General features: G+C 39.0%; 8 protein-coding genes and 2 long non-coding RNA genes across 13 annotated transcripts in view; 4 read left to right on the forward strand and 6 right to left on the reverse strand.

The window, feature by feature from the left end:
• Window positions 1–1,059, reverse strand: part of LOC110484426 (dipeptidase 2) — a 7,025-nt gene extending 5,966 nt beyond the window's left edge. The window contains exons 1-3 of the mRNA XM_077786223.1: window positions 998–1,059; window positions 406–509; window positions 1–78 (exon numbers count right to left, since the gene is read on the reverse strand). The exon at window positions 1–78 is cut by the window's left edge and continues 64 nt beyond it. Of these exons, the coding sequence (XP_077642349.1) occupies window positions 1–78; window positions 406–509; window positions 998–1,011 (196 nt within the window). The 5' untranslated portion in view covers window positions 1,012–1,059. The remainder of the gene's footprint in view (window positions 79–405; window positions 510–997) is intronic.
• A 13,099-nt stretch (window positions 1,060–14,158) lies between these two features.
• LOC110484408 (galanin receptor type 1) lies at window positions 14,159–24,962 on the forward strand. Its single transcript, XM_021555017.3, has 3 exons — window positions 14,159–14,905; window positions 15,769–15,834; window positions 24,645–24,962. The coding sequence occupies exons 1-3, from the start codon at window positions 14,198–14,200 to the stop codon at window positions 24,960–24,962; spliced, it is 1,092 nt and encodes a 363-aa protein (XP_021410692.1). The 5' UTR covers window positions 14,159–14,197.
• A 1,772-nt stretch (window positions 24,963–26,734) lies between these two features.
• On the reverse strand, window positions 26,735–29,016 carry DDX28 (DEAD-box helicase 28). The gene has a single exon (XM_021555045.3). The coding sequence runs from the start codon at window positions 28,999–29,001 to the stop codon at window positions 27,373–27,375; it is 1,629 nt and encodes a 542-aa protein (XP_021410720.3). The 5' UTR covers window positions 29,002–29,016; the 3' UTR covers window positions 26,735–27,372.
• Window positions 29,017–29,404: 388 nt separating this feature from the next.
• On the forward strand, window positions 29,405–44,511 carry DUS2 (dihydrouridine synthase 2). The gene is made up of 15 exons (XM_021555013.2): window positions 29,405–29,544; window positions 30,431–30,476; window positions 31,150–31,241; window positions 32,088–32,131; window positions 32,791–32,851; window positions 33,944–33,991; window positions 34,595–34,660; window positions 36,207–36,277; window positions 36,674–36,760; window positions 36,866–37,034; window positions 38,005–38,126; window positions 40,741–40,884; window positions 42,022–42,109; window positions 42,719–42,792; window positions 44,007–44,511. Exons 1-15 carry the CDS (start codon window positions 29,422–29,424, stop codon window positions 44,242–44,244), a joined length of 1,473 nt encoding a protein of 490 aa, XP_021410688.1. The 5' UTR covers window positions 29,405–29,421; the 3' UTR covers window positions 44,245–44,511.
• A 27,565-nt stretch (window positions 44,512–72,076) lies between these two features.
• On the forward strand, window positions 72,077–135,378 carry NFATC3 (nuclear factor of activated T cells 3). 2 transcript variants are annotated; one of them, XM_031505817.2, is made up of 11 exons: window positions 72,077–72,304; window positions 87,215–88,334; window positions 96,089–96,251; window positions 107,744–107,943; window positions 108,596–108,768; window positions 109,537–109,677; window positions 110,972–111,027; window positions 111,662–111,788; window positions 113,586–114,632; window positions 123,163–123,264; window positions 131,915–135,378. In XM_031505817.2, the coding sequence occupies exons 1-11, from the start codon at window positions 72,205–72,207 to the stop codon at window positions 132,037–132,039; spliced, it is 3,354 nt and encodes a 1,117-aa protein (XP_031361677.2). In that variant the 5' UTR covers window positions 72,077–72,204; the 3' UTR covers window positions 132,040–135,378. The 2 variants fall into 2 exon arrangements, with proteins under 2 accessions (XP_031361677.2, XP_031361678.2); XM_031505818.2 differs by lacking the exon at window positions 123,163–123,264.
• Window positions 135,379–153,121: 17,743 nt separating this feature from the next.
• On the reverse strand, window positions 153,122–195,932 carry ESRP2 (epithelial splicing regulatory protein 2). 3 transcript variants are annotated; one of them, XM_021535251.2, is made up of 17 exons: window positions 194,819–195,932; window positions 194,391–194,543; window positions 193,397–193,525; window positions 176,056–176,169; window positions 174,912–175,026; window positions 174,078–174,170; window positions 173,896–173,950; window positions 173,001–173,111; window positions 172,064–172,196; window positions 171,827–171,869; window positions 171,044–171,345; window positions 168,847–169,068; window positions 167,372–167,570; window positions 165,964–166,159; window positions 164,855–165,032; window positions 157,383–157,494; window positions 154,376–154,489 (listed from the first exon to the last, which is right to left on the reverse strand). In XM_021535251.2, exons 2-16 carry the CDS (start codon window positions 194,523–194,525, stop codon window positions 157,405–157,407), a joined length of 2,115 nt encoding a protein of 704 aa, XP_021390926.2. In that variant the 5' UTR covers window positions 194,526–194,543; window positions 194,819–195,932; the 3' UTR covers window positions 154,376–154,489; window positions 157,383–157,404. The 3 variants fall into 3 exon arrangements, with proteins under 3 accessions (XP_031361696.2, XP_021390926.2, XP_021390925.2); XM_021535250.2 differs by having other exon boundaries at window positions 174,072–174,170; XM_031505836.2 differs by lacking the exon at window positions 157,383–157,494 and having other exon boundaries at window positions 153,122–154,489; window positions 174,072–174,170.
• A 64-nt stretch (window positions 195,933–195,996) lies between these two features.
• On the reverse strand, window positions 195,997–206,120 carry LOC110473029 (uncharacterized). The gene is made up of 3 exons (XR_013340730.1): window positions 206,018–206,120; window positions 197,705–197,786; window positions 195,997–197,107 (listed from the first exon to the last, which is right to left on the reverse strand). It is a non-coding gene; the product is annotated as an uncharacterized LOC110473029 (long non-coding RNA).
• Window positions 206,121–211,407: 5,287 nt separating this feature from the next.
• Window positions 211,408–243,513, reverse strand: LOC110473028 (uncharacterized). The gene is made up of 5 exons (XR_013340731.1): window positions 243,479–243,513; window positions 234,962–235,046; window positions 215,495–215,585; window positions 213,953–214,033; window positions 211,408–211,612 (listed from the first exon to the last, which is right to left on the reverse strand). It is a non-coding gene; the product is annotated as an uncharacterized LOC110473028 (long non-coding RNA).
• Window positions 228,156–229,676, reverse strand: LOC116184034 (leukotriene B4 receptor 1-like). Its single transcript, XM_031505816.2, has one exon. The coding sequence runs from the start codon at window positions 229,524–229,526 to the stop codon at window positions 228,516–228,518; it is 1,011 nt and encodes a 336-aa protein (XP_031361676.1). The 5' UTR covers window positions 229,527–229,676; the 3' UTR covers window positions 228,156–228,515.
• Window positions 243,514–244,087: 574 nt separating the features above from the next.
• On the forward strand, window positions 244,088–262,305 carry PLA2G15 (phospholipase A2 group XV). Its single transcript, XM_021535249.2, has 6 exons — window positions 244,088–244,347; window positions 251,681–251,837; window positions 253,215–253,333; window positions 254,723–254,821; window positions 255,169–255,393; window positions 258,130–262,305. The coding sequence occupies exons 1-6, from the start codon at window positions 244,209–244,211 to the stop codon at window positions 258,639–258,641; spliced, it is 1,251 nt and encodes a 416-aa protein (XP_021390924.2). The 5' UTR covers window positions 244,088–244,208; the 3' UTR covers window positions 258,642–262,305.
• The last annotated feature ends 26,053 nt before the right edge of the window (window positions 262,306–288,358 follow it).

Genomic DNA, 288,358 nt, shown 5'->3' on the forward strand with positions numbered 1-288,358 from the left:
GCGTTGCCAAACTGCTGTCAATGGAGTGGCCACCCTCTATTCCAATCAAACATGCAATCCTTCTGCTCTCAGAGATACCTGGAAAACACAAAGAAGGATGATTCCAAAGTAATTCCATGACAGATAAGAAGCCAGCATTACTGAGCACTGTAATTTAATTACATTGTCTGTGTAAATTGCAAGCAATAATAAAGACATTTTGATAGAATTGGAGCTTACAGGGTACATGTTCATATGACAAATTTTCTCATAACTGCAGTGGGCCAGGGCTGTGCACAGTTAATCGCTGTGGTTCAGAGGAAATGTTGAAGTTACTCTTTAAAGCAGGATAAGTTGTTTGCATCTCTCTGTACACACTTCCTGCAATCACATTTTTAAAAATTCTTTTACAAGAGGGAGCATCACCTTGGGAAGTCACCACAAGTTCCAGCTCTTCATAGCTGTTACACATCCTCTTGACAACATCGATTTGCTCTAAGGTCAGGCGCACAGCATCCTTGTTCTGAGCGCTGCAAAGAACATACACTGACCAAAACTGAAAGAGACATTGACAAGTAAACCAGATAACTTGTGTTTTGAATTGGAAACTTCCATTTGCTCATAGTTCAGGAGCACAGATCAAAATAACTTCCTGCAGTTTACAAGGGAGTGGTCACTAAAGCTGTTTCCCCAAAGAAAGAGTTGTGTTGCAAGGCAAGAGCACCCACTCCAGACATGGTCAAGGCCTCCTGATACATACACTCAGCTACTCCACAGTACATGCAGGAAAGCAAATATAAGCTTCCTTTAATTTATATATCACAAAACAAATGCTGCTGTTTTGACTAAGAGTACCTGAATTATAAAACCCAAACACTTAAACACAACTGTCATGAAAGACTGTTTGTGGGTTTTCAGTTCTATAATTTTTTTTCTTTTTCAGTATAAATAACCAACATCAGAGAGGGAAGCAAATGTAGAAATATGTTCTGAGCCCCACCACCACAGCAGTACATACCTGAGCTCCCACATAACCAGCCTGAAGTTTCACAAGGTTTGTGTGGGTCATGTTGAGTTCCCTCAAGTTGACTCTACTGAGTCTATTTTGGTAAAGTATTCTCAGCTGCAGTACAAAGTCATTGTGGCTAGAATGGCAAACAAACAGGGCTTGTGATAGAGATAAACGTTCCCTTTCTAACCCAAGTGTAATTTCTTCCACTGTTTGGAGTCCCTTACACCATTGACAATAATCCTTCCAACAATAGATGCCTGACAGTCTCTCTTCTTTTCTGCCTTTTCTGCTTCTCACCCCATCCCACCACTGAGCAGATTATGGGTGTTTAGTAAGTTGGGAGTGGACACAGATGAGACAGCTGACCCCAGCTGGCCAAAGGATCTTCCAGACCATATATGCTCAGCATATAAAGTTTGGGAGAAGGAGGAAGACTGGGGGCATTCAGAATCATGATGTTTATCTTTCCAAGAAATATTATGTGTGGTGGAGCCCTGCATCCTGGGGATGGATGAATGCCTTAGTCATGGGGAGTAGTGAATTAATTCCTTGTCTTGCTTTGTGCATAGCTTTTGCTTTCCTTAAGCTGCCCGTGTCTCAGCTCATGAGTTTTCTCACTTTTCTGATCCTCTCCCACATCCCACCAGAGGGACAAGTGAGCAAGGACTGTGTGGGGCTCAGGTGCCAGCTGGGGTTAAACCATGACACCTAGCTAGAAAATCAAAATGGTATTTAGGGTAACACAGTCCTGCATTAATCACCCTCTGAACCAAAATTCCTTCCCAAAGTATCACTGCAATGGTAGCTCAGTGCTGTGTGCTTGTAACAGCCCATGTCTCTGGCATTTCAGCATTTCCTTCTCACTTATCAGCCTCACAAAGAGGGTTTAGATGAACATATTTTATATACCCATCGATCAAACGTGCATCTTGCATCAGCTCAAGAGCTCGTTCTCTCATTGCTTTCCCACAGCTGAATGGCACAATATCAGAAAAGAACATCAGCAGCCACAACAACTTTGCCATATCTCTCTTAATTTCCATTTTCCAGTGGAAAAAGTGCTAAAGCACAGCACCACAATTGCTCACTGATGACAATGAAACAGCAAAATTTCCAGTCTGCAGAGACTGTAGGGTTAGCAGCACAGGCAATTTGAATGCTCCTCCTTCTGATAAGGCCGCTTGTGAATTCTGGGGGAGGAAAAAAAAACAAAGAAATAATAGTAAACAGAAGGGAAGGTAGCATTGGAAACTCTGAAACTGCTACATTCTCCCGAAGATTTTAGGGTCTCTGGCTATTGTGCTCTTGCACATATGACCTCTCCTTAAACTCTGCTGCTGCCACCAGCTCAGTGCTGAAGAGAACCAATTGCTCAACCAGAGCTGAGCCCACTACACCCTGGACACACAGCTCCCAAAAACAGCTTCCAAAACAGCAGAAGAAGAGTGTTTTTTCATTATTTTAACTTGCTTGTTCTCTTTCTGTGGGAAATCTCATACTGAAATGGGCACTGAAACTGTTTTCTGAGAAAGTTGAGAAGTGAACTTAAAACACAAAGAACATCAGATGAGAGGAACAGTGATTGCTAGAAACAAAACCATCCTCAAAATCCTTCCTCTGATAGTCTCAGAACTTTTTCTTTCATAAATATGCATCAGAAATATGCATGCATTGTGAGACCCAAAAACTTTAGTGGCACAGCACTTCTACACAACCATAAAGTTTAGAGAGCAATCAGAAGTTATTTCTTTTCTTCTCTGTGTCAACCATAGAGATTTTCCCTCAAATGTCAAAGCACAAATACAGACTTACCCTTTTACCACAAGTACAGACTTTGTTACCACAGGGAAAAAAAGTCCTTGTATCTCTAATCTAGAGAATGTTAAATTGGTTTGTGGCAGGTCAGCATGCAAAATGTTAAAACGACAAGGTCAAAAAACTGCCCAAGCAGAATAATTTTGACAAGTTAGTACCACAAAGGCAAATTAGTTTCTGTATGCGTCTTTTGGTTGCAAATTCCACAAGATAAAATACAGGACAGATCTGCAGCCTGAATCGCTAGAGTTCTGCCAGATCCTGACAAAAGGACTCTAAAGGATAAACTAAGATTTTATAGCTTATTATCTGCTCTTCATATACATATAGAAATTCATATAATGTGTCAGTTCAAACTGCTTAATGAGAAAGTAGCAAACCTTTTTCACATAATATCTGTTCTGAGGCTCTAAAAACTGATATACACTGTAGATTTTGATCCAAATATTTACAATTTTTTCCTGAATTCAACAGCAATTTTCAGGAAGATTTTTTCAGCAGGAATTAAGTGTTCTTCCAGTTGTATGACTGCTAAAATAAATTATTTTCATCTGTACATTACCAAATCCACTTTCTGTGTATGTCTACAAAAATACAGTTTTTTGTAGCTACAAGAATTTTCTATTTGCTGTATCAAAGTATCTTCTCAGTTTCATGCAAAATATTCTTTATACTTTGACAGTAAGACTCATTTGCCTTTGAGGCTCTTTAGGTATAAAAAAAAGATCATAATTAAATCATCATTCAGAGATCAGTACTTGAAAATTGAAGGAGTATTGCAAGCACTATACAAAATTAAGAACATGGTACATTGGCATCCCTGTTTAAACAACATTTGAAATACAAAACCCACACAGCTTTTTCCATGCTTACTGAGCAGAGCAGAGAAGTGGAAGCTGAAATAAGATTTATAGCTTTCCTTTTATTTATCTAGAGGCTCCTTGGAGCAGTTACCTTCTTCAGATAATAGAGCCGAGTCGAAATCCACATTCCGCTGTGCCGGGTACAGCAGCTAAGGCTCGGCGCTGGACCTGCCTGGCATCACAGCAGCAACCAAGAAGCTCCTGTGCTCCTTTAGCTCGTGGCACAGGCTGCACACACAGCATTTGGCATTTGGAAATTGCCACTTGCTGAGATGCAAGGTCTGTGCATGAGCTTTCAGCTCAGCTACACCCACATGGGCACCCCACAGGGTTTCTGCTGTGCCTTGTTAAAAACCCAGCGTTTCCTCCCTCTCGTGGCAGCCTGGCTGTGCAGTCCACAATGCCTCCATTCACCAGCAGATGATGTGTTAAAATCTCTGCTTGTATGGTTCAGAAATGGGTGCCTCTCACCATGGCATACATTAGGGTGGAAGGGGTTTTTGGTGGGGTATCATCTAGTCCAGCCACCTGGCCCCAGGTAAGGTAGCTCCAAAGTTAGAGCAGGTTGCTCAGGACCTCACTCAGTGGAAGGTTTGATATCTTCAATAAAAAAGATCATACAACCTTTCCAGGCCCCTCTTCCAGTGTTTGTTTATTCACATTGACTATACCTAAGCCAATAAATATCTACTTCTTGTTACTATACCGGCTGTATTTTATTCAGGACTCACAGTGCCATTGTATTTTATTTACAAAGGTCAAAATAGTCACAAGGTACGGGTGACATTTCCAAAATGAACCTACTGTGGCTTTTCATTTTCTTTTAAATATGAAAATTTGGGAACAAGGAAATACATGGAAAAACAATGATGCTAGAGTTTCACAAGAAGTGGTTTGTTTATCATAGTTTTTTAATTCACTTCATATCTTTTTACCAGAAACCAAAAGGGCATCATGTTTTTGTTTAGGATTCCATTGCAGAGAAATGACCAAGTCTTATGATGAAATCTTCCACAGACCTGTTGTGCAAGTCATGTCCTAAATGAACACACATTCATCATCAATCCTCTAGTTCCCACTAACTGCAAAACTTAAACAGAAGCCCCCACATCCCTGGGAATTCTGATGCACATTGCTAATTTGGTGAACTTCACTTATAAACATTTACTATTCACTTCTCTGGACTAGAGAGCCCTAAACCATACAAATGAAGTAACAAGAGAAAAGACAAATATTTTCTCTTTCTAATCTGAAATTTGATCCAGGTCAGAGCCATTATTATGCCAATGACAGGAAACCATCTTTCATATTGAAATTAAAGCTGCAGTTATCAGGTTCAGACTCCTTTTCCATTTGTGGTCTAGTTCTAACCCATATTTCATTTTTAATTTTAAAGTTTTCAGGTTCTCATCTCTATCTTCCAGAGTAATTAAATATCACATACCTTGCCATTTATTTTTCCCATTCTCTGAGTTTTCTCTCCTTGCAAAGTCAAGTTAAATCTCTGATCTGGTTTCTACCTAAAACTGTTTTCCCACATACTTGCAGAAAAGCTAAGCTCACCAACTCCTTGTTCAACAGAAGTTTTTGCCGAGCCACTAAGCACCTTCTTCAGCTTTTAACAGCTCACTTCTTTGCAGATTCAGAACATAACTGATTTTTAAAATTACTAAATGCCAGCTTTCTTCTATAATTTTATTCCAATAGCCCTGGATTAGTGTTAGCAGCTGTCTGTGTATTATAAATGGCAATGTGGCATTTGTGATGTACATCCTTCCTGCAGAGTTCATCTGCCAAGACTGGTCTCTTGATAAGTACCCCAGGAGCTATCTTTATTGTCCAGAATGTTGCTACACAGCTGTCTCACCCTGATAATAGCTATCCCTATGTTTATAGTATGTAAAAGAACTGCAGCACTCACACTGAAATCAGCTGCTCTCAGGAGGCACAGGGATAGCATTATGTATTGGAAGTACTTTTCCCACTAGGAAGGCTTGTTCCAGCCAGAGCATCTTCATTAATTTCAGCACTTACACATGCAAACCACTGATGGTTTTTACTGTCAGCACAGATTGAACTGTAGATGACTACAGCTGGGAAAGTAGGACTTTGTACATGCAGATGCCTATTGCAGCCATTTTTAACTGCTATTTTGTTTTCTGTAAAATTCTTCTCTTCTACCAGCTGCACTACATAACAGCACTTCAGCATTTGGGATGGATATAGTTTTGTGTGTCAATCAGCTTCAAAACCCTACTGAAATTGCTTAGGGACAGGTCACATTGACATAGTATTGTAAGTCCTGCTTATCAAGTATTCAAATTTGCTGTCCTACTTCTGTGTGAAGATTGCAATCTCCAGGGCAGTCAGTTTGACATTTCTCGAGGGCAGGTATCAGTGTTTTAATTAGAAACTGTTATAACATGTTAGGAAGAGGCACTCCTGTATATCAGGATTTAAGTTTGCATAAAAATAGCAATACAGGCAGAATTAACTATTGCAAATTGAGTTCCAACTGTTTCTTTTACTCTTCTCAGCATTAGTTTCAGGTCCTAAAATGAAGTGAGTTCACACTCAGAGGGGGTGGTGATGGGAGGTCCTTTGGTAATTTTTATCTGTTTAAATCAGTATGGTTGCAACATATTTCTTAGATGAGACCTTATGAGAAATATTCATCTTGGGAGATCAAAGAGGTTAAAAACCAAGTCAGTAAAAAACTTCTTTTTGCCATGTTGCTCTGCTTTGGGGGTTCCTGAAGCTGCCCCAGTTTCACAGCTAATTTGACCAACATCCTGAAGGCAGTTCAGAGGGTGCCATACACTCTCAGGACATGAACATACAGAACCACATCAATTGGCACAAGTTACTAAACACAAAAGAAACAGGAAGTACCAAGACAAGTTGTTCTTTTCACAGAGGAAAGATTTCATGAAGCACATGAAGATATCACCAAAGCTCCTTAGAAAGAATCTAGAGCTGAACTTTGCCTATAGCTGACAGCAAATAGTCCATAATGAATGCAGATACCTTTCAGGATGAACACAAATTAGTACTATGCTGACACCCATCAATGTGTCTCGTCAACAAGATTTTCTAAAAACACCAAAGCTGCTGTGGATTCTCCTGGTTCAATACTCTGAGAGAATCAATTTCTGTATTTTCTTGGAAAGAAAGGTGGAGAAAGCAGCAGTGGGAAAAAACAGCTGCAATAGGCTTATCTAGCAATTTATATTATATTTATTTTTTAATTGCATTAATATTTGCAATTGATAATGCCCAAATGGCAAAGCAAACCAAGCAAGGCTTCTGTTTGTTTAGCTATAGATTTGTTCTACAAAGGTATCAGCTATCCAGATTAACTCTTTTCATTCAAGCAAGGTGAAAGTTCTTGCCACGAGGTGGCAGGAGCTTCCCCATTAAAATAATATGTATTATTATATGTGTGTGATCTGTGATTTGATGACAAATTGCTAATTGGCAGGACTGGAGATGACTTCTGAGAACCAGGATGCAAACTAGCTTGTTTCAGACAGGTGGGCTCTTTTATTTGGAGGTTGTTCTCCCACCCAAGGAAATAAAAAGAAAAATTTTCTCCTTTGAAAGGCAGTTGAAGAGGTCATGAAAGCCTCAAGGACAACAGAAGTTGTTGCCTACTCAGTTTGAGAATTTTATCTGAAAAGGCTTCCAGAACACTTAAAAGCAAAAAATAAAAAAAAAATCCTGTTTAAAAGCAGAATACTCAAAGCTCTTCCAGTTCCCACTCCAATTTTCCAGGAAGAGCAAAGCCTTTCATATCTATTTAAAGCAGTTGCTGCCCTTGTGGCATTAAGCACCCACAGCCAGTCAGGGCTCCACTGAATGCCATGGTTCCTGTTTAGCACAGGTTTCTGAGAAAAGCCACTCATTTTGGTATCAATGAGAAAATCCAATTTAAAGCAAGTATTCTTAGCTTCATTTTTACCAGCTAATAATGGGTCCATTTTTTTATTTTTCTTCATGTTTCAAATACTTAGCTTTGAGTTTTGGAGGGATGTTTAAAAATTGTCATCCTTGCCTGATGTGCAGATGGCATCCAGGTAATCCTTGCGCAAGATCTGATTTCTTATTCATTCCTATGCTTATGAGTAGAAGCTCTCAAACACCTTTAACTGCAAGCTTGTCAGCACATGCTAGGATGTTAGAAGAGGATATAGCAGCTTTCTAAATAATCAGTTGTGTGCCAGTCTCTTTGTTAGCAATTCTGAAAGGCTTAAGCAATTACTTCTCTTTGCTGTGTATCTGCAAACAGCTGTGCTGTGCACACATACAGGTAGTGTTTATTTCCTACCTCAGAAGCATTATGAAGCTAAATGGAGTATGGAAATAAATTGACTGGTTGTGTCTCTTGTTCATACCACATTGAACAAACTGGAAACTAAGTAAAGTTGCCCATTCAGTCTGTCAGAGACTTTCAGAAAGATCTAGAATTTGCTGCGATTGTTTTGAGTCAGCTGCCTCAGAATCTGACAGAAAGCACAATCAGATGCTCTTAAACACTCAGAGCTGTGTGGAAATAAGCGGTCCTAAGTATAATTTTTTTTTTTTTTTTTTTTAATGTTAGTGTTAAGAAACTTCCAAGTCATTTTGTTTTGGGATTGTTTTGTTAGATCAGAAAATGTATCAGCATAGGATCCATTTTTTCTGAGGTGTTTTTCACAACATATTGTGATGCTTAAGAAGAGGTTTCTTTAATTGAGAAATTTAGCAGTAATTTCAATGAGGCAGTAGACAGAAATTTGCTGTGGTTCTATTGGAAAGAGAACTCCCTCCCAGCAATGAGAGCAAATCACCATGGAAACTTTTTGCTAAGATGGTATTAAAGAACAGCATGTACACTTAGATCTCTCCTTTTGTAATAGGTAGCATTTTGTGATACAGTCTGGAGTGACTGAGTAAAAGGGTTATTTGCACATGAGGCACCAAGACTTTCCCAGAACTATTTCAGGATTCTGTTATGCTGCAGAGCTGGCCAGTTGACAGCAAATCTTGTTACACATAGAAAAGTGTGAAGACAAGAGTGGACAAGTGATTTTACCCAAGTTTGGTAAAGTCAAGTTGATACACACACAGAAAAAACAGATTTGTGAACTGGCCTTAAATCAGTTTATCACCATGAGAAGCTAACTAAATGTTCTCATATTGTCATAGAACAATCTGTTTTTCAAACCAGGATGGACCAAGCTCACACACTCAGTTGAAGTAGTAGTATCTCCTTACCTTCCTTCTTATAAACACCAGGTCTGGTACTGAACAGGGGAGCAGCACCTCTCCAGGGTGACACTGTGCTCCTGGCTTCCACAGCACAAGTGTGTCTCAAACTCTGCACTTGAATCTGACTGTCCTTTATATAGAGGCACAGATGTATTTACAAATAAATCCCATTAGGACCCAGATAAAGACATCATGTTCTTCTGTGTTAAGGCCAAACTGTAAGAGATCACTCTCATCACTTTGTCTCCTCTGACTTCACAGAGGAGCTGTGCACAAAACCACAGGGAGAATACAGGAAGAAATACATTGTCTGGAATCTGTTGGCATAAGCCAGAATATGTTCCTTATTCCCTACAGAATACTAAACAAATATTTACAAGCATTCTGTTTTGAGGTTTATTATGGTTTTGACATATTCCTGTTGTAATTTCATATGTGTCTGCCAACACTGCATGCCAAACAGACTTCTCTTTTTATAACTTGATTCCAACATAATGTCTGTTAGAACCAAAATCAAGATTTTTTACTTAGTTGGTCATAAATTAATAACAAACTTTGCTAAACAATTTTACCTGCCTTATCAAAAATTATACTGCAGAAGAAAGTTTGGAAACAGTGTGGATATAATGCTTTTGGCTCTTTAAATGAAGCTGTTCTATTTTTTATTATAAATTCTAGATAAGGCAAAAGGAATTTGCAGGGTATTTGTAACCAGCTACATGTCCAGTAAGGATGACACAGAAAAGTCATGTGAGGACTTAATGGCCAGAGTGCGATACATAAATTCAATTTTGATCCTTCACTGAAGAGACTCAAAGGTTACAGCTCACAAAAGGTGAAAATATTTACTTTATTCTGGCCCTGGGATTTTTGTAGTTGCTGCAGCACTTCATCATAGCTCCTCCATGAGCAATGCTACCCCGCACAGCTGGGCTGGGGGCCTGGTGGACAAGTAACTCTTAGGGGGATGAAGGTTTCAGTTTCTTCAGGAGCTATCTAGATGCAACTCAGGAAAAGGATTCTGTGGAGTTGGAAAGGAATTGAATCTGGGTTCTCATTTTTGGGCACAGATATGCAGAGCAGTCAACAGGACCTCCTGCCTCTCTTGGGGTCATACTTCAAGAGGAATGGCCACTGCACCTTTTCTTTCCACTCGGATCATAACTGGAAAGGGTTGGTGTGAGGCAAGGGCAAAGATTTCTGACCTACCACTGCTTGCTTCCCAGTTGCATCTAGGTAGCTCACTAGTCAGCATAAAGGGCTTTTCAGCCTGAATCAGCCTTTCAAAAAGCTGCTGAACCTAAAGCCACAAACAGGCTTTTCATCTGGCTGTTTGTTTTTCTTTAAATGGATCTGAATCTGAGATGTAACCCACATTCTCCAGAGAGGCAGAAAAGTGTGACGGTGAGGTTCTTGCTTGCTGTTATGTTTCAGTGCCCTCCTTCCACTCTGAAGTCAAGAGGCTTAGAGAGCTGATGCACAAGTATCAAAAAGCTGAACCATGACTCACAAAACAGTAGGAGTGGTTTACAACATACCTGATATTCAGTGCAATTAGGAGCTGAAGCATCCATTAGCAATCAGAAAATGGACAAATTAGTTTGTACCTAGACAAGCTAAAAATGCTACCATTTAAATGCTACTACTTAATCTTTTGAGTTTTCTTTCCCCCACCCTTATTCTTAGGGTTGACATTCTCCCACTCTTCTCCTTACTCTGGGATTGCAAATTTGTTCATAGAGGTCCTCTCTCAACAAGACACATCTAATGCCTGTTTAGTCAGGGATGAAAATCCAGTGCTTTTAGCCCAAATCAACTCAGACAAAAGCAACAGCATCTGGCTTCCAGTTCATTCTTGATCTTGATCATTAGTGATGGCTGTCAGACTTCTATATTTTTTTCCTCTCACAGAGATTATTCCGTGTCTTTTTGCTCTGTCCTCCCGCTCATGTTTAAATATTTGTTGTCTTCCTCTAAAAAGCAGTAGAATTTCTAAAGAACAGTATAATTTTTACAGCTGAGATATTTCATGCAGCTCAATCCACAGGGCATTAAAATTGTTTCTGGTTTCCAAGTGAAGCACTGTGAATTTTAAAATACCACATATAATGTGAGTGTACCCAGCAAAGTAGACACTACAGGTTCACTTGCCATCTATGCTCTTGTAGTTATTCAAGACTTGACCTTCTGCTAGTTGGAATAATGGACAGGTCTTAAGGCAAGTACTTTGTCTTGGCATGGTCAGTTCCCTTCTGACTGTATTTGGATTGAGAATTCTCAGGGATTGCAGATTTCTCACTGTCAAAACCACATTATTTAAAGCAGTGGAGAAGTGGCACAATGAAAGAAACAGAAGAAGGAATTTTTATCTTTGTAAAACTTTTGACTGCCATGGTAAATATACATTCAGGATAAGTTTTCAGCAAAGCATGTAAATTAACACTGGAAATTACTTCCTCATGAGTAAGGCCAGCCAGGAATACTTCCACACCAGCCAAGCTCCATTTGAAATCAGAGTTGCAGCATCTCAGTTCCCTAATTAAAACTAGCTGAGTTCCTGCACATAGTTTTCAGGATGTCTAATTCAGCAGGTGACTGCCACTTTCTATCCAGAATAGTCACCTTTCTTCCCCCTGCCCCAGCTATAACACTTTCACAGAACTAGAATGTTCCTTCTGTAAGAATTTAGGTAATTGTTGAATTTTGTTTTTTTAAAAAAATCTAAACAATTCTATGATCTGTCCCTCCTCATTGCCAAAACTTTGCTATTCTCTGCCCATATTCTACTTGGCATGCCATGAGATCTTTCAGATCTGCAAAGCTGCATTTGTTCTGCAGGTGACACATACAAGCAATTCTTAAATTCCTGCATGCATTGTTTCAAATCCCCTGCAGTAGAAACCACACATGCTGCAGTTTTTATTATTTTTCCCAAACCCACTAAAAGACTAAAATGCACATTCTCATTTGCTGTGATTGTTACAGCTTCTTTTAAATTAATTCTTTCTGGTATGACTGTCCACTAAAGAAAAGAGGAAAAAATGAAACCACAAAAACCTCAAGCATAGAAAATACAAATATAGCCACTGAAATCACTTTCAATAGCCCTTTCTAAAACGCTACATGTAGCTATATGAGTAATATGACAAGAAGTAACCTTACAGTGGTCACATATTATCACAAAAGGAAACAGGAAAACATATTTTAGTTGGATGATTTAAGGCAGTGGGGCGTGGGTGTGCATAAGGAGAGAGAACCACAGCAGGCAGAGGTGAGCGCTGAGCTGACAGTGTCTGGGGGGAAGAAAGGCTGAAGGCAGAGAAGGAGAGACAGTGTCAGCAGATGGCACTCGGGCTGCAGCACAGCCCACAGCTGGCAGAGGTCCCAGCACACACACAAAACATTCGGGAGCTGGAAGACTGAAAGGTGTGTGAGATCCTGTGCCACTGAAAGGTGCCTGAGGTCCTGGGTCACTGAAAGGTGCCTGAGGTCCTGGGTCACTGAAAGGTGTGTGAGATCCTGTGCCACTGAAAGGTGCCTGAGGTCCTGGGTGACTGAAACGTGTCTGAGGCCCTGTGCCACTGAAAGGTGCCTGAGGTCCTGGGTGACTGAAAGGTGTGTGAGATCCTGTGCCACTGAAAGGTGCCTGAGGTACTGTGCCACCAAAAGGTGTCTGAGGCCCTGTGCCACTTGAGGCAGCCAGGTCATGAAGCTGCAGGTGGGGTCAGGTCCAGCCACGGTGATCTGTTCATGACAAGGGGAGATAATTTTTTCCACTGTGGCTCAGACACGTTTCCCTCCCTGGCCTCATCCCCCAAAGCTGTGAGGGAAATAAGGGATTGAGCCCCAGATCAGTTTTAAACAAGGGTATAATCAGCAGGCTACAGAAGGCAGTGCTGTCACCTCTCAGCAAGAGCTTAAGAAAAAACCACAAGGCAGAGCAGCTCTCAGTTCCTGAACTTCGTTCCTAGAATTGAGGGGCTCCCCTGAGTCGAACCCTCTCATTCACAAGAGCCAGTGGTGCCCCACTCTGACCAAGTACCTGGAGCTTTAACCACTGAAAATAGAGGTGGGTATTCTTCTTTGCAGGCAGCTGTGCTGCATCCATAAATCGCTGTGTGCAGGTACTGTTAATTTTCGCCTAAACTTTGTTCCCTTCTCACTGCCTGCAGAATCCCTCAAGAAATGGGAAGAAACAAACCTCTAGAACCTGTTTATTGCTTTCCAAAACATATGTGCTGTTTCTATAAGTAAGCATTTGAGCCACAGTAACTGAGCCATTAATCTTAAATAAAATTTCTGCTAAAAAAACCCAAACCTATCTCTGTTCCCTGGCAGGGAATATTACAGCTCCTTGCAGCTACTTAGACTGAACATTTAGGTTTCCAGTGAAGATGCTGTTGACACTACTGGGCTGAACCCAAAATGTTTTCAAAGCTGTATCAACAAGGTTCATGAATATTCAGGCACTAAGGAATTTGGGCAGATATCCCAGAAGTGGCAAGACCCGGTGCTGAATCTAAAGCTTTCCCAGCTTTTTGTGTTGGAAACACAACTATTCAGATGGCTTTATGCTCTAATGGGAGCATTGAAAACTATGAAACAAATAAACAACTAAAATCATTCTCTGTTGATTAAAATAAAGTATTTTAGCTTTTTTTCAGTCTTAAGCAGCTAGTAACAGTACTGCCCCTCACAGAGCTGCACACACTATTGTTCAGCACCTGCTGCTTATCCATCCCTTCAAATGAGAACTGTTTCTTTGCTCTTCCCCCTCATGAGCAGTAATGCATGGGGACAAAGCTGGCCAGGGCTTGTTTTCTGAAGGGCTCAGGTCACAGACAGCATTTGTTCTCTCTGCCACAGCTCAGGGTGGAGCTGGGAAAGCAGGTATAACAGCCACAGATCCAGGGAGAGTGGGAGGGAAGCAGAGGAGGAGGAGCATGTGGAAGCTGAGCTGCTGCTGCTTCAAGCTCCCAGGGCAGCTTCATCCTCTGCTCTTCTGGCACAGGCTTTTCTCTGCCACATCAGCACCAACTGCCAAACTGGATGTCTCCTCTTGGATGACACAAATTCCTCAGCTCCTTTTTTTTGCCAGCCCCTGGAATAAACTGCACCAGAGCCAGAGAGAACTTGGAAGAATAATCTGAAGACAATTACTCCTCAAAGGAAAGACAGAGCATTGGAAAAGGCAGAAGTTCACCTCTGGCCACCCCTACCAAACACAGACATACCTATCAGCAGTCAGGGCTGCAGTGACTATTCCTTGCCTGGCTCCATGGAGGAGCAGGAATACAACTTCGTGCTTTCCTTTGGAGCCAACACCAGCAAGTGCAGCCTTGAGACCAACCAAACAGAGGTCCCAACATGCTGGGCAGGAGCAACCAGGGGTGGCCCAGAGGTGGTGATTGTACCAGTGCTTTTTGGGTTGATTTTTCTCCTGGGAATGGTGGGAAACACATTAGTGTTGGTCGTTTTGGGGCGTCTCCGTCCTGGGGGACGCCCATCGCGCAGTGCCACCAACATCTTCATCCTGAACTTAAGCATTGCAGACTTCTCCTTTCTGCTCTTCTGTGTTCCCTTCCAGGCCACCATCTACTCCCTGCCAGAGTGGATCTTCGGTGCCTTCTTTTGCAAGTGGGTTCACTACTCGGCCATGGCAACGATGCTGGTCAGCATCTTCACTCTGGTGGCCATGTCTGTGGACAGATACATTGCCGTGGTCCACGCCAAACGCTCGCCCTGCATCCGCAGCAAGCGCAACGCCGTCCTCGGCGTGGCTGTCATCTGGCTGCTGTCTCTCCTCATTGCCATCCCCGTGGCCCAGCACCAGGCCCTCATGAGTGGCCATCAGCAGGCTCCCAACAGCTCTTTCTGCTGGGAGCACTGGGCAAACGGCTCCACAGCCAAGCAGATGTACAAGATTACCATCCTGCTGGTGGGATACCTCCTGCCCCTGCTGCTCATCACCTGCTGCTATGCCAAGGTGGGTGCCAGGGATGGGAATAATTTTAAATGAAGGGAAAGATCCCAGACTCTTGGTGGCTTGTGTGTGTACACAACTACACAGCCAACACATTCCAAATCCTCTCCTGGTAGAGAATACTTTTTTGAGGTGGGGGGAGGAAGGAAAACAGAGAATGAAATTACACCAGCTCACAAAAAAGGTTACAACTACCATGATGACACCCAGCCTGTTACTCAAACCCCCTAAAGACTCTTGCTGGTTTTCATATTTTTTATTTTGTTAAATAACAAATGTTTGCTACTGACAAGAAGAAAAACCTATGAAGAGATAAACATTTCCAGGTTATTGCTGTGCTGTAATCAGTTTTCAAAAGCTACATCTAGATGTTGTTAATTGAGAATTGCCTACAATGCTCCAACACTCCTTATGACCCTCCCTCTGGAGGGTGACCCACTCCTGTCACTGCATTTGTTTGTGCTGCCTGCAGGAGCAACAGGACAGTCCCACCAGGGTACAGGACTGGCAGCCTGCTCTCTGCCCATGTACCCCATCAGCCTAAGGATTAAATGAAGACAATCTGAGCCTTAATATAAAATTCAGAGTCCATCTGAAAACTCCTGTGGATTTCAGCATTGTGCCAGCTGAGCTCTTAATATATGCTTAACTACTGAAAGCCTAGCAGGTTTAATGCTCTTTCCAAACCTTGTTTCTTGAAAGAGAAATTGGAGAGCTTAGAATTAAAAGTCTGAAACATCAAATTCATCTTTGAAGTCATGTTAAAACAATTACTTCAAAATTTCAGTGCTTGTAGGATAAATTCAAGTATTAATACATAAATTTCAATTTCCCATTCAATATATTGCTCCTTTTTTCCCCCCAAGGTTTTATACCATCTCCATAAGAAAGTAAAGAACATTTCCAAGAAATCAGAGAGATCAAAGAAGAAGGTAAATATCTTTGGTTTAATGTGTATATTGACTATATACAATAGATATACCAGGTTTATAAAGTAATCAGCCTGGTCTGTGCTGATTACAGCTGATTTAGTGCCATTATAGTTTTTGCCAGTCCTTTTTGCCTGTGAATCCCAACCAGACTTAACTGCAGATTATATGTAGTTTCTGGTTCATTACATTCACTAGCACACACTCAGTTTTGTTTGCAATATACTTATGAGGACCAATTCATAATTGTTGTTCATAATTCTTGCATCTACACAGTCTGTAAGGATGGTGTTCAAAGGGTATTTGCAATATTATCTCATAACACAATAACTGTCCAAGTTATAATACACCACAAGCAATATTTATTAGACAGGTGTTACTTACCCTTTTCCCTCAGAGGAAAGGGTTAGTATGTTTTGAGCATGTTTTGTGTTCATCTAACTTCAAGTTGGTTCTGATGAACATTCTTTTCACCACCTTTTCTAAGGGAACACATTGTGCAGCAATGAGCTGCTGTGTTTTGCCTGCTGCAGGAACACCACCAGACCTAGATAGCACAGACTACCTTGAAGAGCACCATGTCTTATTTTGCCTACTGACTTTTTGATAAATGTTGATGCTGCTACAGATAGACTGTGAATTAAAATGTCAAAACCAGGAGTATAATTCCTCAATCAGTAGTGCAAACTACAAACAGAAAGCAGAGTCAGAGTTTTGTGTGTTTAGCAGCTACTATGAGAAAAGGCAAGCAAGATGTGTTGACAATTTTGATAATGTGAAATGCACCAAATGAAGTGCTAAGAAACTCTGTTATTCCACATAGAATCATTTCACAAGTTTGAAAATTTGCTTTAGGTCTCAAAATCACCAAAAATCCCTAAACTGGTTGGTTTAAATTTCCCTCCAGAGTTTCCTTACTTAGGTATGAATGGCAAACTACCTTTTTTATTGCTATTTTTTAAGAGAATTCTACCAACAGTTGAAAATAACTACTGTTACTTTCCTGTAAAGAAGTTAAGAATTTAATTTATGACATTTTTCAAATGTATCCACTTGTTTTGTTTTCAGATTTGCTCTGTAGAGTTTGATGAGAAAATAGCTCTGCAGTTCCTTCAATCTCAAGTTTAGTTATTAGATATTGCCAAGAGGATCAATTTCTAAAAAACCCTTTGATTTTAGCTGTTCAAACAAGTTAGTGGTCCAGCCCTTCTTCCTCCCTCCCCTTAACTGTTTTCCTGGCCATAATTGTGAAACACCCAACATCAATTCTTGTTCCATGTACCACAGTCAGATGTAGTTAAATAGGTGATACTTTCAGATAGAAGAAAAATTAAATACGTTCCTCTCCACACACACATCATCCTTCACAATATGTTTTCTTCCAGCCCTGTCTGTGTGGAAATTGTCCATCTAGCCTTCCTCTTTAGTATACTTGCTTAAAGGGGTTTTCTGTTGCAAACACTACTCAACATTTCTTAGGAAAACTTCCTTGGGTTGGTTGCAGACACACTCAATTCTTGTATATGCTTTTAAAGCATTCTTGAAACATGAGAGTGAGAGTCAGTTTTTTAAAGCACACCTTCTTAAGAACACTTCACATTAGAGACTAATGGGAAACTCATGGATGGCTGTCAGTTCTGTTAACATAGCTTCCTTCATATGTACTTAGATTTGTGCAAGCAGTTGTGTTTGAGTTTAATTCATAAACTTCATCAGGGATTTAGTGAACAGCTTTTGTTTATTTAACTGAAAAATGTTTGACAAATGAATCTTGATCACATTTGGAAGGTTAATTTAGTACATACAGAACATTGAGTTTGCTCTGAAATATGTGTGACTTCAGTGGCTAAACCCTGATTGCCTTGAGCTGTGAGAGAAAGTGTAGCACAACAGCCAAGTCTTCCCACCTGAGGTGATAAAATTGTCTGAGTCACATCTGTTAATTCACAGTGTGTGTCTTAACCAAACTGGTGTATGGAAAACAAGGTGTCATAATCATAATAAAGAGGATAGTCTGAAACTATGACCATGCAGTTCCTGCTTCACTCCTATAATTTCAAGAAAACAGGGCATTTGATACCTCCAAGAGAATGGAGTTTGGGTTTGCACTTTTTGGCTTTTCCAAACCTTTGGGTTTGGATTGGGTTTTTTCTGTTTGGTTTGTGGGTTTAGTGTTGCTTTGTTTTTAAACAGTTAAATAGTAAATTTTGCAAAAAGCTTTTTGTTCAAATCTCCCAATGCTCATCTGGGCTCCTTACATGAGTAAAGGTCTCAAAAGAATCAAGTTGCAGACTCAGAGTCCTTGTTGGACAAGATTTTCCAGTGAAACAGTTGCCAACATTACCACTGCAAACAGTTTGCTCTGTCACTCAGCATTTCAGAAGCTATAAGAACTATCCTCAAGATTGAACTACTTTAAGATAAAACATAGTTAAGAAAGAAAGCAAATGGCATAGAGCTCATAGAATGCTGCTAGCCATAAGCAGCATTCCACATGCTGACTGGAAACACATTGCTATTATTCTCCATTATAAGCTGCTTCTGAACAAACAGTATTACCAGGTAAGATTTTTTAAAATGTCAAGACTTATTTCAGGATCTTTAGCTTTCATTGACCTTGCTGGAGTCTTGTTGTAATACCAGTCCCACCCCAGCCCCAGATCCTATAATACTGATAAGAGGCAGAAGAGATATCATTCTTACTCACATCATTTGAGACATAAAATACAGCAAGAAACATTACTGGGACAAATCCAAGTTAAAGCCAACTGAAAGGTCATAGAGGAGATGGTATTTCATCTGCTATTAGTAAAAAGTTTGCTGCATCCTGACTTCACATTCCATTGTCAGAAGAATGTTACCCTTAATTCAGATTCCCACTTTGAAAATTTTATATAACTTTGCCATCTACATGTCAAATGTTAGACATGCTCAATTTAAAGTGCTTTTCCATCTGTATCATCAGTGCATTAGAGCAAGGAAGATGTTTAGAACATTTTGCATGCCTAGGCTGAAATTCCGCATGAAGAACTAAAACTGTGCCTACAGAACAGAGACATGACTGGCTGCTTCCCCATTTAATGCCATACTAGCTGTACAAGTTTGCCAGCCTTGAAAATCAGATGGTGTGATGCTGCAGGATTCTCCTTTAAAGTTTTGGATAATTGTTTTTTGAAGTCAGCCAGCAAGACCACGTGCTAAGATATTATTTGCAGCCCTCTATGACAATTAAGTGTATTTCAGTTCTGTCACCTCTTTTCTGAACTATGCAAAGTATAGCAAGTCTGTAATTTGGCTCCAAAGAAAGTTAACAATTCCCTGTCTGATGGTGTTGCAAAATGTTTCGTAAGAGCCCAGCCCCAGGAACTCTCATCTTACATCTGCCTTAAATAAGGTGATTTAATGATGGAAATTAATGCAAACTAAGGTCTAGCATGGTCCTGTGGTGTTTTACTGGCCTCTGGAGCACACCAGGGTTCCTCAGTGTTGACTCAGTTCTGTATTGTGCATCTTTAAAGAATAAATAACAAGTTTTGCAACTGAACAATCTGAAATTCTTTTTCAAGTTTAAGAATGTGTCTGGGGATGTGAATTTCACAGCTGTTTTGCAAGCTCCCTTGAAGGGATAGTAGTTGTGTCACCTTGAGGCCAAAATCTTCAGTTAACAGACCAAATGAGCCACTTAAAGATAAAAATTAGTACTATGCTTTTCTATTGGTTAGCTACAATAAGAAGGTGAGCCTGGTGCTTACCTGGTGGGTAAGTAAATCAGCTGCTCATTGCTTCCAGAGCTAAGTAAACACAAAGACAAATGGAGTTTATTTATCCCTGGAGTGCTGCACTTTGAAGGTCATACAAGAGCCTGAGGTAAAAGATACATAATTCCTTCAAGGTAGATGGGTAGTCCTGAACATCTTGGCCAAGAGAGACAGATAAATATTGCTCTGTGACTACTTTCCTGTAGCTAAAGGAATTATTTGGCTATTGTTCATGCAAATTGAAGGTTTTCATGTGGACAATGAACGTGATGTTCAAGGCCTTGGCATTTGAACAACAGTAAATACAGCAAAGGAACATGGAAGATCCTGGGATCCATTGAGCAGAAGAATATAATTCAGAAGTGTCATCCAGCACATTTGATTAACAGAAGCCCAGGGCAGCAGGAATTAAGAGCATCATTACCAATTAGAGAGTAATAGAAATATCACAATGCTTGTACACATTTATGAATATAAAGTTAATAAATTTCAAGGGCACCAGCAGAGGAGATTAGAAGCATAATCCCAGAATGAGAGATGTGCAGATGAGCAGCTGGAACAGTGCAAGCAAGCTGCTGGGAAATGAAGAGCCCATCTTAGCACATAAAGCAAGTAATCAAAATGAGCTGATAACATCTGAAAATATATTTACTTCAGTACCTCCTCTTCTTCATGACATCCAGCTGCCATCCCTGGCTCCAAGAAAGAAGACAGAACAATAAAAAAGAATACTTTCAGTGTGGCTTTTAGATCACTGAAGAGTAGAATTAGACTCAAGTGTAATTAAAAAAAAGACCAAAGCGCAATGAGAAGTGCTTCAGTAGTAATTAAAAGATGCATGTGCTCTGAAGTAGAGACAGCTGCTATCTAACATTTAAGTTACTTAAGAATAGGTATGCCATTTTCTAAACATTTTGCATTTATCACTAAGCTATGGGCATGTTTCTGAAGATCAGATTGTGCTTGGGACCTTTCTGCTAGAATTTTAGGTGCAAAAAGCAAAAGAATGTTTGCAAATCAATCAGGGCAAGTCAGATTTGCCAACAAAGCAAACAAGAATGTGGCACCAGGAGTGAAGGAACTGGCAGTTTTCACTTTGCACTTTGGCTCACAGATGGACTCTGAGCTCAAGGATGTTCTCCATTGGGTACCCCTGAGTGTAAAGCCACAAAAATTGTCTTCCTCAGAGGTTGGTAAGCTCCTCCAGCAGTACAATGGTATATGGCACTAAGCCACATGTCTTTCCTGGGCACTGATACTGGGTACCTGCAGTATCTAAAAGTAAAAGCTTAAGGCACCATGGGTCACTACGTATTTTCCAAGCCTTCGCTACAGTAAATTACAATATATAGTGAAGTCTGTAACTCTGTAGTTTACCATAATGAAGTCTGGGACAGTAAAAATGTGCACCAATTGTCTCTCAAACTTTAAGGAAAAGAATCTACAAGTTAGAGATGAGCATATCAGGAGAAAAGATTTATCAGTAAATCACATAATCAGATATCCTCCTACAAAGCAGTAATAAAGGAAGCATCAATTGTAATTTGCTGGTAAGACAGTTTGGAAGAACTGGCATAGACTTCTTCATGCTTCTTCATTTAGAATTATGGACGAATAAAGGATGAAAAATAATCTTACCATATTCAGGAGACAGCAGTTTTCTCACTAATGAAGCCCAGTTTGTCTGCAAGCTAGTTCTGTTTAATAAAAACCTAATTGAATGTTCTTTCCCATTTCTGTGTGGCTGAGGTACACAGTAGAAATGGATGGAATGATCAGCTCTTGAAAATGATGTGCAGCTGGGCTGTCCCCACCTGGGACTAAATTAGGAAAGTGACAAGCCCTCTACCCCTCCAGACTGTCTTGTCCACTCTATATTTTAAACTCAGGAATACATTCAGGAGGTTCTTCCTAAAATATGTAAATCCATGGAATACTTGAAGCATTTGACTCATTACAGGAAATCTCAATTTTGCCCTTGACAAGATGCCTGACAAGTTGAATCAAGAAACTTCATTAAAAGCTTATCAAGAACAACAGCTCTAAACACAATTAAATGTTAAAGACTTTATCATCCTCCTAAATGAGGTGTCTCACACAAAATGTTTTTTAAACACATTTTCCAGTGCTTTTTGAAGGATAGGGGAAGGCTAAAAGCAATAAAGAGTTTGTCCAGGGCCAGGGAGAAAAGTAATCAAAGGGCAAAACAGACAAAGAAAGGCTGGAAAGCATAAATGAGGGGCAGATGACCTACAAAGATAACAAATGAATAAGCAAGTAAATTCAACACAATCTGCACATGACAAAAATTTGGGGGGGAGGGGGGGGCAGGGGAGGAATAACAGAAGTTCATCCAATTATCTGACAAAGAAAAATATCCCCTTGTCTTTGTCACCATGCTATTGATTCACTGTACAGCTTAAAGACGCTTACTTTGCCTGTACAACAAATACACTGTAAGTTATATCCTGGAGCTGCTTGGAAGACTTCTAGGAGTACTAAGAGAGATTTAAGTGGCCAGTAGTGGCCATTGTACAGATCTGTTAGGGACTCATCAAAATTTCAGAGTCGAACCAGAAGGTTTGCATTAAGTGGGGACAGCTTGATCAACAGTAATGCAGTAACTGTGCAAACTATCACAGCTTATGGAAGAAGCTCAAACAGTACACAAATTATTTTGATCAGTCCTCCACAGCTGGTCATAGTATATAGTAACAGTAGTTTAAGTACAGCAAAGCACCATGTTAAAAGCTAAACTGTTTTGTTTCAGTTTCCTCTGTCTTAACTACATATTCCCTAACTTGAAAAAACAGACACAAGTTCCATTTCTAAATCTGTTTCTTGTGTCATGAATTATGTACATTAGTGCTCTAGTATTGTCTGTGTTTTCCATCTGCAAAATCCTAAAAAGCTGGAGCCCAGAAACAGCTCTGTGCTATTACACAGCAACTGCAAACCCATTGTTTAATACTCAGCCCTACATTAAATGCACAGTTTGTTATTTCACAATAAAAAGGGGGGGGGGGGGGGCGGAATTTAGGTATATAAGCCTTATTCAAAAGAATATTTCAGTGCTTGTAGCCCCCTAATGTAAGCAGATGGGTGCTAGGAAAGGTTGCCTGGGTAACAAGCCTAAGCTACTTAACATTGCTAGAGGGTAAAGAAGTAGCACCATTATTGCTGGTGAAAGCTATTGATGGGACCTGCTTATGAATCATTTCCTTGGTACTCATACCACAGTGGGTGAGCTAGACCCCACAAGACCACTAGGTCTGTGTCTTTCAGTCTCATCAACTCCTAATCATTCCAGTCTATTTTTATGGACATCATCTGGCTCCCAGCATGGTTGGTTTGAGGACACTTGCCAGGGTAGTTCGTTCACTCCTAGGGGAACATCTTTGTTAGATCAGCTGTCTGACAGAATTCTGGTAGGTGAAACAAGCACCTGGAGCATGCCAGGTACACAATGAACCTACAGGGGATTGCCTTTCAAAGTTAATAGAAACTTATTTGAGAGGCCTATTTGACATAAATCCTTTTTTTTAACTTGTATTGTAGTCTTGATCTAACACAATAACACCTTCCTTATGTAGCCATGATAACCACAAACTAAAGAAATTTCTATTCACTAGAAAGTTCTCCCATTTCTAAGAAAGTAACTACACTATCCACCTGAAAACATGAAAGAGAATTACTGACAGGAACATTGACCTAGACTAGTGAGGCTGTAAATCTTGATCTGAAATGAAACCTGAATTTTAATTTTTCTCTGTTGCATTTCTGCTACTTGTACAACAATTTTCCTTAGGGGAAGGATATCATCTGCATGTTTGCAAGTTGCTACATTTATTAAATGACCAAATAGAAATGAGAAACACTAAATACCAAAGTTAAAAAGCAGATATTGTGCAGAGAACCAAGTGTGGCAAGAGGAGGGAAGTCACCAGCTGTGCATCTGCTATAGAACCCCAAAACTGAGGGATTAAATACAAAACAATTGCACATCTTGCATTACCATTTGTAACTTTGCAAATTCATGAAGTCAGGTGGAATCAGCCTACAAAAATATCAGGAAAGGATCTTAGGGCCTCCAAGTCAGTAATCTCTGAGACTTGCTAGGCATTCACTGAGTGTTCTAGAAGTAGAAAGTGAGAGAAAAGCAACACTACCAGCTTTCCTAAACTTGGAAAGTGCGATCCTGCTCCCACAGGCCTCACAATCTTACAAAAAGAAAGTTTAAGTGAGTTACAGTTTAATTTTATTTACTGTCACTGTTAACCTTCATTTTGTATGGAGATTTCAAAGGAAAATTTTCAGGAAAGTTTTACCTCAGGTCAAGCTTTGGGACTTACAAATGACAGACTGTGCCAGAGGCTGGCCACCTAACTGGGGAGCAAGCACTGCAGGGGCACACCTCTAACCCAGGCAGCACAGGCTGGGATCCCACAGGCACAGGGAGCCTCCCTCAGGTCATCACCCAGCTAGGAATAAGTCTAACCAATGAGAACTGTGTATTTAAAAAAAAAAAACAAAAAAAAAACAAACAAAAATTGGTTTTCTGGGTTTCTTCTGTAATAGGGAAGATACTGGGAAAACCTTTCTCCTCAGGCCAGCCTTTGTTATTCCTCTCAGTGGTGTGCTTACTTGCAAGATGTTTTCCCCTGCAGTTCTTTTCAATAGCCTCAATGTTCCTCACCCTCCAAATGTTAGGAAATATTATTTCCACTCTTCCTTGTAACACAGCATTGTTGCAGCCTTTGAACTGTTTGAAGTTTTACAGGCACTACCTCAAATTTCCATAGTTCTTTGCTTGAGTCAAAACCAGTCAATCCAAGTTTTACCAGGGCTTTTAGCATCCTTTTTCATACTGTCGTAATTTGCCCACCTGGCAGTTGTCAGTGTTGCCTGTATTATGCTGCCTTCACTACTGACAGAGGAAAGCAAACTCACTCATTCCACACACTCCCTTGCTCTGTGACCATTATTTTATATTATCATGTATTATCTGTGACCATTATTTTATTTTATCATGTATTAACACAATCTCCTCTCCAGACAGCGCAGACAGTGCTTCTCGTGGTTGCTATGTTCCTGCTCTCCTGGCTGCCACACCACATCATCACCATGTGGGCAGAGTTTGGGCACTTTCCCCTGAACAACATCTCCTTCACCTTCCGCATCATCTCTCACTGCTTGGCCTACGGGAACTCTTGCATCAACCCCATCCTCTACGCTTTCCTGTCGGAGAATTTCCGCAAGGCCTGCCGCCAAGTCTTCACCCGCAAGCTCTTCCTGCGGCCGGTGGCTGCTGAGAAACTGGCCAGAGTGCGCATGGAGAACTTCTCTACCACACACTCCACCACAAACGTGTAAGCTGGGCTCGCAACTACGTTTCAGGAGGAAGAGGAGTCAAGAGGATTCTGCCTGGGGAGAATACACATGCAAGTGCATTCCAGGGAGTCTGCAAAAGTGTGCACTGTGCCAGGTTACTGGAGTGGTAGGAGACACATTTCCCTCTCGCTGTGATGACATGGGACAGAGCCTGTCCTAAGGTACCTTGCTAGACACTGGGCTGTGTGCAACAGAATTATCTGAATGCCCATAAGACAGAGCCCAAATGAAGTTGTAGTTATGACCACACAGAAGGTAGAATATGAACAGAGAAGACAGCAGTTAATTATGTCTGTAGACAGTCATTGAGATGTGAACAATGTGACATTCAGAGAGCAGTTTGGGAGAAGTCAAACTAAAGCCTTTGGATGTCTTTGTTTCTTCAACAAATTTGACCGTGTGTGAGCTGCATACACATTTAGTTCACTACTGGGGGTAGAGTCTCTAAATCTCCTTGAAGGCTTTAATGTAGCATTTACCTATTGGGCAAGTACACCTTTCACATGATGTGTCAGTGGTGTGGCTGTCTGTATTTGGTGGCTCTACATCAGAGAGTCTGAGTGTCTGTGTGCTCCTGTGTGTAATTACTGCTGTTAATCACCAGGACCTGTCTCTTGGTCCCAGCAATCTCACTGTCTCAGAAACAATACAGCAGATGATGTGGTATTTCTCAATGTATGCTTAAAAAAATTGTGATTTTGTTTGAAAGTACTGTCTACAAAAGGTTTTGTTGGTAAATACAGTGTTGTCTTGAGTCAACCTACCAAAGGTTTTTTATTGGCCACTTTAGTATATAAATGCCTGAAATTTGTGATGAGGGTTTTTTTGGGTTTTTTTTTTTTACAAACTCTTGTGATAACAGTGCTCTAGCAACAGGTAAGGGCATTTGTACTAAGTTCAAGGTTATTACCTGTAATTATATAACGTGCATATTACTTCAAAAGTAGGAAGCAAATGGCTAAATGTAATTATTTCACTGTGTTGTCTAATTCAGTATTTGTGTGCTGCAATCCAGACTAACCTGTTTATAGACTGTAAAAATGTGAGTTACATATGTTAAACTACATATTATTTGCTGTCCTTGCAATTAATGGGTCTCCAGTCTCTTTCAGTATATTTCTAAAACTTGGGAGCTATTGTCTTGAATAATTTTACTGCAGTTTGTAACTTCCTTTAAGAGCCTCCTACCTGTGCAATATGAACAGAGCACATGTACAATAAGATAAAGTCATTGCTGGATCCTTGGGTGACTATCTATGCAAGTTTTCTCTTTAACTTTTATTCTCAGTATACTGAGAATAGCTCCAGTGAATTAGATTTACATCAAATGCTGTGATCTTCTCATTTACCATAATGTAGAAATCAACTATTTCTACATTTCCAATGATTGCACAGCCTAAAATGGAGAGCATGGGAAAAACAGCCACTAAAAGAAAGGATTGTGGCAACAGAAGTGAAGCTAAAATGCTTATTTGTGTGATTAGTTACTGCAGATACAAACTAGCAGCGAGACATGTAATAACCTCAGCCTCACTTCAACTCTCTTGGTTTGAAGCACAACAGGACAAAGGCACACCATTCAAAAGAAATCCTACACTCAGTTTGTTACATGAGAGTCACTAGAACCTGTAAGTTAACACATTTAACAGGAGACATCTTTAAGTGTGCTGGGGGTGAGGGTTTTTTGGTTTGTTTACAGACAGTTCAGAAACTTTACAAGTCACTACAGTATGCAGAAAAAAATGTACAGGAAACACCTTAAGACTTTTTATTTAATATAACATGAAGGAGCAAGATCCCATTTCCCAGTGAAAGGTAACTATAAAATAACAAATTAAGGCTTTGAAAGAGCCTCAAGCATTATTGTGCCTTCTCATTCCCGCTGTACTTTACAGGTACTCAGTTTAGAGTTCTCTGAATTAACTGCTACACCACAAGAAAATGAAGTATCCTTTGTCCTTTAGTTCCTTGTGTCTGTAACTAGTCAGGTTTTTTCTCCTGCCACAGCAGGAATTTTTCAGTTTTAATAACTAATGTTAGCTGATGGTGGTGGGCAGTAATGAAATAGAACCGTGTATCATACAAACATACTCATTTAGATTTGAATTTAAATTATGTCTCAAAATAAGTAAACCAAATCAACTGATGAAGTAATTTCTCGATATTCTCCAAAAGCATTCTGTTACTCACTAGCTTCCTTTGGGAAACCACATCTTGTGATGGCTGTGCAGACAAATACTGCAGCTTCCAGAACAGTGCACAAAGTTAACCTGATCACCTGGTTCTGAAACTCAACTCTATTCTTTCAACCTGCCTTACACACAGCAGCTCATTCACTCTGCCTTAATGGCCTCAAGGCAAGCCCCTACCAGGGAATGCCTGGCAACCTGAATCAACCTCCTTTAGGTGAAGGTTTATTAATAGAGTCCATTCCTGGGAGACCTGTCCTTTTCCGGGCTGCAGTCTCTATTTTCCGTACCAGGTCCACGTCCCATCGACGGGTGACAAAACTAACCACAGCTCCAGGTGCCTTGCTCCCAACCCGGCCAACTCTCCCGGCTCGGTGCAGGTAGTCCTGCAGGGTGTCTGGGAAGTCATAGTTGACCACTAGCTGCACACTGCTGGTGTCCAGCCCCCGCGAGGCAAGGTCAGTGCAGACAAGGACAGACACATCACCCTTCTGGAAAGAGGCAAAGATGCCAGCTCTAGCAGCTGCCGACATCTGCCCCTGCAGCCTCAGGTGCTTGATTTTGTGGTCGTCCAGGATGTAGCCCAGCCAGTTGACGGTGCCGGCGCTGTTGCAGAAGATGAGAACGGCCCCGCCAGACGATGGGCGCTCCTTGAGCAGCTGCAGCAGTTCGGGCAGCTTGTCCCGGCCTTTGAGGCGGACAAACTTCTGCTGGACGTGAGGCGGCAGGCGGTGCAGGCTCTGGGTGCTGAGGGTGACAAACTGGCCCACGTCAGTGAACTTCGCCAGCGTTTCGCTGAGCCCCGCGGGGAAGGTGGCTCCGACCACCACCACCTGCGTCCTCTCCTCGTCGGGCCCGGCTGGCCCGGGAGCGCCGGCGGCCAGGGGCGCGTGTGCCAGGATCTCCTCCAGCAGCCCCGTGAAGGACTCGTCCATCAGCGAGTCCGCCTCGTCCAGCACCATCCAGCGCAGCCTCTCCAGGGCCAGGAAGCGCCGCCGCAGCGCCTCCCGCAGCGCGCCGGGGGTGCCCAGCAGCACGGCGGGGCCCGGCGGCGGCGCCCGCAGCTGCCTCCGCAGCCCGCCCGCGGCCCCGCCGCCCGTCAGGCCGCGCACCGCCAGCCCCGCGGGCGCGCACAGCGCCGCCGCCACCGCGCCCACCTGCGCCGCCAGCTCCCGCGACGGCAGCACCACCAGCCCGCGGGGCGCCGCCGGGCCCGCCGCCCCCGCCGGCGCTTCGGGGCGGCCGAGCAGGCGCTCCAGCAGCGGCAGCAGGTACGCCAGAGTCTTCCCGCTGCCCGTCTCGGCGGCGCACAGCGCGCTGCGGCCGCGGCGCAGGGCGGGGATGGCGAGGCGCTGCACGGCCGTGGGCCGGCCGATGGAGAGCCGCTCCAGGCCGGCCAGCAGCGCCGGCTGCAGCCCCAGCTCGGCGAAGGTCGGGCCCCGTCCCGCCTCAGCCGGCGGCGCCTGCAAGGCGGGAGCCGCCTCCTGCGAGGGCTCCAGCTGGAAGTAATCCCCGTACGCCTTCCGGTGCTTCCAGCCCGCCGACACCAGCGGCGGCTGCTCCCAGCGCCCCACCGTCTGCCAGCGGGGCTGGCTCAGCTCCGGCCGCCGGCTCCGCAGCAGCAGCTTCCCGGAGCGCGGCGCCGCCGCCTCGCCCTGCTCGCGCCGCCGGCGCTGCGCGCCCCGCTGCAGGCGCTGCCGCAGGGCCCAGGGGACGCGCACCACGGCCCCGGGGGGCTGCGGGCTCCCCGCCGCCGCCGCCGCCGCCCCGCTGCCCGCCGGCCGCCGCGGCAGCAGCAGCGGGAGCACCGGCCCGGCCCGGCCCAGCGCCATCGCGGCCCCCACGCGGGGCGGCGGCGCTGCCCGATGACGCTGAAAGCGGCGCCGGCCCCGGTTCTCCCCGCCCCGCGGAGCCGCGGCGAGCCGCGCCGGGAGGGTGAGTGCGGCGGCGGCCGCTCCCTTCGTTCGCCCTTTTCCGCTGCCGGCTGAGCGCCTTCCCCGCGCCGCCGCCGCGGGAGCAGTCGCGGCCCCGAGGGGCTGTGGCAGGGGCGGCGCGGGGCCCTCGCTCGGGAGGGAGCCGCTGCGGCGGGGAGCATCCCCGGCGCCCTCACGCTGGGCGAGCCCGCTGCCCGGCGAGCTCGTCACACCTGGCGGGCTCCGCCGCCTGTGTTTCCCAGCACAGAACTCGGGTGGGAAATGACAGTCCGTGGCAGTCCCCCTGGGCTCTCTCTTTCAGGTGATACAGCGACAGGAATGACGGTGAACACCCCGCTGTGCTTTAGAGGAAAGAAGATCCTGGCTCCAATGGTGCGGGTGGGGACACTGCCAATGCGTCTGCTTGCTCTGGACTATGGTGCCGATATCGTGTACTGTGAGGTATGGAGAAGGAGCAGATGAGGCGGTTTTATCTGATAACGTTATTATTAAGGAAAGTACAAATGGACAATTTCATTGTATGACTTGTTCTTTTTGCACATAGTTTTCCATTAAAAATGAGGAAAGAAGAATCTCTATGTCTTGAGGTGTTTCTCTGAGCCATTCTCAAGTTATGGTAAATCCGTATTTTGAGGCTGTTCAGTAACTTTAAGTAATTAAGACAAAACACCATAACAATTTCCTCAAGTTGTACTTTTGGGGGGGGTAGGTTTTGTTGTTGTTGAGGCTTTTTTGTATTTTGTTTCAGTAGAGTCAGAACTTTGAAGACTCACTTCATGTCTCATCTCGTCAGTTCTGCTGTGCCTCCATGTATTTCACTCATAGCATTGCTCTCCTTGTTACTTAAACACTTTTTTTTAAGCTGCCTGAAATTGAGGTGTGGGGTCCTTAACACAAGAACTATGTGGACCTGTTAAGAGTGCATCCATGGAGGCCACGATGTTGATCAGAGGGCTGGAGCACCTCTCGTACAAACACAGCCTGAGACAGCTGGGATTGTTCTCTCTGGAGAAGAGAAGGATCTTCTAAGGAGACTTTGCTGAGCCCTTCCTGTACTTAAAGGGGGCTTTTTAAAAAGAGGGAGAGGAACATTTTGAAAGGACAGATAGTGATAGGATGTGGGGGAACTGTTTTAAACTGAAGAGAGTCGAGCTTTAGATTAGATACTAGTAAGAAGTTCTTTAACCAAAGTGTGCTGAGGTACTGAGACAGGTTTCTCAGAGAAGTTGGTCTCTCCAAATAATTACTTAATAAAATGGGCAACTGTTTGGAGCTGATTGGTTGAAACAATTCAACTCGCTGAGATTTTTTTATTCTTTCTACTCAGGAGCTGATTGACATAAAGATGCTGCAGTGTAAAAGGGTTATAAATGGTAAGTATGGCATTTATTTTGATAATGACTGTGAGAAGTCTCTTTTCTAGTTAAGAGTAATTATTTCTCTGAAGAATTTTTCTGGTGATTATAGGGATGTATCAGTACATACAATCTCACTGAATTGTGTCTAGGGGTTTCCAGTAAGCTTCTGAAGTGCTACCTTAGACTTGTCTGCTACTCTATAGTTTCAAACTTTCAGTTTGTTTGGACTGCAGTTTCCAATCATGTGTCTTTTTAAATGTTAGCTGTTTGTGACATGATAATATAAACACCTTTTAGTCTACTGCAATAAGGAAGCAACACATACAAGACCTCACTATTTATCATTCATTTATTAACTTGAAGTCCATGGGCTGGACTTGCAATAACATGATTGTCACTGCAAGCTCTTAAAAAGGTATCTTTGAGACTTGGCCCTGCTTTAGTGGCATAGAAACAGTTGTTTGCAGTGTCCCCTCTGGGAAACAGGAATTCACTACAAATCTCCTCTCCCTTCCTACCCCTTCCCAAAAATAGTATTATTCATTCTGGCTGAGTCATCACTGGGCTTTGATACTTTTCAAAGAACATCAAATGACATTGATGGCATTTCATTTATGACATGGTCATATGACTTTTAAAAAATTTTTACATTTGTACAGAATTTCTGTCTGTTTCTCATTTCATACAGAAGTACTTGAAACAGTGGACTTTGTTGCACCTAATGACAGAGTTGTTTTCAGAACTTGTGAAAGGGAGCGAGAACGTGTTGTCTTCCAAATGGTAAGACCCCAGATACTCTTCTAACAACATAGTTAAATGAAGTGGTTTCACACCAAAGGTGCTGCAGAATTTCTGAGCTGTTGGTACAAATCAAGATTCTACATTTTAAGCTCTCCTTAGAGCTGTTTTCAGAAAAGGTGATCAAGATAATCACTGTGCTCTCCAGCAGCTTGGTTTTGTAAGAAGTATCTTACATATATTTCTGAACTTATGAGTATGGAAAATAAATTGTGCTGATGTCTGATCACACACTGAAGTTTTGCACTGTCCTGTAAACAGTCTCACTGGAAAGTCTGAAAGAAGCTTCATTGTTTAGTACAGATAATGTGTGCATTGGCATTGCACAAATGAATTAAAGATTCTCTCTGCTGAAGAGAAAAAGACAGTAATTTGCTCTTAGAGACTACTCTGTAGGACAAGAGATGTTGGGCTTGGAGGGAGGGGGAAGCATGAGTGGACTGTATTAGACACTGAAAAGACCTTTTCCGGTGGTAATGTGGCCCTGAAATAAGTTGCTTGTAGAGTCTAGAATTGTTATATGTTGAGCTTCTTAAGAACATTAAAATAGATATCTGTTGCTGAGGGGCTAAGAACATTTCATATGGCTGTAGGTGAAGAGGGCAGACCGACCTCTTTGGATCCTTTTTTGTATCACCTTTTATCATCCAGTGGCTGACTCCAATATGTGCTATAGGTAAATGTTTTAAGTATCCAGTGTGCCTCTGAGTGGGTCTCTGTGCTAAATGTTCAGAACAAATATAGTTATACACGTGTGCAAGTAAGCATCTTGGCTTTTGATAATTTGATGATATTTTGTATTTACAAACCCTCTTCTTTTACCAACAGGGTTCAGCAGATGCTGAAAGAGCCCTGGCAGTAGCTAAGCTTGTGTAAGTCATCTTTTCTCACCCCCTTCCCACCATGGGTTTGTCTGGGATTTTGTGTACAGAGTAATTATTGTAGAAGACAGTTTTTTATGCTTGAGAGCATCAAGGTAGCTCTTGATAGAACCAGGAAAAGTTCAGCTGCGTAAATTCTGTGCTGGGATGGCTTCTTGCTAGTGCAAATGTGTCCTTGATCTCTCCAGTATGAATTTTCCTGGATATTGCACAGCTGCAAGACCAATATATCTGAAAGTGTCCGTTACTGTTTGTGGTTTAAAGCCTCCAGTAATGCATTGTGCAGAAAGAAAAAGTGTCTCTTAAAAAAATGGTTTTAAGCCTCTATTTAAATAGATGGAAGTTTCAATAAGACTTACTGTAGTGATGAATTTAGTGGTGGATATACTTTATATAGGATTAAGTATATAGAAGGTATTTAAGATGAGTATTTGTAGCTTCTGCACAGCACTGGTTATTGAAACCTTTGAACAATCTGATCTTCAGACCATCATTAAAATTCGTATATTTGACTTAAATAAGGGAGAAGCTAAAAATTCAAAAGTTCAAATTAAGTTTTCATTTAAGTCTCAGTGATGATGGAACAAATTACTTGGAAAGATATTGCTTTCTTTTTCTAATATACTAAAAACAATTTCCATCTCTTTCAGAGAGAGTGATGTGGCTGGTATTGATATCAACATGGGATGCCCAAAAGAATATTCTACTAAGGCAAGTGGAATTTGATTACCCTTAAATGAGCCTTTGCTGTCTTGAAGGTATGGATTGTGGAATTCATGGTCTGGTTTTCAAATTAAAGCAGTAAAATTTTGCTGAAGAGAGAAATTAAATTTAATTGTTTGTAGTAAACAGAACACTCTAAAAGGTGTCATGGCCCTAATACAGTAAAATAACATAGGCTGTTAGAAAATTAAATTCTTAAAGGCTAGATCAAATGAAGTGTTTAGGGCTTTTTAATATTCTTCTGAAGTCATTAATTTGTTGGTTGAGTGGAATAAATTCTGTCTAGCCTTAATAAAAGTTGAAATCCCAATTTGTCATCTGAGCAAATAGATGGCAAAAAACTGTCACAACTTAGTAAAGTTGAATTCAGTTATTTGCCAGTTTTAAGTGGGAGGACAATAGATCACTTAAAACCTGTTTTGTTTGTTTGTTTTGTAATAAAGCATATGAAGTTCTATATTAGTCCTGTATATGGGATTAGAACAGAGCATTCAACAGAGCATTGTTAGGACTGTTAAGCCACTTGGTGTGGAGATAAAGGATCAATAAATTGAACCATGACACTCCATTTTGATTTCAAATGCATCACAGAACCATAATTATGAACAAAACACCAAAATATCCATCTTGTACTATGGTGAAAGATCAGGAGTACAACTGCTGGTCAATGGTTATTCTCCAACAATAGTTCTGGGTCAAAAATATTTGTACAAAAAAGTTGTTGGACTCTGCATCTGTGTATGCAGATGAAACAGTGTGTGAAGAACAGCTAAAATATTAAATTGTTCATAAATATGTTATAGATGAAAAACAGGAAAATTATGATTGTTTGCTAAAAATAGCTTTTTGAAATCCTATCTGCTCCCTAAAGTGATGAGAGCAAGTTGATGCCCTGAATTACTGCTTAATTACTATGATACAAGTCTAAGAAATGTAGCACCAAGGTGTTCAGTAATGCTCCTGTATTTTAAATTTTGCCAGTTTTTCCTGAATACAACGTTGTGGTCTGCTATTAGGCAAAACAATTGAGTTGAAAAATGTGTTTGCCATGTGGGTAACAGCTTCTGTGTGTTTTGCCAGGGAGGTATGGGAGCAGCACTGCTGTCTGATCCTGACAAAATAGAGTCTGTAAGTATCACCTGGTGGGGTTGGAGATGCCTTGGGAGGAATTGTGCTCTGTGCTCTACTGGCAGCAGGAATGAGTTGCATAGACAACAAATTCATGATCAGTTGAGTGGACTACTCAGTTTAGGGCAGTGAAGTTAAGGTTATAGAGAAATAGTCCTGATTTGGTTCTCCTTGCCATTATCTGGACTATAAAACTGTTACTTTTGGGGTTTTTTTCAATTTAAAAACTTTCAGTGTGGTGCAGTATTTGTGTGTTTTATGTGTCTATGCATGTAATTTGAAATCAGAGTTCACTGGTCACGCCATATTAAAAGCAGTGTTGAAACTCCAGCAGCAGTTAATTTCTCTCTAAAAATCCATTTCAAATCAACAAAGAAGTGGCAGTAAAAGTGTCATAGACTAGAAGTAGGCTTGTGTATGTATTGGATAAAATTGTATATTCAGTTACAGATTGTATATTTCTGTCTAAGAATCTGTAAGATTCTTTATAGAGGAATAGTAAACAGTGTTACATTATTCTAATTTATTTTCAAGAGAGAAAGAACAAAAGTTTTAGTAAAGCCACTGTTGTGATCAGATTTTGTCTTGTCTTTTTCTTTTCAGATATTGACCACCCTTGTTAAAGGAATTTGTAAACCAGTAACCTGCAAAATCCGCATTTTGCCCTCAGTAAGAGCATAAATTGTTGTGCTGAAGTGTTCAGCTGTTATTGTTCTGATTTACTATCAGAATATATGTTCTAGTGAAACAGCACTTGGAACTTACAGTTTCTTACAGTTTGGGATGCTGTCCCAGCCTAAATCTGACCTGCAGGTGCACTGAGACTGTGACTGTGGGCTTGTCAGTTTCTGATAGGAAAGGGCACAGAGGCTTTTATCCTCTCAATTTCTCAACGGAGTCAGTTTTTTATGTCATAGGGGTACAAAAGGGTGTAGGACAGTTCCCCTTGAGCAGCCAGGAGGTGCTGTTAGTTCCTGCTTTTCACATGGGGTAGCCAATAGATGATTGTTTTCTGTTCTTTCAGACTAATTTTTCTTCCATACTGTTTTCCTGTTCATGCAGTTAGAACAGCCAATGAAGTTACAGGGTCTTTTTCAGGATCTTTTTACAGACTTTTTTTACAGCTAATGTAGATTCCTTAGTGCCTTTTTTTTTCACATCTCTACATATTTTAAACCTTTAAGAGATTATGTGCCTTCTCCTTTAAAGACTGATTATTTAGCAATTGAGTATTTAATTACTTCCTAGGTACTATGATTGCATATAAACAAATATTTCAGTAGATGGATGAACTGTACCTGAAGCAGCTTTGTTCAGAAATCATTTATGTGTTGGGATAAACAAATGTAGCTTGTGTGAAAAGAATCAGTAACCCAGTCTTAAGATCATTTTGGTTCTGAAGTATTAAATTAGAGAACTTTTTGTTTCAAGCTGGTTTTGCATTAATGTCATCCATCAGAGCAGCAGGTGAGCTTCTGTCTCTGCATCCCTGCCAGCTGGGACATGTTGCAGTTTTCAGACTGAATCTGGTATGTTTGGGATGAGCCACAGATATTCCTCCAGTTTTTGAAAGCAAAATTTGCCTTTTTTTCATTCTCCCTTTCCCTAAAGATGCATAAGACAGGCTAGTGCAGCAGTGTGTCAATTTTATTTCTGCTTTTTAAGAGCATTTTACCTTTTTGAAGATATACTAGGCCTTTTGATTTACTGGGCATGTATGAATATCCTTAGAATTTTTAGATGCTGGTTAATGTCTTTAAGACACTTCTGAGGGGAATATTTACAGTTGTGTGATTGCATGTTAGGTTGATTTCAGAAGGCATCCTCTTACTGAAAAGCATTTTAATTACAATTTACAGAGTAGTCATTAGAGAGGACTTGCTAATCAAATGTTCCAGTCATTTTCAATTGACAATCTGAAAACCTTTGGAAAATATTCTCCTGCTACAGAGTATTATATTACCTGGTTTGAGAAAGTTTGTAATCTGTAAGTTCATGGAAACATTGAAAATGGATTTTTTTTTTTTGCCATAGCATGTAGTTCTTTAATTGAAGTATATATTAATTGGTTGTACATGTTATGTTATTGATGAAAGACAGGGATCACATCCCTCTTGATCAAAGAAGACTTCCAGCATTTGTTTGTACAATGGTCACATGATAGTTATTCCTTTTGCTTTGAATTAAAATCATGTCAGACTGTCTTATCCCTCAGGTGGAGGATACTGTGAATCTGGTGAAGAGAATAGAGAAAACTGGCATTGCTGCCATTGCAGTCCATGGAAGGTAAATTGATTTTAGGCAAGAAAGACTTAGATTTTTTTAGTTTGTTGATGACTGTACCACAGTATGATATGACTGATACAAGTATACTCTATACTCTAAATGTAATATGTAGTTCTGATTTCAACTGTTAACTGAATTGGTGTTCTAAGAAATCAAGTCAGTAATTAAGGAATTAAACCGCTTGCTGCTCTTTTCCTAAATATTTTTTTCTCAAGGACCAAATAAAGCTAAAATTATCTTGCATACTTTGTATTTTAAAAAAATTAATATATAAAATAAAAAAACTGAAACAAGTATATCCCAATAATCCTTATGTCATGTCTGCTGTGGTTTAGAGATCTATAAATTCCACAGGAAATCTTTGGTCTTGTCTTTTTTTTTTTGTTTGTTGGAAAGGAAGAAGGAGGAGAGGCCTCAGCACCCTGTCCACTGTGATGTTATCAAGGCCATATCTGAAGCTGTCTCCATTCCAGTAATAGCAAAGTAAGTTGGACTAATTAGCTCATTATGGTCAGATGCCTGTACTTAAGATTTCCAAGTGCAGGAAAAAGAACTGTGATTAATTATATTAGTGTTGTTAATTTTTAGTGGAGGATCTCATGACTTCATTAAGGAATATGCAGACATTGAGACCTTCCAGAAAGCAACAGCTGCCTCATCAGTCATGATTGCTCGTGCTGCCATGTGGAACCCCTCTGTCTTCAGAAAAGAGGGGTTTTGCCCCTTGAAGGATGTCATGCAAGATTACATCAAATATGTATGTTTTTATGAAGATCTTACTTGTAATTCACATTGTTTAGAATTGTCAATCCAAATCCTACTGCAGTTCTTAACTCCTCTTCATTTCAAAGACTTGGTTCTGGGGATATTTTAACATAGTGCATGTTACATGATCCTTGCGAATTAATCCCTGCTTCCTCTGTTTGATTTTGTTCAGAAACAAAAAGGTTCAGAAATCTCTATTCAGAAAACATGCTTTTTAGCCCAGTTTCTTGGGAACAGTTATGAGGTTTGCCAAGCTATCTAAAAATGTAAAGAAATATAAAAATATGTAGTCCAACTCTTTCGAAGTCACAGTTGTACAATTTGAGCAGATTATTCTATACCGTATACAATATTGAATTTACAACATTGAACAGAAAGGTGAAGGACTATTAAAAAATCAGTTGCTCCTGGAGTCCCTTTTAGAAATTAGTTACTTTTCACAAATCCTGTCAAGAAGTATTCACAGTAGAGAAGCAAAGGGAATGATATGCCAATAAAGTAATGCTGTATAATTGTAGTACTGTAGCTAAGTCATCTAATATATAAAGTTTTATCCATTATTCAAAGGACAAAATTTTAATGACGTAATAGGAAATTAGTCAGAAATCTGTAACTTTGATCATGTCATCAATTCAAATTATTTTTTCCTAATTTAAGCTTGCTATTAACGAGTTGCTTACTAAAATATCAGTGCATTTCTAGTCAATGATGTAAACAGGTCAACTCTTTCTTCAGAAGTATATGAGTCAGTTGAACTTTAGTTGGTGAAGTCATGCCAAAATAATCCAATTATAGTCACGTTCATGGGTAGTGTTGAAGATGTTACTGAGGAAACTGCACTGTGGTTTGCCTTTCAAAAATGATTGTGGAAGCCATCAAGACCATATGTCTGTACTGCAACATGTGCACTATAGAAGATAAATTCGTTTGGTGTGTTTTGTAATTCTCTCTCTTTCCATTAGGCAGTGAGGTATGACAATCACTACACCAACACTAAATACTGCTTGTGTCAGATGTTGAGAGAACAGTTGGAAACTACTCAGGGTAAGAAGCTGCACGCTGCACAGTCCACACAGGAGATCTGGTAAGCATGGACTTCAGAAAAGGAGTTGTACTCTGTCAAACTTGCACACCACTTCTCTGTCTAACACTGCCTGGCATTTCACACTGTCAGGAGAAGTTGCAAAAACCCCAAAAATAACCCCAAAAATCCAGATGGAGGTATGAAATAACAGAGTAAACTTTTCCAGGTTTCCTGCATGCTCAGATGTTAAATCTTTATTCCTAAAACTCTCTATATTCAGCACACTAATTTGAGTGGTGCTTCACTGAGTAACAAGCATTTATCAATATTTGCATGAAGTGATTAAGAAAAATTTCAACTTGTCTGAAATTTTGTGGAACTTGTCTTCTTCCAATGATGCTTATTTGACTTAGCTTTCCCCCTTGCATATGAGGTTTTTAATGTTACTGGAATATTTATAACATATTTGTTTTAAAATGAACACTTAGAAACTCGGAAACTTGTATCAGGATTATCCGGTTGTATGGTACTTAAATGTAATTTTTTGTGCTGCTTTTCATTCCTGTAATATCCTAAATGAATTATGGCAATCTTTTTGAGGAAATATAGTAAGTAGCTTTAAAGAATCTTGTCATCCTGCACATCAGAAACAGACTGGATGATATTTCTCAATTGCAGAGACAGAAATGAAAAAACAAAAATTTTGAGAGAAACCATAAAATAGGCAGATGAATAAAGAATTTACACAGGATTAGGGGAATTCAGGTTTGGATACATCTCAAACTGAACAAAATAAAGCTCTAAGCTTGCATGTGTCATATCCATATTGTGTGTTATAATTATCCTTCTGATAGAAGGGAGGGGAGGAGTCTCCTTGTTTTTTATAAAATGAACAGTCTGAAATTGTTTTATATCTGATGTGTATGAAAATGGATGGAAATGTTGAAAGCTTGAATTATTTTGAAAAAGAATGTATTGGTTTCTAGCAAACCCTAATCAGCATTCTGTTCATGTTCAAAATGAATGGAAATGCCTGCAATCCATTTGCCATTTTATTGCCTTTTACCAATTTTGGCATTCTAAAATAATTCTGTCCATGACTGTTACTTTACAGTATAATGAAGGGAATTTGTATTGCATATATAAAGGGAGCTAGAGTTCATTATTCTTAAAGGAGCAGGGGAATTCATGAACAACATTTAAACTTTGCAAGTTACTTTTCACTTTGGCAACTTAAAGACCTTAACAAGTTTAACTATGCTAACAGACTATCTATTTTGATTATAGAGTTTGAGTTTAGGAAAAAAGATAAAGTGTAGATTGGAACTCAGACCTTCTGCAGCTTCAATAAAGTATTAGCCCAGAGGGTGGTGGTGTTTTCTGCTGCATGAATAGCAATGCATAGCATGTAAAATAAATACTGTAAAGTAACAATTTTACACAGGTAATTAGAGGTGTCGCAGTTCATACACGTAAACACTGGATAGAGATCTGGTGTAAAACTGTGGGGTTTATATGCTATGCCTAACAATACCAAACTGGTTTTGTACATGTGATGCAATATCAACTTCAAAATGGGCTAAAGCAATGTGTGTGCAGGAGAGGGGACAGAGCCGTTTGAAAATGTATGAAACTGCTTTCTGCCAGCAAACCTGGTCTTTTAACCCCTGTTCTGAACAACCTGTTTCGTGTCTCCAGATAACTGAGGGACATTTAGGTTTTTTAAATGCACCAGTTTATCTTCAGACAATAATAGTGCATAATTTTGCTGTCTCCTGGTGGTGAAGATGGGTTACAGCCATTTGAGCTTTAACCTCAGTGCTTAGTGCAAGAGAGCAGCCTGCTGCTCTTCCCACAAAACGTTTGCATAGCAGTATGTAATATGCTTCCCTTAGAAGCATAAGTTAGTATTGTGCAGCTTCTATTCTTTTTTGCTTGGAGCATTGGAGATGGCTTTGTGGGAAGAATTCATTTTGTCATTGAATAGCCCCTTATCAACCAGCATCCTCATAACAGAAAGCAATATTTCTTTTATTCTGCAGGTTTTATTGTTGTTAGCGTCTGCAGAAAATTGATAGTCTCAGTTTTTCAAAGTAGATCCAGTCTGCCATGAATTTGAAATTTAAAAGGGTTTGAGGCTTTTGCCTTTGACTAAAATTCTGGTTGCTTCTTCTCTTTATTTGGGCTTGTGAATAATACTCTGAAGTCAAAATCAGAGATTTTGAGAGGTTTGGATGCTGTAGTGTTTATTGCTTATATTATTTTTAATCACTAACATTAGAAGATTCTTTTTCCTGCGTTTTGCTCATATTGCCCTTGTGGAGCTGATGCACTAGAAGTCACTCTGAGATGTTTGTTTGGCTGATTCATCCAACTGCAAGTTATTAATGAGATAATAACTTGGACATTGCAGATTCTGCCTTCACTTCCAGGCTACAAATTGTATATGTTGTGCTGGAAATTAGAACATCATTTTCCTCCTTGTAGGTCAACAATGTCTGGTAAGAATTGAAAGAGAAACAATGTGCAGAATATAGCCATGCTTCCACTTCATTCTCTGTACTCTTAACATATACTGTAAACACAATTGATTTCTACATTTTCTTTCTCTGTCATAATGTGATACAAAAATTTATAAACTGATATCTAATATAAAGGAATTCTGTTTGAATAGTGAAGCCTTTGAAATGAGTGACTTCTATGAGGAAACCACAGCTATTTTTGAAGCAAAGAAAACATCTTTAGAAACCAAGACGCAAGATGAAGATGACCAAATGGAAGATCCAGATGTAATAAAAATGGCTGTTAGATTTGACAAGTAAGCATGCAAATCAAGTTTTTCACTATCTGACATCTCTGAATAATAATTGTGAGGTTCACAGTGTCTTAACAGTTGTTTGAAAATGGTGATTTGCAATACAGCACTTACTGAATGAATTCTTATGAAGTAGTAAGTGACCATCATTGCATAATCACCACTTTTCCTGTGCCATTTGGATATTGTAGGATATTCTTTAGTTCCAAGTTTCCTGAAACTGCATAATCCTTCACTTAACTTCTTCACTGTTGCAAGTGCTGAGTGCTCTAAAAAAATTTTAAAAATAACATCTCTAGGTAGAAAAGTGTATTACAAAGATCTAGAGTTCAGTTATTTTTAGTGAAACTTGACAAAAACATAATTTTTCTATAAGAAGTCCTGAACAAATGTCTTAATACTCTTCTAAGCAAAGAACTTGCTCATCTGAAGTCTTCTAAATGTGTTCCACTCATAAGCTATTCCTTGAAAATAAATTCATGGAGTTGAATTCTATTTTATACAATTTTAATTATAATCTCTGAAGCCTATAGCCTATAGCTGTTACTTTCCATGTTACATTTGTGTTTGCTGGTTTTGCTAATAGGCCTATCAAACAGCTCAAGAAGACAGTGATATGTAAAATCCTCCACAAATGCAGTCATAATGCTTTAATATTTACGGGATATATAGGACTCCTCAAGAACTGAATACAGATTTTTTTAAATGTTCTTTTTCTGCCATATGTGAGGGTCTGCAATTCTTTGTCAATAACTGAATAAATTCCTATAATTTCTACCCTTTTTTCATTTGATTACTGCTTTGTAACAGAAGCGGCTTCTCCTTTTTTAGTGTTTAATTGGTGCAGTACCAAACTGTATCTCTCTTCTGTGTCACATATTTAATTAGAAACTCCTTTCTGGTATCTCTTCTCTAGCTGTATTACTACAGAATGTAAATGCTTGGGAAAACTTTAGATTTTATTTTAGATGTCTTTCCACACCTATTGCTTGAGTTATCTAATGAAGAAGAAGAATCTTTTTCATCATTTGAGCTGTAAAATTAACTTCAAATAACTGGTAGAAGTAACACAATAAGCAGCACTGTCTTTTTAAAGTGGAACTTTGTGCGCAGTTGTTGACCACAAATTTTTCTGTCTAGGCGAGAATATCCACCACAAATCACTCCAAAAATGTATCTTCTGGAATGGTGTAGGAAAGAAAAGCATCCTCAGCCTGTTTATGAAACTGTGAGTCAATGAAAAATCCTTTCATACCTCTTCCTCTGCCTTGTATATGAAATTAAGAATTTTAGAACTCAAGGTAGTGAGAAATTCTGCTTCCCAGTCTGGTGTAGCTCTTTCAGAAAGCAGCTGCAGAAATGGTAATGCACACAGGTATGACAACAGTAGCTTATTGTATTAGAAAATAAAAAATCCAAAATCAGACCTTCAGTCTGCTTTTGATTCATTTGTGAAAGAAGTTGCTGTAACTTCTCTATCTTTTACTCCTTCTGTGAAGTAAAGAATTAAGTGTTGGAATGTTTTCTCTGTTGTTGCACACTGTTACGGATAGGAACTGTATGGGACAGGAGCACCTGTTTGGTTACGGGAGGAGATTATTTGATTACTTTTTGTTTTTTGTAGAGCAAAAATATTTGTAGCTTGGACAATTTCTTAATTTTTTAATGTTGAATATGTGTGGTGAAATGTGTGGTGTGCATTAGAGTAATTTTAAAGTTATGTTACTCGTTATTCTTGTCTTTATACCTATGAAGGAATGTTGATGATGTTGTTTCTTCTCTGAATGACATGAGTGGTTTTTGACAGCCCCTTCCCTTTTAATTCTTTTTTCTACAGGTTCAAAGACCACTGGATAGATTATTCTGTTCAGTTGTGACAGTAGCTGAGCAAAAATATCGATCAACTCTGTGGTAAGCCATCCTTAATGGATTTTTCAGCTGGATTTTTGTTTCTGAAATGTTGCTTAAAAACTTGCATTAAGGGATATTCCAATTTATTCCAGTTGGCTTTGATAAAGGTCAACTAAAAGCTACCTCCTAAAGCTACCTCTAGGAGAGAGAAAGGATTAAAATCTTCTGAGAATTGAATGTTACAAGAGGAAGTAAGCACTGGCATAATCAAGTAAACAGTAACAGGTTTTAATTAACTTTTTGTTAGTCCACAAGTTGTATTGGAAGGGGAGCAAATAGGTGACCCAGTTCCATTCTGTATGTGATGAGTTCAGAAAGAAGCCAAGGCGAGGCAGAGGGGAATGTTGGAGGAGGTTGGAATATCTTCAGCCACTGCAGCAGATCCATCCCAACAAGAAGTCAGGACTAAGTGTCTATATTCAGTGAAACAGAGGACGGTGCACTGAGTTCTTGGGGATTACAGTTAATTAGCAGCTACATTCAGAGCTGCTCCAAAGTTTCATGATGGTATTTTATACAATCATCTATTAATACTGGAGTTGATTTGAGACATTTGCACCTCAAGTGATCTTGATTTAACTGCAAAGCTAGAGCTCAGCATTGAACATCTTAAACAGGACAAGTGCACACAACTGCTTTGCAGCCTTCCTGTTCAGAGGCTTTAGTTATGCTCAGCTGATAGGAAATTTTGACTGGAAAAGGCTTTCAAATACTGACTTCCACAAATGTGTGATGAGCAGTCTTTCTCAGAAATGACAGAATTTTTATTATTATGGAACAGTTCCTGCATTTGTCAGCATCAATGAACTTGTACGTCTGCCAGAGATGTACTTACGCCTGAGCTTCTTTCAAGAAAAGTGATCCTTCATAACTCAGTTTTGTTTAGTGATCAGATTTGTAAAAGTTACCTTCCTGAGGACTGTATGGGCCAAACACACATTGGCTGTGTACCTTTGAAATGGAGAGTGTCCAAGAGACAAGACCTGATAGAGACAGATTTTCTAGGAATATTGCATCAGGAGTGATGCATCAATGCTTGACACCTAGCAAGATTGAAATAATTTCTGGAACTGACCTGTTTTGTTCCTCTGCTGTGAGATGACTACAAGTGCTGTTTGTTTCATGATGTTGCATCAGAGACAGGAAATTGTCTCTTGGCAGTGTAGAGACCTCAGTTTCTACTTTTACATGTGCTCTGTGTGCTTGCTCTCCAGGGACAAGTCCAAGAAACTGGCAGAACAGGCTGCAGCTATTGTCTGTCTGAGAACACTGGGTGTCCCAGAGGGAAAACTCTGTGAGGGAGAAAATCACCTGATGAACAAACGCAAGAGGGGGGACCAGGAGTGCTTGATTAGCAGAGACCATGGAGAGGATCTTGCCGAGCCTTCCCATAAAAAAGCCAATTTTATTGAAGAAACTTCTGACATGAATGTGCCGAAGATGCCACGATAGCATGGAATTAATGGAAATTAGAGATTTCATGTCTATGCAGCTACAAATGAGCTCCTGTTTGTATATCTTGCTGTTCACATTTCATTTGGATTCTCTCAGAGACATAAATTTCCCAGTTGTGCAAAATGCCACTGAGATGTTTACTGTTCACCATTCACTGTCCCTATGGTGCCTTTCAGATGATAATTAGGAACTTGATTTTAAAAAACATGGAAAAGGTAATCCCAATAATAAACTTTTTTAAAATAACAGGTATTTTCAAAGCAATTTTGTCATTGGTTTCATTACTTGTTTTTTTAATTTTTAATAAGTCTACAGTGTACTGGTAAGAGATGTATTAATACATCATCCACCAAGGAATGGAGCTGTGTATTGGAACTGCGCAGTTAATCATAAAAATCAATGTAGGAAAATAATTAATAGCAAAGTAGACATGGTTGTGTCAACTGAGTTTTATGCACGTTTTGCAAGCTTAGTTTACACTGTTCATGTATCAAGAAAAGGTTTTTTTTACAGAAAGAAGGATTTAAAAATTGTAAGAAAAGCATTAAAATAACATTCTTCTATGATAACTTCTAGGTTTTTTACCTTCAGAAATATGGCAGTAGAATTAATTGTCCCTTCCTGGTCATAGGTGTTAACAATTGTGTCTTTCCAGTAAGGCAGTGGAGCCAAACCTAGTAGCACTGACTTCGTTGAATCAAGATCCTTTGAGATTTTGTCTTTTGAACTTGAAAGTCCTTGTAAATGTCTACAAGTAGATTACTTGCAGTAATGGCCATCCAGATATGGCCTTCTATGTTCCTGAAATGTGACCTTGTTTGTCTCAATAATCAGCTGTTGGTGATACAGGGGTCTTGATCAAAGGCCCATGTTCTCTTCTTTGTTTTCCATCATCACAACTTCCTATTAAAGTGAACTGTAAGTAAATGCTGTATACCAGGAGAGGATACAGACCCTGTCTAATTCATGGCAACTCAGTGAGCTTGTCTGAATAAAATGAGAGTTCTGAATCCTCAAAAGAGTGCCAAAAGAATTCAGAGGTTTCTGTTATTAATAATTGATTGAAACACTGGCTTAGTTTCCCTCAACAGTGTGAGGGATCTTATCAGCTCTGGTCTGAAAACAAAGTAATGGGGATGTATCATGCCATGATCTCTAAAGTACTTTGTATAAAGAATGTACAAGATATAATTCATGCTGTTGTAATTTATAAAGAATCTTTCTATTTAAAAATTTGATCCTTTTCCTCAAGTGATAATGCTACATTAAACCATTCTTTCAAAAAGGAAGAACAATATCTCATCAGATAATATTCAGGGTTGTGAAGTTAAAATGTCTGCTGATTAGATTTGAGTAATTTACAGTAAATCTACACGGTCTAGGAAGAAGGAAGTTTTTATTGTTCAATTTGTACATTGCAGTAAATGCACTTTAATATGTTTACATTTGATATCATTTTAGTGCTACAATTTTAATCTGAAGCACTAAAAAAAAATTGCAGTATTAATCAGAAATTTCAGAAGTAACTCTTCCTTTTATAAGTTCTGTCTTACTTTTGTCAGAACTATTTGAAGCCACAATAATAAAGAAAAAGTAATTTTTAGGTCCTGCTACCAGTGTGATTTGCAGGATCTAATGTAATAGAATCATGGAATGTTTGAATGTGGAAAGGACCCCTGGAGATTGTGTGGTCCAAACCCTGTGCTCAAAGCAGGGTGAACTAGGGCAGGTTTCCCTGGACCATGTCTAACTGGCTTTTGCATGTATTCAAAGATTGACACTCCACAACCTTTCTTTGCAACTCATTCCAGTGTCTGAGCACCCTTAAGGTAAGCAAAAGTGGTTTTTTTTTCCTTCTTCTACATGGAATATCCTGTGTTTCGATTTGTGCCCACTGCCTCTTGTCCTGCTGCACAGAAGGCTCTGGAGTAGTCTTATAATCATTGTCTGCCTAAAAGGAAAAGTGAATCTTTGGGTAATACAGGTGGTGGTGCCTAAGTTCAGGGTGGACTTATATAGCAGCAGTTACTTTGGATCAGTGGAAGTTCTGGTGGAATGGGATGAGTTTATAGATAAGTCAGTCATGAGATGCATGTTACTTCTCTTTTGACCCAGAAAAAAACCCAAAAAATTACTCAGGAGAAAGTGTGTCACTCCTGATTTGAACTTCTAACAGAAGTGAGATAGAATCATTCAATTTAGATGCCAAGGCTTCATAACACTATTTGTACCTTGAGGGTTTTATTTCTGGTCTTTTGTCATGTGATGTGAATGTGCATCCTCCTGCCTCCTTAGAGAGGTACAGTCTGTGCAGGCTTTTCATTGCTTCCTTCCAGCCACTGACTCCAGGCAATTCAGAGCACAGGTAAGTGGTGAGAGGTTGATGTTCCAGTGCTGCTTGAAAAGGTGTAAATCTTGGGTTCATTTATCAGCTGAGCAGATTTCTGCATGATTTCTGCTGTCAAATATTCACATGTCACTGTAGTTGAAGATAGATACCTTAACACAGTCTGCATGAATAGCAGCCTAGAGGGGCTTTACTACTGATAAAACAGAATATGTGCCTTGGCTTGCTTGATGGAGAGAGTTGGATAAAACTGGCTGCATAGTTTGCTATGAGTGAAAGAAATTCTATGTTAACACTAGTCTGCCAGGTGTGTTTATTAAATCAAATGGATGCTAAATGTTGTGGGGGATGTTTCTATTTTCTAATAACTGCAGGTTTTCAAATCCTTCCTGAAATTATTACATGGTTGCCAATGTTTCACTTACTCCTCTTAGCTCTCTGCAGTGGTTGTACACATTAATGTCTGTGCTGTAGCTATGGACAGGCCAAACGGAGCCTGTGAAAATGAGAGTGAGGAGTCACTCTGTTGGAATGAGGTTTTAATGCTAAATATAGAAGGGCTTTAATTCTGGCAAATGGATAGAAAGTGTAACATTTGACACCTTTGATCAGTTTCAGAAAGATCCAAAGAAATGTTACACTCATATATATATATATGCTGGCCAGAATGTTGTGATTTAATGGCTTTCTGTTACATACTTTCATTCCTTGTAACTCTGTTACAACTAATGTGTGAAGACTTTGATCATTCAATTCACCCTTAACCACTTCTACAGATAGGATAACTGTATTTATCTTGTGTATTCCTTTCTCAGCGCTGGTGAGAAGTAATTACTTCAGTGATCAGTGATTTTCTCCTAGAAATCGTTACATTCACATTGCTTTTAAGGAGCAATTGGTATTCTGTGTGTTGCTGCCGTGCTTCTCTTCCCTGCTGTACTTTCCAGAAACAGAAGGTGGCAGGTTTTTTTATTGTTGTTACAAAAATACGCTGTCTTCTGCAGGATTTACCAATCCAGCCATTGCACTTCAGCATTCTTGCATAGGGTGGCAATTGAGACCACAGCTGGGTTGGAGGATATTTAGCTTCACTTTTTGTAAATTTTTTTTTTTTAATTTTAATGTAGTGTGAATATGATACTTGGTCAATACTGATGAAAGCTGTGTTCTATTTTAAGTATTTGCTTAGTGAAAATGTTTCACTATTAATCCTATGGAACTCTGCGAAGCAACTGGAGGGGTTTTTTGTCCCAGGGGTACCATCAGCCAACAAAAGAGCATTTGTATTTTTTTTACTTGATAGTGATGCTGCAGAGAGTATTTGTGATGATACCTGCCAAAGTGTGGTCCATGGGTATGGGGAGAACTGTAACTTGTCCTCCTTGTATTTTGCTTACTAGAAATGTGAATGGGAATGCAGAGACATTTTTACCAGCCTTTAGTGTGGATGCACTCACTGAGGGTCTACCTCCAGGGCCTTGCTGGCTGGAATGCTTTTTGGAATGTCCCAGGCTCTGAGCCCAGCCCCACCCTGGAATGTGAGGTTAAATGTTGGCGGTACAAATACAGAGTTTGAATATCAAAATCCTAGAGTTGCCCAGCACTGCAGTTTCAGAAACTGGCAAGTGAGCCACGTGTCAGCTCAGCTGCTCTCCAAGTCAAAGAATAAGCATGCCTCGGGTTGCTGGGGAAGGAGGGGGAGGTGGGGTGGTTTATGTTTTGGTTTGGTTTTCACTTGCCCGTTATGACACGCAGAACGTGCTTTTCAAACACGTCAACTGGCAAGATTGTGAGAAGTCCCACACAGGTGTTAGCTGGAAAGAGTCTTCATTCACAAAAGCATTTTACTGCCACTCTTTAATCAAACCTAGGAGCTCAACATAACGAGAGCTATTGTCTTTTTAAACAGGAACCTGCTTATATTTGTACTCTGAGTCAAGGAGTGATGAGATGGCCGGTAAGGCTTAAGTTCCATCTGTGCCACCGTGCAGGATGCCGACGCTTGAGGCTTTGAGTCAGAGGTGCTGATGAAAAACATTAAAAGCTAAACATGGAAAGCAAGTCTTTGGTGAGAAAGGAGTGCATCATGTATTGTTAAAAAACAGTTGTCTAGGTCAGCTAAGGAGAAGAACTGCTGAGCTCCAGGGGGAGTCTGGTTCAGTCACCCGTATTCCAAGGAGCTCCAGCCTCAGTGGGGTTTGTGAAAGGAGGCTTAAAATATGCCTCACTTGTGGTGTTCACTTAGCTCCCAAATGAAACTGTGTTGCAGGGGCTAATGTGAATCAGCTGTTAAACATCTATCAGTTGAACAAATAAATACTTTTCCCCTGCCCTGGTGTGGTGGGAGAGTCTCTGTTTTCTGTTTTTAGAAAATTATTGTCTGCAAGAGCACTGTAGTACAAATCTGATACTTGACTCATTTTTACGTAATTTTCCTTGATAAACTTCGTACATTTGTTAATACTTCAGTATGTCATTGTATTCCTGTTCAACTGCCTTTAAAAATTATTTCTTGGTGATTGCAACCAATGGATATTTATGTACAGTTATGAACCTGCATTTTTTAATTTGTATTCTGTTGCATGGAGCTGGCAGAACTGGATTTGAATACAACTCTTCAACCTGCTTTTTAGCTAGTTCAAAACAGTATTAACACATTCCCTTTTCTAATACATTTAGTTTGCAGACTTCTCTAAGCAGTGTTAGGCTGCTGTGCATGCCTGTGCACAGGTGGATTGTCAGCAGCTGGTCATGGGCCTTCATGTTAAACTTCTTAAACAGAAACTGATAAAGTGGTTTCCCTCATTGTGGTCAAAGAAAAGTGAGCATTACAAAACTATTTAACTAAAGTTAGTACATTTTTACCTTTTCTAATCTTAAGTGCTGGTAAATATTATCTTTTTAAGTAAAAAAAAAAAAAAAATCAGGCTCTAATTGAACTTCATTGGGAAGCTTCTCAGTGACTTACCTAGTTTGGTTTAGTGTATGCTTCTTAAGAAATTGACCACTCCTATTTTTCAGGCAGTGAAAGGGGCTTTTTTGTTTTTTGGGTTTTGGGGTTTTTTTGTTATTTTTGGGTAGTTTACTGTTTCATTAGCTCTCTGAATTGCTATAAGATTGAAAGCAAAGTTTCTGACCATCTGTGCATCCATTCTAGTTACATACCCATACTAAATCCCAGGCAACAAAAAGTTTAAAAGCTGAAGCCATTGTTTTCTTTTGTGCTGAAATAGAACCAAATCCTGGACATCAGACAGAACACAAGTAAACATGTGTGAGTAGAGGCACCTACACGAGCCACAAAACCCTCTGAAGAGATCTGAAGGGTGTTAAAAACAGTATGAGGCAGCTTCACTTGAGCAGAAGTGTGTATTTATTTCCCCTGTATGGCATACAAAAGGGGTATTTGTAAGGGTTTGGTTTTTTTTTAGAAGTTAATTTAACATTGTGTATTCAGATTGGAAGTTAATTTAACATTGTGTGTTCAGATCTGTAGGTGGAAGGGAATGGAAGGTGGAGGGCATCAGAATGATGATTTCAGAGAGGTGCAATAGTGGGACCACAGGATTCAGGCAGTAAATCACTGTACAGTTAGACCATGATGCCTACCTGTCACATCAGTGGCATGGTAGTTATGTTATGCTGCCCTGTGACATTCTCTTATTACAGCTAATAGCAGCTTTCATATTTTGCAGTCCCTGAACATGGAAAACAGTTGTAGTTCTTAGAAAGTTTATAGCCTGTAGGCTATAGAAATACTGCATTATGAATGCTGAATTAATAGGGATTTAATAAATTACCTTCTCTCCCATTAACTTTTATTAGCATGCCAAGTGTTGCAATGTAGACTGTAAAATCAGTGGTAGTTTGCTCACTGGTGTGAGTAACATGCATGACTGTGCAGCATGACCTGAGAGTGCATATCCCAAAATGGCAGCGATGCTGGCTGAAGGGAGAGAGAGAGAAAAAAGAAAACATAGAAGAAAATTAGTCACTGCTGTCTTTCAGTGCAGTAGTACTGGTACAGCATCTACCCATAGATTAAACATTTACCCCTTTTTCTTGTGTTCATTTTTAGTATTTAAACTCACGGTTGTAATAAGATTCTCTGTACTTTGTTAAAGGCAAAATGTGTAATACAGTGTTTATTTGAAGTGATGCCTTATGCCGCAGAGGCAAACACAGCTCATAGTAAGATGGAGGGAAGAGTTTCTATTTAACTTCATAGAGAAAGTCACTGAAGACAAGCAGATTTGATCCACCCACACTTTATTTTCTTCATACCTCTTCATTTAAAAAAAATCAATTTAGATGAAGAGGAGGTTTTACAGAAAAAGTTTATGTATTTTCATGAAAGGAAGAGCTAACCTCATCCTGTTAGAAAACAACTTGCATCTTCACCTATCACTGCCTGATTGCTATTGTGTACTGTTTTCCTCTCAGCCTAGCCTGTGAATTCATGGGATCACCTGGTTGGAGAGAACATTTTAACCACTCAGTTCACTCCTCTCACTTGCCCTGTGCTTCAGAATCCCCATGTCACCGTATTGACAGTGCAGACTCACAGTGAGCAGCTAATTGTATTCCTTCTTGCATTAGGAATTTTTATTGGCTGTTCTAGGACTGGGACTTAAATTAATTTTCACTAAATACAACTCAGCTCTTAGAGAAGAAGCCATCTGCAACTTTTTAACAGATTTTGGGATATTGACAAGAGCTGATCTTAGCATACTGATGGTACTCTTCACTCAGGTCTGTGTGGTTGGGAAGAAGGTTTTCAAATGGTAATTCAGGATAGCTTCTGTTTAGTTGTTTTCTTAGCCTTACTAAGCTAAAGTTAGCTTTTGTAAACACCTTTCTTTTCTTCCACTTCAGTATTTAGAGTAGGCACATCAAGCTGAGCAGTCTTTTTAGCTGAACATAAATAGTCACCTGGTTTATCCTGGAATTTCCATTGCAAGCCTTTCTTGCATCTCTGGGTGAACTAAAATGAATTTGGGATGCAGCTGTTGCACCTGAACAGTATTGCACGGGTATTGACTTCCATTCAAGAAGGTTTTTAGCTGGGATGACAAAAAAGTACATCAGTTGTTTTCCAGTCTTTGGTCTGCAAAGATTGTTTCTGTAGTAGAGGTCATTACACGTCTTGGTCCTTTGGTTTGTAGGGCACAGTTGGCAGCATCCAACTGCTGCCAGCGTTGGTCTTCCTTACATTGTTACTCACACTGTAGCTGGGATCCTCAAGAACATGTGTGTACAAAACGTCCTGTTGACAACCTTGGCACAAACATCAGTGGCAGAAAAAGAAAAGGGCAATTAAAATACTTCTTAGTCTTTTCAAGTACAGTATGTCCAGATCAGAACTACAGTGAGTGATAAGGGCATCTGTGGAGTTTGTACAGTTACTGTCTGTAATATAGCTCATCTCCTAAAAGAATGTAATAATTTTCATTCTTTGGCACTTCTATGCAAATTAGCAGAGAAATTAGTGCCATCAGAAGATACAGACCAACAGATGCACGCTTCTTATGATTCCTTGTGACTGAAGAGATGGAACTGGAAAACATCTGGAGATTCTATCCACTATACTTCATATTCATTGACTGCTTAATATTGTACAGACAAGTTCGTAAGCTTTGCATAGCTATTAAACTTATTCTATTAATTTCTATGAATTAATTAATTGATGAACAATGTACAGTATTGAGCTCTGTCAACAACTTGTACCCATAACAGAAATATACCCCCAGTGCATGGTGAACTGCTGTAGTTAACACAAAACTTGAAGAGGATCTTCCTTGATAAGTGAGGAAGTGGCATGATCTGTCATTAGCTTCCTTCTAACGAGAAACAGGTATCTGCAACCACATCTTCAGACTCCCACGCCACTGTGGATATCAAGATGTTAAGCTTGGTTTACTTTAAAGGTCATCATGTGAGATCTCATGCACAATTTCTAAGCCATAAACAAAACATAGCTCCATAAAAGGAAAATGCAGATTATCAAAAGTGAGTGAAACTTAACACAGTGTCTAAAAATAGACACCAACATTACTTTTCTGACTCAAAAACATTAGCAATTTTGCACAGGGTTTGGGTTTTTTTGGTTCATATGAGACAAAGTTCAGGTGTGTGTGGAATATAGTTTTATCCTGTATATGATAGCAAAATCATAGGCTAAGTGTTAAGAGTACATGGAGTGTCTGCTGTGAAGACTTTACCATCTAAGAGAACAAATCTGAACAATAGAGCAGACAGGATATAACTGTGAAGGGTGAAAGGTAGGGAGGAGCACAAAGCTGACTGACCCATTTTTCACAAGAGTAGAGGAGAAGCTGGAGTACATATTTATGCACATTTTGAAGGATGGATGTGGTGTAGGGGAGGAAGCTGAGGGACTCAGAATGGACTCGTGGTATCATCAAGACAAAGGAGAAAGAAAGCCATTTTACAAAGCAGCTTAAAGAATGTGTTGTGGATGAGCTGGTGAGCAGAAAGTTAAAATAGTCAGGGATCTGGAACTGGGGCCACATGAAGCAATATTAATGTCAAGGGAAAATTATTTGCCAGCTCCATGAGTGCTTTTATTGGTAATTTAGGTATGACTTCAAGATCCTGGATGATGTCCTAAATTCAGATCTACCTACTATATACATGAGAAGTATAGATGTACTTTCTTATATATGATTGTTGACAGAAGATTGTTTAACATGGACATCAGCATTTTTTCAGGTTTCACTAGTTGAGTATAAAGCTTTAGACTGAATTACTTATGAAGGATGAAATGCTGGTTGAATTAGATGGATTACAGTAACATATTTTAGATCTAAGTTCTCACAAACTTAAAAGCTATTTAGCCAAGGAATTTTGCTCCAAGCTGTTTTCTGTTTGAAATTTTTTAATTGTGTGCTTAAGAAGGAACTGATATGCAGTAATTCATGGGGACTGCATGAGATTTTTCCTGAAATGTATTGTATTTAACTGAGATGGGAGGTGAACTGAAGAATGCCAGAAAGGGGTACTGAATGAGCATCAGTTAAGGAACTTGCTTACCTGTCCTTGAGTCTCATAAATGTATTGGAAGGAACACTGTGTTTGAACTAATTATTGACTAATTATTCTTGAAACAGCACATTTCTCAGAGGTACTCAAAGCTACTAATTAAATTCTTGTAGCATTGAATTGAAACCTGTTGAACTCTTTCTTTCTTGAAAGAAAAGTGGAGATATAACTAAGGCAAGGGACTATGAAAGCTGACTTGACATCTATTCTGAACTCTTTAACTGACGTTTTCACACTCAGCAGTAATTTCATGCCTTTGCAGTTCAAGATCCTCTGTTAGAATAGATACACTGTGTTATCAAGGCTCACGTAATAGGCCGTGGTTCAAATCAAGATATCATGTCCTTACCTTCTGCTTCTTACTCAGCCTCTTTTGCTTCTTACCTCCTCCCTTTTGCCAGCACAGACCCTTGTGATTGTTTTTATTTTTCAGCTGAATCAATTCCCAGATTTGATTCACTCTGGGACCAAACAAGTCTTAGTGGTGACACAACAGCAAGGATGGCACCTCAGTGAGAAATGGTACTTGGAAACGGAGGATGCCTAAAGAGGGAAAATGGTGACTGTTGGCCAGTATTAGTCACCTAGGAAAGGTCAGAACAGCCAGAGCCTCATTAGCTTCAGGCCCAGAGAAATACCTCCCAGCAGTTTATGGGCAGCATTCATGTTAGTCAAATGAGATTTGTCACTTTTTTGCATCAAATTATCCCTACAGATGATGAGGGTCATGGCAAAAGAGCCCTTCTGAACAAGGATATGACTGGGAGACAGTTTGCTTTGTAAATTCTATGATTTCTGAAAGCAGTTAAGACAAATGTTATTTCCATGTAATTGAAGTTGTATTGTTAAAATACCAGTTAAAATGACTGGCTACTGGCAGAAGAGCTAGACTGAAACAGATCTCTGAGCTGGCTAATAATACTTCTCAAGTATTTATTCAGTTTTGTAGAACATCATGCACTCCTGCAATGAAATCTCTGCTGCAGGAGTTCTGCTAACAGCTGCTCTACAGCCAGGCTGGCTGTGCTTTCATGAGCTGTAGCTCTAAAAATGCCTACAGTGTCCATACACTCTCAGGCACACTGGGGAGTTGTTGGGCCAGCATCTGCATTATTGAGAGGTTAAAGTAGTTGTAGTTCAGGTGGACTAACCATTGATTTTGATGCATATGGCATCAATGCATGCAAGTTTGTGATGGAAATCTGCATTTCTGAGCTTAGATAGTGATTTCAGGGAAGACTATCTTTTAAACCCTAATCATTTTGTTACTTCTTGCTAGCTCTCAATAAGGATCATGCCCACTGAGAAACATTTCACTCAAGTGTAGAATCTAAAATTAGATATCTTGTTTTACCTCCTTTACCCTCTCACTATTGTTTCTTGAAAAAAATTTTTTGAAATCATTCTTGAATCCAGAGCCTATTTGTAAATGTTTGCCTGAAGAATTAGTGCTATTGAAGAGGTTTGGGTTGGTGTCTATGTAGGCTGAGGTCCTCTGTCTATGATTTGAATGCACTGTGATCAAGTCAGTTTTACAAGTGACGTGTGAAATTCTAGAAGAGTAGAGTGCAAATCTCCTGCCCCTGCATCACACTCTCAGTTCTGCAAGTGCAGCTGTGTGTACAACTATCTGGCCAGCTTGACTGGGAAGCTGATGCAGGGTAAAAAACAAGCCTGCAAAAGAAAATGGGTTTGTTAGGTGGAATTTTTTGATAACAAGGGACCACTGCTGCCAGAAGAACCACTCAGGAACCTCCTTTATTCCCCTCTGGGATGCCTTTGAACCAGGTTATATAGTTCATGGGCTACCAGGGCCCCACAGTTCACATTACCAGATGCTTTGGACAATGTCTCAGTCCTAAATGAAAGATGAAAACAGATACCTTTTCAACACAGAAGTGGCAGCTGGAAGTATTTAAAGGGTAGATATTGGCAACTGCAAATGAGCTGAAATGGAAGCTAAGTGGATTCTTGTATGTCTAACAGATAAATGGCATTCTTGTACAAAGTGAGTTGTCTTTCCTGGCAGTAAGGCGCTCAGACTTGTTTCTTGACTGGGTAACAGATGCTGTGCTTCTTCTCTATGCTACATAAGGTAGCAGCATTTAATACTTGGAGGGAAGTTGGTCTGCAGCAAAAAAAAAGTTGTGCCAATTCAAAGTGTGGATAAGAGAACAAATATATTTCATCCTGCAGCAGTTTTTGGGTTAACTGGTTTTAATTGTAAGAGATTATCTTTAAAATAGAACTGCCAGAGGCTAAACTTTGCAGATCATTAAATATAAATACTTTTTTCCAAATGGCCATCAGTTCCTCTCTTTAAAGAAACTACTATACAATTGCCTACTCCTATGCTATTCCTAGTGAGATTTCACTCTTCTTCTAAATCATGGTATTCATTCACTTTCTATCAAAGTATTAATAGCCATGGTAACCAACTGTCAGTGAGAACCTTGTCCAGTCCCAGGAGTAACAGGAGCCAACAAAAAGGAACATTTTTCTTTCCTTTCTTTCCTATGGTTCTCTGATAGTTTGCCACAAAAATCAGATTATTTTGACAGAACCCGATTAGGGAGTGGCTCCATGTGTAGTCAGACTGGCAGATCTGAGAAGACTGGCAGCTATAGGTGGTGTGAAGGAGTTCATCTCTTAATACAAGCCAGCTGCACAACTCTGACCATGTCCTCAAATGCAGTAATGCTCCATCTCAGATCAAGGCAAGGGAGATGGAGACTCCATTCTCAAAGTCCCTTGTGATACAGAGGCCAAATAAATGTTCAGCTTATGGTCTGTATGGTTTCTGAATGATAAACTTGAAGTTCTGATTGCTCTAGACAGGCAGGTGAGTCTGATCTTTGCTTTGCTTGACTGTGAATGAAGCCAAGGTTTGCAGAGCAATCCTCTGTACTGAACTGGTCCCAAAGAGCTTAGGGGATGACAAAGCCAAGGGGAAGGGAAAAGTCCAGGGGAGAGAATTGAAAAAAAAGTTGTTCCAGGATCCACACTAACCTTTTTTCACTACTCTTTGATGCTGCTCCTGAGAATTTATTGTTTTCTAAATGAATGAGGTAATGACATCTTGAACAATGTCATCCTGAGGAGTCCAGGTATTTCTCACAGCTGCTAGGATAGGTGACAGACAAACTACACAGTTATCTGTGAGCTATGTAACATATATCTAGGAAAGCATATAAACTCTTGGGACATTATTCACACTTGAAGGCAGATTGGCAAAAATAATACAGTTGGCTCCAGTCTCCACATTCCTACCACATCTATATAAGCCTAGATAAGATAGATACTCTTTTAAAAGGATTTATGCATTTGAGTTTTCTTCTGGCTCCAGAAGATAGATTTTTGTCTATAGATTATAGACAACAAGCATGAAGGATTACCAAGAGTCATTTCTGAAGGAAAATATTGGGGAGGGGAGGAGCAAAACAAAAATGTGCCTCTGTTCCCTAAAACAAAAGCATATTCTTTGGAATCTCTTTATAGAGTTCTGAATAGGGAGGATATACCCTGGTCAGTATGTGAAAGGTACTCTGTCTAGTCCCACTGCCCTTCAGAAAATATACCAGGCCCTGGAAGTATCACTGGGGAGGCAGATATGACCTGTAAAAAGACTAAGTGTTAGGGATTACCTCCTACCTCATGGAAAAACAAGTACTCTATTATATAGAGTAATAACTCAGCCCTCTATTCATAAAAGTGGGGAATGAGCAGCTGCCTAACAGCTCTTTTTTGTGTGTTATAGAGCCTTTAAAATTTGGTCTATGAATTTTTACATACAAATACCTATATTGTGTATCTGGCTTGGGGACAGCAAACATACTGAATCTTGGAAGTTCGTACATTTATGTGGGATTATAAAATAGTCTGTATATTTAAATTTTTAATTTTCCAATAAACTGCAAGAATCTGTAACAACAAGCTTGTTCATACAAAAGTGGTGTGAAATTGCAACCTTATCCAGGGTGGCAAAGAGAAGGAGAGACCATGGAGAGCTGTGTGTGACCCTTTTAAAGTAGGCATCTCCTTGGTCCTAATAGTGAAATCCTGATTTATAGGTGGATCAGGGAGCTTTTGCAGGTTAAAACCTGTATTCTCCACATCACTGTCAGCCCCCTCCAAACAGTTCTTTGAGGGCAACAAGGCAGAAAGAAAAGGAAGGAACAAGGAGCCTGGAGACAAGGATGGTTTAAGACAGAACTGCTGGCAAAAGCAGGATTTATCAGACTGTGCCCTGTAGATATCAGCTACCTTTGTTGATGTGGATGTCTGTGACATTGGAAATATTAAAGAATTCCCAGCAGAGCTAGTCCAAGGAGATATGAACCAAACCCATTTGTTTCAGGACAGAAAACCCCCTGATCTATTGAAAGGGAGATTTGCCATTTTGAAAGACATGGGATTTCTTCAGCTGCCCCTGGTGAGGCAGAGCATTCAAAATTTACACCATGGCCCTTCCCTGCACGTATGTTTATTTGTCATATAAAACTGTTGGGAGAAAAATTTCAACAAGTCATAGTAATTCAAAATTTCAAATTTCATTTTCATGACTAATATTAGAGGCTACATCCAACTGACTTAAAATGAAAAAATTAAAAATATCTAAGGCATTTTGGAAATGAAATGTAGTTTTTGGAGGTAAATTATTGATGGTAGACTACTTATTCAATTCACTGCTAAGACCCAGTCCTACTGCTGTGTATGGTCAAGCTTCATCTCTAGGCACTGTCATAAGACCTTGGTGCATGTCAGGGTTACACTTCAAGTCAACTGAGAGGGATTTTTGATTTTGTGCCATGTAGCTAAAAATCAGAACAAAAGTTGTATTTCCAGTTGAATATATGGGGACTTTTTAATCTTGTAAAATGAAAACTATTCTCTCTTTTTTAACTGTATGCAACTTTTCAGTGTTAAGCAAAATTTTACATTACTATCCCATTGTCTCTCCCTCTCACAAGAGGCAAAGCGAGTTTATGTAGGATGAAAGTCTCACCATAATCTTCCATTTTTAGAACTGAACTTTTTCCCCACAACTCCTGAAGACAAAACACCATGTGTGAGGTTGACTACTCTCATCATATTCCAGCTGAGAACAGAAATAAAAGAGCCAACATCACAAATAAGCCTTTTTTCTCACAAGACTTACAGCACATTTTTTTCTGATAGAAAGCATTCAGATGGATTTCCAAACTCTTAGATGTTTATCTAAACTATACCCACATTTTTTAACCTTTTGTAGCTTTCTTTATAACTGAGACTAAAAACTACATTCATCAGGGCCATGGCTTAGAACAACAATCATCCCTAGCGGATAAACTGTTTGTTTTCAGAGTTACTGCTATGAATTGTGAGGAGGGGAAAAGTTGATGAATTTTTGACTGAGTGTTTCTCTCTTATTTGAACTTTAGCCTGTTTTTCCTGATTTACTATTTCATATACATCTTTCTGACAATGATCCTTTAAAGTGATTATCCTTTTCTTTACTGCATGCAAAACATCTTTAAAACAAAGGGTAACATGAGGAAATTCTATAGCAAACAATTCAGTAGCCCTGTATTCATCACTTCAAATAAACCTCATTATTTACTGTTCAGATTAATTTTCTCCAAGTTTCACTACTGATCAGTCTCATCACAGCTTTCCATCTAAAGCCACTGTTCAGCAATGTATTCACAGCATTTATCCTGGAGATGCCATCTGTTCATCCTTCATATGCTCGTTCAGGGGGTTTTTCCTGCTCGTGGGGCACATGGATGACTCAGTGCTGGAGCGTTTCTCTGGGGCTGCTCCTGTGGTTTTGTCTCATGACACGCAGCACTTGGCAGCAGTACTAACTTTAGACATCCTTGGTTTTTGTTCTTGCTGCAGCCACTGCCCCATCCCCGCGTGGCAGTGCTGACACAGCTCTTTGTGGGGCCACGCTGTGGATCTGATCAGGGGAACTCACCCAGCCCTAACAATCCTCCCCTCTCCCCCCAAATAAAGCCAAAGCTGGGTAGTTCCCCAGCCCTAATAATCCTCCCCTCTCCCCCCAAATAAAGCCAAAGCTGGGTCAGTTCCCTTAGTCTGGCTCAGGGGGTGGTCTCACAAATGGTTCTGCTGAGGCAGCTGAGCAGACGGGATGCTTGCAGGGCACAGAGGGAAGGAGCAAACATTACACTGGCATTGCCTAACACCATGTTCTTATAAGCCTCAGAGTACAAATAGATGCAAATATTAAATTTATTTCCTAATACTTGTAGTTATAACTGCAATCTACCTTAATGGTTATGTTGCTGATTTTAAGGGAGGAGGTTTTGAGACTTAGGTGTTATAACTTATCATGTTGCCTAAATTAATTTATTTATTCAAATAGATTAAAACATTGTTAGAGAAAAATCTGTAGTTAATACACCCCAGTTGGCATTAATGGCAGTCTAAGTAACTGGTGCAGATCAAAGCATTGCTTCTTTTGCTAATTATTCTTTAATTGCTGAGCTAATACCATCTTTGGTTTGTTATCTGGCACAGTAGAGATACATGTTTAAAACAGCAACAAAGGTCCTGCAAATGGGGTCAGGTCTGGCTCTGTTCCCTGGATTAGAGTGTGCTCTGGCATGCAGTCAAATTGAGCCAATTCCAGTGATTTCTGTACTGTACCTGACTTGGGCTGGCTTTTCCTGCAAGTCTTGTAGGTCAGAAACCTGTGATTATGCCTTTGCTGCCCTGCGTTCATTCTCCATATATTGTTCTTTGATCAAAACTTCAGATATCCCATGGTTTAAATGCTTTTTTTTTTTCTCCCACCATTCTCTGCAGTTTGGCACAAGGCAAGCAATTGACAATTTCTGTTGAAGCAATAGGTTCATCCTTATTAGTACCTTATTTTTAAAACTGGGTGTGTTCAGTTGACGCAAATAGCTCTTTTTGTTTTAATTTTATGGAGAAGGAGTGCAGACACAACAGTAGAGGAACAGGAAAAGGTTACATGCAAAGCCCTGTCTTTTGCATGTTTGTTGTGGCCTCATTGCAAAATTGGTGCATAATGAGAGAGCTCTGGTACACACCCATCAAATACCTCAGAGAATTGGCTCTGAGGCATAGGCAGGTGGGCTGCTGGTGAAGAAATCCAAGGTGATAAAGTTATGACTGAGATACAGGTTCCATCCTGATTTTCACAGGGAAAGATCTTCAGTTTAAGCTGTGTGGGTAATGTGACTTATTTAAAGTGACTGCAAGGGAGTGTCACTGAGTGGGTTGTGGGTGCCTGGCAGAGGCCACCCCTTCCCTGAGCCATCCCACCAGGACATGCATCCCCAGCGCGGCAGGGAACAGCCACTGCCTGAGCTGAGTTGAGCAGAAAAACCTGCTTCCAAAGAAAATTACTCCATTCCCAACTTGTTCTGCCCCAGGCAGAAAATTAACACAGCACAAGTGAGTGAGACATTTCCATCTGGTTTAGTGAGTTTAGGCAGTTCTCATACAAGGGGGTCATAGGGAAGAAAGTGTGTGGAAACCCCACCTTTCCACACGGGGAAATGTCCAGCAGGAGCAGCGATCCCACTGCGCCTTTACTGTGCTGCTTCCAGCAAACCACTTCTAACAAGTCATGCTGGGCCATTTGTGACTTTTCTGCTGAAAGATGTTACTGTTCCCATGCTGGAAGTATCAGGTTTGGTGAAGTTTCATCTGTTTCATTTACTACCTGTCTAAAGCTAATGATAGTTGCTGCCACTCTTCAGGCTGCGGGCTCCGGGCTCCCAGCAGCGTGGGTCCAGAGCGCTGAGGGTGCCGGCCTCCTCCAGCACGTCCCCTCACGGAACCCTGCAGCTGGGCTGGCTGAGGTCCCCCCTCACGCTGCTGGATAATGAGGCAGTTCAGGGAGCTGAGACAAAATTTGCTTTCTTTGGAGCACGAGCCTTTCCCTGGCTGAGCTCCCTGGTGCCTCAGCGCGCGGCGCTCGCATCCGCACAAAAGGCCCAGCAGCCCAGGGAGGGTGGAGAGCCAGGCTACGGCAACCATAAATTAAATTGGCTTAAGGTGTTCGAGGAAAACACCCTGAATGGAAGCAGAAAAAACAGAAAAACTTCCCCTCCAGAATACTGTTTTTCTTGAGCAATTGAGCCGCTACTGAGAAATGCAAGGATATTAAGTACAAAGGAATTTAAATCCTACATAATTCTAATTGAATTTTTAATTTTGAGCCATATTTGGGCCAGTTAAGTTATAAATATTGAAGTAGATTTCCCAAAAAAGGGATTATTTCCACCCCTTCCCTTTTGTTTAAATACCTGTCATTCTGGTGATATTATGGGTTAATTAGTTTATTTTTTGAAATGTATTTCTGGAATATTTTCCCTTTAACTACTTCAACCCATAACCTCATGTTCTGAGAGTTACTTAACCTTTGGTCTTGTACAGTTTACTGGAAACCATTCCTTTCCTTTTAGGATTTCTTATTTGTGATTCCCTTAGCAATATAAACCACATATAGCTACTATTTCCTAACATGAAGCCTCACACAGACAATTGATGTTAAAGTTAATTAACAGAAGAGTTTTAGATATTTCACAAAGTTATTGACACCAGAAATGCTGTGCATTAATGCCAAATGCTTGACATCACTTACTGTAAGAAGAGATTGTAATCTCAGATTAAAAGCATATTAAAAAGTAGATCAAATTTATTTTCCAACTAAAGGACTACTATAAGAAAGTGTTAACCTTGCTATTCTAGGTATAGTTCTATGTCTGAAAAGGTTTGGATTTCTTTCAAGTTCTGCTCTAACATTTATTGACTTGCAAATATTTATTACGCTAATTTTAAAGTTTAATTTTAAACTCTTACAATCAATTTTATTACAGCCTCAATATTATTTGTCAGGGAATCCCCAATCACAAAAAGTCCAAGAAATCCAGTAAGGCTATTTTTAATATTCTGAAGGCATATAAATACCAATGTTGAAACTATTTTTGGTTTGATCTTTTGTCTGATTCACTGGTCTGTACCATTTGTTTTGAACCAAGCACAGTTAGAGTCTGGTAGCCAGTTGGACTGGGTTTACAACTTTGGAAGCTGCTTAGGCAAGTAAGTTTCATGTACTGTCTTGACTGGAAAAGATTCATTTTCAGTTTATGGTCATACTGTAGCAGACACACCACTCCCTTTGTGATAATAAATACAAAACTGCATTCTGTGATATGGATCTTTAATACATTGACTGTTTTTGGAAGGCGCTACTGTAAAAAAATTTAAAGCATAAAATGCACTTTTTCTTAACACAGATAAAACTTGGAGCAAGCAATGTCCCATTTGGTGCCTCTGGTGCTTTAGAAGGCTTTTCCTTTTAATGTTTCTTGAACAACTGTATAAACCCAGAGGATTAGATTCTGCTGCAGGAGAGCACCAAGAAGGGCAGCTGTTGTTCTCTTCAGCATTTTTTTGCTGAGCCATCAGGACAGCTTAATGCTACTACATGCTAAAAAAGTCATGCATTATAGTGATTGTGGGTACATCCAGTCCTGCTGAGTCCCTGCCCAGCTGAAACCACTCCATGGCCGATTGATTGTTTCTTCTTTTTTAATTGTGCAAAACTGGAGAAGATGTGTATGTTTGAGTTATAATGGAAAGCTAAGCAGATTCCAGAGACCTTTTCTTATCTGAGTATATTTAGTTCAGCAAAAGTGCTTATTAAGTTAAAGCAAGAATTGCCATAAAACTACTTACTAGCACCTCCCTGTCTGTATTGTATCCCATTGTGGAGGTGACCAGTTTCCATTATCTTACATTCTTTACTTCAAATGTTACTACCTGGATGTAACTACTATTATGATATTTTAGCCTAACAATCACAGAAACCAGAAGTAAATGACAAAATTAAAGAGTAGTCTGAACACTGAGCAATTTTCTGATGATACATGTTGCAACTGTTGTCTGCTTTCTGATTAATCAACAGATTGTGAACTTCACTGTCAAAAAATGCTTTATAAAAAAAGTCAGACTGAATAAAAATAAAACTGAATAGCTAATTGTTTTCCCAGGAGCCAGTGCAGCCTTGAATACTTTAAATGTTAACTAGCCAACATTCTGAATTATAAAGGCACATGACATTTTGTACAGATAATTATATTTTCAGTCTGTCAAAGTCAAGCAATTATAATGCTCAAAAAAACATTATGCAATGAAATACATGAAAAAAAAAATTTTGAGCACTCTAAAGTATGTATCATTTTAGGATGGATTTTAGAATGTATATTAACATTACTTTTTAATGTAATGGATTAAAGAATTGTTTTAGACAAATTCCATTTTTTAATGGGAAGGTAATCTATATGTGTTTTGTACAGACCTAACAGAATTATTTATTGATCAAATAATATCATAATATTGAATTTAACAAGTTTAGCCTTTTCTCTTACTGGATTTCTTAATGGGAAAATATTTGTAGCTTATTGGTGTTATTTCTTCTTAACATATAAGAATACCAGACCCTGGTCTCTAAAGGAGTAAGCAGTAGGTCAAACATTTCATTTTGTATTTGTAGACAGATGATTTGTCCATATTGAGGCATCTATGGCCTTTTTGATAATGAAAGAAAAAAGACTGATCATATGATTTGGTTTTGCTCGATGATTAAGTGACATGAACCCTTACAATAAGATTTCTAGTTTGAATACATGTTAAAAATCCATTTTATCTGAGCATTCATTTAAACTCTGTTGTTTTGTTCAATATAAATTACCAGCCAAACCACTCTTTATATACATATCTGATTAGTACATATATAAGATCTGAAAATACAGGAAAACTAAATTAATTTTAATGGGTGAGCCTTTACCGAGTAATACTCTTCCAGAGCTGACTGGGATGACTTTATTAATTGAATAGCTTATTCTCCAGCTAGGAAAAATACTGAGATAGTATTTAATCAGTTATTCCTTTCTGTGTTTTGTCTTTTCTACTTAGCATAAATTTTTAATATACAGTACCTTTATCCCAATCCACTCTGCCAATAAGGAGCTAGAGGATGCAGCTAAGCCTATTCTTGGGAAGGGGTTAGGGTAGAAAGATAAGGATCAGGACCAGCAGCATATCAGATGACTGATTGTAATGAGGATTGATTCTGTGACCAAATCAAATAGTTAAAGCTCCCAGCCCTTGCTCTGTCAAAGAAGAACCAACCCTCTTACATGCTGCAATCTGGACATCAAGCCAGGCGGAAACTCAGTCAACTAAAAAAAGGAGAGGCAAGAGCAGCTAATGAAAACCACCCTCTACTCCAATGCAAAGGCAAAAATGAACATAAACCACCTGGCTGGCCTCTTTGACTTTAGACTGGGATGGATTACAGCAAAAAAGACACATAAGCACCTGCAACAGCTGGGATATGGCCGTCGTGTTCCACATGTTACCTCTCAGCTGAATCCTGTTGTGTCCAAATTAAGATGTTGAGTCAGAAAGCCCATTAGGTACAGACTAAGCAAGGGGTGTGAACATATGTGCTCTAAGATCTGCACAATGGATCCACAGAGGAAAGGTGGAAGTCCAAGATCCAACCTGCCAGGGAGCCTTTAAAGTTTTCCACCCCATTGGAACCTTTTGTTTCGTGTTGGCTTAGCCTGATCTGGGTCAAGGACATGAGAGTGGTTTGCACAAGGCTGACAGTCCTGCTCACTCATGAGTGAGCCCATTTGGCTTCCTGTGGAAACCTAGGAACAGGCACATCAAGTTTAGTAATACATTTATTCTAGTTGCTTATTCTGAATTATAGTGAAAAGCTGTAATGAGGGAAAATACTCTTTTTCTGGTCCTGAAGATAATTAAAATACTGATTAACAAACATTGATTTGTGGATAAGCAAAGTCTACGTACCATGTATGAAATTACAGTATATAAGGAGGGATAACTTAAGCATATAAGATTGTGGTTATACCTAAGCTTATCAAAGGATACCAAATGTATATATGAAATACAGAAAAACCATTGCACCTTCAACTGCACGTGCATTACACTTGAACAAAACAGAACCATTCCACAGAAGGCCCATAGTATTTATAGATCCTAGGACAGAATAGTTAAAGGCTCTGGGACTTGGGTTCCATTTTGCTACAACAGTTGTGTGACAATTCTCCTTGTCCAGTACAAAGAGAAATACCAGCCCAATCATCTGGCCAGGCTGCTTAGATGTTCAAATGGAGTGTATAAGAAGTAGTCCAGACTTGAGAGTCCTTACTCTTACTAAGTGAAAAGGGGAACAGAAGTTGTATTACCCTCACCTTAGAGGGAAACTAAGGAAATGTTTTATGTTTATGTAAATAGCAAGTTACTTGTGCCCCTCTGAAGTCTGAAAATTAGACTGCATGAAAGGGGAAGCCTGGAACAGAGCCTATATTTTCTATATCCCAGTACTGTACAATAGAACTGTCTGCTGGCTAGTGAACAGTCAAAAATGAAAGTTAAAATATGGAAAAGTTAGTAAATTGCCATCTTAGTCTCTTTTTTCCAAGCCTAAGAGCTTTTAAGAAACCTCGTTTGAGATTCCACAGGTATTTATCTTATGCAAACATCACTGTGCATTAAAGGAGTTTGTTCTTGTTCTGGTAGCAATCTTGGTTGTCATCTGATTTCACTCACAAACCACTTTAGGCTTTGTAATAAGACTCTAAGGTATCTGTAAAAGCAATCATTTCAGAAGCAAGTACTTGTGCCTGGAGTGTCCTTATATACTGGTATCAGTAATAATACAGCTGGTAATTTTACTTTGCTTTCACTCAATGATCTGAGAGCAAAATACTATGAATATAAAGTCTGTGAGGAGAGCCATGCAGTTCAATGCCAGATTTCTAAACCCTCCTAGTCTTTTCAATATGTGTGATGGTAACCTCCAAATGGGAGGATTGCAACCTGCTCTGTAAAACTCTGGAAATACAAAACAGCAGCAAACTTTATGAAGTAATGTCTGCTTTACATGGCATGTTAAACAAATAATAAAGTAAAGCAATGATTGTTTAATGTAAAAGTATATTGAGGAGAAATATATTAAAGTGTCTTTAATATGACTGCAGTAGGTTTCAGAGAGTGATGAAATTTCTTGGGGAAAACTGTAAACTGGTTAAATGAGACTGTGACCTCATTAAGTTTTTATGTGGGTATGTTTTTGTTAACACACACCTTGTTGGCAATCTTTTTTTTAACTTTGTAATCTTGCTATTACAAATGCCCCATTGATCAAACACCAAGCTCAAGATCTAGAGATGATTGTTGTAACTAAGTCATGACATAGGAAAACTTAAAAGGATGACTGTAGATTTTCACTGAAAATTTATCAAAGTTCAGTCAAATTACTGTCTTGTACTCTATTTTTTGCTACTGTGTATTCTAATGCCTGAATTAGCACAACTCCTAATTTTGCTAAAAAACTTTCCAATGCTATGCAATCTACTTTTGTTTTTGTTTTGCTTTTAATTCCCCAAAGGCAGAAGTTTCATATTTCACCCAGGCACTGGTAATTAGCCAAGGAAATTATTTAAAATGCCAGATGTCACATATTAAATATAAATAACCTATGACCTTGTGTGCAGAATGTAAGCCTCTTTCCTATATGACTGCTGAATTTAATCTTCAACATAGGCTCTATACTGAAATATTATTTTCTGTAGAACGCCATTCTGCTTGCTTAAACAATGGATGTGCCTTGTTAGCTGGAAGAGACATGAAGGCTATGATAATTTTGTTTGTATGCCATTTGCAAATGAATTTAAGGATACACATTGAGCAAAAAATGTCCCTTGTTGTACTCATGCTTTCTCCAATAGCAGCTGTAAAAGGCATAACCATTGCTGCAGCCAAAGAACACTATCTGCTCAATCCAGGAATCTTTCTCTGGGCTTCCTCATCTGCCCTTTCTATGCCACGCTGGTGTGTGGGGCTTTTAAACAGGTCCAGATTCAACCACAAACAGGAATGAGATCAAGCACATGAAATGCAACCTTCTGTGTTATATTCCTAATTCGAGGCTGTTTGGTTGATTGAATCATGCAGAACGAATGCCTGACCATGCATCTTGCAAAGCCTATTCTGGCTGCAATTGCACAGCTGGCTTTGATTTGCTGCCCATAGGAAGGGGGGAGGAATCCCTATTACTCCAACACAAATACAGATCTGGGATGTGGCTGCAGATCCAGAATTCCTAGCTATCCAGCATCGGATGATGTGTGGAAAATAAAACACAGCACAATGTAGCCCTCAGGTTTTTGGAGTCGAAAGTCACAACACGCCTAAAAAATAGCCACAGTTTGGAAAGGATTCAAATACCACAGGAAGCACGTTCCTTCCTTCTCGAGTCACATGCAATAACTCCAGCTCCTGACCAGATCAAGGTGTATCCCCATCTGGATGCAATAATACAGCCTAGAAGCAACAAGGACAGAAACCACCTATGCATATTAAATAAATGAATAAATAAAGGAAACTTCTCCTCACAAAACCACAAGTGAAATAAAGTTGCCCTTGTTACTGCCACCGTTTCCTTTCTCAGTAGCCAACAAAAGCCAAATCAGCCATCCATGGCCTGGACCTCAAGCCCAGAGGTTGACATAATTCCCTGGAAATTGATGTGAGCTTGCTCACGTCAGTTGTTTTACAAACTCACTCCCAGTCACACCCCAATTGCTCTTTAGAGGTTTGAAGGTGCATTTCTTTTTACAGTTTCAAATGCAGAAAGGATGTGCTTTCTGTGCAGTACAACAGAGTCAGCAAAATAAAAGCTATGGTGAAGACAAGATAAAAAGAAAGGATGATGTTGGCAATGGAAGTACTGAACTCAAAGACATACATCTGCTTTTGAAGTTAAAACCTTTATAAAGTTTACTGTAAATAACTTAACTATACCATCTTATTTTTTACATATTCTCTAAATTCTTACCTTGTCATGTCATAACCAATTACCCTGTTTATTTTAGCACATATAGTCCATTTTCTTTTTCAATTGAGAGCAGTAGGTAGGACTAAAAGCAATACCTAATGTCCTGCTTATATCATAGCTTTCTGAATTAATAGTTGAGACAAGAAAAAGGGGAGACAAGATTTATTTTACAGTTAAGGGAAATGAACAAGTCGTTAATATTAAAATATTTAATTTAGCATATTCATTAGAAATATTCAAGTCCATCCTTATGAAGAGAACAAGTTTGATTGTACTTCTCACTGGGGACATGCATAATGAATAATCTACTGATATAACAGAACAGGAAACTGCTGTGGTTGCTCCATTTGCTGTAATCTGACACAACAATTATTTAACAATAAGACAAAGTCTAATTCAGCTGGTTTGAAAAGCAAAAGATTGCTCCCAAGTTTTTAGACAAAAATTAGCTGTTAAATGTCATTTTATGTACAGTGTATTTTACTGACTCGTTCATCGTAGATCTGTTTTCATTCAAGAATGTATGAGGGTTTTTCTTAACCACAGTTAATCCAATTACACATACTTTTCCAGCTTGTCTTGCTATGTGACCTTGGATTTAGAGATAAAAAGAGGCTACAGGCCAACTGTCTGTGAGCTCCTTATAAAGGTTTGGGCTTCCTTCAGAAAAGGGAATTCTCTACTCTAAGAAGAGTATGAATCTTTGGTTTAAGTGTTGTAAGAACAGTAGCTGTAGCTACTCATGTATTTTCAGTAAAGAAATAGCTAGTGGCATGTGGGAAGTGATAATGGCAAAGACAGTGCTTTACAAGATAAGTAAAAAACATATGGCTGCTTTTGCACTAGAAGCAACTTCCCATTTTGGGCAAACTTGGGCAAACTCCTGCTGTCCTAAGTTCTGCAAAGTATTTTTTAATATTATGTGTTCTGTTTGCTTTAGAATTGCAAAGTCACAAAGTGGCTTTTCATTTTGGCTTGCTTTCATCAGCACAGATTACTGACCTTCCTCAGAAGTGCACAGAGAGACAGAATTCACAGAGAATTCACTGCAGTCTCTTAAGGGCCTCTGGACTGAGGATTATTCACTGTAGCTAATTCCTCTTCACATGAGCCTTCTTGTCTCACTTTCATTCACAGGCTCTAAAGAGAACATCCAGGTACAAATGCATGCCTGGGATTACGACATGCCTGTTGGGATCTGTCTAAACAGCAACAAATTTGGAAACATATTTGTTTCCATACAATATTAATCTGGAGATGGCCACAGAGTCACAACACACTAACTAGTTCAGATAATTTTTTAACTGAGTAATGAAACCTTAGAGGTAGCGATGGTATATTTCTGGTTAATAGGAGTTTCACATCCCATAACAAATTAAACTGTGAATATTACATAACTGGCTATAAGCAAACTTTACTAATTGTGAGTAGTAGTTTAAATCCCATCCATGCCCAAGTTTCAGCACAAACCTAAAATCTTCCTAGATCATTAAGGATTAATATTTTACTAATTCCACAGCACACAGTGACTGTTTCATTAAGTTGGAACCACAGAATGGACTCACAGAATCATTTAGGTTGGAAAAGAGCTCCAAAATGATTGAGTCCAGCCTTTGACCGATCACCACCTTGTCAACCAGCCCAGAGCACCGAGTGCCTTGTCCAGTCATTCCTTGGATGCCTCCAGGAATGGTGATTCCACCTTCTCCCTGGACAGCCCCTTCCCATTCCTGACAATCCTTTCCATGGAGAAATTCTTCCTGATGTCCAACCTGAACCTCTCCTGGCATAGCTGAAGACCACATCCTCTCATCCTGTTGCTGATTGCCAGTGAGAAGAGGCTGACTCCCACCTGGCTACACCCTCCTTCCTGGGATTTATAGAAAAAGGATAAAGTCACCCCTGCAGCTCCTCCTCTCCGGGCTAAACCCCAGCTCCCTCAGCCACTCCTCACAGGACCTGTGCTCCAGACCCTTCACCAGTTCTGTTGCTGTTCTCTGGACATGCTCCAGCACTTCAACGTCTTTCTTGAAGTGAGGGGCCCAGAATTGGACACAGGATTCAAGTATTAAGCTCCCCTCAAGCTGCTGTATGACTTCTTAGAGTGCAAATAAAAGAAACATCAGGACAGTTACAGTTTCTATACTGCCATCTCCTGCAGGAAACAGATGCCTATGCTGCAAGAAAAAATTCTACATTGTATTTTGCCCTTCTTCTAGTCTTTTCATCTTAGTGCAAGGCAAAACTATAGATTACGGTATGTTGTCAAGGAGGCAGAGCACCCTGAAGCTTCTGTGATCTTCCTGCTGACTGCTGGGCTCCCTATTGATGACATACATTGCTAAGAAATACTTTAATTAGTTTCCTTATAGTTAAAAGCTTTTATATGCAGATCTCACAAAATGCAAGAGTGAGAAGACACTATTCCATGCTTTAAAATTCTTTTTGGAATTGTTTTTGGAGGAGAATTCCCCTCAGTTCTACAGCCTTGGTGCAGCAGCTGTACTGACCAGAAAGTGAAGTGCATGAGGAAGTGCCACAGTGCAAGGCAGGGTGCTGGGCACTGGAACGGGCTCCCGAAGGAAGCGGTCGCACACCGAGCATTGCCTTGCATTCAGGGAGTGTTTGGACAAGGTTCTCAGGCACATGCTGGGGTTCGTGGGGTGTCCTGTGCAGGCCCAGGAGCCGGGGATCTGTGTGGTTCCCTTCCAGCTCAGTATTCTGTGGTTCTGCGTTTGCTTGAGTGCCAGTGTTCCCACTGAGCCGGAAGGCAAGTAGCGAACAGCTTGGAGTCCTGGAGCCAGCATTTGTTACCCAAGCGACATTCCTCAGCTTACGCCATCCTACCTAATTATTCCAGTCATTAGCTGGTGCCAAGAGCACCACCTATTTACATGGGGTGTTTTAGACAGTAACGCTCCGGGCGCCTCAAGGGGATTCTGCTCCTTTGCTCTGACGTGGGGCGGTCTGCGCGTTGCGGAGGGGTCAGAGAGCGGGAGAGGGAGCGGGAGCGGGAGCAGGACCGGGAGCGGGAGCGGGACCGGGACCAGGTGGGCGGGGCGGGGCGGGGCGGGCGGGGCGGGCGCTGCCGTGCCGGGACCGACACGTGGCACCGCGCCCCGCGCGCGGCCCCGCCCCCGCGCCGCTGGCCGCGCCCCATTGGCCGCCGAGCGCCGACTACAACTCCCGGCAGGCCCCGCGGCGCGGGGGGCGGGGCGCTCCGTCCCTGTCCCTCAGTCCCTCGGCGGCGCGGGCGGCGGTGGCGGGGCGCCGTCGGTGCCGTGACGTCACGGCGGGAGGGACGGGCGGAGGGCGCGCGGACGGGCGGGGGAGGGCCCGGCGGGGCGGGCCGGGGCGGGGGGCGCTGCCCGGGGCGCGGCGCGGCGCGGGGGCGGGTCCAGCCGCAGCCCGGAGCAGGCGCCCGCCCCCCCGCGAGTGACAGAAGCGCCCGGGCACCGGAGCTCGCGCTGGGGCCGCCGCTGCCGCTCGCGCCGCCGCCCCGCCTCCGGCCCCTCCGCCGCCCGCTCCGCCGCCCGGTGTTATGCGGCGGTCCTGAGGGGCGAGCGCAGCCCGGCAGGACCCGGCGCGGCCCTGAGGGGCGACGGGGTCTCGCTGCGCCCCGCCGGCCAAACCCATGACTACGGCAAACTGCGGCGCCACCGACGAGTTCGACTTCAGGCTGATCTTCGGCGAGGACGGGCAGCCCGGCCCCGGGCCGCCGCTGGGGCCCGCAGGTGCGCCCCGGGGCCGGGGGGGTCGGCCGGGTTCCTGTTTGGCTCCGAACGAGGCGGGGAGGGCAGCGGGGACCGCGCCGGCCCCGGCGCTGCGGGAGGCGGCGGCCCGGGGGGAGCGGCGCCTCCGTCCGTCCTCAGGCCGCGGCCGCTTCCCGGCGCCGCTCCCGCTCCTCTCGCGGGGCGCTCGGCCGGGCCTCGCCCGCCCGAACAACTTTCTTGGGGAAAAGAAACCCAAGAGCTCGCATCGTGCGGGAGGAGCCGCCCCGGGCGCGGTGGCGCCGGCGGGGAAAAGGCCCCGGGTTGGCTCCGGTGGCCCCGCGCCCCCCGAGCCCGGGCGGAGGGACGGGGCAGGGAGCAGCGCAGCGTTCACGGGGCCGGACCCGGGCCGTGTCCGGGCACTTGTGGTGAAAAGTTTCAAGCGAAGTGTTCCCCGTATATAGAACATCGCGGTGACTCCAGTGTGCTCTGCGGACTTTGTGTACGTGTGCCCGGGCGAACCCCGAGTGTCCAGATGTGATGGCTCTGGGTCCGTGTGTACAGATGCACGCATGCATCTGAGTGCTTCCATTTTACTTTGTTTTCTAGTACTGGCGCCTCAAAATCCTGTTTTAAAATGCTCGTATTTCTTGAAACTGTAGAAAACAAAGTACTCCCTGTGAATTGTGGCGTGAAGAATCAATAAGGACCAGCTGTGCCTTGTTTAGCCGTCCCAGAGTTTGATGACTGCGTGCTTTATTTTCTAACATACTTGAAATAAGTTTAATTGGTAATGGGCTGTCTTATGTCTAAGTGTTAGATGATAAGATAGCTCTGAAACACGGCTGTATCCAAGCTAAATGATATAGCCATGTTTTTGACTCGGTTGTCTGCCTAAGTTAATTAGAAAAAAATTTGTTTGATACAGTGTGTGTGAAAGCACTCAGGATTAACTTCTTAGGAAATCCCTAACTTTCTTGATTTGCAAATTCATTCAGGTCAGGGAAGGCTTCGTCTGTTTTCCATCTCAGTACAATAGCAGATGGTGTGTTTTGTGAAGGGAGCCTGAATTCTGCATTCTAGATAAGTGCATTACAGTACTGTATGAAAACAATGGAAGACATGTGAACAAATGACAACAAAAATAATTTTGACACCCTCATTTCTATTATTTTGACATAAGACTGGTTGTCTAAACCATGTTGCTTTGTCGCTGATAGATGAGAATGAGAGAACAAGTTTCTCAGAAAACTGGAAATAGTGGAGTGGTATCAACTCACTGTTATATCTGTATTTGGGTAGCAGTCCTTAACAAGCAGTTCAGATGTTACTCTGAATACAGAGAATTTTCCATGCTTGATAAGTCAAAACTATTCTTATGTCAAATTTAAAAATGTGATATTTGGACCATGAACTAGTTTGTTTGCAGTAGCTCTCAGTATAAAATTCTACCTCTGAAACTCAAGTAATTTTACTGTTTTGTAGAATTCTGGAGATGATCTTGCCTGCTGTGCACAGATGTGGCCTTCGGGGGAAAGGGTTAGAGTAGGATTCTGCCTTCATGTATTCTGTTGCAAGTATTGCCAGAGAGCTCATCTGTTTATTCTGCCCATGTATTTTACACATCAAGAACTAGAATTCATATGAGAGGTCCCATATTGGAAATCTATTTTTTTCCCTTACCCCTCTTCCAAATACATTAGATGAACAACAACAAAAAAAAAGTTCTTAGAGCTCCGTAAAGCATCTATTTCATAATCCCATATCACTTCCTCCCTTGGTAGTGTCTGTTGTGCTGCAAAGCATAAGGGTATTTTTTTTTACATGTATGCTAATAATAAAACATGTAGGTCACAGGGAAAGTTGCTTAATTCGAAATAAATAATACTAAAATTACTAAGTTTTCCATTATCATGGAGAACACCTAAAACACATTCTGATCCTTCATGCTTTGTCTCTAGAAGTTTGAGACTGGCATTCTGATGAAGGAAGTGTCTGGTACTAAGTTCTTGTGCAAATAACATGGAAATCTATGTTAATAGTGTCTTTTATACTGAGACTACTCTAGTGTTGTGAGGATTTTATTCTTTTATATATGTACACATATAAGTAATACAGTTACATATTTATATTTAATTGTATTTGTAATCAAAAGCAAGGAAAAGTGAGCTATTCTTTCATTTCCTTGAAATACTTTTGATATCTGAATTCCTAAGAAAGTGGTAGTGCCAGGCAGTAGATTACCCTTTTTATGATATTAAAAGAACAGTAAGAGAAATTAAATCAGCTGGGATCTTTAGTTATTACACAGAACAATTTCAGTGAGTTTCAGGATATCAGGACTGGCATTTGTAGTTTTGTGCTAAGTGGCAGGACATCAGAACTCTGTTCTACATTAGTGCGTATTTGCTGGATCTGAAAGTTGTAGTTCCTGCTGCAGAGGAGAATGCATGAAAAAAGATGCGTGAAGATGCTTGAAATCCCTAGTGTAATTCTGCAATCCTTGCAGCATACTTGGATTGAAATTAAAAGGGGTAGCCCATTTTGGGTAGTTTTTGAGTGGAGTAAGAATTTGCTCAGGTAATTACTAAATTAAAGATTCTCAAAAGCTCTTCAGCTGCTTTTAAGTGGATGTTAGGTACTGAGCAAGAGTTTGTGCAAACTCTTGCTTTCTGTTTCTCTGATTGTTCAGTGTCCTTATCCCAAAGAACAAAATAATTGTCACTTTGGTTTTGTTGTGTTAAGCACTAAAATTGCATTTCTAGGTACTGATGAGATTCATGTTTTTATGACCAAGAAATTCAAGCCTTCAGTGTCCAAAGGCAATGCTATAGATCACTCCGAAGTTAACCAAATCTCTTTGGTGTGCTCTTTGTTGCAAAATTTTGGGTAGCTGCAGTAGCATCCGATTGCATCGTGCCACCTTGTATCAGCTGCATTTGAAATGTCCAAGTCAGCATGTGCATTACAGTATGTCCAGGTCCTCTAAAGGCTGCTGAAAGAGGCTGGCATGCAACTGGCACTGACAGTGTTCGATGTGCCACCTGGTTTGGTCTTTTTGATGAAGAGACCTTTGGGATGTAATATGTGGCACTTGAGTAATTGAATTAGCTTGACTGCTTTTGTAATGATGCCCCGATTCCCTTCACCACCGCCAGTTTTGCAATACTATTCAGTGTCATTTTGGGAAATTTGTCTAGAATTTATTAAGCACTTAAACTGCATTGAGGTTTTCACTGAGAACACGTTATACTTTTTAAATGCCAAACTTCTCAAAATGGAAGCAAATATGAGTTGCTATGATATTTTCTGGAGTTTTACTTTAGGGGTTCATCTTCTCTTTTAAAGAATGAGTTCTTATAAGGTAAAAGCTGTACTTGAAGTACATAGTACTAAGCTGGGAATTTGGGATCTTATAGGGTTCTGTGTCATGCAAAACTATTTCTTATTGGTGTGTGAAATCAGAACTAACTTTAGAGACTGCAAGCTGTTCAGTATTCAGAAGATAAAGAATTACAGATGAGTTATTGATGCTGCTGTTCAGCATCCTGCCTAAAATGTTCCTGTTATTTCTGATTAAGTATTCTAAGAGCTAAAGAGGGGCTAATGTTTTGTTACCCAGTGAAACAGTAATACAAGTTTCACCCTAACTTCTACCTTTTGTTCTTGGTTTATGAAGTAGAGAAGGAGAAATTAATATTTTCATATAAATAACCTTCCCTGGGTGATTTTGTTTATTTGCTTTCCCACAATATGAGTGCTTTAAAAGAACTGATCAAACTACCCTCCTTGGACTTCAGGTTCATAGTATTTATTTTATTTTATTGGAAATAATGAAACAAGCTGAAGACGGGTTCTTCGTATTTCCTGTGATTTAACATTTGGTTAGGTAATACTATTTGGTAATCTTGTTACAAATAAATCTTATAAAATCTCTTACTTTTCTTCTGAAGAGTATAAAAAACATCCCAGTTCTGATGAATTTAGTGACTGTTTAAGACATCTTTGTGAGCTGCAGCCTCATTCTGCATAAGAACGCTGTATCTGGATTTCTCTTCCATTGATTTGCAAACTTCTGCTCCTGTTCTCCTCTGAGATTTTTTTCCTTTTGCTTAGAGCTGGTAGGTTACTGATTTGTTACTGGACATCACGACTGAAATACACATTTTGCTGTAGTGACTGTCAGAGTAATACCTGATCTTTTCTTTTGAAGGTCTTCATGCCAGACCTTTCTCTGTGAGCATCCATGGGCTGCTTGGGCTGCTCAGCAGTTGTCTCCTGCCCACATACTAAGTGCTCTGAAGTGATGATGGGTGCTGGATTTTCCCTCAGCTAGGCAGAGTTCTCTTGTAGTGAAAACTGGCACTATGTATGTGTTATTTTATTTATGTATGTCATAGAAGTCTTAAATCCACTGATTTGTACTGAAACACCACCACAATATTCATCTTTATAGTATTGCCTTAACATTAATATGTAAAGTATCCTTTTTCCTTTCCCAAATGACTGGTATTGCTGTCAGGGATGTTGGTAGAGAGAAGAAGACAGTCAAAGCTATTGAGAGTTTGCAGCATGGTTGAACTTTTTGTTCTTTTCCCACGAGGTCGTGATTAAGGTAAATAATCTTAAGAAAGTCAAGGTATGGTAGAAAAGAGACAGTAGTTTTATAATTAGATTGAGTGGAAAATTAAGGGCTGGATGCTGGCAGTAGCAGTGAACTTAAGGTGTGAGTTGACTGAGGATTGCTCTTGGTGAAATTTGGTTTTGTGTTCAGAAGAGCTGGTCCAGAACTGTTGCAAAGTTTGCTTTCCCTAGCTGGGCAAGAGGAGCTTGCAAGACATCTTTTAATGTCTTTTTACCAGGCTACCTTGCACACCTGTATGGTTCACTTGAAGTTTTATTATTTTTAAAATATTTTGTTTCAGTTTAGATTTGGTTGTCTACATAAATGGGTAGGAGAGAAAGTCTTTGCGCAAGATGGTAACTGTGGTTAAGATGTATAATTTGAGCCATCCATCTAAATACAGCTGTCTGTGCTGGTCTGTTAACATTTGCTATACAAAAGAGTGCTCATGTTGTTAAGAATAGGATCAGCTGGTGCAACTCTAACAAAGGAATGAATGGATAAGTTATTTGAATCTATTTTTTTCCTCTTAGATAAAAATTACACTTTCTAACAGAAATATTTATTTATTAGATAACTGAGTATTACATATAGTGATAAACCACCACTTGCAGGAAATTGAGCTACTATAATTTTATTTTACAAGCTGGTGGATGCTGGTATCTGCATCTAAAAGATTGACACACAGGGACACAATGCAAATCACTCATATAGGCTGTGGTTATATAATCTGCTGATAGGGGGGAGGAGGGAAAACCAAACAGCTGCATCTGACCAAAAACAGAGGGTCTTGTGACTTCAAGATAGCTTAGAGAAACACTGAGGGAGAACCAAAGGAGCATGTGTACTGAAGTGGTATCAGTGGAGTCAAGAATTGCCTGGCAATTAAGACTAAGAGATTAAGATGGTAATCCTGGCAAACTGACATGTTTGAGTATGTTGTGATTTTTCGCAGTATTCTTTATAAATTAAATCTTGCTTGTTTGAATGAAGCTTGACCAGGATGAGACTATTTGGGGAAAATACCAAAATCTTCTGTGTGGTGTTGCAAAGCAGTTGTAGTTGCAGATAATCTAATTTAATAACTTTTCTATTTTGGGAGTATGGTTCTTTGATCACTACATAGTGCATTGACAGTCACTAGCTAGTGAGTCACTATGTATTGCAGGGATTTGAAAAAGGTCCCCAGTTTGACACTTATTTTGTTTGTGAATTCATAGTTACCCATCAGTCTCTGTCCCCTTTCCTCCCAACTGAATTATGGGCAGAGTGTAAATGAAAACAAATCCTGAGATTTGGGATGTTGGAGATGGTCAGGGTACAAAAGCATTTGGGCTAGTGCTTTTGTCTTACATATTTCTGAAAATTGGAAATAAGCTCACTGTTTCTCAAAGTAAAAAGTAGCCCTCTGCTTAAAACATGACAGTCCCATTACTTTGGTCAGTATTGTCCAGCTGGAGGCAGTTTGTCAGATGCCACCTGAAGTGTAGCCAGCTCAGTAATGTTGCTGTGGATGAGAGAGAATAAATATGAGTAGATGGGCCTGGGTCAATAGGAAGCAGCAGTTTGGCTGTTCACAGCAATAACGTAAATACGGGAGTTGTTGCCTCAAGCTGCCCTAGTGGGCCAGGGAAGTGTGGAGCAGACTTGGCAGAGAGCCCAGCCAGTAAAACAACATCCAAGTCCTTGCATTTGTCCAGGCATGCCATGTGGGCTCGAATGACAGTGGAATTCAAGATGAGTGAAATGATCAGTAAGGCTGAGTGAAACTGCAAGGCAGGAGCAAGCCTATTAAGAAGCCAGCATTCTCTTCTACCTTTAGTACACCCATCTGTGAGTGTTCTTATGAAACACTGGCAAAAGAGAACGTTAAAAAATCATAGAACTGTTCAAAGTCATTCAGGGAAGATGAATTTGAATCTGAAGCACTGCAGGTTTGGTGGAAGGAGAGAAGAATGAACTTTCTGGGGATCTGACTGCAAACCCATGACCTTTCAGCAGTAAAGTCATGAAAATAGAGTTCTGTGTGTAGTTTGATTTGGTGTTGCGTGGTGATTTTGGTGGGTTTTTCTAAAGCAGAAACAAAACTTCATTTGAGGTTGCATGAAAGATGTTTGTAAGTAAAAACATGAGCAAGAACTTAGAGCTAATTTATTAATACCAGAAATGTAGTATCATATTAATTAATATTTAGATTAAAAGGAATTGCATGCTTAAAAATGTCTTCTCAGGCTGCACTTAGAAGATTAGTCATCACTTCTAAAAGTGAGAAGTATTTTTAATATAGAAAAAATTCTTCAATGGAGTTGAATGTTTCTGGTGTTTTCTGGGTTTTTCTAGCAGGTTGATGGAGAGGGTTAATGAGATTGTTTTAGTGGCTGCTAACATTGCTTTTTTGGGGAACAAATGCTGTGAGAAATGTCTTTTTAATCCCATATTTTAATGTTTTTAATAGTTTTGGAAAAAATGGAAGGATGACTTACACTTAGAAGCAGTATTTGCTCTGTGCTGGAGAGGGTATGAAATCGTGACTGATTGGGCCAGGGCAGAAGTTGTCATCTTTTAACTAACGTTGTTTTACAGAGTAGCCCTCTGTATCTTCATAGCCAAAATGAAAGTGTGACAGAATGACAAACTGCTAATCCAGTCATGTTGCATTTATTAACTGTTAGTGACAATGATTCATTGCTTTGATGGCTGCATAATGGCCTGTAATAATATCTGCAGTGATGTATAGCTACTCATGTGTATCTTTAGATGCTTTCTAGAAGATGTTCCCAAAGTCAAGGACAAAAAAGATGAGATTCAGTAACTGATTACAAAAGGCTTTAATAGTGCTCTTTTGGGTAACTGTGTTCAAACAACAAGGCTGTAAGGAAATACATTATTTAATCCAAAGAACTACTAATAAAATCTGTCAACATTTTGTATTTTGCATAGCTTCTTTAAGTGACGTAAATCTCTGTATTTCATCAGTGTAATTTGTCAGGTTTAGTCTTTGAGAGCAAATGCTGCTGTCCTTCAAATTGCCAAGCTTTTTGTGTTGGGGGCAGGAGTTAGGCTGATGTACAGTACGTGGTGATAACTTCACTCCTGCTGGAATAAACACAAGCCATTTAGGACTCTGGGAAGAGATGCAAAGTTACACGTGGTACAGTCATGACGCATGCCAGTATCACCATCTCTGTATTTTGGGATGTCAGTCTGAACCTTGCTGAGAAAAATGGTATTTGTGCTCAGCTTCAGCCTCTTCTTTTTCATTTGACTGATTTGTGTTTTTGCCTTTTACTGTATCAATCTAGCAAAGTGAATTCAAGGTGTTTTTGAGTCTACATTCATGTGAGCAGAGGGAAAGATTCAGATTGTCATTCTGGGTCATTGCAGTTCTTCGATGAACACAGCCTGTGAGTTTAATGTATCTGAAGTCCACATTTAAGCTGCATTATAAAGTATTGATGAAAAGCTGTAGAAATTGATGGTTTGAAATAGTGACTTAAGTATATAGTAGGAGTGCCTGCTGTGGAAGGGTTTGTCCTCTGTCATGTGGGCCAGCTCTAGAAGTACAGTGTAATTTGGCCAAGGTGTGAAGAGTTCCCAAACGAGTTTGTTCAGATATTATTGATAGGAGTCCTCAATCTCTGTGTTGTGCTCTGTTTGATAATCAGAAAGGGGGTGCCCCATTTCAGTCTCCCTTCCACTGTGTAACTCGGACATCCACTGTCACACTCAGACATCTTGCCTTGGCTTACTGCTCTCCTTTTCTACCAGTTTGCACAAAGACCCTGGTCTGTGTCACCATACTCTCCTGTAAACTAAAATACACATTTTCTTGCAAACTCCAGTCTGTTTTCTTTGATACGGCCCTACTTAAGACCTTCTCATTTTGGAATTCTAGTTTTGCTCAGTGCTTGCTTCAGGACTGGATCAGTGAACTGGCAGCGTGTCTGTAAAGAGCAGCAGGTTGTTGTGAGCAAGGTTGTGTTAGAAGTTATTTGGTGGTAAAGACATCCATGTATGAGTTGGGTGAATTAGGTGAGGATTTCAGTTCATTCTGTTTGAATAAGTGGAGAGCCTTTTCATGGAGTCTGTTGGTTTTGCCCCCACAAAGGAAGAGCTGTGCATGGTAAATTGGCCCAAAATAGCAAGAATCTAGGCAAACCTGGCCTGCTGGCAATTACAGTACATGATTAATTCCCTTCACTCAGTATTTGCCTAATCTTCTCAATTACCTTTATGCTCAGTCTACTTCCAGTGGGTCAGGCACAGCACACCAGTTTGGGAGTGATCAGGCTTCTCTCAGGTCTCATGTCTACACAGCTGAAATGCTCTGGGGTTGCAGGGCTGCAGTCCCTTTGCAGACTCTAACACCTGATAAGATAGTTCATCTGCAGAACAGCAGTGTCAGATGGCTGCTCATACCGTGTGATAGTACCTGCTGTGCCCATGTACTGTGCTGTTTCCAAAAGGCTGTACACTAATATCTCTGAACTACTGGGTTGTGCTTTTTCATCTGACAGTGAATGACAGATGAGGCTTCATCAAACTGGAGGGCAGCAGCTTCTGTTTTGTCTACAAGGTTATTATGCAGTGAAATACTGTGTCTTCTTGAATTATATAGCCGCAGATTAAAAAAAGGAACCAAAGAGGAGTCCATAGAACTTGGAGGCTTTTAAAGCAAGAAGCAGATTTTTTTTTTCTGTTATGAGTATTAATGAATAAGAATAATCCTTAAATACTGAACCAAAGGCTTTAAGGTTATCATTTAAAGACATGCTTCATATCAACCAGAAATAGCAGGAGAGCTGGAGAAGACACAGGTATAAACACTGCTTAGCACTTCCGGTTGTTATTTTCTGTTTTGTAACTGAACTTAGAATGACTAATTCTTGTTGAATCTTACAGTTACAAGTTGAATTCTTCACCTGCCTCATATATAACTTTTTAGCAATGTATCTCAAAGCTGTTCTTTCCCTGTTTGAAATTTATTTTCATTACTTCAGTGTGAAGCTGGATGTACACTAAGACAACACTTCTAGTTTAAATGCGTACCAGGCTGTGGTCTAAGGGTTTATTTCATCGCGTGTTGCGTTTTTATTTGATAGTGAACACCTGCAGCTCCTGTCCTGGTTGCTCGTTTTCTCCCATGTCCTAAAGCTTGCCATTCTGTCAGTTGTGTATATACAGGTGTCAGTGCACTGTAAATATGATTGCCAAAATCATCTGTGTTAAAAGAACGTCTGTTCTCAGTTCCCCTCCCCCTTTGTGTGTGAAGGTGTGTGGGAGGGTGGTTGTTGCTCAAAAAACCTTAGTGTAGTTACACCCCAAGAGCCAGTATGTTCTTATTTTAGTCAGTGTCAGTTGTAAACATTTGATATGCTGGATTGTTCTTTTGTTTAAACTGCTTAAACTAGTGCAGCTTCTTTATTCTTCTGTATTTCTACAAAGGATAATTAATTCTTATCCAGACTAGAATTTGGAAGAGACTCATTGATGAGCTGCCACTGTTGAGAAGATTCTTTTTCTTCTACATTTCCAGTATACTTGCTTAACAAAAGAAAATAAGTGAAACTGTGACTGGCATGACAGAACAGCTTTTGGCATACATGATTGACAAAAGCAAAATTCATTTTTATCCTTTTTTGCATAATCTGACATGACCATGAAACAGCACAAAACTATAGAAGAGAGTGAGCTGCTTCATAAAATGAGAGCTGTAAACCATCCCTTTCTGAAAACTTAAACTTGCAGTACTGCTTCATGTATTGCTAACTTTGGTCGAGAAGGATGTTTCCCCCTACTCCACCCTGCTACCTTAATTTTTTTTCACAATTTATTCTTTTTCGGTACCATATTTGGCTTACTAGTCAGTCGTACTTCTTATAAACGAATACATTGCTATGTTTCAGTTTGGGATTGTGGGATTTTTTTTAATTGGTGTTTAAGCTTGTAGGAAGTGTTTCTGGAAAACCAATAGCTTGTAATGGAAAACTGGAGTTAAATATCCAGTTATAGAACTTTAGTGGAATAGTATACCAAAAAGAACTCTCATCAATCGTGGTTTTAAGTGCGCAAAAGAAAAACTATTGATTATTGACTATTTTGTGTACCATGTGAAGATTCCATCCCAAGAAATATATAAACTTGTGCAAACCTGCAGAATAATGAAATAAAAAACAGCCACATATGCTTTTTGTACATTTTTACAAATGTTTTTGTAACCATTGTGTTCAGAAAGAGGTAGTGGTAACTGTCATGGTAGAAGTGGAAAACAGAAGAGTTGGTCATTCTTTTTAAAGCTTGTAAGTGAGACAGACTTGCCTGAGAACACACATGATGTCTGTGTCAATGTTCAGGTCTTTCCTCATGCTATTTAAAGGACTTGATTGCTGATCCTGTTTTCACAGTAGTAATTTTATAAGACCTAGGTCATGTTGCACTTTCTTTGTACCTTATAGCAACTCCTATTGTCTGAAAATGTTTGTTTATGGGCTTATAAACTTAGAATAATAAAACAGTTTGGGTAATTCTGGCACAGGGCTTGTGTTCAGACATTTGATAGTAATTGACTTTCCTTCTCTGGAGAAATCTGGCCGAGTGCACAGCTGCACATGTGCATGTGCCAGTACATCACTGGGGAGTGAACAACTGGTGGGCAAGCATTGCTAGTCCTAAATGTGCACTCTGATACAGCAAGTAGCAAGAAAAATGTACTTTAAAAGCAGTTGTTCTGGATATTATTTAATTATATTCCCCAGTCAGACAGCTTATGTTGAAGTGTAGTTAGCAGCTTAGTAAGGGATGAGCCAGCATTGTTTTAATGCTGAACAGGAGCTTCTGTACACAAGGCTGTTTCCAGACAGTAGCAAATGTACATTCAAAATGAGCAACCTTCTGGTTCTCATTGACAGTGGATGACACAGATGCCTGATGTAAGATTGCAGTGAAACTCTGCAGCTTTATTTAGCTTATACACTGTGAATATAGAGCATCTGCTCATTTTTGTGATCCCTCAGTAGTGAACCTGATCTCAGCAGGGTGGGGAAGACTCCAGTAAATTTCTAAAGACTCATGGCTTCTCTGTGCATGGCAGTGGTAAAAGTCTTAGTGAAAACAAAGTTTGAGGGTTTTTTCTATGCTATTTGTCCAGAAGATCTCCTTTGATTGTAAAAGAAAATGTGCTTGACGTGGTTTGTTCTTAGGAAACAGTGACTTGTTTTGTTTCTTTGTCTCCTTTAAAATGCTTACTGGAACAAATAAACTATTAATACTACTTCTAAAACTGAAGTTGAACTTATTGCCTCATAATCCTTCATTTTTTAACCTTTTATTTAGTCCAGTTTTCTTTACTCTGTATTGCTGTTATCTTTATTAGGAGTTTATTTTGTTGTCTTACTAAAGCAAAGGCATTTAGCACACCTGCCTTTTCAGTGGTATGAAGGATTTGATGTGAATGGCACTATTTCTCTTGGTCTGTTTTGTTGTCTGTCTTGACTAGCATCTTGCCCACATATGCTTGTGGTAGTTTTTGTGCTGTACCTTCATCGTCTGTCTTAGTTTCTGTGTCTTGAGTGCTTTCAAATATTTTATGGTCAGTGAGGGCCTCATGACTTGGCCAAGTTCTTTATTGTCTTTCCTCCCCCAATAGGATTGTTTGAATGTAATAGCTCTCCTATTAAGTAATCAGATTTCCATAACTCCATTTTTTTCCCCTCAGGCTTCTCCATAACTCTTTTTTCCTTACACTTGCCTATTGTGAGACTTTCCTTTGTTTGTTTACCCTCTGCTTGTTGAAGGCCTGTGTTGGATTTGTTTTGTGCTATTCTCACTGCTTTCTGTTTTAAGGGTTATCGACTAAATTTTTTTCATTCTTTCTTTCCCCCCCTCCCCCAGTTGTATGTTTGTTGGTATGTTTACTAGTTCCTTAAGATAGGTTAGAAGGCTCTTTCAGGTTGGATTCTCTGCAGTCTTTATTAGGACAAAAATAATTTCTGGTAAATAATCTAGTAGAATTAATGACATGATTTGTAAAGGTCGTACAAATGAGCACCTAACAGGTTATTTAAACACATGAACTGTAAGGGGGAGGATTTGTGTGCACAGACTGAAATAAATCTACATGTTTATCAATTGAGTCTGAAAATTATTTGGGTGATTTAGACTTCAAACCGGTTGTGTTCACGGTGTTAAGCATGCTTTTGGGATTGGATATTCATTAGGTTTCTAGCTTCCTGTTTGGTGTGTGCAGCTGGGGAGGGGTAACGGCCAGCACACCCAAACTCGGGAGAGGCTCTTTGTCAGGAGAGGGACCAAAGAAACCTGAGTCAGAAAAGTTCTGTCTCCTGTCTGATCCATCTCTTCCCTGGTTCTTCCCAGCTGGTGTTGGTAATTCTGTGCTAGTCTGATCTGCACCTCAGTATTGTGAGAATTAAATTCTAAATATACATCTGTTATTTGTAAATCCCTGTGACACTGAAAGTAGAGAAATTATCTTAAGTATTTTAAGATTTCTTGATTATCGGTGCAAGAGGAATAAGGCTCTTTGCAATTGTGAGAGGTTTAGTGTAAACAATGTGCTGCTACTGTTCCTGAAACCATTAATGACAGTAAATGGTTACACACAGGGCTTGAAGACTTCCAACTGCTGTTTTTCTAAAACATTCTTATTATTTAAAAGTTCTGTAGCTGTAACTGTTTTATTTCTAAGTTTTGATAAGCAAGATAATAGCCTTTATTAGGATTGTCTTTTTCTTCCTAGATCTATGCTTTTATTAATACAGAGTTAGGAAACAGGTATCTGTGATCTTGCACATTAATACACCAATAGATGTGGAAAACCTAGAATCAATTACTGTCTGCATTTCATGTTTTGTGGTGGAAAACAGCAAGAAGAAAGACCCTCAATTAATGTTTTAAAAAAATGTTTGTTACCCTAGTGAAAGAACAGGGAAATGCAGTTTTGGTAGTGCTCAACATAGTGAACTTGAGTTAATTGTGTGTGATACGTGCAGTAGTCCTTCCTGAGAACCCTGGTCCTTTCAGTGTGTGCATATTTAGAAATCAACCTATGCTAATTTTCTGTGCTCTTAACACATATAATAGTAGTTCATGATATATAATATGGATAATTGTCATACATAACCATAATATGTATAAAATCATGCAGTGTTTATAATATTACTAAGAACTCCTTAAATGCAATGTATGCCTTCTTTAATAGATTTCACATAGAGTTGATCCCTGCTCATGAACCTTCAGCCTTTTAGTTTTTGTTTTTTTTATGAAGTCTGAGAAATGTAGTCCATTCCTTGTAACAGTGTGCTTTCTCTTCATTTGAAAGTGCTTCCCTCTGAGGAGCTGATGTTTTGTTTCTGTTTTAGTTAATTTTAAGCTGATTGCTATTAGTGAAACTGGTAACAGACTGACTTGATTAACAATTTTTTTTGTCATGGAAGGGTCTAAAATACATAGCTTCCAGTCTGGATATTTTAACTGATTGTGACAGAGAATATATTTATTTTAAAACAAATATTATTAGCTGCTGATACTCAGGATAAAAATAATTTTTAAAAAAGAACTAATGCCAAGAGATGCAATTAATGTCATCTAGCCTAGATTTGTGGAAAATTAGTGAAGACCTTATTTACAAATGAAAATAAATAAGAGTGGAATCACAGTGGCTACAAAATATGAAAAAAATGTTGTGTTTTCTACTTTTGTTTCAGACAAATGTCTCATATTGGCAGTGAATTTAATATTGAGAAGTGGGACAAGAAAATGTGCTTCAGTACTGTGAGACAAAGTGGCCGATTCTGTTAATGGGACCTGTACTCCTTCTCAATTGCTTGTTTTTCTTTGGAATATTTCCTGTGTTTTGGATAAGTTAGTGAGGTCTGAGAATATTTTGTTTTGCCTTATTTTGCTGGACAACTGTGCTCAAACTTCATGCGACTCCACTGAGAAACTCTATTTAGCATAGGCACTTGAGAGTTTTCTAGCCTAAAAAAATATATCTTAGGAATAAAATTCTTCATAGTATCTCTAATAATATTCTTTGTTAGGCTTCCTTTGGTTGAATATTTTTAGTGGTTCGTAGTCTTCATTCTAGTTTGAGTCACTGTAAGATGCTTTCTATTGTTAAAGTAGATCAGTATTATGGATGTGATGTTCTGGTGCTTGTAAGTATTGACAGGGCTTGCAGAAAGTACCTTCATCCTATTTGTATCAAAAAGATGAACTCGTAATGCATTTATCCAAGTTCTGACTATTCTGACTCTTACTACTTTTTTTATCTTTTTAAATTTCATTTTCAGATCTTGAGTCAGATGACTGTGCGTCCATATACATCTTTAATGTAGACCAGCCATCCTCCTCTGTCAATCAGCCGATTTGTATTCCTCGCCATGGACTGCAGTCTCACTCCTCTCCTACAAGATTTCAGAGTCTCAAGAACTATGAAGGCACTTGCGAGGTCCCAGAATCCAAGTACAGTCCACTAGGTGGACCCAAACCCTTTGAGTGCCCCAGCATTCAAATCACATCGATTTCACCCAACTGTCACCAGGGGATTGAGGCAAATGAAGATGAATTACACACAAATGGCACAGAAAATGAGTATATGGAAAGGCCTTCCCGGGACCATCTCTATCTTCCTCTTGAGCCATCGTATAGGGAATCATCCCTTAGTCCGAGCCCTGCCAGCAGCATTTCATCCAGGAGTTGGTTTTCAGATGCTTCCTCTTGTGAATCCATTTCCCATGTTTATGATGATGTAGACTCAGAGCTAAATGAAGCAGCTGCTCGATTTACCCTCGGCTCTCCTTTGGCATCACCTGGTGGTTCTCCGAGAGGTCCCAGTGATGAATCGTGGCAGCAGCCTTATGGCTTTGGGCATGCCTTGTCACCTAGGCAGTCTCCCTGTCATTCTCCCAGAACTAGTATTACAGATGAAAATTGGCTGAGCCCTAGACCAACATCAAGGCCCTCATCAAGACCTACATCCCCCTGTGGGAAACGCCGACACTCCAGTGCTGAGATTTGCTATGCTGGCTCTCTCTCTCCTCACCATTCTCCAACTCCATCACCTGGCCATTCTCCCAGAGGAAGCATAACAGAAGACACGTGGCTAAACACTTCCATTCATAATGTACAAGGCCTTAACTCTGGGCTTTCACCATTTCAGTGTTGTACAGAGACTGATATTCCTCTAAAAACCAGAAAGACCTCAGAGGATCAGACTGCCACTTTATCTGGAAAAATAGATATCTGTCCTGAAGAGCAAGGTAACTTGTCATCATCCCTTGAAACTGCAGTGGATGATTGCTCTGGACCTCAGCACACCTTGAAAAAAGACTTGCCTGGAGACCAATTTCTTTCTGTTCCTTCGCACTTTACTTGGAACAAACCGAAGCCTGGTCACACTCCTATATTCCGGTAAGTGATTAGAAAGTAACTCCTTCCTGCTTCTCCTCTCCTGTGCATCTCAAATAGACATATAAATGTCCTTGTGTTTCAGTGATGGATTAAGACTTCTTAAGGAAAACTTGTTGAAGGCAGATAGATGCTATAATTAGGAAAAAACAAGTTGAGATATGAAATACTCTTCATCTTTAAAAATACAGTGGATGCATTGTAAATAGGATTAATTTTATTTAAGTAAAATTTGTGTATATGCACAGAGCCCAGCTGAATTAAATGCCTGTGGACTTTGTACATGCTTTGCAGTTCCATATAATCTGAGCACATGACATTTTAATATAGCTAGGGAAACCTGATTTGGATGATTTTACAAAAACGGGAGATCACAAAAGAGGTAGGGAGTTTATTTGCTTTTGTGTTTATTTACTTTTGTGGACTAATATAATTCTAAAAATGGAATAAAGGAAAAAAATTGTATGTCATGCTGAAAATCATCCAGAAGGAATGGATGTCTGGGCTGTAGTTCCAAGGTATTTCCACCATCCATGATGGAATAAAATAGGTATTTTCCTCTTGCAGTCCTGTCGTGTGCTAGCAGGACTCAGAAGAGGGAACTGGTTCAATTGAGGGGGAAAAAGTCACCTTCCTTTCCAGTCTGTTACTTTTTAGATGGATCAGTTCTGTGATCTTTCAAGTTACAGAGTTTCGATAAATTCTTGAGAAGTTATCACCTAGCTTGGCTTATTAATAGCTAAATATATTTAAGCAATATTTTTTCAGCCATTTGGTTATTTTTTGCTTAATTTTATAACCACAGGTTTTAATTTCTCTCCACAGAATTGCACTGATTTTAGTAAATAGAAGTGATGGTTTTTTTCTTCTCTTTTAATGTTTTTCCACATAACTGTTTATGGATGTAAAATTTTAACAGTAAAGATGAAAAGCTGCTGGCTGGAAAAATTTGCTCTACCAGGTCTGAAACTACTTTTAACAGATAAGTTAACTGTCCTCAAGTCTAGGTTTTTTTTAAATTCCATCGCCATCTGTTAGTAATAGGTGTTCAATCTGTTTCTAGAATCTTTTTATTTGAGCTAAAACTATGATGACTGTTTTAATGATTTGTGTATTGTATATTTGTGTAGGATACTAAGTAGTCGTAACTTGGCCTTTTTGTTAGCTTGCATGCTAACATTATTCATAAAAGGTGAGTACTACTGTAGGGTTAGAGGCCATGAACATACAGGCATGGGGTGTGGATCTATGGTTCTGTGGGATGAACAAAGTGGTTTGAAACACAGACGGCTCATACCTGTTTCCTCTTGTAGTGCAGAGAACTGAGTACAACAATAAAAAGAAATTTTAGTGTTTTCATTAAAAAGTAAAAATATTTCTTTAAATGTCAGACTTTATTTAGAAGCAGGAACTGAAGAATTTCTGTAAATATAAGATGGGCAAACAGACAGAAGACAATGAAGACTACACCTATACACAAGGAAGCTACATAAACCTATTAAACTGGGTGTGTTTGCTGCCAAAAATGTTGGCTGACTATTGAATTGGTGGAAATGGCTGCACTGGCAGCTGTATCCTTGTTGAAATGTTTAATTATTTAGCAGTTGTAGCCTATTCCACAGGGGCTATGGCAATGTGCATCTTCAGTAGGTAAAACCTTCCAATCTGTCATACATTATTTTGTAGTTCTGATTCTTATAAACCTAAGTTGACCCTTACATTTTATAAATAAAAATGAAATGCAAGAAGATCCTCTGCTTCTAAATAGTTGATGATGGTGACCAAAAGTGAGCGTATTAGTTTTCATAAAGAATTATGTAATCACTATTTATGTATTTATTCCACAATGTATGTACAATTGTATTAATTGTAGTATAAATTACAAGAGATAGTAAAAAATAGTGTACTTTTTAATGTATTGATTGTATTGTCAAGCACAAAGGAGTGTATGAAGTAAACAGGAGTATTGATTCCAAGCAGATGAAGTACACACCCAGATGCAATAACTGACCCCTGGAAGAAGGAGAGTGATTTGCCTTACGTGTTCTGTGGTGTGAAATGTGTAGGTAGCACCTTCTGCTTTGAGTGCTTTCAAAAGTTTTGTAAATCTGTTATCTACTTCCTGTCAGTCCTGACCATATTTTCCTTCATTCTTCTGTTTTCAGTAAGTGTGCAATGCTTAAGAAAATCTAAAAATGTCTAAGATGCTTTTGAACATGTTAGTCATATTTCACGTGCCATTCAGACTGGTTTGTTAGATGGCAGCTTGTTATTTGGTCACAGAAACTCATAATCTGCCAGTCAGTGGCATATGAAAAACGTCTGTGTAGTACATGCCTCAAGTCCCATTTCTGCTCCTTGTCAAAGATAAGTGTAAGCAAGGGTTTGGGCAGGACCACTGCAGCAATTCCTTCCTACAAGTGAAAGAACTGAGCAGCAGCCTCTGTCCAGGGAGTAGTGGAGGTGTCTGCTGATGATGCCACTCAGCAGGTATGATGGCAGATTCAGTTAGTCATTTTACAGAATATTCAGCTATTAACTTGGTAATTTTATTTATTACATGGTTACTCTTGTTGCTGTTTAAGATGCCTCTTTCTTTCACCCCCGGCCTCCCCACATGGTTTTATCTGTGTCTCATGTTTTCCTTCCCCTCCACTTAAAAAATCCCTTTCTTCTTGGGATCTTAATGTAGTGATAGTAGATCCAACCTTCCTACTAGCATTTTACTCCAACATTCCACAAATGTGCTGATTTTATGACTTTCTTTCATACTTTTTGTTAGAGTTTGAGTTGTAAGAGTTCCAGAAAGCGCAAAAAAAATAATCAGAAAGTATGTTTTACAGTACATTTTTTACTTGAACAAGGGGAATAAAAAGAGTCTAGAGATCACCTAGAAATTTCTACTAAGCAGGTGATACAATACCTTTGGTGAGGACTTTATAATTCATAAGAGATCAGGAGCATTGCTGGTGCTGACCTTGGTTATGGCATTGTGGAGTTAAGGACTGTCACAGACATGGCCAGCACTGGTTAAGGTAACATGGAGCTATTTCTTCAAAAAGTGCTCACTGATGATGCAATTGAAAATCATGGCAATTCTGGTATTTTTGCTTTTAGGTTTGATTGCTTTAAACTTAAAATTTTAACATGAATGACAAGTGAAACAGTTGACTTCAGGTTTGGTTGAGTGGATCTTGAGAATCTAATTTGTGTCTCAAGCAAACAGGCATTTGTAGGGTAGTAAACTTAATGAGTCATTCATTTTTTTCTTTCTTTCTTTAGCCCCACAGTATTTGATGGCAACAGATGGTGCTTTTGTTTCTGGAAGATAACCAGGCAATATTCATTAATGGTCAAAAATCTTAAAATAAAACCTAGTTTCCTTTACTTCCCTCATGAAATTCATAGAAACTTGCACATTGATTTAAAAACTACTACAGAAATTGGTGTTTGTCTCCAGACTGTTCTGTCATGAATTTAATCTATGACACTGAGAAGTGATGGGACATCAAATAGTTTCTTTGTCCCAGTGGTGATGAACAAAGTCTTTGATAGATGTATTTACAGCTCAGAAGTAATTTTCATGGTGGACATGTAATGGCAGCTTGAGAGTTTTACTGCTGAAAACTAGAATGGCTGATAATGTAACTAATTAATTTAGGAAAAAAAATTAGTTTACATAAAGTGGCAGTTAGTGGAATACTTGAAAACTGATTCTTTTGTTTGAATCCTTCTCTTGGAAGTCTAAAGACTATAGAGGAACAGAATTATGTCCTGTATTGGGCCTTCAGTCTTAATTTTAAGAAATTCACTCACATAGAAGGATTTCTATAGACAAAGTTAGTCTACCAAGTATTTATCACATTCTTCTGATAAATAGAAATAACACTAGCTATTCTACTAGCAAAACTTTAAAATGAATATGTTTGCAAATTACTGGCTTTGAAGATAAGGACCCACTTAAGTGAGACAAGCAAAGGAACTTTGAACCTCTTAGGTTTTAATGAGCGAGGCTATCACTGTAATGTTTACACACCATTAACGAATCCAAGGAAATTCAGGTAGTGTTTGGTGCAGGACCTTAGTGCTGTACCTGTTATTCATCTCTCTGCTTTGCTCTGGCATGATGGAACAGAGATTTCCACATGGCAGTTCACTGTACCAATACTCTGACAGCTTTGTGAACTGTGGCTTTGCTAGGAGCAGAATGGTGGTATTTTGAATGTAAACAGTATTTAAAGTCTAGTGATGGGTTACTGTGGTTGGAATGGCCCCAAACTTCTTGACTTCAGAATTTCTCCATCAGGGAGAATATGGCTTTGTTCTAGGCAGTGAAGAGCCGCCACAGCAGTATTTTGGCGCTGCAAGAGTTCTTGAAAAAAACAGTATTGGATCATAGTTAAGATTTGAGATTCTCAGAGGGTTGCTGTCTTGCAGCATTGACTTGTCACAGAATACACTGTGGGTTTATCTCTGCAAAAACTTGGGATGAAGAAAAAATGTGGAATAGCCATTGTGTGGTCAGTGAGCTTTTTCACTTTTGAAGTGTTGGGAGGAATTTTAAGTGGAAAATTATTTTTGCTGCAACTAAAAATTAATAAAAGCATCTCTCTAGAACATCTGGGAATCTCAACCAGTGAAGGAAATAAGAACTTTCACAACTGTCTGGAGATACTGTGAGGTGTCTTTGAAAGGTTGCTACTAGAATTAGTGGCTACGAGGAGGTAGGAATATTTTCATACAGAGTGGATAAAATGAATTTTTGTATCAGTTGCACCTGTGTTCAAAAACAGTGCTACAAGTAGAAGGTAATTGTTTTTAGCTGAATTATGTTAACAAGTCCCATAGGCTTTGTTCTCCCTTCTGTCCCACACCCGCTGCTCTGGGGCCACAGTCAAAGCAACCAAGCAGTCCTGTCTCTGCCCTACGCTGCTTCTGATGGCAGAGGGGCAGAGTCAGCCCAGGAGCTGTGCCTGCCTCTTACAGGTCTCAATGCTGAAGTCCTTATGGGCATGTGTGGCTGTTGTTACACTGAACATCAGTTGTTTTCCTCATCAGTCAGTTCTGTTTTGGAGATAATGGTTGCCGAGAAGGTATCTGTTGGATTAATATTGATAAAATCAATGGAGTGATACCTTTAAATGCTGTTGCTTCTGTTTAGAATGCTGCCAACAGGTTCTTTCTTTACCTCTGAGTTCCCTTTAATAGCTGCTGTTCTCCAAAGTCTTTAGTCTTGATGTGATATATATATATATATGAGTATGAGCTTCAGAGGCTTGCATTAATCAGATTATAGAACTCCCTTGGTATTTCCAGAAGAACATTTGTAAGCTTGCAGATTGGTGTTGTTTCAACAATGTGCAAAGATTTAATTTAATGAAAGCTTTAGAATGACTGTCACTTATCACTTCCATATCCTGATGTGATTTGGTCCTTTACTAGTAGGTTATTGCATTGCTAATAAGGTTTTTAATTTAAAAAAAAGAGAGGGAAACTTCTGTGAACGGCTGAGTCACAAGCTATTCTAATTTGGCACTGAACTGGGTAGAACTTACTAATGGAACATGTGGAAATATCTACAAGCATGTTCCTTCCCCATCAAGACTGAAAAATGAAGGGTTTTAAAACATAAGAGGTCTTATTTTTCTTAATCTTTTCTTCTAAAACAACTTGAAAAATCCCTCATGGTCAGCAGCTGATCTGGGTTCTGAATGCAAAGTGTCTTTATTAATAAACACAAAGCTGTCATGCTGCATAAGCTGGGGGGAGACAGAAAAAATACTTGTTCATTTCTGAAGCAGCTGAGCTACTTATTCTTTAACATGTTCCAGATATTTTAAGAGTAATGCACCATTAAATTCTGAATTTAAGTTCTGCACTATCAGAGGTTGTGCAGAAGTTCAATGAAGTTCAGGGCACAGTTTACAACTGATAACTGTGGTGAGTTAAATCTCAGTTTTACTGCTGACCCTCACTTATCAGTGTAGACTGAATAAGATTTTCATGAGAATAGATCCTTAAATGCAGTAAAGCTGACAGCTTCAGACCTACTTTCCCATATTTAGTATCTGGTAAAAAAAAGCATTGCTTCATATGAAAAAGTATGCAAAGCATATACAGATTTGTTACTTCTTGCACCCCAAAGGCTGATATGATTTTTCTCATTTTATATTGAATTGTACATAGAATAAAAAAAACAGAATACCAAGAGTTTGTAGACTACATTCTGTTGGTTTTTTGATTTATTTTATGTGCAGTCTTGTGGGTTTGTGTGACTTTTAAGAAGGTGACAGTGCTGGCTAGGAAGTTCCTACTCTGCTTCCCACCCCTTTGTTCTGCTTAAAGTTGTACAGGCAACTAGGACACTGTTATATTAATAGGATTAAAGAATTTACATTTCAAAATGAACCCCAAGTTAGATCACTGATTTGGTTCAATGTCTACCTCTATAGTGTTTGTCTGAAAAATATGTAAGGATGATGTGGAAGCAAAAATGTAAAACTGATAGACCTACAAGGCAGAAAGGTGCATGACAGAGTACCCTAAAACCTGTAAAGAATCCACTGCTACTGAGAAGTTCAGGGATAGAGACAGCAAGGAAAGTATTCAGAGGGAAACAACAGTTTGGGTATCCAACATCAAAAGGAAAGCAGCTGTAGCTGTCAGACCAGCTACATCTAGAAAATATCTGTTTGATGCAGTGCAGCCTCAAAAGCTGTGTCATTTACTGGGGAATCTCTGTTTTGGAAGCGTTGTAATTTTTTAATGTTTTAGGCATCTGCATGTGCACAGTCCACTTCCTTGCTCTCTCATGCTGTTATTTTCTTTTTGTTTTCAAAGAATGACAAAATTTTGAGAGTTGGTTATGTTCGCCCTAGTATGCCAAATCTTTTTTCAAGAAAATGTGAATCTGATACAACTTGTGCCACATTATTGTGAGTTAATTGCAGGAGGAGTAAATCTCTGTGAGACACTGTATGGAGAGTGGTCATGATCAACAAATACTTTTTTCTTGACTGAATTTATCATTCCACTTCCAGTAATACCTCCCAATAATTGGTGTATAGCCTATGGTGCATTAAGAGTTCTCTCAGGTACTGTATCTGTTCAGTGTATACCAACTATTTTGACAGAGAAATTTGGGTATATAAGAGAAACATATTTTCAAATGTTCATAATTTCATTTACTCTACCAGGTAATTACTGGCTTGAATCTGACTGTTTATCTTATTAGAATCTTAAGTCTATAAATCTGGGCAGGTAAGAAGTAAACATTGGTTTGGGGTTCTTCCATATTATTTCTGTTACTGTATTTTCTTCTTCTTCCCTGGAGTGACTTTGCTACTGGATGTAAGTGTCTGTGCAGAAGCTGAACACAACTTTAAGTGTCTTTGTTGCCTGCTGTAGTAAGTCTTTAAAAAGCCATTTGCTCTATCTAAGCATAAAACTTAGGGTGATCACATAGTGTTCATTGTAATGACAGTTAACAAAATGTAGTGCTTGCCAAAGGAAAACAAAAACAGCAAGCTGGAAGATAATGCAGAGTTAAAACTTAATGACTGGCAGACTGAGTTTACGCTGTTCCCTGTAAACCACATTTGGATTTGCTTGCTGATGTACTTAAGGTTAAAAAGTGAATATAAAGGCATTATAGATTAGCACTGGTAGTGTGGGTCATAGACTACCTTTCTTTTGCTCAGGTGTTGGAAAGAAGAAATTCCGTTCATGTAACCACAGTGTGCTTGTCTTTATTGCAGCACATCTTCATTGCCCCCTCTTGACTGGCCTTTACCAAGCCATTATGGGCAGTGTGAACTGAAAATAGAAGTCCAGCCTAAAACTCATCACAGAGCTCACTATGAAACAGAAGGAAGCAGAGGAGCAGTAAAAGCATCTACTGGAGGACACCCTGTAGTAAAGGTAGGAAGTTTGGCTTTCTTGAATAGAAGGTAATTTTTTAACTGCAGTTACTGGTATTTACAATACTGTGAATTGTTACCTTTTGTGAAGCTTACAGCTTTTCCTGGGCAAGATTTTCTCCCTTCAATGTAATGATAACTATTTTGAAAACACTGACCAATAAAGCCAATTATTGTTGAATTCAGAATTAGATATAAGGTCCTGGTAAATCCTGCCAAATTGGCTTTGGCATCATACTCTCTTTGAAGAGAAAGATATGTGGGTTTGGGCTTGTTGGAATAACTGTGCACAGGATGTGATGTGCTGCTGTCTGACTTGGAGGATTCAGGTGTGTACACAAATATCTTGCTTTGTGCTGGGGAGACTTCTGAATTGCTTAGGGATAAGTCACTGATGTCTCCTTTAATAGCCATGAAGGATGCAGCAGGTTTTGTCTTTTTCTCCAAATCCAGGATATTTCATGAAAAGTCAGTGTTACAGTCCTAAATCTTTTGCTGCAGTCTATATATTAAAAATGTATTTTATATATTTATCCTCTTCCAGTAGTTGAAAGTAACTCATTACAATTGGAGACAAGATGCAAAGTGCTGATAGGATTGGCATAATCAGTCCCCATTCTTTCTCCTCCTCTTACTGTGGTATAAACATGTTATCACTTTTCCTCCTTATAGTTTATTCCTCCTCTTTGGCAAGTGAATTGTGTCACACTCTGTATTTACATCGTTGGATGTCATCTATATAGATGAAGATACACTCCCAGAGTTTGTGTCTTGGATAATCTGCTGTTCTTAATTTGTCTAAGAAACCTCTGCTTCCAGGCTCTTCATCTGATTAATTGCTTCCCTCAACCTGACTCCAAATTGCATTCTTTGGGCTGTTTATCAAACTGTTTCTTCTCTGTAAGCTTACCTTGAACTTTTTCATTACACCTTTTTTCCTCTTCAAGACTTTGCAGTTCCTTTCTCTCCCTCTAAAAAGGGTGGTTATCTGCATCCCATCTTCTTTCTTGAATGTCTTTCCTTGTTTTTCCATTGCAATTCTTAAGCTGAGCTCTTCATCCAGCTTTCATGTTCCCTGCAAAGCTGCTCAGGTGTTTTCTTCTCACAATGCTGTGGCCTAACCAGCTGCAACTCTCTCCTTTTGTCAGGCCTACAGGCTTTCTTAGCACAGTAGAGGCAAAGGTCAGGTGCTTCTTAAGGAAGTTTATGCTGCAAATTGGTGAAATTTAAGGATGCCTGGACTAGGCTGGGATTGGAAAGCTGGCAAGGCACATTCCTTCATGTGGAGTATTGTGTTGCCTTAGTCAGTGGAGGACAAGTAGACACAACTTCCACATGCCAAGGTGCTTGCAGTGGAATTTTACACATCATTAATCAGGACAGAAACCTGAGAGATTTTTGCTGACAAAATAAATCTTTCCTGAAGTGCTGTGAACCGCATTCAATATTGTTTAGTTTTTTTCCTCTGGATGCTTATGTTTTGCACTAATGTTTGCATTAAGGGAATTTATGCTGATATTTGCAAGAGTTGACAAATATGTGGGCTTTCTTTTGCCTACAGAACTAGATGCTTCTATGCTGCAGTACTGAATGCTTCTAACTGCAGTAATGCAAATTAGAAGAAACATCTATAGTGGGTGACTTACACCAATGATTTTAAAAGCTATTTGCATTGACGTTGTGAAATACCTTGCTATATGAGAATGCTGTCTTAAATATGAGGATGGCATTTATGTGTCTGACAGTCTTATGCTTCATATGCCTCTCTACATGAAAATGAATGCAAATGAAAATTAATATTCAACTTTGCAATTCAGTCTCTTCCAGCTGGACTGCAAATTAATTGTGTTTGATAGGAGATAGGAAGCTTTTGGTCCTCTTAGCTTTAGAGCAGTCACTTCATGTGTGTGATCATTGCAGTAAAGTACTCCACATTTTCCTGTGCAAAATAGCTGTGTGCTTACCAGTGTCAGCGATGAGAAAGGACATGGGTAAATAGAATAGAATTCTTTAATTGGAACAGACCTACAGTGGTTGTCAAGTCCAACTGCCACATCTTTGGGTGCCTGAAGGCCTCTGTGCTTTCACTTCTTGCACAACTTCTTTTGTTTTTGAACATTATTTTCTAGAAAGCTGGAATATTTCATCTCCAAACTGTGAAGCCTCTGTAGTTCTGCATGTGCACTTGATGTATTATTTAAAATAAAGATTTTTAAGATAGTCCATGGCCTTTAATGTATTAGTGCATGTCATTAGTCTATTACTAATACTGTACCACACCTGTTGCTAGGACACTAAGCTTCTGACAAATTTGGCATCATCTGTTGTGAGTACATTTAATCAGCTTATTTCCAAATGGGAGGAAATTAAATAAGTGGAGCATCATGCTTTGCTTTGTATATCCCTTAACTTTAAGAAAGCTAATTCTATAATGATGTTCCCTTGTTTTTAGCTTTTTTTAATGCAAAATATTCTAAGTAGCAGATACCTTTCATTTTAAGCTCTGCTTTCTTGGAAGCATGTTCCAGCTAATCTTTGTCATCTGGAACACTTTCTTTTACCTTGGTAGAGAATCTGCATGATAATGCTGGTGGTTTTCACAGGGAAGGAATAAATAATATAGCAGACTAGTTTGCAAGGAGAAAGGTGGCAGGTTGAGCTTTTGTCATCCAAATGATGTGGAAATTTTGTAGTGCATTGCCAGGAGACAGCCTCTGAGCACTCCCTAATTTTACCATTCTAATTCATAGGTAAGAGTCTGCAATTCACCCATCTGCTAAGCCTTTTAAACAAGTAGCTGTCACATTTTATCCAACTCTAAATGAGCAGTCATCATTGCTTGAATTTCCACCCTTCCCGTGGGTACAATTGTACATAAAATAATGTTTGCACTTAGAATTTTCTAGAATGAGCTTTTACTTCTGTCTGAACTGGTAGGGTTCTTCATGGGACCTCACTTGGAGAATGTTTATGATCAAAAACAGAAAAGCCTTTTAGAGCAGGTGAGCACCTGATAAGAATCTCTTTGGGATAATTTGTGGTTTTTTAACTTTGTATCTTAGTTTTCTGATCTAAAATGAACTTTTCTTTTTAAAAGAAGCAAACTTGTGTTCCTGTTACTCATATAATTTCCTGCAATTTTCTGAGCTCAAGGATTTTAAATTAATGACATCTTTTGGTAGTAAATCATAAAGGCTGTGTTGTGCACAAGAAGTAGTATTTGCTTTTATCTTTTGTCCTGTTGTTAAGGAAGAAGGTGATGTCCATGCTGGTCATCTTGTAACCACACAGAGTGACATACTCGGGAACTGTGGGCTCACAGCTGCTCCTGAGCACCAATCTGTGTGCAAGGAGTGTCTGTCCTGGGGCCACCGTGGAGTGAGGGTAGGGATGGGCTGTGATGGGTGACTGGTTCTACAGCTGATGGTGTATCTGCAACAGACACTGTATGGAATCCGTTTTGGAAGATAGTTTTGGAGTGGTGGCAGCTGTTAAGAATTTGCCTGGACCAGAAGTGTCTTTTTCATGTACTGCAAAGTGCTTAAGGATAGAATCATTCTGTTCCTCTGCTATAAGCAGAATTATTCTTGTAGCAAATTCACAGTAACAGAGGAGGGGATGCACTGTGGAATCCATATGGAAAACTCAGCAGTTCTGCAGCTGACAAAAAAGATGTAAGGTCAAAAATCAAAGCAATATTAAATAAAGGCCAGTTAATTTAGATGGCCACACACTGCTACTCACTGACAAGTAGAGAGTTTTCTGTGTGAGATTTCATGGGATCTATAAAAGAGGGGCTCTGCGTCAGCTCTGTTTAAAGTGATTGCAGAGCTTGAAGTCATGATAAGTGCTGCAGTGGAAGAAAAAAGTAAACGAATTGAGTAGAAGTAAACTCAGTTTGAACTGCTGTGAAAATTCTGAGGCAGGAATGTGTTCTCAAAAAGCCTGTCAAACTCTGCCTGAGTCCTGATGGAAGAAACTGCAACCAACAAGAGAGAATCTATCCAAGCAATGTCAGATGAGCTGATAAAAATAAATTAACAAAGCAGTGTCTAAATGAGTGTATGTTTCCTGGCTTATAATTCTGTGGCTGTCACCTTTTCCCAGCTGTTTCTTGTGGCCAGTGCGTGTAACTACTTGAATATCAGGTATAATACTGGAATTCTCCCTCTATGTCCAATAAACAGCAGATTTTTTTCTGTGTTTTGCAGCCCTTCCCATTCTTCCTGCCTTCCACTCTCTAATTTTCATTTTTGTCTTGAATTTTTTCCCTGGTTTATCCCTCACCAGGAGGCAGGCTGTATCCCAGCTCTAGTTGCCTGCTGTTGATTGGTGACAGCAACCTGCCAATAAATCTAAAAGGCAGAAGGTAAATCTCAGCCTGTGTGAACTGTGTAACGGGCTGTACTGGCAAAGAACATCGACCTTTGGATGAGATTCTAAAACTATGTATCTTTCAAGAACAGTATGATGATTTGGGCACTTTCTGCTTCAGAATCCCAAAAACAGATAGCAGAAGTGATGCATCCACTATTTTCAGAGAATGCAGTTATTGGTGTGAAAACCAATAAAAACAGACATCTGTTTTTTGTATCATTGGTTTACAACATTTTTCTTTTTTCTACAGGTTATGTGGGAATAACCTCTTCCTATCCCAGCAGTGCTTGTCCAAAAACCCTCCATAGCATAATTAGCATTTGGAGTTGGTATTTCAGGAATAGCTCTTTTTTTTTTTTTTTTTTTAGAGTGTGGTAGAGCCAAGTGCAGATAAATGGTTTGATGGCTGGTTACGTGGGACCGACAATTCTGTACTGTGTGTTAGCCTAATACTATTTTAGGTATTGGATTATATTATTTTTTGCATAGTGTAAAATGGGACAGGACTAAAACACCTCAAAAAATGCCTGAAGTCAGTATTTAAAACACATTCAATCCAGTCTGGAAGCAGTGAGTGTGTAAAAGTGTGAGATCTCAGAAAAAATAGTCCAAGTTTTTGAATCTTGAAGAATGTTCTGTACATGTGTAAACACATGGTACCATGACTAATAATGAACAAACTGGTATTTGCCATTACTCTTTTGCTTTAGTCCTTTGCAGGATCTGTTTTTGTGATGTCCTTTGAAGTGTTTTTAATTGGACTTGTGCCCCTACCTAATAGTCTATTAAAGTTTGTTCCTTTTATTTGTCACTATTTTTTTCATGATTCCAAAGGACTGTACTATTTTAAAGTCTTCAAGTCAGTCTACTCAATAAGTTTATTTAACAAAACACAAAGGAAGACTTTTCTGATGTGCTTGCTTTTCCTTCTCTGTTGATGCAAAGGTACACCAAATAATCCAGTGACATAAAATAATACTGCACATCAGGAAGGGATTGAAATAGATGTTTGGTTCAACATATTGAACTTTAAAATCAGACATTTAACTTTTTGTTACATTATAACATCTGCAGAATCAGAATGAAACTATTTAAAAAATCCAGTGTGCTGTTAAGACTTTCTGAGCCAGTGGTTGGGATATTACATGATAGATCTGAATTGAGTCTCCTTCCATCAGTTTCTTCAGTCTCTTTTAAGCAGTCCATTGGAGATTATAGGTCAGCACTCACTGTACCTCTGCAAGCCTGCAAGGGATGTCTGAGGTAATTTTGACTTTCAGTAGCTTCCCTGAGCTCTTCTTTCTTCATTTCATGCCCATGGTGTGCTTCAGTTTTTTCAAAACACAGCTGTTGATAAATTCACAATAAATTGTATCACTGGCATTAGTCGTGTTGTCTTTTGTTTTAAATTATGTTCATCTTCATGCCCTTGGATTTTTGTCATCCCAAGTCATGGCTGAGAGATGTGCTGTTCAGCTTGGCAGATAGCCCTTCAGATTTAAACACAGCAGCCCTCACAGTTCTTTAGGAAAGCTGCTGCACACTACTCAAAAGGGAAACTCTTGTGGAAAAATGTCTTTAGAGAAAAAGTTCAATTGATCAAAGACATGCACTGATGCCTCTCTGATACCACTGTCCAAAAGATTCCAGGCTTGTGGGTCATGTCTTCCTTTTCTCAGAGGATAAAACATTTAGATGGTTTAGCTTCTTCTTTAAATAATTTCTTTTTAAAAGAAATTGTATTTTATTTTTGAAGTGGACTGAAATTTAAGCAGTGAAGCTTTTTTTCCTTTAGGGTTGTTTAGGTTTCATAGTGAACTGTACCATATTTTGCTCAGTCTTCCAAAGTAAAAGTACCTGATTCATAAGAACAGCTCTTCCTGTTCGCCCTCTACAATGAGGCCTGCATTCTTCTCTTTTGTCCTCCTTACCTTGTCACTCTGGGGTGTGTTCTAAGGAATACAGAAGTCAGTGAAGTGACTGTGAGTCTATCAAGGGGGAAATAATTATTTACAACCTGCTTTTTATATCAAGGTGTTGAAAAACTTTGGAAGTCTCCATCTGAAGTAAAGGCTTAGTAAGTACTTGCGGGTCTTTACACAGAGGAGTTTCCTTCCCTGTTCTTCACATTTGAGTGAGGATTTCTGTATAGATACTGGTGCATTTGGTGAGGATGGATTGTGAACTTTAGGGACTTGATTATATCAAACTTGTATTGTATTTCAAGAGTGTGCCCTATTTTTAGGGAGGCCTATTTGTATGTAAAAGCTTTTTTTCTAATCAGCCTACTTCACCAATCCAGTAATGCCATAAGCAGTGAATTAATTGCACAAAGGCAAAGGAGCAATGGAATCTTCAATAAACAAGCAAATAAAAAAGGCACATAAAACATGATTATTAAGCCCCAATGAAAGTTTGATTCAACATGGCAATTTCCTAATAAGTGCTGGAAAGCTTTGCCAGAAAAACGCTTTAAAAATACAATCAAATAGGTTTTGACACCATCGGAATGTTGTTGGTATTGTAGTGTACTTGATAGCTGAGCATAAAACCTAACTGATGAAATGATCTTTCCCCTACCACCACCACTCTACACACACTCTCCCCATTCCATGTTTTCTCTTAAATTCTAAGACTGAAAGTGTAGGTTACTGACATTATTTCTGGGTTCAGTGACACTAAAAGGTATTTGGGGGTTTGGATACTTTAGTTCAAAAACCCAGCCTGTGTCCAAGTATACTAGTGATGTCTGTTAGTACTTTGTTACTATGAAATGTGTATTTCCTGTTGGATATTTTTCCCAAGCTTTGTTTTATGTCTTAAGAAATTCCACTTTTACACTTGAATAGCGATTGGTAAGACTCGGCCTGTGACAATAAATTGAAAACATGGACAGAACCTTCTTCATTTAAAAATAAGGTGGCATGAGGAGGTAAAAATTTTAAGCATTAGAAACTAAAAGGTGTCTTCTCATAAGCTTTTTATGTTGCAAGGTTTTCTTTAGATCAGAGCAGGGAACCAATGATATGTGAGCCAGCTATGGCCCAAATATAATCTGCATGAAATCTGGAAAAATGCTAATTTATTTTTTCCAGGTTGATTCCTCTTAATTAACGTGACCTCTTTGTTTTTCTCAGCAAGGAAAGGTTCTCACCACTGCCACAAAATTCCAAGTTTAAACACTGCTATCTTCAGTGATCAAATAAATCCATATAATCTCTAGCATGACACATTTTTAAAGGATTTTCCATGTGTGCATTAAGAACATTTGTTGTTTTTATCTTTTTATTGCATACAATACAGCTTCTTGATGCTCCAAAACCCTCTCATTAAGTGCCTGCCTTTTTAGTTGCTTGGTAAAAGCTCAGAGCTCCCAGTGCTGTGCAGGGGTTTCCTGTGTGCAGTGTAGTAACATGGCTGGGACTGCTTTGGCGTGAAGCCCTTGTGGCTTATCCTGTAGTGACCTTCAGTCTTTAGCCTTCCAGCTTTAGTTTAACTTACGCAGGCACTGACCTTTGCTATGGAAACGATATAGAAACACAAAAACAACTTGGCTGAGTTTCCTCGGCAGAGCAGTGGGTGGTGTATCAGGATTCTGTTACAGGGGAGGGTTTCTAGAGGTCACTAGTGACACAGTGCAGTAACTTACTGCTTGTCTGCAGCACACTGCTTCTCCTGGGAAGGTGCTATATCTTTTTTCAAGTAAAATTAGCAATTTTTTGTTTGTAGTGAGCAGCTCTAATACTGCACATTAATGGAATAAGTGCTGGAAGGTGTACCTGAAAGCCTTCCTAGGGCTCAACCAGTAGTTCAGGTTACTGTTCCTCTGTAAGTGACCCATGACTGAATCTTGAGCACACTGATAGTTAGTGCCTTACCATAATGCTTCTTCATGGTGCTGATTCTGCAGCACTTGCCAGTAGGTTGTAAAATGCTGTTTATTTAAATACTTATGGTCTGTAAAAACACACTGTGTTCTTATTTGTATATATTCTTTACTAAGGTGAACTAAAGGTACCAATACCATGGCTTCATTATGTATTTGAACAAAATATAATATTTTTTCTCTCAAGTTAATTAAGTACTTATTTTCATGGAAAAACAATTAGCAGTTTGGGATATTTTACTGATTTAAATGTTTGAGCTGTTCTAAATACAGAAGTGTGCATGAAGCAGATGCTGTCAATGAAATTAAGAGCAGTCAATATTTTTTTGAATGAGAACAAAACTGTATTTAAGGGCATGCATTTTAAATGCCTAAATAAATAATTTTTCCTGATTTGAAGTTGATTTGGGGTAGTAAGTCTCCTTCATTATTCACAAGGTAGGTTTTGCATCAATAATGGCAAGCCAGCCTGGAGTTGCCAGCTTGCTTATTACAGAAGATTTAAGGGGGAAGTTTTCATTCTAAAGCACAGATCTGTATAATAAAAGTTGGATTTTTTCTATCCACAATCTGTCCAGCTGCCTGAGTTTCAGTAGCATGTCAGCCTGTCTCGTTAGCATGCCCAGCCTGTTGAGCTTAGTGGCTTTTGGCTGTGGCTGTTGGGAGCACAGGGACACTGCAGCCTTTCCACTGCTTGCTTAGGGCTGGGATGTTTCCTTTAATGAGGCCCCGTTGGTGCAGTCAGGCCCTGAATTACACTCTGTGCTGGAGTACGTGGTGGTCATTCTTCCTTTCCCACTCCCTGGCTTACTTTATTGCCACAGGGATTGCACACATTGGTTGTATTTATACTTTTACATTGTGGGGGAGAGGTACGAGGGGTTTCTCTTTTTACTTGACCTTGAATAAAAGCAATAAATTGTCTGCAATACCAAATATATATTTTTAAGTCTCTGCTACTTTGCCAGTGTATCTGGCCATAGATTCTCCTGGGCAATACCAGTGTGAGTGGTGGCATGGGGGATGTTTTACTTCCCTAAACTGAGCTCCTGCTCTGTGTCTTCTGTAGAAGATGATCTTCACCTACTGTAGAGAGACCAGCTTAGTTTTACAAGTATCCCCCCACCCTTCCTTATTTCTGGTATCACCAGTATCTCTAGAACTGCTGTGTACATGTCCATTGTTCAGCATGGGGAAGATTAGCCTTAATTGGAAATTAGCTTTGTCACAGTGACCGCATTTGGAAGTCAGTCAAATTTTTGAATAGGTCTGGCTTGTAATTTTTATAATTCCCAGTATTAGAGTGAACACATTTAACTAACGTCACATTTAGGCTGTATTCCATTGTGTTGAGACTTAATTTTAACTCTGAGGAAAATTGATGGTGGAGTCACAGAACTTGTACAGAACTTGTGACAAGATGGCTGCTGTAATGCTAAACTAATACGTGTCCTGATTTTCTCTAAACTCTTAAAATAATTCAGACTAGTAAAAAATGAATTACTCATTTGGTATTTAATGAAAAAGACTTTTGGAAAGACACTGGAGTCCTGCATCAAGCATAAAAAGGAATTTATGCATGTGTATGTATTTGATTGGTGTAACAGTCCCTATGCTCCACTGTGATGGCAACACTAAGAGGAAAGTTCCTTGTGGTCCTGATGTTTCTGTAGTTTATAGTTGACTCTGACAGTGGAGGGAGAGAAACCTGTCAGTACACTGACTGTCACAGGAGGTTGTTTACTGTAACCTTTCTAAATGCTTCTTGTTTACATTTACTTACATGGGAAGCAACTCTGACAATCTAGACTGTCTCCACTCAGTGGCTGAAGAGATAGTTTGGTTTGGTTTGGTGTTTTTTAGCTGGATTTAGCTCTTTTTGTACTGAGAACTCCAGGGATAACATATAACAAAGTCTTTCCAGACTTCTGTTGAAACCTAAATTTCTATTCTTGACTGAGAAAGCTCTAGTAAAAGTGACAGGCCTGGTAGGTGCTGCCACTTGAATATAGAAACCAAGGTGTACCTTGAATATAAAAACCAGGCATATTTGGTCCATAAAACTCCCTGCCACGAGTGATGCACCAGCAGTGGGGTTTCTGACTGCTGGGTGTGGGTGTGCTTTGGGCTTTTGTGCTGCTGACTACTGGCTTAAATTACTCTTCTAAGTAGGTTAAATTGACATGTTTTGTTTGGTTTTTAAGTGTTAGTTCTGTAAAGAGCTTGGATAATATTGTTGTGTGACCAAATAACTCTCCCTAGAGACAAAAATATTGACATGACAAAACCACGTTCAAAGAATGACTGTCTGTCCCTCCCTCTCGTTTGAACATAAGTTGATGTCAAAGTCAATGAAATGTAAATCTGCTCCAGTGCTGTTTAGCAATTATGTAACTTGCAGCCTGCATCAATCTGCCAATTGCGGCAAGGTGAAGGAAAATGGATTTGTAAGAAATACTCTGTAGGCTTCAATTTTATAATAACAGGGGTTAAAGGAAACTGGTGTTACTGTTGTTCACATTTGTTTCCTTAACAAATTACCCATGTTCTATCATAAAATGTTTTTTTTCTTCTAGTTTCAGTTTATAATTTTTTTCTACTGTTTCAGTGTTGTGCCAGAATTGCTGCAGTTAGCTCATGCAACAGGTGGTTTTATAACCAAGTGGTTGGATATGTATTTGAGAAACAGAAAGATGTGTAAATTAACATTTGCAGAATTTGGGGCTTTGAAATATTTTCTTTGCAAAAATAAACCACATTTTATTTTCTAGATATGAATTGAATCTTACTGTCCTAACATGATAGATTTACATTCACAAAACTTAAGTTGCTATTCCATTTCATAGAAGAAAATCTAAAAGCTTTTTGTATTTGTAGAATCTGGGTGTATCTTAGTAAAATCAGTAATTAGTAATTAAAAACAGTACCAGAAACAGACCTATAGCATAGCAAAGCTTTGATTTAGAAATTCTGTAGCTAGAAAAATTGTCTTTGAGAGATTCAGAAATTATAATGATATTATGACATTCATTCCTTCCAGTAATTGTTGCCAGTCCTTGTGCTTGGTGACAGATACCTGTACTGAGTTTTCTGCTTGCTGAAGAGTGTGAAGAAGTTTGTAATGAAGTACTAGTGCCTCTTAACTCTTTGGACTGGCTGTGTGTGGTGTGCACACAGAGATGCAGTGGCAGTCACCTAACCTGTTGCTGTTCCGTGTGCCCTTCCCTCAGCTGCTGGGCTACAGCGAGAAGCCGGTGAACCTGCAGATGTTCATCGGCACGGCCGACGATCGCTACCTGCGGCCCCACGCCTTCTACCAGGTGCACCGCATCACCGGCAAGACCGTGGCCACCGCCAGCCAGGAGATCATCATTGCCAGCACCAAAGTGTTGGAAATTCCTCTTCTTCCTGAAAATAATATGTCAGCCAGGTACACCACAGCATGAGTCAACCATTTGCTTGCTATGTGTAGTTTATATTTTCTTTGTTCGTGCAAAGGTGAAAGAAAAGTCTTGTAAAATTAGCGTATCTTCCACAAATCTGGGTCATGATGAAGAGATAAATCTCTTAAAGCAAGCCAGTGTAAGAATGGTAAAGGAGCAGAGAGGCAGGGAAGCTCTCGTGCAAATGTGGTGTATGATTGAAGTTGTGTGTCTCATATGAGTAATTGACCACTGTGTGGAATAGCAGCTGGGATTTGATGGGTACACTTTGTTGTTCTCTAGTCCTTCCTAAACTGGAACTAAATAGTGGTCTCTTACTCCTTGTAAATGACATTTACCATGGTAAATAACTCACTTTGCAATGTGCAAGAACAAATAATCTTTTGAAGGTTCAAAAAAGGAGCAGCTGGACATTTACAAGACAAAATGTTTCACCAGTACTTGCTGCTGTTTCTGCACTAAGCGTTCTTTCAATCACAGACATTTAAAATAACCCTCAAAATACCATAATGTGGGAAAAAATAGAACAGCTTCATTCTTTAACAAAAGGAAGGCTTTCAGAGTGAACTTTGGCAGTAGTTTGATTGGTTTTCTTCCATTTCTCTTGTGGTCCATCTGTCCATCCTCTCCTATCTCCAGTATCGATTGTGCTGGTATTTTGAAACTGCGCAATTCAGACATAGAGCTCCGGAAAGGAGAGACAGATATTGGAAGAAAGAACACCAGAGTGCGCCTTGTGTTCCGAGTTCACATCCCACAGCCCAGCGGAAAAGTCTTGTCTCTGCAGACTGCTTCCATACCTGTTGAATGCTGTAAGATTGCTCTAACTCTACATCTTTTATACCCATGGTTTCTGCATGTGTCGGTAGTAGTGTCATTCTGACAATATTTATTGCCAGAATTATATATAGAAATTGTGTAAAAAGCTTTGTGTGTAAAGAGCTCAGTTACCAAAAGTTAATGTGTGTTTAAGTAAAGATGGTACTTGCCAAGGGACAGCTTGGAGATTTAGAGGAAAAACCTCTAAAAAAGGAAAAAGGGTTTGGACTTTAACCCGAGTGCAGTCACACAGCAGTAGTGCCTGTGCATGAGCAGAGGCAGCTGATGCATCTCAGTGAAAATATTCATTCTAGAGCTGATACCATTTCATTGATAGGAGTCTGTACCATGATTTTCCCTATACAGTAATATCTAGTGAACAGTTGAACTTCTTGAGAGTTGATTTGTTAAATACTGGCACTAGGGAATAAAGGCATGACCTCAATCTGAATTTCCCCTAGAATTTGTTTTGTCCCAAAACTACTAAAGTAATTTTTAATCCAGTACTCCTGAACTAAAAATTGAATTTGCTGTAATAGTAGAGACTGTTGGCATTCATGTCTTCTTGATGTTTCTTTTCTGTAATTATGTAATTTCAAAATAATTTTAAAAGCAAAGATAAATCCTAGACAAATATGATTTCTGTATGTAAACAGATGGTCATTTTAGTTTCATCCCAGATTCTTCAAGTTAGAATTGTAAAATAAATGTCATTATGATTAAAATTGTGAATAGTAATTATTCCCTTAATATATCTAAAGCTCAGCGATCTGCGCAAGAACTTCCTCAGATTGAGAAGTACAGCATCAACAGCTGCTCAGTAAATGGAGGCCATGAAATGGTGGTGACAGGATCTAATTTTCTTCCAGAATCCAAAATTATATTTTTTGAAAAAGGACAAGGTAAATATTGTCTCGCTGTTTTTTTTTCAAACCAAGCTCAGTACCTGGGTTTGATTTTAAGAGATAAGGATGTTTTAAAAGGAGAAAAAAAGTCCTGAGTAGTAATTGGAAAGTTCATTTGGGACCTGCTCTGTGTGCTGGTTGGCAGTTATTAATGAAGTAGTACTTCTAGTTCAGGAAGAGACAGGGTAACTAACTTGGAATGTGTGTATTTGAAAGATGCTGTTAACAGATCATACCATGTATTTGCTCCTTCTTATTATAAGAAAATGAAAAAGTGAAAATGGGATCTAATTGAAATGTAGTATTTGGCATTGATACCATGTTACATCTGATTTAATCAATGCATAGGAACTGACTCCTTAGCTAATGAAATATATGCTAGCTAGAAAGCAATAAAACATAAAATCTGAACAGCTTAAATTATGATTTTGGTGACTTAAATGTCTTGATTTGAAGTTTCATGAAAACAGTAGCAAAAGCAATTATTAAAAATAAAAATTTGCAAATCTAGTCCAATTCTTCTACATCTTATTATCTCCATATATATGTAAATAAGAGTGGTGTTATTTTTATTAGCAAATACAAGAGTACGTAACTGTGTGTTTTGCCGCACAAGCTGAGCACCTCTGGCAGAAGCAGAGCTGCTGCTGTGGTTCCCTGGACCAGCAGGCAGTGGCGGAGGAGCAGTGCTGGCTGCAGGGCGTGGCTGGTGCCAGGTCAGAGGCAGGGAGGCTGCCCGGGCACTGCGGGCACCGCGGGCACCGCGACCCGGGCAGGGCACCGCGGGCACCGCGGGCACCGCGACCCGGGCAGGGCACCGCGGGCACCGCGACCCGGGCAGGGCACCGCGGGCACCGCGGGCACCGCGACCCGGGCAGGGCACCGCGGGCACCGCGACCCGGGCAGGGCACCGCGGGCACCGCGGTTATCGCTGCTGCTGCTGCTGCTGCTGACTCAGCCTCAGGCACAAGTGGCAGCAGCAGTTTCAGCAGCCTTCAGAAAGGTTTCAGGAACGCGAGGGGAGAACCCTTGTGTGCACCCCCCTGCAGCTCAGTCTGCACACTGGGGTGCAGTGCACAGTCCTGCACAACAGGACTGCAGTGGCTGCAGTGTTGAAACCCCTAAAGCATCTCTGTACTTAGTTTACAGCGTGTGTCTGTCAGTTTAACAGCCTCTTTATGACTCAAAATAAATCCAGTTTTATATTAAGTATTTAAATATTTTAAGATGAATTATTAAAGTGTTAAGAAATTGGTTTTTACTTGAATTATTTGTAAATTTCTCTCAACAGATGGACGACCTCAGTGGGAGGTAGAAGGGAAAATAATTAGGGAAAAGTGTCAAGGGGTGAGAAAGAATTTTTCTTATTTTAGAAAGCATTTTTTTTATGTGAAGATTTATATTTTCATTGTTGTTCTGAAATTTAGACTTCATTTATTAAAGTAAGTAGATCACTGACTAATTCAGACAGACAATTGGAGACTTCTAAATTGTCTTAACACTATAAAGTAGCCATTAAGAGGATGCTTTGAAGGAACTGGAAATAGTATGCTTGTTGTGAAAGCAATGAAAAAAGAACTTGAAAATTAAAAAGCGGAAACTTAAGATAATTTTGCTAACGTGACAAATTATTTCCAGTGCATTAAAATTTCCTTTAAAAGCTTAATGATCCAAAATGCAGTTTTTGAACTGCAAGAAGGTTTTTTGTGCTCTGGCAGATAAACAAAGCATCCTTTAGATGATATGTCTATTTAATTAAAGCATTATCTTCAGAGCATTTGTGTTTAAAAGAAAATAAAATTCTCCAAATAAAAGTTTGCCCATAGTACTGTTTTACTATGTAATGTGCATGAATTTGAAGTTTGCCAATTTCAAAATATTAGAGTGCTTTAGTTTTACCATAAGTGTTTCAGGTTTTGTGTAATTAACAATTTCATTTGCATTTAATGTGTAAAACTTCTTTATTTCAACATTCCTATAGGCAAACATCATACTTGAAGTTCCTCCATACCATAACAAAACCATCACAGCTGCAGTTCAGGTGCAGTTTTATCTCTGCAATGGCAAGAGGAAAAAAAGCCAGTCCCAGCGTTTTACTTACACACCAGGTATCAAATGAAAAATACAAAAGTGGCATTTTATTTTGTTTTTTTAAAGTGGATGTACAAAAATACTCTGGACAGTCTTGTTCCTTTGACAGGTACATAGGATTAGCTTTGAACTCTTTGTAAAACAGTTACTAAAGCATGTCTAATTAAAAAGCTGAAATACAGAGTAATAAGCTCCAGTTCTGTAACTACAGCTAGTTATTTCTTCATTACACTTTCTACACAATAATTTTTGCATTCTACTTTTCTTTGAGAATGATGATGAATCTCAGAAGCTGCTCTTTAACCCTCATGGTGACATAGTGGATAGTGAGATCATAGAAGAACAGATTTTGCATTTTTTTTCCACTCTCAAATGTCAAAAAAGAAAAACAACCCCAGGTTTTAGATACAAAGGTGGTCAAATTATTTTTTCCCCCCACTCTGGACACATTGCAGCTTACTGAGGCAAATCAGCTTGTAACTCAGCCAGAAGTACGACCAGGACATGTTAACTGCAGATGTAGTCAAACAGCCTATTCCCTCCCACTTGGTGTGAGGAAGAACTTACAGCAGATGTGCAGTGCCTGCTCCTTTCCTGCTTCTTGCTTTATTTTAGCTGTTTTATTTTGGTACCCATTTGGAGCAGTCAGAATTCCCAGGGTACCAGGGGTGGTGGGGACCCTTTGGTGCTGCTTGGAGCACTTGGAAGTCAGATATCTGAAGGAGTCTTTAAAGTTGGATACAGATCTGAATATAAACTTCTTTAAACTTCTGTATATGCTGACAAAGCCAACTGCATTAGTTAACAGAATTTTAAATAGTCTGTTCTCACTTGTTGTGCTCTAAAATTACCTGCTTTTTAAATTTAGGCAGTATTACCGAGGTGTCTGGTATGCCAAGTGCACATTAAGTGTGTTATCAGATTTCTGTGGTATTTGTCAACTGTTTTTCAAGAATATCAGCTCCTAAGATAGTTACACATCTATATTTTTGTTTGAAATATCTCTATTTAAATTATTTAAATGGTGGAAAGAAATAATGACAGTTATTACTTAAATAAGAAGCAAGCTGAATTGTAACTGTAGCTGTTATTACACAAGCACTTAAAACACTCTATATGTATTACAGTTCATTTGACTGTAGTATTTAGTCAACTGTTTTTTATAAAGTAGTAAATGACATTTAAGTGTTAACATTTTTCTACTAGTACTTAAGATCACTATCTTGTTGTGAGCCTACCAGTAGTTTAAAAAAAAATAAACCTGTAACTGAAAGTGTGTCGGTTTGTAGCTCTTTCAAGAACAGTTGCTGCCATCGCTGAAACTGGGGGATGTGCTTATGGAGCTGGTGTAACTGAACTTGGTGCACTACTCAGGCTAGGGTGTGGGTTTCCAAAGTTCAGCTGTCCTTGTGGTCAGAGGCTAAGGAAGGCCTGTAGCCTGCTAAAAATTTCCTTCACTATTTCCTAGTGTGTGATACTGAGCTCACATCTGCCTGTTTTCAGTGGAGCCCAGCAGCAGCTCCCCCCTTCTGGTGAGGAGAACGTCCTTCAGATGAGCTAGACTTTCTCTGGCTGGGTTGCAATGTCTTTAAAATCATACATTGCATAGGGAGATACTTGCCCTGAAATACCTGCTGGGAGAGTTGTTCTGGCTTTGGAGGGTTGATGTAGCAGGCACAGAAAGGTGAAGGCAGAGCAGAAGGAGGGAAGCAATGACACTGACAGTGCTAGTGTGGTTGTTAAACAGCAGTTGGTGTGTATTTGCCACAGGGTACAGATGGGCTGGAATTGTAAAACTCTTTTACTTTTTCTAGTTATAATGAAGCAAGAGCACAGAGATGAGGTGGATTTGTCTGCTGTTCCGTCCCTGGCCCTGCCGCACGCGGGCAGCGTCCAGGGCCTGCACTCAATGCGAGCCCAGCTGCCGTCGCCGGAGCAAGGGCACCCCCACGACAGTTTGCTGTCTACGTCACCCAGGAGCCTCGTGTGTCCCATTCAGCCACCCTACACGGCCATGGTGACCTCGGCAGTGCCACACCTGCCACATATGCAGGGTAGAAACCTCAGTCCAAGTGAAGAGTGTCACGTTTTGCCTCCTGCTGTGGTTCAGTCTTTTCAGGTAACATCAGCACCTCCTGTGAGGCCTTCTTACCAGCCTATGCAGCCTAGCGACGTGTACAACGGACAGCCCGGTCTTCCCATGAACTCTGCCTCCGGCCAAGGATTCGATTCGATTTCATTTCCGCAGGACACGGCTGTACCTCATTTGATAAATCTCAGCTGCCAAGCTCTACCACCGGTGCAGTTCCATTCTTCAAATCCAGGTTCTGTGCCAGCATCAAGCCCAGCAGGACACGCCCTGGCACACGCAGCTCATTCGGGACAGTCGTCCGCTCACCTGCCATCGATGGGATTCCACTGCCCGGGTGCCGGGCAGGGCTCCCTCCCCTCCGCCATGAGCCGCTCCCTCGGCCAGGCCTCTCCGCAGCTGCAGCAGGTCCCGTACCACTCTCCAAACCCAGCGGCCGCTTCCTCCCCGTCCCCGACGGCTTCCCACCCGCTGGGCCCCGCGCCGCTGTCCGGCCCCTCTTCCCCCCAGCTCCAGCCTCTGCCTTACCAATCTCCGAGCTCAGGACCCGCCGCGTCGCCGCCGCCCGCCGCCCGCTCGGGGCAGCACTCGCCGCAGGCCGCCAGCCCCGCGCTGCCCGCCCTGGGCACCGTGTCACCCCTGGGGCCCCACCCCGTGTGTGACTCCTCTCCCTTTGCACCCGAGGGGGCAGCCGTTCACATCAAACCAGAGCCTGAAGACCGGGAACTGAATTTTCAAACCATAGGACTCCAAGACATCACTCTAGATGATGGTAAGTGGATGTAATATTGCAATACTGGGGTTATAATGGGCGTTAAACTACAAAGTGGGTATGGAAGGGTAGTTTTGTTTATAACACACTGCTCATCACAGAAGGAAATTTATATCATTAGAATCAAGTCATATATTTGTGTCCAAAGCAACAACTTGTTTAATTGTATCAGCTGTTAATTTTTTAGTTATATAATTCAAGCATTTTACTCTGATTTGGCCATGGATTTTGGTTTTGTTGTAAAACAAGGCTTGAGGATCAACTCTTACACACTGACACTTTATATTCAAGAAAGTAATTTGAAGTCTTTTCTGATTGTGTCATTGATATGTTTCAGTAAAACTCATAATACGATACCTGAGTTGCATAGAGGTAGTGTGGGGTCTTGTTTCTTGGAGTTGTCCCAGTTTTGAAGGGCAGGCTGGTGTTTTGATAATATATCACATGCATTTTGGCACTGTCTTGGTCTCCACACAGACATTCTGTAGATACCTGTCATCATTCAGCACCTCTGCTCACAGTGGCTATTTGCTTTCTCCACTCTTGACTACCTTTTTAAGAAGTTCACTTGTTTAACATAAACAGAACAAGGACATGATAAGGCTAAAGGCCAGACTATAAAGGACTGTACTGTAAATATTTGGACATTTTTGAAATTTAGTTATTAATTAAATCGTTATTTGTAATATTTTCCAACCAAGTAAAAAGAGAAAAATATCAGATCCTAAACATCAGACTATTTGAGATGTAGATGCAAAGAAATTTAAAGAATATGTCATGCTAATAAAGGCTGGAAGAACAGAAGGCCTGGCCTTAAAAGTTGCGTAAAATGTGTTAGGTTTTGATTGAGGGAATCATGCCAGGGTCTCTTTTCTAAAGTAGCCATAAATTTTGTGGTTTGGGGTTTTTTTAGGCATCGATAGTAATTACTTAATTGCATCAGCAGTAGAATAAAGACTTAAGTGTAGGCCATCTGTTAAGAATCTGTGTCAGTCCCAACTCCCTGCATAAAAGGAGATTTGCTATTGTTACCTCCAGACAGTAGTAATAAAATATAGTAAGAAATGCCTTTAAAGACATGGCATAGGAGGAAGCAAACAAGAGAAACCAGTCTAGTTGAGCTTTCAGTTCAATGGCCACCTTAATTAAACAAAGCTCTCTTTTTAGAAACACTGTTTATCAATCAACTTAAGTTTATGTAGAAAGGAAGGAAGAGACTGATTCTGTCAAGGACTTGCTGAGGGGAGAAAAGCAAGGCTTTATGAAACAGCATGCTGCAAAAAAATAGCATTTTATACTTCTATATAGAGTAGTGAGAAAGAAATCTAATACTTCAAGGATTGTCAGGTTAGAATCTTCCTTTTTCTCATCCTTCTTCTCTCCACAGCCACAAAAAAAAAAAAAAAAAAAAAGTAGAAACAAATCAAATATAACTGAATACTGTAGTTCAGAGTGTTCACAAAGTAAGCAGAAGTGTTTAGCACTTACGAACATCTTGGCAGTTTGTTTATAATTGTTCAGAAATGAAAATGTATGCTCAGTAAAAAAGTTTTTTTTTCTCTATGTCACAAGTATTTGTTGTTTGATACTATTTCCTTTGCTTAGCGCTGAAAGTAGTGCCTTGTTCCTGTGCTGACAAAGCCATGCAACCACAGGAGAAGCTTTCGGAGCCCCCCTGAAAGCGTGGCCACTTGCTGATGGTTTAGAGTACAAAGAACATGGGAGTCAAATGGTCACAGCTTAATTAACTTCTTTTTTTTAGTGATTGTTGTAGACAATTAAAGAAGCTCTGATTAAACATACTTCATGTATGGAAAATTGAACATGGATTTAAATGCTAGCTTGCCCTTGGCAGCAGCACTGGGTTTGTGAGCAGATTCCTGCCTTTCCCTTCCGTGTTGCTGCTGTGCGCTGATTTCCTGGGGCTTGGGATTGGGGCTTGTTTGCATTTCCAATCTGCAAATACAAATCAGATGTCGAGCATGAAACCTGCTGTTCCAAAAGTCTGGAAGGGCACAGTGACAAGAAGCAAAGCTGCTCGGTTCTCTCGACATGAGTGAATACTTCCTCTGCTTAATCAGCTTTAAGGGAAAAAAAAAAACATGTTTAGACAAGAACTCTTTTTTCAATAATTTATCTGACATATTACTCTGGTTTAAAAAAATAATTCTAAAATTTTTTTCATATGTAATTGAATTTTAGTTTCTGTACAAATATTGCCAAGCACAAATAGTAAATAGGCTATTGTACAATGATGTTATAACAATTAAAGAAAAGAATCCAAACATAATTGCATACATAAAATGAGTGTTGATACAATATGTTCTCCAAACTAATGCATCAAACCTGAAAGCTCTACTTAGTTGGAAAATAGGTTTTTGAGGGTTACCAATTAAGGTAAATAAACCTCTCAAAATAAAACACTAAGGCAAAGCCAGTTGAAAATTCTTTAAATCATGTCTGGATTACTGGCCTTAAATATTTAAATCAGTAGTCTTAAAATAAACAAAAAACTCTGAGAGCATAAATTATTTTCTTTCTTTTAAGTAATGTATACTTTTTCAAAATTAAAATAGTATCTATTTCTTTGCCAAGAAAATAAAATATTTCAAGAAATATTTTACAAAATTTCAGTGTAGTATGGAAGTGCTACCCCATGAAAAAGTAAATCCCAGAATTACTGTGTAGTTGAGAGAATTTGCTTTAAAATTCTTAAAAACAAAATCCAATTTTAAACCCCACAAAACTGCAAAACCCCTACCCCATCTCCAGATGTGGCTGTGTGGATAATAGTTACATAAATTCATTTAAGTAAGACCCCTAGAAACTACTTATACTGCCTCTTCAGCCAACATTCAGGTGTTTTCTTAAAAACACACCAAACCCCCCTTCAAATCACTGCATAATACAGAACTACAAAGCTGCTTCATCCATCAGTGCTCAAGTCCAGAGCATCTGGATTAGTCTTGATCCAGCATCTCCTGGAAAGTGTAACACATTTGCAGCTTCCCGGCAAAGTCCAGGGTGTTTGTCAGTGACCAGATGGAGAATCTTCAGAGATGTTTTATTCCTTTGCCCTTTACCTGGGCTCTGTTCACTGTGACTGGACACAGGTTGCACAATGGAAAGGCAGATCCTGCCCATGTGTCTGACAAAGGACTTTCCTTCCTTTCCTTCCTGCTGCTTTTCTTTTCCCCCCGTACTGAACTTTGTGTGACTCTTCATTGTCTTGTTTTTCAGGAGGACCATGTTCATATACTTAGGCTTTTCTTATCTCCACCTTGAATTTGCTTTTATGCTTTGTTTCCCCTCTTCCCATTTTTGCATTGTACAGGGAACACCTTCTAATTCACTTGAAACAATTCAAATTACATTATAAAAATATTTTAATCATAACACAATTTCAAAGTAGTATTGTATGCTACTACTTCAAAACTATTCTGAAAAGGTTCTCTTTTATGCTTAGGTTTTTGCAGTACTCAGGCTGCACAAGCTCAGAAACTTTTGGGCTGGAACTAAGTAAAAGCAGCTTCTAGCACTTTTATTTGTCCCGACTTTTTCTATCCCTCGGTGTGTTGGAGCTTTTTTCCTTTAGCATCTTTCAGCAAGTCAGCCCTCTGGCCAGCACCTCAGGTAATAGCTGAAGTGGCAGAAAACAGGCAGCTGGTCATTTCTGGCCTTTCCCATATCCATCATCCATACTGGGCTTTGCTGCACACCCATCTAATAAAGTTTCTACCCCACTTGAAAGAAAAGCTACTCAAAGTTAGACTTAGTCTGATTATATGATGAGGCCTAATTAATCCATCCCCTCTGTTTTTAAAAAGTGCTCCTAATGTCGTGGTTTAAAACTGTTCCAATACTGTTGATCTCAAATTTAATCTTTTGTGATTTGCAGTTTAGGAAGGAATTGACCTTGGATTTCATGGCTTTCTACAGTGATGAGATTTCTAACACGTACACCTGTATTTAACCATTTTTAAGGTATTGTTTGGCTGTATTCAGCAATCAGAATGACCTTCTACTAATCCTATTACATTTTATTACTCATTGCATCTCCATTACATAAAGCTGGAGATTAGAAAATCCAGTATGTGCATTTACTATAAATCATAACTAGAAATCCCCTAAGCACTTTGTGTATATAAAGCAATAAGGCTGCTTTTTCAGACACATTCCATGTAGAACTCTAAGCTGTTAGCATTCATTCATTTTAATAGTTCTTGATAACTCTCTAGCTTATAAATTCTCTTGCTGAGAAGCTCAGATTATTCTGATCTTGGCTAGAAGACTTGTTTATGTTTGCAAGCAGCTTTTTAACTGTAGCTTCAGCTTAATTTCTGGAGAATCAAAGTGGTGAGTGATGAGAAAGTATTGGAGAAGGACTATACTTTGTATTTCTGTCTATATTTAAAACTTACTCATTAACAGATCAGTGTTGATTAATTAATGCAGCATCCTGACATTGGCGGTCTGCAGAAGCACAGAAAGTACTGAATGCTGGAGTCTGGAGGAGAGCAGCCCAAACTTGGGATGTACATCTCAAATCCAAGGTGTTTTTATTGTCTCCTGAGTACAGAGCACAGTGTTGCACCTTGCAGTGTGCCTAGCAAGGCCAAGTACTGCAATCTACACTGTGCCTCAACTGTCACAACAATCCTGCACTTAAAGGCATTCTGAAAACTCTACCAGTATAAACTGTTTACTAAAGTTGTGTTCAAACTCCTCCTTTCTTAGCATTCTGATTATTAAATCTGTGTTGTCAAGTAGAGTGAGACAGTAGTAAAAAGTAGTCCTGCAATGAGATGTTGAGGTGATAAGGCAGAACCTGAAATGTATTGAAAGAGAATGGAAATCTACTTTGAGAAATGTATGTTCTGAAGAAAATGAAGATCCAGACCAAGCAGTAGTCTAAAAGCTGAAGGGTGGAGCAGTGAGCAAAGGTGAAATGTTTTGCATCAGGGGTTGTCATCAGTTAAAGGGTGTTTTGACCATATCTTCTAGGGGATTCACTCACTCACTGTGTCCATAAAATCTGGGTCAGTGAGGCATCCCAAGAAGACCAGTTACAGATTTCTAATGTGTAAAAATGTCAGCTAAATCCTCAGGTGTCTGTGGCCAGCTCTCCCTGGGAGTGCCACAGAACATCTTGTAACTAATGCAAAGTAAATTCAACTGTCTCACCACTTCAAAAAGATTCCCATTCAAGAATTAGAAGAGTTTAGAGACTTCTTCCATCAGTGCAGGTGGCACTTCTGCACCAAGGTGGCTGCTGGCAATCGCAGCAGAACTGGAAGGAGCTCAGTGCACTTTGTGACCCTGGAAGAAATCCACACAGACACTTCAGCACCACTTTCTAATGCACGTGTCCTCTAGAGCCAAGGCTTTTGTGCTGAATTCTGTGTCAGACTCAGCTCTCTTCTTGTGTGAGAGAAAAGGTAAACATGACTGCAATGAGCTGGTTTCATCAGGATACAGAAATGCAGAATGTGACAGCAAAGCCAAGCCATGGGCAGGGTATTTGTAACTGTAGCAGGGAATTGCAGAGCTGGTGCTATGATTCTACAGGCACATTTAGTTTTTCTGTACATAATGTGCACAGGAAAGCTATACTCCAACATTACATACAGTTAATTGAAAAAATATAAATAGTACTGCTTAATGAAGTTGGCATTTAACCTGAAATTACTGAAAGTAAGCCTGGCCTATGGCTTGGAATGTTGACTTGCAATGCAACCTGCCTTTTCTGTGGTAGTTTGCCACAGCAGCCACGGCCTGACGTGTGACAGGTTTGGTCTCAGAGCAGCACAACCTGCTGGCTGCTCCAGCATGGACAGCTGAGGGTTAATTAGAGCCTGGCAGCTTCTTCTGTTTTGTTAGGGAAAGTTGACTTGCTGGTCGTGTGGAGTCAGACCCAGGCTATATATTGCACTAAGCAATGTGATGTAGTTACAGAGATTCTTCACATAAATTCAGCTGGTAGAGTTCTGCCTGGAGCTGACAGAAGAAGGTGTATGTCCCAGGAAACGTATGCTAAAGTCTGTCCACAGTTTTCCTTGAGGTTTGCTGATCCTTGTTACCTCTGTCAGGAGAACAATTCACTCACCTGTTCTCTAAAACACATAATTTGTATCAAATTTCTTTTTGCGAAGCATATTAAAAAAACTCCACTCTGCTACTCACTGAAGCAGCACTGCAGACAATCATGCTTTCTAGAGTATTTTAGGAGATTTACTCTTCTAAAATCAGTATATCTTCTAGGTTATGTCCCACAGCCTGCACATCCTGCTGCAGTTCAGCAGCAGTAAAGGATACACAGGCTAAACTTTTAATCACGTAGTGCTACAAAAACAGAAGTTAATTGACTCCTGTAGGAAGAGATCCTGAAAACCAAAGGGGATGACTCCAGGAGCTCTTTGGTCTGTCTCTATCCATAACAGAACTCTAATTTTAAGTTGACTTCCTGCTTTGATCCAAACTGGGTGCTCATAATTGAGGGTTTAAAGCTTTTCTTAAGCTTTCTTTCCTTAAGGACACAGTCAGAACAGTGAGGTCATTCAGAAAAGTATGAATTTTTAGTCAATTAAAGAGATCTACTGGGTGTCATTTTTCTTGATTTTTGTTTCAACTTCATATTTTTCATTTTGCCTTTATATTCTTTGGGTACAGAATGTATTTTAATAGTGCTTAAGGTAGTAAAAAGCTTTCTCAAATGTTTAGGGTATTACATAGTATAAAGGCATTTTTAATAATTTTTAATGTATATTTTTCTAGTACCTCAAGTTCTCCCTAATGTATGTGTGTGTAGAACAAAATCTTTCTGCTGTATCACACAGTTGAAAAGGCTGTTGTTTTATGTCCCAGGTTTCCCAAACAAGAAGCAGTGTGTGCCCGAGGGCAGTGCATGCTCTGTTCCAGAAGGTGCTGGCTGGAGATGCTGTGTGTGCTATGCATGGCACAATTTATTAGGGATTGATAAAAGCCAACGCTCACCACTGTCAGTAGCTTTGGTAGTGCATGCAAGAACCTCAGGATCTTGCTAAGTATGAAACTAATTAGAAAAATTGCTCAGAAACATATTTCCCTGCCAGAGTGACATATAATCCTTACTGTATAAGCTGGGCTGTCTTAATGGTGCAGAGGCTGTTGCTTCATGAGCTAATGAACTCCACTGTTTTCTCTGGAGGCTTTTTGGCAGTGTTTGTTGTCCGCTCTTTTGAAAGCTTCACCTTTCTAAAGAGGGTTGTTGGCACAGTTAATTTGTTTCCTCACCAGGCAGTTTCCTGCCCATCTCCCTGGATTCATTAGATCTTTATTTAAATATTCCTTTCTTGCTGTTTTTACCATAATTGATGGAGGGAAATGATCTCTTCTTATCTCCTATTATTTGACAAGAATTTGTCCTTAATTTACTCCTTTCCTTCACAATGGCAGCAGACATTTTCATTGAAACCCAGATAATGCTTTCCACTTCCCATTTAAACACGTGTAACTTTACACTTTGAACAATTAAGCATAAGAAGTCACCCAAAGAGGTAATTCGAGCTGCTTGAATTACAGAAGGACGTAAGAGTAGATTCCTTTGTTCTCCCAGGAGTCATCCCTAAGCAGGGCTTAGATACCATGCTGGCAAAACAAGTGTGTGCCTCTATCCAGAACGTACAAATTAGTCAGGGTCCAGAGTAATTTTCTTAATTGTGTTAAAGCCTAGTTGACTAAATTTGCAACCCTGTCTTGGGCAAGGAAAAAAACCAAATCCAACCCTGTTGTAAGTTCTGTCTAGCCACTGATCACCACTAAATAAACACAGACTTATTGGTTAAAATAATGAATAGACTATTTGACATTGATTTTTCCCCCAGAAAAAACAGTTCCCTGAAAAGCAGCTCTGCAGTACCTGCAGAGTTTCTCACGTGGCCCAAGTCTGAGGGAGCACTTGGTGTTCTGCCACTGACCTGTGGTGGCCCTGCTGCAGAGCCGTGCCTTGGGCAGGGTGTGCAGTGGGCAGCGAGGGGAGCCAGCAGCTGTGAGCAGCAGCAGCTCCCTGGGCTTGGGGGAGAGGGAAAACGGCACTAAAGGTTCTGTTCACTAGGACTCTTCTCTTTTGCCTACCCTGGAGTTGCTGTCAAGGGCCACAAGTACTTCTAATTTGACCACAGTAAGTAAAGCAAAGTGAAAAAACTGAAGGAGGAATGTTCTAAACTCAAATACTTAAATCAGATTTAAGTAATATAAATTCATAATGATACAACTATGCAGACATCCAAAAAAATAACCATTACCTTTATGGCTCTGACTGCTAAATGAAAGTAATTATACAAGTAAATATACAGGTGATACTGTTTTTAACAGGCACTCTGATAACTTATAAATAGTTACTTATGTCACATACACCATGTTTGTGAATGAAATGGGGTATTTAAATTTAGTGCTATTAAAAGAAAAATGAAAATCACTTCCTGGTTGAGTGAACTGTAACTTCTTGGTTTAGTCCAGTCAGTAGTTATGTCTGTCTTCTTCTCTGACACAGACAGTTTTATCTCTGACCTGGAATACCAGCCATCAGGTTCAACAGAGAAATGGACTCAACATTCAGCACTCATGTCCAACTCCTTTGTGGAAAATCTAGAGGGTGAGTCTGCTTACTGAAATGCTTCAATGTTTGGAATTGGAGCACAAAGGAAAGGGGAAAGTGTTGTAAGAGTTTTAAGGGCTGCAAGTGAAAAGCACTTGTAATACGGAAGTATTGCTATAACTGGACACCTGTGTATTCTGAAATAGTTGGAAAATTAGCATTTGTGAACCAGGTGTACACTCATTCAGTAATAACCTCCACTCAAGGTATACAGAGCTGCCACAGAACTTCCTGAGTGCTGTAGGATCTAGTAAAACAGCAGAAGTGGATATGAAAATCTTAAGCCAAATACAGGCAAGGTAGAAAAGTGGCCAGTTCAGTTAACTGAGAAATTTGGAATGTTTCTCTTGTTCAAAAAGATGAAGCAATGTCAATTTAAATAGATGGAATGCAGTGGCATTCACCACCAGTGAGAGTATTGGGAATACAGGTGCATAACTAGATTTAGAGTTGAATGTGCACTGTTATCGGGTAAGAATATCCGGAATTATTATTTCTGCTTCTTTATTTCACATGTAAGCATGATAATTAGGCCCTATGACTCTTCTAAATCCTAATGATATTAAAAATTGTTGCATGGTCTATTGGTCTTGTTTGTGTTTAGACTTTAGTGGTTTTCACTTTATTACAAACATGCCTAAAATGCCAAAGAACTATACTGTCCTTTTTCTTTCAATACATGTACATATACATTATAACCACTTATAACATGTTCTACTTTCTCTGTAGATTTTTAAAGGTTAATAACTGTAAATGTACAGTAGATTTGGTAATGGTGAAGTAACAAAGCTCTTCATAAAATTTTTACATAATTACTATATAGACTGATCCTAAGTTTGCTTATGAAACTAAAGTGAACCACACTGGTCTTTTGCCAGCTTTCAAGAAACTTAATTCTGCTTTCCTTACCTATCAAAATGTTATTAGTAAGGTAAGTAGCTCCTCTTTGGAATGGCAAAACCAGGGAAAGGACTGCACACCAAGCTGACATTCCTATGTATTGAAACAGCAAATCAATTACTAAGATATAAGTTGTAGTTTAGATTATTTCAGTGTTCTACACTATATCCTGTACAATTCAGAATCTGGTAGGTTCGGAATAATTGTTGAAGAGCAGGAGTTATTGAAAAATGTAAATTCAGGCTAATAATAAAATAACCCTCAAATACCAGTTTCCCAACTGAAAAATAAAACATAGACTGCCAACCCCCAAATTTAGGCCTATGAAATGTACACTGACAAGTCCCTTTTATAAAGGGCACACAAACAGAAAGCCAGACCCAGACAGAAACACATTTACACACAAGTGTTGCCATTTGGCAAATGCAATTGAGAAACATGGTATTTTAAAAAATTCAAATAATGGGTATTTTATGTATTTGGCACAATGTAGTGTGGTATAATACGAGAGATAGGATTACAGAGGAAAGTAGGATGGCTTTGTACCTTGAAGAATGCTGATCGTCAAATCAGACAATTTAACTGTATCCACTGCCAGTACAGAATTCTTACAGAGCCAATTCTCAGACTTAAATTAGGAAGAGTACAGCTTCTAAATTATACTGCTAAAGAGGAAATCAACTATGACTGTAGTGTGCTGCAGGAGATCAGAGCATTTACAGGAAATAACTAATGGAATACTTGAGTCATTCTTTATAGAAGGGGTAAATGAGATGACGGCTTCAGCGAGTACCAAACATGAGGAGAACCCACATGAGGAAATATCTCTTTATTTGGTTGAAAGGAGTGTACAAAAGCTTCTTAAATCTTGTTTTGTGGCAGTTTCAGCATCACAGGCTGTGATAAGCTTGAAAAGACAAACTGTAGAAAAAAATCAAGCTTATGAAAATATAATAGGTGGTCAAAAGGGTCACATAGTTGAAGCAGTCTGCAGATTATTTATGAAGGTTCATAAGTGTGCAAATATTCTACTGTGAGAGAGACTACAAGCTGCTTCCAAATGCAGAAATCAGAAAAGAACATAAAAGTTATGAAGTTGAAAAGGAAATGTGACCAACAGAAGACAAATCAGTTATTCAGTTAAAATTAGGTAAGTGATGTTAGAAAGTTTTGTGTATTGATGTTGACAATTGAGGAACTAGAGATTCTTGTGCCCAGAGTCCTTTGAAAAAGAGACGTGTTGCGGGACCTGTCTCAATGTAAGGTGTCAGTAAAAGGGTTTCAGAGCAGTGACAGTGACAATTGTCCTCAAGTAGATGGCATGCCAGACAGCAGCTCTGGAAGGGTAAGCAGCTGTAATGTGGAGCCTGGGTAAATGTGACACTGCTGCTGCTCAGCTCTTCCGAAGTGTGAAAACCAAAAACTGTCCAGCAACCTCTACAGCAAGATCTTGTGATTATAGACAACCAGGTAGTTAAATTGGAATTAGAGTAAGGGACAAAATAAAACCTGCACTCATCAATACAGTGTTAACTATTCTCATTTAAAGGTGTCTTGAATTCAAAATGAGAACTATGAGAACTTGCTCAGTAGTGTTAAAAGTAGTCTTGAAAGGGTGAATAAATGCTAGAAATGTCTAGGGAACAGCAGAGAAAAAGAAAATGCTACTCCTTAGACCTATTTTGTGGCCACATTTTGTCTCTGATGCCACAAAGGAATTAGATTAATGCTTGCATGTTGTTGGATCTGCTAGAACTCTGCAGCCAGAAAAAGGAATGAGGAGAAAATGCCAAATATAATAAAATTGGTGGGGGGCACGGAAAAGGTACTGGAAGATAGTTCCTGGGAAAGAAACCAGTGACCACCAAGTAATCCTGGGGCAAGTTCAGCACATCTAAAAAGCATTGCTACTGCTATAGGGAGTTAAGCTTTGCAATCTGCTGTCACAGAATGTTGCAGTTGACAGAATTTTGCACAGACCTTAGAAGATCCCAGGGCAAAAAATCCAAATAGGAACATTTGGTGCAAAAGATACTGTCTCTAGCTCAGGATTTTCCTGGGAAAAACACACTTTGGAGGCTGGTGGAACACCCTGGGGAAGCACTCTTGTATCTTGCACCAGTCTCTGCTCTTGCCCATTGCAGCCCTAGTGGTCTGTAATCTGAACTGGTTTGACTGAAGTTCTCCATGGAGGTTTTCAGGAAGTATTTTTGACTTAGAAAAACCTAAAATGCTCAGTAACTGCCAATAAAGATACTTGCTGGTCCTGGAGAAAGTAGATTAGTGGCTTCCTGCAAGGAAAAAGAGGTTACTTGCGTTATTCCCTGAAAGGCCTGTAGGTTCAGGAATTTCCTTTTCTTATATTCTTATTAAAAATGCATATACTTAGATATATTTCTGTTTTCCTTTGTGCTCCAGTACAAAATATTTGCCTTTTAGCACAATGAGAGCAATTCAGAAGCATGTTAGTTTCTGTTTGGCATTTGATTAAAAAAGATAATGCCTTTACTTTTGGTATTAGAACTTCAAACACCTTAAAAACACCTTAAGAGAGCTTGTTACTCTAAATTCATAGTTTGGGAGCTTAATTTATACAAAACATTTAGGAATTTATTATTAGAAGCACCAGCTTCTAATGATGATGTAGCTTCATAACACAAGGGCTTTGTTCTGTTCAACGTGGTCACTTTCTGTAGGTGGGAATTTGTCCAGAGGAATTCCTGCAGAGGGGTTGGTCAGTGCTGGAACAGCTGATGAGATCAGCACCCATAGCTCTGGATGTCACTCACTGCACAAATGGCTGAGCTGTTCAACCTAATATCTTAAAACTCTGGACAGCAAATTGCAAAGTTAGAAGAGCTCATCCTGAGCAGTCTGGCTGTCAGGCTGTGGCTTTGTCAGCTGTCCAGCACGAGCCTTCAGTGACCAGAGGCAAAGCCCTTGGCCTCGGGGGCAGGGGGGGCTCGGTGCTCCAGCTGCTTCCACTTGTGCAGTGATCAGGGACTGGAAACAGGCAAACAGAGCACAGTGGGAAATGAAAACCATGGGAGGAGCCCAGTCAAACAGTGAGCGGTTGCTCTTTTTTTACAGCTTATTTTACAGCAGATCCAAAAGGGCTACTTCTACTCTGTTCTACCCATATTGATGTTAGGATGCTGCTTCATATTTTGCAATTTTTAATTTTGTAGGCTGGAGCCTCTATCTAGCATTTGGTGCTTTCTCAGTGCAGTGTGTTGCTCCTTTTTTGATGCAGCACAGAGAGGGAAAAGCTTTGCAATGCAATATTGCAGTATCACCAGTATTGACAAGGCCAATCTAATCTGTCTGTAGCATATTTTCTCTTTACCAACTTAACTTCTGTTCTGCACAATCTATTTTTAACTGTTAGTATAAATTTGCCAGCCAGCTTACAGTCTAGATAAATACTAAATGAGGAAAAGGTGAAACTATTGCAAATAAAGTAACAGCTGAAATTCTGAAATCTGGGAAAACTGCCAAAGAGGTCAACTACATAGAGAAGAGTTGTTAAAATTATTTCCATTTCAGAGCCTGATATTAAAAAAAGAGAGAAAAAACATTTTAAAAACCCTGCTGTATCACATTTTGAGCTGTGCCATATCTGACAAGTTTTCAAAGTGCAGTTATCACTGTTATATGGAGGAATATGCCATGTGTGTACACAGGGTAGGGTGTGCACCCCTCTCTTTTTTCGTCTGCTCCAGCTGTCATTTCAGGATTTTTGACCTGGACTGTTAGCACAGAAAACACTTTGTAACATTTTTTATGTCATCCACTCAGCTGACAGTGATCATGCAGAATGATTTTAAGTATCAGTAGATACCAAATGATTGCTAAATACTAGCAAAGCCTCTTTAGTGATTCAGTGTGTAAGACATTTCTGGTTTCTCCTGACTTGAGGAGGGACTAGAAGTCCAGGTTATGGGATCAGCAGTCAACACCTGGAACCACAGGTACCAAACAGGCAAGGACTTAACTGGAAAAGGCAGTGGACTGAAAAGTCAAGGTCCTACTTGCACAACTGTCCACCTAAAGTCTAATGAAATTGGCTCTCTCCAAAGAGGCAGCAAAAGTATGAACTACAAAACAGACATGAACCTGGCAGACAGAGCACAGAGAACATGAAAACCATCCTGTAGATCTGTAATGCAGAATCCCAAACAAGCCCTGCAAACTTGTACTGAAGAAAGGAAATGGTATCAAGACAAGGAGGTTTAACCATGCCATGCATGCTGCTTTCCCACTGTCTAGTTGCTAATGGGATGGTTCTTAAAGTTAAGCAAAAGGGAATATGAAATCTTTCTAGATATATTTTTAGGACAGAGTATCCCCTGCAGCCCATAGTCAAAAGTAGGAGAGGTAGGATAAGGTGTTTTTTTAAAAGTAAAGAAATATTCTTTTGTTTGTAAAGCATCAGCAGTAGAGCCTGAACTTGTCCTTTCTCAAAATTGTTGAAAATTGTTCCTCTCCCAATTTGTCACCTGAAAATCTTGAGTTTTACTAGGCAGTATTGTAGAAAACTTGTATTTATGTGCATTAAGTTTTCAGTTTTAATAACAGACTGCTGCATATTGTGTGCTTGCCCCTCATTGGAAGAAGGTGACACATCATGCATTCAATACTGACCTCTGGGTTTCTCTTTTAGTCTTTAATACAAAAAGGAAAATGTTGTATGATTTCACTTTCAGCCTTGTACATTTTTATACAGGATTTTATCTCTTACTGACTACATGATTTACATTTTAAACTGCTTTAATTTATACCAATCCCCATCAGAAAGACAAGTTCTGATAATGCTGGTATTATATTAATATGTGCCATGAAAGATTAGAGACTGATCTGAGCTGCAGCCTTCTGCAGGTTCTCCTTTCTTTGAAGCCTTTATTTTTACCCTCATCTGTACCTCATCTAAACGAAAAGTCTTCTGGAGTCTGCAGTCTCCCCCTGGTCCATTTGTTGGGTACAGAGTTCCAGACAGCTGAAAAAGACATTCCTGGAAAGTACAAAATAGAAAGATGTGTTAGGTGGGAGGCCAAGGTCTGTGTAAAAACACCTTGGCCAGACACAGCAGGAAAAGCATTTTTGGCCTTTTCTTGAGGCCTGCAAGGTGCTCTGGCAGAACACTGATTTACATACTTATTTTGAAAAAAGCACACTGGTTGGTTTTATAATTAGCAATTACAAAGTCACTGTGACAAGTAAGATTCCTCCACTAGAATTCTTTGTTGGAATGAAGACATGATCCTGCATTTGCCTAAGAAATGGTAGGTGTTTCTAATGGAAATCCATGTAAGCCAGAAAAATCTGTATTCACCACATGCTAAAAGTATTGAAAAAAAAACCCCACTGAGCTACAAAACAGCTTTTTATAAATAAATCAGTGATTATTTAGAACAAAGCAACATAAACTAACCTGTAGCTTTAATGTTCTACATAATGACTTCTGCAGAAGTTTGGCAAATAAAACCCCATGTGAGGAGCTATTGTCTTCAGAGTAATGTGTTTTAAGGAGAATGCAGTGCCAATGGCTACGTGCTGCTCAGGTGAATACCTCTGCCTGTGGGAACTACAAAACATGCAGGACAGACCAGTTTGTGCTGATGGTGCTAGTACAGATACAGATCAGCCATCAAAACTTAAGGGAAGTAACTAATAATTTCAAAATACTGAACTTGAAAATGTTATTTTTAGTGTTCCTATTGTAGCACTTAAAAAGTTTTAGCAGTACTGAACAGCTGGAACACTCAATTTGCACAAAGCTACTGTTCAGTAGATAAGAGCTGTTAGAGGTCCTTAGAGCAAGCTAATGAATGCTCTGACAGAAGCTGGTGGAGTTTCTGTCTTACGAATAATCTTATGGTCTTATGATTAATCATCTATAATTTGTTTTAAAAATAAAAAGTCATGGGGTTTTTTAGTAGTTTACTTCTGTATTGTGTTGGCCTAATAAAAATACTTGGGAAAGTATTCAGTCACACAAGTTCCATTGTCATCATGTAGTTAAGTTCATCAAATTACAGGGTTTTTGAAGCCAGATGAATTGCAAATCTTGTAATGCTTGAGGGAATTGGCTTTTCCACGGTGTGTGTGATCTGTTAGAACCCTTGGGTTCAATCCCATGTGTGTAACAAGCTGTCCTTGCACTCCTGAGGAGAAAACCATTGCAGTGATGGATTGGTGGAAAACAAACACCTCCTGCATTACAAGCAGGGCTGTGCAGGGGGTGCTTATAACCCTTTCCTGAGTGACTTTAAAGAATAGAGGCACAACCTCTTTTCAGAGCTGAATTTTCTAAGTTACATGGACTTCAGCATATTCACCATATTAATACATTTTCTTTCAGAACACTATGGATCCTACTGCCATGAAGGGCAATGCTCAGGCTGTTCAGTGCTATAAACTCAAAGAGCAATTTCCACCACCTGTAGATTGGTTTTGTTGTGCTTCTACCAGACAGGAATGGTTGGTAGGAAACTAAATCCTGCTATGGAAAATTAAGGAAGCATTAAAAAAGGTAGTGAAGTGCATCAACACTGTTCTGCAAAATTGCCCAATGGAGAACAAAGTATCAGAAGCCTGGATTCCAAATCTGTTGCAGAACAAAACATTCTAAACATAGAAATGGTCCTTAGTCAACAAAAGGATCCATTAAATGCCTGTTTATAGAAGGTCCAAGCAAACTCATGCCAGTGATTAAGGAAAAACCTCTATAATTCAGCCTATTCAAAGTCTTGCTAAGAAAGAGACATTATAACCTACTGCCCATTCAATAATAGGAATCAACAGGACTCATTGCCTCTACCAATGAAATAATAATTTAGATTGTGGTTATAGTCCAATATTTTTCTAAAATTGTCATTATTGTTTAATGTGATATTTTTCATGTCCATGTAGAATGTTATTCAGTTGTCTTTGATAACATTACTAAGGTCTGTTTTTATAAAGTAGACATTTCTATCACTGCTTTTGCACTTAACCTTTAAAATGGTAATTTTTATCATCTTCTAACCTCAATTGTCCAGCATTTAATTACATAGGATTTAAAGTTATTGTAATTTCCAAGATTATAATTTCTTAATAGCCTAGGTTAACTTTATCGCATTCATGGAGGTGTCCCTCATTTTTAAATAGTGCAAATTGATTTTAAGCTTTGCTGAAGTTGACACACATGGATACACAAACTGGCCTGTATATTGGTCCATCCTTAATCTTCACTGTAGAGAAATTGACTGGTAAGATTTAGCTACTGTGGTTTCAGATATGCAAGTCTTCAGAAAACTGGCCCAATTAATAGGCATGTAGTGTTTAAAAAGAATATTCTCTTAACCTGAACCCAAGTTCTTAGGAAGTTCTGTAAGTAGCCTGAAAGAGCCAGGAGTTGCTAGAGTTATTTGTTGCACCTGTCACAGTCTTGAACAGAAGGAGTTTTGTGGGGAAATCTCAATAAACCTGAACTGTGCTGTGCCTTTCACTTACCTGTGTGTCATAAATGCTCATGTGCTTATTTTCTTCAAGGGGCTTACGGAATCTCCAGCATGGATTATGGCAGGATGTTTTTCCTCCCTTGCTTAACTGTTGCTGAAGCCAGGCTCCTCATTCATCTCCTGTTACATAACAGCATCAAGGCTTAGCTCTGAAAGTATTTATTTTTAAAAGGGTTATGCTGATGAGTTCTGCCTTTTGGAAAGCATAAAACCAAGTTTTAATATTTCTTCTTTTTTTTTTATAGTGAATGAGATCATAGGAAGAGATATGTCACAGATCTCAGTGTCCCATGGAACAACAGTGGCCAGCCAGCCTGCACCTACGTGTCCTGGATCTCTGGAGACAAGAGTATCTGATGGAATCCAGTAATGGATAAGCTAACGACTCAACATCCATGAAGACGTCACAGTTTCTCTGAATATTTCTTCATCCTCTTCCTCTTTAGACTTACTGTGCTTCCAACTCTGTGGCCTTTATGAACTGGAACAGTGGATCCTTGCAAAGCCCTTTTAGTGGGTTACATTTTTGATGTAGAGACAGAGCATTTTAATTATAGTTCCTCAGATGCTGTAAAGAGACTTCTTAAAATGGACACACAAGATATTTTAACTGTTTTAAAGTTACAAACAAGCTTTGCTTTTTCATTTAAATAGAATACTTTTATATTTTAAGTACTTCAGATGTGTGGAGATGTTAGTTTGCTCTTATAATATTCACAGTCCTGAACATGGAAGATTTAATGCACATCTTCAGTGTGCTGCTTGCCCTTAGAGGTAGTAATAGTTTGTAACTGATGATTTGTAACACCTTTTGGTCATTTTGGAAAGCCTTTAAAGCTTCTGTTGTTTAATTTTTTACTTAATAGATCTTCCAGTGGCAAATCATACCTGTCATCTGAAGCCAATGCCACGGAAGCCATTGTGTATATGAATACTGTAGTGTTTTCTTTCTTAGATTCATAGGAAGCAAAGCCAAATGTAGATCTGCACTTGTTTATAAACTGAAGATGTTACTTGATAGGCTGCAAAAAGACCATTCCATCATGAAAGTGTTGGGATAGAAATTACATTCCAAAATTTAACTTTTATAACTTTGTGGATAATCTTCCTGATCTTTATTAGCACAGGCTCCTTCTTGAAATAGCTTTTTTTCTTAGCAAGTTACATTTATAATCAAATTTGAGCAGTAGGATTTTAGATTAAAGAACAGCAACATCAAAGCCATGTTAGATACAGGAGAAAATTTAATGTTTGCTGAGGATCTGAATATTCCCATTATCCCTGTAGAATATGGTTTTGAAATCACCGATTCAGTGGCATTCAAGTTTTCAATGCAATAAATCATTTGATGACACCTGTATCTTTTATAAGTTGTATGCCCGACCATGCCACTTGGAACTCCTAAGGAGATGACACAGTTCCTTAAATTCAGGCTTTCTGTAAATGTCAGTTTGCTAAAAAGTAATTTACTGTGAATTAGTGGTTAGGCAGTATGATGTGTCCATGTTTAATTTCAAAGGTGTGAAGCAGGAGCTACCAAAGAAATACACAAGATCCATCACAGCAGCAGTAAACTCCGTGCTGTGCTCTGAGGATGCATCTCCCTTATCCCCATAATCTGATGAATTTGAAACAATTTGTTTACATCATTACTTAAAAATCTCTGGCCTTTCCAGTTAGACACTGGGGAGAGGATCCAACACTGCTGTGGAGGCCACAGCCATTTCCCCCAGCAGGAATCACTAATTTCCAGAGCTTCCCTCTGTGGAACGCACAGGGTACACCAGCCATGGCAAAGGAAGGTCAGCAGTACATGGAACCTCACAACATCCAAGGGTGTTCCTTTTGGTTGCTGATTTGGGTGAGCCATGACAAGCTAACAAAAATTAAGAGTGAATTAACACAAATAATGAGAAAATTGGAAAGTATATTTGCATTGGATCCAGTTCAGACAAGTGCAGCCATTTTAGCAGTTAACTCATGGGGAGCACATGCCCTTTGTAGACTTTAAATGGATGAAAGGGTCTGACAGTGGAGAGCAGTGCTGAGTTACAACACCTGGAAGACCAAACACAGCTTCTACTGCTGTTGTATTTTGGCAAACAGTGGGGAAAACTTTCCATTGGGCCTTTTGCAGGCAGAACTTCACACCTGGAGTGAAGTCAGTGCCCAGGCAATACCTTAACTGTAATCCCGTCTCTGTAACAGCTGAATCATAAACTTTTAGAGACCATATATTAAGTGGGTAAAATAGTAATTTTATCATGTACTTCCTTTTAAGAGTGCAGCCTGAGGCTACTAACTTGATGTTTCATAATTAATTTCAAACAACTTAATGCAAGGCCACTGTGTATCTGCTGGGAATCTTAAGCATCCATTTTGTGAATGTACTGTTCAGTGGTGCAAATCTTGACATTTGCAGGAAATAATTGGCAGGGCTGGAATCTGGAAAGTGTGATATTGTAATTGTCCCTCAGCAATGGTGCTTTACTCTGTCCTCTACTCGTGTATGTTAGAGATCCTAGAAAGAACTCACATGCTCGGAAATACATGTACTTCTGTTTTTAACACCTTCAAAACAAACCAAACCACACAATGCTGTAAACGATGTTATTGTCTCAGAGTGTGTGCTGGTGGCAAGGCACGTTCCAGTTTTCTTTCATGTATTGGGTCTTTTGCATTAACCATTGTTTGTAGGAGAATTCTGACTGAAGAGCTTTTCATACTGTATGGGATTTATGCTCCTTTATCCTGCTGGTACAGACTCTCCTTGAAAGTTCTCCAAGTAGCTGGAATTCACACTGTACCTAAAATATAGGAGCCCAAACAATCCGGAGTTGCTATGCACTAAATTTTCTGATGCCTTTAAATACCTTGATGCCTGTAGACATAGAAATGCTTTCCTATTTAAAAATGAAATTTAAAAAAATATAGCTTTGGATACTAAAGCAGTTTTGTATTTGCCTTGTAAAAGCTTCAATACAAGGTCTTAATTTTATTCTAGCTTGTGTGATAACGTAGATAAAGACTGTTAATCTTGTATAATTTTAGTGGTATAAAAAGCACATGATCTCTATTGGACTATGCAAATTTAATTAAACAACAGAATCTGGCAACTGTTAATGTTTTGTTGGCATCCACTTCCTTGTCCTTAAGTCCTGTCTTCTCCCTGAGTACTTTCCCAGAAATTTGTAATAATTTAGATTATCCTGAAGGAAAGCCTTAATGATGAGGTAGCTTTTCTATAAGGAGGGTCAAAGATCAATATTTAGGGAAAAAAAAAATTAAGGGGAAGCATATTAATCCAGGGGGACAGGGATGAGTTCTGAAATTACCATTGACTACGAATCTGAATTTCTGTTGTAAAACTTACCTGTTATCAGGGGAACTGCCACCCTTTTTAAACCAAAGAATGAGAAAATGGTTTTGTTCTGATACAAAGCTTTGAAACTCTATTTTTGATACTCATAATGGATGTCATTCCTTGAGGTTCGGAAATCGCTCAAATTGAAGTTTTATATTTAAAAATGTGGGACAATAAAGATTAAGTTCTAGATGTTTACAGAGCCTTGTATTGTAATTTCATGTACATTTTGTATTTTAAACATTTTTGTAAGTTATGATTGCAGTGCTACTTGCAGAAATAAAGGGAAAAACTTGCATTTAGGCTCTTAAATCATAGTGTTCAAATAAATAAAAATAATGCAAATACATTGTCATTTATTTGAAATGTAGACCCAGACACAGTGGGAAGAAACTCCATTTGTGACGCAGTGGCAACCAGATGTGCCAGGCTGGGAGAGGGCAAGTGAGGGACAGTGGATTTTCCCCCTGGAAGAGTGGTGATTCTGAACAATGGGATAGAGTTTGGGGCTCAGATTAGAGCCAGCAACAGTGAACCTCCACCTGTGTAAGAAATTATAACAGTACTGGCACAGTGTCAGTCTGCACAATACTGCTGCTTCCCTATTTGCAAGTGTCATTTCAATTAGACAATTACAAGATTATTTTGAAAGATTTTTTTTGAGAAACTATTATTCAAGGGAATTCATAATAAACTAATTTCCATTCCTGAAAGGATATTATCATAGCCAAGATGTAGTTAAACTGATTCTGAAATAAATGTGAAATTCCAACGAAGTTTAATTATATGCCAAATCCTGGCTGATCAAGCAGTACCGAGGGAAGTCTCTGTGGGTACAGTCAGGTCTTAAAACGTGTGTCTCATCTCAGTGATCTTGGTGCTATTAAAAATGTTTTTATCTCCCTTGCAGTTTCCTACCGGGCCCTTTCCTTACCCTTGGAATCCCAGTGAGGTGTGGGACTGTTCCAAACCGAGCAGGAAAGCAAAAGCTCCTGCCTTTGGCTGCCCTGCTCACCTGCGGGAGAGCAGGAGCGGGAGCCGGGGTCCCGGCTCGCGTTGCCGGGAGCAGCACGGCCAGGCTGGGATTAGCGTCCCTCCGAGCGCGTGTCCCGGCCCATTACCTTCAGCTGCGTTTAGCTATAAATACACCAGAAAGGGGATGCTCGAGTGCCACGAACCGAATGCACGGTAAATATAGCCGAGGTTTAGTAAAAATAGCCCCGGCAGTTTGAAAGCTGCTCACATGTTCTGCAGGGTGATTACCCAGGGTATAATTAGCACACACCGACAGCAGCAATAAGCCATTGACTGCGTCTCCTCTGCCGTCAGTTCAAGTCGCCTTTCGGATGCGAATGGGCTGGAGGCTGCTCCGCTCGGGCTGCCGGGGTGGGACCGGGGGGGTCTGCAGTCAGCCGGGGCGGGCAGAGCTCCGCGCTGACACAAGCGCGGCTCTTGTTGCTTTATTCCGGGCAGGACGAAAACGTCGCTTCTACCTTGCAAAACACTGGTTTGGTAGTTCAGGTAATCGGAGAAAAGGAGTGTCCTGTTAAAGTCAGCTCCTTTAGAAGAGTAACCAGACATTAGTTCGCTTAGGACCCAAACCCAAAGGAAATGCTGGCAGAAATCAAGGCCTTTTAATTCTCATATTGTAGCCAGTATTTCCTTACAATATTCCACAGCACAGGCTTGTGCTGTCTTCTTCCTGCTGTTTGATTCTGGACCTCTCTCTCCCCTTGCCTAACTCCAAATACCACTATGTGTTCTGAATCTACCATGTCCTCCACTGGACTGAATAAGGTGAAGATTTGCCTTTTTTCATTGCCCCTTGGATTTAATTTACAATAACAGTATTCAGAAACTAGCCACTGCTGTAGTGAGTGAAGTATTAAGATATGTAGAAGACCACAGAAAAGAAAACAGGACTTTCAATATATTTAAAAATTCATGCATAGTTTTGCATATAGACTTCTATGGTAAAGGAAGTTAACTCAGAACTTTATTCTCCCTGGGAAAAGGATGATTTTTATCAATCAGTCATTCTTAACAAACAAAAAGCATTGTCATTTACAGAGATCCTCTAAAAAATTATTTTATACTAACCGTTACTTTTGTTAACACCTGCTACGTGCAAAAGAAAACAGAAGGGGAAAAATATCACAGTCTATGATACAGAAGCAATAGAAAAGAACTATTTTCTTTGCAAAGATTGGATGTTCCATAGATCTTGTTTTTGAAGAGATTGATCCACTAGAAAACTCAGGCTATACAAGTTCTCAAGCTGCAAATGTAAAGTTTTCATTTCATTTGTGGTTTTTATTACTCGGAACTGAAAAATAAATACTTACCTCTTCCTTCCTGTCATTGGTATGACACCTGCTGGTAAGAGCTGGAAGAATGTTTGTAGTCTGCACTTGTTCTTTTCTGTAATTCTTGATCAAAGAAAAGTGATTCAGCTATAAAGGACTTGATATGAAAATATTGCTTGGGAATGTATGCTGGATAATCAGTGGCATCATATGAAGTAAGCTGGAAGAAAAATGGAGCAACTACTCTTCCAAATTCTTCTGACAGTGGAATGACTGATGACTTAGAAAGGTCCTTCTTGTAATAGAAAGCAGGAAAGACAAGGAAGCAGTGTGTTGAAAATACGGTCGGGAAGGAAAATATTTTCTAGAAAATAGGCAATTATAAAAAACAATTACCACCCTACATATTAACAACTGCAGTATCTCTCAATTAACACCTCCACACATTAACAACTCAGGTTCTGGAATCAAAGACAAGTTCCTAAATCCAGCTTCTGCACATACCCAAGGTTTTGGCTGTAACACCAACATCAAGGATCTAGGCTGGCATAGGGCATTTTTTAGGACAAGGCATGAAAGGTCAGGGTTGCCTTCCTAAATTTACTACAGCTTGGTACAAAAGATGGGATAGATTCTTCTCTGCTAAGTAGGCAACAAGCACAGAGTGCAGAATAGCTGAGTGTTGTCCTACATGCATAATTTTTTTTTTTTCTCACAGCAGTAAAAGGATCTGTTTGTAAATATCCCATGAACTCCTTCGTGTATCCACCAGCCAAGTCATTCTTGCAATGTGTTGAAAAAGGACAAGACAAACTTTGAGCAGTTAGTATGTCACTGTTTTCAACTAGGAAATTCTCTAAGTATGATGCAATAACAGATTTTTCTAGTCTTCCATCATTTGAAGAAGTGCCTCCAGAGCTGCTGCATAGCCTGTCCAAAGCACTGGTTTTAATTTTAATGAATTAAGGTTTACTGTCAAGGTTTGCCATTTTAAGATTTGCATCATAATAAAGGTGCAACAGCCATTTTACAGGTCAGAACCAGCTGCAGTTGACAGCAGATGTGCAGATTTCCAGTTTCACTGCCATGGGTTCAACTTTACCCTGTGTGTTTTCTAGGCCGGGTCTCCAGGTGGAAAGGTTGCTCATGGACATTAATCCTCACACCTGCCTGTCACAGCAGCTCCTGCCCAGCTCCGTGCTGTGTGATCATTTCCTGCTGCATTTTTTTCTGTCTCCAGCTGCACTAAGCAGCACACACAGTTTTGCCAGTACATGCATTTCTGCATTTCCATGTTCCCACCATTTCTTCCCTTACCAAGAATAAAAAATTGGCTAATAAAATCTTCAACAGAAAGCAACTAAGAGAGGTCAAGGATAACTTTATCCAAGTAACAGCAAATACCACCCTGTGACATTTGCCTGGCTGTAGTCACAGCAGCTGGAGGAGTGTAAGCCATCAAGCCAATAGGACAAATAAGGCAATACTGAAACTGAATTAAGTGCTACTATGGGATTATTTTTTCTAAGGACATGAAAAAAGAAGCTATGCCAAGAATGTCATCATTGCCATCTGACCTCACCACTGACAGAAGTTCTAATGAAAAAGCTGCACAAACAATAGAGGATAACAAGCAATCCAACACTGGTCAGATCCAGGGCTGAATGACATCGTGGCTTGGAGAGGCACAGCCATGCATTTTATGGCTGTCAGCAGAGTTTGCTGAGAGACTCAAATGCTGCTTGCCCAAGCCTAAACCCTTTGGAACTAATCCAGCTGCTAAAATGACACTGGAAACCAATTTCCGTAGCTAGAAAGAGGAAAAAAAACATACAAAAGACAGAGAAAAGGGGGAAAAGAAAAAAGAGAGAATATTTTGGTTACTGAGCAGGTCTGTCTCCAATTACAGGCTTCTACTCCTGTGAAAGGCTACTCAACTACTTCATAGCAGAAAGCAGGAAAATCTCCCACAAAGTTCTTCTTAGATATACTTTTTAGGTAGCAGTAAAGCTGCAAAAATAAATTTTTAGATAAGCAACAGTTAAACATATCACTGGCTAAGCAGGGCATGTTCTAATGTAAATTGTTCTTTTTTTCTGTGCCATTTGTGCTCTCCTGCCCGGACCACCCTCCCACAGAGACTCTGTCTCCATGACTTTGTATCATTTTCACATATATTACACTAAGCTCAATATTTTTTCCAACAGCACATGAACTCTTAGCAGGTCAAGCACCATCTGGACCAGATGAGTAAAATGGAATTCTATCACTTATGACAAAAAAAAAAAAATAATAATTTGTGTTTGGTTTGAAGGACATGACCTAAAACCAGAACAATTCTGAGTGACATTAAATATTATATTTAAACAGTGACTCAGTCTTTCATAATCAAAGTAGAAAAAATTTAGAAAGCAATTAAATACTTGGCTTGTAAGATAGCTTTCAAGCTACCTGGTGTTTCTTTCATTCAAAATACACTCGGGTGGCTTCAATGAAATCCATTCTGCAGACAGCAGAGATGTGCCCAGAGAAGGGCCCAGCAAACATAATCAGCAATGGCTCCATGCAATATAAAATATCCTCAGGAGTAGAGTTAACAAAAAAGGAATCACATTATTGAGATTCAAGGAGCTCAGTTGTTCAGCTGTTTTGAAAATGTCCCCAAGCTCTCAAATTCATTTAAACAAGTGTCAAACCTTCATTCAGTGTTACTGGCACTCTCTGAGTCACATAGATACCATCAGGATCCTGCTCTCAACAGCAAAAAGATTTTTAGAATTACAGTTTTTTTTCTTTCTTTAAGAAGGAAAATTGCAGCTTGGGCATGGGGTCAGGGATGTTATAAAATTTAATTCACGTAGAGATCCTATGCAGTTCAAATTCCCTCCAAGAAAAGTCGAGGTAAGAAAAAAGTTGACACAGGTTAGACTTTCTGAGCTCCCCAAAAGCACAGGCATTTCAGCTTAAAGCCAGAAGTTAAAGGCAAACTATTTGCAACTGAAAAGGATGTTTAAATTCACATGCAGTTTGAATTATTTCTCTCCATTTGTGTATTTTGAGTCACTTTACTCTCAGTAGGACTCCCACAAAACAAACATAAGCAAGCAGGAATAGCAGATGAAATCTCACATGCAGAAAGGTCACTGAGGGAAACAGCTTTGGTCTGGCTGCACTGAACCAACCGGGGCCCATCAGGGGGGTCACAGCAGTGTCCCCTGTGCCCAGCTCCAGAGAGGTCCCTGCTGCTCCTACCTCCCGGGACCATCTCACAGCCAGAAGAGGCGAGCGCCTGACTGCTAACCGAGATCCAATGAATCCAGCTGAAAAACAAAGCCTCAGTTCCTGGTAGGGCTGCTAATTCTTCATCCCAGGGCTGGCACAGAGTTCAGGGGAGATCTGCTTCTAGAACAAGAAAATGCTGGGTAGCCCACGAAGGCTGGAAATGTGCTCCACCCGGGTGGTGCTCGGGAGTGCCTGGTCTCTCTCAAGAGCCAGCAGTAAGGTGACAGAGCCACAGCGCCGCTTCCAGCGCACAGACTGACACAGGGCCTCGGTGCAACAGCAAGGGGCAGCATCTATAGAAGGGAGAGAATGCCACACCTCATTGAGGCAAAACACCCAAGCAATTTGGTAAAGGAACTGATGCTTAATGGCTGGAAACGTTTACATGGATATGGAAGGGAACAGCCTTTATTGTAACTAAAAGGCTGGCCCAACTCTCCTCCTCAAGGAAAGAGGATCTGGAAGAAAAAGGGGATCAGGTGAAATTAAACCTGGATAAATCTTGTAGAAAACTTGAAAGGGAATAATGGCTGCAAAAACTAAAGATGCCCCACCAAAAATGTGGAAGACACAAAGGCTAAACCCTTTAGTAAGGTTATCAGAAAGGGAAAGAACAAAGCTGATTACTGCACAAAGAGAAAGCTTTCTCACCCTGTATAAATGCAATTAGACTAAACATGGCACTAGTTGTTTATTTCTACTCCTGCATGTTTTTTTAAAAAACAAAACAACTAACCTGATTGCTCTGAGCATTATGATTAAGCACAGGTTCACAACCTAAATCACATTTAACTCATGCTAGTTAAAGTAATGTGGGTAACTGCAAGGCATTCCTTATTGTCACACGTGGTGAATGTAAAAACTGAGACCTCGGGATATTTTAGCAAGTGACCCAGCCACGCAGGACTCCTTGCACTCAGTTGAAATAGCAACAGAGCAGGTTCCCCATTCAAAAGGCTCAGCTCCAAGAAGAGTTGCAGCACATGTGCCAGACAAGCACAAATAACTCCTAGTAGCTGTTGGCCATACTGTAGGCTCCCTGCTGGGCATTCAGGTTTTGAAAATACACTAGAACTGCAAGGCTCACACAGGGCAGAACATCACAGCACTGAACAACATTTGGTAAAATAAATGGGTAACTTAGGATACTAATAATTCAGTATCACTGTATCATAGATGATTTGTGCAACAATTTTGTTTTAACCCACTTTCTGTCAGGAGGTACTTGAAATAAATGCCAAAAATAAATCGTGTTAGTCACCAAGAAGACAGCTTCCACTCAGATGGAATGCAGTAAGTGTTTAATATTTATAATAAAAGGTCAAGATTTAAGAAATATCACGGCCGGCTGAAATAGAGGTGAGTTTCAAGTAGGTATTATGTAATTACCTGAGTTTGTACGGGCTACAAAGGTAAATGTTTTCTTAAGCAATTATCATCTGAATTCCAAGTTATTTTCCACTACGTCCCACTGAGATAACATAAAATCTCTGTTAAGTACTGTGATCTCCAGTTCCCAGAACTCAATATATGTTTTGGTTGACATTTCAGGTCACATATAGAAAGCATTTTAGAGTCTTACTGGTTACAAAGTGCACCTTTTAATCCCAGTCTTTGCAAACATATTGATCACGAGCTGTTCCATCACTGATCTTTCCCGTAACTCAAATTTTCAACAATTCACAGCTTTATCAGCAATTTCCCTCCCTGAAAAATTCACCAGAAAATCTCCCAGAAAAATTCACCATGTAAAGTCAGCCTGAAACCAAAGGAACTTGAAGCTGCATTGGTTCTTTCCCCCTCCATGCTACTTAATGAGTCCATATCAGATTCCACATGGGAGGAGAAATTCCAGTTCGCAGTTAAGATCAGGTGGGTTTGGGTGATGCACCCACACCCAGCCCCCAGCCCTCCCTGTACTCCCAGAGGAAGAAAACATGGGGAGCTGTTCAGGGGCTTTTCTTATCTGCAACTCACATATGCAGTGGAAGCAATGCCTCCTGCCAGCTCTTGGTTAGAGTGTTATCTCACTCCATTCTGTTCCTATTATTTCAAATTCAAAGTCCTCCTACCCAGCTGCAAAAATCTGCTGTTTTGAAAAGATCCCTGGGTTCACCTAATGCCTTATTTATGCCCCAACATCACATTCACTTAACTAACAGATGGTGGTTGACGAACTCTAGAAATTTTTAACACAGGCTTCTAGTTTTATTAATTTAAAAGTAATGAATAATTTATATATAAACAATTAATCTGATGTCCCTCTCTTGTTCTGACAGCAGTAAAGAAGCATCTAAACCACATGAAACAATTGCTGCCAACACCAGCCATGCACAAGTGCCCAGAAAGTCTCCATCTGCCCCTGCCACTAAAGGTACTATCTGAAAGCCAGTATTGCACAATTGGTGGTTTCCACAAAAGAGATGAAAAACCAAAAGGGCGGACACGTGAAGGTGTATTTAAGAAAGGTAGCATTAATTCTTACAGGACAGATTCCTGGTATCCCACACTGGATGTCTCAAAGAAATGAAATGAGAAGAATCAAATAAAATCAACCCTCTATAGACTTATTTTCTAAAAAGTAATGCAGAGTTTTCCACAGAAAAATCTCCTTTGTAAGAAAGAAGAAATGTGGCAAAAGAGGCTGGATTCAGAGGCATGGCCAGATAGGACTGATGATTCAGTGAAGGCTTTCAGGCAGAGAAGCCATTTTGGAAATAAAAAAATGTGTCCTTCAGAGAAAAGGTGCTCCTGCTATAGTAGGGTTAAGAGGAAATCTTTGTTGTTTGCCCAGCCTTGGGAACATTTAAATTATTTTCTCTTTTTTTTGTCTGCATAATTAAGGCTGGCCTTGGTTGGCCTTCCAGCAACAACTGCAGTCGCTCCAGTGGCTTCACACAGCTGGAGCAATGTTTACAAGGGCTGCAGAGCCGAGTGTTCTCAGAACAGGCTGGGTGGGCTGGGAACAGGAGGCACAGCCTGTGCTCACCCCGCACAGCATCCACACCGAGCTCCGCTCCCAGCTCCCGTTAAAAGCCAAGCCATCCACCTCACTTCGTCAGGCAGCCCTTGGCACTTCCTATAAATACCTTCCCATCGGCCTGTCCTCCCAGAAATGTCCATTAAATTACTTTTACAGCAGTGCAGAAAGGATTATTTATAAAGCTCCACATTAGCAATCTTTTAGGGAGCGCTGCAGTAAGATAAATGTAAAGGCACTTTTGAAAGAGAGGAATGCTTTCCCATCATGAAGCATTATCAAGAGAACATTATCTTTAATACTTTAATAGACTTGAGACAAAAGACTGTGTGTGTGGTTTGATTATTGGTCTGAAGTGAACTGCATTTACTATGTTCACAAAAAAATACTTTAAAAAACTAACTTTCTTTGTGCCTCAGAGTGAAAAATTTATGTGGGGGGAAGGGGTGAGTAAAAAAAAAAATCACAAGTTGCTAATCTTATTCACTGTTGAGATACTATGTGGAAAACAAAGATAATTTTAGACTAAATATTAACATCATGCTTCAAATGTACTCAAATGTGTCCAAAACCAGATGAGCTCATCCCACAAACAAAATTTATACTTGGGGCATATCAGAGCAAACCTGGGCTGCTGCTCTGGGCAGGTTACTGCCCCAGCCTGTGTGTGCAGCCATGCAGGGAGAGGTTCAAGAGAACTCCCCAGCAGATACCCCCTGTGCAGAGCTTACACAGAGCCCACCCCACTGAACAGGGCATATTCTGGAGAGGGAATGAAAACACAAAATCCAGACCCGTGAGAGACCCTTGTTTGTGGAGCACAGCCTAGGCCATGGCGCAAAGATGTTCTGGAAGCACAACCTGAGCAGCTGCTCACAAGGCAGGACAAAAGCTTTCTTTTCACACTTATATTATGTCACCCTTACTAAAAATTGCCACTTCAATTTTCATATCTAAAAACCCCAAAGAAGCCTGTCACGCTTCACTGCTTTTGGCACTACAGAGCCCCCACAGTGACAGGTACTAGTTTGGGTTGCTTTCCATATTACTGATGGTTGTCTATTTACAAACCTCACCACTGGTGGAGAAGTGAGGCTGAGATCTTAGGTTTTGTTTTCCATTCCTGAAAAATGTTTATCAGGTTTGGAGTCATTGAAGGGCAGCAAGCATGAAATGTCTTTATGTAATTCCTAAAGCACAACAGCAGAACCCATTTAGGAAAGAGAGGGTCACTGGTATTCCCTCAATATCCCCCAGTGAGGGGGATTGTCACAGCAGCTGCCATTCTGCACTGCTGCTGTCTCACAGCGCCACCTAAACAGGGATCTGCAAAGCACTGCGTGCTCCGAAGGTACTCACAAAGAAAGGTACTGAGACACTCCTCTCTTGGTTTTCAGTGTTCCACTGCTGATTTGGGGAGCACACAATGGACTGTTTTTAACATGAAAATTTAAAAAACACCCTATGGTTTATGTGGGTAAAAAATAAAAATGAATTATAAACCACAGGGTTATTTTTTCTGGGTACACTGAACAATAGAAAAAAAACATTCAAGTGGGGATGGGGATGGCAGTGGTTTTGAGCATTCAGGAAAAAATGCAAGTTGTCTTACACAAAGAGTTTCTGGAGTTCAATTTTCAGTGCCAGAGTCTGCTAAAAAGAGCAAACTTTTTTTCTCCCTGTATACTTCACAAATTTTTTATCTGAAGAAAATATGAAACTGAATATTTCTGATATCAACAACAATACATAGGAATGAGAAGAATTTCTGAAGACAGTTGATGTGCTTGCTAAATAGAATTCAAAAGTTACTCTATTTTGTAATAGCTCTTCTGAAGGATTTCTGACTCAAATTCCAGAGTTACAGATTCAAGGCCTCCAAGAGCCAGGCGTGTCTACTTCATTACTAGCTCTATAATTATTCCTCCAAGTTTTTACAGTGACATCCACACAAATAATGCATGTTCCCCCTTACTAAGCCTTGTGTAAAGCAATAAAAACTGAGGTGCTGGCATAAGAAAAACTGTTCCTTGGCTCTTCCTTCTGATTTCATATCCAGTTTCCTATTCTGTATCTAGGGGCTAAACATCATTTATGCTCAATGACAGACATGCAATGAACAAACTGCAATTGTATCCAGCAACCCTTTCTTTCCCCCACTTTGGTTTATCCTAATTGTCTCAAAAAATTCTCGAGTCTATAAGTTATAATCAGCTGTGAGTACAGTTCCTGAGAACAGCAATATGAGCAGAGCTGTGCTGGGATCCACATTCCTGCTTGCCCCCTGGAGGTGCACTCAGCTGAGCCTGGGCTGCTTGCAGTTCTGGGCTTGCCCAGCTCAAAGCTGCTCTGGCTCAGTCTGCAACGCACTTGGACTGATTTTTATGTTTGTGGCTTCCCAGAGTTACCCCAAGAGCAGCCTGCCAGCACCGCTGTCCTTTGCCACCGGCTCAGCCCACTGGCAGTGTGGGCTGATGCTGCCTCCTCAGCACATTTGCAACTTGCTTTTCCTGTTCAAAACAGGTCAGAAAATCATCCCACCTCCTAAACCATTACAAGAGTCATTATCCTGGTCATTGCAAACCCTCTGGAAGCAACAATATCCCATGCTGAACTTGCTGTGCAGCTGGAAGATCTCCAGGCTGTGCAATTCCCACACTGCAGCAGCACGGTGCTGTTTAGCCAGAGTAGCTGTGTCTGAAAGGGAACCACTGGTGGAACCTGGTGCCAGTGAACAGAATTTTTAAAAAATACAAACAACCCACAAACCCAAAATATTGCCTCCACTGCATTCACAGTCTCCCCTGTTAGCACACTCTCTGGGATGTATTATTAGTGCCTAAGTCCATGGCCTTATAATTTTCTTTCTTCTCCAAATTATCTCCAAAACAGTCTCCATAACCTAAAAATTTGGAATCCTTTATTTTCTGGGGGATTATTTTTACAAGGTAAGATCTGGTCACTTTAAATAAAACCCCTGACACGCTGTTATCAGTTACCAATATCTTTTAGCTGAACAAAAATAATTGATTTTACAGACAAGCAGAAGCCACATTTCATTGAAAATATGGAGCCTGCCATCCTTATAGGCCTTCTCCTCCTCACAAGTCTATTACTGTCGTGAGCACTACTAGGTATAACCCCAGCTCTGGGACAAATCTCCTTATGGCCTGCAGATCATCATCCAACCTGTGCTCCAGATCCCACCAGGAATATGATGTACCTGACTTTTGATAAAACATTTTAGAACAATTTAGCACATACACACACAAAATACAAGGCACTGTAAGCAAAAACTAAGCAAAATTGATGGGTTTTCTAAGTTTTTGCATTGCTTTTCAAAAAAAAAAAAACAAAAAAAACCCAAAACAAAATAACCAACCAACCAAACCCATCCCAAAACAAAACAAAAAAAAGCCTCCAAAAAGTCCTTACCTTTCCAAGGACATTTTAATTTAATGCTATTGCTACAATTAATATTCAGTGCAGCTTGTGTGGATTTTCACAGTAAAGTTCACAATTGCACAAGGACTGTATTGCATCAAACAAAAGAAAGACACACCTAATCCAGTGGGAATGAGTCCCACATTTTCAGGGCATGTTTAACCAAGAATTCCTTGGACTAAGTCTAGTGACAAATGTTACACTCCAGATAAGGCTCAGACTGTCCCTTCCTCACTTTAACCTCTCATGCCCTGACCAGGGAGGAGGAAGGACCTGCTCCTTGCCAGCCCTTGCACCGTGCAGTTCCACCAAACCTTTGCATTTCTCCCACAGCAGAGCTTTGTGTGCCTCCCATCCCTGCTGAAAACACTCCCAGGGAGATCCCCAACACTGAATTGGTTCAGAAAACAGCAGGAAAATATCTCACTCTTCCTGACAAACCCCACAGCTTTTATTCAATGCAGCAAAGACAGCTAAATTCTAATGCTATTGCATTGCACAAAAAAGATTTTTCCAACAACCAACCATCAGCTTTTTGGAGCTTCTCACAGAAAATTTCAGTAAGACTCCCCCTCCCCAAAATACAACATTTTTTCTCTCCTTGGTTATTCTGTTGTTTCCTTCTGCCTCTCACTTATTCTTGTGGATAGTATTAAGAAGAAATAGAACAATATTTCCTTTATTTTGCTCTTGCATACTTTTAAGTATCATTATTTTAAATGTATCCAGAGTAAAGATTTTGAATATTTTTGCACATGAATACCAATTTTAAAAGTTACATTTGCATTCAAACATCTCAAGTTGTTTTAGAAGGGAATATACACACACAAGTGATCCATGCCAGTAGCACATTAACTTTTCCCCTACCTCCAGCAAGCAGAAGATAAAGTGCTAATAACAAGGAATGATTAAAGACAAATAGCAACAACAAAAATGTTGTAACAACCAACCTGGAAGGTAGGGACCAGTACAGGACATTGGTATAAACCAGAACAATTGCACCTTCATCAGGTCTATGGTAAAATCTGCTTTCCCAAATTAAACACAACATGTTCTTCTTATTTTCAGTTACAGCCCAATGAGAGAAGAAGGTCCTAGAAGGTCTAGGACCAGAAAAAGGCCCTGTTTAATGCAACAGAAATTTTAAAAGATGTCTCCCGTGTTTGAGGGTTAAGGGTTGTGGGTGAGAGAGTTTGTTCCTTTTCCTAAATAGTGAAACAACTGATATAAACTCCCCACACTGCCCCACTTTTCAATTTCTCTTGAAAAAATTAGGCAATTCCAGAATGTGGCAAGTGCTGGAGCAGATTCAGATCCATTAAAAAACATTAAAACAATTTCTTTTTGTAGAGCAGTTTTTAAAAGTTTTTTCTGACTAAATTCGGCCAGATACAACTGTGATTTTCACAATTTTAAATCAGTTTGTACATTTCAAAGCAACCGTATTGAGTATCAATGAACTCAGAGAAAACACTTTTAATAGAAAAACACGGACAAAATTGGAAAAAAAAAAAAAAAAAACCACCAACACAAACCAACTTAAGTCAACAATTTTATGAGCAGCAAAATGACCTCCGACTTTAAGGCCAGCAGACCCCAGAGTATTCCCGGACGCCGGAGCTCCTGCTGCAGTTGCTGACAGGGAACTCCCGGCTCCAAAGCTGCTGTTTCAAGCCCCTTCCTGGCGAACCCCGATGGAAAGGGGACATCTACTGGCAGCAAAAGACATTTTCCCAAAATCTCCCAAAATCACAGCTAACATCACATCGGCAAAATTACAGCAGCACCTTAGGAAGGTTTACAGAAGGGAAGGCATTTTATTTAAACTCTATTTTATATTATCAGCAAGCACACAGAAAGCCACAAACAATAGCTATTTTAAAATGTATTTAAAGTAAAACGATTATAATAACATAGCAATAAAAGAAATTGCAATTAGCAAGCCTAAATTAACATGCTGCCATCTTTATTTGAATATTTGCATTTCAGCTGCATATCCAGCTAAATAACACAGTGGCCCTCACCTGTTCTTTTTCAAAAGCTTTATAACAGGTAGATATAAAAAGGCAAAATTTTAAATTGACTACAGGCAAAACTTGGCACATCAGGAATTTCCTGCTTTTGAATATTTCAAGTTTTCCTTAGATGCAATCAGCTTTTAGAAGATACTTCTAGCGATAGACTCAAAACATACTATAACAGATTTTGTCAAAGACAGTTATATTTAAGACAGGACCCAGGAGGTTAAACTGCCATTCTTCATCAGCAGTTCATTTTAACAGAGTGAAATAGAACAAATACTGTTTCAGAAATGAAGGTACTGAAAAAGCTTTTATTCTTTAAAAAAATTTAGGAATTGAATTTCACTAATAAAATACTTGGTGAAAATATCTCATTTCACATAAACATCAAAACTTACAAGGCTGTCTTCAGCAAGCCTGCTCTGCAAATGAAGACATCCCAAAAAAGAAACACCTGATCTGGATGCACAGCTGCAATGACTGAAACAGAGAATGGCCATTTCAAACTCTTCAGTCTCACCTCCAACAAGTACAATAAGAATAAGCTATCTTCTCTCTAAGGTGGGCAGGAACATCCCATGGGATAGACACAGAAATCATCTCCAGGTAAAATTATCAGTCTCAAGAGAGTGAGAGCAGAAATGACTAAATGAATCCACTCCAACCCAGCATTATCAGAAGTGTGAAATCAGGAGAAGAAATACAACAAATGGTAATTCTATTCTGCAGTTACACAACATGGCAACACAAATGGTGAAGGAGTTTGCTGATTGCAAGTACAGAAGAAGCTTCTTTTTGAGAATTGAGTTTTGCAGCTGAGTGTGAGGACCCTTTCTTTAACAACAGTGAAAGTCAAATCAGAGTTCTTTACCAAACTTCTCTTCTTCTTTGGTGAAAGTTAAAGCTTAACGCTTTTTTATTTTTCTATTAAGCTACATACATTTAAAGATAGCAATTCCTCTGATAAGGTTTTGCAACACAGCACAGCCTAAAACTTCAGTCACAAAGAGTAAATGCATTCATCAAAGAACACAAAACACTTAGGGCTTACCCAAGCTCCCAGCCTTCTCCAGTGATGGAAGCCATCATCCAAACACATGTGATGCAAGTATTTATCTTCCACTTGTGAAGGAGAGCTCTCGGACTTGAAGCCAGCCCATCAGCATCTGCAGCAAAATTCCAGGTGAGCAGCACCCAAGGGACGCTGCTGTGGCTGCTGCAGCTGCAGGGGTGAGGCTGAGGGGTCAGAGTGGGCACAACTGAGGGGTCAGCGTGGGCACAACTGAGGGCTCAGAGTGGGCACAACTGAGGGGTCAGAGTGGGCACAACTGAGGGCTCAGAGTGGGCACAACTGAGGGGTCAGAGTGGGCACAACTGAGGGGTCAGAGTGGGCACAACTGAGGGGTCAGAGTGGGCACAACTGAGGGGTCAGCGTGGGCACAACTGAGGGGTCAGAGTGGGCACAACTGAGGGGTCAGAGTGGGCACAACTGAGGGGTCAGAGTGGGCATAACTGAGGGGTCAGAGTGGGCATAACTGAGGGGTCAGTGTGGGCATAACTGAGGGGTCAGCGTGGGCACAACTGAGGGGTCAGCGTGGGCATAACTGAGGGGTCAGAGTGGGCACAGCTGAGGGGTCAGAGTGGGCATAACTGAGGGGTCAGAGTGGGCATAACTGAGGACTCAGCATGGGCATAACTGAGGGCTCAATGTGGGCACAACTGAGGGGCCAGAGTGGGCACAACTGAGGGCTCAGCGAGGGCTCAGCGTGGGCTCGGCTGAGGGCTCAATGTGGGCTCGGCTGAGGGCTCAATGCGGGCTCGGCTGAGGGCTCAATGTGGGCTCGGCTGAGGGCTCAATGTGGGCTCGCTGCCTCACCGAGGGCCCGGCGCACAAACCCTGCGGGCAGCCCCGGCCGGGCTCGGGGCCGGGCAGTGCCCGAAAGCTTCGAACGCCGAGTGCGGCCCAGCCCGGCCCCTGTGGCTCCGGAGCCGAATCCGGCAGAACCGAGCCGAGCGGCTCCGCTCGGCCGCTTTCACCGAGCCGAAGGGCAGCACAGGAGGCGGCCGGCGGAGTTTGCTGCCCGGCCGGACCGTCCCCTCACGGGATCAGCCCGGGCAGAGCGCGGTGCCGACGGCGCCGAGCCGGGGTCCGATCCCCGCGGGGCCTCTCACTTACGGCTGCATTTGATGGTCTCTGTGGGTCCTTCCCGACTCGGAATACCCTGTCATCCTGATGGATTCCTGCCCCGGCACCGCCCTATGCCAGCAGCACTTAATTTTTTAACGTGCTTCTTATATTTTTGTCTTTTAGACAAGACCAGTTTTCAACATGAGCAAGAAGGCCAAAGTTCAGAGGAAGAGCATCCTCAGGTCTGGTCTCTTGTCAGCCACACCTGGAGGGCTCTGGTGTACCCCAAACGCTGCCACTGCCCCTGTGTGGCAAGCACATTTCTCTCTCTCAGGATTTTTCATAGAGGCTCACAGAGAGAAGAACGAGAAAACAATTTCTATTTCTGCTTCTTGTTTTTTTCATGTGGAATGTGTTTGGAGAATGGTTTACCCGGGGTGATTGCTTGAATGGATTCTGGTGAGGGTTGTTTGAGCCTGATGGCCAATCCAATCCACCTGTGTCTGGACTCTTGAACAGGGTCACGAGTTGTGAGTTAGATATGGTACTTAGAGAAAGTAGGTACGTAGTTTTAGTATCTTCCTTTATATATTAATATATTTTTAGCATAGATATAATAAAGAAATCAGTCAGCCTTCTGAACTGGAGTCGGACATCATTTCTTCCCACTGAGTTCGCCTGCATTTACAATACCCTTGCAGTAATTTTAAACCATAACTGCGAAAAAATTATACTCTGGTCCCATGTTCCACGTGTTCTTTCACACACAAAACCACACAGCCTGGAACATCCCCAGGTTCACTTTCTAGTACTGGTTTCCACCATCTCATGCTAAACAAGGAATAAAACAGCAGTGGGTGATAGGTAGGTACAGATTCTGCACATGGCAGAGCCTGTTTGCAGTTTGTTAATGCACTCCAAAGCAGAACTGTGATTGCTGCCAGCTAAGCCATAAAGGTGTTAGATGAGATGGGAGAGCGTTTACATCTAAATCATGGCTGATGTGGCTGAGGTTCTCCATTCCAGCCCTGCCCCAACTTGCCAAGGAGGCAGAAACCCACATACAGCTTTTATAACAGGAAAAATGAGAATGTTTCAAAAGCCAGCAAAGCTGCGACCAGCTGGCCTGTGACAGACTGTAAGTGTGTAATAAATGGACTACACAGCTACCAAGTTTTCCTTCAAGGCACAATGAGAATGTTAATTACCATTGTGCAATCATTTATACTATTCAAATTACTTTAAAAGTAAGATTTTCGGTAGACTTCACCAAGATGTATATTGGAAACAGGTTAGTGTAAACACTCCTATTTAAAAAAAAATTAAAAATCCTTCCCCCTCCAGGTCCACCTGATTGTGCTGACATTTAATTTGGGAGGTTTTGATGATGAAAAGGTATCTGGCAAGAGATGTGTCTGACTAGAGAAACACACCTTCTTATCTTGATATAATTTCCTCCCCTTTCTCCATTTTTAGTACAAAAAGGCAGACTGGCTCTATCTTGACTTAAATGTAGCATTTTGGGTTGCACTGATAAGTGAGTGACCCGTAAGGTCAATTAAATGCAAACACGACTGCAATTTCAAGTTCAATACTTTGTTTCCTCTGGCAACAGAAAGAGAACACTAAGCATGTAAACAGTTACATCATGCTGCCTAAAATGTGTGGCACTAGGAGAGAAAAGCATCATACAGATTTCTGGCTTACTATAATATGCAAAAAGACAAAACCAAAATGAAACAAAAAACCCCACAAAACCAAAACCCAAAACGACAAAAAACCACCACAACCCCCAGAAAACAGAGATGCCACAAAGTACAAATGCACATCTAAATCTAGGAGAAAAGTGTGTAAGGCTATTTATCAAAGACTGATGCTCTATGAAAATACATTAAAGCAAAGCATAAGTTACTTTCAAAAGGCAATGCACATTGTAAGCATCTCTTTTATTGTAATATAAAGAAGCATACATCATTCAGTTCTTTAAAGTACAACTCAAATTGTACACTAACAAAAAAAGATCAATTCAGACATCCATGGACATGTCAACAACAGAATTCATTACATTTTGCTCTGCTGGTATTGCACTTGGAATGATTTAGAAGTAAGGCACAGTAAAAACAAAGTCATTTAGTGCTTCTACAGCAGATGTCTTTTTAAACACGTGCTACATGACGTAAAAGTACCTCTAGCTTATGTATATACACACAGGGGAAAAAGAAAAAAGCATGCACTAGATAATTCAGATTTCAACATATCTTGCTGTTTCATAATATACAAATAAAGTAGTTTAAAGATGTAAACAAATTGCATGCACATAAACTAGAGCAAAATCTTTAATACAGTATCTGAAAGCTATTATGCTTAAATAAAAAAATATAACTTATTAGTACTCAGGTTTATGTGCCATTTTTGTCCTGTAGAGATTAAAAATCTGGGGTTGGGGGCAGGGTGGGAAGAGAGGATTTTTCTGGTTTTGCTGTTCGTTTTATTTTTTTGCTTTACACATTGGCAGCAGTACACTGGTGAGAAGGTCAAATATGGCTTTTGCAAAACAATATCTAATGAAAACATGAAAAAGCACAATTGGTTCAGGATCCAGCATCCTGATATTTTCCAGTCAAGAACAAAACAAAACAAAAATCAATATGATCTACGCTTTTGAACTGGGTAAGCCATGCATTCCAAAAGACCTTTCTAAAGGCATTTAAACTCTACAAGAACCAGACACTTTGTCAAGTGTAAACTCTTAAAAACTAAACACAAAAGAATCTGAATGACTCAAGCATAGTTTTCCACTTCAAATGCTACTGAGTAAGTGTTGCCCATGGCTGCAGTAGCCAAAGTGATACTGGACTGTCTTCAGAACTAACTGCATGCCAGGAGCGGCTTTGCTTCTTTTTAAACAGGCACATTAGAAATTAATTGAATTAACTGCACAATTTTTGGTTTCACTCTCTTTGGCATAGGAGACGCCACTTTTCAAATTAAAAAGAACATGCACCATGCTGCATTCCAACATGTTATGCTGAAAAGGCACATTTGTTGCTGCCTGGGTGGCAAGGGAAGACTTCTTATTTTGCAAAAGGCACGGTGTTGAGTGCAACATCCTTTCCTCATCCTCCAGAGTGTTCAGTTAGACCAGGTACAATTGTACACAGCGGCTCCCCAGGAGCTGTCCATTTCTCTCAGCCACTGCTTGCTTAGCTAGATCCAGGCTTGGAAAAGTCACCAATGCCTCACCACTGGGCTGGCCACTAAAGTTGTAAAGCATGAGGATGGAATCTGCTTGCAGCTGCAATGGTACAAGAAGAAAGAAAAAAAATTTATTAAGACCAGAGACAAAACCTGGAAATGCAGTTTTTAATGCTGGTGAATTTTTAGTGCATCTGGCTCACTCCACTCCTGTGTCCATGGTAAAAATATTCTGGATGTTAAGAATGGGAAAAAGAAGGAATCAAGGATTAAAGGAAACTCAGCTTTTAGCTTGGCAAACAGCAGCAGCTCTTATTCTGCTGGAGTGGTGAATATAGTGATGTAGACATAATTCTGTGCAAAAATTTTTCTAGAGAAGCAATTGAGAGTAAAGGTTGATAAAAGGAGAGAGTTAGATGTTAATAGGAGGTGAATGGAGCAAGAAATCCAGGCATGAAGAATTCTTGTACTTCACGACCGACCAAGTGAAAAAGGCTATGGAGGCATGTCAATACTCACACACAAAGTTAAAAAAAAAAAAAAACCTAACACACATGGAAAAAAATAAAAGAGCTGTGTGGGTTCTGTGTTGGGAGAATGAGCTGAACTCAACACAGGTATACCGTGCAAGGAAGATTTTTCAGAAAAATCAAGTAAAATTTGGTGCAAAACTGAATTAAATAAATATTTATTGTAATTTTAATAAGGCTAAGGAAAAGCAGGTTAGCAGACAAGATTATTTAGTTATTGGAGTTGATTTACTTTTGAGGGCATTTGCCCTCATAAAGTCTTAAAAGGCAGTTCCAAATTGCTGAGTTCAAAGCAGACATTACAGTTAGCCCTATTGTACCCCATCCATTTTCCATAAGATGCAGGAAATTCTTCCAAGTTGAGTTTGGAACTCTTGATTGTTGGATAGAAATGAATCTCAATGAAGTTTCAAAATGAGAAACTGAAGGATCAAAAGTTTAGCATACAAGGTTAGTTTTTTTGAAAAGCAGCATCAGACAAAAGCAATGCTGGAAAACCAAATAGTTCTATGAATATTAATTCAAGTTAAGTTCATGTGACATGTTCTCTTGAGTTTATAAAATGGTAAAATATTAAAGTGTTTCATTTCTGTAGAACTTGTGTCTGGTATACTACAGAAACAGCAGACTTCTCAGTTATTACCAATAGCATTTCATTCATATATCATATCATATATCAGCTTTACATTCAAACATATGAAAATAAATCAAGTGCATGCCAGACCTTCACTCACCCAAACACTGAGCAGGCAGTAAAAATATACTTAAAATATAAGCAACAGAACACTTTAAAAACCAAAAGCATGCATAAAACAGTACAAACTTTCTATCATTTCTTTTCAGAGGACTAAAGTTAGTCAAGAAATAGCATGCAGAAAGAAATTGGAAAACAGATAAAAACCATCATCTCTAAAACCCACTTCTAGTTTGGAAGCAATCTTGGTTTATTTCAGAGTAACCCTCTCTCAAAGAGAAAGCTGTACACAACTTGGGTTGAGCTGCAAATCTGAGCTAAAAGACGTTCTGCTCTAAACCAGCTCTTTGCTGTTAATCCATATGGGATCAACTCATTTACCATCAGTCCAGAATAGAACTTTAATATTTCGGCTCAGAGTCAGCTGGAAATACACATGGAACACAGGCAGACCTCTGAGCACAGAGAAGAGCTTTAAAAACATCGTTTAAATAAAGGTATTGGTGTAATACCAATGTAGGGGTCTGGAAATTCATGCTATAAGAGCTGCATAGAAAGCTAGCAGAGAAGTCTACACATTCTGCAAGCAACATAATTAAAAGAGCTAAATGAACCCCTTCAATTTCATTTTAAGACATACTGGGTTTAAGTTCTTATTTATACATAATTCTAGAGAATTAGATTTTTTGTATGTACATATGTTTTAAAATTAGATTAAGATTCACACAAATCTTTTTCCTGGGTTTTGGTTTTTTTTTTTTTTTTTTTACTCTCTAACAGTGGTACCTGTATAATACTACTTTGTACCACTTAGAATTCAGACTGAGCTACTCCATGAATTAGTCAAAGACAGTTTCTATGTCATACTTTGTAGAGACCAACTGCTGATCTGGTTTTCCAGTTAATCACCAGACCGTACAGTCCATCTGCTCCCTACAGATCCAACATTAGAAAACAACTAATTTGAATACAACTAAGTTGATGGTTGTTAGTGAAAGTACATTTGTCTGTGAAAGTAATTCTCTCAAGGCATAGTATGCGATTGCCATTTTTAAACTGAAAGGTTGTTCTGTGTTTTTCCTAAGGAAAAAGAAAATGTACTAACTAATCAGTAGCATTTTGAATGGAATAGAGCAGTATTGTGGCATGATGTACTCCGCATAGGCCACAATAAAATTTCTCTAAGAATTATGTGCAAGTGCCAAAGATGCAGGCAAATTTACTGTTAGCAAATCTAGTTGGTTGCATTAGAAAGTCACTATATCCAAAAAACCTCTTCTGGAAAAACTGATGTAATAGTTCACATTGCACTGGGGAGAGCAAGAAGGAGAGGTATTAATCTCTAGCCAGTTATATCGTACAGAAAAGACACAGCCAGAGGTCTGGGGGTTTTCACACACATATTTATGTGTGCTTTTTAGCAATATCAGGAAGAAAGAAAATCTTCTACCACTCTACTAAAAGGAAAATATTGGACTGAAAGGTTCACATGAGATATAAGCATTAACAAACTCTTCTGGAAGTTGAACACACCATCTGAGCAGAACCAGGCAATCACACTACCTCCACCACTGCTGCCCCATCAGCTACAGATCACAGGCAGCCCACTTCCTTGGGTTAGTTGATTTTTGAAGCAGGAAGACTAACACCAGGATCCCAATGCAAGCTGCTAAGGGGGAAAGCCACAAGCAAAGATCTCTGTAGCACCAAGCCCTTCTTTCCCTTCCCATTCACCTCTGGAGAGCCAGGCTCTGCCAGTCACGTCTTACCTTCTTCAGAAGTTACAAAGAGTTACAAACAGACCCACTCTTTCGGTGCTTGTAACACACTCCTGGCTTGATCGCTCAGCTGAATAAGGCCATTGTAGTCATCAGGTGCATACTACAGTACAAGTGTGACATGGGACAATCAGCAAGAGAAGGAACAGTCTGGCACAGCAAGCCACACAGACCATCATTTGCAACCACAATCGAGAGCATCAGCTATTACAACTGGCAGGAGACAGAGAATTTGATAGAAACTATCCAATTCTATCCAACTAGAGGTAAGATAAAAAATACATTAGTTTATTGCTGGTTGTAGAAATGGAGGAAATGCTTGTGGGGAATGTTCTAAACTGTGGATTTGAACTGCTCCTTATCAAGGAAGGAAAATAGCTCAGACCATGAAGTGCTCCTTTTTTCCTTCTGCTCATGAGATGGCAGCACCAGGTAGCTAAACTAACATTTTCTTAAGCACAATCATGAACCCAGTGATGGCTCTCACTAAGACAGATGAGCATCTTCTAGCCTGCACACTGAGGTGGGGATTAGAATAATTGTATGGATATCATTCAGATTTTTTATGCACTCATGGAAATGAAGGGCAGCTTCTCCAGGGTAGGGTGACAAGCACTTGAGCTGTGGATGATACTTGTACTCCATAGACTACACCAATGTAATGAAAGAAAATCAGTGCCCCAGCATGAATGCATTCACAAGGTAAAATAGCATTTATTTATGCTAGTGCAGTGTATTTCTACATTGGAAAATGAAATAAACTACACAGTGTAACTGCATCATGACAGATTTGTAGAAGTAATATATTAAAATAAAAATAGTGACTGTACAGAACAGTCACATCAACAAATTAGAACAAAAACCTCATATATGAATCAGATCTAAGAATTATTTGAGATCCTGAATATGAAGAGTAATCACTCATACTACTGGCCTGGTACAAATGTGACACATATAGCCAGAAAATACATCTTGGAGAATATGAACCATTGTTGTTAGCACATAATCTTTCCAAGTTACATATCCTGGAAAGGGACTGAGCATTCTTAAACATGATGCAAAGACTACTTGAGTGGTTCCTGTAATCCAGAAGACAAGAATGTTTATCATAACATTGAGTTGTAGAATATTTTTTCAGTGTCTAGAAGTTTCCTGTCTCCCCCTAAACAGACTAATGCTAATGGTTTTGCACTAAGGCTTTAGATGATTGCCAAATGCACACAACGTAGATGCACTGTGCTGCCTTTCCTTTGATATTTCTATGACACAAAAAGTCTCCTGCCAGCTTAGGGAGAAAATGGCATTATATCTGGGCATACAGAAGATGTATCCATCCAAAGTTGAAAAGAAAAACACCAACCATCTTGTACACACCTTTTACAGAAAACAATAACCAAGAGCCCAGAGAACACAAAAGAAAAGAACCCCCCAGAATTTTACTACCGAATTCTAACCACATCTAAACCCATGCCATTAAGTAAAAGACAAATATAAGAAGTATTTTCTAGATAGTCTCTGCCAGGGCAACCAGACCGTGCAAATATTAGATTTATGAGTTCCCAGACCTGCCCTTGAAACAAATCTACAAAATGTAAGTTTACTCTTTGGAAGGAATGTCTCAAGATAGTACATACTTTAGATTATCAGTAGATGTATAGTAGGCAAAGTTCTACAGCCTTACTCTTGTAAGGGACAGTATTTAATAAGTTACACTTGAAATGGAATAAACAATGTAGAAAATATCAAAGTTGGAAAAATATCCTGTACAGAGTTGTCAGAGCTTAGGCAAACACGTAAAGAAAGTGAGAAAGAAAGAAAGGAAGAAGAAAAATAAATTCATTAAAAGACCTAGAAATAGAAGTTGCATCTAATTATAAGGATAGGTAAGAGACTGCAGGCAATTAAAACAGAAGCTGTAGAACAGTAAATTCTTCAAATAAAATAAAAACTACCCTAACTTGTCTGAGTAAGCACATTATTGTGAATCTTTCTGATTCTGTCTGCATTTCAGAACCCATAAGAACAAAACAAGAACATCCAACCACACAGGACCAAACCAAGTGTAAACTGGTTAATAAAGATGTAATACACTATACTTCCTCCTTGAATTTTCTTTTTCTTCAACCTATGTTATTTCTTTGTTTTTCTCTTGCTGAGAGAAATATAGGACTGTCTTCTCCTCATAGACTGCACAGATTTAACCAGGTCACTAAACAGTAAATCATTGATTTCCATTTCATTTTTGCAGTTCCTACAGTGAATATTCAAAGCTCAGTCTAAAAACAGCACATACAAAGCAATCTAGAGAAAATAACCCACTGCTAAAAAAAAAAAAAAACAAAAACAAAAAAACCACCACCAAAAAAAAAAAAAACAACAGCATTGAAACTGGAAAGTATATTTAGACACACTCCAACTGGGAAAAAACAGGAGCAAATGGTAAAACATCATAGAGGCAAAATGGCCACTTTAAGCAGCTGCAGTTCTCGCCCCAGCTGCCCATAAAATTTATCACAAGACTGTTCCTAAAGGAACTCTCAGACTCTGGAAAAAACCTAGCTAGACTAAGCCTGGAATATAGAATCAGGTTTGATGGTAGGTAACTACAACCTTTAGCACAAGAGTCAGGAGAAATACCCTAAACTGGATTTGCCCCTAGAAGCACATCAGTTGTGCCATAAGACTGCCAATACACAAATAGCTGAGTGCTCTGTGGAAGAGATACCACCTGAACCTCCTGTGTATCAGAGGCTGAAACAGGTAATGTCTGATCAAAAAATACAGAGGGTGCCACTTCAGTCTCTTGCTTCAAGCGTGGGAGGCAACAGACAGAAACTGTAACCACTAATTTATGGTCCAGTCTCACAGATACTTTCAGGCAACAGTTGCAGGTGGGAGATAAATTTAGGAATAAAGCAAAACAAGCAATGAGCTCTATTCTGAGAGTGTGGGGGTGAGCACAGTATTCTGTGTCTGTATTGCCAGGTGACTTCCAACCCCAGTAAGTGGGAATTCTTCCTCTACCACTTCCCCTTTCCCTTCCCTAGTCAGAGGGTGCTATGCCTAGGATGGGCACACAGATGATGGGGTATCCCCCTCTCAGACTGCAAAGAATCAGATTTCAAAAGGATCCCAAAGGAAATAGAGAATACTTCTTTGTTTAAGCACATATTTTAGAGAAAAACCTCCTAATACCTAAAAAGTCAGGAACAATGAAGTCTGTTGTCCTGATACAACAGAGAAATGTCATTAGTGCCCTTGGAACTTAGCCATCCATCCACTTCACTTCCTTATTACTGTTTTAACCACAACTCACCCTCCTCTCCTCCACCAGCAAGCTTTAAATTCTGTGTTTCTGAAGCCTTGGAGGATTAATATACTGTAAAAGCTCTTTATATATGCATTTAAGCCCAGTACAGGTTTAAAGAACGCTATTTATTTAATGCTTTTCTTATGTAGAAACATGTACACAAAAAAAGTCCTTACATTTCCATCCCAGACTTTATCAGCAAATTCAGGGGGCTTTTAAAAAAGTTCAGATGGTGACCATGGCCCCTAAATCTTAGTCATCTTATAGTTGTTTGTTTTGTTTTGTTTTTCTGCTTTGTTGGGTTTTTGTTGGTTTTTTGTTGGTTTTTTTTTACTACTATACTTCCACACAACCTACCTAAATAGCAAGCCTGCTTTCTAAGAACTAATCCACAGGGTCTTTTTCAGGCAGGCTTGAGTTCACCTCACATTCATGCCAACCTCCAAGAAACTGGGCAAGTACTACTAAAAGGAGGCTGAATCCTAGCCAAGACAACAGCTGTGAACTAGTTTTTGGTCAGTTTTTGGTCAGCTAAGACCACAGGCACAGCTAAACTGCACCTGCTTTTACATTAACCTAACCGTTCTTGTCATGATACCAACCCTGCCACTATTTGCATTCTCATTAAAAAAATTATTGTAAAACCACACACCAACAAAAACCATCCCCCCCCCCCCCCCCCAAAACCCAAAGCAAACAAACAACCAAACCAAACAACAACAAAAAAAGAAAACTGAAAGAGAATCCCAACCTCAAAAGAATCGGTATTTGGAAACTAAAATATTTTGTGTTGATTCACTTAGTGGCTAAATAGTAAAATCCATTAAGTATTTAGCCACTAAATAAAGAAAAATAAAAATACTTTAGTGAAAAATATTGTTCTGCTATGCAACAGCTTCACATAAAACCATCACAACTACTACCCCTGTTCAATCCTTATTTACTGGAGTTCTCTCATTGCTTCTGCAGCTGTACAGAGCGATGGCCTGCAGTAACACTGAGGAGTTTTGCTCTATGATATTACTACATTTGCACCACTTCTTCCTCAGATTCTACGCCATGATATGAAATATGAGTTATTTTTCTGAATTCCTGCAGAGTCTCCTCACAATCCCATCCATGGATCCCTTACTTCAACATAATGCCCGGAGACAAGGATCTGCTGAGCAGCTGGTGAATGGCATGGTGAGGGTTTTATTGTTGTTTTGGTTATTTTGGGTTTTGTTGTTTTTTTCAGTGGGGTTTTAGCTGGCTTGGGTTTTGTGGCTGTTTTTAGCTATGTATCCAGTGTATAATTGTACTCAAATCAATGACCCTATTGCTTTATAGTACAATTAAAAAGCAGTTTAATGTGAATTACTGAATCAGAGAGTATTATTATTAGCTCTTTTGAGGATTACAATACACTACAATATTATACAGAAATGTGATGGGGAAAATTGCCATCTCCCTGATTTACTATTAAAATTCTTCCCAAGTTTTTCAATTGCTTAATCCAGGTTACAACAAATACAGGCAAGCTGGAATGAATTTTCACCAATAAAAACAAGAAAACAGAACTACAGGAAGAAACTGAGCTGCTGAAACACTAAACAAGAGGCTAATACTAATAAAATTAAATGAAAACTAGAAAGCTGATCTGCAGACTTTTAAATTATTTGTTTTTAGAAGCATGTACTGATGTTGAGACCAGCTTGTTGAAGCCCATGATATCTCTTAAGAGGCAGGTCTGGTATGAAAAGTGCTTTCACTTAAGTAGCAACATGTGCACACATGCAATATACAGAGCCCATGAAGCCTGAAGGAAAAATCCAGAGAATAAAGCAAGAACTAAAACTGAAACCCTGTTCCTTCCAGACAAGGACACACAAAGACAAAAATCACCCCTCAATCTCAGCATCTCCAATCTAGTTCCCAGAATACCAACACTGAAGTCCATTGAATACCAACATCAATTAGCTGTGCAGAGATTAAAACCATGCCCAAACCACTGATGATGATTAAGGGCTCACTTTATGAACAAGCAGAAGCATCCTGCAATAAATCCTTGGGCAGCAGCAGAAAATGAGAATACAATGTGAAGAAAAGGGAAGAAAAAAGAAAAAAAAGATTAGTTATTGTTCCAGAGATGCAATATTGTCCCAACAGTAAGTCACCATCTCTATTTCCCCTGAAGGAATAATGAGCATAAAATTAGCATTACCACATGCGGGATTCCAAGAACAACTCAAAAGATTTCCTGATTCCTTTATAAGATTTTGAACCTGATCTCATCTGGACAACATCTTCTAAAGAAATCAAAGAAGTGACCAATTTAATAACAGTAGCTGATGATCACAGGAATTTGCAGCAGCAGAATATAGGTTTCACCTTGTGGCAAAATTTCTGTTCCTATAACCATTTAATTGTGCAATACAAACACCAGGACTTGCTCCCCAAATGCAGAAACAAGGAGAAAGGCAAACTGAGCATGAGACACAAAGTTCAGGTTCACTAAACTGAAGATTTAACAAAAGGCAGAGGTGCTAAAGGTGGTCATTGACCTGTTCCATACATGGACAGTTTCAGGCCACATTTTTCAATGCTGCAGTTACACTTCTAGCTAAATTTCAATTTAGCAAATAAGCTTCCACACTTAAGGTTTTAATACATCCACCATCTATCCACCAAAACCCCTAGTCAGTAGAAAACAACTAAAAGGCAAAATATTGATGGCTAAACAATAGGATGAATTTTTATTACTTGTCTGGGTATTATGAAAGCCACAAATAACTGAACTTGGTTTGAACTCTGGAAATATCTGTGGAAGAAAAAGCCCTAAAATACAACAATATGCAGTTTCTTTTTACTATTTGTCAAAATTCACCACACTTTTTATGTGACAATCTTTTTCCACTGAAAAACTGAGTATGAAAAACTGCTTTCAAAACATAAATGTAATGTTCAAAGAGAAGACACAACAGATAAAGCACTGCATCTTCCAAATACTCAAAACTTTGCACATACACATTTAAACATCTGTTCTCAGTCTACATTCATTTGCATACCAGATACCTGGCTCAACAAATTAAAGCTTATTGTCTTCTAAGAATCTGAAGGTAAACAAAAACAAAAAAAAGAAAGAAAGAAAGAATACCATGCTTGAAGGTTTCCTATTACCTCTTGCAATATCACTGTTATCCCAGAATATTGAAGGATAAACATACAAAGATTATTGCCTTTTGACACAAATCCATTGTTCACTTGCAGTAGTTTGAGAGCTACAAAGAGGATTTTAGGTCAGGGCTTCCAAGTAGTACCCAAAAGGGCAGAGTTGGTAGCTGTGTAAGTGCTGTTACCCACAGGAGTTAAATACTCACCAGAACATATCATATTCAATTACCTTTCCTTTTAGCCAATAGGTCATGACAAATCATGGATATAGATACAATATCCTCTGAGACAAAAGGCAGAAGACATCAAATAAGAGCTGCTGAAAAACAGTGTTTGTAGCTGGTGCCTTTTTTTTTAACTTATCAGTAAGATAAGTTTCTGTTTGCTCACCTGAGAGCATTCCATCAGTCCATACAGACTGACATTACCTATAGTATATTTGCTGTCAATATGGACAGCAGGGATAATACAGATTTCCTTTAGTTTGCAATGTAATACATCTTTAATGAAAGACGTTCCTGCCTGTAACCAAAATAATTAGCAACTGAAACAGCATTTGACCAAGACATCTGTGTCTCTCCTTTTGCAAGTCACCACACCCAGCTCACAGCTCTCTGTATTAGAAATCTGTGAACTTTCAGTGTTGAAGGTCCAACACTGACCCTACCAAAAGGCTCCCACCACCAAGTGGCCAGGACTGAAAACTTTTGGCAGCCCACACTTTCCTGTGGCAGCTCCTTTGCAGCCCCACTCACACTGGGGCTCTGAGATCTTCAAACTCAAAACCCAGACACCAAATCACTACTTCCAGATCAAGATTTGTTTATTTAATAAGTAAGGCAAATTGTGTGTTGCTCTTCAGTCTGCCAGTTAAATATACAACATACAGCTTGCACGCTTGTTTGGCAGTTTCCAAAAGCACTTGCTTGCTCAGTTTGGCCTCCACTGATCAATACTCAGAGGTCCAAATACCATCTCAAGGAGAGGGCTGCATACTAACCTGGTACCCCTGGAAGAAACTGAGTATCTCCTTCATTCCTGTGTTATATGGCAAGCCCTGCATCCGGACTAAGGCTCCAGGCTGGGGCAGGATTGGAGTGTGGGTGGCAGTGGCAGCAGCTGCCACAGCTCCTGGAGGAGCTGCAATGTACCCCACCGTGGTAGGAGATACTGGAGGACTGAAAGAGAGAGAGGGAGCAAAGTTGTTACCAAAACCAATAACTGGTTCTACACTTAAAATAGGCAAAGATGTTTTGTGCACTTTCTTAATTTCTCTTCAGCATCTCATTATCTATTTATAGAGAAGGGAGGGAAGGGAAAATAGCAAACATTTGTAGTTAAAGACATAAGGAGTGGCATTTGTTATTTCATAGGAGAGTAGAAAAAGTAGCTGCAGATGACTTGTTTTAAGATCGTTAATAAAAACACAAAGAAATAAAGGAGAAGGATGTGCCATAATATGAAAAGGAAGCAAACACCCAAATCTGGCATTTCTGAGCCACAAAATAGTTAGTAATTAGCATCTCCTTCTCTGGTCAGGGCCCGTTTAGCAAATAACCAGATACTCAAGCTAGCAAGTGTCACACTAGGAGCCATCAGTGAACAAGCTCACAACTCCTATACCAGACTTCAGCAACTCATGCTGATGCCATCTATGGGAAGGGAAAAGGTGGAGATTTGCTTTCACATGTAAAAACGTTCTTTAGTACAAACTCAAACCTAGTACACATCTATGATGAATCTTTCAGCATGAAAACAGTATTGTAAGTAAAAGAACAAACTAAGAGGTGAGGGTAGAGGTGTGGATTGACACAGCTTCTCTTCCAGACAAGAAATAAAACTGCCTTGATGACATTGCCTCAGTGCCAAAAAAACCACTTTTTGGCCAACATTATCACGAGATTCAAGCAAAACCTACAGAGGAGATGAACCCCTTTACAAAGTCACAGAGGAATAGTTAAAATGGTTTCTGCCTCTGTTGCTGAACATTTAGTTCCCAGGACTACCTATATGAGAAGTACAAATTTAAGAGCTGTTCACAGGTGAGCACACAGTCACCCACTGCACTGGGATGAAAGGTCAAGAGGAGCAGTGAAGTCTCAGGGTTACCTGGGATAGTAAGCTGTGTAGTTCATGTAAAGCTGAGCAGCCTGGGCTGGGTAGTAGGTAACAGTTGGAGGAGCAGCTGCAGAGGCCTGGGGCGTCCTGGTGGATGGCAAGAGGGCTTGTGGCTGGTAAAGGGCCGCTGCCTCTGCTGGGATCACAGCTGCTGTTTGGAAAGCAGCATAAGCTGGTGGAGAAAGACCTAAAACCAAACCAGGACACAGCAACAAAAAGCAATCAGAATGGAGAAGTCTCAGATGAGTAACTCCTCTCCTGCAGCAATGTAATTAAAACCATCTGGGCATGACTGATGAACACTTGAGCAAAGACTGCTCTCTAGCCTCTCCCCTGGAGACCTTTGCTACATTGCCACAAATAACAACCAGGGCATTGGGAATGAGTAATTCCTAAAAATTCACAGCTCCTAGATCTGAGCATGTCTATATGTAAATGGAAAGTAGGGAGCTTCAGAGTTAATAAAAGAAAGCATAAAGCCATGTGCATAGAGAAAGCAGGCGTGCACACCAACACACCCTGGTGTTTTCTAACAGAAGTACTCTGTGGGACAAAAGCACCATAATAGTGCTTGGGCATCCATAACTACTGACCATGAGACTTCATGTATAAGCTTCCTGTGACTTCAAAAAGTATTTTTAGGATATAGCAAATGGAAGTGAGAATGTCCCTAGTCTGATCACTAGTCTGATGCATATTGATGAACAAATACCTGATTTGTACAAGAATAATAAACTTGTCTTGGTGTGCAGTCAGATTTGTTTTATATACTATATTTGGTAGCTTTTTACTATTTTGTAAATACACATCAGTATCTGATTTGTGATTTGGTAGTGAGATTAATTAGAACAGTACAGTAAAATTCCATTATAGCTCCTCAGTAATGTTCACTGTAATCTTAAAATAAAAAAAATTAAAATCCATCTAGCTTCATCACTCTATGGTTGGTTAGTTTATCATCCCAGTGGGAGTTTTTCTTCAAAAATAAGCCCAAAGAGTACCTTCTCAATGCTCTGAGGCAAGACAGCAAGAGCACTCATCGGCAGCTGAAATATAGAACTTCTCCCCATTTTAAATATCCCTCTCATTCCAAGTAGGTTTCACTACAGGCAAGTCTACTGCAGAGCTCAGAAGAACAGTACACCCATAAAAAGCAAAGTATGCAACAATTTCACTGGCAAGGCCTTGCTGCCCTCTACTCACCACCGAAAATACAATAAAAATGCCTCTGATCAGTCCCATTATTGCCCAAAGGGAACAATTCCAATCTTAGCATGTACACAGATGGATGATTATTGATCATGGCAAAACCCGAGTCAAAAGGTGAAAGGCCACAAAGCTTCAGCACCTACCACATATCAGCCTTTAGCAGCAGAGAGCAGAAGAATTGGAGACTTACATGGTAACTTACATGGCGGTGGGGATAAGCCACTACGATTTAAAGTGCCACCCATTAAAACAAAGCTCATCTCCTCTCCAGAACACTGGAATACTTCCACATAACGGTCCTTCATCATTTTTTTGTGACATTTTTGAGCCACCATGAAGGCTTTGTCAGCAGATTTCATTTGGATAAAAGCATCACCTGATGGTCGTCCCTAGGGGAGGTGGGGAAGTAATGGTAGGTCAATCTGTTATGAAATCACCCAGATCACAAGAAATGCAGAAAGGATTAAGATCAAACATCTACTGAAAGCCTGTATCATTATTCCTTTTCTGGCACAAGTGACTCACAACTCAGCAATTTTATTTAGGAGCAGAAAAATCAAGACTCATGCAACAAGTACCCAGTAAACACAATGCCACTTCAGTGCTCTGCAGAAAGAAGCAGAATCATGTAGCATGGAAAAAAATGGAGGCCTCTCATGCAAAAGCTGTTCAAAGCAGGACTAACTTTCAATTTACGTCAGGCCACTCATGGCCTTCTCCACTTGAAATCTGAGCATCTCCAGGGGTGAAGGCTCCATATCACCTCTGGGAACCTGTTCATGTGCTTAGCTAATTTCTCATTGTGATTTTATTTTTTCTATTTTCCATCAGCTGGAATGGGTTTGGTTTTTTTTTTTTATGTAGTTTATTCACATTATCTCTTATTCTTTTGCTGTGAAGCTCTAGGAAGAGCCTGGCTTTGCCTTCCCTACAACTACTTTCAAGGTAACAGTAAAACAGCATAAAGTTCCAGATCCTTTGGTAAAGTCCATAGCTACATCAGAAGTTGATTTGCAGGTCTGATTTTCTGCAATATGACAGGTATACCTGTCTATATAAAATACAAAAACTTCCTTAACCAAAAAAATATACACACAAAAAATCCCCTAAACAAATATAGTAGATCTCTCATTTGATTTCTTTAATACCTCAGTATTTGCCATTAAGAACTTACTTTTAACACAAGACAAGAGGGAAAATATATCTCTATGATCATATCATTAAAATATACCCAAACCACAATTTTTAATTATCAACTCTCTTTAAAGCCTGAGCAACAGCTAATCAAGTTAGAAAAACTTCATTTTGACACAAAGACCACACAAACAACACAGCAGGAACCCTGAAGCTGACAGAGCAGCTATGCCATCTAAAGGAGACATTTCTGTTGTGTATCTCCAGCCTCTGGCTGAAAACAGCCTCCAGGATAATGTTATCATTCAAAGACCAAACTTCATCTTCCCAGGCTGATGCATATATACATACACAGAGAGAAAAGTAAGGGCGTATACAAAAGAGAAAGAGAAATGAGGCAAAGACAGACAAAGAGAACATTTTATTTTCCCAAGGTTGGAGAAGACTAAAGCCAAGATCAGGTAAGTTGCCCTGACTTCTAACCTGTTAAATCACTGCAAAGTTACTCCTCCCATGCAAAAATGCTGTTACCTGCTGATTAAGAACCATGTGAACTCCATGGGGCTTGATATCCCCTGTGGCATCTCCCATAAATTCCAAGATGTCATCAATGCCAGCAGTGTAAGGAAGACCTCGGAGCCGGACGCAGTCACGGATGCTGCCCGTGGCAATGGTGTATGGTGGGGGTATGACCGGAATGATGGGAGTTGGAAGAGTTGGAATAAGAGGTGTTGACATGTATCGATTAAGTACCTGTTGGCAAAAAACCCACAGCAATGCAGATTTACAATCACCTGTCTGAGCACAGAGCAGTTCTCACAATACCATTTCCAACAAACCCTTCTTATGCCAAATTGATGCAGCTAATTTCCTGTTGGGCATTTGAAAGTTTTAAACTCAGAAAAGTAGAGGGGAAGGCTAACAAATTCAATTTGCCAGACCCCCAACAACAGACTTTTCTCATGTCAATATAAAAAAAGTTAAAAGCCAATTATTGTTCACAGTATCTCAAGAAGGAACATCTGCACTAATAAAGCAGTCTTGCCACATAGAATTCTTAGTTAAATCAGGGTAAATTAAAATCAGACATTTTAAAAGAACTGAGACCTGAAATAGCTAGTAAGTAAAAGCACTAATTGTAATTACTCTAAAATCTGATTGGTTAAGTGAGGGTGCTTCTTATTTGTTTAACCCCAGTGCTCATCTCCAAGTACAGAGGTTCTGAGGAAAAAAAAAAATTAAAGATAAGAATATAGGAGACTTTGATCTCAACATTTTCTCTTTACTCATTTCCAAATGATAAAAGGAACATATATCATATGACACATGTTGGGGCTTACTGCTGAAAACCATTTTTTGTGATGATTATCACAAATAAACACATTCTACTGGAAGAGGTACTAAAAAACAGGTTACAAAGCTTTAGTTTTGTTAAAAGTGATTTGGCTTAGGGAGTTTGGTTCTAGAATCTCCTTGTAATGCATTTCAGGACAGAAATCTCTCTCAGTTGTATGGAGAATATTGCAATTACTTTGCACTAACACTAAATAGATGAGAGCTGGCTTTACTTCTTGTAATTATTCAAACAAATAGCCTATAATTTCCTAAGAAATAATCTCTTGCCCAAGCAGCAAAAAAGTTTGGGTGTTAGCCTAGACAGCTGTCATAGAGGAAGAAGTAATGATATATTGGTAGAATATAAGTTATATCTAGGTGTCCCCTAAAAAATTGGAAGCACAGAAATTGGTTGCTGTGACAGAGGGGTTTTCTTCTCAGGGGATTTTGCTTCCTTCTCTCTCAGGAGGGAAGTTTTGGAGGAGGGGGAAATGCCACTTCCTAATCTTCATAGCACACAGATTCTTGGCTGTTGTAATATCCATATCACAGCAATGGCAATGATCTACAAGTGTGAATATTCTTTCCCTTGCCCCATCCCTTCTACAGAAAGACTTCACCTGTCACGTAAGTTGCACAGTAATTGTATTACACTTTTATAGCCAGTGCTTATGCAAAGACCAGAAATAAATCTAATAGTGGTTCCTTCTGGAGCTACTAGTCTAGAAATATTCTATGTCAGGAAGAAAAATATAATATGTGATGTTTTTCATAGGGACAACTGCTGGTGACAAAATAAAATGGTTTTTTTAGTTTAAGAAGGTAATAGGAATTGATGAAAGATAGGGAAAAAAGGAAATATATTACCTCAGGAAAAAAAAAATTACTTCCTTTCACCAAAAAAATCAGATATATCCTCTTAAGTCTTAGCTTCCAAGAAAGCAGTTGCTCATTTCATGCATCCAGATTTGGATATAATGTTAGAAATTCTGTACAAGGAGATGAGCATTTAAAGACAATACTGCAAATTTTCAAGAAGTATTACTACAATACTATCAATCTATTATATTTTTAGAATTATTTTTGTGATTTCAGTCAGCCTTTAAGGAGAAGAAATTTATTCAATGATTTTTACTTTATAGTCTGAAGGATGGTAAAAAAAAAAAAAAACGCCCAAGCAGTAGCAGCTTAAAAAAAAACCAAAACAAACACTCCTTCCCCAAACAAACAAAGCAAAACCAGTGCTGCATAATTTTCCATGCCCATTAGGAAACATATATTGGCCTTTCTTGACATTTATCATATAATAAGTGTTCATTGTGGTCTATAACATAAGTGTTAGAAGAAATATTTCAACTGTTCATTTTTGAGTCTCACAATCAATAGTTACAACCTGTTGGACCTCTGCTGCTGTGCTCCTGAAGAGTTCAATGTAACGTTTTCCAAGTATTTCTTTGTGCTTTTTAAGTGCATTCTGTGCATATTCTTCACAGGAAAATAACACAAATGCATCTCCTGTGGGCCTGCCATCTGGGTACTTGACAAAGAGAAGTCCCTCTTTCCCTCCTGTGACTGGGCACTCTGGCCCCAGGAACCCCAAGACATCTTCCTGAGTAGCAGTGAATGGAAGGCCTCTCATCCTGATGATAACTTGATTCTCCTTGGATAAGAACTGGGCCACTTCATTGGAGGTGCCTGGTAGAGAGATAACAGCACATGGTCAATGGTCAGTGCTGGGCACCCAGTTCCAGGGGATGCAGCTGCAGCAGCAAAGCTTTAAGGAAGAATACAGTAGGTAAGCAGCCAGCAACAAACACAGACAAGACCCAAAACACTACTAACTCTCAGCCATCTATTTGGAGGGGAAACCCTCTTAATCTGCAAGTGTTTCATATTTTAATGAAATTGGAGCAAAGATGAGATTAGTGTGAATTGATAAAAGACACATGGATACTTCCACTGCAAAGGCTGGTCATCCTCCCAAGAAGGAGAATCACAGGTCAAGTGCTTACAGCTCAGTTTCAACCATGTGAAAACAGAAATCGACAGGGTCAAATATTCTTGGAAGGTAAAACAGGAAAACTACTTCATTATCTATTTGCATCCTCAGTCGAGGAAAAAAAAAAGAACCTTCCTATAAACTTAAGTAATCACACTGAACTCCAGCATCACTTACCTCCTGCAATTTTTAAGAATTCTTCCCCAGTTGCTTTGTAAACCTTGAGAGAAAGAACAAAGAAATCCACATGAAAATCACAATGTTCAGCTTTAAACCACACACACTTCCACAAGCAAAAGAATTGTGTTTTGGTACTTTGAGCAAAACAGAAGTGCAGTTTGGTTTTAAATGAGAATGTAGCCTAAAATATTCAGGTTTCTCTCCAAAGATTTGTTTCAAGTCACAATTTGTTACCTCAATGTATCTGCTTCCCATGTGATGCTTGTGCCTTTCCAAGGCAAGGTCTCTCTGCTCAGAATTGACAAACCGAACCAAAGCCTCTCCATTTCTTCTTCCTTGAGAATTCAGACAAAGAGCCACACCACCTCTGGAAGGTAAAGCCAACAAATATAAGCTTAGTCTGAACCTTTAATACATTTAATAAATAATTGTGTAAGAATATTAAAGGAATCAGACTTTAACATGATGATTACAGATTGAAAAAGTAATTGCTACTATCCACAATTTCATTTTTGCTGTAACACAATTATACTTTAAAATCTGCTTCATTGAGGTCATGCATCTCATGTAGTTTACCACTTTCTCAACTCCCATAAAGATACAAAGTCTTGTACAAGACTTTTTGTACAAGATACAAAAAATATATTTTCACGGTGTTGGAGATCTGGAATATATATTAAGTGACACTAAGGTATTAAGGTATTGTAAATATACTCACTCTCTTCATATATATGTATACACATACATCTATACATAGGTATACACATGAATCATATGAAAATTTATTCCAAACAGTACTTAGAAGTTTCTGAATGTGGCCTGTTTAGGAGGTGTAGAAGAATAATAAATTGGCATAAAATTAAAGCTTTTTTCATGTCTTGGTCTCTGCTTTGATTAATGCAATAGGAGTTTCTCCCTCTTGATACTAGCAATGAATGAATGTGTATTGGTTTTCAATTGGTAAGTCTCTTTTCTTCTTCACACATTTCAAAACTTTTTCTTGCACCCCTAAGGCTGTTCAGCTGTCATGGCCACAGTGTGTGAAAGGGGTCAAGTGGGGAAAGACTGAAGGACTCCAGTGAGGAGAGTGAGAGATGTATGTAAAACAAACATTAAAGGAACTTGCTATTAAAGGAAAGAGATAAAGCAAGGCAAATTCTCCTTATCTTACTTGGCAATGTTGAGTCCTTTGAAAAATCGAGCAATATCCTGGTCTGAAGACTGCCACGGCAAACCTCTGGCACGTATTACTGTCTCACTGTCCACAGTTTCAGATTTACTACTGCACAGAAAGAAAAAAGAAGACAAAGTAAGCTTTTATCCAGGTTTTCCAATATTTTATCAAACTTCAGATAGCATCTAATTGAATTGTAAATTGGGAGCAATATTTTCTGTTGAGACTCTCCTATACCCATTATTCCTTTCAATAAGGGAAGATAACTTGGAGAATTCTTTTATATCCACAACACTGTAGATGCACAATGTTGTCACCACACTGTAATTCCTTAAATAAAAAAATATGACAACTGCCTCAATGTAAAGTAATGAGGAACTGAATTAATTTTATTTGAAAGATCTAGCAATTCAAGCAACACAAATTACTTATGCCTAAAATATTTCTGGTCACTGAAGTGCATTCGTAAAGAATGAGCCATCCTGTTCCTTCATCCCGAAACGCAACACCAAATTTAGCATGTGAGACCACTTTGGGAAGCACCACACAGCTCAGCTCATGTAGGGTGCACTGGCCATCAGCCCTGTTGACTCAGGGAAAGTTCACAAATATTTCTTCACCCTGGGTAAGATAAGCCAGCCTTGCTGCCATGCAAAACAGAAGCAAGAGAACAAAGAGCATTTAACTTGCAGTGACTTAAAAGAGCTGGACTAAAGTACAGCATTCAGCATGCCAGCCACCCTCTGGCTGCACTGGAGTGAGTGCTGAGTACACTGGGCTGTTCTCAGGAGCCAGCCTACTTTCACATGACCATGGGGAAATATCCACAAGCTTTCCTTGCTGTACGCAAGACTCATCTTTGTTTGTAAACAACCGTGACAAAGGCACTTACCAAGGACCTGTTTCATACTTGTGTTTCACAGTTTCAGGCTCAGCAAATACGTGATCTGTGACAAAACAGGAAGTTTAACTATAACCAGAGTCAGAGATTACTTAAGAATGACAGAGCCACTGCCAATTCTTTCAGAAAAGAAGGATTTCAGCATTCAGTATAAATAGTTAACTTACTACAACCTTCTGAAAGCATGCTGAAAATTATAGCCACCATGGTCTTCACTTGCCACACGCCAAAGTCCTCCTCTGCTTCATCTGTCCCTAAGCCTAGATCTAAACAGGTGATTATAGAAAATAACAGACTTGCAAAATCCTTTGTAAATCAGTCAATAAGGCTTTCCTGATATTAGAACAGAACTAATAATTAAATATACTGCTCTTAGTGGGGACATGTGACTATTGGACACGTTACTCTGCTCATAAACTGGTTTATATTCACTTCAACAGACAACAGTTTGAAAACTATTGAGAGCTTACATAATTTCAGAGTTAACAGTCCAAAGAAGGAAAAGATGAGTAAATTCCTATCACTTTAAACATAACTGAACTTTAATCCCATTCAGATAGGCCCTAATAATCCTTCTAATTTAAATTGAGATGTAGAGTATTGTGTGGGTTTTGTTTTTGCTTTATTTTAAACTCGGTGTAGTCAGGATCATGCAAGATAACTATTATTGCAAACAGTGGAAACCTGCAGGCCAGCTAGTGCTGAAAAAGCCCACTGCCCACTGACAGCTCAGCTTTTCCTTTAAGATCAAGTACCAATGCAAGTGATGCTTTTCTTTGGCAGGTTTACTTAATATGGTTTAGAAATCAATTAGATTCAATTTGGGGAAAAAAAATTACAAGCAGAGCCACTCCCCTGACACACACTTAAGTAGACACTCCTTCCACTTTACTGTGAGTTTATAAAACCCATATCTAATTTTATTTTTCTAAACTCTTGTTACAATCAGAGATGAAACTCAAAGAAGCTTAACTGATTGTGGTATATAAGCTGCAGCAAAAGGATACATTCTGCCATGGTCTTGATAGTCTGATCTTTCACGGCGGCTGAACTAGGGTAGCAAGTGTGGAATTCTTTGCGCAGATCATAAAAGGAATAGAAGCAGTCTGACAACAAGTAGTTCTACAAGGAAGGCAAAAATGTTCGTTTTGTACATGCTACTCCTTTAAATTTCATTTAATACTTTTGAACTGAATGAGACACTCAGAAATCACATAGTTCCATGTCACCAGATTGTTGGTGATGGAGCAGTTTGGTTCCTTTGTAACACAGTTCAAATTCCATTACTCCATAGAAATGGATCTCTACATGACCAAAGTCAAATAGCCTCTGGGAGCCAGACCCATTCAAAACAGCTGGAGAGGATAGCTGGGAAAAAATATTTTAAAATATCTATGTTTTGCTGTTTAACTTCCATTTTTAACACTATTTTATCTTTTGCAGCTACACTGCAAAGCAGATTTGTACCAAACCGTGATGACAAATTTTAAATAAATATTGCAACAAAATTTCTATTGGCAGCTTTCAGAAATAAGCCCTACAACTGGCCAGCTCTTTCCATGTCAGCAACTCTCATCCCTGTGGGGCTCCTGCAGACCCTGCTACGCCAGCAAACTCAAGAGCCACCACCTTGCACAAAGGCAAAGTTCTCCTCTCCGTGCATGACAGGGTGCTCTAAACCCTCCAGGAACTTGGAGCAGAAACTGCTGCTTCATGTGGGAGTAGCAAACAAGATGCAGCTGTGCTTCCCACTGAATAAATGCAGATGGGGAACCACTGCCAGGCCACATCACCACCTGTGTGCTTACCCTCCACAGGACACTGGTTTAACACAAGCCTAAGCAAAGCAATAGTCCTCCATCACTTCTGCTGAGGTTTGATCTGTACCTCTGTTTCCACTCCGCACACAGAATTCAAAGTACTTTTATTGCTTCTGTCTCTGTCCTGTTTTTTCTAATTTTCCTCTTCCTTAAGCTCATCTGAGAGTCCAAGTAGTGTGGCTGACTTTCAAGAGCAAGTGCCTAAAACAACTACTCAGGGCTCAGGCAGGGAGAGGATCATCTTCAGTAGTCTTGGGACACTCTAGCTCCCAGGTGGAATTGTATCACTCCCCTCCCATGCTGCCTCTCTGCCCCAGTTCTGATCTTGTACCTTCTTGGATGTTTCCGGGTGGAGAACTTGTCGGATGAGTAACTGGCCATCACTGCAGAGTGTGTAAGAGCTCCTCCCAAGTACCTTCAAATCACTGGATACCAGCTGACTAAACTGGAAAAACAAGCAAAAACTTTCATTGTACTGACTGGTAATTTCATTACTGCCATTAGTTCAGCACTTTTTTTTAGGGAGATGAAATACGTCAATATTTTGTAAAAGTTTTTGAAGAAACATGATGGAGAAGACATGGGCTCCTGCTTAAAGTAAGCAAATAAACTGTATGCATTTGTGGAAAAGAAAACAAGAACACCCAGAATCTAGTAAAAAGACTAATTAGGAAGGTTTGGCAGAACTATGAGTTCATATGAAAAGTGATCATATTGTATTAGTAATGTACAAAATCTGGACTAACTACAATTTAAGTTATTAAATATTTGAAAGAACTTTGAAGATAAATTACAGTATTGATTTTGCAATACCCTTTCTTCACCTACAGCACCTTTGACTTTATGTCCTTAAAAATTATTTTTAACTTTAAAAAACTACCCATCAGGATTTAATAATGTTTCAACAGTAATAGATGAAGAAAAGCCAAACAAATAGTGATCTCAATACGTACAAAAGTAAAATTATAATCAAGTAACATCCAAGCTAATAAAGTTCTTGGTAGAGATGAAGGGTTATGAATACTAGATTAAAAAAATTATTCCCAGCTCTAGGATGGCTAACCCCCAGCAGATTAATTCTCAAGAGGAAAGGGCTCCAGCTGTCTTGTTCAATGTTATTTTCTATCCTTAGATAACAATTTCCAGCCTTTTATTACTCTATACCAGTGTTAAATGCCTAGCTCCTTATAAGTCAGCTAGCATATTATAGTATCTACCTGTATCATATCAGTAAGCAGTAGCTTGTTAGCTAATTTTCAAGAGCACAAATGTAATTATTCTAAACTTCCCTCTTGATGCTACTGCCTCCCAGGAAAGCATCACCTCACAAACAATGCAATAATTACAATCATGATGCAGTAGCCACCCACTGCTCTCAGCAACAGTTATAACTCCAAAACAACCACTCCCAAAAACAAATTACAAGTTGACCTGACACTCAGACAATTTCTTAGTGCTGTCTTTTAACCTGTGTACAGAGAGAAAAGAGAGTTGGTTTGCTTTATCATAACACATGTGACACTACAACATTGCAGTCTCTGCTCAGGAAAGATGATGCCCTAATGACCTGATCCCACAGCTACACAGAACTCACAGTGTGAGGAAGTGTTGCAGCACCTGCAGCCCAAAGGTAAGGCTCCACAAGGGGAAAAACATGATTTTAGAAGGAGCAGAGACATGGGTCCTACACATCAAAACAGGGAACTGAGTGGCAGAGCTGAGTAAGGAGGGGCACTCAGCTCAGCACCTTGTGTTAAGTTGCTTCATTTGCAGATATACAAACACAGATATGAACATATCTATAAAGTGATGTTACTTAATAGCAGAGAACATATTTGAAACTTTAAGGAGGGTGAATATCCTCCCAAAACAAAAAATTTTATAATACAATTCTGTGCACACTACCAAAACACACAAAAAGAAGAAATATACCACACACAGACAAAATAACAAACTAAAAATCAACCAAATTGCAGATTCACAAAGCCTGTTTCCTCCCAATTGCTCATACAGGTTGTGGTCCTACCACAAGCTGAAGTCTTGAAGAACCCAAGGTTTTAAAGCCAGTTATTGTTCAAAGATTATTTAAAGTCAGAAAAATGAGATCTCGGCGTGTTCAAAATACCTCAGTTGATGTGTAAACATCAGAAAAAGAAGAAAATTCCAGTGGACTCTGGAGGAACCACTTCAGAAAAGTAGTTCTGTGGACAGCCACAGTCACAGACCAGCAACAAATATTCTCACCACAATAACACACATGAGGAGATTTACCTTCTTACTAAATGCAGCAACTTATTAGCTGGGGTTTTTTTTAACTAATGGGCACAGTAAAGAGCAAATATTTGTAAAAAGGGGTTGGAAATGGTGATAGGAATCGGCCTCCAGAGGAGGTGCACAGGGATTCTTGCCAAAAGGAAGCAGAGTCTTACTGAAGAACAGCAATAAAACACTCCCCAAACCTTCAACTTTGTACCCTGTGTTACTGAAGATGCTCAAGAGCCAATACAGAGCATGCAGTTAGGGAGCTACTTTGATCAGATACAAGAAGAAATCTAACCCACACAATTTGAAGAAAGCAGAAAATGTAAGCAGCCTCCTGCTGTACACATAAAACCTAAGAATTGTACATCAAAAAGACTTCATCAGGTTAGAAAACAAAAAGATAAATGTTTGCACAAGGGAGGAAATGCTCAGGTCAAATGGTGTAAGTCAATTTAGTAAAAATCAAGACTGTTGCACTGAAACAGTAACATTTTTTCCAGATGGTGTTTCCCACACAACCTACAGCTCAAAAGACAACACAGATATTTTCAGAAGCCAGTACTGAGTAGTAAAATATTGAATAAGGACACTGATAAGCCCAGAATTCCAACTGTACTAAGGTTTAAAGAACTCCCAAAGATCAGCATTTGTTTTTATTTTTACCAAGTGTAAGTATTTGCACTGCATATTTATTAAATGTCAGTGATAACATTCAACAATGGAACAATCAACATGTCAAAACAATACTCTACTTTTCTTACCAAATGCCAGCAGCTTAACGTCCCTTAGATAAACTGCCACAAGTTTGGCAGGCCTTGCTGGGAGCTTATTTAGAAACTTGTATTTAAAAAACAGCCTGTTTCAAACTTTAGGGTGTACTGCTCTGGAAGAGGGCAAGAAGACTGTGGAAGAATAGTCAGGAGACATAAGCAATCTTCATTATCCAAACCACCTTAACTATGGCATGGCTTAACTGAGGAGAGGAGGGGGTAGCAGAGTGAATGGGAAGATTCACCCAGGATCAGAGCACAGGGCAAAATAGCCCCAGAGGAACAGCAGACATTTGAGATCAGCCTGAAGTAGCTTCTTTCATCCACAGGAGATGTCTCCTAATTCTGCAGAGTTTGAGTATGAAAGGCACAGCTGTGGACCAGCTCTTGCTGCTACAGATTACACTGGGCCCTCAAGTCTTCCAGGCACCAGATACACGTAACACATGTCAAACGTGTTAGAGCAGCTAGGGCAGATGTGTTTGTAAAGCCACACCAGTTAAGCAATTCAGATTGCTCAGGAAAAGACATCTTCAGCCTCCTTTCTTGCGCCACAGATTTCAGGCAGCATTTCAAAAGACAGCCTTGAACCGGCATCCACCCAAATGGAGGAAGCAAAGGACAAGTTAAGACCAGCACCAGATTTACATTACATTTTTCTGTCTCACATGTTGAACAACCTGTCCACAACTCTGTCATTTCATAAATTCCATTCCCATCTCCTTCACTCCACTAATAAAATCCATCTCAGCTATTTACCTGCTGTCATTCACCTTCATGCTGCTGTCCAAGCACACCCCCACTTCATCAGGCAAAGCTGCCCCACCTTAATGCTGCCCCCACCGAGCTCACACAGCCTGTCTGCCCTGCTCGTCTGCTCCTTTCACAGCAGCTACACACTGTTAATTACCTGTTTGCATCTTGCATCCAGCCCTCATTTTCACTGCAAGAACCAGTCTATTAGCATCATCCTCCACCTTTCTTGCTTATTCCACCAGATCAGTCTCTCCAGCAGAGCTCTGATGAGTCATTCCATGTTTAAAGGAATATGTTCATTAATTCCACATCAAGATTAAAAACTGAACAGAGAGAAGAGGAAGAATCATACAAGCTGCTCTGTATACTTGCCTCCACGAAACCTAAAACAGCTCTTAGAGAAAAAGTGGTGAGAGGGAAGGACAGACTTTGAACACCAGTTTGAAAAACTGGCTAAACAGGATTTTGGTCATGTAGCCGAGAGTACAAAGAGATTGAAGAGACATGTTTTGCCAGCAGCAAAGCTGGATGAAAGCCAGCACAAGCTGCTATATTTTTTACGGATTAATCCCAAGGGACTAAAATAACAGCCCCCTTCGTGTTGCCTTAAATATAGCTAAGATGTAGATCTTGGAGAAACAAGAAGATTCTTCATTAAGCTTTTTCTACAGTTATGATGCACAAAAAACTAAAATAAACCTCTGTCTATTTGGATAGTCTCATTTCCCTTACTAAAAATAGCTGTCATCCTTGAGAAAGGCCACTGCATCTGTGCTGTGTCTGTGCCTGGCGTGGTAATTAAGTACTGAGATAATTCAGTCACAGAATGCACCCATGCTGTCAAATGGAACAATGTCTAAAACACCATGGCACTCTGGGGGATTCTTTCTTCAAATCACCTCAAATCACTTCAAAGTAACAGAAAATTCAGCTGCCTCTTGTGCATCAGATTTCCAGCAGCTCCTAGTAAGTCTTTAGAACTCACTAGCCGTGCACGGAATTTCTCTGCTTTGCTTATTTTGGCCCTACTGACCCATTACAGCTAAGACAAGATAAAATCATTCAGTGCTTCAGAATTAAAGGCATCCTTGCAGTTTAAGCTGGTTTGGAATGTCATGCATAAAAATCCAGAAAACAGCTTAGCTTGTAGTCCACACTTAAGCTAGACTTGAATCTATTTTCAAGTAGAAAGGTGAGTTATATTTATCAATATTCTTTGCACAAAGAATGGTCCTCACAGTGCAGAGATCTAGTTTCAAATCAGTAGTATAAACAGGATGTTACTAAATTGCCCAGAGTTTACAATTTGGTGATTGCAGATGAATACATGATCTATTTTCTGCCAGATCAGCATATCAAAAAATGCTCATTTTTTCATCCATGCCTTCTTTAGACTTGGGAGGGTGAACAGATCATATCTGGTCCAGTCAAAATTGGAGACATGAGACAAAGACGATAATTGATTTGGCTTAAAGCCTGTAGAAAGACTTTGAACAGGTTTAGCATTCTAGATTAGTGTTTTGCAAAAAAACCCCAAGCAAACAAAACAAAACCCACCAAAACAAACAAAAACCCAGACAAGAAAACTTTTTCAGGAATAATACAGTTTTGTCATTATTAAGAAGAAAACTTTCAGGAATAACTTAGAAGAAAATAATTTTTGTCTCCCTTAGGACTTACATTCTTATGTATTCCTTGAGCTTAAAACCCCCTCATATTACTAAAATGAGAAAGTGAAAATGAGAAAGTGAAAATCCACAGATCTGTAAAGTACCCTGAGAAGAAAAAAGTTTTGTCTGAGGCACATAAATGTGCACTGCTTACATGTCCTTTGTGCAAACCTATGACTAAAACCATACTGTTTATAACCATGGATGTTTTCCAGTCTAACTTGTATTTTAAAAAAATCATCATCACTTATTAGACATTACTGCAATTTACAACATTAGAGCTTTAGACTCTCAGGCCTTAGGTGTGAGTCATTCTTTGCTTGAGCTTATAAAATGATCAGTCTTCTCTCAGCTAACAGCAGCATGGAAAACAAAGGATAATCTTCAAAAAGGTTTCACTGAAGATTTTCTATTCCCAGTTCTGTTTCAACAGGCAAAAGGTACTGCAGTTGTTGCCTCAAAGTCTGATTTTATGCTAAGTCCTCTACAATTTATTCCAGAGAACACCCAAACTCAATTATACAGTTGCAGGTGTGGTTCCTGAAAGATCTCCAGTAGCTGAACAATGAAAGAGGCTGCTGAGAGAAGTTGCAGATTCTTCACCATTGAAGATACTAAAGAGCCAAGTGGCCATGGTCTTTGGCAGCCTGCTGAAGTGTCCCTGCTTTCAGGGCTTGGGCTGGACAACAGTTATAGGTGCCTTCCAGCCTCAGCTGTTGTGTGACTCCCATCACTTTGGACTTTCTTTTGCCCACTCTGCAGCTCCACCAAAGATCAGGACACCAATGGCACCACTGTGTGTACCTGAGGGGCTGGGGGTGTTTGGGAAAGGACATGTGTTCCAGGATGAGGGGAAGTGAAGGACATCAAGAGTTGAGATGCAGCCAAATCTCATTAAAAGAACGTGTCAGCCACTAAAGCATAAGCAAGATTGAAGCACCACTGACAACACCCAACAATCCTGAAGTTTGTCCAAAGACTTAAAGGGTCTAATACAGCATGAGAAAAGTCAGGAGTAACAGGCCATGGCTTTGGTGTACAAAGTTAGCACACACACAACATACCATGATATGTCAGCCTAGGGAAATATTTTCACTTGGATTTTGTGCCTCAATTCTTACACTCTTGAGAATTTCACATTTATTTACAATACTCTCCATGGGCAGTCTTCTGCTCCTTCACTCTTCCAACCCTGGTGATAATGTCAGCCTTATCCACGCAATGGAGGAATTTAAAGCATGTCAATACTACTGGGAGGTGCACAGACTGCATTTCAGCACTATTTACCAGTATGATAACCCTTTATTGTGCTGGGTAACTTTTTAAACAGAGAATCCTATAGTAAGCCCTTGCCTTTGTTCATCTGTTAAATGATATTCCACATGGCTGATAATGGATACGTGGTGACCTTGTACTGAAATTGCTGTATGGAAAAAAAAGAAAAAAGTGTAAGCCCCAGTGTCACCACAAGTTACAAGTAACTTATTTTCCCCTTCTAGCTAAACAGGGGGAAAAAATACAGTATTTAGATACCATTCAGACATAAACATGAAAAAGAAATTTGCCCTTGGTTTTATTTCATTGCAGGGCAAACATGCAGGAGATGACAGAGGCAGACCAGGTCCATTCACTAGAAATGTTCAAAAATAATATTGCCAGTTGATTTCTCCTATTAGGAGGAAGGCAATTATTTGCTCTACTGAACACTAATGCATGAGATTATTTAGTGACTGCAGACTCGCTTGGACAAAAGCATGGGGTTAGTTTCCAGCTTTCCAGAGAATCTAATTTTGCTCAATATGACCAGTCAAGTTACATATCACCTTATGCCTCTTGATGGCCTAGGAACTGCATTAAATTACAAAAAGACTAATCAGTCACGAAGGCCACCAAAATGTACTCAAGAGAGACATTACATAGTAGCCAAAATGAGTTAGATTCCAGATCCATCTTTGGAATTTGCAAGTTCAAGAGCAAGTTTGCCCTGCTAAGTCTCAAGGAGAGGCAGGATGTGGCACTGAGCTTCAAGCACTGGAGACTGCCTTCATTATACTCCTTTAGAATTAATAGAGGGACTGGCAAGTTTAAACTTAGCTGGTGAGAGTAGCCTACAGCTAATTTCCTGCATAAAAATAAGTTTTAGTGTTGTTCAGCAACAGGTGGAACATGAAATCCAGAAACAGAGCAACAATTGTCACAGTTTGTCTGTCCAGTGACACTCTCTGGAGCATAGAAAACAGACCATTGCTACTCAGGGCTGTGGTAAACTGTTTTAAAGATGAAACTTCCACATTATTTATTTGTGAGATTCATTTTAATTGGACCTCAGTCCTTTAGCAGCAAAGTAAACAATAGCTAACTAAATGCTTTAATTCTTCCTAGGAAAGAATGCAAACATCTAACCTTCTGCCATGACAAAGATCTGTCCAAGCCATGCCACTTAGCTATTTTATGACCATTTTTGATTAATTATTTCTTAGATGAAAGTTTGAAACACCAGATTATTTGCATGCTTTCCAGCTATGGTATCTACAGCATCTAATTCAGGTAATGCATTAAGCATAAAAGGCAAGACCATGGCTCAGGCCCTCTGAATGTCACTGCAATCAGGTCACAGACTTTTATCTTCAAAAGCACAACCTGTTTTAATAAGAGAGTGTTGAAATATGCAGAGTACTCCACAAATAAGCTACTTGAAGTTAGCCTTGTGTAAGATAAAGCACCCCAGTCCAGCAACATAAGAATTTCAGAGTTTGTGGACTTACTTTACTACTACATTATGTGTCAGGAAACTGCTAAAGAAAGAAACACTTACTGAGATAAACTACATTTTCACTTTAAATTAATCTGTGTGAAAGGTGCCATAGCTATCAAAACCAACAAAATCATATAAAAATATGCATATCTTACAAAATACTTTATAATTTGTTAGCACAGATTATTCATAAGTCTGATTTTAAGCAAAAAGAAAATTCTGAATACTACTAATACAAAAAAATCCCTACTCTGACAACCTTTTACCTACATTTCAAGCAGGTTTGCAATGGTGCCTCACAGTTCTCACAGGCTGCTTGCTATCAGCTCAACTCACAGAGCAAGTCATTATAGCCTGAAAGACAAGGCTGAACGTACTTTCCAAACTCTAGGTTTTAATTAATGCCACGACTGCAACATTTCCCAAAGTCTTGATATAAGCACAAGCTCTCTCTCAGTGTTCTATACCTCCCCCACTCCCACTCACCTCTGTTTCAAGGACAAACTTTCATTAGCAATGTGATCTTTAGCACTGGCTCTATTGACTGTAATGCTTGGTACTGCTCTATTTACTCAACACTACCTCATTGTTTGTAGTGCAAGCTTAACCAGTTGTAGGAGAATAGCCAATGCCTGCAAAATTAAAGCATTTTTTTAGTAGGTTGTTTCTCAAGTTTTTTTTTTTTTAGTAATACTCAGGGAAAGTAAAAAGATGAGGCAACACCAAAAGAATGAGGAGATACTTATAATCCACAATCCAGTTTCCTGCATGATTTTCTCATACTCCTGCCTCTCCATTAAACTTGTACTCTAAGAATATCATAAGCATGGACTTTCCTGAATAACAGCCTTGAAATCTATGAAGCATCTTTGCTTATATAAGAATCCAAGTGATTCTTGATCAAGTCCTTACAAATATGCGCAAAAGAAACTCAAACTTTTAAAAATTGACTCTGCTTTGTTTTTTAAAGGGGGTTATGTTCCCTTTCTAGTACAAACATACATTCACAAATACATAAAGGACAAGTGGAATTAGGCCCCTTAATCAGTTTGCCTTCAAGGTCTCAAACTATCAAGTCACAGAATTGGTCAAGTGTCAAGAATTGGCAATAACCCATAAGGAAAAATGAGAGTAAGAAATTATTAGATATGATTTTAGCAGTTCACAACTGAGTAAGATCAAAATTTACACTTGGCCTTCCAAGGGATTCAGACATGCCCAACACAAAACAAGGACATTAATGGTTACACTATTTGGATGTTGCTACCTCTTACAGAGCTACATCCTCCCTTTCAGGTAACTTACTGCTTCCAAAGCAAGTTCCTTGTGACTGAAAGACTTGACATGAGTTTGTCTGAATGTCAAACAAGTCACATCTTCTTGTGATCAAATCTTAGCATCTGAGACTTACAGAGAAAGGGTGTTGATTTATACTTTCTTTTGTTTCTTTAAGCATAACAACAAGAACTGCAGTTTTCTTCTGCACTTCATATTTACAAGGTGCCATCTCACATGATTTACAATAAGCTGAAGTCCTGTGTAAGTTTAATTCTGTTGTAAGAAATAACGGAGACACTCAAGTTATCAATTAAGCAAACTGCAAAACTCTGTCACAGTCATATTCTTGTGACAACTATGTATTTACAGCTCTGTCTCTCATGGTCCCCCTCCAATCCAATGGTATTCGATTCAAGAGGATTTGTGGTGTTATACAATGTCTTGTGTATTTCTTAACCTGCAAAGTTAACTTAAATCAACTTTCAGCTGCAATAAGGTCTGGTTACACAGCAAAACTTCCACAGGGTTTATTTCACTTTTATTTTTCAAGTAACATTACAATAGTTCTAGTTTCCTCTTAGTGAAATTCACTGCAACAAACTTACCAGGAAAGTAAACATCTTTACAGAAGTTACAGCAGAATTAATTTCACACATTGCCAATGTTCTCACAGCTCATTGTAATGTTAAAGAACATGCTTACATCCCTCTAGAATAAGAGCCAGAGAATGAGAACCTCACTGATTGAGTTTTGATTTGAATGCAATAAGAATGATAACAAAATTCAGAGACTGTTCTAGAGCTTTAGTAACAGAATCTTTCATTTTAAGCTAACAGGTGTCCAAAATCTCCACAGGAGCCAAGTTTTTGCAAGAAGGAATAAAACTATTTCTTAACCATAAGTTTCTAACCAATATTTTAATGTTAATAAAATATCCATTTCTCAATCCTTTTTTGCCATACTCTGCCCACTGCAGCTCTACAAAGAAAGGCAGCATGAGGAAAGAGAAACGAAAATATTTTGAAATAGAAGTTTGGGAGAAGTGAGAGAGTTGGTTTCAGTTGTTTTATTTTGTCTCTCATGAAAAGGGGTGATAATTTGAATTTCAATTCCCAATACCTTTTGCTTAGTATTTATCCCATAACTCACATCTACCTTCACAGCATGTGGATTTAATGAATGAGGGACAAATAAGCAAAGCAGCTGTTTGTAAACAAAGCAAGAACAGAGACTATTGTATAGAAGTACACTGGAGCAAGTTGTGAACAATTTAAAGAACATCACCACAGATTTATTAGAGCAAAGCACTGAAACATGGTTTGGAGAACAAACATGACTTCTGACTCAAGACTCTCCTAGAACACATGTCAAGGTACCTTTCAAAGCATCAGGATTTCCCCCCTTCTACTGGAATAGGGTTGTAACTAACAGAAAACAACATGATATCTCTGTAGGCAACAAAAAAGCTTTTCCAGAGCAGCTAGGAGATGGCAAAGACATGAACATGAGGGAGAATTATTGGTTTTGTTTCTATTTAAGAGACATAAAATTTCCACTTTTAACCACAGAAATGATAAAATGAGATATTATGTTGCTAAAAATTAATCTTTAATCAGCATTTTTAGTTCTGGCCACAACACTGCTTTACTAGCAGTATCAATTCTAGCAACTGTCCATCAGTCTGAAAGCCAGCTGCTCAGCAAAAAGTGCTGCAAGAGATTGACAGAGATGTTGCCCTCATTTGGCAGCACCCAGCTACCCAAGAACTTAATACATAACTTAAAAGTGTTGGTTTATTAAAAAGGAGCGGGGTGGGGGAATCAAGTAAACCAACACACAGATTGAGGAAGTCTGCAACCCTTTCTCCACCAGAGGAAGAGAGAAACAACTCAGGTTTGCAGACAATGCAGACAAATCCACACAAGGTTTTCTAAGCTGCTTCCATATTAACAGCAAGAACAGATAGGAGCACTGCACATATAATTACTGCCAAAATAATAGACTACAAATCATATAATCATTTAGGTTGAAAAAGATCTTCCAAAACACTGAGTCCTACCATTAACCTAAGAGTACCAAGTTGACCACTAAACCATGTTGCTAAATGCCCCATCTACATGTTAAAATTCCTTATGCTTCATTTATTCCTCAGCCACTTTTAAAAACTCTGACAATAATTAATTAACATATTTCCAGTGATTTTTTCAGTAGCTATTTAGAACAAGTTAGAGGAAAGAAGTTCAAAGTCTCTGAGGACCATGCAATCCAGTAATCTTTGTATTAAAATGCTTCTACCCTCTATTTTGCTGTCTTTCAATGACATTAAAAAAAAAACTGCAAAAACAATTTCAAGAGAAATTCAAGTATTCAGACATATTCTAGCTGTGGAAACATCTAAATGTATGAGTGACACAGTTTTACAAACATGACACAACATCACTCCCTGTGAAGACAGGCACCTCAAGCTGTTCTGCAAGCTGATAGTATAGTTTATTTGTTCATATATGCTAATCCCAGACTTGGTAATTAATTGTTACTGTTCAATTTCACCAGAAAATGTAGCAACATCTGCTATCACAAAAAAGTCTACTCATATCCTCAAACCACTGGGCCAGATTATTCACTTCTCATTAATATTGTCACTTGTAATTTTAAGAGAAGATAGCCCAGTTTGCCAAGGCTACCACACTTTTATATCTATAAGAAAAAGGATATGCAGCTTTAGACAAATTCTTTTATCTAATTCTCTGCTCATTCAGAAGTGAAACATACCTAAATACAGGAACAAAGCAAGGAAACCTTCCTATTTCCTACAGGGAATACTTGAGGAATTCAGATAAAATTCTTGCAGCCTTTTCCACATGACATAAGTGCTGCCAATAACAAATGGATTCACATGATCTACATATGCATATTTCTGTATACACACATATATATTTAATATACATAATAGAAGAACTGTTTATGCTATCAGTATTTTCTGAGTTTTTGAGGGAACAGATTTGAGTGTTTCAATAATAATGTAATGGGCTACAGAGTTGGGTAGCTCTGAGAATTTGTAAAGAGAAAAATAGTTCATCTAGGCCATCAATAATAGAATTACAACTCAGGTTCTGAAAAAAGAGTTAGCCATAGTTAAAAAAAATAAAAATCCACACTGCAACATCCTATAGCTACAGGAAGCATTAGCACATCCTTAATTCCCCACAGTAAATACTGATGATATTCCAATAAGAAGTATGCAACATAATTTAACCAATCCTCATCTACGTTTAGCAATGAAAATAGGGAACTATTGGATGTTAATAAATGTGAAAACTCTACATCAGGCTACCTGCACACAGGACACTCAGCCCTCCTGCAATAGCAGGAATCAAACACTTACCTACCCTGACAAGCTGCAGGCCCTTGTGTCTATCAGGAAATCCTTATCACTCACTGCTGATGCCAAACTAAGGCCACAGTTTCACATAAATTGTTCAGTGCCATCCTTGTCCTAAAATGTTATCCTCCTTTCACCCACACCTTAGTGCTATGGCTGCCTATGGGAAAACTTCCTAATCTGCCACTTGTGCATCAGACAGAACCACTCCAAACCAGAACTGCCTTCAACTCAGAACAGTGCCCTGCTCCAGCTCAGTCTGCATCCCCAAAGGCCTTTGTACTGGCAGGATGCAGGAGGGAGGGCCATGGAGCAGCACCTGCCTAAATGAAAGGTGCCACTGAAGTGTTCGGGGGCAGAAATAGCTTAAGCTGGTATCGCCATCAAACATGTTGGATCATGAAAACACAAGCAAAGGGTGTAGTTTCACAGGATGTGAGCTTAGACAGCAAAGCAGTTTTAAGTTCCCACCCCATCTGCTTATTTCAGTGATCCTGTTTACAGCACAGCTTCACAAAGGGTTTTACTGACACAACAAAAAGATGGCAAAGTCTGGTGGAGGGCCAGGGGAGAAGCTGGCTTCACTGCTGAAGCCAAATCTTGTGAAATGACACCCTAAGTGTTTGTTGTGGAAAGAACAGCCTGTCTAGTAACACTTGCCAAAGATTCGCCAAACACCTGCTCCAAACTGTCAGAACTCAGACCCAGCAAACACTCCAAACTTTGTTAGAAGTTTTACTGAGGTGATGCAGTCACCAAATAATCTGAAGTTGGAAGACCAACCATAAGACTCAAAAAAAAAAGTCACCCTGCATTTTCAGACTTCTTCTGCAGTTTGAAGACTGAGAGCTGTATTAAAAATAAAATTTTAAAAATAATTTATCAGAAATGAAGATGTGATAGCTGGCAAGGGAGCCAAGAAAACTTTCTGCTAGCACTTTGTGAAGAAGAAGCTGCAGAACAAGTTTCTCTTAAAAAAAGGGTTGTAACCGGTTTATCAGGTTAGAGGAATTCATGAGTTCTACCACCTCTCCCCCCATCCCATTTGTTTCCAAAAGTTCATTTAACCAGCTTGTTTCTTCCTGAATTTGCTGAAAATAAATTCCACCTGCATCTCAGCTGGATGATCAATAGGTGTCCAAACATGCTTGAGGGAACTGGCAACTTGTTATCACCTAATAAAGTGGCAACCACTCAATTTGAGAATTATTTAGGGGAGTATGTCAGGGCGAAAGGTCCAGCTTTGTCTTTCTCTATATAAGAATATGAATCAAAATATTCACTGGTGTATTTGAGTCAAAATATTCAATCAGCAAGACTAGGAGAGTCTTTTAAACAAATTTTTAATATTTTAATGTCAATCCACAGGTTAAAATTTAATGGTTTTAGTAGATCCAAAAGCAAAGCCAGGTCTCACTTGAGAATGTCTCCCTTTTTATGTATATCATTCAAAGAAAGATGGTAATTACAGCTAAATACTGCAGACAGTTCTACAAAATTATTAGCTCTTAGACTTATCCTTTTTCAGGAAAACATGCAAATATTGCCTTGCAAAAGGAAAGTAACATGTCTTAAGGCAAGTCATGCTGATTCAGCCAGGCTTTCTGTATGGGAGGGATTAAGAAATCCACAACACTTTCAACTTCATATGGGATCTTTAACTTAGAACCCCCGTGGCTACAATCAGAGAAGCACATGAGGATGTCAGCTTTTTGATGACACAGTAATGGAGCTGAGAGAAAGGCAAAGTTCATTTAGGTTTTGCTCTTTAAAAGCAAGGTTCCATTCCTACAAGGTTTCAGAGAGCAATCTGAGAATAATTGCTCTCCCTTAAAAGCTTGCAAAATGAGAAACAATAAAGCTACAGCAGTTAACTAGAAAAATATAAATAACATGCTAAATAAGCCAGTCCTGTGATTTGAGGATCTGAACAATGAAACCTGGCAACAACGTCCCAGTCATGCAGGAAGAAAACTATTCCTTTGGTAAGTAGTGCAGCTGATGCATGTTTAGAAGCTTAGATCACAGGCTCAAGACAGTTCCAAATGCACACTTGAACAAGAGATCTCCCACTTTGTTAAATAAAAATCCTCAGTTTTCTACTCAGTAGCATTCGGCAACATCTCAGCAGCTGTGAGTTCACCATTACTGGTTTCACATCAGAGCTAAGTTATTAATGCCATTTTGAACTAAATATATCGAGCAAGATGCTCCCAAAGGGCATTTTATGACTTCAGGTAACTATTTCCCTGACATTTGTACATACTCCACCCCCAGAAAGGAAAGCTATCACAACACTACACATCACCTATAAGAAAATACAGATGGATCCCATAACTGCAGTAGTACCTCTGGAATCAAATTCTTGTTACCCTGGACAAGTACAGTATTTAAAACCTTGCAACAAAACTTACAAAGCATATGCTGCAGCAAAGAGCTTTTTTCTTTGGGGGCACTGTGCTTCAGAACCTTACCTTGTAAAATTACAACAACCAAAATTTATTGACAAGGAGCCCTGTTTCAGAATATTTCTTAAGACAAACTAAAATAATAAGCTGTGCAAAATGCAACATTTTAAGAATATGAAGTAAAATGAAAAAGATGCATCATTTGATGAAGTGCCTGGTTAAAAGCAGACTAAAGACTTGACCACAGATTACAGGCCTGTGGTAGACCCCATCATTGCTGGAAAGTGAACTGTACAGCAATAGAAGGAGACTTTCTGTGGTCAGGGGAATAAATCCAGACCCACAGAAGCTGATCTACTGTTTACCAGCTACAAATCACTGATTCAGAACCACAGAATGTTTGAAGTTGAAAGAGGCCTCTGAAGCATGGATAAAAGTTACAATGGATTTGTGCTCAGTGATTCTCACTTCCCTCTACATGTAGAAACTGGGAACACAAGGCAAAAAACCAGAAGCAGGCACCAAAACTTTCATTTACATGACTGAGATATGTGCTAAGGTGAGCAATTTTCAGCTGCATCATCAATTTTCTACCACAATCCAGGCAGGGTGTGGAAAGCTTATTTCACGTACTCCATAACATTATCTCAAATCAAGGTACAAGTCTATTTCCTTTTTCTCGTCCTTTTCAAAAAACCACTTCAACTACCTGTTGCTTTTGCTAATCAAAATGCTTAACTGAGAAAGAAAAAAAAAACAACCTGTATGTGTTGTCACCTGACTCATCCTTAAAATACATGATGCAATTAAAATATCCCTTGGGCTTGACTCCAAAAACACAGAAAAGGATTTACTATTAAAGAACATGTAGTTTTGCTTTTTGCCACCCTGCAAGTGGGAATTTGAATTAATTCTCTCCTAATTCTCTCAGGAGTCAGGACACAGAGGGGAAGGGAGAAGAGTTTAGGTAAGATGTGGTCTAGAAGACTTATGATGGAACTGCCACATCACAACTGGCATCCAACAATTAACAGCAAAATCATTATTTAGTTGCATAGATATGCAAACAAAAAGGAAAAAAAATTGTTGTTTTTCAGGAGTCTCTACCCACCTACACACAAAGGTAGTATTTCCTTTTATTTGCTAAAGCAGACCCACCTACAGTGCAATTTACAGCAATAAGATACAATCTCTCATAAAGTATTGGGTATAATTAAAGTGTGTCTGTTATAAAGGTAAACAGAGTGTACTAGGCTAAGCTGTTCCAGATGTCTTTAGTGCAAGATCTGGGACAAGATCAAACCTGCAGCTGCACATTTTCTCAGGGGTTATTATGGAGCTTTAGAAAAAAAATAAAAAGAAAGAAAATCACCACTTGGTCCTGGACTCCAGCAAAACAAATGCAAGCAGAACAAATGCCACTGCACCCATGCTGACAGATTTTAAGCCACATAGAAGTTACATGTTCAAAGACACTCTAGAGTGTAGTTGATTTTTGCAGTATCAAAGAGGGTTAGGACCAAGTCTGCCAAGTTATCTGTGTCACCAGAAATTACAGCAACATGAACCTGTTCTACTGCCTAAGCAAGTTTCTTGCTGAAACACACCTACGAATGATTCAGACAAGGTGTGGAAAGGCAGGTTTATATGTTACACAAAAATGCACTATTGTATTTTTCCATTCAAGCGCATTTTGTCCATAGAAAGGACAGTCAAAGCAAGCAAACTTTTGGGAACTGCATTATGTGTACACTATTTTTTTTTTGAAGTAGCTCAAGTCCTCTTGAGCTGTATCATACAAATTTTAGATTTACTGTCTTAGTGTGATATTAAATGAGCCAAAGAGCAAAACTACAGACATCAGAAAAAAAATCAAACAAAATCACTTTATAATCCACTCATTAGTCTCATCTGGAAAAGAGTGATACATAACAAGTATATCTGATGTTACATGACAGATTTTGAAGATTTCAGTTGATTTTAAGAATGTGTTTTTCAATACACATTACAGGAGTGAACTTGTAGAATGTACCACGTGAGGTTTGAAAGTTTGATTAGCACTGCTTTATTAAGCAGTACTCTTACTGGCCTACTCTTTGAAAGCTTAAGAGAAACTTGGAATAAAAGTAGACCCATCAAAACAACCAGAAGACAGATCTTCCAAGGACTTAAAGCATCTGGTATCGTACATAACTGTTTCAGAATTATGGAGTTCCCATTTCAAATGGTTCAGATCTCTTTTGGGTTAGTCTAGAAACAAGCATGAGAGCTTGCCAGTGATTTCAAGGTGAAATGCAAAACTATTAAAGTCTGTTTCCTTTTTCAAATCCATTAAATCTCATTCACAGGCTTCACCCTGAAGGGCCCCGGCTCTCAAAAGCAGCATCTCACCTGTTGAAGAACCCGGTCCAATGGTTCAGCTTTGCTCAGTCCCTCTGGTGTTAAGCCACTGACTTCGCGACACTGGTCACTTAAGTCCAAGTTGTCTGCTTTCACCAGGGATTTGTGTAGCGTCCCTACCTAAAAACATTCAAGAAATTATGGACAAAAGTGAGGAACAATCGAAATAGCTCTTTGTAACAATGTGTTGAGATTACAGAAAAATCAGAAAGGTGCAGTATCACCTCCCGATAAATGCCAGGAGAAAACGCATTTGTCTATTTCACAAATCGAAACCTTTGGCCGCGGTTTCTCTCCCTCCCACCCCGGAGAGCCACGCTCTCTCCTTCGGCGTATCCAGGCCCATTTCCATGGGAGGCCTTTGGCAGTTAGCACCGACTTTTGCGGGAGTTAAGTGCAAAGGGAAGATCACTTAATATTAAGGCAGTTTCGTGAATCCACTAATAAAATTAATAGTCTTGTTTGTTTTATCAAAGCCCTTCGTCTTCAGGGGGTTATTTATGATAGGGCTTTTGGGGAGAAAAAAAACTAGACTTTTAGGTTGGCCTAAAAATTAAAAGAAGTCAATATTCTCTTAAAGGTTATCCAAACATTGGTTAAACAAACAAAAAGCAGGCCCAAAGGGTCCAACGGTGACCGTGAGCCGGCTCCCAGGGAAGCGAGCACGCTCGGAGCCACCCGGGGCAGCTTTTTGTTTTAAAGCTTCAAAAGTCCGTAGACATCCTCGAAGCTACACATGATTTAAGGAGGACGGGGCAGTGGGGTGTGGAAGCGGCCAGACTTTCTTTAAAAGTTACTCCTTCCCTCAAGACGGAACAAAAAGGAGCTTCCCGAGGTAGCGAGCGCCCCGGGCAGGGAGCGACCCCCGGAGGGGCCCCGCGCCCTCCCGCCCCTCGGTGCATTTGTGAAATGAACAAACGGCTCCGGCAGAGCCCGCTCGCCCCGCGCCGGGGAACGCGCCCGAGCCCCCACATCGAAGCCATACCTTCTTGTTCTGTAGATCCACAACTTGCCACACCAAGAGAATTAGTTCCCTCTCATCCGAACCCAGTTTAGCCCCATATGCACCAGCTGTTGCCCCAAACAACACCACCAAAGAGTCACTGTGCGAAGCCGTCATGACCACAGGGGGAAACAACTACAATCAAAAGCAGAGGTCAAAAAAAAAAAAAAAAAAAAAAAAAAAAAAAAAGAGGGAAAAAAAAAGCAAAAGAAAGACACACTAACAAACAAGAAAAAAAAAAAACAACCAAAAAATCCCACAAGGCTCACCCCCTACCTCCAAGTAATCAAAGGGAAAAGGAGCGAACAAGAAGTCACAATATAAAGAGGAGAGAAAGAGCTATTTAGGAGGTTGGGTGGTTGAGGGAAAAAAAAAAAAAAAAAATGGAGAAAGAAAGCTCCCATCTCTACCTGTTCCCGGTGATCTCCTTCCCGGGGCGGATTGGGAGGTGAAATTAGCAAACTGTGGGTTTCTTTCCCTCTGACATCATGGCAGAAGCTCAGTCTGGGCTTGGGCTTTTTTTTTTTCTCTCGCTCTCTCTCTTTTTTTTCCTCCTTCCCTCTTCCCCTCTCCTGAGTTACCTGCCCTTGGTGCAGCTCATGTGACTCTAGTCAATCTCCCAAAGGGACAAGGCCATTGGGCCTCTGGAAAAGGTGTAGGAGGGACGGAGGGAGAATCAACGCCTGGCTGATCTGGCCTGATTGGTTTTTGAAGGAGATCAGAGGCAAACTCCCTTTCTCTGTTGAATTCTGCCTGCAGGAAGTGCCTGTACCTGCTTTCGGTTCGGCGGGTGCCGCCCGGCGTGCGGGGCACTCGGGGCTCTGTGCGCTCGGACCCGCGCCCGCTGCGGGGCAAACCTCGGCAACGTCCGAGTACCGTGGCTAAAACACGATTTATGGCTCAGCTTCGAATTCCACGAGAGAAAATTTTCACCTGCCTCTATGTAATTGCCCTTTGTGCACGTTGCTCTGTGTGTATCCAGCTACCGACGCCAATGCTAATGTGTAATGGAAGTGTAGCATTCCACAGGGATTTTTAAGGGATATTACAGGCAGAGAGTGATTTGCAATTTAGGCCCTGTCCTTCATATAGTTTGTAAAGACGGGTCTTCGTAAAACAATTCTTTTTGTTTTGAGAAAGGATGTATCCGGGAAGTTTAGCAAAAACACAGTATAAAAACCTGCATTTTCTCCCCTACAAGTGCTCAGTGAGGAGCTGTCTCCTGGGCATTCACTGCAGTCCAAGATGGGCAGCTTTTGTCCACTCCTCTCTCCTCTTTCACTGGTGAGGCTACCACGGGAAACCTCCACCTAGTTTAGCTGCTATGAAAATACTCCTGCTCAACAGCAGCGGCAATATTTGTAAACATCAGGGACTGAGGAAATGTTCAGAGATATTTTCAAACTCAAATTGATTTTTAAAGCAGAAAAAAAAAAAACATCAAAAGGCTTCTAAACTCTTTTGAAAGTTATTTTTCCTACTGCCACCAATGATGAATGATTTGTAAAGGCCAAATGCTGCAAGTTAGACTAGTCATAATTTTTCTTTTGTTTAATTAAATCTTCAGTTTATACTTCAATGTTAGTGTTTGTTTTGAAATAGAGTTTTTACTGAATGAAAATTGGTGCTGCTATTTAGCTACTGATGTCTTCCCTGGGAAAATGCAGAGCTGGGCATTTAACTGTGACTATCTGATGGCTTAAATTATTAAATCACATTTTTCTCATCTTTCAACCTTCCAATTTTATAATTGATTAATTATAGCAGTTATTATGGACCTCCTTCTGGCAAGCACTGATTCTCCACGCTAACACCACCAGCAAGACTAATTCCATATATTTCAGTGAAAACAAACTACAGTTCAGGGATGTTGATCTTAGAATTCATGTGTTATAAGTATTTATCTGACAGAGGCTATGCAGGAAACCTTGCACAGGTGCATCTCACTGAACATCACAAGGCAGTTAAACACCTCTCAGCTGTTGTCTCTGCGGCTCATGCAGCTGTCTGAGAAGCAATCCTGAAAATATGTTACAGAAAGGCAAATTCTGGAACAGAGATGGAAACTTTAATCTGTAACATGTATATATTTATATATTCAAAATATTTTCAGCATTGTATTTTCTAGCACTGCTGAATTTATGCCACAGCTATATTTTCCTCTGTCAAAGCATTTCCAGAAATTCTTGGTAGAATAAAACCCCATTCATTTTCCTTTTGTTACATCCTTTGGACCTAGTGGTAATGAAACAATCTAACAGTATGTTATTGAGTATGGCATTATTCTTATCCCTGGAGTCTGTAATAAGGACCATAAAAGTGACTGCAAATGTGAGAACTGTTCCTCTTTTCCCAACCTGTTCCCCTCCTCCCAAACTCATACATATATATAGGGGTGTTTGGAGAGAGGCAGTGTTTGTACAGATAAGTGTAAACACAGATTAACTGTAAATACAGATTTTAATTGTAGCTATGTTCACAGAAAAAAATACCAGGCTGTTGCAATTTAGCTGCCTTCATGAGGATGTAATTTTGTAGCCCTAATATGTGAGTACTTAATACATAATGGGGTTTTAATTAGCAGATTTCTATAGAAGATCATACACATGATAAATTCTTGGCCAGGTTGACACATATGCTCATAGGCTCCAGTGAACTTGCTCAGAGAATGCCAATACATATGTACTTGTCTTTAGGATCTAATGTGAAAGAAAAATAATTGTAATTGACTCAGCAACATGTCAGATTAAAGAAGTCCTCCTCAAATCAATGCCAAAGACCCTTGAAAATTTATTTGAAATCTACACATGGTATCGAAGGCTAGTGAGCCCAAAAGCTTCTATGCTTTTTACAAACATATTAGCTCATTCATAAAATGTAGCCTCTCTTCAAGAAAGCCCATCTGTTTTCTACTTTTAGACTATCTTAACTCATATAATTCTACTAAATTACTAATTTATCTGAACTATTCTAGCTAAATAAACCTAAAAAAAAATCTAAAATGTTTTAAAAAACCCTTAAATAAATGCTGGCCTTCCTGCAATATCACACATTGTATGTATCAGATTATACAACTGGGCTTTTCATTCATCTTCTATCCACAACCCTCCCATTCTCTGCCCTGAATTATACTAGCAATCTATTGCTCTAAATAATATAAAGTAATGATATATGTCTCAACAGAACAGCAACAGGATCCAGTTCCTGAAAAACACATGGGACAAGTTCTTTTACACTGAGCATAGAAAAGTTAATTTGTAACCAAGATCTTGCTGAAATAAAGAGTTATTGCTCACCTTTAGCTTTAATCCTGGCAGGTATATTTATAGAGGTACTTGTTTGTAGGCTCCATATGAGGGTAACATCTTATAAATGGAACTGGGTGGAGAAGAAAAGTTTTAAAGATTACACTCATTGTAATGCAAGCTCAGTACTGTGATTATTTTGTTTCTTATTAATCAAGCAATTAAAAACGTAAAATGTTTTACAGTTTTACAGTTAGATCACATGAGAACACTGAAGAGACTCATTAAAAGCATTGTGCTTGAATGGATGAATTTGTAATGGCATTTTCATGGGAAGGGAAGGGAAGGGAAGGGAAGGGAAGGGAAGGGAAGGGAAGGGAAGGGAAGGGAAGGGAAGGGAAGGGAAGGGAAGGGAAGGGAAGGGAAGGGAAGGGAAGGGAAGGGAAGGGAAGGGAAGGGAAGGGAAGGGAACCATCTCTTTTACTACATTATTAAAAATTCCTGTGAACTGAATGTCCTGATGACTGAAGTCCTTTTGTTAAAGGAGTATGAAACTTTGAGACAAGATCTGGAATAATATCCTAGCTGCATTTAGATTTACAGAAATATCTCAATAACCTTTCAAGGAACATGGAAGTTGATAATTTGTTCCAAACTAGTATGATATTGAGAAATTATTTGTTCTCATGAATATTTTACAAATCAGTTAAGAGGAGGAAAATGATGATGATATTTATCCCTGTGAAATTGTTTGAAATACCCTGAAAAAAGTGAATTAACTTTGAAGTTGCCTCTAATTTCAAAATTGGCCATGGTGGCAGGGCAAGGATGTGCACCAAAAGATGTCCAGAGATTTCTTCTAGCTATTTTTTCCTATGATTTTGAGAAACAGAGATATGAAACTGAATAAGTGTGAAGGCTTGGTATTTCTCTGCACAATAGGGATAGTAGTAGTAAATTCTCTGCATGCCTCAGCTTTTCCAAACTGAACTGGCACTGGAAGTAAAAGATCTGTAAGTGATGTGTAAGCGAATGTGAGAAGACATTTAGATCTCATACCCATTCAATCCTTGGCTCCTGGACTGGATTATAAGATACTGCAGCAATATTTGCTGAAGGAGGAGCTTACTGTAACTCCTGAAACATAAACCCATACGTAAAGAATTTTCTGGCATCCTTTCTTTAACAGCAAATGAGTGGGAAAAGACATGGGAACAAGTGCTTAGCAGTGTTCTTTGATTGCTGTCCAGATATTTGGAGAGATCTGATTTTTTGGTCTGCCAGGTAGTTGTGCCATGATTACAATGCACTGTAGCAGCCTTGAAATAATTTCCATTGAGATATCCACAAAAGCTCAGCAATCTGCAGAAGAACTTCAGAACTGTGGTTCCAGTGGATTGTTACCCTGCAAATCCCAGAACCACCAAGCCACACTGGAAGCATTCACTTAGAATCCTGTATCAGTTGGAATTTATTTTTATTGAAATAAAGGTAAGTTAGAACATAAAATTGGTGACTAGACAAGATAAATAAAAATGAAATTACTTCCCCTATCATTTTACATAGCTTCTCTTCTTTATGGGATGACAATCAATGCAGTGGTTTAATCCTACAAAGCTTTTATATGTGCTCAGTTCCCATTGGAGTACTGGTGTGAGTTGTTTAGCCAAGTTTCCCCATATTACACCTACCAGGCTTTTGAAAATCTAAGCATTTACTTTTCCACCAAACTTGTGGACAGACAAAACATGCATGCATAGTAGTGCCTTTCATAAATATTATTATAGATTTACATCAAAGTTAACAGTTTAGAACAAATAAAATGAAATTCCTTTTTCTTTTAATTGGAAATAATGCCATCTGTCAAATAATTTACTGAACAGTTTTCTAGATTTAGAATCACTGAAATGATTGCTGACAGGGTCCTCTGCAAGCCCTCTTGTCCAACACTGGCTTACTGCCAGCACTGCATTGAACCAGCCAGTATTTTGTCCAGCTGTGACTTGGAAGCCTCCAGGGATGACCCATTCCAGTGCTGCACCTCTTTGCTGATGAGAAACTTTCTCCTAGTTGCCAATCTGATCTCACTGCTATATTTTTAAATAATTCACTGCAACTCGTTGAGGCAGGATCTTTAAGCTGTGGCAAATTAGACAAGCCATGTGGTACAATTCCTGTTACCTAATGAGATGAATATGCAAGTACTTCCTGACCCTTTCAATCTACCTTACCTGGGATTCAAAACTGACTTTGTGTGAAGCTCTATTGCCTTTACAATCAGTCTAAACAAATTTTTGTTTCAATTGCTCATTTTTTTTTACTAGACTCAACTACAGTATAATATGAGAAAGAAAATTCAAAGGCAAATATCCTTTTTGTGGCAGGTTTTTAAGCAAGACTGATGTTCAGTCTTAGATCAGAACACTTCTATATACTAATCCATTCTCTCTTTGCCCATTGAAAGGATATAGCAGTTTACAAGTCTGTTGGTGTGGCAGAATATCCAACATTAAAAAATTTGCTTTTTAATGAGAAAGTTAATCTAGTGAAGAATTTGTTACATAAGCTATAAAGGAAAGAAATTCCATTACCAACATTCTTGCTACTATCACTATTGTCCTAGTGAAAGGAGTAAAAAATAAATTAATAACACCATAAACTGCAATAGCTAAAAGCCAAAATGCTCTCTGTTATTCACTAGTATTTACATGCAATTAAATAGAATAATCTTCTGAATTTATAAATAATAGATTTTAAAATTGCGCATTCATGGTTCAACAGGATAAAGTTATATTCTTTGGGAAAAGATCAAGAGTTTAACTCCTCTTAATAGTAAATGAGAATGACCTAATATCTACATAAAGCATTTAATTTGGGCAATTGTACTTCATATTTTAACAGACCAGCTCAGAGACTTTCAGTCATAGGAGTAGCAAGACAGGAAATTCAGTAGTGCTTTACCCTTATAGAAACCTTCTGTAACACTCCTTCAATGAATAAATGATATTCAGCCTGTCATATTCCCATACATAAATGCATTCACACTGTGCAGCTAGAAAGTTCTCAGAAGTTCAATGAAACACAAAATCACTGATTTTGCAGAGTGAAAAGTGGCCACAGCCATCTGGAACACTGGATTCCAGTCACACATTTGCAGTCACCTCTGCATGTAAACACAAAAGCCAAACAGACAGCACAAGAAATGTAAAGGCCGTTATCTGCAGCAAAAGATCTGCATGCTCCACACTGCTCTCACTCACTGAGAGCTGATAATCAGTGCTGCAAGGCACCATGATGAAAGAAGTGATCATCAAATACAAAGGACTGTATATACTGAAACTCCAAGTTATTCAACGAAAAACAACTGTAACATTTACATAATTAATGACAAATTTATGCAGGTTACATCTTCTCAAGCTTTACTGAAAACTGGTTGATACTGGTCTCTCTCATGAGATTACCTTGGCAGAAATCACTAATCTCTGTCTGTTTATTCAGATTGTGCCACAAACTCTCAGCTGACATAAAAACCTTGATAAAAAAGGAAGGTGTGTTCCTATAATATTTAACTGCCCTGATATTTTAACCTGTCTCTTCATTAGAATTTAATTAAACTTATTCCACATACAGGTATGCTAATACACTTTTTTTCTCACCACAGTATAAACAGAAGTAAAATATAAATGCAAAACATAAGCAAAACGTAACCATCTGTTGAAGTACTTGGGCTCTGAGAATATTTCATCAAAGTATTTTGTATAATAAATTGATGAATGCAATTATGTGCAACCAAAATAGACATGATTGTACCTATAATTCAATGATTTCCTGATCTTTCATCTTGATTATGGTTATTTTGCTTCACTTCACTTCTAACAGCCATTGTTACATACCTAAGATCTGACAAGGGGATTTCACAAGGGACACATCGTGTCCTATTCTATCCAACACAGGGATGGCATCATTTCCCCAGAGAAACAGACCTGTCAGTGTTTGTTTTTTTTTTTTTTTTTTGTATTTCTGTTTTCACTGCCCTGTCTTGAAAGTACAAGGTCTTTAAAAAGTCTTGTCTGACTCATGACTACCAGCCTCTAGCAGAACTAATGCCAATTTCTAGGAAGATTAGATGACTTTGTTTTCTACTCTACCATTTGCAGCTTGATAAGACAACCACAGATTTTGCAAAGTCATCTGATTTTTTTCTACAGCACCTCTAAATGCAATTGTTTGCATGGAAGTCTCTAGTTCACATTGAACTGTATTATATAGTTACAGTCATGTCAGTAGAATCATCAGATCTTCACTTAAATAAATTTCCCTGTTCTATTCAACAAATGCTCTTTTCACTTTAACCTCTGAGCGTGATTAAACAAGTACCTCTCTTCCTTGGGCCTGATGCTGGATCCTACTGTGGAAGTAAGATAGAAGTAATGTCCCTACAGACACATCTGGCTGATACAGGAGAATGATATGGTTTCCTGAGAAGAAATATTCTCAGAGGAACGTATTGCACAATCAGTAAATGTATTCAGACAGAAAGGAGACAGGTATACCTAGATTATTCCTTTTGGCATGCTGTAGAAATTTTAAATTTAAGACGCCATATGATGCAATTCAGTGCATTTTATCACTTAATAACTATAGAATTGCTTTATAAGCACAGATAATGACTAAGCACATGCAAGCAGGTGCAATTCCCTTCCCAGCAAGTTGGAGTTGTGATAATATACCCTGACAGAGCTGTTTCATAAGTGCCAGTACTACCTCACCTCCTTTTCACAACCCTCTGCTAATGTGGCACACCCTTGTTTGACAGGAAATGTCACCTTGTGTTCAGTCATTCCTTGTTTTCCTCAAATAATTATTTCAACCATGGTGTCACACAGTTAACATATATTAAGATTTTACCTTTTCTACACTGAAATACTTGGTGGTGAGGAGAAAAAGAGAGCCCTGGGGCACAGGAGAGGAAGTTACCTGGCACATTCTGGGAGTGGCTCTGCAGTGGCTTGGGCGAATGCACCGATGATAAGGCTCTGGCTCTAGGTGAAGTAGATGTCCAGGACATAACTAACTTTAACTACTCCTTTCCAGACTCAAGTGCTCTACTTTGTGTGAGGAGGGAGTCTGAGGAGTCCGATCCTCTATTGTCTAAAGTGCAGTAATTCCTTCATTGCTTGAGTTATCCTGGAAAAAGCAAGACTCATGGGAATGGGCAAACAAGGGGGCACTTCTGCCTGCTAGGTCATGAATCCGTGGCTTTAGGGCACATCAAGCTTTGCTAGGGCCAGGTACCGCTGAATACCTGCAGCCTCACTAGGGGCAGTCAGACCAGCTGTCACTGTCACACCGAGTCACCATGGGCAGCATTTTACACCTACTCTATATAGATGTAAGCTTGTGACATCAGGTTTTCCTGTCTCTTCAAAACTATGGACTACATTCTATCTATGCAGGAATCCCTATCAGAGAACGTATAAAACATCAAGTTTTTGATAAATTAATGTATAAATTCCTCCTTTTCTCACAACACTGACTTTTAAAAACTGACTTTGCAAACTGTTTAAAAAACATTTTATATTTTGTACTGCTATCAAAAGCACAGGATTTATCTTTCCAAACCTTGTGAATCTTTTTGGTTTAGGGGAGCAAAGTGGAGCCCACCACCTTCAATCAAAGACTGGCTGTTTCAATCAAAGATGTGAATAGCTTGCATTCTCAACTTTTGATTTCCACAAAGCGTGTTTGTTTTACTTAAGGCTAGCAGTCCCTGTTGCCAAGGTATTGCTAGGGAGCAAAGCCACACCTTTATGAATATACTTAGCACTTCCTGCTCTGTGCAGCCTTAAAAGCAGTCTCCCCTACTCCAGAGAGATAATTGGAGGTTAAAACAACATAAACATCTACATCTTAAGATCTTGCCTGGCTGGCAAAGCCACCTGTCTTTGTGCTCTTGTTAAATAGTTCACACAAGGTCTTGGGGAAGTATTTACCATAAGATGTGTTTTTCAGAAGAATTCCTTGTTTGGGGTGGTGATAATATGTTTCTTACCCTTTCATCCCTTTAACTCCAGAGCTTCCATTGGTGGCTGCTTTGTGACAGAAGAAAATGAATTGGTGGGTCCCTCTGAAATCCCTCTGGGCTGCTCCAGATGCTGTAGGCTGACTGGTAGCTCCAGCACACAGGGTAAGGGTTCATTATTTATAATATATGTAAACAACCCTCTCAGTGCTCTGAGGCAGCACCATGGTGTAATTGCTAGATCACTTGCATTCTCCTTTTCCTGCTTCATCTGTAATTTAAATTATTATATGGAAGGATCTGTCAGTCCTGTTGATGCTCAGTAATTACATCAACCTCCGGAAGTTGTGTTTGCTGTTTGTTTGGGGTTTTTAACATAGTTTACTTAAAGAAGCAACTTTTTATCACACACCCACTTGGTGCTGAAAAACAAATCTAAGCACAGAACTCATTGCTGAAACTCAAGCTGGCTAAAAATGCCTAAAGAAGGCAGAAAATTCATATCAGGAACATTCTTACTGATGAATCAGTCCCACAGTTTCATTGATTTCCCTCTTTATCCTTTCCTCTTCTGCAGTGTATTAAAACTATCTTGTGTTCTATTGTCACTGCATACTGCAAAGGGGACTTCAGGCTCCCACTAAACATTTCTTACAGTTTTCATGGCATGTTCTAAATGATAGCAGCTCCTAAGGCTTGGGTGGATAGTAGGGATGATTAGTAAGATACAGTTACTGGCACAGCAGCAAGGTGGAGTAGGTGTGAGTAATTGTATTCTGTGGGAACTTAATCAGAAGCATTTGGGTCATGGGCATTAAAGTATTTTGTATTCCCAGCATTTCTAAGAAAGGACAGAAAACCAACAGCATCTTAGTGCAAGTTTCCTTAAGGATTTCTGTACAGAGGAAGATACAGGCAACAATAGAAAACTAAAAATTTGCAATCAGTTACTTTATTGCTTTTTTTTTTTTTTTGAGAATGAAATCTGCAGTGCACATTAGAATGATGTAGACTCAAATGCAATGGGAAAGGATTCTCACTTGCGCTCTTAGAACTTGTACAGACCTAAAAGCACTACATGGAACAGACAATGCATTTGAGGATGCAGCTTCATTGCTTCAAAGGAATAGCAGTCTCCATAATAGTCCCAACATTTTATTGGGGGGCAGAGAAAGAGGAGAAGGAGGTTGGGAGCATACACATAATGAAACTAAACTAGTGGGTGTAAAGTGACAGCCAGTTTCATTTATTTGCACAGTTTATCTATAGTAGCAACCAAAGCCCCAGAAGGCAAACAGCCTGGACAGCTGGTGTGGAAGAATGGATTCCACAGCTCTGCAAGGATTTCATGTGAAGCAATACCCTCTTACTGGGATTAGCTGCCTTACTCAAGACCAGCCTCAAAAGGATTTACAAATCCACTATGTACCCTGATTCAGAGTCATACAGTAACCTCTTCATTGTTGTGTGGACAATATGCTGCATCAGAGAGACTGGGTATTCTTCTCCTATGTAGATGAGAAACACCTCTTCCTTAGAAAAATCATAAGGGACTGATAATATGGGGATTAAGCAGGCAGGATTACATAGTCTCAACTGAAAAAATAGTGTATGACAACTAGCAAAAAACTAAGTCCCTTTCAGGAAAAGGGATTATTAAGTCAAAAGTTCTACAAGTCAGACCTACAGTTCCTGGCTCTTGGGCAACAAGTATTTGTTGTCAAATGCTGTTATTTAATATAAAAATGTGCTCTCTTCCATCTTCATGTGCCTTTTCACAACACAATCAAGGCTAAGAGACAAAAAGCATTTATAACATTTCAACAGGGAACTCAGTTTGAGGGAAAGGATGGGCACGGAAATGCTCTTAAATTCATAAAACCACAGTTCCTACCTTTATTTTTAATATGAAACAAGAAAATGAATTGAAATGTTGTAAAGTATCAAGAAAAATCAGTATGGGCACGAAACACTGAGGAGTTTATTTGATCTACTGTCCTTGACTGAGACAAAAGACAGTAATTTCAAGAGCATTGTTTATATATGAAAGAAAATCAGAGATCAGGGATCTATTTGTTTCTTTAGCCCTTTAGAGAATAAAGGCATAGACAGCTTGAACTGCTTCAATTGCTTCAACATCAAATTTCAAAGAATTAAAACATAAAAGTTCAGTTTCCTAATCTATTTCCTGAATTAAAATACATCTTTCGTACAAGGCAATATTAACATTTGGATAGCAAGCTCATCAAAACACATGATCCCACATTACAGATAAATATGGATGTATAGCTACATGCATATATACATAGATCCTTTGTTACATATTCATTTTCATTCCTCACCTTTCTGTTCCCTAAGTGTTTTCAAGTTCGGGCCAAAGGATATACTTGATCTGGTCTCATTTAGCATTTCTGACTTCCTTAATCTTCTTTTAGTTCATCTTTTTCTATCCTTTCTCTCAAGTATCTGAAAATGCAGAACATTAGCTGAGTACATAGCAATACAGAATAATCAAATGTCTGTAGAGATCACAGCTTTCCCACAATAGTATTACAAGTACAGATTCAATACATATTTCACACATCACTCACAAATTGCTGTCTCCCCCCTGCTCTCCAGTGAAAGGAAGCAACACTTCAAAGAAAAACTGCCTTAGTAGTGTGAAATTTACATCTTCTATAATGCCATTTATACTTAATTTCACATTTGATTTGAGAGTGACTCTGTCATTTTCCTACCAGCAGTAGATATGATTATTTTTAAGGAATGACTGCATAGGAGAAACATGCTCTTTTCACATAAGTGGTTCTTTATGATACCTTTCCTCCACCCCTCCCAGCAGTGCCTTCATGTTTAAGCAGCTTCACTCTGAAGTTACTTATAGCTATGCAACTTTTGCTCATTGTAGCCCTTAATAATTGCTTTCAGCCTGGATAATGCTGTTGCCATATACTCTGTGTAAGGCTGCACCTTAAACAGCTAATAAAATGAAGTTCATGTCAGAACAGCAAGGATTACTTCTGAACTGCTTGACTCAACACAATGTGTTGATAGGCTGGTTATGAATAACAAGTGCTGCACAGGAGGGTTCTATAAGCTCTTCTGTTTTTCTCCTCATTACTCCTCCTCTGTGTAACACACACCAACATATGGCCAGAGCTGGATTCCATGTGCCTCACTTTGATATCCTTGATATACAAAAGGCATGACTGGCAGAAGAGCCTCTGAGATTCAGGACTCAGGATATCTACTCCCACTTGACAATAGCATGAAATTATATTTTAGCCTTAATGCTGAAGACATCCTCTCAGCAAGGCTTTTGGAAAGGGATAAGGATATACCACCATTGATATACCACCAATTCTGTGTGTATCAAGCCAATCCAGCATCAAGCTTTAGTCCAAAGCTGGATCATGAATGAATTTTTGTAAAAATTCCAAATGTGATGTAAACTGCATTCCTGCAAAAGATTTGGAATTTCTTAGCATTTGCATGGTTTCTCAAGAAGTTTCACTGGAACATGACAGGTAGCAGCTGTGAAGGCAGCATCCAGCAAAGAGCTAACTTGTTGTTTCCTGTTAACCAGACTCAATAGAAATCAGCAAATAAAAGACTCCCCTGGGCCTTGTACAAATTAATTTACTACATGAGTAGAACATGAGTGAATTCCTGTTGAAAGTTAAAGCAAAAGCTTTATTGTCATTACTTTTTATATTAATTTGCCATATTATACTTCCTGGAATCTGGATCCATTCTGAATAAAGAATGTATTGCTAGTGTCATATTCAATGTGACCTATTCCTTTGCAATATTTAGATGCATTTAATTTCACCACAAAAAGTTATGCAGTGATTGCAGGTTTTAAGGACATCTGTTATATTTGTCTTCATTTTCATTTTGAACTTTCCATAACTTTGTGTCCTTTGCCCACTGCTAAAGGGTAGAATTGTATTAATGGAACATAACTGTTATTTATCCTCTGCAAGGCCACACACTACTTAGGTATGAGTCAAATATTCTCTAGAGAGCTGCATTTCTGTTTGGCCGTGTAAATACAAACCTCTTCCATGAGATGCTCTAGAAAAAGGGAGTGAGACAGTGCCCCAGAGCAGTGCTCTGCAGTTACTGCTTTACCTTCAAATCAAATGTTATCAATTCAATCAACATCTCATACTGAATTTTCTTCTCTGTAATCATTCATAAATAATCCTAGTTGTATGTTGTTCAAGAAATAGTAGAAGTAACATTAAGCTATACCTCAACTAATTTTATGGTGAGCTGAGCTGATCTAACACCATTCAGATTTGAAAAGTCAATCTTATATGATGAACTTCATGTGAAGAGATTCTAGCTTTTGTTTATTTCACAAAGTATTCTAAAAGAAATCTCTGCTCAGAGTTGTGCAACATCTTCTGCCTCCTCTTTCTCTTTGCTTCCTTCAACTTAATTCTCACAATTCTCCTTAATGTCCTGGGAAGACTTGACAGTCAAATTTTACCCAGTGATTAGACTTTTCACTTTCCCTCCAGATTTGTGTGTTCTCTGGGCCAATTTGAATTTTTTACCCTGGAGAGGAATATCAAAACAAGTAGGTGTATCTGAAACTTACACTAGGCATGTTCAAACAGTAATGAGTCTCACACTTCTTTTGCACTACAAAGAAAACCACAGGATAATATACTCATCCAATTTTAAGTATAAAATATGTATGTTTATATACATATAATAAGGACATGTGGGAATCTGATACAAGACTTTCATAATATAGAGGTGATAGACAAAAGCCTCAAAGAGGCCTTGGATATTCTTCCCCTTTCCTTTTTTAAATGGGCATTTTTCTTTATAGCCCACCCAGAAATAGGTCACCATTGAAAATGTTCTTGGGCAGTGACTGCACAATAAACCCATAGCAAGAGAACAAACATACTCCTGCACCACTGTACAGTTTGTCTCAATGAGGCAGGAGGGACAAAAGAATATTTTAATTTGTTAGAAAAGAAAAAAATCTGAGTATTTGACATCAAATACAGTTCAAAAAAACAAAAATAGAGAAAGATTTACAGTCCATAAGAACATTCAGCAGTAGCAGTATCTGTTAATAAAAACACTATGTCCTGTGGTTAAATGGTTAAATGTCAATTTATCTGTTCAGTGTAGCTTACATTTTTACTTTTAACCCTCCCAGCTGAGTAATAGAGCATCCACTGCTTGAACATTTTCTGTTATGTAGATCATGTACTCAAGCAATGATGCAGAAGCAAAACACAAATCGGTTCTCATGTGGCGTAAAGCTAACAATTTTTCATATTTTGTGTGACTTGTAGCTAGCTAACACAGAAGTATATTTGAATAGCTGGCCTGGCAAAGACCTATTCAGCCTCAGAGCAGGGAAAATGTTTCCAGACCCGGTACAGATCAACAGTCGTGTGTGACAACATATTCAACAGTCTCAGCAGCATTGCTGAGAGAGTGCTGGACTAGCATTTATGGAACTGCTAAATTCACAGTGAACTGATGCACTGCTCTGCCACTTTTCCTCTTAGTGAGCATGATAAGATGACTGCAAAACTGGCTGAGGGTGTTTAAGTCTCTTTGTGTTTTGTTTCATTGCATCGTAGAACTAAGGGGAATGTCTAAAATTTTGTTATTGAGATAATACCTAAGTCTAAAACTTTATTGGTTTAAATAGATAACAGACAACAGGCTCACATGACTACCTGCAAATTTGAGTTAATTCTGAACTTAAACTCTGTTCAGAAAAATCTGAAATTTGACACATGCCTTTTCAAGTAAATCTTCTGAACACAACTTTTGTAGTATTTAACTGCAGCTAAGCTGGTTTAACAGCCTAGCATTGCCAGAAGTGGGAAGCCCTTGTTGTTTCCCCACACTTCTTTTTCCCAGATTCCTATGTCCCATCTCTTTGTACCTGTTGGAGTTGTGGTCAGACTCTGGCTGAGCCAAAACCACTTGTTAATTCACCAGTAAAACCCCTTTTGAACACCAACCAGACTGACTGAGCTCTGCTACAGCCAGAGCCTACATAAACAGAGGGGCCACAGTCAGGAGGGAGAAAAAAAGAGTCTCCTTTTAGCAAACCATAAGACTGGCCAAAACCTCCCTTTCATTACTTACACAATGTAAAAAGCTGATTTAGTGTTTTTTACCAGGGGTTTAGAACTTGTTTTGGCAAGTAAATTTTTTGGGGAATTTTTAGACGCCTTGACTCCCTAACTATTCTTTAGTTAAACTAAGTCACAGTTTCACAACTTTTTTTTCTTTTGACAGTTGGCTGGGACCAAAAATGCCATTTTAACTATAAGCTGCTTTCACAAGTACTGCTGTGAAGAGGAATCACCATATCATGCCCCTACAGGGTCCTTCAAACAAATACTTTAGCATGACAACAATGTAATCACAGACTTCCTTAAGGAAATTCCTTGGCTGAAGTGCTGTGGCATTCATTTTCATCAGTTTAGTGCAGACCATATTGATCTAAAGACAGAATAATAATGTACTTCAGATGCAGGTACAGAAGGAAACAAAACAATAAAGTGACAGTAAGCATCCAAATTCTTCATCAGTTAATGGGTCATGCACTCATAGCTACTTAGCAGTATTTTGAAATACCCACAGCAACTACTTCAGCCTCTGGGTCGCTGGAATCTTACATTTTCAAATATGTTGAAAGTGGCAGCTAGAGCACAGAAGAAGGAAAAAGATAAGGAAAAAAGAACTGTACAGCACTGTCCTTAAACTTTTTATGCCATCAATGCCTGACAGAAATTGATCTTGAATGTCAGTGTTTGTTTCCCAGAAATAAACCTGATAGTGTGAAGGGCAGATCTTTTCAATGTATCAGATGCACAACCATATGTATTTTGAGTGTTCCTTTCAGATAGTTCTGCACATGTATCTATAGCAGTATGCACAGACACACGCTTTTAAACAGTTCCTTTTTAAAGTATAACTTTAGTCAGCTACGAAGTGGTTCAGGTTTTCAAGAAAGGACTCCAATCTGATGGCTAGAATAGCCATTTTATAAACACCCTGTCCCCATTTGTTAACCAGCTTTGCTCATGAATAAATACCACGCAGCATTTTTCCTCCCCATCCCCACCTTTTAAGAACAAAAGCAGCCTTAGGCCATCGAGTCTTCCCCATCACCTCTTAATCTCTGAGAAACAGCTTCTTTCTCAATTGTTCGTGCTTAACTAATGCAACATTTAACACCCCAGATGAATCAGCACTGAGCTACAAGTAACCTTCTGATTACTGATATTTCAGCTCCACAATACTAAATTTACTGATGAAAGTGCCTGGGTTTGTGAGCTCCATTTTGGAAGGTCATTTTAGAGTCCACATTTGCCTGTGATACTTTCTCACCTCTTGTTCCTTTGAACCTGTCTCTAGAATTCCAGTGCATGCAAATAATTTTTGTGATGTGATGCTTTCTGATTATCAGAACTCATGTCACCTGTGTAGTATTTGTTCTTATCTTAGAAAATGTTTGAAGTTTAGGAGTTCAGGGTTTAGTACAATACTTACAGAAATTCCCTGTATGACCTTACCAAAGATCACAAGGAAGCATTGTGTTGGTGGAGCTTTTGAAAAGACAGCAGCTCCAGTCAGCAGAAACTTTCTTTTTCTCATCGGAACTAAACTAGAAACTCAAGAGGATGATGGAAACAAGAGAACAGGTTTGTTACTAAATCTTTCCTAAACAACATGAATATGTATTTATTGGTACATACATACATATTTAACATGTAAATTACGGAAGTATATATATAAACACACACCTTTTTTCCCCTAGCAGTTATTCGTTAGAGTGGACAAGGATGAAATCCTTCTGTATTTTTGCTGGAGTTCTAACTTGTTGCTGTGTACAAATTTTCTTGTTTTCCACCCCTCAGTTTCATCAAACAGAACAGCCTCTGTGTAATAGAAGCAGCATCAGTCAGCAAGATCATGTCTTCAAGTATTAACAATTTCAACCAGCAAATAAAATGGCCCAGGAATCAGAAAATCTTTTTTTTTTTTTTTTTTTTTTTTTTTTTTTTTTTTTTCTATTCTTGTGTCTCCCCACTATCCCATCCAGGCAGAACATGCTGTCTTTCACGCAAGTGCTCTGTGAATGTTTTTCTTCATCCACCCTCTGAAGAGCGAAGGTGGGGCTGTGTTTATTGAGCAGCCTCTAGTGGCTCCCCAAGGCTGTAACTGCGGGTGCTGCAGAGGCAGCAGGTACCTGCTCACACCTTGCACTCGGAGAAATGCTCTGAAATTGTTTTCTTGCTAGAACACTGAGAAAACTGTTGGGCCCTTCTTTAGACATCTGCAATTTAACAGAGAAATTCTTCTAGCAATGAAAAATCTTTATTAGAAACAAGTAATTGGAATGAAAATTCCCATTACTAGAGAGATTCCTGCTTAGGCTGATAAAATCTTCATTCCTAAACCAGGTGGTCCTTGGGCAGCAGCAGTGTGAGTCATTCATATAATAAAAAAAAAGCATATGAAAGATTGAATATATATTAATAATGAAAAAATAATTATAAAATTAATTACAAAGGTTTTAAAATAGTTTCCATTGTTTATAAAATTAATTATAATGGCTTTCTAATTGTTGCCACTGTTTATGTTTAAATACATAAACTTGGTGCTGTAATATTCTGTTAGCTTGAAAATGTAAAGAACTTCAAGATTACACAGAAATTTTGGGCTCAGAAATTTACAAACTCATATCTAACTATTTTGTGATAAGAGAATTGATATTAATAATTTTTTTTCAACTTTAGTACCAGATTTTTTTCACTAAATATCAAGAAGATTCAGCAACATATGTGTTAGTTCACATGTAAAAACTAGTGATCATCACAGCAAAGAACAAAAGCTGTATTTGAAGTATCTACTTAATAATTCCTCTGACAACCTAAAACTAAACTCCAAACTGCTCCAACCGTTTTTTTTTCAGCCTGGTTAGGATTCTGAGAAAAGATTTTTCAGCTGATTCTCTACATTTGCATCCTAAAACTACTGTTGAAGCTCTTCCCACCAATAGTGAATTACTCAGTGCAACGGGCATGTTTTCACTACAGCCCAGATGCACCAGCCCTGCCCCGAGGGCAGCGCAGCTGCCCCACCTGGCAGCATGCAAATATGTTTGGTATGCCCAGCCACATTCACGGCAAAGCCTGCAGCCCACTGACAGAAAGATTAAGGTTTCCTATTACTGTGAGGCACGTTTCCAGCAGATCAAGACAATGGACTAAAGGGATACTCCCTGAGTACAGCCTGGGATTTGATTTTTTTTTTTCCCCAAAATGCAGAATTGCTTTTAGGTCAAAAAAAATTCACGATTTTAGACCATTGAATAATGTTCTGAAATAATATCTCATAAATCCATGATAATGAAATAATTTCAGAAGTTTTATTTGTATTAAGTTAAAGAATATTTCTGTAGTCATTGCTTTGTTCTTATTTCCTGGTATTCCAGGCTGGTAGTCCAGGATAGCCCCACAAGATGGGAAGTGCTAGGAAAATTTGTCATCCAAGATCTGAGAAACAAAATTATTAAATATTTGGACTCTCATCTTTCATTTTTGCCCTCATTTCATCCTTACATTTACAGGCCTCAAAGAGGTTGGTCCTCCACAGTAATTTTCACCTGTCATCCAATACTCCCAGCTAGATGCCAGTTTTTGCTGCCTGTTTATTTATGCCCAAACCTGTCTTTCACACTATCCCTTAAATCTAGAAAACCCTGCTCAAATTAATTAGTATTCAACTTACCAACCTCAAGACATGTTTATATTCTGATGTTTACAGTAAACTGCCAGTTACAGTGGAGAGGAAGGTTGCATGCAGGGAATTTTGATACCATAAACACTTTTTACTTCCAGCTTCAGGAAGTCTACTAAGTATGCAAATAACTGGACGCATTTCTATTTATTGTTTATTATTTCTTCCGCTAAATTAGTTGCTTCATCTATTGCAATATGGCTGGAATAAATCTCAATGATTTGTTTTAAGATAATGGGACAGAAAGCTGACTATTGCTGTGTCTCTTCTGTTTGATACTGTGCTTGTATTAATTAATTCCCATGTGCCAGGAGCAAAACTGCCTTATCAACATTTATACTCAGGTAGCACTGTGCTTAATTCACCTTTCTAAAATTTTTCAGACACAAACTGATTTTAACTGTATTTAGAAGCAAAGATGTTTTTCCTTAAAGCTGTTAGTAGGATATAGCAAAATTTACATTTATCTGCCTTACTTTGGCAAAGAACTTGAAGGAATAAAGCTTGCTCTTTTACTTCAACCCTCACTCCATATCCCAAGGGAAAAACTCGGTCATCTGTAAAAAATGAAAGGAAATGTAATAGACTGAGCTCCATCAGATCAAATCAGCCTCACCACAATAAACTATTATATATTCTATATTATATTATGCAAGAAAGAAAATAATGAATCCTTGAAGTTTATAAGCAGAAACTCAGTTTATCCCTGATTTGTAATGTATTTTCTGTGCACAGACATACACACACAGAGGAAAAAGGCTGTACCTAGCAGCAGTGAATCTGTGACATTCCTATTCGACTCAGCAAGGGTTAAGAGATAGTGTACAAGTAACAAACTTCATTATTGCAGTAGTAGCACTCACAAGGTTAAATAACAATTCACAGACAATCACAAAATAAATTATGTGTTTAGAAAGACTATTCAATTTGTGCATGATGTCATGCATTTATGAAGACAAGTCAAGAAAATAGACATAGAAAACCTGAACAGAATAATCAGATCTCTCTATTGTCAAATGACACATGAGGCTGTTTTCATTTACAAGTTCAACTCATGACAGAAGGAAAATTCATGGGATAGTTTTGCAAGACACAAGGTTAGCAGGAGTTTTTTAAAGGTCTCACTGCTACAGTACCTCAAACCATTATTTTTCCAATATTTGATATTGGGATTTCCTTCCTTATGCACCAGTATGACAAAAGTGCTGTAAAACCTCTCAAAGAAGGGACTTGAATGAGAAAGGTGTGGCTAAGGAAACAAGAGAAAAGGGAAATAAAAAGGGTGAATGTAGGAGAAAAAATGTTTCAAACTCAATATGAATGTTAATGTAATATGAATGTTACAACTGTCAGGAGAGAGATACAAAGACAAAAATAACAAGTACGCCAAAAACATCTGAGAAAGACAGTCTAATGTGGAAAGAACTGGCATGAAATCAGAAAGTCTTGACTTTTTCCAAATTACCTCCTGTAAAAAAAATTTGTACAGAGGTTACTTAATCTATTACATTTTCTGTCTGCAAAATCAGAGAGAATGCTTATCTGATAGGCAACTTGGGTACAGAAAAATCTGTGAGTAATTTTCAGACCTATCAAGTCTAAAATGAGATTTCCACGACTGCTTCCAAACACACATTCTCATACAGCCAGCCCTCCATAGCTCTGCTGGGCAGTGCCACAGCTTCCCTTTTCTTCCCAGCTCTCAGTCACAGCCCCAGGCTCCCTCCAACCTCTGGTCCCAGCATTTTTCCCACACATCTGTTCCAAGGCACCTGGGTGACCTGTGGGCAGGAGGACACTGCTTGTTTCAGAGGATCTCTTGTTTATGCAGCTACATATCTAAGATGTTACAGAACTGGAGAGAGTCAAGTCCTTTGGGTGATAGAAGCATCTTCTGCAATAAATATTTGGCTAGATCCATAACACTAGAAAAAGTCAAATCTTTGACTCAGCCTATTTGACAGGGGTTAAACAAATGTGCGAACAAGTTTGATGTGATAAAAAGTGTTGTCTCTTACTTTTCCTGAGGCTGTTTTCCTAGTGAAGTCTTGCTCCTTTGCAACCACCTGTGGTTGGTTTGGTTTTGTTTTGTTTTCTGGGAAAAAAACCCTGAAATAGAAAAATATATGTAATTGGAAAAGTACTCCAAATAAAATGTTATAAAGAAGGCAAGCAATTGTAAAGAGAAGTATGCTGTCCAATAGCAAACAGCATTCACAGAAGAAAATTCAAGCCGAGGTAGCCAAAGCAACTACAGAAGAATGCAAGCATGATTCTGTAGCTAGAAGAAGACTAATAATGAGAACAAAAGTCATATTTTTAATACAAATGATGGAATGAGAAAAATTGTAAACAAAGTCATTCACTGAAAGAAAACTTTGAATTAAGGATTCAGTGAATAATTAAAAAATAATAAATTTTTAAAAGGTCCCACACCTGGAAATGTAAATAAAAGGAGTATTGAGAGGGAGATGCCACACAGAAAAAAATTCATTGAAAGCCATAGAATATTTTCCAGCTTGCTGTGAAGGCTGGATTTAGAGTAAGGAAGATGAAGGCAAGATATTTATACCATGTTAAGTTAAACTTTTAGTTTAAAAAAATTGTGGAAGTATTGTCCTTATTTTTAAGTATAGTTGATAGACAAATAAGAGCTTCCCCTAAATTGCTTTAGGAACCACTTACTTCTCTCTACAGGTTAAATAGGGAGTCCAGAGAGTGACAAGTGGCTGAGCCAAATCAGCTCTTGGAGTGAGGACATTGAGTCCTGTCCCCACCTAACCAGCTCCTCTTTCTTTTCTCCCACATCTTTCTTGTGCTGCCTCTGAAGTTTATATGATTAGTTTCAAGGTCAGGCAACAAAATTCACTAACTTGGCAAAAAAATGTACACTTTGGAAGGTGGGCAAAGGTAACTTCTGTTGTTTCATCAGGTTGAACAGCCTGCAGCCAGATGAGCTCCAGAGGTGGCTGGAGGTCAGCAGAAGGATCACATAGCCAAGCGCAGAGTGGGTTACAGAAGGGCAGAGGGAAAAGGTGAGTGCTTTCTGGCAACAATCAGCTCTTAGCCGAATCAGCCAGTTTTAACTTAAGCACCTTAGTTAAATACGTGAATTTACGTGGAGGGAGCTGTGCCACTGCCACCCCTTATGTACACAGAGGAGGTGCTGTTACTGCTCTTGGACTTGTATCTTCACATCCTTATGTTTCTTATTCATGTTAACCAAATCATCTGCCCAGAAGTTTACTAAAGCTGAATTAGGAATATTTTCCACTGCCAACCTCTCCTGTGATATTCTGCTTCACAGCACTGCTTTTTTATTATACTACTGGAAGTATGACACAAGAGGAAGCTCGTATTGGATTTATACACTTCTAGGTTTTATTGCAAATCTCATTATACTTGTTGGGTTTTATTTTTAGCCTCAAAACCTTATATTATGCAAATAGATGACAATCTGCACTTTCAAATTTTCATTTCTCAGTGGTGTTCTCTGTTTTCTTGTTTATAGAGACTTTGGTTATATTTTAAAATCCCTGATTCTTTAATATACCTTATATAAACTTTGATATACCTTAGTCAGGAAGGTTTTGTATGGTATTCAGATTAAATTTAGCCAATTTACAACTTTTTTTTCTATTTCTAATAGCCAGGCTTCTTGCCCCTATTAAACAAATTTTAAGCAAAAGATGAAATGAGGATTCTACTGCCTGTAGGAACAGATGTACAAACAAGCTGTCACAGGGCATGCCAGGGTGTGAACACAGCAATCACATGCTCTGCAGAAGCTCTGCAACCTGTTCCTTCTCTGGTTTGTTATGACCTCTTACTGCACAAAACTGCACTTTATGATACCTTGTTAGCCAACAGGAATTTGTGTAAAATATATACTTATTCAGGCTAGGTGACCATGCTGGGCCCTTTGTTCTTAATATACAACATTATTTTCTTCTGGGAGTTACAACTTTCCAATATTTTTAGACAGGAGATGGATCTCATATTTCAACCACACATGCACATGGCAATAGCCTACATGTATGCAGAAACTTGTAGACATCAGAAATCTCATCATGAAGAATAACTACACTTTAGGAAACCCTTCCAAAAGCAAAAAAAAAACCAAACAAAAAAACCAAAACCAAAAACCAAAACCAAAACCAAACCCAAACCCAAACCCAAACCAAAACCAAACCAAAACCAAAAACAAAACCAAAAACAAAAACAAAAACAAAAACAAACCTTGGACCTAGCTCTCTTTTGGGGCAATTTTTTATCCTTTGGTTTCTTTGAAAATCTAAGCATTCAGTACATACTTAATTTTAAGCTTGGGAGTGGTCATATTAAGTCAATGAGGGGAAAAAATGCATGCAACCAGTTTTGCAGAAACAAGCTCCTTGCACCATTAGGGATTTTCCTTGCTTTTATAAAAATTTGATTGACTTTAGTTAATCAGCCTATTTATATTGTGAAAATATGACACTCTCTGTAAACCAATCTTTCCCTATTCTCCCTGAAGTCCATCTCTGTACACAGATGTGTGTACACAAACTCCTGTGTGTTGATCGGCTCCTCATGTTGCTTGAGCAAAAGGCAAAATGATGATTTGTTAGCTCATCAAACCTTTTATGAATAAGTATATTTTTTCTCACTGTTCTGGTGGATATGTAAGTGTTGTAGGTTCTAAAAGACACAAATGCCAGAGGCACTGAAGTAGGTGTGTTACACAAAACTAAAGCTCAGAGAAAAGCTGGGTGGTGTCTGCAGCACCCGCCCAGCCCAACTGGCTGAGCTGAGTAACCTGGTGAGAAATGGAGAGCTGGGGGCACACAAACACTTCAGCACAACTGCACTCCCAGGGGATTGTGCTTTCCAAATACAGTGATGCATGATGGGCAGCCCGAGTTGGAGACAATGTTTAAATTCCTGAAGAAAGCTGTCCATGATAAAAACCTGAAACTAAGGCAGTACCTGTGATAAATATGTTGTAGACTGAGAAGGAAATCCATTTTGAATTAATGTATAGATGTAGCCTTCACCCTATTTGGCTTCTCTGAAGTATAGTTTGCCCAAAATGAAAATAATATACAACAATTCTGTCCTGTGCTACCCTGCTCATTATATCTGCATGGAAAATACACAATCATTTTGAAACGTAATTTTAGAGGTGTGATGTTAAAATCACAAATCATGACACAGCATACCAGAAAATACATCAGGGGTCTTAAATATATTAATAATTCTAAAAATATGTTTTCATGCTTCTAAGATATCTTACAGTAGCCTCTGGGCTCATTTCTAAAAGAAGTGATTACTTGTGATGAACACAAGCCAACTATTAGTGTAGGATCTTCCATATAAGTATAAGATATAACCTTTCAGTCTGACCTGTGAGACTTGTTGAAATCAAATATCTAAAAGGTAGGGGTTCACTCTGGAAACTGTTACTTTTTTAGCTTCTGCAAAATCATTTTTCCAGATTAAAATTGCTGTTTCAGATTGCTTTGTGACTACATATTCCTTGATTTTGCTTAAAACATCTTTAGAGGCTTTTTCAACCAAAATATAAAACTTTTACTTTAATTAAGTTGTAAACAACTTTGTCTATAAAGGCAACTATTTATAGCTTTTATATATACTTCAGTCATTCCAACTGTACCCTGAGGAAATGTTAATTTTTAAACTTTAATGTATTATTTTAATGTAACTTTCTCTGTTACTAATTCTGCCTTATTGTCAATTCAGGAAGCTACTTGGAAAACCATACTAAATTCCATACTAGTTCAGAAATCTACCTTCCTTAAGAGGTCCTATCTAGGTACCTACCTGAGTGGTGTAAATTCCTATAGAATTTATATCAATTTGATTTTAAAAATCTTTAGTGTTTTTATAATAAAATTTTGAAGTGTTTTGCCCACCTGTGCTGTGTGATGGCAATTTTGTTAGACTTATATTTAACTATGGTAATATATTATTACACTTATCTCATTCTTACAAAGACATTATCTGTGTAGCCTTGGGTACCTCCCTTCACCTTCTGTTTTCCTGACTGTAAACCAGGAGCAATAACAGCACAGCCAGGAGTCACACACAGCCTCTCTGAGCTGTGCAGAGGGGCTTTGCTGGCAGTCAGGTCATCAAGGCATCCCCTCGAATACATTCCTACCTTTGGCTTTCCTTTTGAGGCATGATGAAATTTCTGCAGGAATGTTTTATATTAAATACGAAAGTGCACTCCTTGCCCAGTATCAACAACCATCTGAAGTTGCTATGAATGTGAATTCTACTCAGAAAAAAACACAAACAAAACTTTTCTTTTGAGATGCAGGTAATGTTGGGGCATTAAAAGGAGTGCCCTGCTGACCCCTGCTCATGTCCTGAGGCAGTAGATTGGGTTACTTGGTATCATTGCCTTGGCTTGGATAACTGCTCATAAAGTTACAGAGTTTTAAAATTCCTGCAACACCACTTATTTCCACGAACACCTGCAGCTCTGGTTTCTATAGGCCAGTTTTAAATTCAGTAGAGAAATATTTCTTGGCTTTTACTGCCTTTCTTACTAAGGCTATTCCTAATTTCTTGTGGATTGAATGGAGTCCACTACAAAAAAGCAATTTTTCCTTTCCTGAACTTCCTTTTGTACAGATTAAAATCCTTCTCCTTTATATAATAATATAAAAAAATTAATGCTGTATTACTTATTTGCTATCATGTAATCATTAATTACACACCCAGAGTTAGAGTTTAAACAATAGACTTCAAAGATAATTAACTGTTTCAAATTAGTTCATGATGTTATAGAAAAGGAGATAAATCCTTAGTTTTTTTCTGGCATTGGATATGTTAGTTATTACTATTTGTTTAATATTGCTCTTTGAAGAATTGAACAGGCTATAGTATTAAACAAAATATAGGAATTTGCTAGCTTAAGAGGCTTATCTTTATGTTATGATCAAACAAATGAAACTGGGTTTTCCACGGGTCTTTTTTGCTTGTCTGTTCACCTTACAGCAAAGTACTGATCTAAGGCACATTCCTACATCACAGTTACAGCCTTTACCAGTGGTCAGAGATACATCATCTTTCTTAAACAGGAATGATGGCAAGCTACTTTGTGGAAAGGGGAACAAGTAGAAAGAAAAGGAAGCGGTTTTGCCTCAAGCAGACAAGGTGCAATGTATGTTTACACTTACCCTGAAAGCAGGAAACTTCACTTCCTAAGCTTATCAATGCCACTCTACGTGTTTATTTCTGCCTACACATGTGAGAAATGAGAAGGGATTTCCTTGGCACACAGAAGGCAGTGGCAAGGGTTTGGAGGGGTATCTCACTCATTGAGAAGGGATTTCCTTGGCACACAGAAGGCAGTGGCAAGGTGGTCTCACTGTGTCTGTGGCACAGAGAAGGGATTTCCTTGGCACACAGAAGGCAGTGGCAAGGTGGTCTCACTGTGTCTGGCACACTGAGAAGGGATTTCCTTGGCACACAGAAGGCAGTGGCAAGGTGGTCTCACTGTGTCTGTGGCACACTGAGAAGGGATTTCCTTGGCACACAGAAGGCAGTGGCAAGGTGGTCTCACTGTGTCTGTGGCACACTGAGAAGGGATTTCCTTGGCACACAGAAGGCAGTGGCAAGGTGGTCTCACTGTGTCTGTGGCACAGAGAAGGGATTTCCTTGGCACACAGAAGGCAGTGGCAAGGTGGTCTCACTGTGTCTGTGGCACACTGAGAAGGGATTTCCTTGGCACACAGAAGGCAGTGGCAAGGTGGTCTCACTGTGTCTGTGGCACACTGAGAAGGGATTTCCTTGGCACACAGAAGGCAGTGGCAAGGTGGTCTCACTGTGTCTGGCACACTGAGAAGGGATTTCCTTGGCACACAGAAGGCAGTGGCAAGGTGGTCTCACTGTGTCCATGGGGCTGCTGCGGGGCTGGCCCAGCGGGAGCCACAAGGACCTGCCCGGGCAGCGGGGCTGGCCCAGCTCCTGCAGAAACGGTGTTTCCAAGCTGCCATACACATTTAGGAACCCAGCAACTCTAGGAGAAGCTGAAGCACAAAAAGGGTGTGATGTCCCCTGCTGTAAGGAGGACTGGAAGTAAGTGAGGAAAGCATAGGACAGACCACACTGCCATAGGTCAGCCTAGACGCCTGCTCACCTCCCACAGCTCCCTACCCACAGGGAAAAACACAGCAAAATATTCCCTGGGTTCTTAAACAGCTTCATTGCTTTTGATACACTTTAGCACTTGCGGATAACACCAGTAATTTAAAAGATCAAATTACACCACTAACCCTCCGTGAAATTATCAGTGTGCCTAAAACTATATACTGGAGTTAAATTATATAGCAACAAGGAAACAAGTCCTCTAGAACCAATGCAATATTAATTTGGTGCTTGGGAAATGCATAGCTATGTTTTCAAACACATACCAAGAATTTTTCTATTCTTGCTCTTATGCTCAGGATGCTAAATATTTAACTTTATTCAACCAATGGTACTATGAAATGAAATGAAAGATCCTATCACATGGCCAATCCAACAGTTACACTGGGCTATTTAATTGTCTGTTTAACTCAAGCCAAAGTTCAGTGACCCACAGCAGGTGAAATTCTCAGTGCAGGGTGTGATAACATCTTTGTGATCAGAACAGCGTATGCTTTCCTACTTCTTGTGCTCAGAGAATTTCTATGTATTTCCAGTGGTTAAAAGATGTAATTTTCTGTATCTTGGAGAGAGCAAAGCATCTTTCTGTGTATCAAACACAGAAAAACTGTGATGAGACCTGAAGAATCAAAGGAAGAAAAAGGGTGAGATGTAGGAAAAATATTCTGAAGTTTTTATATTATAATTCTTCATTTGCAATATTAAAGGAATGTGAGTATGAGTGAAAAAATAGCAGCCTTGAAATGTTAAAGAAACATCATTTTTTATAAGATGCTCCCCCACTTTTTACAAAGTTGCCTAACATAAGCCATTACATAAAATGGCAATTGTGGCTTATGGACATTATTCCTTGAATAATTTGCATTTTCCTGTTCTTGTTCTTTGTGCTTTCATTGCTGCTAGAAATGTATCAGGTCCCCAAGTGCACTGATTACTTTTAAAGACCGTCCACTCTCAAACCCTGCCTCTTGGCCTGGGAATCCATATAAATTCAGGCCTGGAGCTTCACCCCTTCCTTGACCTGCATTGTTGGAGTGCCCATTTGAGTTCTGCCTGTGCCTGTGCTTGGCCATGTACCTTGTTGATACAGGTCCTGACCTATGGACTGACTTTCTGATGTCACCCTGACTGACAGCTGTGGTCTGCTTGGTCATCACTGGCTGGTTCTAATTTTCATTTTACATTAGTTGTCAAAGAAAAAAATAAGGTGTGTAATGTAAAATAGTTGGGTTTTAGTGTAGCATACAATGCAAATCTTGGGGTAGAATGGATATTTAGGGAAATGGTTATTGGGTAGAAACCTTTAATTCATTATGTCTTCTTCCTAGAAGCGCTATGAGAAGTTCTTCAGCAAAATCAGTTTCTTCTGATTAATATGACAAATATAAGAGGATTAAGGCAAGGCTTGTTCAAAGACACCAAAACCATTACATATAGAAACTAAACATTGCAATAGAGAAAAAGGGTATTTGAAACCAAATATATTGATTCTGTCTTCTGCTTTACTCCTAACACTTCTCTTATTTTCTTAAAGGCAAAGCTTTTGCAATTTTCTTATCATGGATATCTTTAAGACTGCAAGAACCATTTCTAATTTTAACCACTAGGAAGTCAAGTCATTTTGATACTTTTTGGGAGCATCTCAAAACTACCAAAAGGCTAGAAATCAATAATATCACCTGGCAGGAGATGTGAGCTACTCAAATTCAAGTCAAGGTCCAGCTTAACGTACTTATGGTTGGTTAGGCAGGGAGAAGCTGTTTACAGCACAGCCTTTTTACAGACTGGCATGAGGCAATTATGTTCTGTCAGATATTCTCAGATTGCCTAATTATGCAATGTTTGAACAATGTGGGCTTAGGCTCCTGAAGAGCAAGAAAGTGATTTACTAGATCACTCTGAAATGAAGGTGAATGCTTAACATGTTATTTTAGTTTTTTGTGAACATTTCTGTCTCAATGGCCTGAACCTCAAGTATGGTTCACAACTGAAACAATGAACACGGTCCTTCACTGCTTTTTTAAGTGACTTCCAGATTACTAAAATGAAGCCTAACTTTTTAAAATGGAAAAGCCACATGGTGGCAGGAGAGAACAAGGCATGTAAAAATCTTATGCTGCTAAATGCTTCCCTTAGATTTAACTTCATACTATTCCCTTCCACAGCACAGCTGAAGCTCTGTTGGCTGTATTTTTAAATCTGACAGGCACTAACATAACTCATTAGTTGCAATGTTTAAAAAACTGTCCATGACTTCTAAGTTTCAGATACTGCTGACCTAGTTCACTAGGAATTATACAGTAGATGTTAATATTACAGTAACTTTTGAAATTATATAGTAGAGCAGGCTAAACTTCTAATCCTCCAATTTACAACCATCTGGACATGCCCTTCACTTTAATCACAATATACTGTTTGTAGGTGTCTCAGTGCAGTTCACATTAGTTCCTAGTTAACAGCCAGTGGAAATAGTGATGCACCTACCTGCACACACTGTTAGTACCTACACAGGTGCAGCCAAAACTGAAGACTGACCAGTTACTTTTGCAATCAAGATGTAGTTCTGATAGCTGACTTCTATTAGATAAATAATAAGTGGATTTTGCTGTTTAGCAGATGTATAATTGAGATTCCTAATTTAAGAGCTCTGACTCTTTAACCTGTATTTGAAGACTTCATGGCATCTTTTTCAATAATTCCATCATTTTAATGACACTTGACATATTCCATAATAATAATTTTATTTTAATCTGAACATTTCTTCAACTTCAATCTATTTTAAAATGTTGAATCTTCCTAAGAACCACCCACATGATTTTTAGTATATTTGATTTAACGGGAAAGAAGACACAAAATAATTCAATAGTATATGATTCTCTTATCTCCATACCTACCAGAGCAAGAACTTTCTTAGGACTGTAAACAGTTTCTAAAGTCCCTGAAATCCTGATGTCCCTCATCATAGCCCTGGTTACACCCAGCTCTTAATGCTAACAGGAGCAGCATAAGCTACACACCCTCTTAGAGGACAGGCTTTTGTCTCTCTAAACTCTGGTTTATTGGATTTTTTTCTTGAACCTATTGACCACCAGTGTGGATCATAATGAGAAGTTTTCTAATAAGAAACTGTTTCAGTGATTAACTGATCTGATAAGAAAGCATTCACAGAAATATGAAACGGACTTTCATCTGAATAGTTTTCACTTCCCTGTCTGTTCTCTTTCTATACTCAACTTTCATGGCTGAACTTCTCAGTTTCATTTTAAGTCTATATTATTCTTATTATTCTTGACTAACTTATTTCTCTTACTTATTTCCTATTTCTTATGTAAAAAAGCCAATAGGTTTTCCTTTGTCTTCCCTTTTCCCAGTATATGCAGAAAAGAGAATAATACAAGAGCTGTACACAAACCTGTAGAGAAAACCTTCATCACTGCTAATATTTGCTACTTCTGCATCTTCTAAATTATTTATTCTTTATCAGACTTTTGCTTGAATGTGAAAGAATTTGGATTTCTATGTTGTTTCTGTGCCATCTGTTAGCTTCCAGGTTCTTTTATTCCTTTCACCCAGGCACTGCAGGCAAATCTTTTATTTAGTCTTGCTAATTGTAACCCTACGAGTTCCATAACTGCAGCTTTAACTGTCTTTAAAACATGTCTTCTGCTCTACTTCTTCCTAGAAAATGTTCTGGAGGTTTAATTTTTTTTTTTCTTTAGTACAGTGCGGTTGCCCTGTTTCTTCTTGCAAATAAGGATCTCTGATTTCCCTTGTGCTACTCCTTAAATTGTGAGTTGCCTGTAAATATTCACAAAGCTCCATTGTTTTAATCCAGGTATCTGTTACAACTCTTTTACCATGATGCTTACAGAAACATTTTGATGTCAATAGGCAACAAATAATGTAAGACTGATGTGGTTTTTTTATGTCCTTTTCTATCCTTCTTGTATATTGGGTTATTAACTAAAAATTCCTCAGGCTTTCCTTCAATCCATTTAATATAACATGAATTCACTTGGAGTAGCATGACCCTACTACAGTGAAAAAATCCTGATGTAACCCAATGGAATGTTCGCAGCACATTTCACATTTCAGGGCATGAAATACTGAAATGTTAAGAGATAATTGTTAGAAGATGATTAATTTTTACAAATGTGAGAAATTCAAACTATCTGGTCACCTCCTAGTACTCAGTGTTCTAAGCAGTGTTGCACTGACTCCACATCATGTTCCCTGTACTTCAGTGCAGTCTGAGGTGATTTCACTCAGGTGACTGAAGTGGCCTCTCTTAGCTCAGCCTTCTGCCTTGCTGTGTCATGAGAAATAGCAGGACACTGAAACCACTCAGCAGACCTCATAAACAAGGGTAGAAAGGTTAAGAAGGAAAAAAATAAAAAATAGAGGAACTCAAATGACATGAAGCCTCTATTTCCCCAGGAGAATCTGAGTGTGTCTCGAGTTACTAGCAGGTCACTATTTTGATCTAACTTGAACAACAGATAGATGTGTGTTAGCACTAATGAAGTGCAAAGTCTGGCTGCATTGCTAGGCCTGATGTGTACCTGCTCAAGGAAGCAGCAGACAACCAAGTCATCTGCTTGTATTTTTAGGTGGACTCTTATGGTCCCAGTTACATGACTGTTGTGCTGACAAAAAAATTAAATCAGTGAGGATTATAACTGTGCATACCAACTGCAAGAATTAACTCTATTAACTCTACATTAAAATGCAATTATTTAATGTTGCTGTTTTAGTATGTTCTAACACTTTTCAAACTGCCTTCAAAAGAATCACAGTTCTTAGAGATGACTGTACACTGGACATAGAACCAAGACCATTAATGAGAAATTAAGAGGGACAGCTTTAGCTCTTTGATAGACCTCCTGATGTACAAGGACTTCAGTACTGTGAGTAAAAAGCAGTGGAGAAAATGTGAAAAATTCATAGTGAGGCAGAAAATTCAGGCACAGATTGAAAGGAAGGAAAACACTGGTCAGGCAGCTTGTACTAAAGTCTGCCTGCGTGTTTTCTCACACTGTGAGTTGTGAAATGCTTGACTCTTTGTAGCCTAAACTTTCAGTTGCAGTGCTCATGTGATAGTAAATCTGGTCTGTTCTGTGTTGTTGAATAGTGAGTGATTCCTATCTCAAGAACATATTGGGAAATACAGCTTCACTTTTTTATGAGTAGATAACTGAACCTGCTGCTTTTTTTGTGAGATAATGTCACGTTGCTATATTGAATGTCCTATAATAATTAACAGCCAATAGAGGGGTGAAAAAGAGTGGTAGGTAAAGGATGGGGTCAAGTCTAAAGGGTTTCATCTGTTCCTTACTTTTTATTTTAAACAAGATCTTGCTAAAATTTGCTCTAATTTCAGTGAAGGAGTCCTGTTGAAGGAAAACCCTCTGTGCTGTGGACTTCTATTCAGGAGAAAAAGTACTTTTTGGTAAGAAGAAGGGATAACAAATACATATGCAAAATTTAGAGAAATAGTCTTCCATTAGCAGCTAAGGATTTTACTTCCCCATGTTTATTCAGTTTACAAGCTAAATTAATACAAATCAAATATCCTTCACTTCAAAATCCAAAATTACTCAAAATTTCAAAAATTAATGTCTGGTTAGTATTTGTAATTTCTTTGTAAAGATCAGTAATGTAGCTATTTAGCAGCTGTCCAGAACAAGCAATATGAAACCACAATATGCTTTGTAATCAGTAGTTATCTTGATCTTATTAAAAATTGTTGACTTAAAAATTTACAAAGCAAGTGTAAAAAATGTTAGGCACAATTGAAATAAATAAAACTTCAGAAGCAAACATGTGATGCCATGCAATTTTTCACAGTGAGTTTACACACATTCACAAAACTAAAGCCCTTGCAAACACTAATTTCATTGGTTTCCTATGGCAAAGTCCATTACTCTATAAGAGAAGAAAAAATATAATTCTTTTATTTGCAAGTTGAAATTCTTCTGATATGAGACACTTTGTACTACAACCATAATTTTCTTACACATAAAAATAATAGGAAGGATGTCTCCTTCTTCCTCACCTGAGCCTGATCCAATTCTTCCACAATTTAATAGATATCTTGGAAGCTTAACTTCTTTGAATCAAAATTTTTGAGGATACTCAAAGTACATATATTTCATACATCAGATTGCCACTGAAGTTGCAATGTGTTTGCCATCAGATACAGCATGTAGCCTGCAGTGATGTTTGCCATACAACACAGTTCTCATACTCCACGTTTGATTTGTTCAAACCTACTACCCCAAGATAATGCAGTCGATGAACCTGACTGTGTAAACAACCCTTATTACTTTCAAACCTAAATATAGTAATGAATAAAAATTAGCTTTGAATTTTCCATCAACCCATTATGTCATTAGTACACTTTAAAACCATTCTTAGCCTTATAAAGAATTTAATTTCTTAAAACTTTATATAAGGATTTTTGAACATGGAACATTTTTTTTTCTGAAAAAAAAAACTTAATTTCATTGGTTTCAAGCTTTCAAAGTCTCTCTTTTCCACATGCAGTTCTTTTCTGCTTTCTGCATACAGACTTTCTAGAAATCAGAAATAATTTTAATGGAAAGTAACAATGCTGTATTCCTCACAATTTTAGCTTTTAGCTACCTTGCTGAGGTTCTCAGCAACAGCGAAATAGTGCTCATTTCATGATGTGAATATTAACTTATGAACTGAACAAGGTTGTTAATGGAAATTCTTATAAAACACACAAGAAAAAAAAAAATCCAAAAAGCTTTTCTTTCTCTATGTCTTTCCCTGGACTGCTCAGTAAATGAAACTGAGAGAATGAGGAGAAAGGACTACTGAAGGAATGACACAGATTATTCACTGAGTTCCTTGTTAGAGATTTTCTGTGCCTACCAAAGGATCTTCATGTTTGGCTACAACCAGACTTCTTTTCTTGTCTTCCTCTGTTACAGTCTGACTGATCTGTTCAAACAGCTTTGATATCTTGGCAAATCTCAGGTGGTTCTGAAACCTTCGTGCAGCAAAAGCATAAAGCAGAGGATTAATACAGCTACTGATGAATACAAGTGCTCCAGAGATGTACACTCCTTTGTCTACAATTTCTTCCAGTGCCAAAGACATCTCCTCATTAGAGAGTTCTATTTCAATTGAAATGATGTCCAGGATGTTAAAGATGTGGTGAGGGAACCAGCACAGAATGAATGCCACCACGACGCTGGCAATGAGACGCTCCGATCGCCGCTTGGATTGGTAAGTCATTCTGCTTATTCTTCTTACAACACACACATAACAAGTGCAAATAATTAAAAAAGGGATTACAAAACCTGCAAGGGTCTCCAGCAGAAGAAAAGACACTTTCTGTCTATTAGAAGAGTAGTTGCGGCACGTGCACAGAAGTCGACCGTTCATTTCTTCTGTCTCTTGAAATGGAATGACAGAAATGCCAAAGGCAATAGACAGGAACCAAATGAGGAGTACAATCAAATAAACTTTTCCTTTTCTTCTGTATGTTTGAATTGTGAAAGGGTAAAACACAGCCAGTAGCCGCTCCAAGCTGAGTGCTGTAATCAGAAATATACTGGCATACATGCTGCAGTAAATAATGAAAACCAACAATTTGCAGAAGATGACTCCAAAAACCCAGGAGTCAGCAAAAGAGTAAATCCAGATTGGTAAAGTGATCAGTACAAGGATATCAGCAATGGCCAGGTTCAAGATCAGCAGGACTGAAAGAGACACTTGCTTCATTTTGGTACAAACAGTCCAGATGACAATGCAGTTTCCAGGGGTGCCAATTATAAATGACAAGCCCAGTATTATGCAGACTACTGACCTCACAATATTCCATGTTGAGTTGCCACTGCTTTCCTCACCTTGACTCATTCTGGAAATTCTTCTGTTCTTGGCTGCTCTGTGCTCTGCTTTTATTCTGCAGGTGTTGGTGAACTACTTGCAAGTTCTCCTCTAAATGATGTTCTGAAGGCTAATGCAGACTGTGAGCTCACATCCTCATGCTCACTCTTACAGACATCTGACCACATATGGCAGTTCCTGTTGTTTAGGAGGATGGGTATTTTTGCATACAAAGCAAAAGTAAAAATACATTGCAGGACCTGACTTTGCTGTTAATTATACATCCATTATATCAGCAAATTTTACAGCATGTTGGTGGTCTTTCTAAAGTGGGACTATGTAAAGAAATGTGCTACTGTTTTGGTGCTACTGATCTAATCAACAACTGTGAGGAGAAAGAAATCCTTTTTATGCTATTCTATTTTTGTTCATTTGAATAACTTGGCACTTCATTTTATAAAAACAAAAAACAAAGAGGGGTGTCAGGTAAATGACAAATGTGCATTATATGTTTGACATGAATTTTAAAGCAGAAAAAATTGTGCTTACTACCTTAATATCATCTTTTTTAATTCATCAGAAAACAGTCAATCATATTTCAGAAATACCCTGGCATAAAGGAAATAAACTGTTTGAACTGTACTGTACAACAAAGTGGGTAGGAGTTGTATTCTCTGGGAAATTGCAGTTCTTTACCAAACAATAACCATCAGAGTATTCAGTCTGGATGTAGAGTTATAGGAGGAAATGCTCCATGTCAGAGAGAAAAGATGTCATTATGTTACTGTCTTGCTGTGTGCCAGCAATGGGCTATGACTTTTATGAGTTTTCCTAGGAAACTTGGTAGTCAGTGGAGTACTCAAATCCTAAATGAATCATAAGTTCTTCAGAGTCTGGTCAAAGAATATGAAACTATTTTGTTATCCTGATTTCAAAACATCTTTTGAAGTTCATTTCTAAAATGTTAAAGGCGGAACTAGAACAGCAGTGCCAACAGAAATATTCAAGAAGTGGAACTGGAAGGGTATTTACCATTAAAAAAAGTTCACAGAAACAAAGGAGTTATTTATAGATTTCTTCCCTAATTTTACAAACCCAGCAAATGTAGTGCATAGCATTAAGTCAAAAAGTATTTTTCACAGAGGAAAAAGGATTGTAACATCAGCACCCCCAAAGCAGCTTAGCCGGTTTTGCTCCCGTAAGAGTATAATGAGATCAAAAGTAAATCCAGAATAACCCCACTGAAGTTAAGTATTATATCTTCAAAATACTATTTGTGTAATACAGATTTTAATTGGGATTTAATCTGATACATGACTCCAGTTCCTTTCATTTTTAACTACATTTAATGAATATCGGGTAGGGGAAAAATGAAACAAGTTGTTTGTATTCTGAAGGGAATTTCTGAAAACCACATGTGAAAATTAACTAACGGGAGGAAGTGCTGGGCAGTATCTCTTCTTCCAATGAGAAGAAGATTCTTCATAGACTAGTTTATTGAAAGTGGCATATGTAGACTGAAGTAAATTGCAGATTTTTATTGGAAAAAGATAACCAAGGAGAGAGGTCCAGTACCTCTTGTCACCCAGTGCTGCAGGGACTGGCAGGTTCTTTAAGTAAAGTCAATCTAGATTATGATTGTTGTGTCACACACTTATTATCAAGACTTTGACCTGAATTGCAGAGGACTCAGGTGACTAAAAGCCTACACAACCAAAGACTCTAGATAGTAAAGAAAGCTACAATGATTTCTAGAAACTCTGCTTAACTGAAAGCTGGGATAATTGCTAAAAGTCCTGTGTAGCAGTAAGACACACTAACTACTAGAACTTGTAGATAACAATAAGGCATGCTGATAAGTACATTTTTATGTAATAATAAGTGCTCTATGTGTAGCTACAATCTTGTGGCCAGCCATCAATCTACCAAGGATCACTAAAAGGACTTGTATGTTCTGTACCATTGTGTGACACCTCTGTAGGATTCTTTTATAACTTTATTTTTGATGGAAAAGAGCAGTTGTCTGAACAACCATTGGTATAAGTATAGTTCTAATCCAGTAGTGTATGTATGTGGCTAAACTTCTGAAGCATTGGCCTTGCATTTTCAAGAAACACGTTTCTCCACTTGAGTTGAAGTTTGCTTGCCAAATGGCCTCTACATCTGGCTGTGTCTTTCATTTAAGCAAGGAAATAAAGATCTCTCAATTGCAGCTGCAGTCTGGAATTTCTGTTTCAGAAAAATTCCTAAGAAGTGTTGAACTAAGACTCTGAAGCTAGGCTAATAGACTAAGTATCTCAGACATTAGAGTTAACATTAGCTCAGGAGCATGTTTCTGAACAGCTCTATATGACTCCTGGATCACTAAGAAAACTTCAGACTGTCAGCTGATTCTAATATTCTCTAAGACTGTTATTTATGAAATTTAAATTAGTAGTACACAAACATTATGGGCAATTTACCAAATATTTCCATAAACAGGGGGAGCAATATAGTGTAGTCAATAACTGCTAAAAACAACAGTAGCTAAACAATTCAGTATCTTACTCACTCTAGTGGCCACATGTGGGTGGGCTTTAATGTATGAACGCATTTGGACTTTGGATCACAGAAGCTCTGGTCTACTTCATTACAGCAGTGAAATTAGGCTGCATCTGTATGTTTAAAAAACACAGTTTAAGTTTTTTGTGTGCATGCATATTATATGTAGTGCAAAAAGTCAGTCATCAATCCAGGAAACTTTCTGTAAGTCTGTTACTTTTAGATTAGCAAATAATTTCTGAAAACTTTCAAAGTTCAAAAAGTCCATGCTACTGCTATGAAACAATTTGCATAGAATTTGCTTAGCCTTAAATATCAGGTGTGTGTTTCTCTCATCCTTCAAATTATTTATTTTCCTCTGAATGAATGTATGAGCTTCCCTCTGGTGGATGTTGTGTAATTTACACTACCACTGAGCATTTTCAAACAGTTGGGTTTGCATGCCTAAATGTAAATTGTAATTGATTTTTCTACATCTTGCACATTTATTCTGAGAAACAGTGTTTCACTTCAAAATGCTGAGAGTCTTTGGCCTAAGAGCCTCTGCTCAAAGTGTGTCCATCCTTCCATGCTATAAGAGCATCCCTTGTAGGGATTTACAGAATAGCTAATACACGAAAAATGGAAAATCCACAATGGGGAACTTGTATTTAGAACTCTATCAAGAAGACTTTTAAAATCCTCTTTACATTTTGTCATCAGAAGGATCCCCTGGATGTTTGTCTAGTAAGTGATTGTAGATTAATGATTATCAAGTATCACCTATCTTATGAGACGCTGCAAATTGAGGTTATAACCTCATTTATTCTTAATGTGAAAGAGAAAAAGTAATTAGCCTGAACCCCTCAATTTTTCAGCCACTGCATTGAGGTGTATTTGCAGGATTTGTATAAATGTCTTATAACAAACTCAAGTCCATGTGCTACTGAGGACAGTGTGAAAGTGCCACCCTTTGCCTTGATCAGAGAAGTATGGTCTACTTCACAGCTGATCTAATTGCTGCTTTCTTGATTACAGGAGGGGATACTATATAAGAGGGATTTCATGAGGATGTGCAGTAGCTAATAATCTCTCTGCTCTGAAATCACTGCAAAGGGAAGTGCAGTGTAGGAAAAGACACACACCAGACATTTTTACAGTCTTCTTGCAGTGTTTGTGGCAGCAAGTACAAATAAGAACACTCCCATGGCTGCTTTATCAGAGTAAATAACTTAAGGAAGAACTTGAGATCAGCTCCAGAATGTAATAAAAGATGTGTACTTTGCACTATAAAGTTTGGAATATTCTGCTCTGTCTGCATTTTGTTAATCAGTATCCTAACATTATTAAAAATTTGTATGAGAAAAGATTTCCTTCTTGTTATGTTCAGTTTTTTGGCTGGCTAGAGATAGGGCTGACTAGAGAAAATACTTCCTGATTGTTATGTTCAGGGAAAACTGCTTTAGGATTTGTGACAGGGAAATGCTTCCAAGGCACCCGTTGTGAGTGCATCAGACATGCTTACATCCTGGCACCTTTCTTGCCCTAACAGACTGATCACTGACAATCAGAACATGTTTCCAAGGTGAAAACCACAGAGAAATGTTTTCCTTCTACAGACATACCAGGTGCATTAGATTAGAGGTGTTAATGAAGATAGTGGAAAACTGTAGTCATAATTCTGACTACAAGCAGGAATATGAATAACAATTATGCAGAGATTATGGAAAAACTTATAGATGCCTTTTCTTGACATTATGAATGTATAATGTCCTGTTACAGTACAAGCTTTTGAACAGTAAATTTATAGATTTGTTCCAATTTAAGGCAGGACTCCCCATTCTAAATCAGCTACTACTAAGTAGCTACTTGTACACAAACTGCTGCTATCCAAAATCCTTAAGTATATAAGTATATCTGGCACCATGGTTGCTACTGAGTAAATCAAATACACCATTTACATGCTCTTCCTTTTGAGTAATAACTTACAGATGACAAATACTACTTGGATGATTTGCTGCCAAACATTACTTGTTTTTTGAAAACTGTTTAGCCAAACCTACTGGCATTTATATGTTGTTTATGTATTGCATGTAAATATTATTTTGCTATATGATCAATGTCTGTGATTAAAAACCCACGAGCAGATACCCTGCAGTGCCTGAGCACCAGTTGTTCTGCCCATGGAAGGGGCTGTCCGTGCACTTCTGTGTTTGCAACACAGGGTGGCACTGGGAAACCAGCCCTTGGTTTTTTGGCTGAGCCTGCGTGCCCGGAGGTGTTGCCTTTCTCTGCACGGCGTTCAAGACCATGGCTTTCCACAGAACTGATTCTTTCACATAAGAAGGTTAGGTGATTGTGAATAAAATTTCAATAAACTTATGGGGGAAAATCACAATGTCTGTTTTTGTCTTGTATATCACTTTATTTTCTAAATATTCATATTTCTAGCTCCCTCACTTCTGATTTGTGCCCATTTCCAGTGCTACATTCTGTTTTAACTGATCTGGTAAGGATAGGTCCCTCTGTGATAAAAAATAACATTAATTTTAATAAATAAATTTCATTTTCTATGCCTCTGAAGGAACAAAATTTGAAAAGTTTGTTAGCTACATTAACATTTGGTCCTTCAGTGTAGCTTCCATTTGTGTGTTCTCTTTAAAAAGCAGATCAAATTGTGATCTCTTTGGCTGTGAAACAACCCTGTCCAGCAGATTTGAGCACTTTTGAAGACTTATTTAATTCCTTTATTACACATGACTTAACCTTGGTCCCAGTGTGACATGAAGTCTTGATTTTGTGGCCTTGTATCAGGTTAATTGTGTTGCAGTTAGCAGACTGTACTGATTTTATGGGGAATACAAAGATCTTTCTTCTGCTCTGTAGCAGCCACCACATATGTGTTAGGAATGCCTGTGTGCTCAGTCACTCAGTAATTAGCATACCTGACATTCTGTTCTTCATAGCCAGAGAAACCAGCACCCTGTGCCACGCTGCCCTTCAGAATGGTCTTGCCCGAGCATTCTTAATCTGAAACAAAAAGTAGTCAGGATTCATTCTGAGATGCTACACAGAGCCACACTAACAGCTATTTAGTAAACACACACATAATATACTGAATGGAAAAAGTGTAAGATATGCAAACTTCAGGCACAGGTAATGTTTGATCATTCTTTAATGTGAGCTATTTTTTCTGTAGAATTTCTATATAATATTAGAAATGACTGTGAATAGTGATAATTTCTCCATTAAATGAAGAATTTTCCCTGGCAGAAATTGGTAGCTGAAATAATTACCCCCACAGCCCCCCAGAGTTACTAGACTAGCCCAGATCTGAGAGGGCTTTGGGGGAATATTTCAGGGGCAAGGCAAAAGACTCCAAAAGAGGCTCTAACCCCCAGTGTAGTTCAAGACATTTATTCTCAAAGGTTTCTAGGGGAGAAAGAGAGTGAACAAGGAAGAACAGGGCCTTCATCTAGACTCCTGCTCAGGAAAAGATAATTGGCTCTCAGCCAATTAGGTCAAGAAAGGAAGGGAGGGTTAAATTAACATGGTTACAGCTACAGGGGTCTCTGGGGGGGGTGGGGTGGGGAACCATTTCCCTGAGGATTACAACAGTAGTACCATTTTGTTGGTTAAAACATATATCTATTTATGGAATTTAATAGAATGTAAAGCTAATAGATTCTAAAATAATCTGATGTCTTACTTTTCCTGTATTTGACTCCTGAGCCTAATAGTATGATCTGGTTTTTGGCAGACTTATTTTTTATGTTCTAGTGTTGAGTCAGATCAAAAAGTACTTTTAGCCCAGTACATTGTCTCTGGTAGCATCCACAAGCAGGTGTTTAGAGAAGAATGTAAGAACAAGCCATGTGTGTCTATACTTGTCCTATACATTATCTGGCATTCAGTCAATCACAGCTGAGGAGTTTCTTGGACCAGGGATGGTTTCTGTGTGTTTAATAAAGCTTTGTGGACATTTATTCAGTAGACTTCCTAAGCCTATCCTTGAACTCCAGTGAACTAGCACTGCAGCTTTTACCCATGCTGTGTGAAGAACCACCTGCTTTTGTTTCTTTGCTGTTTTCCTGTTGGCTCCCCACAGTTCATCTGTTGGAAAAACAATGAACACCCGTGTTCATCCTTTCCACAGTCTTTCCTTGATTAAAGCCTACATCTGTCAGTCATTGCTTAGCTGCAGACTGAAGAATTCTTACATACATGAATATACCTATACACCTTCTTATACCCAGTAAAGAAATCGTCATCATCCCTTCATTCTTCTCATTGTCTCTTCTTTCAGGTATTTTTTGTTTTGTTCAGACAGAGGAACAGACTAGTTCTGAAATTCAATAGCTCAATTAAACCATAGTGTGATGATGAGGGAAAATGAAAGAAATCAAGACATACAGAGGTCAAAGCTCATCTCTAGTCTGTTTGTCTCACCCCCCTGCAGTGTAACAGGGCTGGCCACACTGCACTCAAACATGTATTTTTTTTTTCTAATTGGGGATTATTTTAGTTTACATTCAAAGCACAAAAATAATAATTAGCTTTTGTCTTTCTCAATGCCAGTCTGTGCTCTAAGATTTAGAAGACTTTGGTCCAAAGGTCACTGTGTCATTCTTCTTTCATCTACTCCAGATGCTTCACAATCATAGAAATCCTCATGGGATGCAATTACCTTGTAATCCTTAAACCATAGATTATCCCCTGACTGGTAGGGCTTTGTATCTCTGCTGTGTGTCCTATTCTGTGCTTAAACTACTAGAAGTCAAGTATAATCTAAAATTGCCATTATTTGGTTCTGCATGAAAGGCAGCTTTAATTGCACCTGTTACTTTTTCCTAGGTAGCTTTATGTCTTGTTATGTCTGGCTGCATGGGAAGCATTTAATCCTCCATTGAATGGTATCTCTTTAACACCTTTTCTCACACAGCAAATATGTGACTCCTCTTTCTCTCATGATTGCTGTTTTCCCCTTCTTTTGAGTTTGTGACTGTTCACCAAGGCCTGTGATATCTGATCATGGTGTCACTGAAGCCCCTGGCTCCCCTCAGGGTTAGCTGCAGGTACCTCACATGGGCCCAGTGGGGTTTGCTACGTGCAATACTCCCTGATACACAGGTTTTTGGCACATTCTGGGATCTCTTCGTGAGTGGAAAACAGACAACTTAGTACAGAAAATATGGCTAAGACTCTTGGTAGACACTACTGATGGGTATCCATTGATGAAATTACTAGGGATTGCCCTTGGCATGACAAATCACAAATCCAGTCAAAACTTTATCCATGTTCTAGTCCTTTGATTGAGGTTTTGAACGGTGTTAGGTTCAATTTATAATTTATAAATTATAAGAGATTTCCTAGGTTGTTGTCATCATGTAATACTAACTTCTGTAAAAGTTTATACAGATATAAAAAAGACAATTGTAAAGGATATAAAACCAGATTTTATAACCACACATTTATAAAGAATTCATATTTTAAACACTATTAGTCTTCCTGTCTTATCTGAGAACAAGCACCTTGTGTAAACACAACAGAAAAATATCAGTACTGTCTAGCAGATTCCCAAAATGAGTAAATATCCAATAAAACAGAGTAAGAGATCAGCTTTGAGAGAATGCTCTCTGCAGCTAATCAGTGCATCTTTGCAGCACACAAGGAGCAGAATCATTCTCACAAGTTATGTTAGAATGAGGTCCAAGTAGAAGAGTTGAAATTGCCTCATAATGGCATAACCTTTTACAGGAACATTCATGTATTTCTTGCTTTCAGCAGAAAATTTGTTTTCACGTCACACGATAGCAGTATCCATTTTTTACTGCTGCTTTGGCTTGTAATCTGAGCAGCTTCACATCCAGCTGCCAAGCACTGATAACCAAAGTAATTTCCCCATACCATGAAGAAACTCTTATGAGTGTAAGTCTATTGTCAGTGTAGCATGGCAACAATATTTACAACATCTCAAGCTATCTTTAGCATACTAATTAAAAAAAATAATCCAATAAATCCATCTTCTCAAAGTAGAATGCCCAGATAGCCTTTGGCAAGCTTTCCCTTTCTAATATGTCCACAAGTGCCTCTAAAATATCATTATGCAGGTTAAAACATGACAGGTCATTCCACTGCAGCCTGTTTGAATTGTCCTTTATTCAGTCTTATTATTAGGAATGTATTAAAAGAAATGGTGGAATTTGATTAGACTTTTCATTTTATATTCACTTATTTGCCCAACAGAACTATCAAAATAATTGTCCTGATCCAAATTTGATCATATTTGAACATGAGGATTAACACAATGGCCTTCAAAAGTCCCTTCCAACCTTAATTTCCCTATAACTGTATTTTTGCACTGACATGTTTGACAGAGCCTCACATGATGCTACTCATGATGCTGCTGATTCAGCCATTTCCCCATGATTAACTGTTCCCAGCTACCTGTGTCACTCAGTCCAGGAGAGAACTCTGTCTTTACAGGAATCATCAAGCAATACTTTTTAACTTAATCTGCCCAAAGGATGGGACAGTAAGTGTCTGTGCACTTGTAGCCTACCTATGCCTTTAGAACATGGTACCAGCCAAACAGCAGATCAGGCATTTCTTTTTGCATTCAGTGGCAGTTGAAACACAGATCTTATCAACTATTTTTGTTAATCTTGTTAATTTTGTTTGGTTTTAATGTTAATCAAGAAACTTTGGCAAAATGTGGGTTTGTTCTATTCAGTTTTTAAGTGTAGTGAGTTTTCCTATTAATATCTATTTTTTAATGTGGTAATCTGGATTTAAAAGACATAAAATAAATGCACTATCTACGGACATTACATCTTCATATCTAAGGTGACATTTGCTTTACAGATGCATCGTTTAGTGGGATTGCATAAGCATTTCAGGGCCAGAGACACAACTGAAGAAAAAAATCTTTACATATCGTTTAAACTCAGGTGAACTCTCATTTTTTTAATGCACCAGCTAAAGAGGAACTCTCAGATTGTTTCTTATAGGCTGAAGGGAAGTCTCTCCCTGATATGTGATCAGGGTCAGATGGTTTTCCATCCCTCAGTGTTGAAAATTTTAGCACTGAAAATAAGTGAGTGAAACCTTACAGAGACTAGACAAAGACCTACATCCCCTTCGATACATGACTAAATTATTGACAGCAGTTTCAGTTCTTCTGGACACACTTGTGTTTCCAGAGATGGATTTACTTTTGTCACTAATTCATTGGATTCAGTAGCAGCAGTGTTGTGTCTCTTCAGAAGTAGCTCTGAGCTAGCAGATTTCCTAAGGCCTGTATTTCCCTTTGACTTTCCTGACACTGTGTCCAGCTGGGATACCAAACAGGTGTGACACTGGATGAAACACTGAAATTATTATTAAGCAGTGGCCTCTTGCTTTTCCATTACATGTGGACTAACATCCTGAAATGCTGCTGCTTGACTCGTGTCACTGTGCCCTCTCTAACCACACTCAGATTTGTTAAGCCTTACAAAAACAGCATACCAAATTCTGCTTTTTCTCCAAATCACTTCCTCACAGAAAAAAGTACCTTGTCTGCAGATTAAACCACCTTGTCAGCTTTCTACCTCAAAGGGCCCAAGTTTCTCTGCAGAGCAAAAGGTGTCAGGTTCTACCACTCTCGCAATGTGCTGGGAAGTTGTTGTACTTTGTGGGAACTTGTGCAAGACATAAACTGTGCCTGAGGGTTCAACCTACTCAGTTTTCATCACAACTGGATTATATTTTCAACACTTTTCCTCATATATTCATCCTACACAAAATTGTATCTCCCCATTTCATCTTCCCATGCCACCTCTTATTTTTAAATTATTTTTAAAATTCCATATATTGCCTAGCTCCAATTTCAAAATTTATCAGTGGTCCAACACAGAATACCAACTCTGAGTAAATCTTGAGTAAAAGTCCCATTAGTTAACTTTGTGCATTCTTGCTAAAAATTTCTCACTTGCAGATTCCAACAAAATCTTCTTTGAGCAGGATTTCTGAAATTCCAAGTATTAGTAATTAAATCCTCACAATTTACTATGAAGCTATATTACATGGATAGTTTACACGGACAAATTGATTTGTTTTAGCAAAACATGAGTCAAAGGAGTAATATGATCTCTATTATATGGATTAAAGGTTTGAAGATAGGAGAGATGACAGTGGCTGTTAGTCTGTTAATTGTGGTTACCCTGCCTTGGCTCTGAGTTTGTGGGTTGATGGTTATGTAAGTCTGCATTTCAGTACTCCCTCAACTCAAGTACTCTCTTCCCTTTTTTCCAGTCCCTTTTTGACGCTGTAACCAAATTTAGCCTGAAAGAGAATGAGGAATACAAGCTTTGTTTACTGTCCTAATGCTACTGAGCAGCACCATGGGGAACAGTATGGAAGTGGATGTGAAGCACTGAGGAAGCAGGGAGGTGTACGGAAGAATTGTCTTTGCAGCCTCAGTTCAAATGCATGTCAGGTTGAGTCCTGGGACTGCGCTACTGCACTGAGCTGCAAGGACAGAGCAAATTCGTCACAACACTTTTGGTTGTCTTCACATCTCTCTTTGAAACTGGCTGTCTTCTATTTGTGTGTGTAAGTCAGCACAGTCGTGTTTGAGGGTATTTGAGCCAATACAAACACCACTTCAATGGCAAGGATCAGAGGCAAACAGAGAATTCCGTTCAACCAAATAAAAGACATTTAAGCAAACAGTAGATTTCTGAAAAGGATTGTTTCTCTTAAATAAGCAGTGTGCAAACTCATATCCAATTCATGGTCTTTGTCAAGAGTGCAAGCCCTCAAAGAGACTTAAACAAAGATAATGCTACTGACACTGTAGTTTCTGGCATTTAATATGGTTTATTTGTCTTGTGTGGGTTTTTTGGAAGAAGTAAAGAATATTTTCTTAGAAGATGGATTATGCACATGAGAAAAAAATCTACAGTGGTAACAAACTGGCATCTGAAGTATGGATAATGATTTTTTTTTTTTTTTTTTTTACTTCATACATAAGTGAAAAGGATGCAGTCCTCTTTTTATCAGTAATTTAACTGTAACAACTTCATTTTTCATTTCTAACCAACTTTGGATACAAAACATGTGAAGAAAGCAGGATACAGAATGTATTTCACAAAATAATGAGCTGGCTGGCATTTTACTGGCAGTTCAGATGTGTAGTTGGTTCTGTTATTCTTTGAATCTGCCTTGGATGATGACAGGTAGATTTCTGTGTGGCTACAGATGGTCATGTTCCTGAACTGCTGTTAATCTACAAATGCCCTGTTGTCACGTCATTCTCTGTGGAGAAAGAGCCGGATTGCTCTTCTAACAAAGCAGCCCTTGGAAATAGTTACACTGACTCAATTAATAACAGGGTATCATCAGCTGGAAAGCAATGCCGCGTGTCCAGGTTCCTGGGTTTGTTGGGGTGAGTGACAATAGGACCAGGCACTCAGTGCGAAAACAGAAATTTACTGTGCATATTTAAACCTTACAAAGGCAAAGAGCTTAATGCACTTTGTGTTTAGATGCAAATGGTCATGATCTCACAAAAGGAGACAAAGATAAAAGAAATAACTAACAAATGCTACTTTATTTATCGGCTGAAAGACTGTTATCTGAAGAGCCTGGGCTTGCAGGAATAGCTATTATGTGCTTTGAAGGCTTTTCCTGGGACATAATTAGATGGGGAGCATTTTAACTAAGTGCGAAGAGGTTCCCAGCTGTCAAAACATCACAGAGATTTGCAAAGGAAACATTAAGATTGGTTTGAAGACATCTTGAGTAGAATCAATGAGGCAATGGTTACAGAAGTGATACATATGTGATAATCACTAGGAGCACTTGCAAATGCTGACAAATGCAAAGTGTACATGGAGCCCAAAAGGCCAGAGCCCTTAGAGGCCTACAGCTCGGCACAGAAAATCGGTCCCAGGATGATGCTCTGGTACCACCCAAGGGAACCCACAAGATGCAGAGGGCTTGACAGGCGTCATTCCTCGAACCTTGTTTCATAGCACAAGTGATCTCAGCCAGGCTATTTGGACATGTGCATTTTGGGGCTTTTGAGTATGAGAGAAAACTGATTTCAGACACAGCCATTCATTTAAATAATGTTTTACCCTCCCATAAGGTCTTTTGCTGCATTTTGTAACTTTTAATTCCTACACGAGGTTCTCTGTTGCAATGTTTTAGTCAGTCACACTTGCACACCCTGTAGTTTGTCTTAGTAGGAGGTAATTTCATGTCAACACTTGTATGGTGACTAAGCACTTTGTCTTTTGAGTTTGTTGGATATAAACATACAAGGTGTGGCTGCTGCCTAGAATAAAGGCAAGTCTAGATTTAGACTTAGCCTTACCTTCCTTGAATATTTGTTTTTTTATTTTCTTACTTAAGGAGTAAGCTACATCCTTCTCCTTCCATGTTAATGCCAAGACAATGCAGTTTTTCTAAAGTCCTCTCAGTAGGCTGTGTATCTGATTTACCAGATTCTGCCTTCACACAAAGATCTCTGACATGTCTCTCTCCAGGAATTACAGAAGTTGTTGAATACTGAATTCAGCGAGGCCAGAAATTCTACTTGTCTTTCTGTCACATCTTCACTTGTGACATTGTTCATGCTCGTGTATTAACCATTCAAGGTAGGAATATTTATGAAAATTGGTAGTCCCCCTGAGGGATGTAGAAAGCTGTGAAGTAGACAGTGCAGTGCTCCTGCTGCAAAATAACCTTTTCAGAAATAGCTTCATTCTGAGCATGAATTGCTCAGAAACTGTATTTCCACAGAAGGAGTCACAGATATGACTGAATCAAGGAAACCTTGTCTGGCCCATCAGCACAATCATTACTGCTCATGAGATGTGATTACATTAGTTCCAAGTGCCATTTTTTTCTCTATTTAATTTCTGCTTCTGTGGATACCCTTCCTTGTTCCTCTCCACAGGCAGACACCCATCAAATGACCTGCACACCAAACAGAGCACGTAGCCCCTACTAACTGGTATTGCTGAAACACAAAGGCTTATAACACTTCTGGTTCCAAATTACTGTAATTACAGGACTGCCTGTTCTTGTTACATGTATCAAGGTCTAATGATTTTTTTCCTCTCAGTATTGCCAAACGCCTGATCCCAGGGATCCTCTGTACCAATTAGCTTGCAGGTTAGCTGGGTGTTGCCTGAAGTGCAGATACACCCGTGAGCTTCTCTATCAGATGCCCAGTCCTTTGACCGTGCAACACCAGAATTCCCATCTCTTCCAAGCACTTTGGCTTTCAACCCCTTACGTGCTACTTATTTTTAGATATGTTTTGCAGCAAACGCCCATTACTTCGCTGTTAGAATTTAGCAGGACCAAACAACTCTAGACATAATGAGAGACGAACGCTCTCCTCCCTCAGCGCGTCTCCCTCAGAGCTTTCTGCTGGCCCCAGCAGAACGGGGGACAGCTGTCCCTACCTGTCCGGGGCAGCTGCCTGTGCCTGCGGCCGGGGCCGCCGCACTGACGGGGCTTTCGGCGGGGACCGAGCTCCCAGGGCCGGGGCCGAGCTCCCAGGGCCGGGGCCGCCGCACTGACGGGGCTTTCGGCGGGGCCGAGCTGCCACGGCCGGGGCCGAGCTCCCAGGGCCGGGGCCGCCGCACTGACGGGGCTTCAGGCGGGGACCGAGCTCCCACAGCCGGGGCCGAGCTCCCAGGGCCGGGGCCGCCGCACTGACGGGGCTTCAGGCGGGGACCGAGCTCCCACGGCCGGGACCGAGCTGCCACGGCCGGGGCCGCCGCACTGACGGGGCTTCAGGCGGGGACCGAGCTCCCACGGCCGGGACCGAGCTGCCACGGCCGGGGCCGCCGCACTGACGGGGCTTCAGGCGGGGACCGGGCTCCCACGGCCGGGACCGAGCTGCCACGGCCGGGGCCGCCGCACTGACGGGGCTTCAGGCGGGGACCGAGCTCCCACGGCCGGGGCCGCCCCAGCCCTCCGCGCTAGGCGGTGACGCGGCGGGGGCGGGCCCGCGGGGCGGGCCCGCGGGGCGGGCGGGCCCTTTTCTGGCCGTGCCCTTTTCTGGCCGTGCCCTTTTCTGGCCGTGCCCTTTTCTGGCCGTGCCGGGCGGCGGGGCCGCACTCCGGCCGGGCCGCGGCAGCCCCGGCGCAGCGGTGGCGGCTCCTGGCCCCGGGGTTATGCGCAGGGGCGATGTTCCTGCCGGCCGGCGCCAGGCTCCTCCCGCGCTCCGTGCGGAGCTCCTTCCTCCTCCTCCTGCTGCTGCTGCTGCTGTGTCCCGGCGGCGGGAGCGCGCCGCGCCGCCGGCCCGCGGGGCCGCCCGTGGTGCTGGGTAAGAGCCGGGGGGCGGCGGGGCGGGCGCTGCGGGGCCGGGCCGGGCCGGGCCGGGCCCGTCGGCCCCGTTACCCACCCCCGGCGGGGCGGGCGGGGGCCCGGGGCGCTGCGGGCTCGGCGCGGCCGCGGGGAGCAGCGCCCGGCTCCGCGGGGTCAGAGCCCGCACCGGGCGGCGGCCCCGGCCCGGCCAGCGGCGGCGGGTCGGGGCTGGGGCTGCCTTGGCCTGGCAGCGGCCGGGGCACAGACAAGGCTCGCTTTAATACGCTTCGAGCTCATTAAGTAACACCAGAGCATCCCTGCTTAGCACTTTCCTCTCTATGAACCTTTTGTGAAAGAGGTTGGAATGATACGTGGAAAGAGGAGTGATTGGGTGTTCCAGCAGTCGAATTGCCAAATTAAAAAAAAAGAAAAAACAATCACTTCATCATGTAATAGGAAAAACGAGTATTTGTTGCTGGCCTGTGGTTTCACCTGTTAACACAGAATAGTTTATGATGAATATGCAGTTAATATTAATATAATAGATAATAAGTAATATTTGTTAGGTGCTTTTTTGTATCCATTGGTAATAAGATGTAAATAAATTTTGAATGTTTCAATAACTTGTCTACTGAAACTGTAATTCTTAAGCATTCTAAGACAGCAAGTGCATTTGGTGACAGTAATGTCAGTAGCCAGTCCAGTGAATATATTCAGCATGCTCATGTTCTTATTGTTGATATATCTTGATGTAATGGGGGAAGAAAAACTGAGAAGATGGGGAAAGTGCCATGTTGTTCAGTTCAGTCTCCATTTCCTGATAATAATTTAGGCTCTGATGGTGGCTTTGTTACTACTGTTACAAACTTCTGACTTAGAAGGGCAAATTCTACCAGAGCATATTAAAAAATGTTATCTCAGGGCACAGTGTGTACAAATCCACAGTTCTTAACAGGCCTCTGAACTGAATGACAGGCTGTGGTTTGGAAGTAGAAACTGCAGAAGGGTGTCCTAAGAGGCAGGAGTTGAAACAGGAAAAGTTCTTTGAATTCTGTCTGAGGAGGCTAGAAACAATCTTTTATGCCATCTTTCCACTCTGTAGTGCTGCCAGGGCCTTGGCACTTGCTCCAGTGCAAGCTTCCTGATGACAGAGATGTTTTAGTTGCTGCTCTAACATTGAACTCTATCTGGGAAGGAATCAAAGGTTTAAAAGCAACTGGCAGAAAGGGTTACTGATTGTAGGAGTGTGGATTTACTACTGATAGATCTGCTGTAAGTATATATGTTCCCTAAGGATGGTTTTAAGAACTGTGGCTGACCTACATTTCCTGAAGAGACATTCTGGTAAATAGTGTGTGGCCGAGCACACGTTCATCCGGAGTGTTTTACAACAGCCTTTCTTGCTGTTACAGTGAATTTTCATCAAATGCTGCAGAACTTGTATCTCTTAGTGTTCTAGTCAGTCTCTGTATTTTAGAATTTGCTGGATTTTTTGCTGCCCAGGCCTCATGCTTCTTGCATGTGTGACATGTTAAAATAAGCTTTTTAGGAATTGCTCCGATGAGGATGGTGGAAGGGCTTATTAGAATCATTTAGGGAAACATTCTAAGTGCTGGCTTAACACAGGTTTTTGGGGGAAGGGAGAAAAACCCACATCACCTGGATACACAAATGAAAAAGATTTAGAGCTGTAAGTCTGCATTGTACAAGCCTGAGATGACTTCAGAGCCCATATGAGGTGGAAATACAGAGTTGATCTTCCTGATTTATCAGACTGGCATCTAGACTCCTAATTTCTCATGTAAGGTCAGTTTTTAAATAAATTTTTATCTTATAGTAAACAGGTGCTCATGATCAAAACACACTCTTGATCTGTTTGGAGGTTAACACGCCTCAGTAGAAAGGGGAATTAAGTTTTGTCATACTCTGTGTGTGGCAGGATGGCCACCTGATCTTAAGGAGTAAAGGAAGAAGAAATGCTGTTTAAAGGAATGTTGTCAACATAGTGATCACTTCAGAAATGTTTTGGACCAGGGATGGTCACAAGACCCAGTATAGCTTGCTCTTAAACTTTTTGTGGAATGACCCCACTTTGCAGTTGCAATCTATGCTTACCCAAGTAACAGAGGGGAACTAGAGCAGAATCTTGCAAAATATGGAGTGTTGCTTATATGTGGGTAACTTCTGTTCTGCTGCCCAGGTACTGACAAAACTGCTGCTTCGAGGAATCTCACATCTGAAAAGAGCTGAGCATCAATACAGCCTTGTAACTCTTGGCCAAAGTTGTGATAGCAACAGCTCTCAGATTTGGAGAGCCCCAACCGGCTCAGGTGGTTCTGTGGAGCAGCTGTGCCAGTCTAGCAGTTCCTTGGTCCTCACCCAGCTTTCCTGGTACCTATTTTTTGGCCACTTTGTGGAGTCCTTTGTCTTGCTAAAGCATGAGGAAATAACCTGATGAGGAAGAAGTGATTAATTTTGTAGTTGAATTATTTTAATGGAGGAGCTGGCACAAAGAACGTGGAGAGTGGCACCACATGGCTTGGATTAGGCTGCTTTAACCTGGTCTGTGCACCCTCGAGGTGCTTTAGTAGCCGGGGCCACTCTGCCTGGAGCTCGTGTTCACTCATACCAAGGGAGCAACACCAGGGACCAAATTCTCATGGGTAGTAACTGACAGCAAAATACTGCAGTGCAACTGCTCAGTTTTCTGAGATTTAAATCAAAAAGCAGTGAGGTATATTTATATAATAGTAACATTGGAGAAGAAGAAGAAACAGGTGAAAGTCAAAACCTTACTTATAGAGCCTGCTTGAAGGCCTGATATAAGGCACAGTTCTCATTAAAACCTAAGGTGATTGTCTCAGTTTCTTTTCCCAAGTGTTTTGGGGGAAAAGAAGACTAATTATGATACTGACTTACTTTTATGCCTTTTAAAAAATGTTTTCTATTTAGCCAGGATGATGTAATCATACAGAAAAATCTCCTTTAAGAACCAAAATAACCCACCGAATGCTTCTGATCTACTAAAAATGTATATTGCATATATTCTGTGCAATTGCTTCTGCATATCTGCTTTATATTTAGATGTACTATAAGTTTTTACACTTATCAGTTTGGTGATGTTAAACAGGCTTGTCTTTAATGTTTGTGGCAAGTAGTTTTTGTGGCTGTTCTTCCTCCTTCATTCTCTGATTTAGTCCATCAATAATCACTGCATACTATCTCGTGTCTTAGGCATTTTTGGAGCTAGTAACCCACCCTTATAAGATCAGTGTCAGATACACTGAACTCTTTACCTTTTAGAGCTGACACAACACAATAACTATATCAATGTTCTGATACCTTCTGCAAACAATTTGTTAGGTACTTGGCTAAAGTTTTCTAGAAAGACACCTAAATGAAGTTTGTTAATAATTGATTTACATGCAAAGGAGCTGTGCCTGTGAATTCCTGCTGACTGCTAATTGAGCTGTGTATGTTTGTATGGTCAGCTGGCTCGATGTCAGGAGTGATTTAAATGTTTATGCCTCATGTGATCCAAGGTATCTGGAAGTATCATGTGAGATGTTGTTTGCTTTCTTGTTCCTAATTTTAAACAAGGCCTTTTCTGTGGAAGTCCATGGAGTGTATGAGCTGCTTCAAGATGTTCTCAAAGACCTGTAGTCAGAGTTTAAAATTAATTTTCCTGTAAAGTTGCTTCATTTTGAAGTAAGACTAATTTATAGAACCAAAATGATGACAGTTATTTGAGGAAATAATGCTGGTTAAAATGTTACAATAGTTGATAAATACCCAAAGGCTTTTGCATTTCAGATAAAAGTAGTAAAAAAATATCAACTGCTAGCCTTCTTTTTTCTTTTTCCCCACATGAAAAAATATCCTAGCTCCCCGCCCTGTTATTAAATAGATACCTTTTTTTTTCCTTAGGATCCTCATATTTGGACATTTGTTGAATGATCTTTGTTATCTGAGCAGTCAGTCTTAAGGCAAGTCACTTTTGAGATGCAATTTTCTTATTGTCTCTTAGTGGGAACTGTGAATCTGTCATTTAGACTTAAGGATAGTGATAGGCAGGAGTAGGAATGTATCCTAAAGCTAATTACTGCAATTCACAGTCTGTTACCTCTCTTAAACTCTAATTAGATATTTCTAATCAGCTTTTCTATGCAGTTTAATAATATAAAAACACATCTCAGAGGGAGATCTACTGGTTTTGTCAGGACATATGAGACCAAAAAAATAGCTAGGGATACTATGAATATTGGAAGTGAATTTGGCTTATTGATGTATTAGAGTGAGTTTTGTTGGGGTTAGCATCTTTGTGAGGAGGATGTACTAGAACTGCTAGAACACCAAATATACCAAACTGATAGAACACCAAGTTTCTTATGGAAATACTTTTCTCTGCTGAATAAGAAATCGAAATTTTCCAAATGTTTGCAGCTCTGAAATTGACAGAGGAATTACACAGCTGCAAATTAGGGAAGCAGGGTACTGTTTAAGATTTTGTCTTGGACATCCAGTCTTAACTAGTGCTGATATATTTTGCAGAACTTCAAACAGGTTATTTTGGAGTCAGTGTGCAGCCTTTAAACAGAACTTTTAGAACTTTAAAAGAAAAAAGGTTTAGAAAGTGCACATATTGGTAGATGAGAGGAGGAGGAGAAAAATTGCATACAGATTGCTCTGCCTGCAGGTTCATCCTCTGTATGGTCTGAAAGCAAAGGGAAACATGTTTTTCTACTGCTTTCAAATTCCATCACTGCTTCCAAATTCCACCAGAAAATTTAGAAAGCTATGCCCTTATCCTCAGAATTAATCTTCAGTGTAATATTTTTTAACCTGTTACTTATAAAAAACCACTAAGTAGTTCTCCAGCCAAAATGTAAATCATTAACACTGTTAAACTGGTCAGGTTGAAGGCTGAAGATCTTGCGTGTTTTTTTCTATAATCTCAAAACTAAAACTTTGTATTTTGTTTCCTATAGGTTCATCACAAAGCATCTTCAGTTTGCAAAGTATACTTTAGAAAATAAAAATGCCCCAGTGTGTGAGTGATAGTGATTAGCAGCTTCACTGTTAACATGGAAATGTCAACATGACAAAAACATTTTTGTTAATCCCTGCTTTACAAACAAACATGCATCATACTTGTATGCGAGAATTTAATTTTTAGCTACAGTATTTATCTTTGCACAGGTAGAACTTGTCCTTTATCTTTTGTTTAGAATTGAAGAAATTGCAATTTTTCATCTTGTTTCTTATCATCCCTTGAGTAAAATCAGTATGTCATGTTTCTCATCTCGTGTCCTGAGTTGGACACAGGAGCAGAGAAGCTTGAAGATAAAATATCTTAACTAAATGAAAGTTGCAGTTAATCTATGATCATTCCATTAAGTCCAAGTGAGACTTTGTACAGTATCCTGTTTTCAGTGCTTTGTTGATAGATGTATCTTGATTATAATCTGAAACTTCTTCAGCTGCGAGTTTGCCCTACTCTGAGCAGGAGTGCTTGTGATTGATTTGGTTCAGTTTGGAAACCTCAGCAAGTTCTCCAAACTCTAATACCCCAAATGTTTGTCTAAGACTTTGGAGGGTATCTTTGCTGGAAGAACTTTATTTTTACCCAAGGAAGTGAGATTCCAGACTAGAACAAAATGTCACTCTTCTTTGTTTTGCATTGAAACTGAAGACAAAATCAACCTGTTATGTCCTTGGCAGGTCTGCTGCTGAAACTGGCCAGTCATGAAAGATTGATATAAATAGAATTATGTTCTGTTCCTTTTCCAATTAAAAGCACTGATACAGCAGAGGCACGAGACTGGAACAAGTTGTTGCCTTAGTTTTCTGAGCAATTACACAGTAGGATTTTTGCGAGGTTACAAGACTGAACTTCAGTAAACTTTCTAGGGTGTGATGCAATGCTGTAATCTCCCTTACTATGCTTTCCAGTATATCAGAGTCCTTGAAATATTACCTAAAATAAACCATGGTCAGCTACTGGGCCTCTTAACATTTCACTTAAGGTGACAAAAATAAAGCTCCTGAAAATCTAATGAGAAAGTAGAGGTAGTTAATACAGAAATCCTGAGGTACATCTCATGGGGAATAACCTACTGTGGTTGGAGGTTGTAAGAGTGTGGTTATCTGAAGTTTTGGCCTTTTTCAGTTCTGCAATAACTTCTTTTCTAAAAGCACATCTGGTTTTCCACTTAAATTAGGCATTCTGCTAAAAGATATTAGCTCCTTCCTTAAACCATTGCTAAGTATCGGTGTATTGTAGAACTCAAACTGATTTGATTGTGCAGTTTACTGGGGAATAGGGGGAACAAATGTACGGGTAGACCTGCATTAAAAAACTTCAAAACTAAACATTGACAAGCACACCCTAAAAAGGGGGCTTTGTGGACCTGAAAGGAGTGGAGGGAACCCTTAAGAAGTGTCTAACTTCTAAATTTTTTTAATACAGAAAAACTTTTCAGTTCCTGGTATGTTTTTGTCTCTCTGGTTCTTGAGGAAAAAATTACTAAACATAACAGAACGTAAGAAGTTTCTCTGGAAACGTGGTGCTGAAAATTGTTAGTATTTGTTTAAGACTAATTCTAATTTGAGAAAATATTTTCCATCTAGGGTTTAAAAAATAATGAAGAATAAACCTTAGTTAAAGGAATACTGACATGTAGTATATGCCTTAAGAAGGTGCAAATACCCAAGACCCTTTCTACCACATCTTACTCATGTAAGGGATCCAAAGGAAAAAAAGTTGCCAAAACCTGAATGTAAAAGATCTGAAATTGCATTTTTACATTGTTAGCCAGTCATGTCTTGTGTTGTGAAAGTCTGGTCTTATGTGAAGAAGTAATATAAATCAGTCTTTTACTTTTTACATTTCTATCAAGTTGGTAGTTTGCAGGCAGCTGTTTAAAGAGAAGAAAGTTGTGCAGTTGTGATGCTTTGGAAAAAAATTTCTTTCGTAAAGATTCAGTTTGTACTTGAAAAAAACAGATACGTTTGGTAATGTCCTAGACAATCTTTTTTTTTTTCATACCCATGGCCTCACATGTTCCTTTATAGTCCGCTCTTTGAAGTTAGGAGCTGTTAATCAAGAATCATTCTACATGTTAATTTCTCAGCTTTAAAAATATAGAAATATTTTCAATGGAAAATGTATATGTAGTACCTTCTTATGTAGTATTTTTTCTCCAATTACAAAACCTGATGGTGTCTCTGGGTGCAGTGATAATGCACATAAAGGCTACAGTATTTAGCTGTGTATACTGCAATAGAAAATGTTATATGCTTTAATTAACTGTCTCCTTTTTATATCTCTCTCGCCTCTTTTTATTTTTCAGTTCCAGGGGACTTGGGTAATCAATTGGAAGCAAAGTTAGATAAGCCATCAGTGGTGCACTATCTCTGCTCTAAGAAGACAGACAGTTACTTTACACTCTGGCTGAATCTAGAATTGCTGCTGCCTGTCATCATTGACTGTTGGATTGATAATATCAGGTAAGATCAGAAATGTTGCTCTTTGCAATTACATCCTTTCCTTAGACGGGCATGCAGAATGACATGTTCCTTTAAATTCCTTTTCCAATTCAAGACCAGTGAGAGGAATGACTTGGAATTCTGCTGGCTAGGCTGACAGGATGGGTCTGAAGGTGTAGCTCTGTTTCATCTGAAGTAGCTGTAATTGCTGATGAGGAGCAGAGGCTCTCTTAGTTTCTTCCACTTTCTCTTCTACCACTGACTCAGTGTAGGTTTGAGCACTTGTTAGACACCTCTATGGCCTTATCTCAAGGAGGAGGTTTTCTATTCTTTTTTTTTTTCTTTTTTTTTTTTTGCCAAGCAATAGGACAAGAGGAAATGGGCAGAAACTGATGCAAAGGAAATTCCACCTGAAATATTTTGGTTTTAAAAATTGCCTAATTTAAAGCTTTAATGCTATTTCATAATTCAATCTACTTTATTAATATTCCTGTAAAAACAATATAAATATATGCATGAAAACAATAAATAATTAGCTGGTACAATTTAAAGCTATTGTGTTGGCATGTTGCTCTTTTATGAATGTACTGAGCTGTTGTAAAGCAGTCTGCTTTGTCTTGCCCTGTGCCTTATGGATTAGAGAGATTTTTGTTAAGAGATTTGTGCATCAGTTTAGATTCTATCTAGGTGCAAAAACTTGCATTGAGAAATGGCAATTGTATTGATATGGTACTAAAAACAAACCAACCCTCAACTATAATGATAGGGACGATTAAAGAAATAAATTCCTGACTCAATGCTCCAGATTCTTCACATCCTAAGGTGATCTGAAAAATATTTACACAACACTCAATACCTCAGTATGTTTCCTGAGGTGCTAGTTGTTATTGATCAGGAAATAAAGTATTCCCTTATGCTCATAGGGGTGTTTCTAGTTAAGTAGAAATTATTTTTTTAGGTAGGTTAATATTTTCTATGTCTGATTTAATAGGTATTTTCTATCCTACTGCCACATTACTATCCTCTTTATAAGTTTTTTCCATTTTGTGTCTTGATGCAAAGTCAAATGGTGTAGAACTATGTCAAGTAGCTTATATTTGAAAGGTGAAGTTCAGTCACACTTCCATATATTCAGTTTTAGAGAGACAAAAAGTCTTAGATTCTGCACATGAAACATTGAAGTAATTAAAGTAATTGTTTGCACAGTATAATCTCTTAGCCATGAGAGTACTCTGACAATGTCTGCTTGGGTTGGGCTTTTTCCTCCTTCTGAGTAACAGCACTTAAAGTTCTTGTACTGCACTCAGAATATAAGGCCCAGTGTAATTGAGGGCTGTCGTGTGGCAATAAAACATGTTTCATGCTTTGTTTAATTGTTTTTCTTCCCCTCCTCCCCAGGTTGGTATATAATCGAACAAGTAAGATTACAGAGCCACCAGATGGAGTGGATATCAGAGTCCCAGGGTTTGGGCAGACATTTTCCTTGGAATTTCTTGACCCAAGCAAAAGGAGCGTTGGTATGTACAGGCTGTGTCTGGAGTGCTTTGTCATTGGAGGGTTTTTCTAGTTTGTCTTTATGCAACAAGCTTCTGGAATGTGTTTTCAAATTACAGTTCTGTGAGCTCACTTGGCTTTTAAGAGTTTTCATTGCATTGTATTGTTTCATTTGTTGTGTGGCCTGATAGATTGAGACAAGAAGATTCAATGTTATTTAGTGTTGTGTCAAATCTAAGTTTGGTGGATGAAATCTGAGTAGGCATATTAAGGACAGATGCTTTCTGAAATTGAGATGGGTTGAGTAGAAAATTCAGTGACAGAAGCTTGACAATCAAAACTGAAATAAAAGCACAAGTTCTGAGTAAGATATTCTTTGGCTTTAGGAATGGGTTAATGGATTGGGAGATATGGTACCAGAATGTTTAGCTCCTTGTATTTTGCTGGTGTCAGAATAACTATATAATTGCATTTGTGCTGCAAATTTCTGCTTTTTGTTTGGTGCTTTTGTAGAAGTCATATTTCAGAAAACACTGAGTTTGATAAGCTTTTGTGAGTTGTTGTTTGCTGTGGCTGAAGACTGGATGAGTTGAATAGTCAGTAATGCACTGACCTTGACATGATTCATAGCATGGATCTGTTCTTTAAGGGCAGTGATGTGCTTAATGATCTGCACTAGGTCACTCTTACACCTAGAACAGAGCTATGATTCAATTCTCCACTTGAGGGACTGTATGAGAAACATTCAAGACTAACAAATGAAGTTCTGCTTAAAACTTAAATATGTCTCTGATGTTCAGTAGACTGTTCTGACACAGTTACTGGATGCATTTAGTCCTGGTAACACTTAAATTTCCAGTGTCAAACCTTGCATTAAGTAGCATCTTTCAATAGTCAGTCTGCAATTGACAGTCTGTTTCCCTTTTTGCTATTAAAGCTTTATAGTCCATTACCCCAGGGATAAAAAAATAGTTTTGGGGTAGTTTCCAGAGTTCTGCCCTGGGGTACAAGAATAAACGTTGGTGAAGTCCAGGCCAACTGTTACTCCCTACCTGTTGTTCATTTGCAATCAATAAAAGCTATGACTGATGAAAACCCTTCAAAAATTATTCTGTTGCAGTTCAAGGGTAAACTTTCCTTTGCATGTACTACATTTGGCTGCCGAAATGTTTGAGATGTCAGCCATCTAGTAAGAAGTTTTAATAGTGATAGTCTCTCAATTTTGGGGGATAGTGAGCATGACTCATTTTGTTTAATGTGCATGCAGCTTTCTAGATTGTTACAGGCAAACTGCAGGTTTAATGTGTACATGTGGTGTCACAGATACTGCCTCTGGAACTTTGTTTTGCAGTAGTGTCTGACAGCTGCTAACCTTGTTACTCTTCTGTTTCTCTCTTATCTGATATTTACAGGAAGTTACTTTTATATGTTGGTGCAGAGTTTAGTAGACTGGGGCTACAAACGTGATGAAGATGTAAGAGGAGCACCTTATGACTGGAGAAAGGCACCAAGTAAATAATATACTATTATTTTAACAAAATTTTAACTCTCCTAGCCAGCAAATAACGTCATTTTTTTTATTTCATGGGGCCTGGGTACTCCTGGGTGCAATGTAAGCTCAGTGTTGTGGTTTCATTTTTTTTTTCTTCTTTAAAAAACTTGCTACTTTAAACTTGCTTAAAACCAGAACAAAACAGCAGAAAAAACCAATTTCGTTAAAGCATGTGCACACAAAATTCCTAAGGTCTGCATAATTATTTCTGTAGACAGTTCAACACCACGATTTAAAAGCTTATTTTTTTTTTAAAGCCCAGCATTCACAATTAATAATTATCACTGTGTAATCTGTATTTTTTAGATGAGAATAAAGACTATTTTGTGGCACTTCGCAAGATGATAGAGTTACTGTATGAGCAATATGGAAGCCCTGTTGTCCTGATTGCCCACAGTATGGGCAATATGTACACCCTCTACTTCCTGAACCGCCAGCCTCAGGATTGGAAGGACAAGTACATCAAGGATTATGTGTCACTGGGTGCTCCGTGGGGAGGAGTGGCCAAAACTCTCCGTGTGCTGGCTTCAGGTAGGTGCCTGGAGGCTTTGCCCTGCGCTGTGTGTGTAGTGCACAATGCTAACGAGACTCTTGACTCTAAGACTGCAGGATGAGGGTTTAAGGTACCATGAAGGAAAAAATACTTTTTTGTAAGCAATAACAGCTTGATGTTTCAAGCCTTGTAACCTAACTGTTACCTTTCATATTTGTGGGGGTGGACTTAGATTTCTCACATCCTGTAACAAGGAGTTTTCTCCCTTCTTGACCTCTCCTGACCTCTTTTGAGCAGATTGTTGTGTTGTTTGCTGTTTGGCCTGAACCCTTCTTTTTCTGTCCCTTCTGCCGCCAGCCTGATTGCTCTCTGATCAGTATGGCAATGCTACCAAGGACTCCAGAGCATTCAGTAGTTTCCGTTGATTAAAGATAACACAGCTGCTTGAAGTTAACATTAAAGGAAGTTTGTAGAGATGGTGGGGAACTGGTGTCCACTGTGTAAATGTCAGGTGAAAACTGTAACTCTACAGATTAGGAAAGTGAATCTTTGAGGTCTTGGGTCTTGCACACTGAATATGCCAGAGACTAAAATATAAAAAAATTGAATAAAGCAGCATAATGTATTTCACTAAGTAACTGAAAGTGACTGATGGAAAATGTTCACTTACCCATCATGAGATACCATAATTACATCATGTGCTTTGACATTTAGTTCTCAATGTTTCTGGCTTGGTTTTGGAGTTTGTTTCTGACCTGTTAGCTTTGGATATCCACTGTCTTCTTCCTAATCAAAGCTGACATAAATTTGACTTCATCAAAATGCAAAACACACAGTGAGAGTCAGCCATGCATGGTCAAAGCAAAGAATACTTTGCTTAGCAAAGGCATTTGATTCTGAGCAGCAGTGCACTGCTCCATTACTAATTAGAAAATTTGACTCAATACAAACACCCAATTTACACATTGTTAAAACTGTTGAAATGTCACTGTAAAAATTTATTTCCCTTTTCCCACAGGCTTTGTCTGACATATTTGCTTGCCATTACAGAAATGGCAAGAAGTGAACAATGTTAATATCACCTTCATAAAATTATACTATTATATAAAATTCCATAGTCCCATATCTCTGTTGGCTTAAACTTTTGAGCTTTATACCTTGTCTATGCTTTCTAATGCATCTCAAGCAAAGGGGCTAATTCTACTAATGCATAATGAATAGCTAAATTTCTACTAAAATTAAGTCAGTCATATTTTTACCTGTGTATCTGCTGTACTAAACTTCCATGTTTTTGAGCAGAAATTTAACAATCATATGGGAAAGTTACATGGGCAAACATAGTATCAGAATGTACAGGTTTAAACTCTTTGTCTCAAATATCCACCATGGTAAAGCACCACCATCAGCCCTTAGACTGCATTAGTCTATTTAAGAGTTTCTAAAGTTATCAGAGTTAGTATGCTGAAGAATTGTTGCTTTAAAGGAAAATACTGCATTTCAGGAGGAAAGGCAAGGCACTGTATGAACGCAATCTTTCTGCTCCCATTCCTGTTTATAACACATGATAGCAGGAACTTCATGTCAAATCCCCAGCTGTGTTATCAAAGTGGTAAACAGTACACAGGTGGAATTGTTTTCTGGAGATTTCTGTGATACTTTCAGCTACTTGTACATGAGCTTTGCTGGATCCCATTGCACTGGGCAAAGACACAAAGCTCACAGTGGTTTGTTTCTGTTGAAAGGTTGAAATGTTAAGTGTCTTCCTTGCATCTAATGTTTTGATATTGTCTGCTGACTTAAATGTGGTATTGGCCGTCCTGTACTTCTTCACTTAGAAGAAAAGTAAAGGATTTGAGAAGCACTTAGAAACAGTGCTGTAAGAGAAGGCTGGGATAGCCAGGTTCTGTGTTTGATTATTCTGCTGGAAATAAATCTTGTACACATTCCTTTCATTGTTCAGTTCAGAACTTGGGCTTCCTTTGCTGAAAACTGCCAAGCAGTGTTCAGCACATTAGTGGTGAGAATGCACAGTGAAGTTGTTACACCACACAGTATCATGAGACCCATTTTTCAGGACCTTTGTGATTCTGGCTGTGCATTTGAGTTTTCTTTACCTGTTTCAGACTAGCAATGTCTCAATATAGTCCTCCTAAAGATGGCTTTACTGTGCCTTGCTGAAGCAATAGTGCCACCCCATGGAATTGAAAGAGCACCAAAGTATATTTTTCAGGAATAGTGGTTTCAGTTGCAGCATTTCAGTTTTTATAGGATGGTTGACCTGGACCACTACATGCTGTAACCACCTGGAAATAACGGAAAATAAAATTCAAAGTTCAGCTGGAAAAAGAATTGAGGTGTAACAGCCACTGTGATAATGAAAACAAGGAATATAAACTCATCTTTGTCTCAGGGTTTTGTTGTGGTTTTTTTTCTTGGTTTTTTTTTTTTTTTTTAAAAAGCAGCTTTTGTGAAGATGGAAGAACAATTGTTAAAACATGCAGAAAGGTGCATATAAATTATCCCTTATTGATGTGTTAAAGGCATTTATTTCAGTAATTCATCAACTCATATTTAGATCTTGGAAGTTATTAAAAGTCAGTTTGCAGAAGTTAATTTACGAGACAATCATAAACAAGAAAAACTTTTCAAATTGTCACTGTAAGCCAGGGGAACAAACTTATTATTCATGTTATCACCATGAGTGCTAGTAATTGGTGCTGATTAAGATTGATGTCTTGCTTTACGGATAATGAAATTCCACTTTTTTCTTTAAGGTGACAACAACAGAATCCCTGTCATCAGTTCACTCAAGATCAGAGACCAGCAGAGATCAGCAGTTTCCACAAATTGGTTGCTCCCCTACAACTACACGTGGCCTCCAGACAAGGTGTTTGTGAGCACACCCACAGCTAACTACACGCTCCGGGATTACTGGAAGTTCTACAGGGACATTGACTTTGAGGACGGCTGGCTGATGAGGCAGGACACGGAGCCCCTGGTGTACAGCATGACCCCGCCCGGGGTGCGCATCCACTGCCTCTACGGCACTGGCGTGGAAACCCCCGACTCCTTCCACTATGAAAGCTTTCCTGACAGAGAGCCCAAGATTTTCTACAGCGATGGGGATGGAACAGTGAACTTACAGAGTGCCTTGCAGTGTAGAAAGTGGGTGGACAGGCAAAAACAGGAAGTGGTGATGTTCGAGCTTTCAGGAAATGAGCACATTGAAATGCTGTCCAATGATACTACTATCTCCTATGTGAAAAAGCTGCTCTTTGATTTGTGATAACCTTGTGTTGATAGTTATTGCCTCACCTGTGATGCCTTCCCTTAAATATGGGGAAATGCCTTTTAATCCCTTGATATTTAGATATTTGAATTATTTATTTTGCTTTTTTAAAAGGTTGTTTTCAAGTTGCTTGGTATTCTAAATGATTGTTCGTCTCTGATTTGTGTTCATCATGCTTCATGGTATTTTCACATTCTGAAGATTTTGTCAAATATGCATTTTGGTGCCTCTGGTGTTGTGTCCAATGGTCATACAGACTTTCATTTGGAGATTGTGCGCTCCCTTGCACATACCACATGTAGTATGGATCCCAGAGTTCCTCTGTGTGGTCTTTGCAGGTTTGGAGTGGAAGGCTAGGAAGGATGGAAATTTTGAATGCCCAAAGGAATGGTATTAACAATTTGACAAACACAGCAAGCATATTCTGATCCACAGTTCCCATTGGATTAGTTTATAAATGTGCATATCTACTAGGTAAAATAGGGAAGAGGTCTGCCTGGAACTGTGCTACCATTGTTGCAATCCAGACTTTATTTATTACAGACAGTGGGGGAAAAAAAGATAGATGTGTGAAGTACTTGAAGCTTCTTTATTAGGTGCCCTACTGAGTTATTTTAGAAAGAGGAAATGGTTGCTCATCAACTTCTAGATTACCTGATCACATACAGTCTGGAGTCTGAGGAATTCTCAGCCTGTGCTTTACTTCTCAATGAGGGAATGAGGCTACACTGTGGTTGGTGCTTGTAATAACTGTAGCACAGTTATTGTGGAGTAGCACATCAATCAAAGCTAATTGAATACTGGCAAACAATCTGAAAGGTATAGAATTGCATTTCTGGGTGGAAAATGACTTCCTGTAGGGGAAATGATAATGGATGGTGGGCAGTATTTAAAGAAAAGTGAACTTCTGAAATGGAGTGGGGAATGAAAGCCAGTATGGAGTATAAACCTTGTTCTCAGTTGAATCCTTTGGCTCTGATCCACTTGCCTGACTAAGCAGTGATTAGATCAACATTGCATTCCACTGAAAAGAAATTTTTTGCTTTAGGACTAAAAGTAATTTTCCATAGATTACAAGTTTCATTTTTGCTGTTTGAAGAAGTTGGGACACATGGTTCCTTAAATGTTTCTATAAATTGCTGAACATGCAGTTTTGCAATTTCCTACGGTGTTGTTCTACTCAATGTTCAAATAGTAATTTCACCTCCGACCTCCACAGAAGTGCTGGCCTAAAGGCCATCATATTTACCACTTTGATTACAGAAGTCCTGTTGGAGAAATAGTTATACGCAAAAATTCTTTCTTGCTTGCTTTAAAACCAGTCACCCAGTTAGACAGCACTTAGTTTTCTAAAAATACAGCTTTGAATGCTTTCAAAATGCTAGGTTCTCCAAGAAAATTATTTTTAAGAGTTGCAGAAACTCATTGAACTATTAAGGATTAATTACTTAAGAAACTGAATATGTCTAAAGGCTAAAGTTTTAACTATTTTGGTAGCATGCCTAAAATGTTTTCTGCCACTGGATGTATCAATAAGAGCTGTAGAACTGATGGGCTTGAACTATTGATATTGTACAATGGAACAGGAGGTAGTTTTAAGACTTTAGTTTTAATTCAGAAATCTCTTGTTAATTCAAAACAATTTGAACTAGGGTCATCAACAAGCTAATTATTTTACTAAATTTTAACTTTCTTATGTAGCTTTATTTCCCCCTCTGTATTTTTTCCTAATGCTTATGTTGAGGGAGTGTAGACATTTTCCTGATTTTTAAAATGGATCATTAATCTTGTCCTCACTTGCCCAGTACCCTACAGTCCAGCAGCAAAATTGCCTGGACTTTTCCTAAGTACTGAGCCTTTGCAATGTGTAACTGCTGAAATGAAAAAAACAAAAACAAAAAACCAACACCAATCAACCTAAACAACCAATTCCCCCAAAAGAAGAAGCTCTACAACAACAAGGAGGGGGAGAAAAAGCCCCCAACCCATCTTGAGAAAATTGTCCTTTAGCCATGTGATTTATTTTATGCAGGGCTTGTCAGCTGGATAAGCTTCAGGCTTGTGTTCCAAGATTGCTCGAAGATGATAGAGCTCTTCCTTGGTCTGACTCAATTTTTGAATCAATGGCTATTTGAATAAATTACAGAAAACATAAAATCACAATCTATTTCTTGCTGAAGGAGAATGTCTGTTAATAAGCACTGGACTGAGTGGAGCTGGAGGCTGTATTGCAGGATATCAACATAGACATCAAGGGCTGAAAAATGACAAAGCAATGTAGGTAAACAATTCTTAACCTGATCTGGAGAATGTTTGTAAGATTCATTTGGATCCTTACCCATTAATCAATAGCATTTTCAGTCTCATAGCAAGAATTTAGCTGCAGGGTTTTTTTGTGAAGTTCCAATATACATGGTTCAAGAAATGCTTGTCCTTTTTGCTCTTCTTTTCTTTAGTACTTTTCAAATACAATTTTTGTGACCCAAAAGAGGAAAAAGGCACAAATTTTTTATTCTTTTCTAATTTTGGCAACCTAGTACTGTGTTGGAGATTGGTTGGCTGTATCTTTTAACCTGAGGATTTCTAAACCAGTTTTCTGTTAGTAGGCAAGCCTTGTGATAGTTAATGTGGTAAAATGAAGCTGAGGGTTTTTCAAGGCTTTTATTTGTTTGTTCTGTTGTTTGTCACTGTAAAGCCTTGTTGTACTGTTGTCAAGAAATGTGTGTCCCTGAGTCCTAAGTACTGTGTGAGAGCAAGAACAGTACCTCTGGTGCTCTTTGATTGCTTGTGGTGCATCTGCAGGCTGTAGTTTTATGTCCAGAAAGTGTGGGGTCTTTTTTCCCCCTAGCAAATGATTAGCAGCCCTTTCATTTGCAGTTTCTTGCAGGCTGGGATGCAGTTCTCGCTGAGAAGTGAATGCATTATTCCTGTTGCTGAAGTGGAAGCCCTGCACTGTGTGTGAGGAGTGGCTGCTCTCTGCCCCAGATCCCGTGCAGGGCAGCAGTGAGCATTGCTGTCAGACCTGCTGCAGCCACGGGCACTGAGCTGTCTCCTTCCTGTGGGGAGAGAGGTCTGAAAAAACTCTAATGAGAATGTCGCACTTTGATAAGAGGATTAACTCAGGTGCTTTGCCACACTGCACAGCTGAAGTCAGAATTCACTAATAATATCTTTTTTGTACCTAAAGCATTAATTATGTGTCTCCTTCCATATTTTTTACTTGGTTTTATTCTTCCAGGATATTTTCAGAAACCAAAACTAGTCTTGAGGACCAAATGTGTTTCTTATTTTTGGCAACTTGTAAAGAAAATGCTGAAGAAGCTTTCAGCTATCCTTGTAGTATTTCTGAAGAGGTTCAGAGTCACTATGTGATTTGTATAAAAGCAGAAAGCTTCAATAACTAGCAATAATTGCAAAGGATTTGCAGACCAAAGGAAGGAATATTTGGTATTAAGGTAATTCTTGGAGCACAGTGTGTTCAAGGCCCTCTTAAATTCAGGGAATGTTTGGCAATGACTTTGCTGCTCTACACTAACCAGTATTTTGTACAGAACCTATTCTGAGGCCTGGCCTTTTATATGTTCTTGTGTATAAATGTGTTCAATAGATTTTGAATATTTTATTGTCAAATTTGATAATATAATAAAGTTGATCTAATAGAGATTGTGTCCTATTGTGAATAATGTGCTGTCTCAGTTCTCAGAAGAAATGAAAATTGGGTGCTGTTTTTCGTCCTTAGAGATGGTTGGCATATCTCAAAGTAATTCTTGCTTAACCTCCCAAATGCACCTACTGTCTTGTGGTACATTTGGAGTTCACTCTTAATTGTTCTTGAATTTATGGAGGTGTGAGTGAGGCTACTCAATTTCTTTTTGCATTTTACTTGCTTGTGTTAAAAAACAAGTTCTCAGGATGCATTATAATTCAGGTAATTATTTTGAAATCAGTTCCTCAGTTGTGAAGTGTTTTAAATGCCTGCAGTTGCCTTTCTAGTGTTGGTTTCCAAATGGATCCACAAACCCATGCATGATGACCATACAGTTTTATAGTTGCATGAAACAATCTTTTTTCCAATTAGAAATAGTGCATTGTGGCTCTTAAGAGACTGTAATTCTAGGCAGTGACTCTGTGAACATGTGGGGTTTTTCTAACATGGTATTGACTGTAATAACAGTAGAGTGTTAGTGACTGCTGTTCCTCCCTGTGCCCTAGATGCACTATTTGAACATCTGTCCCAGTACAGATCTCATTGATGCATGCCTCAAGGCTTGTGACCCCATATGATTGCAGGAAAAAGGGGAATGATGCCTTCTTCCAGCTCCCTGTTAATATGGGGAAGGTCCTGCACTGAAGACATGTGCCAGTTCTTGCAAGAAGCTGGGAAGGCTGAGAGCACAGGGAAGAGGACAGGATGATAACAGACCTGGCAGAGTGGTGGAAAGCCATGAGAGAGACACGTGTGGGGTCTAATGCTGGAGCATAGATGGAACACTGGACTTAGCACGGCTTGTGCAACCTCCAAATAACAATTGCAGCTTGTCTGATGCTATTTTGCTGTGCCATCTTAAATTATTTTATTAATGATAGGATTGTGGTTTTGAGAAATGATTTTGACTTTCTCTTGCTTGAGTTGTGGCTTTCTTCTAAAGGTCTAAGTTAATAGTTTGCTTTGGTTTAAGACTAATGTCCTTTGTGGTCATTCAGATCAACAGGTGAGTTAAGTGGAATATTTAGCTCCCAAATCAGCATCTTTTAGGCAAAACCAGAATGTAGAATGAGCCCAGGAAATGCAAGAAATTAATATGCAACGTTTTACTAAAAATAGTGATGTTAAGTTTGTTTTAATGGTTTGTATATATATATGTATGCAGTAGAGGGCAGTAGTATATAAGTTACAGAGGGTTTTTAGGTAATGTTGAATGGCATCTCTGTTAATTTAACCTGAGAGATACAGGACTGCAGGGAAATGAAGTCCTGAGTTTGATATCCACAAAATGTTTCCTCTCCTGAAGCAAGATGTACATATGCAGACTCTGCTACTGGAGGAACTTTTTTCCTGTCTGATGTAAAAAGCAAGCAACTTCAGCTTGGTTCAAATTCGAGTAAAACGATCTAAGGTGTGAATTAGATATTCACTCCTATTTACATGCTCAGATAAAAAGACAAATTGGACACTACAACTACATGGATTGGTGCATAGTACTGTGATGTACAAAAGAGATCATGTATTTAAAAAGAAGTGCTGCAAATACTGTCAGCTCTGTTTTCCTATTGCACTGCTGAATAATGGATAAATCTTGTACCTCAAAGTTTTCACTTTGCTTGTAAGCACTGACTCACACCTAGTAACATTTTTGGGAAGGCAGATTTATTGACCAAGCTGTAATTCCATGTGTAACTAAAAATGTCACCTTATGTGAGTAAAATCAGCAAGACAGATGGTAAATTTGACTGCATGAAAATACTGGGCCTACAGATTAAGTATTTTCATCGCTATTAGTATTTTTGAGATTGTATTATATCTGAGGTAGTCAAAGAAGGATTTTAGTCCAGGTCTAAGCAGGTTAAGATGAGCCAGGAGCACTGCTGTTACCTTAGCTGTGCTTGCAGAGCCTTTGTACCTGTATTGAAAACAAAAGGCAAGATTACAATATAGGAAATCTCACTGAATGCCATTGTGACCAGTGAGATGAAAGGTGACAGTGGAATCTGTAAACAGGACTGGGAGACAGCACTGGCAAGGGGGGCAGTAATAAGGGGTCCTTGCTGATCCACATAATGAGAAATACTTTCAATGACCAAACCAAAGCATGTCCTGCAGCTGCCAAAACATGGACCATGCTTTACACAGTTCAAGTCTGGAAGGAGAAATTGTGTAGTGAATTGTTAAAGAGGTTTCAGTAGGTGTAAAATCATAAAACAAAGAATGATACAATCTCTGATATGTGTGATATCCTCACTGTGCTTGTAACTGCTTCAGCCTGGAGCTCTTGTGGTATTTCTAGATGCAGGAAATCTCATCCCTGTTTGACTCAGACATAGGTAACTTGTTCAAATTCCTCTAGGTGGAATCTAATCATGTGCCTTTAACTCCAAAGTTGTTCTCTTGTCATTAAACCATCTTCGGTCTGCAGATCATTTGCAAGTAAGGGCAAAGCAGCCATGCTACTCTTGTTAGTAATTTCATCTTGCTGAACTAACTCAGGGTTCCAAAGTCATTTGTCCCCTATGAAGGTGAATCCTTGTTTTTTCATCTACTGGTAAGTATATATTGCTTCACATTTTCCATGTTTCTATTATGTCCATTACTTCTTTTATGCCAGGCTATGATATGATGAACAAAAACAGAGCTAAAATAGGACATGACAAGGGGGAATGCCTTCAAATGGAAAGACAGTAGGTTAATGTTGAATATTAGAAAGAAATTCTTTACTGAGAGAGTGGTGAGGCACTGGTACAGGTTGCCAGGGAAGCTGTGGATACCCTGTCCCTGGAAGTGTTCAAGGCCAGCTTGGATGGGGCTTTGAGTGACCTGGATTAGTGTAAAGTGTCTCTGTCCATTGCAGGGGAGTTGGCCCAAAATGATCTTTAAGGCTCCTTTCAACACAAACCTTTCTGTGAACATGAAAGATTAGAAAAAACCACCAAATAGTCCATTAAAAAGTTCCTCAGTCTAGTTTTGGCTCCTAATCCAGTGACATGAGCCCTCTCCTCCTTGCCTTCAATTCAAACCTTTCCAACCAGGCTTTTTTCATTGAGCCTGAGTTTTTTTCCTTGCTTAAATGATGCTTAGATCTTAGCACCTAATGCAAAAATAAACCTTCCAAAGCCAAACACAACATGAAAATCTTCCACACAGACAGAAGCAAATTGTTGACAATCAAATCTTATGTTGATTCTCTTTTTGGAGAAAGAACAAATACTTCAATAATGGCAAATTACCTTAAAGAAACCCCAGTTTTCTTAGCAGGGATGCCTATACAAAGACAGCATTTAGCTCAGAGCTTAAGGGTGTCAGGAAATCAGAAAAGAGAATAGAAATGTCAGGCAGCAGGAAGAAGTGAGAGTCTGGGCTGGTAGAATGGTGTCTGTGGGGCTATGATGTATTTGTGTTTGTTTTTAAAATCTTCATCAAAGTACAAGCAAAGTTCTGACTCCATGAGAGAGAAGGAAAACCCATGTAGCTAGCTGGACTGCAGTTACTACATCAAAAATCTACATCCAAATCTACATAGCAAGAATTAACTTAAGGCTCCCTGGCTAGAAGAGTGTGATGTTGGTTTCCTAAAGATTGCAGCTGTCTGGGAATTCTGAAGTTATCAAATATTTTCACAGATCCGTGTATAGATCATGTGTCTTAAGAGAATGTTTCCTGTGAGAAGCAGCAAAGGATCTGGATTTACATGTGCAGATAGAAAACTTTGTCTCTTTTTCTCTAATTCCACTTAGAAGTAATTTAGCACTGCAGATTTCAGAGACCTCAACTATTCATGGTGAGTGACATGCCCAGCTCTGGCCTGTGCTTCAGCTCTGAAGATGTCTCAGTTCCCAGCTGAGGAGTTGAGACTCACCTAAGGACCACAAGTTTCACTGTATTTTGCCATTTTTTCATGTGTTCCATTTTAAGAATACAGACCATAGTTTACTTCATCTCCCTATTCAGACCAACCTGTGCAATAAATTCAAGGTCATTGTGTTATTCCTTTTCCAGCTGTTTTTGTTATTAACTTTCTGAGGAGGATTACTTATTTATTACCACTGAGACAAGGTCATAAACACACAAGAACAGTACTATACATCTCTAAAACAGAAGTATCACCTAATGTACACAAGAATTTGTCTCTGTTGGAGCTTAACAGTAGAACAAGACAAGTTTTATTACCCAATTCATATGTTTATGATCAGTCTAGAAGGATTCCATTTGTAAAGTAAAATTTATACCTTTTGTGATGATAACAAACATCTCATAGGATTTAGGTAAGGAAATAGTTGTGTCCATAGCAAAAGTTAGAGAGAGCTTTACCAAATTTATATTTTAAAATTGCAAGATTTTGTTAACCCATAAATTAAATCAATTTTGTCAATGTAATTATGATCTGTGTGATGTATGCCCAAGTGTGACCTACTACTAGCAAGTGTTTCTTTCAGAAGCATGAAACAGTGAGGTGCACAAGAAGAAATACTGCTGCTATGATTCTCTGTTTGTAGCCTCTGTTAAATATTTACATTGTCAAAGTTTTATTTAGTTTTTCAGCCAAATACAGTTTCTATAACACTAAAGGCTTAATATCACCCTATTTCTGTATAATGAAGCAGCCAGGATTTGGAATCAAACCTACATTAAAAAGTCATCTTATACTTAGTGAAAGGCTGGTTTTGGGAATAAATACTTAGCATCAGGACCTTAAGGAGCAAGATACTCTATTCCATTAATGTAAGATACTGTGCACTTACTCCTTTCAGAAAGGCTTTTGTAAATGCTAAATGTATGCTCAGTCAGTATTTTTTCCTGAATTTTCCAGGTCAAAAGAGTAAACAACTTAATTTGTTATTGTTTGTTGCTAGTATCTGTTTCCTATACTCCAATTAGTAAATTGAGAAATTAAACTGATTTGTCTGGTTTCACTAATGAATAGAAAGTGAATAGAAAGGTCAGGTTCAGACTGAGTTTTCAGAAAAGTACAAACATATGATCCATAAAAATACTTTCATTTACGAAGAAGTGGCAGGTTGAAAACAGGAAATGTCATATTTTTCTCTGCTGAAATTAATCAAGTTGTGATAAATAGGAGCAGTAGGGTTGAGATCTGACCTTACATTCCATCTGTTTTACTACAACAGCTCTGAGTTCCAGTTGCAACCAGGAACCAACACCAAAACAGACTGGGAAGCTCTGGCTGCCTTCAGCAAATAGGAGCAGGCTGTGGTGATTCCTGTAAGACACAAAACTGACTGAAGCAGCTCAGAGCACATCTTGAAAGCTCCTGAGACTTGTCACAAACTTTTACTGATAAGCTATTAATTACTCCTTTGCTGTTGTCATGTCATCCTTACTATAATTCTGTTATGAATTGGTTGCAGAGAAAGAACTAATTTTCTCCCAAGCTCTGTGTGTGTGTCATCAAGGCGAACAGTGAGTCAACATCAGAGCGAATTTGATTTCAGTGCTATTGTGGTTTAACCCTCTGCAAGGTCCTTCTTTCAAGATGCTGCATCTGGAGCTCTCCAGTCCTCAACACAGGACCACTCTTCTCTGCATTACCAATTGCCCAGAGTTGGTGCACAAACCTGTCTCTGTAGCAAAGTAAAAAATGATGAAATGCTTATTAATTCAAAATGGATGTAATGGGTAATTTCCAACCCACTGCACTTGTAGTTTGGGACATAGCTATAAGACTCATTTTCTTTTCTAAATAAGGCACCCTATTTCAAAAGGTGTGTGGGAAGCTATGCACAAATGCAGTCAGTAGGAATTTGTATGCTAAACTCCCACTTTACAGTAAAACGTCCTGCACCACAGGAGGTGGTATATAAGAGTGGGTGGGCAAACTTCAGAACAGAAGAAGGTAGTGAATAACTTGAAAATTTCTCCTTACTCTTTATTTATGTATTCAATTACTTGTCCCAGTTTTTACCTCCTAAGCACTCTTATTTTACATGGTTATTTCAAGGCTGAATAGAAGTGCCACATTCTTGATGCAAACCTGTCTTTACTCCCACTTCCTCTTTAAATTTGAGATGCAAAATTTTACTGAAACATGATGAACCAACTCCCAATGCAAGTTCCCAACCTAGCTTGCAGTTGTCAGTTATTATCCAGGATTCCCAAAGATGTACCACGATTCTGTTACCCTTGAATTTAAAGACATTCATATTTTGTAGACAAACAAGTCCTGTTGTGTTACTGTTTACATAAAACAGAAGAGATATATGGCACATATTGTAATACAAACTTTCATTGGTTGGGTCAAGAAATGCAACTTTTCTTTTTGGTCCATCCAGGTGTTAGAACTACCCCAGAACTGGCAAACAGAATGTTCATTGGTTAAAGTTAGACTTGCACTGGAAAGTCAACTACAGAAGAAAGCACATCTTCTAATTCATTACTGAATTCTCTATTTCTGGTAATTTGCAAATCTTCTGCCTGAAAAAAACCTATATTTAGTCCAGAGACTTATGATATCATGCTTTAAAATTAGCTTGTGACTTTTAAATCCAGTTCTAGACTAGCAGGGTTTCATTAGAGATGTTTCCAAAACTAGTAATTACCCTCTTAATGAGCCCTTGAAGATATTGTTTATATTTATAATTAGATTTACAGAGGACACTCAATCAGTTCAAACACAGCTGGGTGCATCATGCTGGCTGAGACAGTCAATCCACTGGAAAGTCCAGTCAGACACAATTGCCTTTTGACAAAGAGCACTGAGCACTGGTACCCTGCAATCTGCAAAGCTAATGAAAATGCTGCTGCTTTGCATATCCCACAATAAAAATGGTGAATCTCTGCTGGAGGAAAGATTTTTGATTTTTATTTTTTAATCAAGCTGACTTTCGTCTGTGGTCCTGCTGAGCTCTACTGTATTTGTGGATATTTGGGATTTGGTGTGGAGTAGGGGAGGAAGTGCTGTCTCATTCACTGAAATACTTAGCCCAAGGACAAGGTGGACTGGTTTCTGACTGAAAGAGAGTAGGTTAAAATCAAATTTTAAGATTAATTTTATTTGCTCCTTGAAGTCAGAATTCTTAGAACAACACATACAAGTCCACGATCTTATGGAAACTTTTTTAACCTACACCTGGTGGCCAGTCCAGAAATAATGGGGCAGAACACAGCACTAACTAAGTACAAATCTGCAAACCAGACATTACAGCAATTCCTAGTGTTCATTTCTATGCTGCCAATAATAAGCAATGTCTTTGCTCTTTGAAATCTAGAGATGTTAAGAACAGAAAAGTACTTATGTACCTGTCAGGGTGAACTGATAACTTGTAGAAGTACCTACCTGTGTAGTGCCTAATGTTAATTATTTTTTACTGTGTAATTTCTTTCATCTTCAATATAATTTTACATTGCTTTTCTGTGCTCCATTTATTTCAGTGCTTTTTCTATCCACAGCAAAGTTCTAACATAAAAACATGCCCATGAAAACTAGAGGAGCTCCATGGAAATTATGGTATTCCTTTTCAAACTGACTAATTTTCCTTGCATAACTGCCAGAAGATGATCTGGCAGAGCTAATGCATTGATAAAGATGGCTAGAATATGCAGTCAATAATGTATTTACACAAACTGATATTTGCTTTAAAAATTATTTTCTATAGTTAACTGCTACTATTGTCTTCTGCAGCTGGAAATTACAACAGGAAAGCTGTATGTTCCATTTTCTCTGTTAGAGTGAACATGCTCCTCAAGCACAGAAAGCAAAGTTATAAAGTTGTTAGTAACATTCTAATTTACTCTAGAATTTTACATAAGGTTCCTAAGGCTGACTGACAGAATTTTCTCCTTATTTTTAAAATAAAAATTAATTAAAAAATTAGGCTTCATCTTTGTCACCCAGCTGCAGCAGCATGTTCACACTCAATAATCTCCATTGCCATAGCAACACATGCTTGTCAGATCAGGGCTGAATTGATGCAGGAGCCTCCGTGCAGAAATCTGCTAATCCTTAGGTATGCAACTCTAGAATTCACTAGAATTTCTTTTTACTTTTAGAAAGGCAACATTGTTATGCAATACAAGATAAACATCTCGACCCATCTGGTCTGAATCTGTGTGATTTGCTTTCTAATAAACCAGAGTTTTGAAGTCCTTGATATAGCCAGAAACAGAAGTCCATTATTCAGGGGACAGATTTTCATGTAAATTGTAAATGGAAGTAGAGTCATAGATCATGCTGAGTTGGAAGGGACCCACAAGGATCATCGAATCCAACTCCTGGCCCTGCACAGGAACACCCCAAAAATTCCACCCTGTGCCTGAGAGCATCATGCAGATACTCCTCGAGTTGTGAGGCTTAGTGCTGTGATCACTGCCCTGGGGAGTTCCAGTGCTCAAGCTCGCTCTGGGTAAGAACCTTTCCCTAATATCCAACCTAATTCCCCCCCCGGCATGACTCCAGCCGCTCCCTCGGCTCCTGTCACAGCAAGAAGAGATCGGTGCTGTCCCTGCACGGCCCCTCCCGAGGAAGCTGCAGCCCACGAAGAGCTCTGCCCTCAATCTCCTCTCCGGGGGAACAAGCCAAGTGCCCTCGGCCACTCCTCGTATGGCTTCCCCTTATTTACCATTTAAATAATAGGACACAAACACTGGATCTCATCCTTTTCCCTTTGGAGTCAGCAGAAAGTCCTTCCCCCTTTTATTCTTTGTAGAAAATTGTTTGTTCACTTTTTCCCTACAGTCACTCATAAGATGCTCAAGTTCCATTGTCATCATGCACAGCTGGATTCAGCAAGGTAGGGGTGCAGAGATAAGTGACTTGTGCAAGTTTACATATAAAGCTGGCATGAGAAATACTGTTTTGCAGCTCCAGATGAGTTATTACTGCATTTATCATTATTACATGTATTACCATTTATATTTTCATCATTACCTGATTAAAAGCAAAAAAGCAATAATAAAATCTCTCAGCTAATGTTGCATGTTTCATCTGGTTCTGGGAATTCACACATAGCTTGCTAGGCCTGGTTTCACTCCAGTATGCTGTGACTTAGAGCCTTGGTACATTTTTTAATCAATCAAGCTCCAACTGGCTTATCACAACATTCCTAATTCAAGATCTAACATAAATACACAATTCAAATGTTTATCTTTAGAACAGACAGAAATTCAGGTTTGCAGTTAATAATCTACATCCACAGAATATTTCTTCTTTTCAAAAACATGTCTTGAGACCTCTAAAAATATAGAGATAATTATGAACTTAATCTATAGTTATAGGTTTTCTAACCTCAGGGTCTGTGGAATAATTGAAATAATTGAGTTCTACTATACATTTGTGTCTGGGTGAGAAAAGATCCCAGCCAAGTGTCCTGGGCTCCAAAACATGCACTATGCCATCTGAGTACCCACACAATGTGTGTGTGTTTATTCAGGCAAGAAAAAGCATGTGCAAACACAAAATTTTAAGTTTAATTTGCTATACTTACCTAGGCTACCATGCAATAGCAATGTTGCTATGGGAACAGATTTTCAAATAAGTAGATCACACATAACAGGCAGCACATTTTTGGATGTTTTTTGTATGTATTATGCCAGGGTGGATAGCAAGCATATCAAAGTAAAGGCTAACTTAAAGTCTTATATGCCCTGATCTACAGTGAGATTCCATTGATCATTTTGCATTATATTTTTTTAAGGATTCTACAAAGCACTGCTTGGTTCCCGGTGTATAACAATTCTTTTCCCTCATCTCTATATACTTTATATTTAATTTGATATTTCCTATCTTCCTATCGGGTCCTCCCCTTTTATTTTGTTTTTCCCTAAATACATTCATAATGCTCATTTACTCATTCATTCTTCCTGCCCATTATATACTTTTTTCACTCTTTCTATATAGTGTATATTTCCCCCCGGATTCTGAACCCTCTTTTGTGTATCTTGCAGTCTCCCTTTACTCATAGCATTAACCCCAGACAAAACACTCAGCATTTACCCTGACAGGAAGGGCAGCAGACACCCAGAGCCACTGTCACAATATTTAGAGTGGCATTTTTTCATTCATCAAAATGGAATATGTATTTCTTCCTTCCACCTCCTCAAGAGATAACATAAGAGGAAGAGTCACTTCTGAGTTTTGTTTTATACATTAAAAGAACTATGGCAAAATTACATACACTTTCATTTGTTCTTTCAAAATCTGTCAATAAATCCATTTTTCAGAGTTTATCTCCTGCTGTGCAGTGTAGCAGGTATGATGTTTTCTGTAAACTCATGATATAAGCTTTATATCCTAGTAGAGAGTTTCAAAAGCTTACATCCCCAAAGTTTAAAAAATGGAAGGTAACACAGCAGCCAGCTGAAGAACAGCTAAAGACCATGCAAGTGTAGCAGCATTCCAGAAATCTGTTGCATCAATTCCTTCTTCTTAAATGCTCATGAAAATATTATTAAAGATTTTTGTAGGTCTTGACATAAAAAATGTTATTTCATGTCTTAATTTGACTTAATATGCACTGAAGAACTCTCTAGACTAATAACTTGCCTGAGAAGCATCCTGTCCTGGGGTATAGGAGCCGTATCGTGCTTCATGTGGCATTTTGAGCTGTTAGTCAGACACCAGCAGTGTCAGGAAAACGTCATCCCAAGTGGAAGGTAATATATTCAGATCAGTTCTACTTTTCCAGCTTTCTGATTTCTTCCTGTTCCATGATTATTCTTCTGCATCAACATTTGCAGGAATTTGTAATTCAAATATAGAATTTTTCAACCACCAGCAGCCCAAGCTCCATCTGGGATTTGAACAGTCAAGCTGGGCTCCTTCTGCTACACACAATACTTACACCACCACTGCCAATAAATATTGTGAAATTAGAATTCTGCAGGCAGACTTTCTAATGAACAGAACAATTTGCTCTTTCACACTCTTACTATGATTCTAATTATGATTCCCATAAAAACTAATTTTGTGAGGTAATATTTTTATATCCCAGTCAATCAAATATTAGTCACATAACCCTAAATTCCTGTGCATACTTAATAAAGTTCTAAAAACTGTGAGTATGAGTGGCATGTCTATATGAACATGCACTGAAAGATGTATAGCACCAATTTCCTTGAGTGATAGTGAACTCTCTCTGTGTATTGTATGAATTACTTTGGGTTGTTTTTTTTTGTTTTGTTTTGTTTTGGGTTTTTTGTTTGTTTGTTTGTTTGTTTGTTTGTTTTACTTCTTTCTTTTACCTTAACAGAAGTCTCAATGTAAGCTTTTACAAAACTTAACGTAGTACTGGTAGAATTGGCTTACACCTACAAAACTAGAAGATATTTCAGTTACCCTCTTTACACTTAATGTATTCAATTCATTAAAAACACCAAGATATGCAGTTTTCTACTGTATTTCAACTGATATGAATTGTCAAATAAAAGTGTGTTGCATTTTTGTAAGATGTACCATTTAATCTTTTCCATTTATAGTCTACTACTACACCTGCTGCTAACTCAGAAATACAGTGATTCTGAAGTTCACCATCATAGTAAAATTAGTCACTACAAACCACTTCCCTTCTTCAACTACAATGCAAATAAAGTTGTATTTGTCTGGTAAGTACTTTAAATAGTTCCCATTGCAGATGAGATGGCTACCAGACCACAAAACAAGCTGCTTCTACATTGCTTTGCCTGAAGCTGTTAAAAATGAGGCTAATTCAGAAAACTGACACAATGCAGAAAATAAATGTCAGAAACTCAAAGAGCTTGAATATAGTGTATTTCTCCATTTCTCCCTCTTGTTTTGATGAAAAAGAATGACATATCATTGTGTGAGTTATTGTGTGAGGTGGGGAAAAAAACAGGTATGAATAGCTTTGTAAAAAGTCTTTAGGCATACATAATAATAAATACTGTCTGTATGAAATTCCATCTGTTTGTAGGATAGAAGCAGAGTAAGTTAATATTGACCAATCAAGCTTATTAAAAGAATATACCACTGCACTACAAAATATATTGTGTGAGTAATCCTTAAAAAATCTCTGGGGCTATAGTTTTCCCTGCCCTGTTATATGCATTTAGAAGCCTTTAGAAAATTGTTTCTCCTTGTGAGTACTTTGTAAGTACAGCATGAAGCGAGCACTCTCATACAGGATGCTACAGGTATCAACAGCTCCTTTGGCATAAACACCAACATGCATGGCTGTAGCTGGGAAAAGAGTTTTTTATTAAATTTGTATCCACGGACAACAAGAGTTATTGAACAGAACACTACATGGCAAATATTAAACAGTCAGTAAAAACAGATGTAAACATTAGTTTTTTACTGTTTATGCTCAGTTTATTCCTGAACACCCAACATTTCAGAAAATCCCCTAACTCTCCAAATGTACTGTTGGTGAAGGATTTTGCAGCGTTTTCCTCTTTTGGGGAATGTGACACTAGATGGCACATCACACCATGAAATGTGTAATGAAATGTAAGAAAATGCTGCTTCCACTAGAGCACATTATTCATTTAAAAAGCTCCTTAAATCAATACAGTAACACTTCTATATCAAACTCGAGGTCTACTTCTGAAAAAGGTCCTTGAAGAATAAATTTCATACAGCATTCATATGTAGATGTTTAATTTACTATTAAATTAATCTTAACAGGCTGTATTATATATTAAACTTCTATTACATTAGCTGATGCTGAAATACAATTTAATACCCACAATGAATGAGAGTAATATGTATTAAGTTATGCTTTTCTTTTAAAACCATTTGGAAAATAATACCAGCATGGTTTAGTTTAACTAGTGATGGGTTACTGAACAAACCATGATTTTAATTCACATAGCTTTGAGTGGAACTGCCAAACGTGGAACTCAGAACTGATAGCAGTCCTCAGTACACAGAGCTCAGTGATTTTTTGCATATTAGAAATTACTAAGCCTATAAAGTTTAGCTGTAGTCCTCCAGACTTCATTCTTTCATAAAGTGAGGTCGTATCACAAATCACAATGGATCCTGTGGTCAAAGCTGTGCAGCTCAAGGTCTGGGGCTCTCCAGGCAGCCAGTATAGTTTATTCATAAGGCAAGTATAAGTGCATTTTTAGGCCTGTAAATAAATATCTATGATTCACATAGGTATTATATTTGTGATGCATGGTTGCACAAAACCCTTTAAATTAGATCTGTATTTCACATGCCTTGTAACATTGGAAACATTTAAGTAGGAATTTAGCAGGCAGAGTATTCTTAAGCTACACTGATGTTTGATGCATGAATCCTGTAACAAAATGTGAAATAATCTGCAAGTAAGAATTGGCATACCTTTCTTTTAAGTTCCATGAATAAAAAAGAGAGTTTCTCTTTTCAAAATAGAAATAAGGGAAGATCTCATAAAGGAATAATTCAGTCAGTGGAAAACAGTGCTTATATTTGCCTTCATATGAAGGCAAGGAAGTGAGACCATAAAACAAAATGTAATTTTTTCTGGAAAAAAAAGTAATTTTAAGGACTCTATTTTATATAAACTGAATTAAAAGCCTAGAATGTTTTAAATGACAATGTAATTGAAAGAAAAAGAAGTTAAACGGTTGCCATGGCTGCCTCCAAATGCTTTGATAAGCTTTCCTGTCTTTATTTTTAATCCTAACTCTGAACTAACACTGAATATTTGTCTTTTACTGACATATCAGCCATTTTTCTTAATAAGTCTATTCCACTGCTTGATATATTTTACTGGTAATGCCAGACAACTTTGGGACAGTAAATCTCCCAGTTCAACATTTCAGTTCAACATTTTACATGTTAGAAACAAGACTGGAAAAGGATACTTCAATATCTAGCTCCTCTGCTATGCAAAGATAACTGTGGTTTAACAGTTACAGCTTTTTTTACTTTCTCACCATGATTTTTCTTGTCTCTGGGCAGGTACCCAGCCTAGAATAGGATTCTCTAGCTGTATAACATTATTTGCTCCACTTACATAGGAAAAAGAGCCCATGGTGCTCTAAGTACAGCTAGGCAACCAGCACACCAACCACAGCTATTTTGGTAGCAGCAGCACCTTACAAAGTGGGCTCCACAAAGATAATGTGGTTAAAACTGCATCACTCAAAGAGGTTAAATTGTAAAAATAGCTTTCCCTCAAATGCAGTAATCAGGCTCGTATTTGTATGCTGAAATAACAGGCATTTTTTCCATTGCAAACAACTTTATGGCAAACCAAAAATATAGGGGTTTTTTTCCCTTCCCAATACCCACATGCTGATTCATGCTGTCCATTAGGTAGAAGGAAGTTTCCTCTGTCTTCAAAATAAAACAATCTTTTAATAAAGTGACTTTGGACTTTGAAATGACAAAGTAGTAGCTGGGATAATGTAATCCAAAGATAAACTCTCTCCTGTCATAATGCTGTGACTAAACCATAATCCTTTGAATTCCATTATTTTTGAAGAAAGATCCTGGCTTGTACCACCCATCAATGAGGCTCTGTTACCAACAGAATTACAATCTAATTCAGACACTTTAGAATATGCCATGTTTTCCCCTGTAACTTAAGGGGGAAAATGGAAGTTGAAGGACTGTTCAGCTTCTTCATGAGCAACCAATGCTAACAAATTATTAATGAAAGAACTGTATTTGCTGTTACGTCATTACAGCATGAGGGTGCTTTTAACATATTTTATATAGAAATAAGGTTTTATTTGCAGCATTATGTAGCATTCCATGCTAGGATGGACAAATTAACTACAAACAATAAACATTGGGAAGATCTGTATCTAATATCAGCCAGCATCCACATACATATGGCTACATAAACTGACAACTATTGGTGGCTTTGGGAAGACTTCATTCTATTTGTGTTATTTTAGTTAGTGATAGTGCTATAATTAGAAGTTGAAAATCCAAGGATGCAGCAAGATTTAGAGATAATAACACAGCCCTGAATTAATGAGATACTCCTGTACTCTAAGGAGAGCAGTTTAGGCTTTGAGGATAACAACCACTAACAGTTTTAAAGCCACTCTAGGATCATGCAAGAGCACAAACTTTAATAGGAAAGAACAAAGAACATGAAACCAAATAACTAGATTAAAAGGCGACTCTTTCAAAAATCACTGGAACTGTGTGCTTTGTACTTTACCATTTCAAGCCCAGACTTACAGCCTGGTGTTAGCAGTCAAAGTTTACAATTAAAGGGAGAGATTCTTTAAAAACATCAGCAGTTTCCATTTAGGATAGAAATGAAAGAAATATGTCTCCTAAACTCCTGATTAACCAATAAGTTCCAATCAGTTAATGTATTTTAGCTTGTCACTATTGAATTTTGAGGTCTAAATATGAATCTGTTAAACAGAATATGAATATGAATCCTGTTAATATGAATCCTGTTAAACAGGATCTTTGATGCAGTGTGGAGAAGAGGTATTTGAAAAACCTTTTCCTTTAAAACATAGTTTTAAAAAATCAGAACCACCCCAAGTAAATTGTAATCCAGTCTCTTACTGTAGCCACAGTGTTGCAATGACTGTACTGCAATGCCACCTTATTTGCAGCAATAAAAGCCCTACAGATCTGCCATCATAAAAGCAGAGTTTTGTGGCATGCCAGCTGGGTGCATTCCTTAGATTTGCATCCTTGATAAACACTAGGTAGTTAAATATCTGGTAAATTTATCCTGATATTTCTGATTTCTTTCTTTGCAAAGGTATATATATATTTAGCATTCCAAGTCTATATATCAGCAGAAAGCAAAAGTTGGAAAGTTGATCACAGTACAAAGCTGATTAAGGAGGGAATAAAAGAAGACAGTGTACATGCTTGGATCAGGAATCTGTCTGCAGTGGTAGATAATTTGTACACATCTCCTATACTGTATCTGAATCTATAGGAAATAAATCTAAGAGAAGACGACTATCACTCAGGATAGTAGTTTGTGAAGTATAGTTCATGAAGCTACAAAATTACTAAGTACTTTCTTATAGTGTTTCAATTTAACTTTACAAATGGTGTTCTCCATTTTTTGCACTCATTGTAAACTACATAATTAAAAGACATCATACTCTGCCACTAAAGAATTCTTTGTTCTCATTCCTTTTCCTAAAATAAATACAAGTAAAGGTACATTATTATTATGCATGTCTAGGAAAGTAGAACATATCTAAAGCTTTTAAGTGCTCCTTCCCTAATTCAGTTATTCACATAAAATTAAAAACTTTCACTTCAGAATGTGCAGTTGATATTGCTATGGCAACGTTAGAGGAGTGAATCCAATTTTTGGAAAGATTTGCTATCTAGATTTGTTGCAGTATGACAAGACAGTAGTTCCACTCTGGGACCCAGTGTATCTTACCACACTCAAGAATGGGGGATTAAAAGAGCTAAGCAGGACCCTCTGCTGAACACTGCAGCTGCTCACAGATTTAACAGTGGCCTAGAAATAACCTGGAAATCAAAGGTAAAGACTACAATGACCAGACTATCAACATTTTATACAAAAAATGTCATTACATTCCCCCAGTACAGGACAGCAAGCAATGACAGCAGAAGAGTAAAGCCTTCCAGTCCTTGAAATGTCACAAATTTATGGACAACAGAGTTAGTGAGAGGGACTGCAGTTTATTGCAAATTGAGTTTATTACCAGCAGTAGAGATTTGCTGTTTTCACTCTGCATAGCACATTTTTCTAGTAACTCTCTGGAAAGGTTCAAGTAAACAGGAACAATTTGTTCAAGAAAAATGGTATTTCTATGACTGTTATAAATGCCCCATGTCATCTTAGCTACAGCAAATGCAAAGGAAGAAATTTAAATACCTAATACCAGAAAGAGACTGTACTTAAACATATGTCAACTGTACCAGCCTCAGCTGAATACCATATGCCATGGAGACATGACTTACATTCATATCCATATACAAGTTATGTGACATTTTGCTTCTCTATCAAATTAATATTTTAAAGGATATTACTGAAATGGTGGAATAAAGGCAAAAATCAGATTATATAGGTAGATTAGACTTTGGCATTCTCATTATTTAACTTTAAAAAATACTTTCATATTGGTCTGTAAAATATAATAACAATTCTTTAAAAAATAGAAGCCAAGATATAAGGAAAAATCAGAAATAGATTCCATTTAATAAAATCTTACCAGATCAAAGCCACCCTAGGTTTAATTTGAAATTCATATGTTTAAAACCACAGAATGGAAACTTCCAGTTATATTGAAAGACATGTTCTGCATATAGCCTTTCCCTTTTGGAAACTGGAACCACAGCCTTGCTCTTTATTTACTGAACTTTCTCTGTACTTGGTCATCACTGAAGTCTGTCATTACAGACTCTCTGCATAGTTCCAGGCCAAAAAGCAGAACTATTTATGAACCTTTGTAGCAGCAGAGGTGAAATAGGGATACTAATAAGAATTCAAGGCATGTATTAACATTCAGGATCTTGAGCAGAATTCTTTAGGCAAACAAGAAGGCAAACAAGAATGAGCTGCAAATACTGTGTACATTAGTCCTAGAAGAACATATGCAGAAGAAGAAAATGAGCTGTAATTCATTCACTTCTATTTTTTTCATTTTCATTTCCATATGAGCACCTAGTTTGGAAAGAATTCTGTTCCCTGATCTTCTCTATGATTTGCCAAAACTAGAAAAGTTGTTTGAGGTGTTTTAATGAAGAGAAGAGTAGTTTAATTTTTTCACTTGTGTTTAGTTTTGAAGGATCAGTGAGTGAACAACAACATGTATTTGCACATCTAACAATGTGGAGGGAAAAAATGGAATATTTCTTAACAATGATAGAGCTGTACTGCTGTAGGGATTAAGAAAAAGTGATTTTATAGTCTAAAAACTGCATGAACAAACAGAAGCTCAGCAAGTAGAAAATTGTCACTAAAATATAAAGTCAATCTGGTACATGCTAACTAAAATCAGACATATTTAGCTGTTAATTTTGCCTTATAAAACACAGTGATTATCTATCCTTATCACGGCTCTTTTTCAGTTTGCTTCCTATTACAAAGCACTGTTTTAATGTAATATTAACATTAGTACAGTAATGTTTTATTGATGCATGTCTGTGTATGGAACCGATTTTACTGTTAACCATTGTTACGATCCTTCAACTTTTTATGGTTTAATAAGGAATGTGTACTCACTAGCATTCACAGCCTAACTATTTAATCTCCTTTATTCTTCTAAGGATCTTTTTATTAGCTGGAGTTTGATTTGTTAATTCTAAATTTAATTGACATTTAGAAGATTTATATGGTACTTGCACATCAAGTGTAACATTAACTCTTAATTCACAAAATTCTCTTCTTGGTGCCACATGGCTTTTTTTAGATGGTCATCTCAGATGTTTAACATAAGAATAATTGGGAAATTCTATATCGTTTGAGTAGCATAAAACAGCTTTTGTAATTATAAAAGAACCCAAGAAAGTACAAATGAACAGTTCTACATATTTTCCTTGAAAAAGCAAGCTAAAATAAGTGAAGTAACTGTGTAACTAAGAAAAAATAATCCTATCATTGAAATTCCAAGAACAGCATAAATAACCTACATTCCTTTTTTTCTCCATTCCATGAAAAGTCTCTTGATAATCTTCCTTCCACCCAGAGATGAACTGTCAAAGGAGTAGACAAAATACATACATACATACATACATCTATACATATATAAGAATCATCAAAATCAAAATGAAGAATGAACAGACTAACCAGATTTCTTTATTTTTCAGACCATTCTTGATCTCATGAAGTCAGAAAACAAAGTGTCATTATGTGCCTTAAACAGAGATTTTTATTCCATTTGTGCTTCAGAACAGGAACTGTGTTAGGTGGTTTTGAGCTTTGCTCTTTTTACATGAACAAAACCAATCTTCTTCATTCTTCCTGTTCTATTTAAGTAGCTTCCGTGATGGCTCTGATGACAATCACATAATCTCCTAACTCACACATGATGTAAAATCTGGCTAATGAGTTGCAAGATTTATTTTCATATAACTGACTACATATATAATGTGCAAATCTAGACTAGAAATATTTAGCATCTTAACTCTCACTTAACTTTTATTATTTGCTAAGTTGAATCCCCTTAGAAATTGAGATAATATTAGTTGAATATTTCAGACTTTGAACAGAAGGCTTACTTATCTTCTGAAATGAAATTATTTGTATTTTTAAAGAAAAAATTCTGTGTTTATCACTATAATTGCCCATGTAGAGAGAATGTTTCAAAACTGGGAGGCATAATAATAAAAAAAATACCATCACTTAAAACATCCACATACACTACAAAAATGCAGTTTAAATCAGCAATCTAAGCCAGGGCTTAGAAAGGGGGCATTAGGATACAATATGTTGTATTTTCTGCTCTACGGCCGTGAAATGAAACTTATAAATGTGCTGAAGGTTAAAAACTTTTCTAAAACACATGGCTATAGACACTCCTGGAATTATGGTAAAGGTTAGTAATTTATCTTAGTTAAAAGAAATATTATAAATTCAAGATTGCAATTAATTACTGCACCAAAAGAAACAGCACCAAGTGACCAGGATGTTTTAGCACAGAGTTGCAATTAAGTTCTTCTTTTTTTATGTGATTTTCTCTGTAACATGCAAGGAAATGCCACCAGACATGGATTAGTGTCACACTCCTGAAGCTGTAGGCAACTTGGAGAGATATTCCAAATCCTTCACTCCTAGCAGAGCTCCAGAGGGGCTTGTAGGGGCATGTGTTATATCTAACACATAATGAGGAGCGAGGCTTTGGGCAAGACAAGTATGTAGGAAAAGGGAAGGTTGTAAATTATTAAATGTTTCAAGAATTACAACTGTTACTAAATGACTGCAGAGTTACACATGCTATATAGTTTGTAAAGGGAGGTGATTATGAAACAAAGCAACACTAAAACAGAATGCTGAAATCAGTTTAAAGAATTCAAGAACTGTTCTCTCTTGACAGGTTTATACCATAATATTCATAAAATATCTATAAAGATAGATTTTTCAAAATCTAGTGAGACAGCCACAGCATTCTGCTTATAACAAAAAAACTAATTAAACAAAGGCTAGCTTGGATAGGCTTAAAAATGCTGCAGTATAATAAACATATCAATGAACTAATCTCTTACAGAGTGTTGATGCTTTGATGTGCTTCTGAGGAAGAAAGCTCAGAATATACAACTGTTTTTCATACGATAGTTTATGTCAGACCATGTGGCCAAACAATTACAAAATTTTTACTCGCTAAGGTCCTCATTATATTTTCTCTTACTCTTTATTTTTTCTAAAGCTTCCACTTAAAATTATTTGTAATAAACATAAAAGAATAATCCCCTTCAAACAGCACTAAATTGGGTATGTCTCTACATAACAATACTCAAAATCAGCATTCCAACTTGAACGTATGTTGTGCATCTCTTTGTTACTGGAAAAGTACATCTTACCTTTATGTTTGCCAACTATGTGCATCATCTTAAACATTATTTTCTCTGAGAATTGCTGCTCCTCCTAAAACTGCAAAAAAAAAATAGAAAAAGAAATGGTCACGTTGTACTTTCTTAAGGTCATAATATAAATTGTCACTCCTGTTACTATAGAAACAGAGTGGATTTCATCATTCTAATACATGCAGTGATAATTGTTCTGCTTTCAGTCTATGGGTAGGTAGTTAATGGTGCCAGTTGCTGTTAGCACAGCCACAGACTATTGTCATCTAAGCACAAAGCTGCTGTCTCCTGTTCTGTCACTGTGAGCTTTCCTAAACATCAGCAATTCATAGGGGAACATTCAGGCAGAATGAAGAGCTGTTCACAGGCCTCCATTCTGTGGCTGAAACAGAATTCCCTGCAGGAATTATGTTCTCAAATGAAAACTAAATAAATATGACACAACACAGAGTGCTTCTTCAGATTGTCCTTTCACGTCATTGCACAAAAACTGTTTTCTGAGTGGTAGTTATAAAATTTGCATTGTGTTGAGAAAAGCTTCAGTTGACATCCTATCTATAGAGCAAGCTTTCACTGGGACAGCCAGACACCACGAGCTTACAACATACATCTCTGTGCAACTGAGTATTTTAACCTTGAGATTGTAAACAGTACTACAGAAATGCAAATACTGCAGTTCTGGGAGATCACAGTTATTCCACAGATGCTCAAATTTAGGCTCATTTAGAACATGCAAAGTGAAAGCAACATGGGATAAGAGAACAACTGTGCAAATTCTAACATTGTCCAGTCTCAATCCAAAACTTAGCTGCATCTGTTTTAAAACAGATGCACTCCAAAATGAGCAGATAATGGGTCACTAAAACTATTGTTATCACTTTTACTCAGGTTCAGCTTAAAACATAAAATATTTATTCCAAATCAGTTATTCTCAGTTCATGTTAATTTGGTGATAATTAATGGAAGTTGTAGGGAATATTATCTCCTTATATGAGATGCAGTTAATGTGTAGTTTAAATATTAATGAGCTTATTCTTTATAAGGATAACTGCAATGCTTAATATAGATTAGTCAAGCATACAGATGCTTTTCTTAAAATTGACATGCTTCAAATCAATAGGGTTACAGGTTAACTATAAAACTGTTTTCTGTACTTAGCCTTCCTCACTCAACACCATGAAATACATAAATTGTACGCAGGATCGTATTTCCCTCTGACATATTGGTGCAATTTGGTTCTGAAACTCTTTCAGAAACCAATACTACATGAAAAGCAATTGGTTTTTCTTGTTAATTTTCCCAGTCTAAAACTGACAAAAATGCTGCAATTAATTAGAGCAGTGTATAATCAAAAATAGACATTTATGCAAAGTACTATGAAAACTAAATTATGTCTGGAATTATACTTGGAAAGGTCTGTTTAGAGGTCCCATCTGTGAATACAGAAAACTACAACAGACAAAATGTTGACGGCGGTATAATTTGTGAGTACCCATAATGACACTAGCTGTTGCTGGACAGATAAAACCACCAAGCCATACAACTCCTGTAGAGTTCTTTTATTAATTATTTCTCCTTAGATCCTAAGAATTGTAACTCTCAGATGCTCACTCATGAGATTTTATGCAGTGTATCCCTGCATGTCTCTGACTCCTGAGGTTTTCCTAATTCCCCTGGGAGTCATCTCTCTGTTATTCATACATATGTACATACATACCCTACTTATTTTGTATTTAGGTCACATCAGCTATGCACACACAGCAGTACCAAACAGGTCACCATATGTCCAAAAATTCTACATGTATTTCTTATGTATGTGCATTCTGAAATACATTCAATTTACTACAGTGAGCACATACATTTGTTCAGAAAAATGGTAACCACAGTTAGAAATTTGGCAGTATATCAGCTACACAGTAAACTCAGTCTTTTAGAGGAACATCAGGGTTACTGCATGAGTGCTCCAAAGTGCACATACACATACAACTTCCCACAAATGTCAGGCAAATATGATAGCCTTGTGTTTTCTGAAGATTTTACTTTTTTGGCAGACAGCCAGGCTGAAAAGATTCTGCTGGAGCCCTATAATCCATATTTGGCAATATCTTGCTTCCTAGCAAGCATATATAAAACTATGTGAGAGAAGAAACAAGGTTCTAATTCTCCCCCTTTGACAAGAGCCCAGAGGAAAGAAAACCAGCAGTGTTCTCTGCCAATGTGGCTTGCTACAGAAAGCTGCAAATGGCTGTGGCCATGATTCCTGCCCTTCAGGCCCTGGCACATTTGCCCACAGCCTGGCTCATTTGCTCAGGACAGGCATTGGGCTGGGACTTGGAACAGAAACAAAGTGTGACCAGTGAAGTTCTGTTGACTTTTTTTTTGACAAGTGTTTTCTTTGACCAAGTATAAATAAATAACCATAATAGGAAGAGAGTAATTAGGCATATTTCAGTAGCCAACTTGACTCCCATAATACTTTGCTACAGTATTAAATACTTCACCTTCATTAATGATACTGCAGTGTATCACATGATCATGTTTTTTAACCTGAAATGAGCCAGAATGCAATGAGTGGCAAAACGACCAATGAAAATTATGTAAGAACAAATTACATAGTGTGGTACAAAGAACAGCAGTACAATTAAAATTTGGAGAGCAATTGTCCAGCAAAAGTGGCATTCTTTTCATATTCCAAATATCAGATAATGAGATCTGTACCTTGTAAGCAAAACTGAAGCATGTAAAAAGCCTGTCACATTTCAAGACAAATCACTGACGCAAGTGCAGCATCTTTTATGATGACAGTACAGTCATACAAGGCTGAATGAACTCAAAGACAAAACAGCTGAAAAAAAGATCCCTGCAAAGCACATGTACAGCTCGTTTGTGAGCTACTTAGATGAGATTGTATCTCTTCCTCAGGGAAAGCTGGGGAGAAAATCTATGTCTGTGATCCAGGTATTGTTGAAATCCAGACAGATTTTGCACACAGAATAAAATCAGCTTGCTTTCTTACAGGTGTCTTTTGTATGCAGCTGTTAATCTTCTTGATAGCTTTTGTGCTTTCATTGTATTTCCCTATACTTGGCATGATGGGCAACACCACAACAAACAGAAACATCTTCACATGTACCAAAATCCAGAGCTCACAGTTCACTTAATAGAATTTTTTAGACACAAGTGTGGAATACTTCCAGGCCACACTCACTTTACAGCTATTACAGATGGGATTGAGATGGGAAATTACTTATTAACAACATTTTAATGTAGACTGCCTTGTTCAGCAAAGCAAATTTTGTATTGGAAGAAACCTTTCCCCATCAGCTCTTAAAATGATTCAGGTAATATTCTTCCTGATCAAAAGACTAATCAATTTCCTCCTGACCACATCCTTCTCTGCTCTGACACTGAATGCCATGAAATAAAAGCCTGTAGGCACATGCTGGAGTAAAAATATTTTTAGATTTTTAATCCCCTGGCTGGATACAGCCATATTAAACATAGATTACTTTTTATGACTAGAGATAAAATGGAATAAAAATAGGAAAATTGTCACTGAATAAAAAAGAAGTGTGGCAATGAAGTTATATGATGTACTGTAGATAATACAGTATAGAAAAAGCTAAGGTATATATTCATCATATGAGGCAGAACAATGAAGATAATATTTCTGATGTATGTGATTTAATATTAATAATTTATAAATATATTCTTGCTCCAATTCCATGTCTGAACCATTCTTGAATTTAAAGGGTCTTATTTTAAAATGTTCTCTATACAAAATGAGATTCAAGCCCTGCAACCTCCAGTTACATAGTCATGTCTTGGGACATAGAGAAAATATAACTATTTTCAATTTAAAAAAATTCTAAAACTCTGTGATGTTTGTACTTAATACATAAAACTTCAGCTCCCTTGGCTAGTCTTGCAAAACAAAACAGTCCCATTGTGATGAAGGATTCCAAATACAACTGTATTATAAATAGTATGCTGAGCTGATCTTTCAACTACGTTTTCACTGTACTGGTACAGTCAACAAGTTGGAGTTTTCCTGCTATAATTACAAATATGTTGGATTTCCATTGAGGTTTCAGGATATCTTCTTTTGTCACGGATAACATTTATATTTTTTAGAAATACATCTGCTTTTAATACAGAAGTACAAATCAAGCAAACCAGTCAATCCTCTCTGTGCAGCTGACCACCCAAATGCCAAGAGTTAAGTGGGATAAACTGCAGCTGCAGTGAGCACTGAAGTGGCTGCAGGGAAGGAATACTGGGAAAATTGTTTGACTACCCACTGAACAGTTTAGCAGCAGACAGAGAGAAAAAACATTAAATACTATATTTTAAAATATTACCCCCAATTTATCCAATTTATTGCAAGATTCATGTAGCCAATCTTTTCTGTCTGGAGCAGAGTGCATAGATGGGGAAAATGAAGGTGTTCCAAAGAATGGCTCGTAACATTCGTGTTACCTTCAATGGAAGTAGCAAGGCTTTCCTGTGAAAATGCTTCTTTGACTATTCCAGAATCCAAATTTACTGAGTTAATCTGAAAACTTTCTTTAATTTAGAATCTAAAATCCTTTTCTTGGCACACCTTAATGACATATATTAAAACCAAAGGGCAAAGAAAAAGGAAAATAATCAACTTCCTACTCTTTGTGCACATTTTTCTACTCTGGTTACATAAATCAGTAGTTTTTAACAGGAAAAACAGAACTAACACCTTAACTTCCAATACAGGAGGAATATCAGACTAGACAGCCAGTGAGGTGATAAAAGTCTTGCATTAAAAAAAAAATTATTTATCTTCCCCCCAAAATAGTATAATTTTGTGTGTGATTTGGTCTGGTTTGTTTTTTTGTTTTGTTTTTTTCCAGAACTAGCTCTTTTAGCAAAATGGCATGGCAGACATCTGAAACACTAATCAACTGAGAGACTGGAAAAGTTCTTAGTGGACACAGCTCTGGCTAGAGTTTTCACAGAATAAACACTGCCACTTAGCAGAGACTGCATTTAAGGGTTCTGCCAAAAAAAATTCAGAACTCCAGTTTTGCCTATTGCATAGAAGGAAAAAACATTGGAGCTCAACATCTTTCTGCTGATGAAAAATAATTATTTGGGTTGAAACTCCATATTAAAGTGTAATGTTCATTTTTGTGAAGTAAGAATCATTAAGTAACACTGAAGCAGCATCCATTATTGCACAGTGTTTAAACATTTTGAACCCATAGTTCTATTTCTGGGTACTTCTTTGTCCCTGTTTGAAATTTTGAAATTGTTCACAGCTCAAAGAGGAAATTGAAGGCAGCCTTTAAATAATTGTCTCTGCAGATGAAAGATAACTAAATTTTAAAGATCTAAGAAGTCAAGAAGAGCACAGTAGCACTCAAAGCCAGTTTGATTACAGAGGGTCAGACTAGCCTATGTTTCATCAAGTGCTACATATTTTATTTTAAAAAAACATTAGAACTTGTGGAAACTTTCAATACATTATAGTATGTAGAATTGAGAGCATAATCCCTCACTTCTGCTGCCTTTGCAGAATTCATCTCAAAATGTCTTCTATGAAGATTTCATATTATCTAAACCCACATG

This window comes from Lonchura striata, chromosome 13, assembly GCF_046129695.1.
Source record: "Lonchura striata isolate bLonStr1 chromosome 13, bLonStr1.mat, whole genome shotgun sequence".
NCBI classification, from domain to species: domain Eukaryota; kingdom Metazoa; phylum Chordata; class Aves; order Passeriformes; family Estrildidae; genus Lonchura; species Lonchura striata.

Coding starts and splice junctions, on each gene's coding strand:
- LOC110484408 (XM_021555017.3), top strand. CDS start 14,198: ATGGAGGAGCAGGAATACAACTTCGTGCTTTCCTTTGGAGCCAACACC. Junction 14,906..15,768: donor TCACCTGCTGCTATGCCAAG/GTGGGTGCCAGG, acceptor TTTCCCCCCAAG/GTTTTATACCATCTCCATAA. Junction 15,835..24,644: donor CAGAGAGATCAAAGAAGAAG/GTAAATATCTTT, acceptor TCTCCTCTCCAG/ACAGCGCAGACAGTGCTTCT.
- DDX28 (XM_021555045.3), bottom strand. CDS start 29,001: ATGGCGCTGGGCCGGGCCGGGCCGGTGCTCCCGCTGCTGCTGCCGCGG.
- DUS2 (XM_021555013.2), top strand. CDS start 29,422: ATGACGGTGAACACCCCGCTGTGCTTTAGAGGAAAGAAGATCCTGGCT. Junction 32,132..32,790: donor CTGGCAGTAGCTAAGCTTGT/GTAAGTCATCTT, acceptor CATCTCTTTCAG/AGAGAGTGATGTGGCTGGTA. Junction 37,035..38,004: donor TGCAAGATTACATCAAATAT/GTATGTTTTTAT, acceptor TCTTTCCATTAG/GCAGTGAGGTATGACAATCA.
- NFATC3 (XM_031505817.2), top strand. CDS start 72,205: ATGACTACGGCAAACTGCGGCGCCACCGACGAGTTCGACTTCAGGCTG. Junction 107,944..108,595: donor GAAAATAATATGTCAGCCAG/GTACACCACAGC, acceptor TCCTATCTCCAG/TATCGATTGTGCTGGTATTT. Junction 109,678..110,971: donor ATTTTTTGAAAAAGGACAAG/GTAAATATTGTC, acceptor TTCTCTCAACAG/ATGGACGACCTCAGTGGGAG.
- ESRP2 (XM_031505836.2), bottom strand. CDS start 194,525: ATGACGGCTTCGCACAGTGACTCTTTGGTGGTGTTGTTTGGGGCAACA. Junction 175,027..176,055: donor ACCCGGAAACATCCAAGAAG/GTACAAGATCAG, acceptor CCTTCCTTGTAG/AACTACTTGTTGTCAGACTG. Junction 173,951..174,071: donor CATGCTTTCAGAAGGTTGTA/GTAAGTTAACTA, acceptor GTTTTGTCACAG/ATCACGTATTTGCTGAGCCT.
- LOC116184034 (XM_031505816.2), bottom strand. CDS start 229,526: ATGAGTCAAGGTGAGGAAAGCAGTGGCAACTCAACATGGAATATTGTG.
- PLA2G15 (XM_021535249.2), top strand. CDS start 244,209: ATGTTCCTGCCGGCCGGCGCCAGGCTCCTCCCGCGCTCCGTGCGGAGC. Junction 253,334..254,722: donor CCCAAGCAAAAGGAGCGTTG/GTATGTACAGGC, acceptor TGATATTTACAG/GAAGTTACTTTTATATGTTG. Junction 254,822..255,168: donor TGACTGGAGAAAGGCACCAA/GTAAATAATATA, acceptor TGTATTTTTTAG/ATGAGAATAAAGACTATTTT.